At 43.9% G+C, this 288,358-nt stretch overlaps 1 protein-coding gene across 2 annotated transcripts; it reads right to left on the bottom strand.

The window, feature by feature from the left end:
• Nucleotides 1–69,263: 69,263 nt before the first annotated feature.
• Nucleotides 69,264–258,636, bottom strand: ZNF516 (zinc finger protein 516). 2 transcript variants are annotated; one of them, XM_063923343.1, is made up of 8 exons: nt 258,534–258,636; nt 187,037–187,136; nt 182,088–182,264; nt 157,504–159,425; nt 107,325–108,797; nt 96,334–96,438; nt 95,224–95,291; nt 69,264–69,425 (listed from the first exon to the last, which is right to left on the bottom strand). In XM_063923343.1, the coding sequence occupies exons 4-8, from the start codon at nt 159,275–159,277 to the stop codon at nt 69,366–69,368; spliced, it is 3,480 nt and encodes a 1,159-aa protein (XP_063779413.1). In that variant the 5' UTR covers nt 159,278–159,425; nt 182,088–182,264; nt 187,037–187,136; nt 258,534–258,636; the 3' UTR covers nt 69,264–69,365. The 2 variants fall into 2 exon arrangements, with proteins under 2 accessions (XP_063779413.1, XP_063779412.1); XM_063923342.1 differs by lacking the exon at nt 258,534–258,636 and adding an exon at nt 254,535–254,841.
• Between the last annotated feature and the right edge of the window lie 29,722 nt (nt 258,637–288,358).

Here is a 288,358-nt window from a genome sequence, read left to right as displayed (position 1 = left end):
TTGGCCTCCTCATCAGACCTATCTGCGGTTCTCCCTACTGAGAAATCAATACCAATTTCAGGCATTACCCTTCAGCCTGTCTACAGCTCCAAGGGTGATCATGAAGGTAATGGTGGAAATGATGTTTCAACTCAGAGTCCAGGGGGTCAACATTGTCCCTTACCTGGACGATCTCCTGATAAAAGCGAGTTCCAGGGAGCTTCTACTGCATCATAGAGATCGCACTATCCAACTTCTGTCTCACCACGGGTGGATTCTTATTTTACAGAAGTCCCATCTGGAGCTGTCTCAAAGACTTCTGTTTCTGGGCATGATACTGGATACTGTAGCTCAGTGTGTTCCTCCCAGAGGACAAAGTGAGAACACTTCAAGAAATGGTTTGCATGGTTCTCCGACCTGCTCGACTTTCCATTCATCTTTGCATAAACTTGTTGGGAAAGATGGTGGCCTCATATGAGGCGATACGGTTCGGAAGGTTCCATGCCAGACCCTTCCAATTGGACATCCTGAAGAAGTGGTCCGGTTCCCATCTTCAGATGCACTGGATGATTCGACTGTCACCCCAGGCCAGGATTTCACTCCTGTGGTGGCTAAAGTCTTCCAACCTACTGGATGGTCAATGCTTCAGGATTGGATACTCCTCACGATGGATACGAGTCTGAGAGGATGGGGAGCTGTCACCCAGTGGGTGCAGTTCCAGGGCAGGTGGTCTACCCAAGAGGCCCTGCTTCCGATCAACATACTGGAACTTCAGGCTATCTACAATGCTCTGATTCAGGCCTCCCCTCTACTCCGAGATCAGGCGATCCAGATGCAGTCGGACAACGCCACGGCAGTGACGTACATCAATCAACAAGGAGGGACAAAAAGCAAGGCCTGCATGCGAGAAGTGTCCAAAATACTTCTCTGGGCAGAAAGAAATGCAAGAGCACTGTCTGCAATTTTCATTCCGGGAGTGGACAACTCCCCCGGGGGACTGGGGATTATACCCTTAGGTGTTTCAAAAGATCATCGACAGGTGGGGATGCCCACAGATCATCATGATGGCATCTCAACAAGAAGCTTTGCTACTACTGCTCGCAAATGAGAGAACGTCAGGTGAGTGCAGTGGATGCGCTGACATCGCCTTTGCCTTACCAGCTGGTCTACCTATTTCCGATTCCATTGATCCCAAGGGTGCTCAAGTGCATCAGACATCATGGAGTACAAGCAATCTTGATTGCACTGGATTGGCTCCGGAGAGTGACATGTTCATAGAAGTCCATTGGTCTCTGCCACTAAGAAGGGATCTTCTTCAGCAAGGACCGTTCATCTACCCAGACTTACGGTGGCTTCGTTTGATGTCATGGAAGTTGAGCGGAACATCCTAACTCACGAAGGGCTTTCCAAAAAGGTAATTTCCACTATGGTGCAAGCCAGAAAACATGTGACGTCAAGACACTATCATAATATCTGGCGGAGATATGTCTCTTGGTGCAAGGAATGCACATATCCATCTGCAGAGTTCCACTTGGGAAGATTCCTTTGTTTCCTACAGTCTGGAGTGGATAAAGGCTTACATCTTGGATCCATTAAGGTCCAAATTTCAGCTCTTTCTGTCTTCTTCCAGAAGAAGTTGGCTATCCTCCCATAAGTTTAGACTTTCTTGCAAGGGGAGCTTCACATACAACCTCTGTTTGTGCTGCCTACGGCGCCTTTGGATTTGGATGTGGTGTAACGCTTTCTACAGTCCTCCTGGTTTGAACCTCTGATGATGGTAGAAGACAAATACCTCACGTGGAAGATGGTGATGTTACTGGCCCTGGCTTCTGCTAGACGTGTCTCAGAATTGGGGGCCTTATCGTGTAAAAGTCCATACTTAGTCTTTTACGAGGACAGAGCGGAGCTCAGGACTATGCAGCAGTTCCTGCTGAAGGTGGTCTCCGCGTTTCACTTGAATCAAACTCTTGTGATTCCGTCCAGTTCTGGCTCTTCTGCCCCTCCGGAGGGATTGGATGTAGTGCGAGCCTTGAAGATCTATGTCAAGAGGACGGCTCGGATCAGAAAGACGGATTTCTTGTTCGTGCTGTATGATGCGCAGAAAAAGGGTTGCCCTGCTTCAAAGCAGTCCATTGCTCATTGGATTCGGCGAACTATCCAACAGGCCTATGTGTCGGCAGCCTTACCGGTGACTAAATCTCTAAAGGCCCACTCTACTAGATCGTGGGCTTCTCCTGGGTGGCTGCCCGGGAATTCCCAGCCTTGCAACTATGCCGAGCTGCTACTTGGTTAGGGAAGAACACCTTTGTGAAGTTCTACAAGTTTGATACCCTGGCCAAAGAGGATACCCAGTTTGGGCAGGCGGTGCCGCAGATGTCTCCGCACGTTCCCACGCATTCTGAAAGCTTTGGGACATCCCTATCGTACTAAACTGTCCCCAATATCCCTTATGGAAGCTAGAGAAAATAGGATTTTAATATCTACCAGTAAATCCTTTTCTTGTAGTCCATAAGGGATATTGGGCGCCCGCCTCTGTGCGGTGACTTTCTGCAGGTTCTCTGTTATGTGTTACCTGTTCAGCTATTGCTGGCCCGGTTATGTTATGGTGTGTAAATCTCACCACACTTATTGTTATTATGTTCCTTCTCTTAAGTATGTCATTTCTCCTTCGGGCACTGTTTACCTATACTGCCTGTGGGAGGGGGCATAGAGGGGAGGAGCCGCACACTCAGTTGAAAAAATTTAAAGTGCACTGGCTCCTTTAGCCCAGTCTATACCCCATCGTACTAATCTGTCCCCAATATCCCTTATGGACTACGAGAAAAGGATAGACCAGTAGGTATTAAAATCCTATTTTTTAATACTCAAAAAATGTATGGATTACATTATCATTTTATAAATATTTTTTTCATCAGGATGTCCTTAAGAATTAATTATATGCCCAGTCCGTGTTGGATAGATGTTTCCACAAGCGCTAACTATGCGGTGTTATTTCTGTTTGCAAGATCTAAAAAAATTTTAAGTGATTAAGGTAATTTAAAGAGTTTCAGGAAACATTTGCAGTACTGTAGTTCAAAAGAGCTATCATGATTTCAATCCAAGCCAATTTTTGTTCTGATTTTGGTTGAATTACTAAAATAGCTGTATTAAGATGTGCATTGAAAATTTAATCTGAACAGCATATACTGTACGATACTCAAACCCAAGTATAGATCACGCTCTTAACTGCCTTCTTGTCTGAAACTATGTGGTTAGAGCCGGATTAAGGAGCAGATTTATTGAGCCTTATGAAGTGATAAAGTGGAAGGTGATAACGCACCAGCCAATCAGCTCCTAACTTCCATGTTACAGACTGGGTTTGAAAGATTTACAGTTAAGAGCCTAGTGGCTGGTGCGTTATCACCTTCCACTTTATCACTTCACCAGGCCCACTTTATCACTTCACCAGGCTTAATGAATCTGCCCCTTAAAGAACCTAATGGAACCTAGGTGAGATACTTGTTTGAGGCACTCTCTTCTTTCAATCTGTCCATGTCAAAATACCCTTCCCATGGCAATCCCAAGCAACTTTACATTATACTACTCTGTTTACAGCACTAAGCCTATATGTAGAAAGCAAACAGTTAATCAGTAGGCACCCCCAAGGCACAAATCAACACAATTCAAATAGAAAAAATAAGAATTTACTCACCGGTAATTCTATTTCTCGTAGTCCGTAGTGGATGCTGGGAACTCCGTAAGGACCATGGGGAATAGCGGGCTCCGAAGGAGGCTGGGCACTCTAGAAAGATTTATGACTACCTGGTGTGCACTGGCTCCTCCCACTATGACCCTCCTCCAAGCCTCAGTTAGGACACTGTGCCCGGACGAGCTGACATAATAAGGAAGGATTTTGAATCCCTGGTAAGACTCATACCAGCCACACCAATCACACCGTACAACTCGTGATACTATATCCAGTTTGACAGTATGAAAACAACTGAGCCTCTCAACAGATGGCTCAACAATAACCCTTTAGTTAGCAATAACTATTTACAAGTATTGCAGACAATCCGCACTTGGGATGGGCGCCCAGCATCCACTACGGACTACGAGAAATAGAATTACCGGTGAGTAAATTCTTATTTTCTTTGACGTCCTAGTGGATGCTGGGAACTCCGTAAGGACCATGGGGATTATACCAAAGCTCCCAAACGGGCGGGAGAGTGCGGATGACTCTGCAGCACCGAATGAGAGAACTCCAGGTCCTCCTCAGCCAGGGTATCAAATTTGTAGAATTTTGCAAACGTGTTTGCCCCTGACCAAGTAGCTGCTCGGTAAAGTTGTAAAGCCGAGACCCCTCGGGCAGCCGCCCAAGATGAGCCCACCTTCCTTGTGGAATGGGCATTTACAGATTTTGGCTGTGGCAGGCCTGCCACAGAATGTGCAAGCTGAATTGTACTACAAATCCAGCGAGCAATAGTCTGCTTAGAAGCAGGAGCACCCAGCTTGTTGGGTGCATACAGGATAAACAGCGAGTCAGATTTTTTGACTCCAGCCGTCCTGGAAACATATATTTTCAGGGCCCTGACAACGTCTAGCAACTTGGAGTCCTCCAAATCCCTAGTAGCCGCAGGCACCACAATAGGCTGGTTCAGGTGAAACGCTGACACCACCTTAGGGAGAAACTGGGGACGAGTCCTCAATTCTGCCCTATCCATATGGAAAATCAGATAAGGGCTTTTACATGATAAAGCCGCCAATTCTGACACTCGCCTGGCTGAAGCCAAGGCCAATAACATGACCACTTTCCACGTGAGATATTTCAGATCCACGGTTTTTAGTGGCTCAAACCAATGTGATTTTAAGAAACTCAACACCACGTTGAGATCCCAAGGTGCCACAGGAGGCACAAACGGGGGCTGAATATGCAGCACTCCTTTCACAAATGTCTGAACTTCAGGTACTGAAGCTAGTTCTTTTTGAAAGAAAATCGACAGAGCCGAGATCTGTACTTTAATGGAGCCTAGTTCTAGGCCCATATTCACTCCTGCTTGCAGGAAATTCAGAAATCGACCTAGTTGAAATTCCTCTGTTGGGGCTTTTTTGGCCTCGCACCATGCAACATATTTCCGCCAAATGCGGTGATAATGATTTGCCGTAACATCTTTCCTGGCTTTAATAAGCATAGGAATGACTTCTTCCAGAATACCCTTTTCCTTCAGGATCCGGCGTTCAACCGCCATGCCGTCAAACGCAGCCGCGGTAAGTCTTGGAACAGACAGGGCCCCTGCTGTAGCAGGTCTTGTCTGAGCGGCAGAGGCCACGGGTCCTCTGAGATCATCTCTTGAAGTTCCGAGTACCACGCTCGTCTTGGCCAATCCGGAACCACGAGAATTGTGTTTACTCCTCGCTTTCTTATTATTCTCAATACCTTTGGTATGAGAGGCAGAGGAGGGAACACATAAACCGACTGGTACACCCACGGTGTCACTAGAGCGTCCACAGCTATCGCCTGAGGGTCCCTTGACCTGGCGCAATATCTTTTTAACTTTTTGTTGAGGCGGGACGCCATCATGTCCACCTGTGGTTTTTCCCAACGGTTTACCAGCATCTGGAAGACTTCTGGATGAAGTCCCCACTCTCCCGGGTGGAGGTCGTGTCTGCTGAGGAAGTCTGCTTCCCAGTTGTCCACTCCCGGAATGAACACTGCTGACAGTGCTAGTACATGATTCTCCGCCCATCGGAGAATTCTTGTGGCTTCTGCCATTGCCATCCTGCTTCTTGTGCCTCCCTGTCGATTTACATGGGCGACTGCCATGATGTTGTCTGACTGGATCAGCACCGGCTGGTGTAGGAGCAGGGATTTTGCTTGACTTAGGGCATTGTAGATGGCCCTTAGTTCCAGAATATTTATGTGTAGGGAAGTCTCCTGACTCGACCATAGTCCTTGGAAGTTTCTTCCCCTTGTGACTGCCCCCCAGCCTCGAAGGCTGGCATCCGTGGTCACCAGGACCCAGTCCTGTATGCCGAACCTGCGGCCCTCTAGAAGATGGGCACTCTGCAGCCACCACAGCAGAGACACCCTGGTTCTTGGAGACAGGGTTATTAAGCGATGCATCTGAAGATGCGATCCGGACCATTTGTCCAATAGGTCCCACTGAAAGATTCTGGCATGGAACCTGCCGAAGGGAATTGCTTCGTAAGAAGCTACCATCTTTCCCAGGACCCGCGTGCAGTGATGCACCGATACCTGTTTTGGTTTCAGGAGGTCTATGACTAGAGATGACAGCTCCTTGGCTTTCTCCTCCGGGAGAAACACTTTCTTCTGGACTGTATCCAGAATCATACCCAGGAACAGTAGACGTGTCGTCGGAACCAGCTGTGACTTTGGGATATTCAGAATCCAGCCGTGCTGGTGCAGCACTTCCTGAGATAGTGCTACTCCCACCAACAACTGTTCCTTGGACCTCGCCTTTATTAGGAGATCGTCCAAGTACGGGATAATTAAAACTCCCTTTTTTTGAAGGAGTATCATCATTTCCGCCATAACCTTGGTAAATACCCTCGGTGCCGTGGACAGTCCAAACGGCAGCGTCTGGAATTGGTAATGGCAATCCTGTACCACAAATCTGAGGTACTCCTGGTGAGGATGGTAAATGGGGACATGCAAGTAAGCATCCTTGATGTCCAGGGATACCATGTAATCCCCCTCGTCCAGGCTTGCAATAACCGCCCTGAGCGATTCCATCTTGAACTTGAATTTTTTTATGTATGTGTTCAAGGATTTCAAATTTAAAATGGGTCTCACCGAACCGTCCGGTTTCGGCACCACAAATAGTGTGGAATAGTAACCCCGGCCTTGTTGAAGTAGGGGTACCTTGATTATCACCTGCTGGGAATACAGCTTGTGAATTGCCGCTAGCACCGCCTCCCTGTCTGAGGGAGCAATCGGCAAGGCAGATTTTAGGAACCGGTGGGGTGGAGACTCCTCGAATTCCAGTTTGTACCCCTGAGATACTATTTGAAGGATCCAGGGATCCACCTGTGAGCGAGCCCACTGATCGCTGAAATTCTTGAGGCGGCCCCCCACCGTACCTGGCTCCGCCTGTGGAGCCCCACCGTCATGCGGCGGACTTGGAAGAAGAAGCGGGGGAGGACTTTTGCTCCTGGGAACCTGCTGTTTGTTGCAGCCTTTTTCCCCTACCTCTGCCTCTGGACAGAAAAGACCCGCCTTTTCCACGCTTGTTTTTCTGGGTCCGAAAGGACTGAACCTGATAAAACGGCGCCTTCTTAGGCTGTGAGGGGACATGGGGTAAAAATGCTGACTTCCCAGACGTTGCTGTGGAAACTAGGTCCGAGAGACCATCCCCAAATAATTCCTCACCCTTATAAGGCAAAACTTCCATGTGCCTTTTAGAATCTGCATCTCCTGTCCACTGGCGAGTCCATAAGCCTCTCCTAGCAGAAATGGACAATGCACTAACTTTAGATGCCAGCCGGCAGATTTCCCTCTGTGCATCTCTCATATATAAGACTGAGTCTTTGATATGGTCTATGGTTAGCAGGATCGTGTCTCTGTCTAGTGTGTCAATATTTTCTGAGTTTATCTGACCATGCAGCGGCAGCACTGCACATCCATGCTGACGCAATAGCTGGCCTAAGTATAATGCCTGAGTGTGTGTATACAGACTTCAGGATCGCCTCCTGCTTTCTATCAGCAGGTTCCTTGAGGGCGGCCGTATCCGGAGACGGTAGTGCCACCTTTTTAGACAAACGTGTGAGCGCTTTATCCACCCTAGGAGGTGTTTCCCAACGTGACCTATCCTCTGGCGGGAAAGGGAACGCCATTAGTACCTTCTTAGGAATTACCAATTTTTTATCAGGGAAAGCCCACGCTTCTTCACACACTTCATTTAATTCATCTGATGGGGGAAAAACTACGGGTAGTTTTTTCTCCCCAAACATAATACCCTTTTTAGTGGTACCTGTATTTATATCAGAAATGTGTAACACCTCTTTCATTGCCTCAATCATGCAGTGAATGGCCTTAGTGGGCATCAGGTTAGACTCATCGTCGTCGACACTGGTGTCAGTATCAGTGTCGACATCTGCGTCTGCGGTCTTAGGTAGCGGGCATTTCAGAGCCCCTGATGACCTTTTAGACGCCTGGACAGGCACGAGCTGAGAAGTCGGCTGTCCCACATTTGGCATGTCGTCAAATTTCTTATGTAAGGAGTCTATACGTGCACTCATTTCTTTCCATAAGCTCATCTACTCAGGTGTCTGCCCCGCAGGGGGTGACATCCCTTCTAAAGGCATCTGCTCCGTCTCCACATCATTATCCTCATCAAACATGTCGACACAGCCGTACCGACACACCGCACACACACAGGGAATGCTCTAACAGAGGACAGGACCCACAAAAGCCCTTTGGGGGGACAGAGTGAGAGTATGCCAGCACACACCAGAGCGCTATATAATGCAGGGACTAACTGAGTTATGTCCCCTATAGCTGCTTTTTCTATATAAATGTATACTGCGCCTAAATTTAGTGCCCCCCCTCTCTTTTTTACCCTTTTCTGTAGTGTAGACTGCAGGGGAGAGCCAGGGAGCTTCCTTCCAGCGGAGCTGTGAGGGAAAAATGGCGCCAGTGTGCTGAAGGAGATAGCTCCGCCCCTTTTCCGCTGACTATTCTCCCGCTTTTTTCTATATTCTGGCAGGGGTATTTTCCACATATATAGCCTCTGGGGCTATATATTGTGGTATTTTTGCCAGCCAAGGTGTTATTATTGCTTCTCAGGGCGCCCCCCCCCCAGCGCCCTGCACCCTCAGTGACCAGAGTGTGAAGTGTGTGAGAGGAGCAATGGCGCACAGCTGCAGTGCTGTGCGCTACCTTGGTGAAGACTGATGTCTTCTGCCGCCGATTTTCCGGACCTCTTCTTGCTTCTGGCTCTGTAAGGGGGACGGCGGCGCGGCTCCGGGACCGAACACCAAGGCTGGGCCTGCGGTCGATCCCTCTGGAGCTAATGGTGTCCAGTAGCCTAAGAAGCCCAAGCTGGCTGCAAGCAGGCAGGTTCGCTTCTTCTCCCCTTAGTCCCTCGCTGCAGTGAGCCTGTTGCCAGCAGGTCTCACTGAAAATAAAAAACCTAATTTCTATACTTTCTTTCTAAAGGCTCAGGAGAGCCCCTAGTGTGCATCCAACCTCGGCCGGGCACAAAATCTAACTGAGGCTTGGAGGAGGGTCATAGTGGGAGGAGCCAGTGCACACCAGGTAGTCATAAATCTTTCTAGAGTGCCCAGCCTCCTTCGGAGCCCGCTATTCCCCATGGTCCTTACGGAGTTCCCAGCATCCACTAGGACGTCAGAGAAAGGTAATTTAACACACAAATATGAAATACAGTATAATAAAATCTGCAGTAACAATGAAAACTCCACGAAGTAGCAGTAAAGATTAATTATTTAAAACATGTATAGCAGACAACTTTGTACAATCAGTTACATTTAGTATGCATTCTGAAAGATATGCATCATTGAGCAGTCACTAACATAAATAGTTGCCACAAACAGCCTGTAAATAATCAGTAGAATTATTATTTGGCTTCATCAGATCTGATGAAGCTGCTGACGGATGACCTAGGTGGGGAAACACGTCATTTCTTTTTTAAAATTTATTGAGGACAGCAGCCGGCGATATACCACATATCACGCTGTCATCACTGCCAATAAACTGAGTGAGACCTTCAGATAAGGTAGCATTTTGGGAGAAGCACCAGCAGCCGGAAGGACGACAACAGTTTTCAAAATAGTGCAGTTTGCTAACATACCACCCTGAGTGCCAACATCCCTCTGGTCACTTCCAACCATGCCATCCTCTTCTGGAATGTTCTCCCTTGACAAGTTCAGTATTACTCAACATTCTATAGCTTTAAACCTTCTCTTAAGTACCACCTTTAACTACAGCTTACCAGCCCTCCTCATAACTCCTCTCGGGCCCTCCTTCGAAAACACCATGTTATCTATTCATATAAATACTGGGAACTTTGCCTGTCTGTTCATTCGTTCTGGCATCACGCAAAAAGTACTGGATGTATTTGTACTGTGTTTTCACTGTTGTATAGCTTAATGACCTAGAAAGCAACGGAGTATGTATGATCTTGATGTGACATCAGGGAGAGGAGCAATAAAGGAAAAACCAGGCATTTGACTGCAGGCTCCTCAAGTCCAAAATTACTGTGTGTGGAATGTCTAAACTCACTTAGTGCAGCTGGACTTCCAGCACACAGCATTGCACTAAAAGGTGCAATCATGCTTCTGCAGTACTTGACTCTGCTCAAGTTATGCAACGGAACCAGACTTCAAAGGACTGCTCTGCAAAGAAACTAATCAAGGCGGATATTCTAACAAGATGTGGGGCAGATGAGACTGTATTTATACCACGTATACCCCTTATCCCCAACAATTTGCATCTGCTTCAATATGATGATTAACAAGCCGCATGGCCAGACACGCAGGACTACAGGCATAGATCTCAGGACCAGCTTTACATGGCTTGCTCACTAGTTAGATCAAACATTTTTTTGTGTTAACTCCTGAAGGAAAAACTGCAAATATTGTTTACAAAGAAATTGTGATCAATGTGTATGTCACGACTGTCTGGCTGATTCTCCAGATACCTCAATCTGAAAATCGCCACCAGTGATTTATGGTTAACTCAGCATATGCAGTTAATTAAACACAATAAATGCCACCAGCAAAGGAAATAATCAATGTACTGACACCAGGTACTACTTTGCTGCTACCTGCATACAGATATTAAATTGCACATTCACACGTAGGTCTATAGCCTTGACCTCACTACGAGACACAAAGAATAAGACAGATTAAAGGTTTTAATCCGAAAAATGTTTTCAAGGTTTGATTACAAAAAAGATAATACAAATATGCATATCAGGTTATACAGCAAGCAATCTCAGAAAATGAAAAATAATAAATGTGAGACAACCAGAGTCATAACATCATTTAAGTTAGAGAACTCTGTCATGAAAGACCCATGGGATGCATTGGGTACATCACCAGTCGTCATGACTATCCTTAGGCAAAATGCACACTCAAGGCTCAGGGAAGATCCTAGTTATTCTTTTCCAACTGCACAGCCCCACCATCTTGTTTTAACTCTTTTGTTGCTGGACACTGAACATTTATAAACCATTCACTCGGTATATAGGGGGGGTTGGCACAGCCCTGCAGGACTCAAAAATTACTTTCCTCTTTAGAGGTGAAATTCTCCTAGAATGTATTCTTCCTGACCTAGCTTGACCAGGTCTGGTTGTTTTAAAAGTGAAATTTCAAAAAGTTTTCCACCCCCAAACTTTTATGACTTGTATGAGATAAGCAATTGTCAACTATTCCCTGAAAATAAATTCTCCTCCCATTTGCCTGTATAAAGATAGGTCAAATACAGGACACATCTTAGCAGTCATTTTGTTACATACACTTTACATGAAATAATTTGATACCTTTTTCTGCATTAAAACATCACTGTGTACAATATAAAATATACATCACATTATTAGATGGAACTACTGTCTATAATTAGATCCGCAGAGCAATAACAGACATCCATGCGAGAGAAGCTGCAGGCAAAAAATAGGATTTTAATTACCTACCGGTAAATCCTTTTCTCGTAGTCCATAAGGGATATTGGGGGAATCTAGTACGATGGGTATAAATGGGGTCCAAAGGAGCTCATCCCCTCTATGCCCCCTCCCACAGGCAGTTATAGGTAAAATAGTGCCCGAAGGAGAAAGTACATACTTGAGAGAAGGAACAAACAGCGAGTGGTGAGATTTACACACCAGCACACCACTAACATAAAACGACCAGCAACGGATGGCAACAAAACAGCAAGCTGAACAGGTAACCATAGAAAAGAGAACCTGCAGAATAGTCAACGCACTGAGGCGGACGTCCACTATCCCTTATGGACTACGAGAAAAGTATTTACCGGTAGGTAATCAAAATCCTATTTTCTCTAGCATCCATAAGGGATATTGGGGGCAGTATAATGGGGACGTCCCAAAGCTTCCAGAATGGGCGGGAATGTGCGGAGACATCTGCAGCACAGCCTGCCCAAACTGGGAATCCTTTTTGGCCTGGGTATTAAACCTGTAGAACTTCACAAAGGTGTTCTTCCCCGACCAGGTAGCAGCTCGGCATAGTTGCAAGGCCAAGACTCCACGGGCATCTGCCCAGGAAGACCTTGTAGAGTGGGCCTTCAGAGACTGTGGAAAAGGTAAGGCTATAGACACATAGGCCTGTTGGATAGTAAATGTTTGATTGTGGACTGCGCTATATCCCAAATCCAAGGGGTCGCTGCTGTGAGATAGTAAGGGGAATCCACACCCTTTCTTAGATAATAGGTAGGGAAAAAAAGTATATATCTCACTGCGCTTACCCCCTAGAGGAGAATTGCCTTTTTATTTATCAGTTTGTCAGAATTGTTAATACAGGTTGAGTATCCCATATCTAAATATTCCGAAATACGGAATATTCCGAAAATACGGACTTTTTTGATTGAGCGTGATATAGTGAAACCTTTGTTTTTTGATGGCTCAATGTACACAAACTTTGTTTAATACACAAAGTTAAAAAAAATATTGTATTAAATGACCTTCAGGCTGTGTGTATAAGGTGTATATGAAACAAATGAATTGTGTGAATGTACACACACTTTGTTTAATGCACAAATTTATAGAAAATTATTGGCTAAAATTGACTTCAGGCTGTGTGTATAAGGTGTATATGAAACATAAATGCATTCTGTGCTTAGACTTAGGTACCATCACCATGCTCTCTCATTATGGTGTACAATTATTCCAAAATACGGAAAAATCTGATATCCAAAATACCTCTGGTCCCAAGCATTTTGCATAAGGGATACTCAACCTGTATTGTAAAAAGGGGATGATATATAAATATAATTATTCACACAGCCATTCAATGGATATATATCAAAAATATTTTATTAAAAATATATACTGCACAAAATCTATGAATATTGAAAAAATAATCTAATACCGGTATACTACATAGAGACAAGACAATGACAAACACTACAGACATTAAGCACTGTGATGTGTATAGACCAGGGGATAGATACACCTAAAGCTAATTATTCATCCCCATACACAATTTTCCTCACATAGAATGTATAAAAATAGTAGTATGTTCCAAAGTTTACTCGATCCTTATTAAATTCAAGAACTGACTTGTCCTCAGAAACATTGTACTAATATTCACGGTGAGGTAGTGTACTACTGATGTTGAAAGTCCTTACAGTATTTCAGTCTTAATAGGATATCCCGATGAAGCCTGTAAACAGGCAAAACCGGTTGATTCCTGTACAGTCTGTTGGCAGACTCCTGGGGGTAAATTTACTAAGATGGGAGTTCTATTTAAGATGTGATGTTGCCCATAGCAACCAATCAGATTCTACTTCTCATTTATCTAGCACCTTCTACAAGATAATACCTGAAATCTGATTGGTTGCTATGGGCAACATCCCATCTTAAATAGAATTCCCAGTTTAGTAAATTTAGCCCCTGTACCCGTAGCTATTCGACAAAGGTAACCCGCTTCTTTATAGGTGCTCAATATTGCCAGCGACGTGAATATTATCCAGCTCTGGTTAAATTGCACCATTTGAAGGACCTTGGACTGTGTTCAGACAGGTACAGTGTACCATAAAATACCCTATTAAGACTGAAATACAGACTTTTAACATCAGTACTACACTACCTCACCGTGAATATCAGTATATTGTGTCTGAGGACAAGCCAGTTCTTGAATTTAATAAGGACGAGTTAACTTTTGGGACATACTACTATTTACTATTTTTATACATTCTATGTGAGGAAAATTGTGTATGGGTATGAGTAATTCGTTTTAGGTGTATCTATCCCCTGGTCTATAAACATCACAGTGTTTAATGTCTGTAGTGTTTGTCATAGTCTTGTCTCTATGTAGTATACCGGTATTAGATTATTTTTTCAATATTCATAGATTTTGTGCAGTATATATTTTTAATAAAATATTTGATATATATCCATTGAATGGCTGTGTGAAAAATTATATTAATATATTATCCCCTTTTTACAATATTAACAATTCTGACAAATAACCTGATAAATAAAAAGGCAATTCTCCTTTAGGGGGTAAGCGCAGTGAGATATATTCTTTTTTTTTTTTTTCCTACCTGTTGGATAGTAAGCCTAAGCCAACGAGCAATGAACTGCTTTGAAGCAGGGCAACCCTTTTTCTGCGCATCATACAGCACGAACAAGGAATCCGTCTTTCTGATCTGAGCCGTTCTCTTGACATAGATCTTCAAGGCTTGCACAGCATCCAATGCCTCCGGAGGAGCAGAAGTGCCAGAACTTGATGGAACCACAATAGGTTGATTCAAGTGGAACGCAGAGACTATCTTCGGCAGGAACTGCTGCCTAGTCCTGAGCTCCACTCTGTCCTCCTAAAAGACCAAGTAGTGGCTTTTAAACGATAAGGCCCCCAATTCTGAGACACGCCTAGCAGAAGCCAGGGCCAATAACATCACCATTTTCCATGTGAGGTATTTGTCTTCTATCATCAGAGGCTCAAACCAGGAGGACTGTAGAAATTCCAACACTAGATACAAGTCCCAGGGTGCTGTGGGCGGCACAAAAGGAGGTGGAATGTGAAGCACCCCTTGCAAGAAGGTCTGAACTTCTGGCAATACCGCAAATTTCTTCTGAAAGAAAATTGAGAGAGCTGAAATCTGGACCTTAATGGAACCCAGACGCAAGCCCTAATCCACACCAGCCTGAAGGAAATGGAGGAACCATCCCAAGTGAAACTCCGCAGGCGGATACGTGCGGTCCTCGCACCAAAAGTCATATCTCCTCCAGATATGATAGTGTTTTGACATCACAGGTTTCCTGGCCTGCACCATGGTAGCAATAACCTTTTTGGAAAGTCCCTTGTGAGCTAGGCTGTTCTGCTCAACCTCCATGCCATCAAAGCTTCCGTAAGTCCGGGTAGACAAACGGTCCTTGTTGAAGAAGATCTCTTCTCAGTGGCAGAGGCCAAGGGTCTTCAATGGACATGTCCAGAAGATCCGCGTACCAAGTCCTCCAAGGTCAATCTGGGGCAATCAGAATTGCCTGGACTTCTTTGATCCCTGATTTGCTTGAGCACCCTTGGGAGCAATGGAAACAGGTAGACCAGCCGGTAAGGCCACGGCGACGTCAGTGCATCTACTGGTTCGGAATACCAACAAAGGTTCTTGTTATGTCGAGAATCCATCATTCTATTTGTGGACAACCCCAGCGGTCGATGATCTTCTGAAACACCTGATGGTGAAGCCCCCACTATCCCAGGTGGAGATCATGACGACTCAGGTAGTCCCCTTCCCAGTTGTCTACTCCCAGAATGAAGATTTCGGACATTGCTCTTGCGTTTCTTTCTGCCCAGAGGAGTATCTGACACCTCTCGCATGCAGGCCCTGCTTTTTGTCCCTCCTTGTCGACTGATGTACGCCACTGCTGTGGCGTTGTCAGACTGTACCTGGATTGCGTGATCCCTGAGTAGAGGAGAGGCCTGAAGCAGAGCATTGTAGATCCAGAAATGATGATCGGAAGGAGGGCTTCATGGGCTGACCACCTGCCCTGGAACTTAACCCCCTGGGTGATCGCTCCCCATCCTCTAAGACTCACATCCATCATTAGGAGATTCCAGTCCTGAATTCCGAAACTTCGGACCTTCCGGTAGGTTGGATGACTGCAAACACCACAGGAGAGAAATCCTGGCCTGAGGTGACAGCCGAATTATCCGGTGCATCTGAAGATGTGACCCGGACCACTTGCTCAGGAGATCCAATTGAAAAGTCCTGGCATGGAACCTTCCATACTGAATCGCCTCACACGAGGCAACCATTTTCTCCAACAATCTTATGCAAAGATGAATGGATACCCGGATAGGCCAGAGAACCATGCGGACCATCTACTGAGGTTTTCTCGCCTTGTCCCCTGGGAGGAACACTTTTTGGGCCACAGCATACAGCAACATTCCCAGGAACAGAAGCCTCTGAGTTCTGGAACAGAAGCCCTCTGAGTTGGCTCCATGTGGGACTTCTGTAAATTGAGGATCCACCCATGGTGTGACAGAAGCTGGATAGTGCAGTCTATATGGAGCAATAAAAGCTCCTTGGATCTTGCTTTGATCAGGAGATCGTCCAGGTAAGGGACAACATTGACTCCCTGGACCCGCAGTTGGAACATCATCTCTGCCATCACCTTCATGAACACCCTCGGAGCTGTGGACAGGCCAAAGGGTAGTGCCTGGAACGGGTAGTGATCGTTCAGCAGGGCAAACCTCAGGTAAGCCTGATGAGGTGGCCAAATTGGGATATGGAGATAGGCGAGTTTTATATCCAGGGAGACCATGAACTCACGTTCTTCCAGGCCCATAATCACTGCTCAAAAAGATTCCATCTTGAACTTGAAAACCTTTAGGTAAGGGTTCAAGGATTTTAGATTCAAAATGGGCCTTATCAAACCGTCCAGTTTCGGTACAACAAACAGGTTGGAGTAGTAACCCTGTCCCTGTTGTTGCAGTGGCACTGGAATTAGGACTTGGGATTGGCCTAATTTTAGGATGGCCTGTTGCAGCGTAACACGCGTATCCTACAAAGAAGATTTGAAAAATCGTTTTTGAGTAGCACTGTTAAATTCCAGCTTGTAGCCCTGAGAAATTAGATCATTGACCCAGGTATCCTGGCAGGAATTTTCCCAGATGCGGCTGAAGTGACGCAGCTGAGCTCCCACCTAGAGATCCCCTCGGCGTGGCTGGGCACAGTCATGCTGGGGCCTTAGTGGAAGCAGTACCGGTGCTGTCATAAGAGCTGGCGATCGCTGGTTTTCTTGTCTTACTTTTGGTGCCTCTAGCCGCGTTGGAGGCACCTCTGGCCCTAGATCTAAACCTCTTAGACCGAAAGGACTGGGTAGACGGCCCCGGGCAGGAATGCCTAGCTGGCAGGGCCCCAGAGGGGAGAAACGTGGATTCCCCCACAGTAACTTTAGAAATCCACATATCCCATTCTACCCCGAAGAGCCATTGCCCCGAAAAGGGAAGAGCATCGACACTGCGCTTAGACTCTGCGTCCGCTATCCATTGACACAACCACAAAGCCCTGCATGCCGACACTGCCATAGCAGTGGTCCTAGCATTAATATTGCCTATCTCCTTGAGAGAGTCACGCAGGACATGTGCGGTGTCCTGAATGTGCTTCAGGCGAGTCACTATAGTAACCAGGGGAGAGGCCCTCCTGAATCGGAGTAGCCCAGGTATGAATGGCATGAGATATCCAGCAACCTGCTATGACTGGTCTTTGAGACATACCTGCTGCTGTGTAGATAGACTTTAGTGTAGTCTCTATCTTTCTATCCCAAGGGTCCTTCATGGTAAAGGAGCCCAGGGCCAGCAGCACCCTACCCCCCAGGCCCATCACTGAGCAGTGAGGACTGACTGCATTGTTCACATAATGAACCATATGTAGGAGAAGAGAATCTGGTGTGACATACACTGCATAATTGGTGTTTTACCATGTTTACAGTATCAACACTTACATACACACACACACACACACACACACACAGACAAGTAATATGATAGCAAGCCTGCCTTTACTGTACGTGAGAGAAAGACAGAGAAAAGAGACCAGCACTGCTAAGCTAAACAGCCCCAGTGAGGCTGCAAGCTGATATACCAAAGTGAAACACCAGTATTTTGTCCTTTTCAGGACATAAATTAGTGTACAAAAGCGACTCTCCCCCTTTACTACACCCCTGTACCAGTTTTCCTGCATATCCTGAGTGTCTGGAAGAGCTGTGTGTGCCTGCTTCTGCAAGCAGAGGAAGGTGCCTAAATGCTGCTGGTCCTGCTCTGAGGAAGCTCCTCCTCCTGTATTGGCGCCAGAGTTTCAGCTATATTTATACTGGATAAAGTCTCCCTATGAGTAGAAAATATCACACAAGTTCTAGTTTTACCCAACACTGCCAGTGTACACAGGGGGCTATAGCGGGTCCCCCTTTAGGAGGGTACCATATGCCGTGCCCACGCTCTGCCGCACCACGAACCGGGGGACCTCCCTAGCGGGGCCCCCGGTTTGTACTCCCCACTGATGTCACCTTCAGGCTATCGTTAGGGGTGTGCGGCGTGCTGCGATTGTGACTGCAAAGTCACAGTGCCCCCCTGTACAACAACCTCTCAGGACACCTCACAAGGCTGGTGACCCCCCCAACTCCCACTGTGCAGGTATGCTGTTGCCCAAACAGCATACCAAAAATAACAAAGATTTAAAAAGAAACTGAAGAAAACTCTCTGGAGCTTGCAGAGTGTGCATCCTCTCCTGATGGCACTTCTTTCTAAACTGCCTGTGGGAGGGGGTATAGAGGGGAGGAGCCAGCAGTCACAGCTGAAGAAATTTAAAGTGCACCAGCTCCTTTGGAACCCATCTATACCCCATGGTACTAGATTCCCCCAATATCCCTTATGGATGCTAGAGAAACTTGTATTTACTAAAGGACTATTTTTAGATTGTCGATTTACTGTAGAACGTATTAAAATCAAACACTGACTGCATTGCAGACTGCAAAATCCACATACAAATTCAATTGAAACCAGACATCTGTCAGTCAGATTTTGCAAGTGTAATTGCTGACTGTTTTTATCTTTTAGCTCAAAACCAAAAGGCAAAAACTCATCCATAAAAAAGCACTGCACAGATCACTATGGGTCACAGATCACTACAGGGAAGTGTTCATTGTTTAGGAAAGTGTTCATTGTCTTAGCCAATCAGCAGATGTATGCTTATTATCCAATGATCGTTTAAGGGTATGTGTAGCATTTATGTGTTTGATAGGCACCACAAGATTTACACAATGCTGTAAAAGAGGAAACAAAAACAAAGAAAATAATTATACTGGTAATCATCTTATTCTGCAGTCATCTCATAAAACAGAAGTGATCTATCAGGATGTGGACAGAACAAGCACCTGAAGGGGCTCAAATAAATATCATATCACTACACAGGATCCGGTCAGGATGCCGGCAGTCAAAATACTGACGCCAGAATCCCAACCCCACTCGGAATGCAGACACCAGCATCCCGAATAGGGTCAGGTAAGCCCCGGGAGGAGGGGTTAGGTTTAGGAACCTCTGGGGAGAGTTAGGGTTAGGCTGTGCAGTGGGAAGGTTAAGTTTAGGTTGCAGGTAGAGGGGATTAGGTTTAGGCACCCTTAGCGAGGGCTAGGTTCAGGCTGCAGGAAGGGAGGATAAGGTGCCATTGGGTTATTATTTCAGGTAGTATCCTTCCTAGATAACAAACCTTCAGAGTTCGGAGCAAGCCACTTGTATGCTTTCCTAACACGTATAAAAGATACATCATCTGGGAGAATATAGGGAACAGAATGAGTCATTATCATTGCACATAAAATTCTAACAAAAACACCTGTCCCCATGCTCCCCATCTGACCAAAACATGTTTCTGGCTGTATAATACTTGCACAGTAACCCAGTGTCACACTACCAGCCATTATCTTGTTATACCCTCTCGTGTACCTGTTTCCGTAGTGCTTACCACTTATAACAATCCCTCGTACAGTTGCAGTATCAACTGTGTGAGTAGGCCATTGTCTGATTGTTCCAGATTATCTCCCCCCCCCCCACCCCCGTGTAATTCAAGTACCTCTGCTAACTTTAATGGGTATGGCACTAATCCTGCATTGTTTTGTCCTTGATGTACCTGTGAGCACACCCAACACTCTGCTTGGTTTAAGACTTTACCAACTAATTAGTGGTAATAACTCAAAAGGATGTCTGTCAAATTTGGCATCATTACTCGACTGACATCTCCAGATGCACTCATCTTCAATTATGAGGTTGCAGTAATTACATATACAGTATTCCTCAGACAATAGCCCATCACATCGCCTCCGAACTCTGTAACTACCAGATCTCTTATTTACTCTTGCTTTGACCAAAGTGATAGGCTGATCCTGGGATCCTATGAAGTCATCACTCTTTTCTCCAGAACCAGTTCCAGTCCCACACTCGACTCCTCGGGAACCCTCACAGAAATATAATGTCCTGAAAAAAAAAGAGAGAAAGAGAAAAATAGAATAAAACACATCTTGATTGTAGTAACAAATATATAGATAGTGTGAGTGCGCAGTCAGCAGCAGCTGGTATGGGGGTGGTCAAACCCCCTGAAACAAAGAAAAACTAGAAAAATGTACCAGCGCTAGCTGTAGAAATCACATACATGGGACAGTCTGCTATATTTAAAAATTTTACAATTTATTAAAATACACAATAAAACATAAGGGTATGTATAAGTATTGGATAATAAAATTCATATGCACCACCCTCTTTGGGATTCGATTTCAAATCCACTCTGATATTGAAGCAATGATTTCTGGGTAGGACACTTTCCAAATAATGCAGTCACTGTTGAAACAATGTGATGTTACCGGATTGTAGAAATCCCATGATGAATCGTCAGCCTTAGGATGAATCCATTTGAAGCTGTAGGGATGTACCGGAATGTAGACAGTGTTCACAGTGATGGATGATTGTCCAAAAGATCCTGAAGTTGGATTCTTTACCAACCAGTGAAACACGTTGAGCTTACTTTGGAAACACCCACCAGGATTCTACTCCACACTCTGCAACCTTTGATTATTATCTGGCATCTTTTGGACAATCATCCATCACTGTGAACACTGTCTACATTCCTGTACATCCCTGCAGCTTCAAATGGATTCATCCTAAGGCTGACGCATCATCAAGGGGATATCTACAATCCGGTAACATCACATTGTTTCAACAGTGACTGCATTATTTGGAAAGTGTCCTAACCAGAAATCATTGCTTCATTATATCAGAGTGGACTTGCAATCGAAACCCACAGAGGGTGGTGCATATGAATTTTATTATCCAATAATTATACATACCCTTATGTTTTATTGTGTATTTTAATAAATTGTAAAAACTTATAAATATAGCAGACCGTCCCATGTATGTGATTTCTACAGCCAGCGCTGGTACACTTTTCTAGTTTTTCTTTATTGTGGTAAACCCATCTTAGTGCAACAGGCCTTTTAGTGTTTCTTTGATATGCTCCGGTAATGTCCAACAGTGCTGCCTTTCAGTCTTCACGGAACAGATTATCGAGAGATATTTCTGCACTTACCCTCTTTATGAGTTTCTTCTGGATTAGCGACTTTCTTGCAATGGGAAGAGTGGACCCAAAGTGTCTCTCTCGGCTACCTTCAATTAAGTTGTGCTAGACAACAAAACTTGGTACGGTCCTTCCCACTAGTCTATTAGGCAACTTGAGCGTAAGAATCATCACAGTCTCCTGGTTCAAGATCATGACAGTATTTGGCACATCAGGAATCAACAGTTTCAAGTTATTTTGCTAATTTCTCAAATGCTGGTTCATCCTGATAAGATATTGTACCGTCACTTTGTTGTTGCATTTCAAATCATCCTGCGGATCTATCAAGACATTCAGTTGTCTTCCAAAAAGGATTTCAAAGGGTGATAAGTGGGGATCTGGGAGTGGTTCTGATGCTATATAACACTAGTGGCAGTGTCTATGGCCACAATAGTCCAGTTTCAGCCATCACTTTGCTCCTAATCTTATGGATACTGTATCTACAAACAAATTCCTGCATGATTTTTTTTGCAGTGAAAGCAGCAGTGTTAGTGTCAGCTGGAAAGGTCTCTACCAAATTTGAGTGCATCAGTGCATACAAATACATATTTTAAATTCCTACAGGGTGGTAACTGTGTGAAGTTGATTTGTATTACCTGAAAAGGTCCATCTGTAGGAGGAATATGGAATGGCTATGTTGGTACTGTCTTACCAATGTTCTTCCTCAAGCAAGTAAGACAGGACATTGCTTTCTTGCTCGCCTAAGAGGACCCTGGCACACTCCAGTAAGCTGCTACCAATTTGCACATACCTTCCTTACCCAAGTGAGTCAGACCATGTGCTAGCTTGGGAGGCATACCCTGGGGGCTACTGGTTTAGCTAGTCCATCTCTCCAGAGTCCTCTTGATCATACCCCTTTGCCTTCCAGGCCGCCTTTTCCTGTAGGGAACACAAATCTTGCATCTCAATTAATTTTTGTGTATTTACAATATTGAATGTCATCAGTGGTGTGTTAGTTTGTGTGGTGGTGGGCTGTCACATATGACTGGTCTTGCAGTAAAGGTCTGATTCAGATATTACATACAATCATGCGCATCTGTCTCGATACAAAATTATTTTTCTCCATCATTCTCATCCTCCACCCTTTGTGCCTTACTAGGTACATATGGCAGGAAAGTGGCTGGATTTAGTGTATTGCACCTTTTTATGGTGATGTTTGCTGGAGCCATCAGTGACCATTCCCATTTTGTAAACCGTGCTGATGAGACATGCCTGGTTTAGGCAGAATTTTAGAAAAGCTGATACTGCATGTGGTGTATGAACTGTCAAGTCATGTCCTAGTACTACGTCCTCACTTTTACTTACCAGTAAAGATATTGTGGCTACACTTCTTAAACAAGTAGGGAGCGACCGTGCAACAGTATCCAATTGTGCACTGTTGTATGCTACTAGTCGGCTGGCATCACCATGTTTCTGAGTTAAAACCCCTTACGCACACCCAGCAGCCTCTGTACCGAATAGCTCAAATGGTTTCTAGTAATCAGGCATTCCTAGCACAGGGGCTCTTGTCAAGCACTCCTTTAGCTTCTCAAACGCCAGTTCAGACTCCTCAGTATGAGAAACCCGTTCTGGTTTGTTTGATGAAACCATTTCCTGGAATGGTAATGCCAAAATAGAGAAACCTGGGATCCAATTTCGACAGTATCCACACATTCCTAGAAATTGTTGGGTTTGTGGCAGTGTCATGTCCTGTATGGCATGTACCCTGTTTTGGGTTTAATGTCTGAGTCCTTGTGTGAGGAAGTGTCCCAAGTATTTAACCCTTGTCTGGCACAACTGCAGTTTATCCTTTGAGACCCTGTGTCCTATCTGGGAGAGATGAAACAAACGTTTAGTATCTGCCAGTGAAGACACAAATGGGTCGGAGCACAGTAACAAGTCATCTACATATTGTATCAATACCGATTCCTTATCGGGCTGAAAGGTTTGTAAGCAGTCATGCAAGGCCTGGGAGATACCTGGGATGTCTATAAAACCTTGGACTGGTCCAAGTGTCCTGTACCCCCCTCCCCCTCGACCGTAAGAGAAAGCAAAGAGGTACTTTCTGTCAGGGTGAAGGGAAATAGGAAAGAAAAACAAAGCAGAAGTTGATAGCACTCAATTGAATAGATTAGCAATAGAATAACAACTGGATTAATCACTACGGGGGATTGGCTCTTTTATTAACTCCTCTTAGATACTGTATTCTATAACCCCCTCCCACCATTAATGGGGTCTACATAAGCTATTGATCCAGTGTCTTGTCCATCTTTGGTCCAAAGGGAACCTGGTATCTGCAAGATCATTTCCTCTACCTGTGATAGACAGGAGTCTAGAATAGTGGAATGCAACATTAGTCTTTAAGGGGTATCTAACATATCTTGTACTTCTTGAGCGTGGTTTTCAGGGATATCTAAAAATACGTCATATGGGGTACAATATATTACACATCTCAATTTACACAACAAATATCTGCTGAGTAAGTTCGTCAGGCCGCTGCAGCCAGGAGAAAAGAATGTTTGGCACGCAGATGCCCAATCGTAACTTGTGCAGGTTTTGCCAAAGGGTAAATGTTGCACTTCTCCTGTTACTCCAATTGCCAAAATAGTTTTACTGGTGGTTCTTAAACCCCAGTGGAGAAGTTAGCACTGATTGGGCCGCCCCTGTATCCAAAAGGAAAAAGATTGCTTGGTACCTGCTACCTCAACAATGACCTCTGGTTCTCCCTTGAGATCTTTAGTCAATCTAACAGGCTGTAAAATACAGGTGCTGCCTAATCCCTACTGCTGTCCCTGGCTTCCCTGCAAAACATTTGTGGCTACAATATATGAGGGCACTTGTTGTGACATCTCAGAGTTCTGCCAATCACTGCTCGGTGGGTATCTATGTGTTTCCCTCCTAGGTGGTACATAATTACTTCTAGGTGAGTTGGACCTATGTGTATCTTTAGGTTCTAAACAATTTCTATATAGGTGTCCCTCTTTACCACACCTATAACAGGTTCTATTCCCTTCTCTGTGTTCCCCGTATGTGTGGTGTTGATAAGGTCATATGGGAGTCTTTTCTAGTGCCTGAATACTTACTGTTAATAATATCTCCGTCCTTTTCTCCTTTCGTTTAATTATGTTTTTATTATGAAGTATAGCGGATTCCCTCAAGGCATCTACAGCTATACCCCTCAAATTGGGCAGAGAAGTCTGCACCCTGATTTTTAATGACTCCTTTTGGGTCATCCATGAGTACCGAGATGGCTACTACCTTATGATGCATATTGTCTTTTATGTTGGCTATTCCTGTGTATTTAGCCATATCTAACAAAGTCCTTGTGAAGTAGTCAGCTGCAGTCTCATTATCCTTTCGTTTTATAGTGAACATTTTTCTCCAGTCTACTACTGCTGGGAAGTATAGGGACAATTGGATGTTTATTTGTTTTACATTACCTTGGTTGTCTTCATCATTTAAAGGTTTGTCATCTTCCAATTGACAATCTTCAATAAATTTATGAATATAAATATTAGGAGGAAGACAAGCTCTCAATACTACCCGCCCATCTTTGTTAGATGGCTCATGAGCATTACCCAAGTCCTTAACAAACTTTTGGCAGCCAGTCAGAACTTTTCTAGGGTCTGGAAAATCTGTTATAATGGACCGCAATTCTGACCTAGTCCAAGGGCAATGCATATCTATGTATTTAATAGGGAATGCACCATCTCTTTCCAGTTTCCCATAGGGAATTTCTAACGTACGGACAGGATATACTCCAGCTATATCACTATTCTCAAAATTTATTTTTGGTCTTACCGTCTCGGTACTGTGGCTAACATCATACTTACCAGCTTTGCTGGTCTCAGCCATTCCTCCTGAAGCTACTGCAGCTCCTCCTTTACCTTGAGAATATTGCCCTTCTTGCAAGCGGAGGGTGTGACAAACAGCCGAGACCAGGGAAGGGTCATCCTCTTCACCAGAGTATGAACCTTTGATATTGGTTAGTACAGAGTACAAGTTACATTTTTCATTTTCTTTAATTCTACTGACTAAACTTTTTTTTCCCATCTACATACATAGGTGGTCGTGCACTTGCTTTCACCTTTTCTGCATTACTTATATCTTTTTGTATCTCACTTTCCTGTTGCCACAAGTTTAAAAAGTCATTATGTTTAATTCTCAACTTACATGATTTGATCAGATATATTGGTTTTCGTACTACCTGCAATACCTCAGGATCAAAACTACCAATCACTGGGAATGATATTCTCTCATTCATCGTCATTTGTACCCAATCATTACCATAAGCCAATGCGTACTTACCATACTTCTTCCGCATTACGTATCCTGCAGACCCTCTAGGTTCCTTAACCTGAACCATAGTTGTATCGGCCATCACACGAGTACATATAGCGCCCATTTTGGTGGCTTTTAGCAAAACGCTAAAAGACTTTTGTGATGCCGGTAGAGAATTTATGCGCTGCCCTCCACACACTCCTTCACACTAATTATGCCACGTCCTGTCAATGTTCTGGATGGGAAACGTCACCACCCCATTTGCAGGCTGTGCCTTTAGTGTGGGCCCCTATGCTGGTTTCGTTTCACTAGAATTCCCAGTGGGAAACATCACCACCCCATCCTTTGGACTTGGAACTGTAACTGAGAAGAGAACATCAGTGTTCCTTCTCCACACAAATCACGTATGCGTATGATAAGCAATGCGCATTCTACACAAACGTGCGGTTCAATCGCATGACACACAGGTACTTGTTATCTGTGTGTCGTACGATTACAGAGGCAAATTAATTAGGCTGTGGACCCAACACCTGGCTATAGATTTCCAATAGGCTGCAATCCCACACCTTTCCTTATAACGTATGGTAGCAAGCCGCCATGCCACGGAACCTCTCTTGGAATTTGTGTCTCACTTCGGTACTTCTCCGGTTCATGCACTCATACTATTCAATCAACAGTTCGCACAAACAATATTTTTCTGTAGAGAAAAGGGAATCATTTACCAGTGACCAATAGCATTTTCCTAGAGGTAAAACACTTCAATTAATATAGCTATTGACTATAATTTAAAACTGTTTCAGATTGGATAATTATCTTGCAAAACGTACAATATATATATATATATATATATATATATATATATTATATACATACATACATTAATTTATTACACTCTGAAATTTATATATATTTTTTATATGTGTGTAGACTGAATGAAGCTTCCAGAGTAGCTATTCATTTGCATCTCAACACATGTACTCTAAGTACTCGTCTGAAGGCAGTTGGACAAGGTCATTAGCATATCAAATAGCCTGGCTCAGGTAACAGACAAGGGCCCTCATTCCGAGTTGATTGCACGGCTGCTAAAAGTAGCGAGCGAACGCATATTCGCCGCCCACGGGGGGGGGGGTGTATTTTCGCTTTGCAAACACCTGTGCAGCAGAGCGGCTGCAAACATATTTTGTGCATAACAAGACCAGCCCTGTAGTTATTCTGTGCAATGATTGCTGCGACGAATGACACGGTAATAACGTCAGCTACCCGCCCAGCGAACGCCCGGCCACACCTACGTTTTTCCAAACACTCCCAGAAAACGGTCAGTTGACACCCAGAAACTGCCACTTTCTGTCAATCTCCTTGCGATCGGCTGTGCGACTGAAAGCATCATTAGTACCTGTGCAAAACAACGATGCTCTTTGTACCCATATGCCACGCGTGCACACTGTGGTGCATGCGCAGTTTTGCAATTTTCTTAACTGATCGCTATGCAGCGACCAACGGCAGCTAGCTATCAACTCGGAATGAGGGCCAATGGGCCTATTCACACCATAAGCCTGCGACCATTTCCTGTGCAAATACTGTACGCCCCTGGTCTTTAGTTCTGAGACTTGCAAGACACAAGTAGCTCTGGGTCTTTGGGTGCGATCAGCATGAAAGCAGTTTGACCTGAATGGATTTGCTATATCAAGCTAAGTATCAATCTCACTAGGTCTAATTGAAACACTATCTCTAATTGACTATGGCATAGACTGGTTGTATTCGTTGGTAGTTTTAAATGGTGATGGATTTGTATATGTGTTTACTTGTGGCAACGGTAATGGATTGTTTAACAATGGCTTATTGTGATGTGTAGTTTAGGAACAGCTGGAGGTTAATTGTGAAATCCCAAGTGGATAGGAAGTGACTAAGTTATGTTGGTTTATGATAAGACTAATGCCGATTTGTACAGTATGAACAGCAGGTGATATTGCTATTTGTTACTGCAATTGTATTAGTCATAAAATGGCCGTCTGATCCACCCCCTCCAAGCCACGTGCTTGAATCCGAAATGGAGTCTTTAAGCCATGCGGCCAGGTCACAAACACTAACTCACTCTTTTGTTATAAGTAAATCTTAACTTATATATGTACATGTGTACAGCGTCGCATGTGCGTCTTACGCACTCGTGCGTTGCCACATGCTAGTGTGCGCCTTTGCATAATTACCACACGTTTTTAACTGAAGCTAACAATAAAACATACTTCTATTGCTGCTTGAATAATATCTCTGTGTACTTTAGCAGTCAAACAATCCAATCTGAATTTGATACAATAGAACTTTCTTAAACCAATGGTAACAATATACAGTACACTTTTAACACTAGCAATATTATGCATCTTGACGCTCCTAAATGCACCAACAAAATTTATTGTCCCTAGATTCGCACCAGCACCTCTATGATAGCGCAAAAATGGATGTGGTTTATCAACATCAGATGTTTGAGTAATACAAAAAGAATTTTAATGACGCGTCAATCCACCCTTTGTTGATAAACCAAAGTACAGTACGCTTATTTTGCGTATATGAGGACGTGGTGTCTGGCGACAAGCCCCCAACTGTAAAAGTAACTGTTTTAAGGCAATACAAAATAGTTTGCTGCAGACGCAAGCTGTGTCTATTTGCGTAACACACCCCCAGTGCAGCTATGCGCACGCTAATACCTTAATTTAAAAAAAAGTACAGTATCATATACTAAGAATTTTGGTCCAACACACAATCAGATTTAATTTAGCAAGTACAAGTACTAAACACCATTACAGATATAAAACCCTAATGCAGGTATAACACACAAGCGTGTTTAAATGAGAGTTACAATTACAGTCAATATTCATATGCAAGTTTCCCTGGTTCCAGGCAGTCATCAGATAGAAGACTCCTTTGTGATGGGTGTGAGTGAGAGAGAGAGAGTGCGTGTGTGTGTGGTTGTGTGAATGAGAATATATGAGAGAGTCAGCTGCCTGATTCTAGGTCACCATTTTATACAGTAAAATAATGGGTGTATACAACAGTGAGTTTCATCTTCTTCCATTTGTCCAGGGGCGGGATGTTTTCAATTCACCGTGGATCATTGGGAGATATTTAATCTTGGGATGCGGTTAGAGAGGTTAGCCACTGGGTTGACGCCGAAATGCTTGTGCTGGAAGTCCTTTGTTCTTATTGATATCTAATATTGATCATAACTAATTGTCGCAATGTGCTATAATTTACCCACAGCTACCGGATTATTACGCACATTCTTCTGACCATTTTGACCCCAAACATGATATTGTCAACTTGTCCCATTCCTGAAGGGCACATATGACTGCTTTCCTGCTCTATAGTACCTTCTTTATATAATTTAAAACATAAGTATGATGTGTTCGGACTATGTCCAAATGTGTGTTATAAATGTAAGTTCGTATGCGTCTTTCTACAATAAGCATCTAAGTCTGCGAAGTATTAATTTAGTCCTTCTCATCCTGTATTAAGGGTCTGTAGATGTTTCAAACAAACATACAGAGTTTCTTACAAGAGGGCACTTCTCAGTGATTGCGCCTTTTACCGTATAATACACTCACCATGCAATTCGATGTACAGCATGCGGTAAAGACGCATGGTGCGCCTCCATATTTCACTTGCGTTTTTACGCCACCACTGAGTAATGACACCCTGTGTGTAGCTTTTGTGTGTAATGTTTCTGACTTCGAGTGTGTGTATATATATATATATATATACACACACACACACACACACACACACACGTATATACACACCTATTAATTATTATAGTAGATATTTTCACGTCCGCATTTTGGCAGCACCACTTCCCATATTATATATAGTTTAACTATAATACCGTATATACTCGAGTATAAGCCGACTTTTTCAGCACTTTTTTTGTGCTGAAAAAGCCACCTCGGCTTATACTCGAATCAGTGACAGGCAGAGGCAGAGCAGTGTGAAGGAGGGACACGGAGCGCACAGCGCGCGGCTCTCCTGTGTCCCTCCTGCATCTCCGGCGGCAGCAGCGGCGGTTCTATTACAGGAAGTACCCGTTCGTGACCTCTGATCACGAACCGGCACTTCCTTTAATAGACCCGCCGCGGCCGCCGAAGATGCAGGAGGGACACAGGAGAGGCGCGTGCTGTGCGCTTCGTGTCCCTCCAGAAGACAGCGCGGGATCGACGGAGGGGTAAGTAACAACACTGTGGGGCATACCTGGCACTTGGGGAGGGAACGTATCTGGCATCATGAGGGGGCGTATCTGGCAGCACTGTGGGGGCATATCTGGCAGCACTGTGGGGGCATATCTGGCAGCACTGTGGGGGCATAACTGGCAGCACTGTGGGGGCATAACTGGCAGCACTGTGGGGGCATATCTGGCAGCACTGTGGGGGCATATCTGGCAGCACTGTGGGGGCATATCTGGCAGCACTGTGGGGGCATATCTGGCAGCACTGTGGGGGCATAACTGGCAGCACTGTGGGGGCATATCTGGCAGCACTGTGGGGGCATATCTGGCAGCACTGTGGGGGCATATCTGGCAGCACTGTGGGGGCATATCTGGCAGCACTGTGGGGGCATATCTGGCAGCACTGTGGGGGCATAACTGGCAGCACTGTGGGGGCATAACTGGCAGCACTGTGGGGGCATATCTGGCAGCACTGTGGGGGCATATCTGGCAGCACTGTGGGGGCATATCTGGCAGCACTGTGGGGGCATATCTGGCACTATGAGGGCATATCTGGCACTGAGGGCTGTGTACGGCTAGAGCTGCATTTCCCACCCTAGGCTTATACTCGAGTCAATAAGTTTTCCCAGGTTTTTGTGGTAGAATTAGGTGCCTCGGCTTATATTCGGGTCGACTTATACTCGAGTATATACGGTACATTGGAAGCTGGTGGTGTGTAGATAGATTAGGATAGTCTTTTTTCCTTTTGTCTAGTGCTGTATTTGGATGTGTCCACTCAGATTAGTGGATATTATAATTTTTAATGAAAGGTGAATAAGATTCCTCGAGACATATGCTTCCGGGAGGTGGAACGCACCACTGGAGACAGATACTGCACCGTTGTAATGCGCGTTGTGCACGTGCACCTTCCAAAGTGGGGCTGCCTATACTTTGCCTGGCGCCGCCTTAGTGCACGTCACGTATGCGCACCTCCACTGTGGGACTGTCAGCAGTGGAACGCATGACGTCAATTCGTTCCACCGACACGGATATAATATCCCTTCTTTTTTTTTTTTTTCTCCGAGGAGCGTCTTCCAGTCCCGTGATTTCCGGTCGGTGAAACGCATATTACAGTGTGTTCCACCAGCGTTAATTAGGTTTAAAAAAGATTAGTTTTGTATTTTAAACATCTACCACTGGGATTTTAAGACTATAGCCATCTTATATTATTGGTCTATTATATTGTTACTCTATAAGAGATCTAGGGTATTTTTTATTTCATTGATCACTTACCCTATTAAATCACCTTAGGAAGTGATAGTTTGTGGGCATCTCTCTCAGTATCACTCTGAACTCTGAGAGGACCACATTGTTCCTATTTTGTACGCATCACTGATGCTATCTTACTTCCATATATGGATACTGTGATTATTATTTTTTTTTATGTATGTATTCATATTGTTTTCCATGCATTTATAAGAATTAATTTGTTGTACTCGGTCATGTTAAAAATTATTGATATATTTTCTATCAATACCCAGTATTTCTATTATAATTATACAATAATGGCAGTTATAATAGTAGCTTGACATACAGTCTAAAAACTCTTAATTTATACAATTATATATCAAAACTGAGCTATATATTGGGAATGAGATTTAAATTGAGGCACTTATATTTAAATTGTTCATTAATTTCTGTAGGTCTGTTAACCGCGGTGCAGTTATTGTATGAAGTCGGTTACTATCCATCTATATAGAGTCAGGGTTAGACTTTACCTAAACCTAAGATCAGTATGTATTTAATTATTTTTATGGTCTTTACGGATTTAATAAACTACGCTATAGAACATAATATTTTCTTTACGGCTTTTATTTAGTAAGCCCTAAACTTTCTCTTTAATATAGGTCACATATCTGACTATATTCTGAATTTTTTGGATTCCATTTAAGTATGGAATTGTGTCAGTAAGTCACCTGATATAGTTATTTGGTACGTATCACTCCTCTTCCCCCCGTACCCGTTCATCCTCTATTCCTCCCCTTACCTCAGAGACCAAATGTAGAGGTTTTATTTTTAATGTATTGTTTTATTTATCAGGTTGTATACCTATTTTTTTATCGATACACACAGTGAAGTTTATGCCCCTTCAGGACCACTTTAAAAAGTTTGGCATTTGAATTTATACCCCTGAGGAAGTCCCGGAAGGGACGAAACGCTTTGGGTTTTGTTCAAGTACTGTATCCATCCTTGCTACATGCTGTTAACGAAGGCTTGTCACAAGCATTAAGTCCATCCTGGACACATGCTGATAAAGAATTGTTTTGCCATCTGAATATCTATCAGCTAACACCTGGAAAATCTTCACTTTTATCCAATGTTGTGACATTTTTATGTAATAAATATTAAAACAGAGTTCTTAATGTTTTTATGTTAATCATATTGATGTGATCAACAGTACTAGCTTGTAGCACCCTCAGATATATATATATATATATATATATATATATATATATAGTCCTTGTTGTAATCCAGCACTCATCTGTGGGTTCAAACTAAGACTTGCAGTGGTGCCTTCCATGGGTATGGCAACCCCACATACGTGCATCAGGCAGCACTCAGCAGGCTTGCTATTGGACTTAAGATAGGTCCTATATTTCCTACATTTTGAGCCTGCGCCCATCATTAGGGTTTTCTACTGCCCAGTGCCTCGTGACATTTTTATCTTAAATATCTCTCTCTCTCTCTGACACTGTGGTCACCGCGGTAGCAGGCCCGTAACAAATGAAATAAAGGACCTATTTTATATTTGTACACTACATATATATATATATATATATATATATTTTTTTTTTTTTAATATATGTATATATAATTTGAAAAAGTATAAACAAAAACGGAGATGACTTATGCAGAGTAATAGATGGCTTACTGAATCAACTAACAAAAAAGTACAGCACAGGTTCCAAAAAACTTATGCAACACAAATGTGAAAAATTGTGTTACAGTAATCGAAAAGTAATACAAAACTGTTTAATGCTGGTGGTATGACCAACACATGGACTGATCCAGTCAGTGGCCAGTAATGCAGAGTAGTAGGCATCAAATGGTGCAAGTGTGTTTTTGTGTCATACATTTGATGGATTTAAATTCCACAACTTATCAGATCATTATTTCCAAATATATATGTTATGGTAAGAACTTACCATTGATAACGGTATTTCTCCTAAGTCCACAGGATAACAATGGGATATGAGGAAGCGACAGCGGATTTGCACCAATCAGACAAAGCTTTTCCGGCTTCCCAGCATGCAACGGGCCTGTCCATATATCCCCGTCTTCCTGCTCAGGCAAATCAGTAGTACTCCAAAGCTCAAGGCAGCAGCATCATAGCTAACCCTAATCATTACTTCTATCGTAAGAGACATAGGGGGTCATTCCGAGTTGATCGTAGCTGTGCTAAATTTAGTACAGCTATGATCAGGTACTCAGAAATGCGGGGGAATGCCCAGCACAGGGCTAATCCACCCCGAATGTCAGTGCCAGCACCCTCCCTTCCGAGCCAAAGTGCAAAAGCATTGCACAGCAGTGATGCTTTTGCATTTCAGGAGTAGATCCCGGCAAGCGCAGCTATTGCAGATGGCCGGGAGAACCTCTTCGCTGCCTGGGTTGCAGCGGCTGCGTGTGACGTCACGCAGCCGCCGCAGCCCGTCCCCCCCAATGTGTTGGCTGGATTGCGCCCCCTAAACGGCATCTTAACGCCACCATCCAGCCCCCACCTCTGCCTATCAATCACGCAGAGGTGATCGCTAAGCAATGACGGCCTTTGGCCGTCTGGCATGCGCCGGCGCATGCGCAGTACTGACCCGATCGCACCGCTGTGATAAACTGCAGCATGCGTTTGGGGCAGAATGACCCCCATGGTCTGTTTTTATTGTCTGATGCAACCCATTCCATTTGGCAAGAATCAGATGCTGAAGAGGCTTCAAGTGGATTTTACATACTCCTCCATGTCGTATGTTGACACCATCAAACCCATCACGCGCATCGCTGCGTGAATGGATACCTTTTGACTGTGTAACAAGTCCTGAATCCTTGACTGAAGCTTGGATATCTTGTTCAGAGATAAACTTACTCTGAACACCTGAATCCAGTACAGTCCCCAAGTGAGTCATCCATTGTGACAGAACCAGAGACTATTTTGCCAAGTTTATGAGCCACCTGTGGTTCTGCAGAGACGTTATTGTCTGTTGCAGATGACATAAGAGAAAAATCCTGCGTCTGTGACAGGATTAAAAAATTGTCAAGGTATAGAAAAATTCTTATCCCCTGCTGGTGGAGATAAGCTGCCATTACCCCCATAATCTTGGTAAATACTCTGGGAGCTGTGGCTAACCCAAAAGATAGGTCCTGGAACTGAAAATGCTCTTGAAGGATAGCAAACCTGAGATAGCACTGATGGACAGTGCTATAGGAGCATGTAGGTAAGCATCCTGTATATCCAGGGATATTATATAATCCCCTGGCTCCATGGACAAAATGATGTGAAACCGAGGTACCCAAATGTATTTGTTCAGTACTTTGAGATTGAGAATGGGCCGAAAAGACCCATTTGGCTTCTGAACTAAAAACAGGTTGGACTAAAAACCGTGTCCTCATTGTGCAGGAGTAACTGGAATGACTACTCCTGAGTGAAGCAATTTCTGAACTACCTCTAACAAAGCCCTGGCCTTCGTCTCTACCAAAGACGGGCTGGTACAAAAAAACCTTCAAGGAGGGTGCTTCTTGAAGGCAAAAGCATAACCTAGAGATACTGCTTCCTGCACCCAGGCATCTGTTGTAGACTGCTGCCAGATCTGTGCAAACTGAAGTTGGTCCCCCACCCTGAGGTCCCCTAGGTGGAGGTCCGCACCATCAGGCTGAAGGTTTATTATCTGTCTTCCCAACCGGTCCTCGGATAGCCCAATGCTTTTTAGTCTTACCAGACTTGTTGTATTGGGCCTGCTTGCCATCACTTTTTTTTTTTTTATATATTTTATTGAAATTTTTAAACAGATATTGGACAATTCAAATTGTTACAATAGGTGACCTACAGTAAGCATAAAGAAAGTCCAGTAATAAAACTAAGGACTAGAAAGTATCGTACATTCATGTCTCACAAAAGTCATGGAAAGAATGTCTTTTCCAGATACCCTTCTGACAGAGTATACTGCACCAGTTATAAGAATATACAAGAAAAGAAGGTTAATTGACAGGTGACAGAATGTCGCAACCAGAATTCTGGACACTCATGGGAACAAAGCTGAACAAAACAAGACTAAATCAATAAAAATCGGGGGGGACGGGGGGGGGGGGGGGGGGGACAACGGACACAAAGGGGAAGTGGGAAAAAGATGGAGAGGGAAAATAACTCATCTTAAGATCGGTGTTCTATCCTGACTGGTTAGTGGTGTCAGACGAAAACTAAGTAGATACCTTGTCAACCTAGGACGAAGGTCCTGTATCCTTAGAGATTCTCCTAAGTAAGTTCCATGAAGTGTTTTCAAATAATTGAAGAATATGATTCTGCGAATGCTCGTCTAAAGTATTAATGAAATATTCCCATTTAAGATAAAATTTTTCAACTCCATGTTCAATATCAGGTATAGTAGTGCGTCTATCGTAATATAATATTTGTAACAATTTGTGTTTGACTTCTGATATGGAGGGAGCAGAGTGATGGGTCCAATGGATAAGAATGATCATTTTTGCAACCGTGATAATTGTGATTAGCAAACAGAGTTTTTCTTTCTTGTTTGGGCCTAAGTCCCAGTTTTTGAAGTTTCCGCATAGACATGCTAGCGGGTCAGGGAGGACGGTGGTAGAGAACATGGAGTTGATCAGGCAGATCAGTTTATTCCAGAATTTTTTTATCCTACCACATTCCCACACGCAATGAATAAATGTGGCATGAGACATGGAGCATTTAATGCAGGCTCCGGTTTCAAGGGACGACATGTATCTCCTTTGCGCAGGGGAGATATATGCCCTATGTATCATTCTAACATGGACCTCCTGTAAATAAGATGATTGCAAAAATTTCAGAGAAGTTTCATATTGCGAGAGTAGGTCTGATACTAGATTGATACCTGGGACGTCTATGGACCATTTCTGTAGAGAGGATTCCCAATGGGATGAAGCTGAAATGGAAGCTAGGGGCTCATACAACATACTAATTTTGTATGGTACAGAGGAGATAAGTTTGAGAAGCGAAGCTAATGTTGACATTGCATTATCTGTGGTTGAAGGTGTGGGAAGGGACTGAATATAGTGACGTGTTTGGAGATACATATAAAAATGATGAGATGGGATAGAATATCTGGATTGGAGATCGGTGAACGATAATAAATTGCCACCAGGGTCGAATACCTTAGCTATCGAGGCCAAGCCCTTTTCCTTCCATTGAAGGAAAGAGATATTAGACAAAGAAGGGGGGAAAGCAGGGTGCCCCCATAGTGACGTGTACGGGGAGTAGCTAGAATTAGTGTGAAATTTCCTATTTACTATAATCCAGGATCGGTGTGTATCCATAAATAAGGGGTTATTTTTAATGATGGTCGGCACATCAGCCAACTTAGAGTGCAACAGGGCATTTGGAGAATAGGGGGAAAATAAGGCAGAATCTAAATGACTATCTGTGTAGGAACTAGTGTCGAGTAACCAGTCACTGATATAGCGAAAAAATATAGCATCTGAATATAAAGTCAGATCAGGGAAGCCGAGGCCTCCATGCTTACGGGGTAGTCGTAGTTTGGAGTAGGCTATTCGAGGACGTTTCCCTTGCCACGGAAAACTAGAGAAGTAAGAATTCAAGAGTTGTATATCTTTCTTGAGAAGTCTAATCGGTAGCATCTGCATTACATAAAAGATTTTTGGGAATAGAACACTTTTAATGGCTGCTAATCTGCCTAGGAGGGAGATGGGAAGAGACATCCAGTTGTCCAGATAGCTTTTAATCTTGGCAATGATAGGGGTAAAGTTAAGTTTATAGAGGTCCGATAAGTTTGCCGAAATCTGTATACCCAGATACTTAACAGAGGACTGAGAAACATGAAAGGACTGAAGAATAGGAAGTGATTGAAAAAACGAGGGAGGGCCATGGATAGGGAGAATCACTGATTTATCAAGGCTGACCTTATAGCCAGAAACAGAACCAAAAGAGGAAATGAGATTTAGGGCGGCTGGAAGAGAGGCACATGGATTGGACAAAAAGAGAACCATGTCATCTGCGTATAATTAAACCTTCAGTTGTTTAGACTGGATAGTAACGCCCTCAATTGACGATGAGTTACGTATTGCAATCACCAGTGGTTCTATGGCTATAGCAAATAATAGGGGGGATAGAGGGCAACCTTGTCGTGTTCCGAGGGGAAATAGAAAAGGAAGATGAAAGAAAGCCATTGCATGAAATTTGTGACTGGGGGGAATGGTATAATGTTCGTAGAATGGATATGAAAATGGGGGGGAAACCAAACAAATGCAGAGTGGAGAAAAGATAGTTCCAATCTACTAAATCAAAAGCTTTTTCGGCATCAAAAGAAATAAGCATCTTTGGGGGAGTTGAATTACTAGAAATCGAGTGATGAATCATTGCCAAGATTTTACGGACATTAACAACTGAATGCCTACCTAATATAAAACCCGTCTGGTCCGGATGTATGATTTGGGGAAGATATAGTTTCAGTCGGTCAGCTAGAATCTTAGTAAACAATTTGTAGTCATAGTTTAGTAAGGAAATTGGTCTGTAAGAGCCTGGGAGGGATAAATCTTTACCCGGCTTAGGGAGTAACTTAATGATTGCTGAATTAAAATAAAGAGGCACAGATTGAGTACTGATTATGTTGTTATAGAACGCCACCAAATTTTCCCCAAATCTAGGTAATAAAATCTTATATAATTCTGCTGTTAGGCCATCCGGATCAGGGGCCTTTAGGGGTTTAGAATATCGAATTGCATTTGTGACTTCTTCAATGGAGATATGGTCTTCTAGTATATGTAAAAATTCCTCAGGAAACTGTGGAAGAGAGGGGAACGTCCAAGAATGAGAAGAGTCATTGGTAAGTAAGTGAGGATTATCGTGATGAGGGTTAGAGTATATCTTTTCATAAAACGATTTCATAACATCAGTGATCTGGTCACTCGAATTTGTTAAGGAGCCATCTTCACGACGGAGGGGGTGAACTAGCATGTGCGACTGTGAGCCTCTTAAAAGATTGGAAAGAAGGCGTCCTGTCTTGTTACCAAATTTATGGAATTTGTAGTTAGTATTGAAAAGTGAGCGTTCACTTTTAAGTTTGAAATATTCATCAAAGTGAACTTTCGCTGTAGTATAAGCTAGTTTATTAGATGGTGAAGGGGCAGTTTTATATGCTTGATAAGACTCAGTCAATTTGGATTGTAAGATCAAATAAGGGGTGGCTAAACGTTTGTTTTCAGCTGCGACATAAGAGATAATAACGCCTCGGAGGAATGCCTTACCCGTTTGCCAAAATAAAGAAGGATTTGAGGACTCGCAATCCAAATTAGTATGTTTAAAGTCCATCCAAGCGGCCTCTATTTTCTGGCGAAATTTTACGGATTGAGACAGATAATTAGGAAATTTCCAGAGTCTAAAAGGACCTTTTTCTATTGTGGTCTGCAGTGTAATCCAGACTAGTGCATGGTCCGATAAACCTATAGGTTCAATGGAAGCATCATGTATTGTAGGAAATAGAGAGGAAGCTAGTAAAATATAATCAATGCGCGAAAGAGTTTGATGTGCCGCCGACAGGCACGTATAGTCCTTGTCGGTCGGATGTAGTGCACGCCAAACATCTATCAAGCAGAGTTGTTTAGAAAGGGCTGGGATTCCCAGTTTTGGGAGGCGGGGGGGGGGGGGGGGGGGAGACTTTTGTGTGGTGGATTTGTCTAGTATGGGAGAGGAGATCAGATTAAAATCCCCTAATAAAATGAGGGGGCTTGAGCTATAAGGTAATAATTTGGCCAGTATGTTGGAAAAGAAGGATTTCTTATAGATATTCGGTGCATAGATCGTACATAAAACATATGGGGACTTATTGAGTAAAATTTCTACAATCCGATAACGACCTTCAGGATCAATCACTGAGGCAGAGATAGAGATGGGTAAGGATTTTTTGACTACTCCACGTGATTTGGAATTGTATGGAGCAGTTGCTAATAATTTCCAACCCAGTATCTGTATCTTCAGTGATTCAGAATGTGTTAAATGTGTCTCCTGAAGGCAGACAATGTATAGTTTCAACTTGGAAATATAAGTAAGAATCTTACGTCTTTTAGCTGGGGAGTTGATCCCTCCCACATTCCAAGAACCTATCCGTATTGACATTTATGTGATGGGGGTGTTAAACAAGGACCAGGAAGGAACATCCCGACTCAACCTGTCAATCAAAAAGAAAGAGGGAAGGGGGGAGTGGGAAAAAACAGGAGGAAGGAGACAAACAGACAGACAGGGGAAAAATGACGAAAAACATATGCAAAACAGAACAAATAATTCCAACATCCTTAAAAGAAGGATAGGTAATATATATGTAAACCAATAAAGTATAATGCACTTGAATAGCCTTATTAAGCATAATATACCATAAATAACTTAATTATGCAGGCCTCAAACATAGTTAAGAGATAACATCAATAGTTGTTAAGTCCAAGGTTTAACATACGAACATGGATAAAGATACCACTGTATTCTTACTAATGATCAGAGAGCCAGAGCTATGAGAAGTAGTGGAGAAGTCTATTCTGAACTTCGTGTAGATTAGTGAGCGGTAGAAGGCGGGTCAGTAATGTCTGCTTGAGATGAAGCATTACCAGCTTCCGCCAAGAAGGCTTCGGCATCAGCGGGGGTATTGAAATCTTTGTACGACGTTCCATCGAATAGTCGAAGTCTGGCCGGATACATCAAAGCAAATTTTCGGTGGTCAGCGACCAGACGGGAGCATATGGGAGAGAAGGCTTTATGTGCTCGAGACAGTTCAACTGAAAAGTCTTGGAAGAGGTATAGTTTTGCTGATTCCCATAAGATAGGGTTCTTGTTGCGGGAGGCCGACCACAATGTCTGTTTATGTAGGTAGTTGAGACAGCGGAAAAGGATTACTCGTGGGCGGTTAGTAGTAGAGGACGACTGGTGACCCACTCTGTGGACTCTTTCTATGACAAGGTCACGGCATTCAGCTTCGACCCCCAAAATAGTCGGCAGGGTAGACCGCACAAAGTGGGCTAATGCTGGCCCCTTAACTGATTCCGGAAGACCCACGAGGCGTATGTTATTTCTTCTCGATCGATTCTCCAGGTCGTCTATCTTATTCCAAAGATAATTGTCCTTCTCCAGTTTGGGAACTACACGGGTAAGTTGTGAAACATCTTGAAACAAGGTGCCGACCCTGTGTTCCGTTTCTTCAACACGATGAGTGAGACGGTTTAATTGTGAGGTGATATCTGATACTGCTTGTGATAATAATGGCCCCATGGTCGCCTTGATTGCCTCCACGACATCATTGTAGGTAACATATGAGTCTGGAGGAGCCACTGATTTTTTGGCAGCTGGAGACATAGCCATGGTGTCTGCGTCAGAAGTTATATTTGCGTCAGCTCTACGTTTCTCCTGGCGTTGTTGAAGAGGCTGCGTGGATGCAGAGGATGTGAGGTATTTTTCCATATAAGCAGTAGCTTGGACCTAAGAGGCTAGTGTCGGAGTTGTAGTAAAGCCAGCTAGTCGATTAAGTTGAGGCCTGCAAAGAAGGCTTTCAGCGCATTATATAAGCGCAGTTACATATCAATACTTGTGGATGATTTTTCCTGTGAATGCATCTCTGGCAGAGCAAATAGTAATCACAATTCGTGTTGTAGCGAAGGACTGCGGTCTGACCAGCAGCACCACAGGTTCCTCCACAATATACTGATGATCGCAGGGACTGCAATTGTGATAATCGGAATTATAGAAATAGAAATCACAGGAAATGTGGGGGAGGAATGGATGATGATAAAGTCCTCAGGTAGCAACAGACCGGGTGCTTAGGGGTACAGCAGATATGTTAATAAGGGTTATGGAAATGTATGAGACTGAGGTGGAAGTCCAGCCAGTGATGTATGTTCATACAATGTTAATGCAAGGATTTTATTTATTTATTTTTCCCTTTTTTTTTTTTTGTGACAACCACCAGCACTGTCAAGGAGAGACACCAGCACCAGGAGGGAGAGTGATAAAGGGTGTGCAATAGAATTAGAAATAGGCAGGCTTGATGTTATGTTGCTGGAGAGAATATGCCTGCTGGATGTAAAATGGCCGCCGCAGCAGCAAAGGCCAGTGTGGTGTATGCACAGCACTGCACTGAAATGCTCTCACCTCCTGTGATGTGGTGCAGGGTGAGTTGCCCCGTTTTGCAGTGTGGTCCGATGGGCCCCTGGAGGGGTGACAGGTGGTGTGAGGCTGCTGGGTGTACAGGCAGCGGCGCCAGCGGTCCCGTGTCCTCGCGATCTCCGGCGTGGAGCTCGGCTGCCGGGCAGGCGCGGAGATCGAGTCCCCGGCTTGAGTGGAGGCGAAGGCCGCAACCTGCAGAGAGCTCTGGAAGCGTCTCCCGGCTCCGCAGCGCTTCGCCGAGCTGACCGGCGGTGGTGTGAGGAAGAGGGGTCAGTGCAGGGAGCACTTTTACAGGGCTGTAATAGGCGTAAGGAGAGTTTTAAAAAGGTGTGTGGAGGGAGCAGTACAGGAATGCTGCTGTCCTCTATCCCGGTCAGACCACGCCCCCATCATCACTTTTTCCTTTCGTTTTTGCTTGAGATTGAAAGGGCTGAAAAGCTGGAACTTTAGGTTTGAAATTGTATGTGGAAGGAAAATTGACCTTCTTGGAGTTTGCTTCTGACTCCAGAATATCTGTCAATTCTTTACCAAAAAGAATATTTCCAGAAAAAGGTAATGCCTTTCAAACCTTCTTAGATTCTGAATCAGCTTTCCACGTATGTATCCAAACTGCTCTGTGAGCAGCTATTGTTAAATCTGATGCCCTGGAGGCAATAGTACCCATATCCAATGCTTCTTCTTCCAGGAACATTGCATCCTCTTGTATGAGCTATATGGGATTTTTCCTTTCTAGAAGCTATAGAAAAATCCCCCTCCAATGCATCAGCCCAGGCAGCCACTGCCTTTGCCATCCAAGCTGAAGCCATGGCTGGCCCAGACAGGGAAAAAAATGATTTTTAGAAAACCATCGACTCTCATATCCGTGACATCATTTAATGATGTTGAAGGTAAAGGTAATGTATATTTTTGCACTAATCGAATGAGATGCGTATCTACTTTAGGAGCCACCTCCCTTTTTACACAATCCCCAGCTGAAAGAGGATAACTGGAATTCCATTTCTTAGGAATTCTAAACTTCTTATTGGGTGTCAGCTGATCTGACCCTGGAAAATCATTCTTAACTGTTTTGAGACGTTTAAATACAGGTGCCTTGGTTTTTAACACAGGCTCTGCTGAATCCTCTAAGGATAGAATGGCTTTCATTGCTTTAATTAACTCAGCTATATCCACTGAGCCGAGACCTTCCTCCTCCTCTTCGTCTGCCGAAGCAGAATTGATCTTTCATCTTCCAATGAAACCTCATCTTAATCATGTGTAGCCTATGAGGGTGAAGATTTACTTACCACCGGCTTATCAGCTTATTTCTTTTGAGAGGCTGCTGCTGGAAGGGATACACCATAGGTGGGGAGCTGCATGTAAGGGTTAATAGTGTAACTAATCCCTGATACACAAGTTGGAGGAATTATCCGTTCAGCTATACAGGATAAAGTCTGTGCAAACATAGCCCAAGGTGGATCCATCTGCAGCTTTATCTGCCTTGTGTTTTTCATTAACCCCTGATGAAAGCTAAAACAATTTGCACACAAACCATCCTGAACCAGATCCTGAGTGGTTAACACAGTTTTGTAAGACAAACATGATATGAATGTTGGTGTTGCTGCGAGTGTACCTTCCTCACCTTTGCCGCTCTTAGACATGATAAATAATCCACACTTCCACAATGTACTACACAATTTGTGACTAATCACTTTAACCTTCTAAAGTGATATACAATCTGACCCTACCCATGCACCAGCATTGAGGATCGGAATAAACGGACAAAAATATAGTAAAAAATCAACAATCACACTAGCAGTCAGTCACATATTATACATTAGTATATTAAGCAATATGAGCACATCATCAACTACACTTTAAGTATGTAGGAGAACATATTACTGCATCATGTATAAACAGATCTAACGTATTCAGACGCAAATGTGAAAGAAACAACAGTAAATGTATACAGACTCATATGCAAGACACTTATCTAACTATTAGTACTCAAAAGGTAGATAGAGACTTTAGTGCTGTATAACCCGTATTCAGTAGAGTGGGATACAAGGAGACTCACTTCGCTTCCAGGACCGATCAATACGTTAGCGAATGCTGAGTGGATTCAGATGCTACTAGTGTACACTGCCGCTCCACGAACCTATAGTGAATGCAGACGTACCAGTCACACAACCGCCTATGCTGCGACTGGGTCCCCTACGTGTACAGCATCTGAGATGGAAGCGGGAAAACAGTTCATGGCGGGAAACTCGGAGGAAACTGGTCATGAACCGGGGTGAGGGGCAACCAGGAGAGGGTCTGACTCCCCACTGCTGACATCAGCCCTAAAGATTGTGGCTTCATACTATTCCTGGAGCCTCTGATCCCTAAGGCCTAGCGCTGGTGCACCCGAGGTAGCAGTTGCATCAGCGACTGGTGGTTTCCTCCCAAAATACTGTAGCAGTGTCCGTATTCCCCTACTAAGCGGAACCAATGCCTTACCTTCTCCACGTGCTCTGGCCACAGCCTGGTAACGTCTGCTGGACCTGCTAGTATATCCGACACAGACACCCGCCGAAACAACACTGTACATGTGGGTAAGCGTCGCGACCCGGCGGAGAGTTGTTGGAGTGACTCTTTCTAAGGTATGTATAAGACGCTGTTTAGAAAGATCACGCAAAAAAATAGTAAGACTACAAAAATAAAATAAGAAAGCTTAAGGCTGCTAAAAACCAGCAGCCCTCTGACCATGGTCAGGCTCCTGTGGCACCAAAAAGAAAAAACTGATTTGCCTGAGCAAGGAGGCAGGGATATATGGACGGGCCCGTTGCATGCTGGGAGGCCGGAAAAGCTTTGACCGATTGGTGCAAATCCACTGTCGCTTCATCATATCCCATTGTTATCCTGTGGATAACCTGAGGACCCTGCAGGAGAAAGGTGCATTAGTCCATAGCACCATCATATTTGCGTGTAAATGCATTTTTCAAGATAATGTCCAAACTTATACATAAATTTATGTAACATATATAGAGTAGAGAACACAGACTATGCAGAAGGGAGTCTAATTTAGCTTCACATTTCGCTCAGGACAGTGAGCATCCAACAGGTGGTTGTTAATTGGGAACATAAACAAAAAACACTGAAGTTGTTAATTGGCCTGTTTACTGTATATACTAAAGCAATGGTTCTCAACCTTTAAGTGCCCGACCAAGGGATGTATTAAGAATTTCTGTAAAAAAATAAATTAACTCACTTGCGCTTGATTAAAGTAATCCACAAAACATGACCTGCTGGTGGTACTTGAAGACTGGTGTTGAGAACTATTGTACTGAAGCCAAAACAGAGGTATTGTACATAGCCTTTTACGACTTGTATTCTACTAAATGTGCAGCTTTCTCAATATAATACATATGTGCTTTCAATAGGGGCAATGATACATCATATTTTATTGATGGAAAGTTTTCTAAAAGAAACACAGATGAAGCTGGTGTAGAGGAAACTCACTAAAAGAAATGGTTTCAACTCAGTTGGCTAAGTCTTATAGTCAAGTTTAAGAAATCTTATCACTTTTTACAGGCCACTCTACCTAGCTTGAATTTCAAAACAAAGGCTAGTTAGAAATAATTAAGCAAACATCTAAACCCAGTAACATCCCTTGTCACTTGCACTGGCACTCAAACTTCTTTGGGACTACCGTCTTCTCTTCCTATAATTGCTTTATGCAAATACTAGTGTAATCAATAGAACACAAATCAAATAAAAACATAACTAATTTGTTTGGCGAAACCAGCACTTTAATAAATGTTTGTCATTAACCTTATTCATTACACGTGTTCAGAACCCTATTTTACTTTTGTAAATCAGTTACACTTCAATATTGCATGATCACTTCAAATACTACTCTGACTGACATTAGAAAGCTACTATATTAGCAATGTTAAAGGGGCCTATGTATTAATATTCGTGGCACTGACACAATTAGTAGGAGTCTGTATACATCCGGCTTTTTCAGTTTTAACTAAATTTCCCCTTCTACGTACTAACTACTGTATAATTCACATGGACAGAGTTAGCGATAACCGCTGTCCCAGTGAGTTAAATCCCTAGCATATTGGAGAAGCTGTGATTTTCAGAGTTTGGTACATAGGAGTCAGACCATAGTCCCCATTGGCGACTGAGGTCTGCAGCTCTAATTAGCCTTTTGCCGATTTCTGTGCAATCTCCTGGCGATACCAATCCGTGGAGGGGGGAGGACACAATGCTCTGTTCCTGGTCTTCCTTGCCAGAGGCAGTTGCAAAGTAGTCCATTATTCAAATAGAGGAGACACGTCAACTGCCACCCCCAAACACCATTAAACATCTCTGGGCATGGCTCCCCTATTTGAATAATGGACTGCTTTGCAACTGGCAAGGAAGTCCAGCCTTATGGTTCAGGAGATTTTGTTAAGAATCAGTGGTATTTGCCTTATAATGTACTTAACCAACCTATTTCCAGTCAGGAGAGGATAGTGTCTCAATTATCAGAGGTAAACCTGTCACTTGAACTAAACATTGCCGAGCCCCTCAGAGAGCTATAGGAGGAAAGCAGAGATAGCTATTTTGGGGGGAAATCAAATGTTTGAAAAGTCAGTTCGGTGTCTGCTTTTTCCCTAACAATTGAAAATCCACCTTTAAATAGATTAAAAGGAAAGCCTGATAGTCAGCAACTGCTTATCTGCTGTGTAAAGGGTACCAAGAGCTCTCCCAGTGAACTTAAGTGTTGTACAAAAATAGTTACCTTTTTACCTCAAAGGAGAAGCCCTAATGAGAGCAACAAGCTAAGCAAGGAGAACTAGGGCCCTTTGGAATAGAGAGTCAGCCTATCCCTGCAAACCTTACATAATTAACATACAGCGGACGTAGCTTGGCCTGTCATCCTAGCATTTACAGCACTGAGCAGGGCAGCATCAGAGGTGGGAAAGGGCAGAGAAGGAGGCGGATTAGTCTCCTCAGTGTCAGCCTTTTGACAGCATCAATCTGAGGGAAGGCTCGTCTGGAAGTGCGGCCTGACAAAGATTGGCAACAGCGGCCGGATCATGTCCTGTTGTAAATCTAATTGCTGATGATCTGTGATAAACAAACCATTTAACGTTATGTATATCCCGTTGTCCAGAAAATAAGACACAGAGACTACAGATTCCCGTACAATAAAATCCGTTTATTGTTTTGGTGTCTTCTCAGGCGGTTTCATGGAGGCGCACTTTGATGCTACCAGTACTCAACATCATCCTACCACAAGTGAGCCTATTCTGAAAGCAGTATTAAACTTGCTAAAATACCAGTGCTTTTTATCTCTTTGCAATTATACTTGAAATTCCATAGCAAAGCATGGGTATTCAGCTAGTATCTATCATAATATATATAATATATATATATATATATATATATATATATATATATACACACATACATACATACATACATACATACAAGAAGGTCCTGCACTCTCACAGTAATAAAGTCAACTGCTGGGGTGCCTATCAGGATCCAGTCACAAAGGAGACCGGGCCCATAGTACAATACAGGAAATCCCACTTTCGTGGGAAAAGATAGCACTCTCCAGACTATATATTCAATAAAGTCAAAAAGTTAATTTAATGAAAAAAGTAGTCTCACAGTTCATATGAAGTATCAAACGATCTCCAATAGTGTCCAACGTTTCGGTCCCTGACGGGGCCTTTTTCAAGGAATAATCACAGTCAGTAGTGGCAGCAGTTCAACTTCTAATCAGCATTGCAGGGAAACTGGAGACAGCCCCGTCAGGGACCGAAACGTTGGACACTATTGGAGATCGTTTGATACTTCATATGAACTGTGAGACTACTTTTTTCATTAAATTAACTTTTTGACTTTATTGAATATATAGTCTGGAGAGTGCTATCTTTTCCCGCGAAAGTGGGATTTCCTGTATATATATATATATATATATATATATATATATACACACACACACACATACATTATGGTAAGAACTTACCGTTGATAACGTGAATTCTCTTATGTCCACAGGTATCCACAGGATAACATTGGGATATGCCGGAGCAACAGCGGAAATGGCACCAAACGGTCACAAGCTTTCTGGCCTCCCAGGATGCATCGGGGATTCTCCATATAATCCCGCCCACTGACTCAGTCAAATCAGTTCTTTCCACAGCAATTTATGCAGGAGCATCAGGTAGAAACATATTCAGGCGATAAGAACACACATGCACACCCTTCCATGCAAGAGGGAAGAGGTTTAGTGATTGTAAAGATCCTCAAATCAGGTGCGTCAGGGTGGGACCCCTGTAGACATAAGAGAAATCACGTTATCAACGGTAAGTTCTTACCATAACGTATATTTCTCTGGCTGGGTCCACAGGTTATCCACAGGATAACATTGAGATTACCAAAGCCAGTTTTAGTAGTGGGGACACTCCTGATTAGACAGGAGAACCTTTCGCCCGAATTCAGCGTCATGAGAGGCAAAAGTTTCCAAGGCATAATGTCTGATGAATGTGTTAATGGAAGACCATGTGGCTGCCTTACAAATCTGTTTTGCTGAAGCACCCTGTTGTGCTGCCCATGAAGGACCTACCTTACGTGTAGAGTGAGCAGAGACATTAGCCGGAGTAGGGAGATTAGCACGAGAATAAGCTTCTGAAATTACCATTCGGAGCCATCTTGCTAGCATCTGTTTACTAGCAGGCCATCCTCTTCTATGAAATCCGTAGAGGATGGAGAGAGAATCTGTCTTTCTGATGGCACTAGTACGATCTATGTAGATTCTTAATGCTTGGACCACGTCCAGCGACGCTTCTCCCACAGAAAGTCCCGATACCTGAAATGCTGGGACTACAATCTCTTCGTTAAGGTGAAACTTTGAAACCACCTTCGGAAGATAACCAGATCTAGTTCTGAGAACTGCCTTATCTGGAAAAAAAACTTAGGAAAGGAGACTTACACGACAGTGCTCCTAAATCTGACACTCTTCTAGCTGACACCATTGCCAGTAGAAAGAGTACTTTAGCCGTTAACCATTTAAGATCTGCTCTCTTAAGTGGTTCAAACGGAGGTCCCTGAAGGAATTTAAGAACTAGATTCAAATCCCAGGGAGCTGCAGGAGGAACAAATGGAGGTTGAATGTGTACAACTCCCTGAAAGTATGCACATTTTGTAAGTCCGCAATCTCTCTGAAACCATACAGTTAATGCCGATACTTGAACTCTCAAGGAAGCTACTTTCAATCCCTTATCCAATCCTGCTTGAAGAAAATCAAAAATCCTGAATACTTTAAAAGATCTTGGATTCAAACTTTTTTCACTACACCAATGAATATAGGCTTGCCATATTCGATGATAAATATGAGCTGAAGAAGGTTCTTGCTCTAAGCATAGTTTGATTTACTTGTTTCGAAAATCCTCTAGCTTCTAGGATAGAGGTTTCAACAGCCACGCCGTCAAAGACAGACGATCCAGATGGCTGTGACAACAAGGACCCTGCATTAGCAGATCTGAATGTTGAGGGAGCAGTATTGGTGCTTCCATGAACATCCTTAGTAGATCTGTATACCAATGCCTTCTTGGCCAAGCTGGAGCTATTCGAATTATGGCTACCTTTGCTTGCTTTATTTTCCTCACTACTCTGGGTAACAGATATTGGAGGGAACAGATATGCCAGATGAAAATTTCCATTTTACTGACAGTGCATCTACAAGGACCGCTCCGTGATACTTTGTTCTTGATCCGTACCTCGGAACTTTGTTGAGTGGTGTGTCGACTGAGAAAATCCGCTTCCCAGTTCAGTACACCTGGAACAAACACTGCTGACAATGCTGGAAGATGGAGCTCTGCCCACCTTAGTATGGGAGTTACTTCCTCCATCAATTTTTTGCTGTGAGTTCCTGCCTGATGATTGAGGTACGCTACTGCTGTTGCATTGTCTGAGCGGATCTGGACTGGTCTTCCTTGCAGACTGTCCTTTGCCTGAACTAGAGCCATATAAACGGCCCTTATTTCCAACAGACTTATTGGCAGGCGACTTTCCCTTATGGTTCATTTTCCCTGGAACCAAAGGCTTTCGAGCACCGCTCCCCAGCCTTGAAGACTGGCATCTGTTGTCAGGACTTGCCATTCTTTTATCCAAAAGGGTCTCCCCTTGTTTAAATGGTCCCTCTGTGGCCACCAAGCTAGAGACCTTTTTACATTTACAGGAAACGTTATCATCTGTTTTTTTTTATCGTCAGATGATTTCCGTTCCATTTGGTCAGAATAAGGTGCTGTAGTTGTCTAGAGAGGAATTCTGCATATTCCACCATGTCGAAGGTTGACACCATCAAACCCAACAGTCGCATTGCTGCATGGACTGACATTGTCTGAGTGTGCAACGCCTCCTGAGTCATGACCTGCACCTTGGCTATCTTTTTCTCTGGTAAGAAAATTCTCTGTAGCCCTGAATCCAATATGGCCCCCAAATGAACCATCCGCTGTGCCGGATTCAGAGACAACTTCTCCCAGTTTATGAGCCACCCGTGTCTTTGTAGACAAACTACTGTCTGTTGAAGATGGCTCAAAAGTAATTCCTGCGAATGTGCTAGGATTAACAGGTCGTCAAGGTATGGAAATATTCTTATCCCCTGCTTGCGGAGATAAGCTGCCATAACCACCATAATTTTGGTAAACACCCTGGGTGCTGTTGCTAGCCCGAAGGGCAAGGCTTGGAACTGAAAATGTTGCTGGAGGATGGCAAATCCGAGGTAACATTGATGAGCCCTTGCTATGGGCACATGTAGGTAAGCTGTATATTCAGAGATACCATGTAACCTCCCGGTTCCATAGCCAACACTATAGAGCGTAACGTCTCCATGTGGAACCTTGGAATACAAATGTATTTGTTTAACATTTTGAGATTGAGAATTGGTCGGAATGACCCATTTGGTTTCTGAATCAAAAATAGATTGGAGTAAAAACCCTGACCCCGTTGTGATGGGGGTACCGGGATAATCACACCTGACTGAAGCAATTTCTGAACTGCTTGTTGCAGGGCATTGGCCTTCGACTCTATACGAGATGGGCTGCTGCAAAAAAAACCTTTGAGGAGGCTGCCTCCTGAATGGGAACCCATAACCGAGAGATACCACCTTCTGCACCCCAGCATCTGTCGTCGACTGTTGCCATATGTGTGCAAAATGAAGGAGTTGGTCCCCAACCCTGGAATCCTCCAGGCAGAGGCCCGTCTTCTCAGAGTGATGGTTTCTGTTTAGGCTTGGAAGCTGGCTTTCTACTAGCCCATTGCTTCCTACCCCTGGCTGCTCTATTGAACTGGGGTTGCTTAGACTCCTCTTTAGCGATTGCTTTGCCATCGAAATGGCCGAAATTATGAACCCCTAGTCTTAGGGTTATAACTAGCCAGAAATCTGACTTTTTTGGATTCAGCTTCCGATTCTAGAATATCTGACAATTGTTTCCAAAACAATATATTACCAATGAAAGGCAAAGCTTCCAGAGCTTTCTTGGATTCTGCATCTGCATTCCAAGTGCATAGCCAAACTGCTCTACGAGCGGCTACTGTCAAGGCTGATGCTTTAGAAGCAATCGTACCCATATCTATTGCTGCTTCTTCCAAATATTGGGCAGCTTGTCTTAAACGGCCTAGATGATACTCCTGCTCCCTATTAGGAGGGGAGAGGCCATTCTCTAGTTCCTCTATCTATTCTCTCATTGCCTTTGCCATCCAGGCTGAAGCCATAGCAGGCCTTACCACTGCTCCTGAGAGAGAAAATATATTTTTCAAGAAGCTATCTACCCTTCTGTCTGTGACATCACTTAGAGAAGTAGATGACAATAGCAAAGCAGATTTATGCACAAGTCGCAGTACATGTGCATCTACTTTAGGAGGAACTTCTCTTTTTGAACAATCCGCAGCTGGAAATGGATAATAAGAATCCCATTTTTTCGGAATCTTATATTTTTTACTGGGCGTCGCCCAGGGTTCTTCCATCATTTCAGTCAGATCCTCTGACGCTGGGAATTCAGTCTTAACTGTTTTTGTTCGTTTAAACACAGGTGCTTTAGATTTTGACACTGTTTTGGCTGATTCTTCCAAAGAGAGAATGGCCTTCATTGCATCAATAAGTTCAGCTACATCCTCTGAGCTGAAACTCTGCAACTGATCATCATACGGGGTATTTGAATATACTGTATCATCATCTGTTGTATCATATTGTGTAGTCTGTAACAAAGACGTATCTACTTTAGTCTTACCTGTACCTTGGTTAATAGCCTGGTTACTTGTAGAACAGGCCTGGCCAACCTGTGGCTCTCCAGATGTTGTGAAACTACACATGCCCTGCCACAGTTTTAGCATTCCCTAATAACAAAACTGTGGCAAAGCATGATGGGATTTGTAGTTTTACAACAGCTGGAGAGCCACAGGTTGGCCAGGCCTTTTGTAGAAGCTACTGGAACCAAACCATAGAAAGGGAGCTACATGTATGGGTTAATAGTGTAACCCAGAGGTTCTCAAACTCGGTCCTCGGGGGCACACACAGTGCATGTTTTGCAGGTAACCCAGCAGGTGCACAGGTGTATTAATTGCTCACTGACACATTTTAAAAGGTCCACAAGTGGAGCTAATTATTTCACTTGCGATTCTGTGAGGAGACCTGCAAAACATGCACTGTGTGTGCCCCCGAGGACAGAGTTTGAGAACCTCTGGTGTAACCTATTCCCTGGGGTGGCACTGCAGGAGTTAATCTGTCCCCTATTGAAGACAAAGTCTGTGCGAACATACCCCATGGTGGCTCTGCTGGTTGTTGAACCAATTCCTGTTTTTTACTTTGCTGAAAAGCAAAACAGTTTGCACATAACCACTCATAAGTGACCAACTGGCCTATTGCAATTAACCCTGTTTTACAAGATAAACATGTTAAGGATGTAGGAGTGCCTGATGAATTCTACTCATCACTTTTGCCGCTCACAGACATGGTAATAATCTGTTTTTATGACTACACAATTTGTGACTGAAAATCACCTATATATAAATATATAGAAGTGAGATTAATCTGACCACAACCATGCACCTAAATTGAGGTTCAGAACAGAACTGACAACATATAAAAGTCAGCACACATACTAGCAGTCAGTCACATGTTAAAATATTAGACATTGTCATATGAGAATACAATCACCATCATAATAACTTACAAGTAAGTGGGAAAATTGTATTTCTGTTTTTAACCAGTTTTTCAGACATATCATGCAGAAAACAACAGTAATATACCGGCCTCATATGCAATATGTACAAAAAATTAACAATTCATACTAACAAGTAGAGAGAATTTTTAGTACTGTATAACCCATTTCTCCATAGAGTGGGATACAGGGAGACTCACCACACTTCCATATCCATCAATACGCTCAAAAGTCGCTGAGTGGATTCAGACGCTACTAGTGTACACTGCCGCTCTTGATGACTGATAAGAGACACAGATGCTCTTTAATGGGCACAGACGCTCATTGAACGATAAGTGTATGCAAACGCTCCTGTCTGCAACCGGGCCTAGGCAGAAAGTCTAGTGTACACCATTGCAGCGTCTAAGCTGCGACCAAGTACCCTCGTGATAGCGTCTGAGCCAGAAGTGAGGTCATTAGTTCATGGACGGGAGAAGCATGGAAACTGGTCACGAACTTGGGGGCGGGGGGGGGGCCAGGAGTCATCTAACTCCCCCCGTTGACTTAAACTCTAAGGATCGCGGCCTCACCTAATCCTGGCGCCTATGATTCCTAAAGCATAGTACTGTTGCACTTAAGAGTGGCGGCGCATCAACCACTGTTTGTAGTCTCCTCCAATACAGTGAAGCTGTGTCCGGACCCCCTAGTAAGAGGAAACCGATGCCTCACCTTCTCCCCATGCTCCGGCCACAGCCTGGTTACGTCTGCTGGACCTGCTAGAATCATCCAACACAGACGCCCGTCGAGACGGCACTATACCACGAAGGTAAGCGTTGTTGCGACCCGGTGGAGAGTTGTTGGAGCGACTCTTTCTAGTATGCATTTAAGACGCTGTTAAGAAAAGTCACTCAAGAGAAAAAAAAATAAAACATACTAAGACTATAAAAATAAAATAATAAAAGCTTCAGGCTGCTATTTAATCGCAGCCCTGTGACCATGGTCCGGTTCCTGCCTCACCAAAAAAAAATGATTTGACTGAGTCAGTGGGCGGGAATATATGGAGAAGCCCCGATGCATCCTGGGAGGCCAGAAAGCTTGTGACCGTTTGGTGCCATTTCTGCTGTCGCTCTGGCATATCCCAATGTTATCCTGTGCATATCCCAGAGAAAAAAATAAATAAATAAATATATATATATATATATATATATATATATATATATATATGTGGACAAGAGATGAGGTGGTAGAGAGCGACCAATGGTGCCAAATAATTGCTAAAAGCAGTGTGATGTTATATTAAAAAATATACAAATTTATTGCAGTGGAACGCACTATACAAAACTGGTTATAAAAACATACAAGCATACAAGCTCATATAAAAAAGATATATATATGACCCATATAAAAATAAGATTTTACTTACCGATAAATCTATTTCTCGTAGTCCGTAGTGGATGCTGGGACTCCGTAAGGACCATGCTGGGTCTCCGTAAGGACCATGGGGAATAGCGGCTCCGCAGGAGACAGGGCACAAAATAAAAGCTTAAGGATCAGGTGGTGTGCACTGGCTCCTCCCCCTATGACCCTCCTCCAAGCCTCAGTTAGGACACTGTGCCCGGACGAGCGTACATAATAAGGAAGGATATTGAATCCCGGGTAAGACTCATACCAGCCACACCAATCACACCGTACAACTTGTGATCTGAACCCAGTTAACAGTATGATAAACGCAAAGGAGCCTCTGAAAAGATGGCTCACAACAATAATAACCCGAATTTTTGTAACAATAACTATATACAAGTATTGCAGACAATCCGCACTAGGGATGGGCGCCCAGCATCCACTACGGACTACGAGAAATAGATTTATCGGTAAGTAAAATCTTATTTTCTCTGACGTCCTAGTGGATGCTGGGACTCCGTAAGGACCATGGGGATTATACCAAAGCTCCCAAACGGGCGGGAGAGTGCGGATGACTCTGCAGCACCGAATGAGAGAACTCCAGGTCCTCCTCAGCCAGGGTATCAAATTTGTAGAAATTAGCAAACGTGTTTGCCCCTGACCAAGTAGCTGCTCGGCAAAGTTGTAAAGCCGAGACCCCTCGGGCAGCCGCCCAAGATGAGCCTACTTTCCTTGTGGAATGGGCTTTTACCGATTTTGGCTGTGGCAATCCTGCCACAGAATGTGCAAGCCGAATTGTACTACAAATCCAACAAGCAATCGTCTGCTTAGAAGCAGGAGCACCCAGCTTGTTGGGTGCATACAGGATAAACAGCGAGTCAGATTTTCTGACTCCAGCCGTCCTGGAAACATATATTTTCAAGGCCCTGACAACGTCAAGCAACTTAGAGTCCTCTAAGTCCCTGGTAGCCGCAGGTACCACAATAGGTTGGTTCATGTGAAATGCAGAAACCACCTTAGGTAGAAATTGAGGACGAGACCTCAATTCCGCCCTGTCAGAATGAAAAATTAAGTAAGGGCTTTTATATGATAAAGCCGCCAATTCTGACACACGCCTGGCTGAAGCCAAGGCTAACAGCATCGACACCTTCCATGTGAGATATTTTAAGTCCACAGTGGAAAGTGGTTCAAACCAATGTGACTTTAGAAAACTCAACACCACATTGAGATCCCAAGGTGCCACTGGAGGCACAAAAGGAGGCTGTATGTGCAGCACCCCTTTTACAAATGTCTGAACTTCAGGTACTGAAGCCAGTTCTTTCTGGAAGAAAATCGACAGGGCCGAAATTTGAACCTTAATGGACCCTAATTTTAGGCCCATAGACAGTCCTGTTTGCAGGAAATGAAGGAAACGACCCAGTTGAAATTCCTCTGTAGGGGCCTTCTTGGCCTCACACCACGCAACATATTTACGCCAAATGCGGTGATAATGTTTTGCGGTTACGTCCTTCCTGGCTTTGACCAGAGTAGGAATGACTTCCTCCGGAATGCCTTTTTCCCTCAGGATCCGGCGTTCAACCGCCATGCCGTCAAACGCAGCCGCGGTAAGTCTTGGAACAGACAAGGCCCCTGCAGTAGCAGGTCCTTTCTTAGAGGTAGAGGCCACTGTTCGTCCGTGAGCATCTCTTGAAGTTCCGGGTACCAAGTCCTTCTTGGCCAATCCGGAACCACGAGTATAGTTCATACTCCTCTCCTTCTTATGATTCTCAGTACTTTTGGTATGAGAGGCAGAGGAGGGAACACATACACTGACTGGTACACCCACGGCGTTACCAGAGCGTCCACTGCTATTGCCTGAGGGTCCCTTGACCTGGCGCAATATCTGTCCAGTTTTTTGTTTAGACGTGACGCCATCATGTCCACCTTTGGTTTTTCCCAACGGTTTACAATCAGGTGGAAGACTTCTGGGTGAAGTCCCCACTCTCCCGGGTGAAGGTCGTGTCTGCTGAGGAAGTCTGCTTCCCAGTTGTCCACTCCCGGAATGAACACTGCTGACAGTGCTATCACATGATTTTCCGCCCAGCGAAGAATCCTTGCAGCTTCTGCCATTGCCCTCCTGCTTCTCGTGCCGCCCTGTCTGTTTACGTGGGCGACTGACGTGATGTTGTCCGATTGGATCAACACCGCCTGACCCTGAAGCAGAGGTTTTGCTTGACTTAGGGCATTGTAAATGGCCCTTAGTTCCAGAATGTTTATATGAAGAGATGTTTCCATGCTTGACCACAAGCCCTGGAAATTCCTTCCCTGTGTGACTGCTCCCCAGCCTCTCAGGCTGGCATCCGTGGTTACCAGGATCCAATCCTGAATGCCAAATCTGCGGCCCTCTAGTAGATGAGCACTCTGCAGCCACCACAGGAGAGACACCCTTGTCCTTGGCGACAGGGTTATCCGCTGATGCATCTGCAGATGCGATCCGGACCATTTGTCCAGTAGATCCCACTGAAACGTTCTTGCATGGAATCTTCCGAATGGAATCGCTTCGTAAGAAGCCACCATTTTTCCCAGGACCCTCGTGCACTGATGCACTGAGACCTGGCCTGGTTTTAGGAGGTTCCTGACTAGCTCGGATAACTCCCTGGCCTTCTCCTCCGGGAGAAACACCTTCTTCTGGACTGTGTCCAGAATCATTCCTAGGAACAGTAGACGTGTCGTTGGAATCAGCTGCGATTTTGGAATATTTAGAATCCACCCGTGCTGACGTAAAACTACCTGAGATAGTGCTACTCCGACTTCTAACTGTTCCCTGGATCTTGCCCTTATCAGGAGATCGTCCAAGTAAGGGATAATTAAAATGCCTTTTCTTCGTAGAAGAATCATCATTTCGGCCATTACCTTGGTAAAGACCCGAGGTGCCGTGGACAATCCAAACGACAGCGTCTGAAACTGATAATGACAGTTTTGTACTACAAACCTGAGGTACCCTTGGTGAGAAGGGTATATTGGGACGTGGAGATAAGCATCTTTGATGTCCAGAGACACCATATAGTCCCCTTCTTCCAGGTTCGCTATCACTGCTCTGAGTGACTCCATCTTGAATTTGAACCTTTTTATGTAAGTGTTCAAGGATTTCAGATTTAAAATTGGTCTCACCGAGCCGTCCGGCTTCGGTACCACAAACAGCGTGGAATAATACCCCTTTCCTTGTTGCAGGAGGGGTACCTTGATTATCACCTGCTGGGAATACAGCTTGTGAATGGCTTCCAAAACTGCCTCCCTGTCGGAGGGAGACTTTGGTAAAGCAGACTTCAGGAACCGACGAGGGGGAAACGCCTCGAATTCCAGTTTGTACCCCTGCGATACTACCTGTAGAATCCAGGGATCCACTTGCGAGTGAGCCCACTGCGCGTTGAAATTCTTGAGACGGGCCCCCACCATATCTGAGTCTGCTTGTAAAGCCCCAGCGTCATGCTGAAGACTTGGCAGAAGCAGGGGAGGGCTTCTGCTCCTGGGAAGCGGCTGCATGGTGCAGTCTTTTTCCTCTTCCTCTGCCCCGGGGCAGAAAGGAGTGGCCTTTTGCTCGCTTGTACTTATGGGAACGAAAGGACTGAGTTTGAAAAGACGGTGTCTTTTTCTGCTGATGTGAAGTGACCTGGGGTAAAAAGGTGGATTTTCCAGCCGTTGCCGTGGCCACCAGGTCCGATAGACCAGCCCCAAATAACTCCTCCCCTTTATACGGCAATACTTCCATGTGCCGTTTGGAATCCGCATCCCCTGACCACTGTCGCGTCCATAACGCTCTTCTGGCAGAGATGGACATAGCACTTACTCTTGATGCCAGGGTGCAAATATCCCTCTGTGCATCACGCATATATAGTAATGCATCCTTTAAATGTTCTATAGTTAACAAAATATTGTCCCTATCCAGGGTATCAATATTCTCAGTCAGGGAATCCGACCATGCGACTCCAGCACTGCACATCCAGGCTGAGGCGATTGCTGGTCGCAGTATAACACCAGTATGTGTGTATATACTTTTTAGGATATTTTCCAGCCTTCTATCAGCTGGTTCTTTGAGGGTGGCCGTATCAGGAGACGGTAACGCTACTTGTTTAGATAAACGTGTGAGCGCCTTATCTACCCTACGGGGTGTTTCCCAACGCGCCCTAACCTCTGGCGGGAAGGGATATAATGCTAATAATTTTTTAGAAATTAGCTGGTTTTTATCGGGGGAAACCCACGCTTTATCACACACCTCATTTATTTCCTCTGACTCAGGAAAAACTATTGGTAGTTTTTTCACACCCCACATAATACCCTTCTTTGTGGTACTTGTAGTGTCAGAAAGGTTCAATGCCTCTTTCATTGCCGTGATCATGTAACGTGTGGCCCTACTGGACATTACGTTTGTCTCGTCACCGTCGACACTAGACTCAGTATCTGTGTCAGGGTCTGTGTCGACCCACTGAGGTAACGGGCGTTTTAGCGCCCCTGACGGTGTCTGAGACGCCTGGACAGGCACTAATTGATTTGCCGGCTGTCTCATGTCGTCAACAGTTTTTTGCAAATTGCTGACATTATCACTTAATTGTTTAAATACAATCATCCAGTCAGGTGTCGACTCCCTAGGGGGTGACATCACCAACACAGGCAACTGCTCCGCCTCCATATCATTTTCCTCCTCATACATGTCGACACACGCGTACCGACACACAGCACACACACCGGGAATGCTCTGATAGAGGACAGGACCCCACTTAGCCCTTTGGAGAGACAGAGGGAGAGTCTGCCAGCACACACCCAGCGCTATATATATATACAGGGATAACCTTATATAAGTGTTATTCCCTTATAGCTGCTGTTATTATCGTTATTTGCTGCCAAAAATGCCCCCCCTTCTCTTTTTTACCCTGATTCTGAAGCAGGACTGCAGGGGAGAGTCAGGGAGCCGTCCTTCCAGCGGAGCTGTGAGGGAAAATGGCGCTTGTGTGCTGAGGAGATAGGCTCCGCCCCTTCACGACGTCCTTATCTCCCGCTTTTTTGTGTAAAAATGGCAGGGGTTAAAATACATCCATATAGCCCAGGAGCTATATGTGATGTATTCTTTTTGCCACCTAAGGTATATACTGTTATATTGCGTCTCAGGGCGCTCCCCCCCAGCGCCCTGCACCCTCAGTGACCGGAGTGTGAAGTGTGCTGAGAGCAATGGCGCACAGCTGCGGTGCTGTGCGCTACCTTAGTCTGAAGACAGGATGTCTTCTGCCGCCGATTTCACCGGACCTCTTCGTCTCTTCTGGCTCTGTAAGGGGGACGGCGGCGCGGCTCCGGTGACCCATCCAGGCTGAACCTGTGATCGTCCCTCTGGAGCTAATGTCCAGTAGCCTAAGAAACCCGATCCACTCTGCACTCAGGTGAGTCCGTTTCTTCTCCCCTTAGTCCCACGATGCAGTGAGCCTGTTGCCAGCAGGACTCACTGAAAATAAAAAAACCTAAACTAAACTTTTATTCTAAGCAGCTCAGGAGAGCCACCTAGATTGCACCCTTCTCGGCCGGGCACAAAAATCTAACTGAGGCTTGGAGGAGGGTCATAGGGGGAGGAGCCAGTGCACACCACCTGATCCTTAAGCTTTTATTTTGTGCCCTGTCTCCTGCGGAGCCGCTATTCCCCATGGTCCTTACGGAGTCCCAGCATGGTCCTTACGGAGTCCCAGCATCCACTAGAACGTCAGAGAAATATTAAAATTTAACCTCACCACAAAGTTAAGCTATTTTGATTCCTCTTTAAAACCTTTTGAAAGCCTTTTTTATCCCCTTGTGCCTTTTAAACCTTTTAAGTATATATTCTTTTACCTTCTGTACTGGAGTGATACTTCTAAGTTTTTTAAGCAACACATGGGGTTTTATGTCACCATGCTTTTTTCTTTTCTTTTTAAATTTTAATATTTTATATGGGTCATATATATATCTTTTTTATATGAGCTTGTATGTTTTTATAACCAGTTTTGTATAGTGCGTTCCACTGCAATAAATTTGTATATTTTTTAATATAACATCACACTGCTTTTAGCAATTATTTGGCACCATTGGTCGCTCTCTACCACCTCATCTCTTGTCCACATAACCACTTTCATAGGTAACGGTACCAATACCTATATCTATTTGAGGTGACGAGCTGACACCCTGATATACAAAAGGGAGTGCAAATACATCAAGCAGTTTTTTGCACACTACTTGTAGGGTTCCCATTCTAGTGTTAACACATAAGATACTGCATCCGTGGCGCTGATATCTTTCCAGTACACACATATATATGATACATTTCATTTGCCAGCTGTCGGGATCCCGGCGTTCAGCATACTGATGCAGGAATTCCACCAGACGGTATACCAGAAATTTTTGCCCAACTGCGCATGTGCAGTGATCACACAAGCCAAAGTCCATTACCATTTATGCTCACGGTGAGGATTCATTCACAAGAGAGTGACAGTTTTGTGTGAGGTAACTGGGAGTGGCAGCAAAACGCAGTCGTGTCGCGACTTTTCGGGGCTGGTCTCATATTGACACTGCAATCCTATATGCAGATAAAATGGCGCCAATGTCTCAAATCCATCGATCATTCTGAGTGACCATAGAATCACTCACAGAATTAATGTTTTCATGATCTGCGTCCGGTGCTGAATGTGTGCAGGCAGGTGCGCACACCTGCAATTACTCCAGTGGGTGTCTCAATCCAGGGGCTGCTGCATTAACAGATTTTGCGTACATCTACTACATGCACATTCAGAGCTGCAGTGGTATTAGCGTCGAACTCTGAATCAAGTCCAGAATTACCACAGAACTAGGTTACTTTTGAAACAGGGTTGGAAGAAAAACCTAACAAAAGACCTGTTTTGAGGGGTTTAAACCAGGTTTTTGTCATTTAATGTTTTAATGGAGAGACTTTAATCGTGCTTATTATATAAATACTGTGTAACATGCAATGTATTAGAAACCTTGATCAGTAACATTAACAATCCAAAGTTATTAGGCTTTGATAGGATTTATTTTAAATCTGTCAATAAAACCAAATTTAAACTGCAAATTATTTTTAAATCTCGATACCTGTACAAAGACAAAACATATTAAAACATAAGTACAGACATAGCAGAAATTTCAAATTAGAACAAGTTAATATTAAGCATTAGTCCTACTACTTACTTATAATGAAATAAATATAAATTGTAATACAAAATGGAAAATGCAAAAGCTCTTTTCAGTGAAACATGCACACAAAGGCGTAGCTACTATAAGTGCAGAGAGAGCAGCTGCTATGGGGCCCACCTTCCCTGTCAAAGTTACATGGGTTACATATATTTTTAACTATTAGGAGGTACATAGGGGCCCTTATAAACTTTTGTCTTGGGGCCTGCAATATATCTATCTAGTTATGCCCCTGGACCTGCTCATTGTAAGGTGCTATAAAATGAGCTGGAGAATGTTATACAGGTTGAGTATCCCATATCCAAATATTCCGAAATACGGAATATTCCGAAATACGGACTTTTTTGAGTGAGAGTGATATAGTGAAACCTTTGTTTTTTGATGGCTCAATGTACACAAACTTTGTTTAATACACACAGTTATTAAAAATATTGTATTAAATGACCTTCAGGCTGTATGTATAAGGTGTATATGAAACATAAATGAATTGTGTGAATGTAGACACACTTTGTTTAATGCACAAAGTTATAAAAAATATTGGCTAAAATTACCTTCAGGCTGTGTGTATAAGGTGTATATGTAACATAAATGCATTCTGTGCTTAGATTTAGGTCCCATCACCATGATATCTCATTATTCCAAAATACGGAAAAATCCCATATCCAAAATACCTCTGGTCCCAAGCATTTTGGATAAGGGAGACTCAACCTGTATCACAATATGAACTGGGGACACGGTCAATGTGACTTGGGGGTACTATTGCATAATGTGTACTTGCAACACTACAGTGTGATATAATGTAAACTAAGTCACAACTATAGTTCACAAAATGAACTAAGGCACTATTAAGGAGAATAAAAGTAACAACTACTGTGGAGAGGGGTCTCTCTAGAAGCATTGGGACAGGGGCCCCTTCAAAATGCTGTTATTAGGACCACAAAATTCTGCTACACCCCTGCACAAGGTCGCACACAAAGGAGTCAAGCATTAAAACTGGGCATGCCACTGGCATGAAACATTTTGAATAAAAACACTAGTTTTGAGTATATTAGGGGGGGGGGTTTGTTTGTTTTTTACGAAGTCATGGCACTGTGCCTGTAGTCACAGCATAATAAAACCAGACTTTTTGTTTTGTTTTTTAAACCATTTGGTTTAAAGGTTTAAGCCCGGTCTTAAACTACGTACTTGCTTAAACGGTTTTTGGAAGATGTTTATCTAGTTATAACTTATTGGTAACAATTTGTACCATAAATGTTGAGTACTCCCCAGCCACTCCAAATAAGCCATCATCATCATCATAGTATGCCAATAGCATGCATATTAGTAGGGCTGAGTGATGTACTGTTGGCTGAAATTAAGCATTTACGGTAAGTTTCACAAATGGGTGGCATACTGTCATTTATGGGAAAGTAATATAGATTCTTCACTAAGAAACTAAACAATTCAATTCATATAGTTGTTTTGGCTGATACCCAAGCTGCTAGTAATTTATTTTTTTATTTAAAGAGCATTCTTAGGTCAAGGGATATGCACTTCACAAAACACATACAAACCAATGCTACCGTCAGGGCTGGAACTATTAATGAAATCAGCCATACCTCTACCTACATCCTTTGTATGAGGAACAGATTAGGTAAAACATTTCTTTACATTGATTGGCATAGGCAAGTGTGTGTGTGTGTGGGGGGGGGGGCAAGTGGGTACTGCATGCAGTATAAAAGGTGGAACGGAGCTGATGCACATGCTGTGGCAGCAGATTTTTCCTACCAAGTATGGTGTGTGTGTGTGTGTGTGTGTGTGTGGATCTGAGCACAATCATCATACCATGTAGATGATCTGGTAAGTGCTTTGCCATGATCATTGGACCTGCATATGTCTGGAGGTACTGTAATACATAAACTGCACTTTGTACAGCTGGTTACTGTACATGCTAGTTGTGCATCCTTCGTGGGCTCTAAAATCAAACATTTGGAAACCCCCCTCCAGAAACCCTGTATTTGCCCCTGCTTGGGTTGAGCGTAATTGAAACCAGCAACCCCATTTAGTGGAGATCAGGAACTTTCACACCAAAGCAGGTATTCCCAGGCCTCTACCTTGTAAAATAGCACCCACAAGTTCCTTGGGGTCATTAAAAATAGAAACAGGAGAATAAGTTGTTGCAAACTCTATGTTCCCAACTTCTTGTAGGTTTATTTGTTCACACTTCAACTGTAGATGCAGGCCTGGGGAAAACGTGCAGTTCCAGGAGCTTCACTTTTAAACTTATAGTAAGTTTTTGCATTCCAGAAAGCAGAACACATAGAATTATCATTTTAAAGGTTTATCAGAGGTGTTAAAATACATTTTACTTACCTCTGGTCTGTGGATACATGGTCCACAGATGCATCCAATATCCTGAACTTACATGAAGAGGTTTTGACAACCCACTCAAGCAGGAACAAGTCTCAGGAAACTTGGTAGAGCCATGGAAAAGAAAAGGTTAAAATTTTATTTTAAAGCTGCAACATCTTCTTTCACCTGGCTAAAATAGTGGAAGGCTGCTATAATACCACCAGTTCCTTGCCTCTTCTGATTCAGCTGTACACAAATGTCAGGAGGAACATTGGAGTGGGAGTGTAAGGACCAGTCCCACACTGCAATAATCACTGTGAAATAACTCATTTTATACGACAGCAAGGTATGCTCTCTGCCATCCATTTTAGCGTCAGACTGCAACCTCAATCATCCAGCATTGCTCAATTTGATTGACTTTTTGATATGTAACATATGGCAGGCTCCCACACACCCCCACAACCCAGGGCCTGTGCTGGCCAGCTCCCTGCCTCCTCTCCTGCCCTCTGCCTAGTTTAAATATAAAACAATGAAATAATACTTACCTGCACCAGGATTGGTGATCAGTTGGGTCCTTCTCTGTGACCAAGGAGCACCGATCACCAAATGGAGATACATTTTATTTAGTTTATTTTTTATTATAATTATTCACTGAGTCTGTGATCAGCATGTGGTTTACTTAGACATACAGGCTGACTACAGAAGCAGACTCCAGGCTCTGCCCTGCCTGTCAGCATGCAAGAATGGCAGAGCATAAGTAGGGGAAATGGAAGGGATCCTGCATAACGCCATCTCAAGATGGCGTTATTGCAAGACTGCCTTTGGTATCATTTTCCAATTTCCCATTAGTAAATCTGAAGCAGAATGCATTTCCCATTACAGATATGGGAAATGCAATTTGCATACTAAAAATATGAAAATTTGAAAAAATATGAAAATTTCATACATTTAAGGCAGGGGTCAGGGAACTTTTTTACCCCAAAATTTATTTAGATATGCTGCCGTTACCCCCTTGATTTGAAAGGAAGGAAATCATATTATTGTGCATATATACTGGTTATCACTGTTTACATGGCATTTCTGAGATACGGTGTATACATGTACACACACACACATATATATATATATATATATATATATATATATATATATATATATATATATATACATACATACATACATACATACATACACACACACACACAGGTTGAGTATCCCTTATACAAAATTTAAAATCCTACATTTTTGGGTCCCCTACTGAGATAATGACATATATAAGATATATTATGTGTATATATAAATATATTATATAGATATATAATATACATATATATGTGTCATTATCTCAGTAGGGGAACCAAAAATGTGTGATTTTGAATTATGGATAAGGGATACTCAACCTGTATATATATGTATGTAAAATCGATATACCCTTATCCTGCGCTATATTAGGGCTGCACCTACTGCTAGAAAGGGTTCTAGAAAACACAAAAAACAATTCAGAGGGCGCACAGTATACAATATAGTATAACAATACAATGATTAAAATTAGAATTCAACCAGCAACCAAATGCACAAAAAAATATATAAAAATGTATTTATCACAAAATTATGACAAATGGACATATAAACAATCCCCTATAAGACTGATATAATCTGGGGCATGTCGTCCTTTAAGAAGATGGATGAGGGGGAGGGGGGCACGACTATTAGGAGAAATATGGTCACATCCTCACCTCAGTAATGTCAGTGGGAATTTGCCACTGTTATGCGGGCCACTGTCTGATCCTGCGGAACTCTGTCAGCGGTCAGCCACAGAACACTTCAAGTTCTGTGTGTGGGTTGGTGGGCGGGAGGACAGCGCAGGACGGGCAGGCATGAGGGAGCGCGGTGTGACGTCACACTGCGGCCAAGAACATAGCACAGGGTGGCCAGGAGCACAGCGCAGGGTGGGCAGGAGGGAGCGCGGTGTTACATCAGCACGTCACATTGCGAGCCGGCCGGTGCTGGACGGGGCTGTATCTCAGCAGTGCGACTGTCCATTACCCCAGGAATTTCATTTTTACCCCATTTGGGGTAATTTACCCCAAATACCTAGGGATACTAAAATAATTCCTTTGGGAATCTTGACATGAAATATTTGGATTTTTAAAGAAATTGTTGTTACCATGAGTATATAATCACCCCCCCATAAGTAACTTCATACACAAAATAGTAAAACCGTTAATACATTTCCCAGCATTTTGATTTTTAATTACTTGCCCCAGTATGAACAGCCCGGAATATATCTGAAGTAAAAATAAGGCAGACTGGACTTAATTTCTGATAGGAAACTTAATTAAAAATCGTTCAATGACCTATGTATTCTGACAAAAGTATTTCTCAGCATTCCTGTAAACTTTGAGCATGGCATACAGATGTGTCTTCATACACTTATGCAGTTGTGTTAAACATCCGCTCGTGGTGCGCTAGGTCCTGTGCCACCCTGTTAGCACAGCGTATCTTTTCCGCGTCTTTTTAACCAAAAAATTAGTCTTCGTCCCAATGTGATGCGACTAGGATGCACAAAGACACTGATGATCATCAATTTGATATGCAAAAACTTACATATCTGTGGCCGAACATATGAAGTGCCATGATACAGCAGTCACAACTTTTTTCTACTGTAAGTTGTTTGTGCTACGTATACAGACTCAGTCGTACAGATACACAAGTGTTGCATATCAACTTAATCAGCACAATATCCTGGTGCGTCCTAGTTGCATTTTCAGGGAAAAAGGCGCAAAAAAGTTGTCAGACACTAGCAGAGTCATACAGTACCTGGCTGCTCACTCTCACCAGGTGTCTCGTGCCACATGGCATATTGAGGCTACTTGTATGAAGACACATCTCTAACTCTACAGCACTAATTCAGTTTGAAAGTGACCAAGGACTCTTAGAGGTAAATTTACTAAGGTGGGAGGGTTTTTTTTAGAACTAGTGATGTTGCCCATAGCAACCAATCACATTCTACTTAACATCTATCTTTCTGCTTCTATAGGATAGATAAAATCGGATTGTTTCTAGGGGCAATATCATCAGTTCTAAAAAAGAAAAAAAAATCTCACCTTCGTAAATTTACCCCTTAGTGTTCCAGTCTCTGATGTTCACAGCAAGTATCGAGGCATGACCATAACAGGAAGGAACCTCTGCACTTCACTAGCAACTTGAGAAAACAGAGGTTTCATTTCCTTTACCGTGGTACTATTATGACTTTCTCCCATACAGAATTCAAAAAATATATGTAAGACACGTAACAATGAAAATGTTTTTTTTTTTTTTCTCATAACTTGTATACCACTTACTGGAGAAGGCATTTAATGTATTTTTTTAATATAGGAAAAGAGGCTGCACATCCAATGTAAACAATCAAACCCTTTATTGTGTAAATTACATTAGAGCGCTGTAAAAAAAAACCAAAAAAAAAAACCTGTTAAAGAGTGGGAAACAGTAGATTGGTAGAGGTAGTAGGAAAATGTATGTAACAGTCCACAGATGGTTAACAGGAGTGTGTCAGGCTAAAAGTAATTTATTTAAAAGCTGATCAAAACAGGTTGACTAAATAAATAACAAACAAAAAAAATCTGTTTAAATACTATAGTCTAGCAGATTTCTACAGTAACAAATCAACACAATACTGATGATAAAATGAAAGAACACAAAAACTAAACCACTAAATAGGGCGATTTTACACAAAAACATTGTTAGGATCTGGAGATTTTTTTTATTTTTATTTAAATGCTTGTTCAATTAAGTGAATCTTATTTCTGCACTGTACACAGCATGTAATTATCTACAATGATTTCCCCCTACTGTTCTCCATAAAGAAACAGCCACTGTAAACTTTGTTGATTAATACCAACGTAGCTTCAGTGACAGTTATGTTTCCTGCCATTTGTCAGATGTTCCTCAAGACTGTGCCAAAATGAAAGAAGACCTCCATTTAACTGTAAGATCACTGCAAGCTAGACTGTTTAATACCATAGATGTCATGTTTTGATAATAATAGACTGTATATTATAGCATTTAGTCACTGTGCCTCTCCAACGTATTAACATTAAACAAAAGGGAAGAAAAGTGTGTCCAGTAATATAAATATGGAAATAGTTAATATTCAACTGGATAATATATTTTATAGTAAGGACATGGAATGCATCCACAAAATATCACTTGAAAAATTTAAACACTTCAGATAGAAGCATCTTGAAACCTCTACCTAGCCAGGCAACATTGAGGACACCAAAATGTATTAAAAACAAATCTTGTGAGACCATGGCTAAGACATCACCAGAATAAAAAGAAAAAACAGTATTTAGTTTCTGTGATAACCATAGAAGATCTAGAAAATTTATTGGTAGGATCCAGAATAAAATATAACTAGATTAAAATATTTGTTGAAAAACACAAAGCAAAATCTTTTAACACAAATCAGTATCAGAAGCCCACATACTACAAAAACCAAGCTATTCTTTATAGTACAAAGTAAACTGTTGCTCTCACCAGTATTAAAAGGTTAGATTTATATCTGTACATGTAAAATTATTGCTTTTTTGAAAAATATATTTAGCATGCTAGGATTTTTATACCCATTTTATGCCTTTATAAAAGGTTACAATTAAGAAGAAAAAAACACTAGTAAAGCTTTTGCAAATCTTTTTTTTTTTCACAGAACATTTTCTTTCAAGGCAGCAGTAACTTTTGTTGATAATGCATAAAATCCTGTGCAAAAAATGGACTCGGAGGAATTGCCGTGGCACAAAATCACAGCAACAAGGGGAAAATGTTTCTATCTATGGAATACATATGTAGTCCCAAGTCAGTGCATAGCGTGGCAATGGGGCCTGCTAGACTGAAGGAGTAAATTGGAGTATACTGCTGGATTTCATCCATTTTAATTTACCATCACCTCACCATAAAAAAGTTGCTGCAGAAGAGGTATATAAAGCTTTTTTTTTAATATCTTAATTCCCCCCACAACCTGAATGCCACCAATTAACAGAAACAAAAATGAATAAGTAACATTTTCAAACATGCTAGAAACAGGAAAAAATAAAATATATATATATCTATATATCTTATGACCTCTCACAAGGTACCGGCTTGGAGAAGGGTGGTTTTCGCAGTGGGGAGATTCATGCATGTTATTCCATGCGCATTTATTTTATCTTATTTTTTAGTTATGAATTTTTATTTTCTATCTAGTACAGTACTAAGATCTGCAGCGGATGTGTGGCAATTATAAAGGGGAAAAAAACAAAAAACAAATAAAAACATCTTGCATCATCTTTTGCTAGAAGGTTTAAGAAAGTAGCCCTATTATAAAAAGGTCCTGAGAGTAAAATGAAGAAGCGTTATTTTTTTTTTCTTTTTCCCATATTAGTGTTCATATAGCATAACGTTAAGTGTTTTGTTGTTCATTTCTGTCACCAATGTAGCTCGGCACCTTGTGAATCATCATCTTCGGCGTTAAGACCATTAAAATTATGGAGTGACCTTCAGATTCAAATAATGCATATTATTATGCAACATCACCAAGCAGTCTGTCTTTAAGCAAATGAGTGGTAGATGAATCCAGCGCATTGCATGTTGTGCCTCGTCTCCGATACTCCCTTGTCATACTCACAAGTAGTCCTCTGGAGTAGATTACAGATCAGTGCTTACAATTATATGCTGTCCAAACTGTTATGCTGTACCCTTCCATCCAGTGTGTGATGAAATTCTAATTCATTAATAATTGTCTTAGGTCATGTCAACATCTGCCATTTTTTTTTTTTTTTTTTACAAAGTCTGAATTTTTAAACTAAAATAGCATTTAAAACGATATGGATGTATTTTCTTCTACATCTTCATTTATTATACACTGTTAAGTGGTACACAAGTCTCTAGACTAAGGAAGTGTCACGTTATATATATATATATATTTTTTTTTTCTTCACTTAAAAGTAACAGCCCCAGGGACTTGATGATTTGAAGGCAAATTTTCCAGTTGATCCTCCATATAACTGTTGGGATTGTCACTTTGGGGTCGAAGAAGCTGCTTGTCGGGGTACTCACTGTTGTCAAAAGGTACCCGGTGTACACACTGCACATGTGTCTTTAGGTTCCCTTTTTGAGAGGCACTGTATGGACAATATCTGCACTGGAATGGTCTCTCCCCTAAGTAAAAAGACAAGAAACATCGCTTTTTCACACTATACAGATAACCTAAATGCAATACACAGTCATAAGCTCATCCAACTAAGACTAGCTTTAGCTACTCAAAAGGGGAGGAATTCAATTCATGGCTTTGTGCCGTGTTGCTCAGCTGCACACAACCCTGAGAATTCTGGAAGCCCATCATCGCCAGTTTTCTTACACATAATGTTGAGAGATGGAAAAGTGGCGATGTTATTGGTATAATGGTGCCAGTATTCAGACAAGGCTTCACGGAACATAGCCTGGAATTGAATTTCCCCCAAAGTCTGTAAAATCTCATGGAATTCATTTACATCTTCATTTCAGGAAACAAAGAAAATCAAGATCTTAAAAATAAAAAAATATGGATAGTCTGGCAAATGTCAAAATATGATCAGAAGCCACTATGAAGAAAAGAAAGTGAACAGTGAAGAAAAACAGATGATAGAGTACAAAAAGAGTGTAAATGAAAAAGCAATAGTGAAAAGGAGTCTCAATGTATGTCCTCACAGAACAAAGTGTTGCTTTCACACACAGAGGTCAAAAACCATAGGTGGGTTTGTACCAATTTCCACAAACAATCACCATGGTGAACATATAGGACATTCAAAGGTCCATGGAAAATACAAGTTAAAATGGGAATCATTGTGAGCCTAAAGCCATCACAGAACGGTTTAACGATGACATTTTCGCTGTCTAAGAACAAGGCAATGTTCTCATGGCATGCTTAATGTTTAATACAATGATCTTAAGTAGAGTTGAATAGTAACTAAAGATTATTTTTAATCAAGAAAATCTAACCAGGCAAATTGTTTTTGGCCATTACAGGAGGCAAAAAAAAAATAGATATATTGAATTTAGCACAGTAAGACCATACAAACCTATGCAATGTTATGGTACAATAACAAGTTAATTTTAAAGAAATACATTTTATAACATTTAGGAGATAAATGAGAAAGAAGTATTTTTACATCGTTAGTGGTAGAAGACCTCTATACGGTATTTAGCAGTGCAGTACATTAGCACACACAACTGGGATTACTGGGATTTTGATTGCTTAAATTCTAATTTCTATGCTATGAATAAAGCAGTTGCTATGTATTTGTTCACTGTCCATTATTTTGATTAATTGAGCAGGGGTACCTGCACAACTGATTAAAAATAACATTTGCAATTACGAGAAATGTATTATTAATCACAAACTTAAAATAAAAAAAGTATAGCAAAATATAGGAAGCACAGATTTAAAGTGTTCGTAAGGAGTTGCGACATAAATGGGTATAGGGTCTTTTGCAGTTCAGATGTGCCCCCATACACCTTGCTTCAATATGCCATGTGGCACGCTCGATGAACGAATGAACCACATCAAGCGGTGTAGTGTCTTTTATGCGCAAATTTGCATCTTAGTAGCAATGCGATGCAACAAAACCGCACTGATTAATGTGATATGCAACACTTGTATATATGTGTGCAACGGAGTATGAATCTGTATATGAACAACAAAAGGAACTTGGCATGAAAATAAGCGGTGGCCGCTGCATGGCAGCACTTTTATACAGATACAGAGACAGTCAAACACAGTAATACAAGTGTTGCATATCAAATTAATCAGTTCAGTCTCATGAAGCAATTTTCTCACATGGCATTGTGACGAAGACACAAATTTAGGCAAAAAAGATGCTCGGCAGTCACACGTATCTAATGTGCCGAGGAGGATGTTTGGAGCGAATACATTAACACTCCATGAGGACACATCTGTACTTTAGTTTAGACTTTGGAATATATTTATGTAGAACAAAATAAGAATTTACTCACCGGTAATTCTATTTCTCATAGTCCGTAGTGGATGCTGGGGACTCCGTAAGGACCATGGGGAATAGACGGCTCCGCAGGAGACTGGGCACATCTAAAGAAAGATTTAGGTCTATCTGGTGTGCACTGGCTCCTCCCCCTATGACCCTCCTCCAAGCCTCAGTTAGGACACTGTGCCCGGAAGAGCTGACACAATAAGGAAGGATTTTGAATCCCGGGTAAGACTCATACCAGCCACACCAATCACACCATATAACTCGTGATAGGAACCCCGGTTAACAGTATGATAACAACAGAGCCTCTGAACAGATGGCTCGCAATAACAACCCGATTTGTGTAACAATAAGTATTTACAAGTATTGCAGACAATCCGCACTTGGGATGGGCGCCCAGCATCCACTACGGACTACGAGAAATAGAATTACCGGTGAGTAAATTCTTATTTTCTCTGACGTCCTAGTGGATGCTGGGGACTCCGGAAGGACCATGGGGATTATACCAAAGCTTCCAAACGGGCGAGAGAGTGCGGATGACTCTGCAACACCGAATGAGAGAACTCCAGGTCCTCCTCAGCCAGGGTATCAAATTTGTAGAATTTTGCAAACGTGTTTGCCCCTGACCAAGTAGCAGCTCGGCAAAGTTGTAAAGCCGAGACCCCTCGGGCAGCCGCCCAAGATGAGCCCACCTTCCTTGTGGAATGGGCTTTTACAGATTTAGGCTGCGGTAGTCCCACCGCAGAATGCGCCAGCTGAATAGTGCTACAAATCCAGCGCGCGATAGTCTGCTTAGAAGCAGGAGCACCCAGTTTGTTGGGTGCATACAGGATAAACAGCGAGTCAGTTTTCCTGACTCCAGCCGTCCTGGAAACATAAATTTTCAGGGCCCTGACTACGTCCAGTAACGTGGAATCCTCCAAGTTCCTAGTAGCCGCAGGCACCACAATAGGCTGGTTCAAGTGAAACGCTGATACCACCTTCGGGAGAAACTGAGGACGAGTCCTCAACTCTGCCCTATCCATATGGAAAATCAGATAAGGGCTTTTATAGGACAAAGCCGCCAATTCTGACACACGCCTGGCCGAAGCCAGAGCCAACAGCATGACCACTTTCCACGTGAGATATTTCAAATCCACAGTCTTAAGTGGTTCAAACCAATGTGATTTCAGGAACTCCAAAACTACATTGAGATCCCAAGGTGCTACTGGGGGCACAAAAGGAGGCTGAATACGCAGAACTCCTTTGACAAATTGAAATTCAGGCAGAGAAGCCAGTTCTTTCTGGAAGAAAATCGACAGGGCCGAAATCTGGACCTTAATGGACCCCAATTTGAGGCCCAACGTCACCCCTGCTTGCAGGAAATGCAGGAATCGACCCAGTTGAAATTCCTCCGTTGGGGCCTTCCTGGCCTCACACCAAGCAACATATTTCCGCCAAATGCGGTGATAATGTTTTACGGTGACATCCTTCCTGGCTTTGATCAGGGTAGGGATGACTTCCTCCGGAATGCCCTTTTCCTTCAGGATCCGGTGTTCAACCGCCATGCCGTCAAACGTAGCCGCGGTACGTCTTGGAACAGACAGGGCCCCTGCTGCAGCAGGTCCTGTCTGAGCGGCAGAGGCCAAGGGTCCTCTGAAAGCATCTCTTGAAGTTCCGGGTACCAAGCTCTTCTTGGCCAATCCGGAACCACGAGTATAGTTTTCACTCCTCGCCTTCGTATTATTCTCAGTACCTTGGGAATGAGAGGCAGAGGAGGAAACACATAAACCGACTGGTACACCCACGGTGTTATAGAGCGTCCACAGCGATCGCCTGAGGGTCCCTTGACCTGGCGCAATATCTTTTTAGCTTTTTGTTGAGGCGGGACGCCATCATGTCCCCCTGTGGTCTTTCCCACCGGTTTACCAGCATTTGGAAGACTTCTGGATGAAGTCCCCATTCTCCCGGGTGGAGGTCGTGCCTGCTGAGGAAGTCTGCTTCCCAGTTGTCCACTCCCGGAATGAACACTGCTGTCAGTGCTAACACATGATTTTCCGCCCATCGGAGAATCCTTGTGGCTTCTGCCATTGCCCTCCTGCTTCTTGTGCCGCCCTGTCTGTTTACATGGGCGACCGCCGTGATGTTGTCTGATTGGATCAGTACCGGCTGGTTCTGAAGCAGGGGCCTTGCTTGGCTTAGGGCATTGTAAATGGCCCTTAGCTCTAGAATATTTATGTGAAGCGAAATCTCCTGATTTGACCACAGTCCTTGGAAATTTCTTCCCTGTGTGACTGCGCCCCAGCCCCGAAGGCTGGCATCCGTGGTCACCAGGACCCAGTCCTGTATTCCGAATCTGCGGCCCTCTAGTAGATGAGCCCTCTGCAGCCACCACAGCAGCGACACCCTGGTCCTTGCCGACAGGGTTATCCGCTGTTGCATCTGGAGATGGGACCCGGACCATTTGTCCAACAGGTCCCACTGGAAAGTCCTTGCGTGGAACCTTCCGAATGGAATCGCTTCGTACGAAGCTACCATTTTTCCAAGGACTCGTGTGCATTGATGTACCGACACCTGTCCCGGTTTTAGGAGGTCTCTGACTAGAGATGACAACTCCTCGGCTTTTTCCACTGGAAGAAACACTTTTTTCTGGTCTGTGTCCAGAATCATTCCCAGGAACAGAAGGCGTGTCGTCGGGACCAGCTGTGACTTTGGAATATTGAGAATCCAGCCGTGCTGTTGTAGCACTTCCCGAGAAAGTGCTACCCCCACTACCAACTGTTCCTTGGACCTCGCCTTTATCAGGAGATCGTCCAAGTACGGGATAATTAAAACTCCCTTCTTGCGAAGGAGTATCATCATTTCGGCCATTACCTTGGTAAAGACCCTCGTGCCGTGGATAACCCAAATGGCAGCGTCTGGAACTGATAGTGACAGTCCTGTACCACAAATCTGAGGTACTCCTGGTGAGGAGGGTAAATGGGGACATGCAGGTACGCATCCTTGATGTCCAGGGAGACCATGTAATCCCCCTCGTCCAGGCTCGCAATAACCGCCCTGAGCGATTCCATCTTGAACTTGAACCTTTTGATATAAGTGTTCAAGGATTTTAAATTTAAGATGGGTCTCACCGAACCGTCCGGTTTCGGTATCACAAACATTGTGGAATAGTAACCCTTCCCTTGCTGAAGGAGGGGTACCTTGACAATCACTTGCTGTGAATACAGTTTTTGGATAGCCACCAACACTGCCTCCCTGGCAGAGGGAGTTGCTGGTAAGGCAGATTTTAGAAAACGGCAGGGGGGAGACGTCTCGAATTCCAGCCTGTACCCCTGAGATACTACTTGAAGGGCCCAGGGATCCACCTGTGAGAGAGCCCACTGTGTGCTGAAATTCCTGAGACGGGCCCCCACCGTACCCGGATCCGCCTGTGAAGCCCCAGCGTCATGCTGTGGACTTACCGGACGCGAAGGAGGACTTTTGCTCTTGGGAACTGGCTGTATGCAGCAGCTTTTTCCCTCTACCTTTGCCTCTCGGCAGAAAGGATGCGCCTCGCGCCCTCTTGTGTTTATGGGGCCGAAAGGACTGTACTTGATAATACGGTGCCTTCTTTTGCTGTGGGGTAGCCTGTGGCAAAAATGTCGATTTCCCAGCCGTAGCTGTGGAAACGAGGTCTGAAAGACCATCCCCAAACAGTTCCACCCCCTTATAAGGCAAAACTTCCATGTGCCTTTTTGAATCGGCATCACCTGACCACTGCCGAGTCCATAACCCCCTTCTGGCGGCAATGGACATTGCGCTTATTTTTGATGCCAGCCGGCAAATATCCCTCTGTGCATCACGCACGTATAAGACAGCGTCCTTTATATGCTCTACTGTCAGCAAAATAGTGTCCCTATCCAGGGTATCAATATTATCCGACAGGGAATCTGACCACGCAGCAGCAGCACTGCACATCCATGCTGATGCAATCGCTGGTCGCAATATAATGCCCGTGTGTGTATATATAGCTTTTAGGGTAGCCTCCTGCTTTCTATCAGCAGGATCCTTTAGGGCGGCCATATCCGGAGACGGTAGTGCCACCTGTTTAGATAAACGTGTAAGCGCTTTATCTACCCTAGGGGACGTTTCCCAACGTGACCTATCCTCTGGCGGGAAAGGGTACGCTGCCAATAACCGTTTAGAAATTATCAATTTCTTATCGGGGGAAGTCCAGGCTTCCTCACACACCTCATTTAATTCCTCAGATGCAGGAAAAACTACTGGTAGTTTTTTCTCACCGAACATAATACCCTTTTTTGTGGTACCTGGGGTACTATCAGAAATGTGTAATACATTTTTCATTGCCTCAATCATGTAACGGGTGGACCTATTGGAGGGTACACTAGTCTCATCGTCGTCGACACTGGAGTCGGTATCCGTGTCGACATCTGTATCTGCCATCTGAGGTAGCGGGCGTTTTAAAGCCCCTGATGACATTTGAGACGCTGGAACAGTCACAAGCTGAGTAGCCGGCTGTCCTATGTCGTCAAACCTTTTATGTAAGGAGCTGACACTGTCACGTAATTCCTTCCATAAGTCCATCCACACAGGTGTCGGCCCCTCAGGGGGTGACAACACATTTACAGGCATTTGCCCTGCCTCCACATCATTTTCCTCATCATACATGTCGACACAGCGGTACCGACACACAGCACACACACAGGAAATGCTCTGACAGAGGACAGGACCCCACAAAGCCCTTTGGGGAGACAGAGGGAGAGTATGCCAGCACACACCAGAGCGCTATATACCACAGGGATATCACCTATAAAGAGAATTTTCCCTTATAGCTGCATATATATATTATACTGCGCCTAAATTTGTGCCCCCCCCCTCTCTTTTTTACCCTTTCTGTAGTGCAGGACTGCAGGGGAGAGCCAGGGAGCGATCCTTCCAGCGGAGCTGTGAGGGAAAATGGCGCCAGTGTGCTGAGGGAGATGGCTCCGCCCCTTTTTCGGTGGGCTTTCTCCCGCTTTTTGTGTTATTCTGGCAGGGGTAATATACACCTATATAGCCTCTGGGGCTATATATGGTGTCAGTTTTGCCAGCCAAGGTGTTAATATTGCTGCTCAGGGCGCCCACCCCCAGCGCCCTGCACCCATCAGTGACCGAAGTGTGTGGTGTGCATGAGGAGCAATGGCGCACAGCTGCAGTGCTGTGCGCCTTGGAGAAGACAGAAGTCTTCAGCCGCCGATTTTTCTGGACCTTCTTGCTTCTGGCTCTGTAAGGGGGACGGCAGCGCGGCTCCGGGAATGGACGACGAGGTCGGGTCCTGTGTGCGATCCCTCTGGAGCTAATGGTGTCCAGTAGCCTAAGAAGCCCAAGCTACCACCACTTAGGTAGGTTCGCTTCTTCTCCCCTTAGTCCCTCGCTGCAGTGAGCCTGTTGCCAGCAGGTCTCACTGTAAAATAAAAAACCTAAACTATACTTTCTTTCTAGGAGCTCAGGAGAGCCCCTAGTGTGCATCCAGCTCGGCCGGGCACAGAAATCTAACTGAGGCTTGGAGGAGGGTCATAGGGGGAGGAGCCAGTGCACACCAGATAGACCTAAATCTTTCTTTAGATGTGCCCAGTCTCCTGCGGAGCCGTCTATTCCCCATGGTCCTTACGGAGTCCCCAGCATCCACTAGGACGTCAGAGAAAGGCTATGTACGCTTGCAACCTTCAAAGAAATCTGTAGACATCTAGGATGATGACGTACAGTTGCAGCCATGCTCATCTTGCTGTGATGCGGCATGCTACAAGGTGGGCTGTTGTACGACTAATCACAGCCGGCTATAGCTCCATTCATTCCATTAGAAAAAGCCGATTTGCAGCATGCCTCATCGCAGCAAAGATGAGCTTGGCTACATATGTACTTTTCATTACCTACTAGTGTGTAACTACTCAAATATTGCAATTTTTAGAATAAAACAGTTGCCTAGAAAAATAAAAAAGTGAATGCTTTTTTTTTTATTCTTCAAACCTGCAGTAGAAGATAGCAAGAAAAACAATTATAACCAGCGCTTCAAACAATGGTGCAGCGTACAGCCGCTAGGGAGGTCACAACACCCCAAATAAAGTCTTAAAATAAAATAATTTGCAGTTGTGCGCACCCCTGGAATATAGGGTTCTTGAACCAAACACACTTCGAAGTGTCTATATAAGTCTCAACAAGATGCTTCCCATAGTATCTTTGTGTTGGTCTTGCCGCCAAATTCGTGAAGTAGACTCCTCCTCTCCCTCTGGTAGTGTGACTTTGGTATTCCCTTGTAGTCCACATTCATCCAAAAAGTAAGAGAGAAGAGTGTAATAGTGAAAACAAGAATTTACTTACCGATAATTCTATTTCTCGTAGTCCGTAGTGGATGCTGGGAACTCCGTAAGGACCATGGGGAATAGCGGCTCCGCAGGAGACTGGGCACAAAAGAAAAGCTTTAGGACTACCTGGTGTGCACTGGCTCCTCCCCCTATGACCCTCCTCCAAGCCTCAGTTAGGATACTGTGCCCGGACGAGCGTACACAATAAGGAAGGATTTTGAATCCCGGGTAAGACTCATACCAGCCACACCAATCACACCGTACAACTTGTGATATGAACCCAGTTAACAGCATGATAACAGAGGAGCCTCTGGATAGATGGCTCACAACAACAATAACCCGAATTGTTAACAATAACTATGTACAAGTATTGCAGATAATCCGCACTTGGGATGGGCGCCCAGCATCCACTACGGACTACGAGAAATAGAATTATCGGTAAGTAAATTCTTATTTTCTCTGACGTCCTAGTGGATGCTGGGAACTCCGTAAGGACCATGGGGATTATACCAAAGCTCCCAAACGGGCGGGAGAGTGCGGATGACTCTGCAGCACCGAATGAGAGAACTCAAGGTCCTCCTCAGCCAGAGTGTCAAATTTGTAAAATTTTACAAAGGTATTTGACCCTGACCAAGTAGCAGCTCGGCAAAGTTGTAACGCCGAGACCCCTCGGGCAGCCGCCCAGGATGAGCCCACCTTCCTTGTGGAGTGGGCATTTACAGATTTTGGCTGTGGCAGGCCTGCCACAGAATGCGCAAGCCGAATTGTATTACAGATCCAGCGAGCAATGGTCTGCTTAGAAGCAGGAGCACCCAGCTTGTTGGGTGCGTACAGGATAAACAGCGAGTCAGATTTTCTGACTCCAGCCGTCCAGTAAACATATATTTTCAGGGCCCTGACAACGTCTAGCAACTTGAAGTCCTCCAAGTCCCTAGTAGCCGCAGGCACCACAATAGGCTGGTTCAGGTGAAACGCTGACACCACCTTAGGGAGAAACTGAGGACAAGTCCTCAATTCCGCCCTGTCCGAATGGAAAATCAGATCAGGGCTTTTACAGGATAAAGCCGCCAATTCTGACACGCGCCTGGCCGAAGCCAGGGCCAACAGCATGACCACTTTCCATGTGAGATATTTTAAATCCACAGATTTAAGCGGTTCAAACCAATGTGATTTGAGGAACCCCAAAACTACATTGAGATCCCAAGGTGCCACTGGAGGCACAAAAGGAGGCTGTATATGCAGCACCCCCTTGACAAACATCTGAACTTCAGGAACTGAAGCCAGTTCTTTCTGGAAGAAAATCGACAGGGCCGAAATCTGAACCTTAATGGATCCCAATTTGAGGCCCATAGACACTCCTGTTTGCAGGAAATGCAGGAATCGACCCAGTTGAAATTCCTCCGTTGGGGCCTTCCTGGCCTCGCACCACGCAACATATTTTCGCCAAATGCGGTGATAATACTTTGCGGTTACATCCTTCCTGGCTTTGATCAGGGTAGGGATGACTTCCTCCGGAATGCCTTTTTCCTTCAGGATCCGGCGTTCAACCGCCATGCCGTCAAACGCAGCCGCGGTAAGTCTTGGAACAGACAGGGTCCTTGCTGGAGCAGGTCCCTTCTTAGAGGTAGAGGCCACGGGTCCTCTGTGAGCATCTCTTGAAGTTCCGGGTACCAAGTCCTTCTTGGCCAATCCGGAGCCACGAGTATAGTTCTTACTCCTTTCCGTCTTATAATTCTCAGTACCTTGGGTATGAGAGGCAGAGGAGGGAACACATACACTGACTGGTACACCCACGGTGTTACCAGAGCGTCCACAGCTATTGCCTGAGGGTCCCTTGACCTGGCGCAATACCTGTCCAGTTTTTTTGTTGAGGCGGGACGCCATCATGTCCACCTTTGGTTTTTCCCAACGGTTTACAATCATGTGGAAGACTTCTGGGTGAAGTCCCCACTCTCCCGGGTGGAGGTCGTGCCTGCTGAGGAAGTCTGCTTCCCAGTTGTCCACTCCCGGAATGAACACTGCTGACAGTGCTATCACATGATTTTCCGCCCAGCGAAGAATCCTTGCAGCTTCTGCCATTGCCCTCCTGCTTCTTGTGCCGCCCTGTCTGTTTACGTGGGCGACTGCCGTGATGTTGTCCGACTGGATCAGCACCGGCTGACCCTGAAGCAGAGGTCTTGCTTGGCTTAGAGCATTGTAAATGGCCCTTAACTCCAGGATATTTATGTGAAGTGATGTCTCCAGGCTTGACCACAAGCCGTGGAAATTTCTTCCCTGTGTGACTGCTCCCCAGCCTCGCAGGCTGGCATCTGTGGTCACCAGGACCCAGTCCTGAATGCCGAATCTGCGGCCCTCTAGAACAGGCATTTTCAACCACGGTCCTCAAGGCACACCAACAGTGCAGGTTTTAGTGATATCCAGGCTGCAGCACAGATGGTTAAATCAAAATAACTGAGCTACTAATTAAGTCACCTGTGCTGGAGCCTGGATATCACTAAAACCTGCACTGTTGGTGTGCCTTGAGGACCGTGGTTGGGAATGCCTGCTCTAGAAGATGAGCACTCTGCAACCACCACAGGAGAGACACCCTTGTCCTTGGTGACAGGGTTATCCGCCGATGCATCTGAAGATGCGATCCGGACCATTTGTCCAGCAGGTCCCACTGGAATGTTCTTGCGTGGAATCTGCCGAATGGGATTGCTTCGTAAGAAGCCACCATTTTTCCCAGGACCCTTGTGCATTGATGCACTGAGACTTGGCCTGGTTTTAGGAGGTTTCTGACTAGCTCGGATAACTCCCTGGCTTTCTCCTCCGGGAGAAACACCTTTTTCTGGACTGTGTCCAGGATCATCCCTAGGAATAGAAGACGTTTCGTCGGGATCAGCTGCGATTTTGGGATATTGAGAATCCAACCGTGCTGCCGCAACACTACTTGAGATAGTGCTACCCCGACTACCAACTGTTCCCTGAATCTTGCCCTTATCAGGAGATCGTCCAAGTAAGGGATAATTAAAACTCCTTTCCTTCGGAGGAGTATCATCATTTCGGCCATTACTTTGGTAAAGACCCGGGGTGCCGTGGACAATCCAAACGGCAGCGTCTGAAACTGATAGTGGCAGTTCTGTACCACAAACCTGAGGTACCCTTGGTGAGAAGGGTAAATTGGGACATGGAGGTAAGCATCCTTGATGTCCAGAGACACCATATAATCCCCTTCTTCCAGGTTCGCTATCACCGCTCTGAGTGACTCCATCTTGAATTTGAACCTCTGTATGTAAGTGTTCAAGGATTTCAGATTTAAAATAGGTCTCACCGAGCCGTCCGGCTTCGGTACCACAAACAGCGTGGAATAATACCCCTTTCCCTGTTGCAGGAGGGGTACCTTGATTATCACCTGCTGAGAATACAGCTTGTGAATTGCTTCCAATACCGCCTCCCTGTCGGAGGGAGACGTCGGTAAAGCAGACTTTAGGAAACGGCGAGGGGGAGACGTCTCGAATTCCAATTTGTACCCCTGAGATACCACCTGAAGGATCCAGGGGTCCACTTGTGAGTGAGCCCACTGCGCGCTGAAATTCTTGAGACGGGCCCCCACCGTGCCCGAGTCCGCTTGTAAAGCCCCAGCGTCATGCTGAGGACTTGGCAGAAGCTGGAGAGGGCTTCTGTTCCTGGGAACTGGCTGTTTGCTGCAGCCTTTTTCCTCTCCCTCTGCCACGGGGCAGAAATGAGGAGCCTTTTGCCCGCTTGCCCTTATGGGGCCGAAAGGACTGCGCCTGATAATACGGCGTCTTCTTATGTTGAGAGGCTACCTGGGGTAAAAATGTGGATTTCCCAGCAGTTGCCGTGGCCACTAGGTCTGATAGACCTACCCCAAATAACTCCTCCCCTTTATAAGGCAATACTTCCATATGCCTTTTGGAATCCGCATCACCTAACCACTGCCGCGTCCATAACCCTCTTCTGGCAGAAATGTACAGCGCACTTACTCTTGATGCCAGTCGGCAAATATCCCTCTGTGCATCACGCATGTATAAAAATGCATCTTTTAAATGCTCTATAGTCAGTAATATATTGTCCCTATCTAGGGTATCAATATTTTCAGTCAGGGAATCCGACCAAGCCACCCCAGCACTGCACATCCAGGCTGAGGCGATTGCTGGTCGCAGTATAACACCCGTGTGAGTGTATATACATTTTAGGATATTCTCCTGCTTTCTGTCAGCAGGTTCCTTTAGGGCGGCCGTATCAGGAGACGGTAGTGCCACCTGTTTAGACAAGCGTGTGAGCGCTTTATCCACCCTAGGGGGTGTTTCCCAACTTGCCCTATCCTCTGGCGGGAAGGGGTATGATGCCAATAACCTTTTAGGAATTATCAGTTTTTTATCGGGGGAAACCCACGCTTCATCACACACTTCATTTAATTCTTCAGATGCAGGAAAAACTACAGGTAGTTTTTTCTCACCAAACATAATACCCTTTTTAGTGGTACTTGTACTATCAGAAATGTGTAAAACATTTTTCATTGCCTCAATCATGTAACGTGTGGCCCTACTGGAAGTCACATTCGTCTCTTCATCGTCGACACTGGAGTCAGTATCCGTGTCGGCGTCTGTATCTGCCATCTGAGGTAACGGGCGTTTTAGAGCCCCTGATGGTCTTTGAGACGCCTGGACAGGCACAAGCTGAGTAGCCGGCTGTCTCATGTCATCAACCGTCTTTTGTAAAGAGCTGACACTGTCACGTAATTCCTTCCATAAGCCCATCCACTCAGGTGTCGACTCCCTAGGGGGTGACATCTCCATTACAGGCAATTGCTCCGCCTCCACATCATTTTCCTCCTCATACATGTCGACATAATCGTACCGACACACAGCACACACACAGGGAATGCTCTGATAGAGGACAGGACCCCACTAGCCCTTTGGGGAGACAGAGGGAGAGTATGCCAGCACACACCAGAGCGCTATATATATATATATATACTGGGATAACACTATACAGAGTGTTTTTCCCCTTATAGCTGCTGTTTATATTATTACTGCGCATAATTAGTGCCCCCCCCCCTCTTGTTTTACCCTTTTCCGTAGTGCAGGACTGCAGGGGAGAGTCAGGGAGACGTCCTTCCAGCGGAGCTGTGAGGGAAAATGGCGCCCGTGTGCTGAGGAGATAGGCTCCGCCCCCTTCTCGGCTGACTTTTCTCCCGCTTTTTTCTGGAATCTGGCAGGGGTTAATATACATCCATATAGCCCTGGGGGTTATATGTGATGTATTTTTGCCAGCCAAGGTGTTTTTATTGCTGCTCAGGGCGCCCCCCCCCCAGCGCCCTGCACCCATCAGTGACCGCAGTGTGAGGTGTGCATGAGGAGCAATGGCGCACAGCTGCAGTGCTGTGCGCTACCTTGTTGAAGACTGATGTCTTCTGCCAACGATTTTCCGGACCTCTTCTTGCTTCTGGCTCTGTAAGGGGGCTGGCGGCGCGGCTCTGGGACCGGACTCCGAGGCTGGGCCTGTGTTCGGTCCCTCTGGAGCTAATGGTGTCCAGTAGCCTAAGAAGCCCAAGCTGGCTGCAAGCAGGCAGGTTCGCTTCTTCTCCCCTTAGTCCCTCGATGCAGTGAGCCTGTTGCCAGCAGGTCTCACTGAAAATAAAACCTAAAACTATCTTTTTTCTAAAGAGCTCAGGAGAGCCCCCTAGATTGCACCCTGCTCGGTCGGGCACAAAAATCTAACTGAGGCTTGGAGGAGGGTCATAGGGGGAGGAGCCAGTGCACACCAGGTAGTCCTAAAGCTTTTCTTTTGTGCCCAGTCTCCTGCGGAGCCGCTATTCCCCATGGTCCTTACGGAGTTCCCAGCATCCACTAGGACGTCAGAGAAAGTACGTTTTTAATCCACAACATTAATTACCAACAACAACCATACATGACAGTGATTGAAATCCACCAATAATGAAAACACAGTTTGCGTACCAGAATTCGTGGGGTGTCAAGCGTGCCCACCCACAAACAGCACGTAATATCAGATACCCTCCCGGGATATTAGAGTGCCGGATTCCTGTAAGGATGGATACCACATATTTCCTCACGAAGCAACTGGTAGGTCTGTCTGGTCACCAACGCATTTCAGCTCATAGAAGAGCCTTTTTCAAGGTGTATGCTATGAGAAGTTGCTTCGTGAGGAAATCGGTGTTATCCATCCCTACAGGAATCCGGCAATCTAATATCCCGGGAGGGTATCTGATATTACATGCAGTTTGTCGGTGGGCACGCTTGACACCCCACGAATTCTGGTACGCAAACTGTATTTTCATTATTGGTGGATTTCAATCACTGTCATGTATGGTTGTTGTTGGTAATTAATGTTGTGGATTAAAAACGTACTTTCACTATTACACTCTTCTCTCTTACTTTTTGGATGAATGTGGACTACAAGGGAATGCCAAAGTCACACTACCAGAGGGAGAGGAGGAGTCTACTTCACGAGTTTGGCGGCAAGACCAACATAAAGATACTATGGGAAGCATCTTGTTGAGACTTATATAGACACTTCGAAGTGTTTGGTTCAAGAACCCTATATCCCAGGGGTGCGCCCAACTGCAGTAGAAGATACAACAGTGTATTTATACGGGTATATTTACCGAGACAGGTATTTATAAAAAGTCTCTCTTAACTTTCATTTTTAAAAAACATATCTAAAGTTCTACTAATCCCAACAAATGCTGAGATTTGTCTGGTCAAGGGATGAGGTGGGAATTTGACGCACGACACTATGCACTTAAGAAAATTAAAAAACAAATGTTATATATATATATATATATATATATACACATATACACACATACATATATATATATATATACATACATATTATATATATATATATATATTCATACATATAATATATATATATATATATATATATATATATATAGCAGCTACAGGAGATGCTGTCAGATTATAGAATACATTATACAAAAATAATTCCTCTAAATGTGCCCTGAACAGCAAACTAAGCAGGCTATTTCTGTGGGACAGTCTCAGTGTCTGGTAGGCACAAAGACAATGGAAGTGATAATTCAGGACCTGGTGTAATTTGTCCCAATGTTGACATTCAGAACTACAGTATGCGGCTTCCCGTCACCAATAACGTTCTCAGTAAATGGAGAACATGCAGTGCCCTGCACACAATTTCACTTTAGTCTTAAGCCGGGTACACACTAGAGCGCTATCGGCCCGATTTGTTGCTTCCGTTCGAATTGGGAATTACATATCGGCCGGATCGTTCAGTGTGTATCTGCAATCTGCTAGTCGTTAGCGATATCTTTTGGCTGCCCGTGCTGCATGACCAATCGGACGGTATTGAGGGATTGTTCTGTCCTTCATTACATCGTTCTGAACTGTACAGCAGATACAATATGTTGGCCACCATATCGTTCGAGTACACATCGCTCTAGTGCGTATCCGGCCTTACACAGGACTAAAAGATGGGTATACACTAGGCAATATGTCGTACAATCCAATGGCTCGAACTGACATACCTGACACGTCATCTAGTGTGTAACCACTACTGCGTGCTCCCACAGGTTGCCCTGTCGGGCATGCAGCACGCCCGATGGGATGACCCGGCAAACAAGGGGATACAGGTGAATACGGCCGTGAACGATATATCGCTAATATATAATTCAGTGTGCATGGCACAGTCGATATATAGTTCTATTGGCAATGCCGTTGGCTGGGTACTCACATCATTAAGTATGTTCCAGCTTGGGAGATCTATGAACTAAGTTTTGGAGAGAGATAAAGTGGACGAAGATAAAGTACCAGCTAATCAGCTCCTGTAATTTTTCAAACACAGAGCCAGATGCATCATCGTTTGGAAAGTAATAAAATGGAGAGTGAAAAAGTACCAGCCAATCAGCTCCTTACTGCCATTTTTCAAACACGGCCTGTGACATGGCAGTTAGGTGCTGATTGGCTGGCACTTTTTCACTCTCCATTTTATCACTTTCCAAGCAATGCTGCATCTAGCCTACAGCCTGTAACATGGCAGTTAGGAGCTGATTGGCTGGTAATTTATCTCCGTCCACTTTAATTTTATGAAAATATAAAACATTTGTGTTATCACCAATGGGGTAATATACAATTGTCAAACTATAAAGTAACTGTCCTAAGGCAGGCTAAGGAAGGGAGAGAGAGCTCCCGTGCAGTATGAATTACACTGGTTAGGATAACTCCTAGGTGTATCGTGGGTAGTGCACTGACCAATACAGTAAATTGAAGAGCAAAACAGAGAGTGGTAGGAAAATCTGCTAAAACTGTACTCTAGATTATACTCTGGATAGATGACGCACATCTAAAGATGGGCATATACTATACAATTATCTATCTGGCTGGTTGTAATGAAAATCTGGTAATGGATAACAGAAAATGACAATCGACCATTTGCTCGCAAACACTGGAAAACGATCAAAAAATATCATTCATACAGATTGGTTAAATATGTGATTTAATCAATTTGTCTGAATGACAGGTTTTGCCCATTTTCCAGCGTTTGGGAGCAGATTATCTGTCAGATAAATGTATAGTGTATGCCCAGTTTTAAAGGCCCATAAATACTAAAAGATTTGAAAGATGTGAAAGATGATAAAATAGGAAGATGAGCAATTTGCCTTGAACTACCCGACAAACGATATTGAGTGTGTGTACAAATTGAGCGATTTTACAAACGATTTGCTCTGCTGGGATTGAGGCGATTGAGCTGCATGCATGGGCGACTGACGACCCGCTTCTAACGAGCGCATGTGCACCCAACGTTCATCGTTCACTGTGTAAACACTAGACGATTTGAACATTAGATTTTTAAAAACAGTCATTATCGCTCAAATCACTGGAAAAAAAATCTTCTAGTGTTTATGGACCTTAAAATGGGCATACACTATACAATTATCTGGCAAATCATCTGCCAGATTGAAATGAAAATCTGGTAATGGATAAGAGCAAATAACAATCGACCATTTGCTCCCAAACACTGGAAAATGGACAAAAACTACTGTTCATACAAATTGGTTGAATCCATAATTTAAACAATTTGTCTGAACGACAGTTTTTGTTAATTTTCCAGTGTTTGGCAACAAATAGTTGAATGTCAATTGATCTCATCCATTACCAGATTTTCATACCAACCAGTCAGATCTGGCAGATTATCTGACAGATCAATTGTATGGTATATGTCCACATTATCTATGGACATAAATCTTTTTCTTTGCCACAACAAAGAATGTCACAATATTTATGCAGGTATACTACCTCATGTATACTCATTAGGTATTTTGCTAACTGCTAGATGTAAACACTTTGAAAATATTTTATATTGAAAACATATGCAGTCTCATAAATTCCATGTTTGAATAGGTTACATTACAAAATATTGAGAAGTGAAAAATTCAGATGATTGTGCATTCTGTTTGGTCACTAACATTCATCTACACCAGAGTTTCCCAGCTCCAGTCCTTGGGAACCCCTAACAGTGCATATTTTCCATATCTCCTAGTTGATGGTATATTCATCACTGTCTACTGACACATTCTTAAAGAGGTATTGCTAATTATATCATTGGCGATACAGAGATCTGTAAAACAGAATTTAAAGCTCGGTACACAATATACAGTTATTGCACCAATTTGCCAATAATCTGTTGACTGACCTGTTTTATTGTATGGCCTGAGTATTTTGGCCAAACACATTAAATGGTCAGCAAAAAAAAAAATAGGATTTTAGTACCTATCGGTAAATCCTTTTCTCCTAGTCCGTAGAGGATGCTGGGGACTCCAAAAGGACCATGGGGTATAGACGGATCCGCAGGAGCTTGGGCACACAATAAAGACTTAAACTGGGTGTGAACTGGCTCCTCCCTCTATGCCCCTCCTCCAGACCTCAGTTAGCAAACTGTGCCCAGGAGAGACGGACATTTCGAGGAAAGAATTTATAATGTAAACACAGTGAGTGTCATACCAGCTCACACCACGAACATACCGCAAGACATGGCCTTCAACAGAATACCAGCCCACGGTATGAAAAACATACAGCCGTATGCTGAGCGAATATGTAACACAACCTGTGTGTCAACCCAACCAATAATAAGAAATCACATGCCATGGCATGAACAACGTCAGCAATAGTCTGACATAGAAGAATCACCACAAAGTGCAAACAAAATCAATAACTGCAGACAGTACGCACTGGGACGGGCGCCCAGCATCCTCTACGGACTAGGAGAAAAGGATTTACCGGTAGGTACTAAAATCCTATTTTCTCTTACGTCCTAGAGGATGCTGGGGACTCCAAAAGGACCATGGGGTCTATACCAAAGCTCCAGAACGGGCGGGAGAGTGCAGACGACTCTGCAGCACCGATTGAGCAATCGACCAGGGCATCAAACTTGAAGAGCTTAACAAAGGTGTTTGAAACCCAAGCAAGTAACCGCTCGGCAAAGTTAACCTGCCGAAACATCTTGGGCATTTGCCCAATAAAAGCCCACCTACCTAGTAGAATGGGTCTCCCCCTACCTCGGTCACGGCAATCCAGCCGTAGAACGAACACGCCGAATCGTATCATAAATCCAATGTGTAACAGACTGCAGAGACGCAGGCGCCCCAAGCACGCTGGGAGCATACTGACAACCAGAGCCTCCGTTATCTCAAACTGAGCCCAATTGTCGACATAAATCTTCAAAGCCCTGACTACATCTAGAGATTTTGAATCAGTCCATGCTGAAGTTACCACAGGCATCAAAATAGGCAGACTTTTGATAAACCCCGTAAACCTTTTCGGCAGAACTACTATCCGAGTTCCCAAATCTTTCCACTTGGAAGATCAAACAGGGACTCTTGTGAGACAAAGCTGCTACTTCCGACAACAGCCTCACCGTTTCCCAAAGGGCAAACGCATGACCACTCTCCAAGAGAGAATATTTAACAGAACCTTTAATAAAGGTTCCCCTCAGTGAGACACAAGAAACGCAACACCACGTCAAGATCCCACTGTGCCAATAGGGGCACAAATGGAGGTGGGACGTGCAATATTCCTTTCACGAAAGTCTGAACTTCCGGAAAGGTGGCCAAATCTAAAGAAAATTTATAAGGCCAAACAGCCCTGTAACTGCCGTTACTTCTTTCTAGCCTGAAGAAGTGTGGAAAAGACCTCACTGGAAATACCCATTCGGACTAGAATATGGCGTTCATCCGCCACGCCGACAAACGCAGCCGCAATATTTCTGAATACACACCCGGAGCTTGTTGTCTTGAAGAACCGTATACCCAGCTCTCCTTGGCTAGACCGGAACAATGAGGATCGCCGGAACCTCCCTTCTTCTTACGTTTATCACCTTCAGCAGAGTGAAAGCGGAGGAGACACATATACCGACTGAAAACACCCAAGGTGTCACAAGGTCGTCCCCTGCTATAGCTTGGGTGATCCTTGACCTTGAATCCTATTCCTGAGTTCTCTCGTTGAGGCGAGACGGCAACATGCCCAATTGAGACACTCCTCAAAGACTTGTCACTTCTGTGAAACTTCTTGATGACGACAGTTTTTCTCCCGGATGGAGAGCGCGTCTGTAGAGGAAATCTATTTCTCCTTCGTTTACGTCTGGAACGAAGACTGCTAATATAACTTTTACCAGTCTTTCCACTCGACGGCAAACAATTTTATCTTCTGCCATTGCCGCTTTGTTCCTTGTTCCGCCCTAGCGACTTACTTACGCCATGCTGTCAAGTCGTCCGACAGAATTAACACGGGCAGATCGCGAAGAATATGTTCGTTGAAAACCACTCTTAATTCAAGAAAGCTTAATGCAGACAAGCTTCGCAGCTTGACCTTTTTCATCTATAAATACTTCCCATGTAAGGACTGCTCACCAGCCTCGGAGACCAGCATACATGGACACCAGGATCTAATCCTGGATCCCGAACCTTCATCCCTCTAGGAGATGAGAACTGAGCAGACACCACAGGAGTGATATCCTGGCCATTAGAACAATAATCCGGTGCCTGCGCCGGTGAGACCCAGACCACATTCCCAACAGGTCCCATGAAAACCACTCTGGCATTCAACCTGCTCACCGAAAAGGCCTCTTAGGCCGCACTCAACTTCTTTGTCAACGTAACATATTGATGAAGTGGCACTACAAATCTGATCCGACTCAGGATCCTCAGACCTCTTTTCCACAGGAAAACACAGAACTTCAATCGTTCAGTATCTACCTTGATACTACCTCCAACATCTGCGCAGTTGGGAACAACAGCCCTTCCGTGTGTTGAAAACAGTCATAGAGAAACAACGATTTGCACCACTTGTTTCTTGACCTCGCCCCACTCAGGCGAATATCTCAGTATAGAATAACAATGGCTCCTACTATTGAAAGAAAACCATCATACTACCATCACTCCCGTGAAATGTCCAAGACAATCCTGGCTATCCCTCCAGGAAATCTGAATGCGTAGAACAACGCATGTAAAACTTTTTTATTTATTTATTTTTATATAACCGGGACAGGAGGACAAGGCCCTGAACCTAACGCACCCCTGGTACGGTGTTGCGTACTACCTCCCCTTCCAGAGGGGAGACGGCAAAATCCTTTAGAAAACCAGTGAGGGGAAACATCCGTACTCCAGAACGTCCCCCTGTGGATTCTATAAGTAATTCACCAGTCCTAGGCTATTCGTGGACTAACTGAAAGTAGTAACTGAGTCCTCACCGGAGCAGGGTCCCTCCATATAGACATTGCGACATGTGATCTATGTGGTAGAAATAGAAACGACATCCTCATCCGCGAACCTAACAAGGCTGCAGAACTCTTACCTTTTCACCTTTCATAGGCTGTACAGAAAGGGAAAAACAAAAAACTGTATTTAACCGATTAAAAAGACTGTATCCCACAAAGGAATGCGTCACTAACTGTTGCCAGGGAATCTAACTCCCAAAGTTAGACTTACCAGGAATATCCACCGAGATTGGCTGAACCGAGGCATACCCCCAAACAGCTGTACACCATCCCAGAGAAAAACTCCAGTAACTCACGGAGTCAGCCACCTCAGTCCCCCGGCCACATACGGCGGCCTGTATACATACGGCGGCCTGTCGCAAATTTATAGAGAGGATCCAACATAAGGAACCACCCTTCTCTCTTTAGGGTAAATCTATTTAACGACCAACCGAACACAAACACTCCCCATGTGTCTGCAATGCAAAAAGCCCACAGCATAGAAAAATAATCATATCACTTGGCTTTCCTGTATACGATCCATTGAGACAGGGCCCCGTGTCGACCAGTCGTTGACTTTCGCAATATTCCATCCGTGGCGGAAAAAGAATAACCCTTCTGACTTCAGGAGAGGGTGTGAGACACAGTCGACCTAGAGCTTTAACGACAGAGTGTCCAGCACATGAGAAGGAATACCAGTACACCAGTATTCATTCAGAAATCATCATATGAATATACATATTGCCATACACATATATCCACATATCCTATATATATATATATATATATATATATATATATATAGATATATATATAGATTTTATATATATATATATATATATATATATATATATATATAGATATATATATATATACACATATAATCGGATTGTCCCGAGCCTTCTGGTCCCCAGTGACATTAATGTGTTCTGAACGTGTATGACCATGTACTGAAAAGCCCCAGTTGTGGATCTACCAGGAAAACATTATAGTCGACAGAAAACCCCAGTATTCGTCGACAGCAGGGATTAGTCACCAGGGAAAATTACCGACTTGTGACCCCAAGGGGTCCGAGGGAAGTAACTTACAACATTCTATATACAGGTATAAGTCATATACAGCATGTCCAGCTACCCCCGGTGACAACAGTTGGTGCCGACAGGGTCAGCCACATACCATTGTGTCTCCCATAAATCTGTACTTCTTATTTGTAGCAGTACCCACGTGCGTCGGCGATGCAGACAGTGAACCCCATATGTGTTTATAACCGAACACTCACGCCTGTCGACACAAGTGTACTAAAATGGGTATATCTGACAGGGAGCACACAAAAACTACACACAAGAATGATAGCATGCCCATTCCTCAGTCAACTAGTGTTATATATGTGTACATAACACTAAAACACTGTGGCCCCCCCCTTGTTCGTGTATTACATACATCTTGGCGGGGACAGAGAAAAAATGGTGCTGACCCTGTTTGTGTGAGGGCTAAGCACCTCCCCCCTCGGCGCGCTATAGCTCCTTATATTATAGATATACAGGTCTGGCGCCGTGTGTAGTGTAAACACACTATATATCATAGGAACTAATGCTGCTTAGAGCGCCCCGCACCCAAACAAACCCTTCAGCTTGTGGGAGCACCGGCGCACAGCACGCCCGCAGGCAGCAAATGGCGGCGGTAACGGCAGCGGCGTCCGGGGATCGTATATACCTTGTTAGTGCCGCCCAGGGCGCTCCCCCCCAGCGCCCTGCACCCATGGAAGCCGGCGGCGCTGGAGACATGGCGCGTAGTGCGCTTTAAGCCACTGGCGGGGTCTGGGATACAGAGTCCCGGACCCTCAACTGCACTACAATACAGCGCTTTAGAAATTAACTTGCTGCAGAGGGCGCTCCCCCCCCAGCGCCCTGCACCCTGAGAGTGCTGTTGGTGTGTGGGAGCATGGAGCGCAGCGCGACCGCTATACCTCCGTTACTGCACCTGTGGAAGCTGGCGGCGGGGGATCAAAGGCGCGTAGCGCACTTTAGCATGCTGGCGGGGGTATGAGATACGGTGCCAAGGCACCACAAAGCTTTTACTGCCAGCCCATTCAAGAAAACAGTAACTTGCTGCCCAGGGCGCTCCCCCCCCCCAGCGCCCTGCACCCTGAGAGTGCTGTTGGTGTGTGGGAGCATGGAGCGCAGCGCGACCGCTATACCTCCGTTACTGAAGTCTTCTGCCGTCACTGAAGTCTTCTGTTCTTCACATACTCACCCGGCTTCTTTCTTCTGTGAGGGGGTTTGACGGCGCAACTCCGGGAACAAGCACCTAGGCGCACCAAGTGATCGAACCCTCTGGAGCTAATGGTGTCCAGTAGCTGAGAAGCAGAGCCTTTGAACTAAGAAGAAGTAGGTCCTGCTTCTCCCCCCTCACTCCCACGCTGCAGGGAGCCTGTAGCCAGCAGGTCTACCTGAAAATAAAAAACCTAACAAAAAGTCTTTCAGAGAAACTCATTAGAGCTCCCCTAGTGTGTGTCCCATCACTCCTGGGCACAAAGTCTAACTGAGGTCTGGAGGAGGGGCATAGAGGCAGGAGCCAGTTCACACCCACTTTAAGTCTTTATAGTGTGCCCAAGCTCCTGCGGATCAGTCTATACACCATGGTCCTTTTGGAGTCCCCAGCATCCTCTAGGACGTAAGAGAAATCCTAGAATTGCGCAGCTTCAATTATTTGATTGGTCCGCCTTCATAATAGATATCGGACAATAAGTCCTGATATCATACAGTGTGTTTGTATTGTCGATAAAGCCCATACAGTATTTCCTATGGTTTATCCTAAATATCTCGTCCTCCTTGTGGGCGGAATATGCAGTGTGATGGAAAATCACAAACCTAGAGGGGACAAAAAATTATTCATGTGTAGCGAAGATATTTGGACATTCCAGTGGCAAAATAAAAAGGCACACTTATCGGTCTAATCAAAAAAGCTTCGGGGGTTCCTGAGTCGGAGTTGGGAAAACACTGAGCTAGACATATGTCAGGCAGTAAGGTGGTGTCACATTGCAATTAATGACTCTAAACCAAAATTATTACCTTATGAGTAATACAGAGAGGAAGTCACACAACTGCATTTATCACATAAGCGTTTTTAAAATTTGTAATACAGGTTGAGTATCCCTTATCCAAAATGCTTGGGAACAGAGGTATTTTGGATATGGGATTTTTCCGTATTTTGGAATAATTGCATACCATAATGAGATATCATGGTGATGGGACCTAAATCTAAGCACAGAATGCATTTATGTTACATATACACCTTATACACACAGCCTGAAGGTCATTTTAGCCAATATTTTTTTATAACTTTGTGCACTAAACAAAGTGTGTGTACATTCACACAATTAATTTATGTTTCATATACACCTTATACACACAGCCTGAAGGTCATTTAATACAATATTTTTAATAACTTTGTTTAATACACAAAGTTTGTGTACATTGAGCCATCAAAAAACAAAGGTTTCACTATCTCACTCAAAAAAGTCTGTATTTTGGAATATTCCGTATTTCGGAATATTTGGATATGGGATACTCAACCTGTAGCACCGTTTTTAACAAGTTTACAAAAAGTACTTCCAACTGAAATCTAAAACATTTGAGAAGACGCTTTCAATACGGGATGTTTTAAGCGCTCATTAAAGCCGAAGTAAATATGCAATAATTAGGAATGAGCGCTATTGAAGTTTTAAAAGGGGCCATGTGCCACTACAGGAGTTCATCGCTTAAGGTGGTATCAAATTAGCCCCGGTAATTTACTATGGCTAATTACCTCCCCGGGGCCATCTAATTAACCCCCAATGCAGGCACTTATCGGGGGGTTTGTTTCACCTGCCTCAGGAAGGCGAAACCAAATCTGTGATACACTTTCCTGTTTTACACGATCGTGACCGCAAAACAAAGAGGTCTGCAATGTTTTCACTGATCTATGTTTTTGACCAAAAAAAGCAAAATTTTTCCGAGCTGAAAAAAACTGAGCTAATTTAAAAGCCCGGCAAATTTTTTTCTTCTTTTTTAAATCACGACCCACACACGGTAAAAAAATTCAGGGTCTAATTGGATACCCCTTTAATTATTTTGGGACAGCTTTGGGACAATTCCTTTTATAGCTTACAACAGCAGCAATTGTGAGGAGTATAACTAAAAGGAAGCTGAAATTCCCACCATCACAGCCTTATACCTATGATTCTGTAAAGCTTTTTTTTTTTAAATGTATGTATGTTTATGAATGTGATTAAGTGACCTTCGATATAAAGCCAACTTGCATGTAAATGTTTTCAGGGTGAAGATGCTTTTAAATAATGCATTGGAACCAAAAAAACTGCTAATATTTAATAAAGATATGCAGAGATGTAATCAATGTAAATGTACGCCCCTATGTGCTTCTATGACTTCAGGTACATTTAATTCAGGAAGAAAGTGTGCTCATATTCTGCTACAGGAGTGATTAGACTAGAAGTAAGGAGGAGCAGAGAAGAGTCTGATCAGATAGGAGACACTGGACATTAGAAACAGGAAAGGCACACCACCACACAGAGTCCACAGAAGCTGCAAGGTCAGGATAAGGAGTTGCTGTAAGGATTTCAGGTGTAGACATTGGAAAAATACTCTTCAGAAAAACACAGCCTGGTTCCGTGTTTGATAAACTATCACATCCATGAAAATAAAAGCTTTTGGGACAAAACAAATTTGCATAAAAACTATAAATGGTTGTTCCGGTAACCAGGGAGACTACACGAGTTGGGGGGAGGGGTGAATATAACATAAAATGATGAAAGGTCAGTGCTTTACTGAGGAGTACTGCTGTGCAACTTTTCTCCCCAGCAATCATAAGAAAAACCAAACACTCAATTAGTTGATAACATACTTGTTTTGGGGCATCTGCGGAGGTGGTGTGAACTTCAGTACCTCGGAGTCCATTAGACTCATATACCACTGTGGGAACAAGGGGTCTTGTTAAACAGAGGAGCATTGAAGCTTTAGTTAGTGTGTGTACATTATTGAGACCATTACAGTTTAACCACATAAAAAAAAAAAAAAAAGGAAGGGAAAAAAACCTAAATTAAAAAAAAGGACCAGTTACTTGCCTGTGGCCAGCACATACCAATTTACTGTAACACTTTCGTTGAGAGTGTGTGTTAATGGCAGCCTAAGGCCACTGCCCTTTTTAATTCAGACTTCAGTGCTGAAGAAAGCAATCACTGACAACATTAATTATCAGTATGTGTGTGTAAAGGGACCCTCCACTTGCATTACTTACCATTTGGCCTCTGTCATATCACATCAGACTGGCTTATGTATGCATCATTCACACTTCTGCACAGAAGCCCAATAGTCTAGAGCTGTCACAAAACGCTACCTAGCTCGCACAATGTAATAGTCGCAAAGACCAAATTGGTGTAGCTTTAAACAGATATTAAATAGCTGTATTAATTATGTCTCATTTGTCACTGTCCAGCCTAGGGGGCATTTTCCCATAAAACAAGATGGCATAAGGTGATTATGATGTTCATGTAAAACAGGGGTTAATGACATGCAGAAATGAATAGTTTGATATTGGTGCGCTTGTGGCAAAATGAATCACTTGCATGTTTATTCATAATCATTGTGGTCTTTTGTTAACCTTTCCCATGGAAGAGAGATTTTTCTCCCAAATCCCTATCGGGAACTTACAGCCTGTACATCTCAAATTATAGCATTAACTGTTTAGTAGTTGCAATAAATTAAACCACACTTAACCAAGATCAAGACCCCTTTGATATCATCATTTTAAGGCATTTATCCAATAAAAGTCCTTCAGAGATTTTAGATTTTTTTCCTAGTATTAAACAGAAATTTTGAAAGCAGACAATGCAAGTATATATATGTATATATAGAGAGAGAGAACCAGAGCGGCAAACTGTGATTGAGGAGGTTAGTCTTTTAAATAACAGTTGTCGCAAATTGAAAGTGCCGCTGTAATGAAAGGACGTTGTACCTGTATGAGACCTCATATGGGTGCGTAAGTGGCTCGGCTGGGTGAAACATTTCCCACACTCGATGCATACACAGTCTCCTTGGCGTGCCTGTGTCCTAAGCATTCCTTTGGTTGATAGGGAGAGGAGGGAAGGGGGGGGGCGAGAGAGAAAAAGGAGAGAAGTTGAGAAGAAAACATTATGCTAGAAGAAAACATCATTAGTATGTCTAATGTGTCATTATGTGAGGCTACCTTCAGGCCCTAGATGACAACTGTCAGCCTTCATCTGGGCTGGGGATGACAGGCCAGGCACACATAGGATTGTGAGAATGCATAAATTACATTGAATTAAAAACCGCTCCCCATGATGTGCCCGCACCAGGACTGGCATGTCAGGTGTGCGCTTTTCATAGCAGCTGGATCCACTTTTCAGCCATCACCCAGCTTTGTCAAACAGTGTATCAAGCAAATCAAAGTGACTCCAGCGTGCCAGAGACTAGTCACATGGATAATAGAAAATGAGTAGAACCAGAGACTGCCTGTCCCTCTTGGGCTGATTTACCTTAGAGACAAATGCAGAGTGAGTGGAGCCATCACAGAGTGATCAAGCCTTTAGCCCTTACCTATCTGCCTGCTGGTGCTGCTTTGACCCTAGACCTCGGAGGCAATCACTAAAGACATATGAGAATGAGAGTGTCTTTCTGCACATTCTGAAACAGTGGGCACATAAGAGCCCTCTTTTCTGCCTTTAGTAAACATGTTTTCTGAGCCATTAGCATTTGTGGAAAACTACTCAGACCTTCCTTTATTTAAAAGGTCAGTTTACAACATCTGACTTAAAGGGCTAGCTGTTGTCTTTGCTACTGATCAAGAAAGACATGCCTGACTTTTAGTTTTGTATGTTTGGTTTTGAATATCATTTGCTTCTTTCATCTAAAATATCCTAGAAACAAACACAATCTATGCTTCAAGCTGGCGTCAATACATTGCAAAGATGTTATACATACAGAAACCATATGGTAAAACTCCAAATTATTAATTTGCCTTAATTGTGTGCTCATACTGACTGCATATTACTGTAAGTGTCATTAACACATGTGCACTTGAAAAATATATTTTAATATTTGATTTAAAAAAAATGCTTGGTGGCGTAGCATGATATATACCACCCTCATTACCTACACAGCTCCAGGAGCCTATAATCTGCAGTTTGTGATTTGTCTCTCTTTAGAATTGATGTAATGGTGAGAGACCAAAAGTTTTTGTTTCAGACAATGTGCAGTCACAAAAAGCGAGCAATACCACATGGCTCACACAATAGAATGTATAACAATGTGCAAAGGTAGATTAGTATTACCCAAATACTACATAACTCTAAACATCAAGTCTTTAGTTCTATCATGAAGATGCTGTATTAGAAGACATACTATAACACATCACGCTTCTCTCCCATAACAGCTCTTTGCAGACAATAGAACTCTGTAAACATGTGAGCTCCTCAAAACCATCTACTAGCACACCATCCATTTTACCTTAAAGGCAAATGAGTAACTATACTACACCTGTTGCTTACACACATACACGTAGGCTGCCATTTATGGACATAACCAACCTGCCTGAGAACGATCTTCTCCATAAAGGTGTCTCTCTCCACTGTCTATAAAGGTACACACCATCACCATCAAGACATCAAGGCCCATACACACTGGGCGATTTTGAGCTGAAAGCAGCTCACTTTTGGTGTGTTGAGTTGCTTTCAGTTCAAAGCCGCCCAGTGTGTATGCACAAGCGATGAGCGCTTATGCGCACTCCCGCTTCATCGCTGGCGGCCACCGCTGATCTACTGGTATTACCAGTAGATGAACGGCGGGGTGAGCGGCTTTCCATAGCATCCTGCTATGGAAAGCCGCTCACCCCCGCTGACATCGCTGGCCAGTGGGGAAATCAGCCCAGCGATCATCGCTATGCATACATGCTGGGCAAGTGTGTATGCACCTTTAGGCACTGAATGCTCAGAAGAGACTGGAAGATATAGTACCCAGTCACTACACTGCAAAATACATCATTGTTTTTTTTTCCAGTTAAAAAGGATATAAACACCTTAAAAAAAAAGATAAACCAAACTGACATATGCAACCTTTGAGAAAATGCAACTGTAGTTTGATACATGAACATCTGAAAACAAAGGCTTTCCAAAACTAGTTCCACTTGGTGTCAGTATTCTAACTCCTACACCAAAAATCTCAGTTAAAGCATCAACAACCTACACTAGCAACGAAAGACGTAATCTCCACTGGCGTTTACTTGTGGAACAGATGAGTCTTCATCAGTGAAGACAGAGAATGGGGTAATGGAACTGTAAACTGTTGTATGCTAAGACTGACAGCAGTGGGTGCTCTAAGCTGCAGAAGTTACCACATTTGAAGAAAATATTTACAAAGCCAAAATGTTTATGGCTGGAAATATTCTGAGAATATACATCTGAATGAAAATGCACAGCTGTTTAAATTACACAAATGTAAAGTCTTAGTATAAATTTAAAGTATAAGTATAATATAGATTTTTGAATGCTTTTATTGTCATGGGACTGCTCTTTCAACTGCTTGTTGTTATAAGGAGAGAGAATTGACTGCATAGGAGAGGAAAGAGTTAAACATCTGGTGAGGGGTGGACCTAGCTGTGAGGAAAGTACAGCCTTTTTTGAAGGGGAGGGTTTGATATATATAGGGAAGGTGAGGCCATTTTAGCTCTCTCTTGTGGTGATTTGCCTTGAGTGGGTGAGTGCTGCAGTGCAGGATTTTTCCCACATTATTTGTGAGTGTGTGTTTGCCAAATACACTTAGTCCCTTCTACCTGCTTCTAGTGGTGATTTGCCTTGTGGGTGAGTGCTGCATTGCAGAAATTGTTTCTTGCCACATTAATTGTGCAGGTTTATTACACAGCCACTGTGCCCCCCTTTTTGCCTTGATATATCAGAAGTAAGTAGTACCAGAAGCAGCAGCAAGTGTTTGGACATCTGGACTAATAGGACAGTGATTAGATCACAGAAAGGTGAGCAGCATGAAACACATGCTCACTCAGACACACAGACTTGGGCTAGGCAGTGCAGATACTATTTTATTTATTAGATCTGTATTGCTGGGCTGTGTTGTACTTTTACCTTTCATTTTACAGCATCAGTTTCAGGGAGTGAAAATCCAGTGAAGTGAGTGAGACAGTGAGAAGCCTAATGCAGCTGCTGGCTCTATTCTGTCTGTGTCTGACTCCTCCTTCCTGATCAACTAATCTTTGCCAAAGCTGTGAACTGAATAAACTATTTCACTTTGAAGATTAGTTGATTTTGAACTAATCTTTCATGAACTACCCATCACTAGCCAGTTTCTACGTCTCCCCTGCTGCCTCCCTTACAGCCGGCGGGGAGGTCATCCCAGGATAGGGCGCGGCAGCACTGAGCCCCACAGAGGTGCCTTCCCTGCAGACAGAGAGAGCTCCGGCCTGCGGGGGGAGGGCACGCGCAGGGGGGCCGGTGGCAGGCACAGCAGCGATAGTGAGGGCCAGTAGGCACAGGATAGGATAGATGATTGGCGGGGGGCCACGCCAATTGTGGTCAAGGGGGCCAGCGGATCACCAGCAGGCCAGGCGGGGTATTGGCCGTTGGGTCCCTTATCGGCGCCTGCCGGCCGACGTGCCAGGAGAGGTGCGCCGGCATCTGCGTGGGGCTCCCGCTGGTGCCGGCCGCGACTTTTGGGGAAGTCAGGAGACTTCCAGAGAGTTGGCGTCGGCTCTGTCGACGGTGGTGGCGGCATTGGGCCCATTGGCCGCAGCCGCATCCCCGGGCACGCACGCAGAAGCGAGGGCGTCCGGTACGCAGCCGGGGTCAGCGGCTCAGCGAATAGCGTGCGCTTTCCGTCTCCTGGGGGCGGAGCTTTTGGGACACTGTCCAGTACGGACGGAGCGCGGACGCGAGGTGGGGATGTCTTTGCCCCGGAGTGCTAGGCAGGCCCCGGGAGTGGTTTCCGGGTCCCGTACTTTGTCTTCTTTTTCAGGTGATCGCGGAGAGGTTGAGGTGGACGTGAGCGATGGGAGTATTTCGAAGTTTCCACACTGGAGGACTCCCAGTCCAAACAGTCGACAGCATCAGGGGAGCTCGGGGAAGAGGAGATGGCAGAGTTCGAGGAGGAAGACGTCGGTTTGGCCACGAAGGAGGATTCCATGTCGGGGCAGTCGGCGGCATCAGGTGAGGTGGTGCAGTCGGTATCGGGTTCCTCCACGAGCTCTAGTCCTCGTAGTTCTTCCTCTTCCTCCTCTTCATCGTCTCTGTTGTCGCAGGCGTCCGAAGTCAGTAGCACGACAAGGGCGAGGAAGCGGGCGACGAAATTCGCCAAGAGGGCAGCGGGCCAGCAGAAGAGGCGTAAGAGACGCAAGCGGCTTAGCGAGGAAACTCGTAGGGCCAAGAAGTGCCGCGATTTGCCCGGTGTCGTGCGCTGCGACTATACTGCTGTAATGCGAGGGCTGCGAGATAGTTGCCGCAGGAAGATTCGCAGGGGGGACTTCGTGGATGTGTTCGTCTTGACGAAGGACGCGAAGAAGGAGTATAAGGCGGCGGTCGCAAAGTAGGGCATCGGGGCTGAGGCATTCCGTACCTTCGATAATTGGCTGGCCGGGTTTTGGGTCTTCGCGGCGTGTTACCTGGAGGACAGGCCGAACGAGCACGTTAACATAATTCGGTACCTGCATCTCGTGCATGCCATGCAGCGCACGTCTTCGGGTTCGGAATGGCGTAAGTACGACCAGGAATTCAAGGAAAAGCAGGACGGTTTGCAGGTCATGGATTTTGGGTTCAAGGACGTTGAGGTCTGGCTCAAGGTCACGCGGGCTTCGCAACAGGCTGAGGAGCCCCGGAAGCTGGGGGCGGACGGCGGGTTGGCCAAGCCGGGTTGATCAGCCGTCCGCGCAGGGGGGCGAGCCGCCACAAAAATGTTTCGCGTTTAACAATGCGGCGTGTTCCTTCGGCAAACAGTGTCGTTTTCGACACTCATGCCTGCAGCGTGGCGGATCCCACCCAGCCTCCTCCTGCTTCAAAGGCAGTCGGCAGGGTGCCCGGGGTAAGCCAACTTACCCCCAGGCCAGCCGCGGGCGGGAGCGCTCCGCAGAGCACCAACACCAATTAAGTTGGAAACTATGGGCCGGTGGTTTGACTGGTATCCGAATAGGGAGGATGCACAATTTTTGGTTTCCGGTTTTCAGTTTGGGTTTCGCTTGCCTGTTGCGAGCGAGGTGTCCGTGCGGGCCAAGCGGAACCTCCAGTCTGCCCGAGCCTTGCCGTTAGTACTGAGGGAGAAAGTGGATAAAGAGGTCGGGTTGGGCAGGATGGAGGGACCGTTCCTATCACCCCCGGTGGATGACTTGGTCATCTCTCCAGTGGGGGTGGTTCCCAAGAAGACTCCAGGCGCTTTCCGGCTCATTCAGCATCTTTCTTGACCGTCGGTCAACGACGCAATACCGCCGGCTCATTGCTCGGTGGTGTATCAGTCGTTTGACGAAGCGTTGGAGATGGTCCGCGGTTACGGGACTGGGGCCCTCATGAATAAGATCGATGTTGAGTCCGTTTTTCGGTTACTGCCATTACATCCGGACTCGTTCCGTTTTATGGGTTTCCGGATCGGAGTATTTCATCGACAAATGTTTGCCGATGGGATGTTCCGTTTCATGCTCATTTTTCGAGCGTTTTACCACGTTTCTACATTGGTGCGTGGAGTCTTCGTCAGGGGGTCACGGGGTAGCACATTACCTCGATGACTTCCTGTGCGCGGGTCCGGCAAATTCACCACGGTGCGGCAACTTGCTTTTCAGCATCCGAGCGCTGTTTTTCCACTTTGGCGTTCCGGTAGCCGAGGATAGAACAGAGGGCCCGTCCTCCTGTTTGTCCTGTTTGGGGATTGAGATTGACACGGTGGCAGGATCGTGTCGGCTGCCTCGGGACAAGGTGGTGAAGCTCCGCGATGCTATTTGCCGGTTTGAGGGGTCGCGTAAGGTCACACTGCGGCAGGCGCAGTCCTTGCTGGGCATGTTGAACTTTGCTTGTCGGGTAATCCCGATGGGCAGGGTTTTCTGCCGGAAGCTAAAAAGGGCGACTGCGGGGTGTGTCAGACCACACCATTTCGTGCGTTTGTCCTCAGAGATCAAGAGGGATTTGGCCGTATGGGCCTCGTTCCTAGAGGACTTCAATGGGATGTGTATATGGCAGGCCCCAATGGTGGACAGCGCTCGGTTGCAGCTGTTCACCTATGCAGTGGGTGCCTCTGGATTCGGTTGCTATCTGGAGGAATCTTGGTGCGCGGCCTCGTGGCCGGCGGAATGGCATCGCGAAGGTTTAACTAAGGACCTTTTGCTGCTGGAGCTTTTCCCCATTATGGTAGCACTGGAGGTATGGGGCGATCGGCTGGCTCATTGCAGCATCTTGTTTAGATGTGACAATCTGGGCGTGGTGCATGCGATAAATAACCAGAGGGCGAAGTCGCTGGTCGTTCTGCGGGTGCTGGAGCAGTTGCTGTTGACATGCCTTCGTCGGAACGTGTGGTTCCGCGCGCAGCACGTGCCGGGGCTAGAGAACGGAATTGCTGACGCGCTATCACGAGGGCAGTGGGAAAGATTTTGTTCGTTGGCACCCGAGGCCGACGAGCATGGTTTTCATTGTCCCGGTTATGTTTGGCAGGTGATCGGGCCGGACTGGAGGGTCTAGCGTTGCGGTCAGTCGCGCCAACCACGCTTAAGGCTTACAGGCAAGCTTGGAGCGAATGGGAGGAGTTTGTGCAAGGATGAAATTCGCAAGTTAAGAGCGGGCATCGGATTATGCTTTCTTTTATTTGGCAGCTGATTGTTTCAGGTAGGTACAGAGCGGTGGTAATAAAGGGCGTCACCGACGTGACTAAGAGTGGGATTCTGCTGACGACAATGAAAGGATGGGCGCGAGCCGCGCCGACGCCGCCTGACAGGAGGCGGCCCATTGATGCGGCCTTGTTGCCGGCTGTTATTAGAGCGGTAGGAGGTGTCGCATCGTCCAGGTTTGAGTCGCTGTTGTTCAGTTTGGCGTTCTCAATGGCTTACCACGGAGCCTTTAGGGTTTCGGAATTGGTGGCGCCTTCTAAGCGAGCAGATTCGCGCATGCTGGTCGAGGACGTGGTGGTGGGTGAGAGGTCCTTGCTTTGCGGATGGCGTCGCTCTAAGACGGACCAAGTGGGGAGAGGTCGTTGGGTCACCTTGGTTCCGGCACTGGATGGGAGCATTTGCCCAGTAAGTGTGGCAGGGTAGTATGCGGCAGTACGGCCCGGCGGTCGGGGGTCATGGCTGCTGCATGATGACGAGCTGCCGGTGACGAAGTATCAATTTCATTGGATGCTGGGTCGCTGTCTTGCGAGCTCGGGCCTTCCACCCGCTGCGTTCGGGACGCATTCCTTCCGCATAGGGGCTGCGGCGTCGGCGGGATTTTCCATGGACGAGGTCCAGGCGGTGGGGCGATGGAAGTCGTCAAGTTACAGACGATATATTCGCTCCGTTGCATGAAATGTTGGCTCGCGCGTAGTTTGTTGTTTAATTACAGTTGTTCAGTCATGTTGTACAGTTCAGTACGTTATGGTGTTGTGCGTGTGTTTGTCTTCCCCCCTTTTAGCCTACTCAGGGATTAGCTACTCGCCGTTGCGGGCATGAGCCGGCAGCGGGGGTCTGGAGTTATTTTGCGATTTTTTGCCTGACTTGACGGACTGAATTTTAATCCACAATTCGGCTAATCTGTTCTAATCAGAGTCCCTCAGCAGGTCTTTACGCTTTCACCTCCGGCTGAGTTATTACATGTTTTACCCCTTTTTTACCCTCCCCCCCCCCCCCCTTTTTTGTTTATTTCTTAATTTTGTTTTCATCTTTCCCATTTGTGTGTTCATGTTCTGCTTCAAATTGGCTGGAAGCTCGTGCAGATCGGCTAGGCCGGGACTGCTGCAATATACGGAAACAAAATTTTTCTTTTTGGCAGATCCTTCAGGTTAATGCAGTAAATTAAACAATGGTATAGATGATTAGTAACCACTTTTACCCCCTTTTCCTCCTCTTCAGGTTGGTTGGAAGATGACTTGCCTATTTGGGTGGTTGGCCACTCTTATGTGTATTGGGCCGCCCAGTTTTGGCCTCGGAGGGGGCACAGATGTTTCCTAGGGCTCGAGGAGTTTGTTGGCTTGGTTGGCAAGGGATGATGTGGACGGAGTTGAGAAGTAGACTAGTGAGTCAGGCCAGCAAGCATGGAGCCCTAGGGTGTTGGTTGTCCATTTAGGTGGCAACGACCTGGGGATGAGGACTTCTTTGGAGATGCGGTGGGCCATGATACAGGATCTGGCAAGTTTGGCCGCAGCATGGACCAATTGTGTATTGGTATTCTCCCTGATGGTGCCAAGGTTGAGTTGGCAAGGTGTGGCGGACGGTCGCGAAATTGAGGAGGCCAGGCAGAAGGTGAATGGGGCGGTGGCGAAGTGGGTGTTGTCCCACGGAGGCCAAGTGGTTCGCCACCCTAGGATTCGGTTCAGAGACAGTCACCTTTTTCGGCCTGATGGTATGCATCTATCCAGTGAGGGGCTGATGCTTTTCCTGGAGGATCTGTTCCTAGTGTTGCAGGAGTTAGGGTGAGGTTATGGTGGCGGTGCGAAGACTCTGGGAAGGAGTCTTTCGCTGTTGGCGGAAAAGAACGGCAGTTTGTATTTGTATGGTAAGCTGTAGTGTTTTACAGTTTGGTGTGGTTTAGGTGCACTCACCTCCATCGACTTATTGGCCGCTTGACCACCCGTCCGGGAAGGCAGCGGCAGGGCACCCAGGAGCGGTGGGTAGTCACTGTGGGGGTTGAGTTGTCACCTATTACCGGTTTGTGATAGTTGTAGTAAAATTAGGATGGTCTCGAATTTTTAGTATTTTAAGGTTAATTTAGGTTAATAGAGCAGTTCGTTTTGCTGCCACCATATGCCGGCTGGATCGGCATCTTAATAAAATTTTCTATTACGGGTTTGCTACTGGTTAGGGTCAAATAAATAGCTAGCAATTTTTCTGCCAAAATTCAAGTCTCCGTGTCTTTATTTCTGGTTTTGAAGGTAATGAATGCTTTACTTTAAAAGAAGGGGGTCCACCAAATATCACTAGGATGTTTATCACTACAATCAATTACAAGGTAATAGTGACAAAAGGGTTAACCAACATCTGGCAATTTATTTGTGAAAGTCTGGATGTTTAGGATGGAAGAAACTGCCCTATTTTTTCAATGTGTGCCCTATTCTGGAGTTTGATATGCTATGATTTAGGGTGTGTACACACGTTGAGAAATCTGTGAGATTTTGACTATATATTCAAAATCTTATGAAAAGTTATTGCATATCTCATGGTGCTAGGCAGCTTGCGATACAGATTTGATCCCACTGTGCGCTCCCGTGGGGTCGGTATCGTAAGGCTAGATAAACTGTATACTAGATAATCAAGATTGACTTGCCTGCACAATCTAGTACAAAGTATAGTCAAAATTGGCATTTAGTCAAAAATCGTACATCGACAAAATCTTAAGCAAAGATAGTCAAAATCTGTACTATCTGTACTATCTGGGCTCTGGGGGAGTTCAAGGGAAATCGCATAGTCAAAATCGAACATAGCAGGGATCTCACCGTGTGTACACACCCTTAGTGTAGCTTTTTTCCCCACACATCAAAATATGTACTATCACACTCCATTATTTTTTAAATTATTTTTTTATTACCCCCTATAGAGTACTATGAATGCTGTGAAATTAGAAATATTTATCAGGTTCCCGCACCAGAGATATTAAAGGTCAATTTAGGTGAAAAACAAGCAATTCCAAAGTGTTCTAATAAACAAAAAGTAGACTATATAGATAACTCAAAATTTGTTTGGCAAATCTCTGACAATATAGCTATTCCACCCAAATTACAGCTCTGAAATTGTATTCCTTCCCACTGAAATATAATCCCAAAATATATATTTTTTAATTTTAAATAGGACTATTAACTTTGGGCTTAAATTTCAGTCATAAGTAAGTGAGGTAGGGACTTATATGACAAAAATTTGTAGTTTGAAATGTGCTAAAAATAATGTTTTTTATTCCAGCTTTCTATTACTTTTCTGAGCGGAGATATTGCATTTGCCCCAAGCAGTAAAAAATTATCATATGACATAATACTAAAATGGCCACCATCTTCATATGAAGGTAAATAAACATAAACTAATTGTGGTTTCTGACTACTAACTTACAGGGTTCACACACAAAATACAAAATTTAAAAAATGGTCAAGCAACCAGGGCTGGACCACTCCACATGGACTGACCCACTGGCTAAAATTACAAATATGTGGAAGAGGTGGTCAATATAAATCTGCTATAGATGAACAGCTACACCGCAAGTTATATTAAAAAAATCAGATGTAGAAAAATTCTTAATGAGTAGGGTAACCTTAACACATTTTTGAACTTTGCTACAATTTATTCACTTGCGTTTTAGATACATTTACTAAATAATGAAGTATCCAACTATCCGAATTCAGACAACATAAAGGATTATTTTTTATTTTTTTTACTAAGCATATTCATAGCACCCATTTCATTAATGCCTTGAAACCTATATATTTGGACTACATATAGAGGTTACCATATAACAGCTCTATTAGCAAAACATACAGGCTTCCAGAAACTTGTTTAATGACAAAATTACAAAACTAAGGGTGAGATGTAGTAAGCCTTGGAGAGTGATATAGTGGGCGGAAATAAAGTACCAACCAATCAGCTCCTCACTCCTATGTTACAGGTAGTACTTGAAAAATATCAGTTAGCAGCTGATTGGCTGGTACTTTATCACGCTCCAAGGTTTAGTACATCTGCCCCTATTTCTACAAGATTTGTTTAACAATTCTATGCTATACAGATATTCACCAGATAACCGGTCTAATTCTTAAAACAGCAAAACAAAGTAAATTTACCTGCATTATCCAGATTATTGTTACTGCCTCCCCAACTTTGGTACAGTGTAGCTAGGTCCTTTGGAATGTAGGGTTTAAAGATATTTAGAACGTCTATTCGTTTTTCATGGCCTTCAGACGCAGGCTCTTGCTTTACTGGATGAAATGGTGATGGAGCAACCGTTGTACTTTGTTGGTTTTGCAAAACAGGGCTAGTCTTGGGTCCAGCACTACAGTTGGGCACTGTTCCTAGATCATTAATAATCTTGGCCTGAGATTCCCTTGGAGGCACTATAGGGTTCTCCTGTTTGATGTGTGAATCTACTTTATGAAATGGAAACTGTGGTTGGGACAGTGAAAATTTGGTTTTAATTGCATCAGACAAATAAAGTTTATTAGGAGATGCAAAACTAGGAGCTCCCTGGGACATAGTATATTTTTCTGCTTGTTTGCTACTACATGGTTGTAGAATTTGTCTAGATGCTGATGTTTGAGCAGATGTGTGATATTTACTGTAATTTCCAGTTAGGGTCAGTTTAGGGCTTGAGTCATTCTTTGCTTTTGATGACGGCTGTTGGACTGTATTGTATTGCTCTTGAGCTTGCACCACCTTAGGCTGTCGTTGTGTATCAAAGTTTGCTGCTTTAGGCCCACTGAAGCCACGAGAGTTGACACGCACCTGAGACCCAGAAGTTGCTTTAGAAACATTTCCTAAAGTTGATGAGTTGCTTTTGGATGCAGTAGATTGACTTGGCGTCTGAGTACGTGTGAACTTAGTGATGGGTAATGGTGGACATTCTTTGCCACCAAGTGCTGGTGGAGGACCGGTACGCCCATTTCTGACAAGAAAAAGGACATTGTTTTTCAAATTTTTGAAACCGTTCTGTTGAACCCACTGTGGAGCCATGGAGTTGCAACTGACTTTATGCCATATTCTTTTGTGCATCCACAAAACCTCAGGATAATAGGTATTGTGACTACAGTAAGGACACTGATGAACAATCAATGAAGCCTGCAATGCATCAACAGCACTTTTACTACAAATTTCATCCCTGCTTGATTTTTCACTTAAATCCAATGGAATGAACTCCTGTTTATCTGTACCATTATTTTCTGTGGTGGAGTGTTCCTTCAGTAAGTTAATTGCCTTTCCATCTGTGTGTGTTTTTGCCGGTAACAAGTGTTTTTTCATGTTGACTGTGTCAACACTGCTTTGCACCACAGACATGGATGAAGGTATATTCTGTATTGGTTTGTGAGGGTCTTTGTTGTACTTGAATGCTGGTATTTTTAAATCTGGGCAAAATTCAGTTTTTACTAGAGAATAGTCAGGATGATTATTTGAAACAAAAGAAGGGTTTTGCAGATCTATTTTACACTCTGTACTTTCACATTCGCTGGTGTCTTCAGATTTAAAGGTATGGTGATGGTTTGTGTCAGATATTTTCATTGCCATATCTTCTGCAGAGAACTCCTGATGGTATGGTTTCAAGCCTACAAAACAATAATAAATGAAATGTCACTTGTAGCAAATCATACAGCAAAGGTAGAATAGCCTTCCCTTTCTTTTTTGGGAAGGACAGCACTTTTTATTTTTTAAACAAAATCTACAAGTCTTTCTTTTCCAAGGGACCTATTTATCTAATGAAGTAATATTATTTGTGCGCTATACCCACAAATGGTACGTACCCTCCGCTGTATCAACAGGGAACCATAGCAGATATCCGCTTGCAATTCCCAGGTTTCGCTTGACACAGAGACGCCCGTCTCTCATGACACTTATTTCTTATTGACCCAAATAGCGGCAATAAGAAATGATAATCCAGGACTCTATAATTAGTAACTATGCCCTTAAATTTCCTACAGTATATGTAATTAATCCATACAGATATGTCCTCATACACCATAGCTGCAGTTGTGCCAAACAACCCCGCTTGGTGCGACTCTGCCTCGTCAAGTGTCTTAATCACCCAAATTAAACAAATGGAAGAGACTTAGTGACACTGTACTGATCAACTTAATTTGCTTCTTCTGTGACTTTGTACAAGTTTAAAACTAATTCCTCTGAGGTTAAAGACGCAGCCCTAGTACACAGAGTGGTGTTTTGCTGCATCAGCAATGTAAGTTGTAAAATAGAAAATAAGAATTTACTTACCGATAATTCTATTTCTCATAGTCCGTAGTGGATGCTGGGACTCCGTCAGGACCATGGGGAATAGCGGGCTCCACAGGAGACAGGGCACATCTAAATAAAGCTTTTAGGATCACATGGTGCGTACTGGCTCCTCCCCCTATGACCCTCCTCCAAGCCTCAGTTAGGTACTGTGCCCGGACGAGCGTACACAATAAGGAAGGATCTTGAATCCCGGGTAAGACTCATACCAGCCACACCAATCACACCGTACAACTTGTGATCTGAACCCAGTTAACAGTATGATAACAAAAAACGAAGTAGCCTCTGAAAAGATGGCTCACAACAATAGTAATAACCCGATCTTTGTAACAATAACTATGTACAAGTATTGCAGACAATCCGCACTTGGGATGGGCGCCCAGCATCCACTACGGACTATGAGAAATAGAATTATCGGTAAGTAAATTCTTATTTTCTCTAACGTCCTAGTGGATGCTGGGACTCCGTCAGGACCATGGGGATTATACCAAAGCTCCCAAACGGGCGGGAGAGTGCGGATGACTCTGCAGCACCGAATGAGAGAACTCCAGGTCCTCCTTAGCCAGAGTATCAAATTTGTAAAATTTTACAAACGTGTTCTCCCCTGACCACGTAGCTGCTCGGCAAAGTTGTAATGCCGAGACCCCTCGGGCAGCCGCCCAAGATGAGCCCACTTTCCTTGTGGAGTGGGCCTTTACAGATTTAGGCTGTGGCAGGCCTGCCACAGAATGTGCAAGTTGGATTGTGCTACAGATCCAACGTGCAATCGTCTGTTTAGACGCAGGAGCACCCATCTTGTTGGGTGCATACAATATAAACAACGAGTCAGATTTTCTGACTCCAGCTGTCCTTGAAATATATATTTTTAATGCTCTGACAACGTCCAGTAACTTGGAGTCCTCCAAGTCGCTAGTAGCCGCAGGCACCACAATAGGCTGGTTCAAGTGAAAAGCCGAAACCACCTTAGGGAGAAAATGAGGACGTGTCCGCAGTTCTGCCCTGTCCGAATGGAAAACCAGATATGGGCTTTTGTATGATAAAGCCGCCAACTCTGAAACTCTCCTGGCTGAAGCCAGGGCCAATAGCATGGTTACCTTCCATGTAAGGTATTTTAAATCTACCGATTTTAGAGGCTCAAACCAATGAGATTTGAGAAAATTCAAAACTACGTTCAAATCCCACGGTGCCACTGGAGGCACTATTGGGGGTTGTATATGTAGTACACCTTTGACAAAAGTTTGTACTTCAGGCACTGATGCCAATTCCTTCTGGAAGAAGATTGATAAGGCCGAAATTTGAACTTTAATGGACCCCAATTTTAGGCCCATAGACAATCCTGCTTGCAGGAAATGTAAGAATCGACCCAATTGAAATTCTTCCGTTGGAGCCTTCTTGGCCTCACACCACGCAACATATTTTCGCCAAATGCGGTGATAATGTTGTACAGTCACTTCCTTTCTAGCCTTAATCAAGGTAGGAATAACTTCCTCTGGAATGCCCTTTTCTTTTAGAATCCGGCGTTCAACCGCCATGCCGTCAAACGCAGACGCGGTAAGTCTTGGAACATACAAGGTCCCTGCTGAAGCAGATCCCTTCTTAGAGGTAGAGGCCATGGATCCTCCGTGAGCATCTCTTGAAGTTCCGGATACCAAGTTCTTCTTGGCCAGTCCGGAGCCACCAGTATTGTTCTTACTCCTCTTTTCCGTATAATTCTCAGTACCTTTGGTATGAGAGGCAGAGGAGGGAACACATACACTGACTGGTACACCCACGGTGTTACCAGAGCGTCCACAGCTATTGCCTGAGGGTCTCTTGACCTGGCGCAATATCTGTCCAATTTTTTGTTGAGGCGAGACGCCATCATGTCCACCTTTGGTCTTTCCCAACGGTTCACAATCATGTGGAAGACTTCTGGATGAAGTCCCCACTCTCCCGGGTGAAGGTCGTGTCTGCTGAGGAAGTCTGCTTCCCAGTTGTCCACTCCCGGGATGAACACTGCTGACAGTGCTATGACATGATTCTCCGCCCAGCGCAGAATCCTTGCAGCTTCTGTCATTGCTCTTCTGCTTCTCGTGCCGCCTTGTCGGTTTACGTGGGCGACTGCCGTGATGTTGTCCGACTGGATCAACACCGGCTGACCCTGAAGCAGCGATTTTGCCAGGCTTAGAGCATTGTAGATCGCTCTTAGCTCCAGTATATTTATGTGAAGGGACGTCTCCAGGTTTGACCACACGCCCTGGAAGTTTCTTCCCTGTGTGACTGCTCCCCAGCCTCGTAGGCTGGCATCCGTAGTCACCAGGACCCAGTCCTGTATGCCGAATCTGCGGCCCTCTAACAGATGGGCACTCTGCAACCACCACAGGAGAGACAACCTTGTTCTTGGTGACAGTGTTATCCGCTGATGCATGTGCAGATGCGATCCGGACCATTTGTCCAGCAGATCCCACTGAAATGTCCGTGCATGGAATCTGCCGAATGGAATCGCTTCGTAAGAAGCCACCATCTTTCCCAGGACTCTTGTGCATTGATGTACTGACACAGTTCCTGGTTTTAGGAGGTTCCTGACAAGTTCGGATAACTCCCTGCTTTCTCCTCCGGGAGAAACACCTTTTTCTGAACCGTGTCCAGAATCATTCCCAGGAACAGCAGACGAGTTGTCGGGGTCAATTGAGATTTTGGAAGATTCAGAATCCACCCGTGTTGCTGAAGCACTACCTGGGTTAGTGCTACACCGACTTCCAGCTGTTCTCTGGACTTTGCCCTTATCAGGAGATCGTCCAAGTAAGGGATAATTAATACGCCTTTTCTTCGTAGAAGAACCATCATTTCGGTCATTACCTTGGTAAAGACCCGAGGGGCCGTGGACAAACCAAACGGCAGCATTTGAAACTGATAGACAGTCTTGTATCACGAACCTGAGATACCCTTGGTGTGAGGGGTAAATTGGGACATGCAGATAAGCATCCTTTATGTCCAGGGACACCATGAAGTCCCCTTCTTCCAGATTCGCTATCACTGCTCTGAGTGACTCCATCTTGAACTTGAATTTCTGTATGTACAGGTTCAAGGATTTCAGGTTTAGAATAGGTCTTACCGAACCGTCCGGCTTCGGTACCACAAATAGTGTGGAATAATACCCCTTTCCCTGTTGTAGGAGGGGTACCTTGACTATCACCTGCTGAGAATACAGCTTGTGAATGGCTTCCAAAACCGACGTCCTTTCTGAGGGAGACGTTGGTAAAGCAGACTTTAGGAACCGGCGAGGGGGAGACCTTTCGAACTCCAACATGTAACCCTGAGATATTATCTGCAGGATCCACGGGTCCACTTGTGAGCGAGCCCACTGATTGCTGAAAATCTTGAGTCGACCCCCCACCGCTCCTGAGTCCGCTTGTAAAGCCCCAGCGTCATGCTGATGGCTTTGTAGAAACCGGGGCGGGCTTCTGGTCCTGGGCAGGGGCTGCTTGCTGCCCTCTCTTACCCTTTCCTCTGCCTCGCGGCAGATAAGACTGTCCTTTTGGTCGCTTGTTTTTATAGGAGCGAAAGGACTGCGGCTGAAAAGACGGTGTCTTTTTCTGTTGGGAGGGGGTCTGAGGTAAAAAAGTGGATTTGCCGGCAGTTGCCGTGGCCACCAGGTCCGAAAGAAAGACCCCAAATAATTCCTCTCCTTTATATGGCAATACTTCCATATGCCTTTTGGAATCCGCATCACCTGACCACTGTCGCGTCCATAAACTTCTTCTGGCAGATATGGACATCGCGCTTACTCTTGATGCTAGAGTACAACTATCCCTCTGAGCATCTCGCATATAAAGAAAAGCATCCTTTAATTGCTCTAGAGTCAATAAAATACTGTCCCTATCCAGGGTATCAATATTTTCAGTCAGAGAATCCAACCACACTACCCCAGCACTGCACATCCAGGCTGAGGCTACTGCCGGTCGCAGTATAACACCAGTATGTGTGTATATACTCTTCAGTGTAGTTTCCAGCCTCCTATCTGCTGGATCCTTGAGGGCGGCCGTATCAGGAGACGGCAACGCCACTTGCTTTGATAAACGTGTGAGCGCCTTATCCACCCTAGGGGGTGTTTCCCAGCGCGCCCTAACCTCTGGTGGGAAAGGGTATAATGCCAATAACTTCTTGGAAATTAGCAGTTTTCTATCTGGGTTAACCCACGCTTCGTCACACACGTCATTCAATTCCTCTGATTCTGGAAAAGCTACAGGTAGTTTTTTCACCCCCCACATAATACCCCTTTTTGAGGTACCAGCAGTATCAGATCTGCAAAGCCTCCTTCATTGCCGTGATCATATAACGTGTGGCTCTATTGGAAAATACGTTTGTTTCTTCACCGTCGACACTAGATTCATCTGTGTCGGTACCCGTGTCGACTGACTGAGGTAAGGGACGTTTTACAGCCCCTGACGGTGTCTGAGACGCCTGAGCCGGTACTAACTGGTTTTCCGGCCGTCTCATTTCGTCAACTGACTTTTGTAATGTGCTAACATTATCACGTAATTCCATAACTAAAGCCATCCATTCCGGTGTCGACTCCCTAGGGGGTGACATCACCATTACCGGCAATTGCTCTGCCTCCACACCAACATCGTCCTCATACATGTCGACACACACGTACCGACACACAGCAGCCACACAGGGAATGCTCTAATCGAAGACAGGACCCTCTTAGCCCTTTGGGGAGACAGAGGGAGAGTTTGCCAGCACACACCAAAAGCGCTATAAATGTATATAAACAACCCTAGAAGGTGTTGTTTTTGATATAAGCGCTTTTAATATATCAATATCGCCAAATTATGCCCCCCTTCTCTTTGTTACCCTGTTTCTGTAGTGCAGTGCAGGGGAGAGTCCTGGGAGCCTTCCTCACCAGCGGAGCTGAGCAGGAAAATGGCGCTGAGTGCTGAGGAGAATAAGCTCCGCCCCTTTTTCGGCGGGCCTTTCTCCCGGGTTTTAAGAAAACTGGCCTGGGTTAAATACATACATATAGCCTTAATGGCTATATGTGATGTATTTATTTTGCCACTAAAGGTATTTAATATTGCTGCCCAGGGCGCCCCCAGCAGCGCCCTGCACCCTCCGTGACTGAATCAGTGAGACGTGTAGCAACAATGGCGCACAGCTGCAGTGCTGTGCGCTACCTTCATGAAGACTGAGGAGTCTTCTGCCGCCTGCTTTCCGGACCTCCGTCTTCAGCGTCTGTAAGGGGGATCGGCGGCGCGGCTCCGGGACGAACCCCAGGAGGACCTGTGTTCCGACTCCCTCTGGAGCTAAGTGTCCAGTAGCCTAAGACTCCAATCCATCCTGAACGCAGGTGAGTTGGAAATCTCTCCCCTAAGTCCCTCGATGCAGTGATCCTGTTGCCAGCAGGATTCACTGAGATTTAAACCTAAAAAAAACTTTTTCTAAGCAGCTCTTTAGGAGAGCCACCTAGATTGCACCCTTCTCGGACGGGCACAAAAACCTAACTGAGGCTTGGAGGAGGGTCATAGGGGGAGGAGCCAGTACGCACCATGTGATCCTAAAAGCTTTATTTAGATGTGCCCTGTCTCCTGCGGAGCCCGCTATTCCCCATGGTCCTGACGGAGTCCCAGCATCCACTAGGACGTTAGAGAAAAGAAAAAGTTGCTACACTACACTGTTTGGTGCAGCTTAGTTGCACCAGGTACCTTGTGTGGCATATTGAGGCTTGATGCTTGATGCTTGAGCACATTTGTATTTAAACAAAATTCCAGGATGGTTCTCAAAATGGACTCTCCCAGAAACTTCATGCACATCATTACATGTTATAATATTTGGTGGTGTTGATAGACTTTCCTTTCCTCTATGCTACCTTCCATATTTCAAGATTAAAAGACAAATCAAAGTTTGAAATGAATCTGGGCTTCCTACAGCAGCCTGTATATAAGCATTATGGTGGCAGGATTAGAGGTGCCAGGCAGAAAAGAGGAACTTAGCCTATATTCTCTAGTATATCCCACTGAGATTCCTCCCTTAAAACAAATCGCTACATTATGGAAGGATAATGCTTTGGTCCGCACAGTATTTATCCTTTAAACTTCACACTACTCTTTGTTTCAAAATGTATTAGACGTTGAGTATCCCTTATCCAAATATTCCGAAATACAGATTTTTTTTGAGTGAGACTGAGACAGTGAAACCTTTGTTTTTTACTGGCTCAATGTATACAAACGTTGTTTAATACACAAAGTTATTAAAAATATTGCATTAAATTACCTTCAGGCTGTGTATATAAGGTATATATGAAACATGAATGAATTGTGTGCATGTATCCAAACTTTGCTTAATGCAGTTATTAAAAATATTAGCTAAAATTATTATCAGTCTGTGTGTGTATAAGGTGTATATGAAACATATATGCATTCTGTGCTTAGACTTAGGTCCCATCGCCATGATATCTCATTATGGTATGCAATTATTCTAAAATACGTAAAAATCAGATATCAAAATACTTCTGGTCCCAAGCATTTTGGATAAGGGATACTCAACCTGTATTACAGGACCTCCCTAGTTACTTCAGACAGCTGAATCTCATCTCATATCTTTAGAGTGCCATCCACATTCTCATTGGACTTACTAGGTGAAAAAGATTCTGCAGCAACTCAATTACCCAATATCACTGTCCCTGCCTATTGTATCAATAAAAATATTAATTATTATGTTATTTATATAGCGCACACATATTCCACAGCACCTTACAGAGAATATTTTGTCATTCACATCAGTCCCTGCCCCAGTGGAGCTTACAATCTATAGTCCATACCATATGTACATGCACATACATTCACTCTATGGTTACATTTTGTTTGCAGCCAACCAGTATATTTTTGGATTGTGGGAGGAAACTGGAGTACCTGCAGGAAAACCTATGCTGGCACGGGGAGAATATAAAAACTCCACACAGTTATGGCCATAGTGGGTTTTATACCCATGAGCTCAGTGCTGTGAGGCAGTAATGCTAACCATTACACCATCCATGCTACCCATATTTGCACAGCAACCCTACAAGCTTTGCCTGATTAGTAATACCCCTTTTCCACTAGCTAAATTTACCCGTGTTTTTGCACGGGGGCACGCATCAACACAGGTTTTTAGTAAGTGGAAACGGCTCAAAACGGGTTGAGTGACCCTGGAATCCTACCCGGGTAGCTACCTGGGTTGAACACTGTAACACGGTAATGACCCGGGTAATTATGCAGTGCATGACCCGTGTTTTCAGACCCGAGTAACGAGTGACATCAATAACTTTTACAGAGCGGGTTAAGTGGAAACAGATCCGACCCGAGAATAACCCGTGTCGAAGTGCAGTGGAAACTGTGGGGCTGACACGGGTTGTAGCCGGGTTAAACATCCTGGATCGGACACGGTACTCAGGTGGAAAAGGGATATTAGAAAGGCAGCTACCACCAACATGGAATCCTGTTGCAATAGGAACTATTTCCACTCGTGGGTGTCCATGACACCCATAGAGTGGGAATGATCCCAGCGTCGGTATGCTGACCGGCGGTCAGGAGACCATCGATCAGCCATACCACACCCGCTAGGAGAGGTCACAGTGCAGTCTGGGGAGACAGTGAGCCAATCAGAGACCCTCATCTGTGCAGCTCCTATAAGTTTGCTGCTCAAATGAGGTTCTCATACTGTACAGCAAGTTGTGGTATACAGGGACACCTAGGCTAACATGTCTAATGTCCTACTTTGAGTATTTGAAAAATTGTGCAATTTTAAGCACAGTAGATTGGTGAGGTACAACAAAGCTTTAATATGATTGGTAACTATTGTGATCAACATTAGTTAATTATACACGTTATTTGTATGTCACAGATCCTTGTCCGCACCACTCCAAAAGGTGTTCAGAAACCCTTCAAAATTATACCACTCACACAGTCTAATTGTTGCAACCTTGGAATCATCAGGTTATTCTTCCACTGGATAACTGAGAACCTCATTACACACAAAGCAGTGTGAAAATCAGATTTATGTCAATGTCTCATTTTGTGGTTACTGTATTTATAAGAAATCATATTAAATGTGATAAGTACCTTAATTAATCACTTGTTGATAGGTACTGAACAGAAGCAATTTCCTCCCCGCACATTTCATGTGTTAATGATGTACAATAATCAAAACAGTGAATATAAAGCATGTGTTGTCCCAGTAACCTACTGTATAAACAGTTTGCCAAGCTATAGCACATGATCAGCAGATCTGGTGTGAACAACTGCAGTGTTAATTTAAGAGATCAGTTATCCAATTTATTATTAAATACTGTAAATTAATTTTCAATACCTAAAAAAATGTATGAAAGGGGTCATGAGTGGGAGGGATTATGCGCACACAGATGTGTGTGAAGGAATTATGTTTACTGGAGTATAAAAACAGACCTGCCACAGTTAAGTGTGTGTGATTTGCCCTATTCCTTTCTGATCAGACTTCTGGTGCCCATACACTTGTGAGATATTAGGTGCCATCCTTCGATTTCGAACTCATCTGTGAGACAAATCGAAGGATTGTATGCACATTTTAGGTATCTTGAGACGCGATGCGCGGGCACGACGATCGAATGTCGCGTCTCAAGATAGTATATGCTGCACTTAATATTTCTTGCATCGCAATGCGATTGCATGTGGTTTTTAAACCACATGTGATATATCGCACTGCGATGTGCTATGGGCACCTGCCCAGAAGAACGGCCAGAGGCCGCTCCCACTCGGCGGTGACGTGCCGTTCACGTGATTACCATACAATCTATCGCATAGTAATCACTGTGGCAGTTCAGGTAGGATTTCATCGCACCTGAACTGCTTGCATCGCACAAGTGTATGGGTACCATAATATAGTGAAGCTACAATTTCTCCTGCAGGGTCCACAGATTATCCACAGGATAAACATTGGGATATGAGGTAGCATCAGCAGATTGGCACCAACGATTGGATGTACTAGCAATTCCAGCTGACGTTACCAGGCTGTGGCCGGAGCACGGGGAGAAGGCAAGAAGTCCGTTCCGCTTAGCGAGGGAGACGCAATACACAGCTTAACTGTTTTCGGGAAGGAGACTACCGAACTGTCGATGACGCAGCTGCCACCTCGGGTGCACCAGCGCTAGGCCCCAGGGATCATAGGCTCCAGGGATTAGTGTGAGGCCGCGATCCCTGGGGTTGATGTCAGCAGTGGGGAGTAAGACGCTCCCCTGGTCACCCCTCCCACCGGTTCATGACCAGTTTCCCGCTATGAACTGATTTCCTGCTTCCGTTGGAGATGCTGTGTATCTAAAGGACCCAGTCGCAGCACAGGCGGCTGTGTGACGGTGTTCACCTGGGCGTCTGTGTTCACTGTAGGTTCACTGGGCATTTGTGTACACCATTGGTGTCTGGATCCACTCAGCATTCACCAACGTATTGATCGATCCTGGAAGCGGGGTGAAGTTTCCATGTATCTCACTCTACTGAGCCAGCGATACAGCACTAAGTCTTTACCTACCATTAAGTACGAGTAGTTGGATAATTGTCTGATGCATACGAGTCTGTAAACTATTGCTGCAGTTTCTTTCGCTGTGCAACTCAATACGATAAGGTAATGCACTAATATGTTTCTCCTACATACTTAAAATGTATCTGTAGTTGAATATGTGCTCACATTGCTTATTATGCTAATGTATAACCTGTGACTGATTGCTAGTGCGATAGCTGACTTTACTATTTCTTTCAGTTTCTGTGTATAACCGATCCTCAATGCTGGTGTAAAGCAGGAAGGGATCAGATTGTATGTTACAAGTTTTAAAGTGATTTCAGTCAAATTGTGTAGTTAACCTCAGTCCACCACAGATGCCTGGGTGCAAGAAGCGGTATCTCACAGTTATGCGTCTGCCTTCAAGAAACACCCTCCACAAAGGTTCTTTTGTACCAGCCAGTCTTCAGTGGAAACGAAGGCCAGGGCCTTACAAGAGGCAGTTCAGAAGTTGCTTCAATTAGGAAAGATAATTCCAGTTCCACCTGCGCAAAGAGGACAAGGTTTTTATTCCAACCGGTTTCTAGTTCAGAAGCCAAATGGGTCATTCCAGCCCATACTCAAACTCAAAGTGCTGATCAAGTACATTTGAGTTCCTTGGTTTCGTATAGAGACAATGGGGGAGATTAAAATGTTTGAAAAGTCGGTTGGGTGTCTGTTTTTTTCCTGTCTATTAAATGGGAAAAAATAGACTCTCAACTGACTTTTTAAACATTTAAATCTCCCCCTTAACGTTCCATTATTTTGGCCATGGAGCCGGAGTATTTTATGATATTCCTGGATATCCAGGATGCTTACCTGCATGTTACTATTGCACGGTCCAATCAGTGCTGTCTCAGGTTTGCTATCCTCCACCAACACTTTCAGTTTCAGGCCCTATCATTTGGAATGGCCACAGCTCCAAGAGTGTTCACCAAAATTATGGTGGTAATGGCAGCTTATCTCCGTCGACAGGGGATAAGGATTTTTCCATACCTCGATGATTTATTAATCCTGGCGCAATCTCCGGAATTGTTTCAGTGTAATCTGCAACAGACAATTGCTTGTTTACAGAGACACGGTTGGCTCATAAATTGGGCAAAGTTATCCCTGGTTCCGCCGGATGACACACTTGGGAGCTGTATTGGATTCGTGTCTTCAGAGAGTAATTTTACCTCTGAACGAAATATCCACATTATAGTCAAGGATTCAAGAGCTGCTACACAGTCAAAGGGTATCCATTCATGCAATGATGCATGTGATGGAATCTATGGTGTTGACATTCGACATGGTGGAGTATGCTCAATTCCACTCAAGGCCTCTACAACATCTGATACTTTCCAAATGGAATGGGTTACATCAGACAATAAAAACTCAGACTATGATCCTTCCTCTGAAAGTAAGGAGGTTATTAGCCTGGTGGCTACAGACATCCTATCTGGACAAAGAGAGACCCTTTTTGGATCTCAGATTGGGAGGTTCGGACAATGGATGCAAGTCTTCAGGGCTGGGGAGCAGTGTCAGAAAAGTTGCTTTTAAGGGCAGTGGACCAAGGAAGAAAGTTGCCTGCCAGTAAATATACTGGAACTTCGGGCCATATATATGGCACTCATTCAGGCAAAGGACATTCTTCAGGGGAAATCCGTACAAATTCGCTCGGACAATGCAACGGCAGTAGCATACCTCAATCATCAGGGAGGAACTCGCAGCCAAAAAGCAATGAAGGACGTAAGCTGCACGTTAAGGTGGGCAGAACATCATCCAGCCTTGTCCGCAGTGTTCATTCCGGGAGTCCTAAACTGGAATGCTGATTTTCTCAGTCGATACACCATTCATGCAAACGAATGGGCTTTACACCCCAAGATCTTCCAGATCCTAAAGTGACCTTTGTGGATACCCTGTCAGTAGGATGGGACTTGCATATGGCCTATGTGTTTCCATCAATCGTCCTGTTACCCAGGGTGATGCAAAAGGTAAAACAGGTAAAAGACGCAGTGGTATTAATAGCTCCGGCTTGAACCAGAAGACATTGGTACACAGATTTGCAGAGTCTGTCGGTGGATACTCCCTTCCTATTCCCTCAACGTCCAGATCTACTGTCTCAGGATCATTGCTATTACAAGCACCTGGATCGGCTGTCTTTGGCTCTTGAGACTTCCATCCTGAAAGCAAGGGGACTCTCACAACAGGTAATTCAAACAATGAGCAACTTAAAGCAAGGAAACCATCCTCAGCTCGCATTTATTACCGAATATGGCATGCCTATATATTTAATGGCGCAGTGACAGGAAATTTGACCCTAGGTCTTTCAGAGTTTCCAGAGTCCTAGCATTACTTCAGGCAGGAATGAACAAAGGTCTACGGGTGGCTACCTTGAGAGTTCAGGTGTCAGCGTTGATGGTATGGTTTCAAAAGAAAATTGCTAACCTGCAGGATGTTCGCACTTTTTTCCAAGGAATGTTTCACATCCAACCACCTTTCATTCCTCTTACAGCTCCTTGGGATGAACAACTAAAGCAAGTGGATCTCAAATGGTTGACAGCTAAAGTTCTCTTTCTACTGGCTATTGCTTCAGCTAGAAGAGTTTCAGACTTAGGGGCATTGTTATGTCGCCCTCCTTTTCTGATATTTCATCCAGATAGAGCGGTTCTCAGAACCAAATCTGGTTATCTTCCTAAGTTGGTGTCTAAATTCCACCTTAAAGAAATTGTAGTCCCGGCTTTCCAAGGGCCGGACCTTTCTGTGGGTGACGCATCATTGGACGTAGTCCATGCTTTAAGGATCTACGTGGAACGTACAGTCGTGCAAAGGATTCTCCTGTCCAATCAGGAGCACCCCCTCCACTAAAATTGCTTTGGGACATCCCAATGTTTATCATGTGGATAATCTGTGGACCCTGCCGGAGAAATACATAGTTATGGTAGACTTACAGTCGATAACTATTTCTCCTAAATTCACAGTATCCACAGGGATCCCACCCCGACGCACCTGATTTGAGGATCCTCACACCTGCTAACTTCTACCTTCTTGTATGGAAGTGAGTGCATGTGCGTTCTTCTCGACTGATTAGGGCTCTCTATGATGCTCCTGCCTTGAGCTTTGGAAAACAACTGAATTGCCTGAGCAAGGAGGTGGGGATATAGGGGACTGACTCATTGCATTCAGCTACAGGTTATATCCTTGCCCACATCAAACCTGGGGACAAATGAATGTCTAGAAGACCAACTAAAAAGCCTTTAATATACTTGAATTTAATAAGAGAAAACCACCACATCGTGGTTCAAGCAATTCTGCTGTTCAACATAAAAAAAACCCTGGTAGTAAACATACAGGCACCTTACAGAGGCCTCAAAGCCTTCATTGTTTGTAGCACGTATGGCCCCTTTATCTGCAAAATGCAGCTTTATGGCATAACCTCACAGAACCTGCACCACGCTCTGATGTCAAGCTTCTCTTTATCAATTTTATAGCTAGAATTGCTTTTCCTTAGGCACGGTGCATGAAATGTGCTAGATGGCATCAATACATCAGCTGCAGAGATGACCCCATAAGCTGTGTGAAGAGCCACTATGGATCTAACCTACTTAGCGCAGTCATTTAAGTTTTATTTATACATAGAATAACTATCCATGCTGACAAAAGGTCTTGAGCACTGCCTTCTAATAAGTCCTTTCGGTCTACCCTGTAATAATTAACCATTAGATAACCTTGCAGCCCATGTTTCACTTTCACACATTTCAACACATTCATTTAAAATCAATTTTTGGATTAGAAGTTGGAAACTATTTTGTTAAAAGTTGCCCTATTATGAAGAAACCTATTTCTAACACCTTTCCGCAGCCTGATGAAGTTTCGTCTGTGTCCATTAGCTGGTTTCTCCCAATCTAACCTGGTTTGCTGCATGGACACTGACGTTTATAACAGTATCAGTGACGGGTGGTTTTCAGGTTGCCGGATAGCCGGCATACCGACACTTTCTCCCTCTTGGGGGTCCACGACCCCCCTGGAGGGAGAATAGATAGCGTGGCGCACCACCGTGCCCACAGTGTGGCGAGCGCAGCGAGTCCGCAAAGGGCTCATTTGCGCTTGCCACGCTGTCGGTATGCCGGCGGACGAGCTTCCGGCGCCGGTATCCTAGTCGCCGGGAGCCCGGCCGCCAGCATACCCTGCTACAGTGGTTCTCAAACTCGGTCCTCAGGACCCCACACAGTGCATGTTTTGCAGGTAACCCAGCAGGTGCACAGGTGTATTAATTACTCACTGACACATTTTAAAAGGTTCACAGGTGGAGCTAATTATGTCACTTGTGATTCTGTGAGGAGACCTGCAAAACATGCACCGTGTGGGGTTGGAGAACCTGTGCCCTACTACACCCTCAGTGACACCTTTGCTAATATTTAAACTTTCATTTTCCTTTTTGCATAGAGAGAGAGAAAATATGACCCTACTTATATTTTACCACCATTAAGTATAATTTTACAGATGTACTAACATTCTTTCAAAAAGTGTATAAACTGAAAACAATACAAAAATACAGCTCTGCAGCTGTCTGTTTTTAATGGTGGTGGTTGGGAAAGCAGGACGGGGGGGGGGGGGGGGGGGGGGGGGAGTCGTGACCACTGTATTTTTTAAAAAGACGTGCAGTTTGAAGTCTCAAGTAATGGAGAGTGGGGCAACATGAGCCAGTGGGTAAGTTGACCCACAGTTGTTTGCTTGTCAAAGTACATTTTCTGTGTCAGTTTGATGACTTGTGTCAGAGCAAACTGATCCAGGTATGAAAGTATGTATATATATATATGTATGTATAATATATATATTACATGTTGGTGATTTGCCAGTGTATAAAACCATGTGACTCATTTAGCTAATGATTGGCCTGAATTACTAAAGACTTTTTTCCGAAATGGTGGCTGTGGGGTCAATTGAGCCAGTTTGAAATTGAGGGCAATGAAGGGACTGCAAAATCTCAGAAGAATCCAGAGGAGAACTGGCAACGATACACCCACTACTACATTTGTGGAAATCTTACATGTTCCTTAATTTCTAGATTTTCAAGAAATAGATATATGTTTTGCATAATTTTCTACTCATGCATAGTTAAACGTATGCTGTTTGCAGAGCCTATCTGGTGCATTTCATGCCTTGGAACCCAGCATATACAAATACAGGAGATGTACATACATTTCAAATGCATTTAAGGGTGGGAGGGGGGGACTGGGTGGTAACAGGGCATTCTAACACCAAAGGTTCAACTATGGCGAGTGTACAGAACTGTATAAAACACGTTTTCACACTGATCCTTTGCACAGACTATCAAGCCAAGCGACAGGGACAATGATGTATACAAATACATATATTTCGTTCTGCGCAGGCAGTGCAGGAGGCATTATGGCCATCGTGTGTTCAACGCTGCATTTAGCACTTTATCGAACCCAAGCTTTATGAAGCTATATAACTGAAATACATTAAACATACCTAAAACCTTATCTACAGATAAAAATGAAAACAACCAGAGATAAACAAAAAATATGTTAGGGTTATTTTTTCCATATATTACAAAGTATTTTTATTTAACAAACGCCAGAAATTATCCTGTCAATAATACTTGACTAAAATAAATAAAAGAATTTAGCCATCTTTTATCATTAGTTCCATTTCTGATAAAGCTTTAAGCTGCGATATACACCACACAAAAAGCAGAGACTGAACAACTGTGGAAATATACTGCCACTTGCTGGCTAACTTACAAAACAACAAGCTGGAATTCAACATGTAACCTGGTTTGCATTATAGAAGTCAAACATTTTTAATGTATACTATTACTTCTATACCAAATTTAAATGCTGATTTAACATGCTACATGTAGATATTAATTATAATAGACAGCAACCTCATTTAAAAATATTAAAGGAGACACAAACAATGAACAATAAAAACAGACTCTAAGGGTGTTTGGAAGTGCTGTACGAACATTAAAGCCCAGTACACACGTCCAGAGATGTGTGCTGAGTGATCTATCAGTGACCGCTTAGCACAGCGCAATGTGTGCTGAGCGAGGGGGACGGGGGAGACGGGACGCTCATTTCACCCAGCGGGTGAAATGAGCGATGTGCTAGATTGTGCCTGCATGCAGGCTAATCTAGCACCGGCAATAGCGGCGCGGTTATCGCTGTGGGGCATACACACAAGAGATCCGTGCTTAAAATCTAAGCAAACTAGTCAGATTGCTTAGATTTTAAGAACTGATCTCTCCCCTTAAGTTTTCATCTATGGCCACTTAACCACTTGCCTTGCATGGTCGCATCAGATGCGACCATACCAGCAAGTGCTCTATCTGACCTGGTCGCACAGGATGCAACCAGTCAGATAGAGTGTTAGCAGTGGCAGGGAAGAGAATCTTCCCTCTGCTGCTGCTGAGGGACAGGAAGGTCCCTCTGCCTCCCGGCACTCTCCTCTACTGATTGCAGTGCTGCCGATCACTGCTGATTGGTCAGCACGGCAGGATCCCCCCCCCTCCAGCGGCTGCAGACAATGGCAGAAGCTGGGGAGTGTAAATTAACCCTCCCAAGCCACCCCCAGACCCTCCCTGTATACCTGGAGGCTGTCCCGGCTTTCAAAATGAAAGCCCCGATGGTCGCGATGTTCCGATCAATGTTTTTTTAGGGGGAAGGGGTTAAATATATTTTTCTTTTAAAAAAAATAATTTAATTTTGTATTTTTATCTAAAATCATTTGGGATAGGGTTAAATTCATGTTAGTCACCTAATTCACCCATAATAAAATTAAATAAATTTCAGAGCAGTTTTTGGCTAAATAAATCGTCAGTTAAGTGGTTTATGGGGCTGATGTATTAAGGCTGGAGAAGTTATAAAGCAGTGATATGTGGAAGGTGATAATGCACCAGCCAATCAGCTCCTGTCAATTAACATATTGGAGCTGACTGACTGGTGCGTTATCACCTTGTACTTATCACTGCTTATTCACTTCTACAGGCTTAATACATCTGCCCCTATGTACCAAGTTAAGTTGCAGCCTAGAACGACCTATGTTCAGTCCTCACTGAAAAAACTGAAAAGCTCTGTTCTTTAGAATTAATTGATGGTTATACAGGGACGGATGTAATGAAGTCCGATTTGGTCGGAGGTGCAGGTTCCCGGCCATCCTCTGATGGTTTTTTTTTGTTTTTTTAAAGCATGGTTTGCCTTGTATATTATTGCCGCTTTGGCCTGGAACTCGCACCTCCGGCCAATTCGGACTTCATTACGTCCGGCCTATTAGCTTCTATTCAGAACAGGGCAACGTTTATCTTTTTAAAACCCCACTGCTGCCTGTGTAATGGATGCAGGAGGTCTAAGTGCCTAATTCAGTAAGGGGCGTACAGATGGGTAGATGTGAAGGGAGATGTGTGCTGTGCAAACCGCTCAGTACACCTCTCTACCCCCGCTCAGCAAAGCGCGATGTTCTGAGCAGGGGGAACACATAGGGGGCCGCTCATTTCACCCAGCAGTGAAATGAGCGACCTGCTAGATTGTGCCTGTATACAGGTCAATCACGCACCGGCGATAGTGACGAACGGGACCGCGCATCACTGTCGCCGGCACCCCTACACTCGGAGCGATGTGTTCCTAATTTCTAAGCAATCTGGTCAGATTGCTTAGAAATTAAGTGAACGTCGCTCCGTGTGTACCCTCCTTAAGGATAGCATTTGCAAAGCTGCACGCAGTCAGCTTTGCAAATGCAATCAATAAAAATGCAAATGCAGTAGATGTTAAACACCTTGCATCGCATCCTGCGATCAACATTACTCAGGCTGGTTGTTGCAGAGGGCCTTATAAAACCAAGGAAACTGCGTCTCGTGGTGTAGTCCTTGGCATCGCCACTTTCGTCGGCGCCAGCCTCCCCTCCCCCTTCCCCCAAACACTTCTACCTGTCAATCAGGCTGAAGCGTCTGCAACACTGCAATGCAATTCCAGGACCGGTTCTACACATGCAATTATCGGGAAACTGCTTACAATGGCAAACGCAATCCATACTAAATAGATTATTACCATTTAAAAAATAATAATTCCTGTGCAATTATGACATGTATGTACCATAGTATTTTATGCAGAACTTTTTTAATTTACTTTAAAAAGTTGTGCTTATAATACCAACAGGGAATTTTGGCCAGAGAAAAAACAGGCTGAGACCAGGAAAACTGCATATTGGTGGTCATTCCGAGTTGTTCGCTCGTTATTTTTTTTCGCAACGGAGCGATTAGTCGCTAATGCGCATGCGCAATGTCCGCAGTGCGACTGTGCCAAGTAAATTTGCTATGCAGTTAGGTATTTTACTCACGGCATTACGAGGTTTTTTCTTCGTTCTGGTGATCGTAATGTGATTGACAGGAAGTGGGTGTTTCTGGGCGGAAACTTGCCGTTTTATGGGAGTGTGTGAAAAAAACGCTACCGTTTCTGGGAAAAACGGGGGAGTGTCTGGGCGAACGCTGGGTGTGTTTGTGACGTCAAACCAGGAACGAAACTGACTGAACTGATCGCAGATGCCGAGTAAGTCAGGAGCTACTCAGAAACTTCTAAGAAGTGTCTATTCGCAATTCTGCTAATCTTTCGTTCGCAATTTTGATAAGCTAAGATTCACTCCCAGTAGGCGGCAGCTTAGCGTGTGCAAAGCTGCTAAAAGCAGCTTGCGAGCGAACTCGGAATGAGGGCCATTGTACTGTGGAAACACTGGGCAGAGCGACTTGTGAGCAGGGGAGAGCATGGCTACAGAGACAAACAGTGGACAAGTGGCAGAAAGAAGAAGAGGGTTGTCAGTAGGATTTATTGTTGGCTGGGATGTCAGCCGTCACTATATAGTCAAAATCGCAAGAAAAGTTAGTGCAGATCGCAAGGTGAAAGTCACCTTGCGATCCCGATTCGATCCCGATGCGCGGTCCCGCCAGGTCGGCATCGCAAGAAAAGATATACTGTGCAGGCAAGTCAATCCTTGCTGGATCGGTGTACTATCTAGTTCATCTCACATGTCAATGACATCACACATAAGCCAAAATCGTAAGCACACATAATCCATATCTCAAGAAAAGTTAGTCAAAATCTGTGCTATCTGGGCTCTGGGGAGTTCAAGGGGAATCCCAAGTGAAAATCGGGCATAGCAAGGATCTCACCGTGTGTACACACCCTATGAGTGTCGTGGACACCCACAAGTAGGAATAGTTCTGTTTCTCCGGTACTCTGGCTGACGGCATTGATAGTTTTCTGGATTCCAACGTCTATATTCTGATGCCAGGATCCCGAAAGCCGGCAATTATAATTATAATTGCCATACAAACTCAAAGGGTGGGCGCCCTGTGGAATCCAGTGTACCTCGCAGAAAGAGATTTAACTATGGTAAGTCTACCATAAATCTCCTTTTCTGCAGCGGGGTATTCACTGGTATCACACTGGTATTCCACAGGGAATAACATCAGGGATGTCCTATAGCAGTTCCTCATGGGAGGGGACGCACTGTAGTGGGTACAAGAACCCGGCGTCCAAAGGAAGCATCCTGGGAGGCAGAAGTATCAAAGTCATAGAACCTGATGAACGTGTTCACTGAGGACCACCTAGCCACACAATTGTTCAGCGGACGCGCCATGGCGGGCCGCCCAAGAAGGTCCAACAGAGTAGAAAGGGCTTTGATAGCAGCAGGAGCTGGAAAACCAGCCTGCGCATAGGCTTGAGCAATCACCATTCTAATCCATCTGGCCAAGGTCTGCTTATTCGCAGGACAGCCACGTTTATGAAAACCAAAAAGTACAAAAAGGGTATCTGACCTCCTGAGGGAGGCAGTCCTCTCTATGTAAATAAGGAGAGCCCGTACCATATCCAAAGACCGCTCTTTGGAGGACAAACCAGAAGATATAAAGGCCTGAACCACAATCTCTTGGTTAAGATGAAATGATACCACCTTAGGTAGATAACCAGGGCAAGTTCTAAGAACTGCCCAGTCACAGTGAAAAATCAAAAAGGGTGGACAACAGGACGAAGCGCCTAAGTCCAACACCCTCCTAGCAAGGAAATATCCAATGAAAACACAACCTTAAGTGTAGGACATTTAAGATCCACAGACTCAAGTGGTTCGAATGGAGACTCTTGCAGGGCATTTAAGACAACAGACAGATCCCATGGAGCCACAGGAGGGACATAGGGAGGCTGAAACCTTAAAAGACCCTGAGTGAAAGTATGAACGTCAGGAAAAGACGTATTTTTCCTCTGAAACCATACCGACAAGGCAGATATACGAACCTTGAGGGAGGCCAGACGAAGGCCTAAGTCCAGGCCCTGTTGCAGAAAAGCCAAAAGTTCGGAAGTTTTCAAAGTATAAATCATGAGAGGCATGGATGGGTCAGCATTAGGAGGGATTGCTGACTCCAGAGTGCCATACGAGAAGCTAGGGGTATCTCCAGGTAAGCTGACTCTCAGATGCTGTAGGAGCCATTACCATGTGGCCTTACACTGGGAATTTAACCCAGACATATTTGTAATTATTTATGGGGTGGGTGTGGGGTGCGGTGGCCCGTGTCGGTATGGCTGGGCTGCTTCAGGTCGGCACACCCTAACACTTTATTAACACTTATGATTTTCCCTATCACTTTGTATATATTTTTGTATTATTTTAATCACACCACTTACATAGCACTTCTGTGCTTCTTATTAACCCTTATTAATTCTCACCTGTGTGCTGAAGTGGGGTAGCCGACCTGTGCAGACATTATGGGGTCCTGCACCCCGGACCCATACCTAGTATTAGGGACCCCCAGTGGCGGAGAAGCCTTGTCGATTGGCTTGAGGGCTTAAGCCTATATCTGCAGATATACGCAACTAAGATCTCCGTATTATCTGACTATTATGTAGTAATATTTTTCACTCGGTGTGCATTAGGGAACACATTGTTTTTTCCTACACAGAATAACCCCTCCCCTTTTAGCACCTGAGTGACATCACAATCTGATTGAGCAGCTTACCACTTTGTGCTTTGTGGAAAGTATAAATCATAATTTTAACCAGCACAGCAGGTGAAGTAAGAATTCCAGACCCTATGATAAATCTGTGCAGAAGCCGGTTGAGTAACCACCTCAGAGAATCCCTTGTCCCTCAGGAGTGAGGCTTCAAGAGCCACGCCGTCAAAGCCAGTCTGGCCAGGTCTGGGTAGACACAAGGGCCCTGAACGAGGAGGTCTGGGCATTGAGGAAGTAGAAGAAAAAGCTCTATCGAAAGACCCTGCAGGTCTGAGAACCAATGCCGTCTGGGCCACGCTGGAGTGACGAGAAGTAGCATTCCTCTTTCTTGCTTGGAATTCCACAGTACCTTGGGCAGGAGTGACACTGGAGGAAACCCGTATGGCAGTCGAAAGTTCCATGGAATTGCCAGTGCGTCCACAAACGCTGCTTGAGGATCCTTTGTCCTTGAACCAAAGACCGGTACCTTGTAACTGTGTCGAAATGCCATCAGGTCTACATCTGGTAGGCACCACTTGTCCACTAGGAGAAACACTTCCAGATGAAGACTCCACTCTCCAGCGTGAACGCCCTGACGACTGAGGAAATCCGCTTCCCAGTTGAGGACTCCGGAAATGTACACTGCCGATATTGCTGGCAGATGGCGTTCCGCCCAACGGAGGATCTTTGATACTTCCAGCATTGCCATGTGGCTTCGAGTGCCACCATGATGATTTATGTACACCACCGTGGTGGCGTTGTCTGACTGTACTTGAGGCAGGGCCAGTGTCAACGCATTGAACACTGCCCGCAATTCCAGAATGTTTATCGGGAGGAGAGATTACTCCCTGGTCCACCGACCCTGGAGAGACTGTTGCGCCAACATCGCACCCCAACCCCACAGACTGGCATCCGTAGTAAGGAGGACCCAGTTGGAGATCCAGAAGGGACGGCCCCTGTTCAACTGTTGGTCCTGTAGCCACCAGCTCAGTAACAGACGAACCTCCGGAGGTAAGGCGATCATTTAAGACCTGATCCGATGAGGCAGGCCGTCGCACTTGGAAAGGATCAACCGCTGCAGAGGGCGGGGATGAAATTGAGCATACTCTACCATGTCGAAAGCAGACACCATGAGGCCTAGTACTTGAGTGTATCGACACTCTTGGGCGAGAGAGGAAATATCTGATACTGTTCTGAAGTTTTAGGGCTTTCTCTGGAGACAAAAACAAATGGTTGGTTGTGTGTGTCCAGTAGTGCCCCCAGGTGCACCATGCTCCGAGCGGGACCAGCGAAGCCTTTTTCCAGTTGATGAGCCACCTGTGGGCTTGCAGGAATTGGACCGTCAGTTCCAGATGACTGAGGAGAACCTCTTGGGAGTTTGCCAGGATCAGCAAGTCGTCCAGAAATGGAAGGATCCAGATTCCCCGACGGCGGAGAAGAGCCGTCATCACAGACATGACCTTGGTGAAGATCTGAGAGGCCGTAGCCAATCCAAAGGCAGTGCCTGGAATTGATAATGTAGGTTGCCAATAGCAAACCGCAAATATTGCTGATGTGACATGGCAATAGGTATGTGCAGGTAAGCATCCTGTATGTCCAGGGATACCATATAGTCTTCAGGTTCCCTGGCTAGCACTATAGAGCGCAGAGTTTCCATACGGAATTTGGATACTCTCTCAAACTTGTTCAAGAATTTGAGGTTGAGTACAGGCCAGAAGGACCCATTTGGCTTTGGAACTAGAAACAGGGTCGAATAGTATCCTCTGCCTCTCTGAGACAGAGGTACCGGCACTACCACTCCTGTATCCAGGAGGGATTGTACAACCAAGTGTAGAGCTTGCGCTTTTAACAGATCCACAGGCATAACCATTGTGTGAAACTGGCGAGGGGGACGTCTCTTGAAAGAGAACGGATACCCGTGAGAGACAACTTCTCACACCCAGACGTCGAAGAGGTCATTAACCAGGCCTGGGCAAACTGCAGAAGTCGGCCTCCCACCCTGGGGTCCCCCAGGGGGGAGGCATGTAGCAGGCTTGTCTTGTTTGGAAGCAGGATGACGGGCGTCCCAGGATTGTTTGGATTTAGGATTAGTGCTTTTGGAAGCACAAGCCTGTCGCGCATACGCCTGACCCTTTGCTTTTCCCGGAGGTCGAAAGGTGTTACTCTTAGCCTTCAGAACAGAAGGATTAGTATTTGGGAGACGCGCTGTTTTGGCAGTAGCCAAGTCAGTTACAATCTTGTTCAGATCCTCCCCAAATAGGATGTCTCCCTTAAAAGGGAGCACCTCCAAGGTCTTTTTGGAGTCCAGGTCCACCTTTCAGGACCTCAACCACATAATTCGACGAGACAGGATGGACGTAGTAGATGCCTTGGCCGCCATTACACCTGCATCAGAGGCCACCTCCTGAATATAGGAGAAGGCTGTGGTAATACAAGACAGATATTGTCTGGCAGTGTTCGAAAAATCCTGAGGAAGCTCATCCTCAATTGCCTGAACCCATGCTTCAATACCTTTCGCAGCCCAGGAGGCTGCCATAGTGGGTCTATGTACAGCGCCAGTGAGGGAATAAAGAGACTTCAGGCATCCCTCCACATGCTTATCCGTCGGTTCCTTCAGTGAGGTGACAGGCAGAGTAGATGACGCCTCAAGAAAGGGCGACATGAAAGTCCACCGGCGGTGGAGATTCCCACTTGTTACTCAACTCCGCAGGAATAGGATAACGAGCTAGCATCTTTTTAGACAGGGAAAATGTATTTCCTCACGACGACTAGAATTCCTGGTGTATATCAATTAAGTGGACAGAATGTGGTAAGACTACCTTAGCAACCTTCTGACGTTTGAATTTATCAGGTTTCTTAGATGCAGTAGTAGGTTCAATGTCATCATCTATTTGAAGAATTACCTTAATAGCCTCCACCAGGTCAGGAACATCAACCTGGGTTGTAGATTCCTCATCAGAAGCAACTGTATCAGTGTCTGACGGATCAGTATATTCCCCATCCTCATCAGAAGAATTATCCGAAATATTAGTGGATTGTGAGGAAGAAATGGCCCTTTTAGATGACCCCTTGGCCCCAGAGGGGCGTGGGGTAGACTTTTGTCTAACCAAGGATTTATTTAATTGTTGCAACTGGGTAGACAGAGTATCCGCCCAAAGCGGATTAACTACAAGGACAATATGTGGCTGCAATGGCACAGGAGATCCCACATGGGGCGCAAGACGTGTCACAAGTGTACTTAGCAAACTTGAGAACGCTGCCCAAGATAGGTCTTGATTGACCACAGGTACCGCAGGTAGACTGGGTGTATGGCACTCAGCGCCTGAACCAGCAGCTAAAACCTCCCCCTCAGGTAAATCCGTGGCGCCAGTACGGCAGGATGCAGAAGCGTCCACGGATTTCCCGCCCTTTGGAGCAGACATTATAGAGAATGTAGCCGTAGGGCGTAACGGTACAATATAGCCAGACACAATATCTGCAAAAAAAACCTATGTTATGTGACAGTAAACACAGGACACAAAACAGGATATAAGCGATATGAGGTGACTAAAACACACAGGAAAAACACCAAATAGTATACTCCGTGTAGCACTATATATATATATATATATATATATATATATATTTATTTTCATTCAATTACGGCGGCACTCCCAATAGAGACAGTAATACACTGCTTTAAAGCAACATTTCAGCGCTTTATTGTGCCTAGCTCCTAAGGGTACAGAATATAGTGATAGCATTATGTGATACGGGAGAATGGAATACCACACAACAGCTACAGGCACACTCAGTCACATGTACAATGCAGAAGTTATTACATATAAAGAATAAAACTGCACTGGACTAGTAATTTAAATGTAACTATGTATGAGTATAGATATAACAATACACAGTAGATACTGGATGTATATCATACACTTGTTCTTAACTAACACGGTCTAAAATCACATGTAGAATACTTAAGTGTCTGTAAAAGCAAAGCGCTGATGAGACAGGCGGCTTTATAGAGGAAACAGAGCCCTGCAGTCCCGGAGATGACAGCCCAGCTAGTAGTGAAGATGGCGCCAAAATCTGTCAGGGAGTGAGGGAGAGGGAGATGCAGCTCCAGGTCGGGAACACCAGCAGTAGATCGAACCCGGAGCTGGGGGAGGGGCTACAGGTCAGCACCTTGTCCCCTATGCTGGACTTCACCACCAGGTACTATGAAGCCTATTGTAAATGGATTTTAGTAAATCCAACCTGTGCTCCCTGCCCTGGTGGATATTGTGGGGTCCCTGTGCAGTACAGTGTCCACTCCAGCGGCGCGGTCCTACCTGGGGGACTCTCTTACCTCCTCCCTGATGTGCAGCCACGCAATCCAGGAGAGCGTCAGTGGTGTGTGCCTGAAGTCCGGTGCGCCTTCGCTGCAAGTACCCGTGAACCAAACCGTGGGAGTATGCAGCGCTGCTGGGGGAGGTCATGGAGCCGCCGCACAGAATGTCAGACTGACATAAATAGTGCTGCAGCCCTTGAAATCTTCTAAAAAAGCTCTTTTCAGGGCTGCCTAGCGCAGCCCCACCTGTTAGTGACCTGCACTGCAGGCACCAACTTGCAAACTGAGCTCCAGTGCCTGGAGGCGGGGTTATAGAGGCGGCGGTGCAATGCATCCTGGGAACAGTCAAAGCTTTAGCCTGTTGGTGCTTCGGATCAAGATCCAACTCTACACCCTGATGTTATTACCTGTGGAATACCAGTGTACCCCACTGCAGAAATATTTTTTAATATTAATCTACAAAGCTGAGGGGGTAAGAACACAGTGAAAACTCAATTTAACACAAGAAACATGAGAACTATACTATACTTCTAGTCCTTAATGACAAGATCACAACTTCATAAAACATACAGTTTTGAAAATGAAGCACCGTTGACAACTATGTGCTTGCCCACAATTTTTTTTTTTGCCTTCCTGTGTTTTAGGCATAAACCTGCAGCCTTCCTAACAGGGGACATCGGTGTGATTGCTTGTAATAAAACAAGACAAAAAAAGGAAAATGTAAAATAAAAAAACAAATAAATTAAGCTCCTGCAAGAAAAAGTTAATGTTTTACCGAGAAGCAACTACAGAAAATATTCAGAGAATAACTGCATTTTCAAATATGAACCACTAGATGGCATGTGTCTATATCGTATTAAGATTTTAGCTTGTGTGGTCTACCCTTTCTTAAACTGCTACAGAAACTGAGAAAAGTATATTGTAAAATAAAACACATGATCGGAAACGCAAATAACTGAAACAAAAAATATGTTCCTATTTGTTGAAAACTATTTAAAGCTGCAGTATCATCTATTATTAATTATTATTAAATATGTTCTAAAAGTTTCCTTTACATGAGATAGAGCAACAGAGGCTGCTCTGTGCGGAAACTTTTCCAAGTGTGCCTTGTAACTGGTCCTCCCACTGACAAACAGCTTCCAGCCATTTTAAGTTGGTTAGCTTAGTTGATTTGCAGGTTTTGTATTCTAGAACTGGCAAAGATCCAGGAAAACAGCTGAAAGGAGCAGCACTCATGGATCATACTCTGGGAATCTGCTAAATATTTTACCGGTTCCGGTATGAATGGTCGACCATGTTATGGTCGACAGTCATTAGGTCGACATTGACATGGTCGACATGGACACATGGTCGACACATGAAAATGGTCGACACATGAAAAGGTCGACATGAGTTATTTAACTTTTTTGGGTGTCGTTTTTTGCGTAAAGTGACTGGGAACCCCAATTAGTGCACCGCTTCGCTCGCCATGCTTCGGGCATGGTGCCTTCGCTCCACTACCGCTTTGCTCGGCACAGATTACTATTCCAATCGTAGTCCACGTGGATCGTAAAGTATGGAAAAGTTCCCCAAAAGAAAAAAAAATAAGAATTTACTTACCGATAATTCTATTTCTCGTAGTCCGTAGTGGATGCTGGGGACTCCGTCAGGACCATGGGGGATTAGCGGCTCCGCAGGAGACAGGGCACAAAAGTAAAAGCTTTAGGATCAGGTGGTGTGCACTGGCTCCTCCCCCTATGACCCTCCTCCTAGCCTCAGTTAGGATACTGTGCCCGGACGAGCGTACACAATAAGGAAGGATTATGAATCCCGGGTAAGACTCATACCAGCCACACTGTACAACCTGTGATCTGAACCCAGTTAACAGCATGATAACAGCGGAGCCTCTGAAAAGATGGCTCACAACAACAATAACCCGATTTTTGAACAATAACTATGTACAAGTATTGCAGACAATCCGCACTTGGGATGGGCGCCCAGCATCCACTACGGACTACGAGAAATAGAATTATCGGTAAGTAAATTCTTATTTTCTCTGACGTCCTAAGTGGATGCTGGGGACTCCGTCAGGACCATGGGGATTATACCAAAGCTCCCAAACGGGCGGGAGAGTGCGGATGACTCTGCAGCACCGAGTGAGAGAACTCCAGGTCCTCCTCAGCCAGGGTGTGCCCCTGACCAAGTAGCAGCTCGGCAAAGTTGTAAAGCCGAGACCCCTCGGGCAGCCGCCCAAGATGAGCCCACCTTCCTTGTGGAATGTGCATTTACATATTTTGGCTGTGGCAGGCCTGCCACAGAATGTGCAAGCTGAATTGTACTACACATCCAACTAGCAATCGTCTGCTTAGAAGCAAGAGCACCCAGTTTGTTGGGTGCATACAGGATAACAGCAAGTCAGTTCTCCTGACTCCAGTCGTCCTGGAAACCTATATTTTCAGGGCCCTGACAACATCTAGCAACTTGGAGTCCTCCAAGTCCCCAGTAGCCGCAGGTACCACAATAAGCTGGTTCAGGTGAAACGCTGACACCACCTTAGGGAGAAACTGGGAACGAGTCCGCAGCTCTGCCCTGTCCGAATGGACAATCAGATATGGGCTTTTGTGAGACAAAGCCGCCAATTCTGACACTCGCCTGGCCGAGGCCAGGGCCAACATCATGGTCACTTTCCATGTGAGATATTTCAAATCCACAGATTTGAGCGGTTTAAACCAATGTGATTTGAGGAATCCCAGAACTACGTTGAGATCCCACAGTGCCACTTGAGGCACAAAAGGGGGTTGTATATGCAGTACTCCCTTGACAAACTTCTGGACTTCAGGAACTGAAGCCAATTCTTTCTGGAAGAAAATCGACAGGGCCGAAATTTGAACCTTAATGGACCCCAATTTGAGGCCCATAGACACTCCTGTTTGCAGGAAATGCAGGAATCGACCGAGTTGAAATTTCTTCGTGGGGCCTTCCTGGCCTCCCACCACGCAACAAATTTTCGCCACATGTGGTGATAATGTTGTGCGGTCACCTCCTTCCTGGCTTTGACCAGGGTAGGAATGACCTCTTCCGGAATGCCTTTTTCCCTTAGGATCCGGCGTTCAACCGCCATGCCGTCAAACGCAGCCGCGGTAAGTCTTGGAACAGACATGGTACTTGCTGAAGCAAGTCCCTTCTTAGCGGCAGAGGCCATGAGTCCTCTGTGAGCATCTCTTGAAGTTCCGGGTACCAAGTACTTCTTGGCCAATCCGGAGCCACGAGTATAGTTCTTACTCCTCTACGTCTTATAATTCTCAGTACCTTAGGTATGAGAAGCAGAGGAGGGAACACATACACCGACTGGTACACCCACGGTGTTACCAGAACGTCCACAGCTATTGCCTGAGGGTCTCTTGACCTGGCGTAATACCTGTCCAGTTTTTTGTTCAGGCGGGACGCCATCATGTCCACCTTTGGTCTTTCCCAACGGTTCACAATCATGTGGAAGACTTCCCGATGAAGTCCCCACTCTCCCGGGTGGAGGTCGTGCTGAGGAAGTTTGCTTCCCAGTTTTCCACTCCCGGAATGAACACTGCTGACAGTGCTAACACATGATTTTCCGCCCAGCGAAGAATCCTTGCAGTTTCTGCCATTGCCCTCCTGCTTCTTGTGCCGCCCAGTCTGTTTACGTGGGCGACTGCCGTGATGTTGTCCCACTGGATCGATACCGGCTGACCTTGAAGCAGAGGTCTTGCTAAGCTTAGAGCATTGTAATTGCTCTTAGCTCCAGTATATTTATGTGGAGAGAAGTCTCCAGACTTGATCACACTCCCTGGAAATTTTTTCCTTGTGTGACTGCTCCCCAGCCTTTCAGGCTGGCATCCGTGGTCACCAGGACCCAGTCCTGAATGCCGAATCTGTGGCCCTTTAGTAGATGAGCACTCTGCAGCCACCACAGAAGAGACACCCTTGTCCTTGGAGACAGGGTTATCCGCTGATGCATCTGAAGATGCGATCCGGACCATTTTTCCAGCAGATCCCACTGAAAAGTTCTTGCGTGAAATCTGCCGAATGGAATCGCTTCGTAAGAAGCCACCATTTTTCCCAGGACCCTTGTGCAATGATGCACTGACACTTTTCCTGGTTTTAGGAGGTTCCTGACTAGCTCGGATAACTCCCTGGCTTTCTCCTCCGGGAGAAACACCCTTTTCTGGACTGTGTCCAGAATCATCCCTAGGAACAGCAGACGTGTCGTCGGAAACAGCTGCGATTTTGGAATATTTAGAATCCACCCGTGCTGTCGTAGAACTACTTGAGATAGTGCTACTCCGACCTCCAACTGTTCTCTGGACCTTGCTCTTATCAGGAGATCGTCCAAGTAAGGGATAATTAAGACGCCTTTTCTTTGAAGAAGAATCATCATTTCGGCCATTACCTTGGTAAAGACCCGGGGTGCCGTGGACAATCCAAACGGCAGCGTCTGAAACTGATAGTGACAGTTCTGTACCACGAACCTGAGGTACCCTTGGTGAGAAGGGCAAATTGGGACATGGAGGTAAGTATCCCTGATGTCCCGGGACACCCTATAGCCCCCTTCTTCCTGGTTCGCTATCACTGCTCTGAGTGACTCCATCTTGATTTGAACCTTTGTAAGTGTTCAAATATTTCAGATTTAGAATAGGTCTCACCGAGCCTTCTGGCTTCAGTACCACAACATAGTGTGGAATAATACCCCTTTCCTTGTTGTAGGAGGGGTACTTTGATTATCACCTGCTGGGAATACAGCTTGTGAATTGTTTCCAATACTGCCTCCCTGTCGGAGGGAGACGTTGGTAAAGCAGACTTCAGGAACCTGCGAGGGGGAAACGTCTCGACTTTCCAATCTGTACCCCTGGGATCCTACTTGTAGGATCCAGGGGTCCTGTACGGCCCCAGCGTCATGCTGAGAAACTTGGTAGAAGCGGTGGAGGCTTCTGTTCCTGGGAATGGGCTGCCTGCTGCAGTCTTCTTCCCTTTCCTCTATCCCTGGGCAGATATGACTTTTATGGGGACGAAAGGACCGAGGCTGAAAAGACGGTGTCTTTTTCTGCAGAGATGTGACTTAGGGTAAAAACGGTGGATTTTCCAGCAGTTGCCGTGGCCACCAGGTCCGATGGACCGACCCCCAAATAACTCCTCCCCTTTATACGGCAATACTTCTTTGTGCCGTTCGGAATCTGCATCACCTGACCACTGTCGTGTCCATAAACATCTTCTGGCAGATATGGACATCGCACTTACTCTTGATGCCAGAGTGCAAATATCCCTCTGTGCATCTCGTATATATAGAAATGCATCCTTTAAATGCTCTATAGTCAATAAAATACTGTCCCTGTCAAGGGTATCAATATTTTTAGTCAGGGAATCCGACCAAGCCACCCCAGCTCTGCACATCCAGGCTGAGGCGATCGCTGGTCGCAGTATAACACCAGTATGTGTGTATATACTTCTTAGGATATTTTCCAGCCTCCTATCAGTTGGCTCCTTGAGGACGGCCCTATCTGGAGACGGTACCGCCACTTGTTTTGATAAGCGTGTGAGCGCCTTATCCACCCTAAGGGGTGTTTCCCAACGCGCCCTAACTTCTGGCGGGAAAGGGTATACCGCCAATAATTTTCTATCGGGGGAAACCCACGCATCATCACACACTTCATTTAATTTATCTGATTCAGGAAAAACTACAGGTAGTTTTTTCACACCCCACATAATACCCTTTTTTGTGGTACTTGTAGTATCAGAAATATGTAACACCTCCTTCATTGCCCTTAACAAGTAACGTGTGGCCCTAAAGGAAAATACGTTTGTTTCTTCACCGTCGACACTGAAATCAGTGTCCGTGTCTGTGTCTGTGTCGACCGACTGAGGTAAATGGGCGTTTTAAAGCCCCTGACGGTGTTTGAGACGCCTGGACAGGTACTATTTTGTTTGCCGGCCGTCTCTGTTGACATTATCACGCAATTCCTTGAATAAGCCATCCATTCCGGTGTCGACTCCCTAGAGAGTGACATCACCATTACAGGCAATTGCTCCGCCTCCTCACCAACATCGTCCTCATACATGTCGACACACACGTACCGACACACAGCACACACAGGGAATGCTCTGATAGAGGACAGGACCCCACTAGCCCTTTGGGGAGACAGAGGGAGAGTTTGCCAGCACACACCAAAAACGCTATAATTATACAGGGACAACCTTTATATAAGTGTTTTTCCCTTATAGCATTTTAATATATATAGTCATATCGCCAAGTAAGTGCCCCCCCTCTCTGTTTTAATCCTGTTTCTGTAGTGCAGTGCAGGGGAGAGCCTGGGAGCCTTCCCACCAGCATTTCTGTGAGGGAAAATGGCGCTGTGTGCTGAGGAGAATAGGCCCCGCCCCCTTTTCGGCGGGCTTCTTCTCCCGTTTTTCTGAGACCTGGCAGGGGTTAAATACATCCATATAGCCCCCAGGGGCTATATGTGATGTATTTTTAGCCAGAATAAGGTACTATCATTGCTGCCCAGGGCGCCCCCCCCAGCGCCCTGCACCCTCAGTGACCGCTGCTATGAAGTGTGCTGACAACAATGGCGCACAGCTGCAGTGCTGTGCGCTACCTTATGAAGACTGAAAAGTCTTCTGCCGCCGGTTTCTGGACCTCTTCACTTTTCGGCATCTGCAAGGGGGTCGGCGGCGCGGCTCCGGGACGAACCCCAGGGTGAGACCTGTGTTCCGACTCCCTCTGGAGCTAATGGTGTCCAGTAGCCTAAGAAGCCAATCCATCCTGCACGCAGGTGAGTTCACTTCTCTCCCCTAAGTCTCTCGATGCAGTGAGCCTGTTGCCGGCAGGACTCACTGAAAATAAAAAACCTAACAAAACTTTTACTCTAAGCAGCTCTTTAGGAGAGCCACCTAGATTGCACCCTTCTCGGCCGGGCACAAAAATCTAACTGAGGCTTGGAGGAGGGTCATAGGGGGAGGAGCCAGTGCACACCACCTGATCCTAAAGCTTTTACTTTTGTGCCCTGTCTCCTGCGGAGCCGCTAATCCCCCATGGTCCTGACGGAGTCCCCAGCATCCACTTAGGACGTCAGAGAAAAAAAGTTAAAAAACTCATGTCGACATTTTCATGTGTCGACCATTTTCATGTGTCGATCATGTGTCCATGTCAACCATGTCAATGTCGACCAATAGTGGTCGACCTAATGACTGTCGACCATAACATGGTCGACCATGTGAACGGATACCTATTTTACCTAGGGTGGTAGTGTAGCTTTGAAAGACCATAGATTTTCAACTTTGTGAACTACTTACAATGAGATTCAAAAAAATAATAAAAAAAAAAAACCCTTCATGGCACAACAGACAAATTAAATAACTGCCTAATGAGGTAATAACTGTCAAGGGACAACTGTATTAGGGAACAGTAGAAGGACCAGATGAGGAAAAAATAAAATAAAGATTACCTGCATAGAAATAGTATCAGCTTGTGTTTTAACCCATACAGGAAAACTAGATGTTTTATTAGGGGAGGGCACCTATTATTCTGGCAATACTCCTGGCTATGAGCATTAAATATATAGTACAATTCAACTTATGCCCGTGTTGTGAATAAAAACACAAGTGTGGGCTGCGCGAACATTTTTAAAAAAAACGAAATTTTACCCGCTCACTGCTGGACAATTTCACACTACAAAAAATAAGATTTTACTCACCGGTAAATCTATTTCTCGTAGTCCGTAGTGGATGCTGGGAACTCCGAAAGGACCATGGGGAATAGCGGCTCCGCAGCATATGACTGAAATATGTTGCTTGGTGTGAGGCCAAAAAGGCCCCAACAGAGGAATTTCAACTAGGTCGATTTCTGCATTTCCTACAAGCAGGAGTGACTATGGGCCTGAAATTAGGCTCCATTAAGGTACAGATCTCGGCTCTGTCGATTTTCTTCCAGAAAGAACTAGCTTCACTACCTGAAGTTCAGACGTTTGTGAAAGGAGTGCTGCATATTCAGCCCCCGTTTGTGCCTCCAGTGGCACCTTGGGATCTCAACGTGGTGTTGAGTTTCTTAAAATCACATTGGTTTGAGCCACTTAAAACCGTGGATCTAAAATATCTCACGGGGAAAGTGGTCATGTTATTGGCCTTGGCTTCAGCCAGGCGTGTGTCAGAATTGGCAGCTTTGTCATGTAAAAGCCCTTATCTGATTTTCCATATGGATAGGGCGGAATTGAGGACTCGTCCCCAGTTTCTCCCTAAGGTGGTATCAGCTTTTCGCTTGAACCAACCTATTGTGGTGCCTGCGGCTACTAGGGACTTGGAGGATTCCAAGTTACTGGACGTAGTCAGGGCCTTGAAAATTTATGTTTCCAGGACGGCTAGAGTCAGGAAAACTGACTCGCTATTTATCCTGTATGCACCCAACAAGCTGGGTGCTCCTGCTTCTAAGCAGACTATTGCTCGCTGGATTTGTAGCACAATTCAGCTGGCGCATTCTGCGGCTGGACTGCCGCATCCTAAATCAGTAAAAGCCCATTCCACAAGGAAAGTGGGCTCATCTTGGGCGGCTGCCCGAGGGGTCTCTGCTTTACAACTTTGCGGAGCTGCTACTTGGTCAGGGGCAAACACGTTTGCAAAATTTTACAAATTTGATACCCTGGCTGAGGAGGACCTTGAGTTCTCTCATTCGGTGCTGCAGTCATCCGCACTCTCCCGCCCGTTTGGGAGCTTTGGTATAATCCCCATGGTCCTTTCGGAGTTCCCAGCATCCACTAGGACGTCAGAGAAAATAAGATTTTACTCACCGGTAAATCTATTTCTCGTAGTCCGTAGTGGATGCTGGGCGCCCATCCCAAGTGCGGATTGTCTGCAATACTTGTACATAGTTATTGTTAACTAAAGGGTTATTGTTGAGCCATCTGTTGAGAGGCTCAGTTGTTTTCATACTGTTAAACTGGGTGTAGGATCACGAGTTATACGGTGTGATTGGTGTGGCTGGTAAGAGACTTACCCGGGATTCAAAATCCTTCCTTATTATGTCAGCTCGTCCAGGCACAGTGTCCTAACTGAGGCTTGGAGGAGGGTCATAGTGGGAGGAGCCAGTGCACACCAGGTGACCTAAAAGCTTTCTTTAGTTGTGCCCAGTCTCCTGCGGAGCCGCTATTCCCCATGGTCCTTTCGGAGTTCCCAGCATCCACTAGGACGTCAGAGAAAAGATCCATAAAAACCAGAGCCCGGAACCGACATTATTAGCCACTTCCCAGAATGATATGAAACTACAAAATAACCCACGCTTATGGTTTCACAATATTTACTTTCAAACTAACTGCTTTTACACAAATGCTTGCGATTTGTAGACTCTCTGAAAAGGTCAGTGCTAGACCAGAGACCTAGAGGCAGCTACCTTGGGCAGACAGCTGTTACCATTTTATCGTAAGGAATTTTAACATTGATCCCACTGCTTAAAGACGCTCCTCTTCCTGATCTAGGAGGATGCCCATTGCTTCTTCAGTGCTGAAGCGGTCTGGCGCAGGTGTAGCAGTCATTCCAAGTCAGCAAGAGTGAGTGATCACAACGTAGTAAGACAATATAAAGCTGGGCTTAAGTGTGAAATGTACGGCTGTGCCACACAGATGGGGTCAATTTGGGGAGTTTTGTTAATTATTTTCTTTCCGTTATACCCCTTTCAGATCGCAATGCCGGGTCACACCCGGGAATTGGAAACGGGTCCTTCCCGGGTGCGGCCCAGCATTGGACCCTTACACACTGGCTTCCCGCCCCAGCTATATGCTGGGTCACTTTCTGAAGCTGGGACCACGGCGGCATCAGGGGCGGTGGCGGCACTGGGAGATCAGCCAACTGCCTCGGAGAGGCATCCTTTGTGGGGCACAAGTTATAGTCGTAATATGCGAGTAAGTGGGTTTAAAATAACTTTTAGGTATAATATGTATTAAAGAAATATCCTTATATGAAATTACAACAAAAAAAAATATATATAGGAGAGTCAGTAAAATGCTACTGAATATGATCACTCGCAAATGACCAATGCAGAGTATACCATATGTCATGGAATACACACCTGGTACATCATATAGCAAGGTGGACACCTCGACCAAAGCGGGCTGAGCACCAGTGTAACATTGGTAAAGTCTCTCCAGCAAGGTAATGTATTATGCATTCTATGAAATAAGCCTTTTTTTTACGGATTGCTCTAGTTCCCATGTGCTGTCCACCCTACCATATGTTTGAGGACTGCACATTCTGCACAACTACATATATACATACATACATACACATATACACATACACACACACCCAGGGTACATGGTTTATCATCAAGATTGTAAACCCTAACTACATCCCCTGATTCTGTGGGGCATTCAAAACCAGGTTAATATTAAATTGATGTAAGGCTCGCAGATGGAGGCTGTACATGCAGTACGGCCTGTAAATATGTGTGAATGTCTGGTAATAGCGCAGCTTTTCTCTGAATGAAAACAAATATTAAATCCGAATCTTCAGAGATGAGAGTCTAAAAAAAACATGCAGATTGAAATGTCAGAACACTAGCAACCTGGACAACCTAAAAGGACGAAATAGGAAACCCTGCCTCTCACACAGAAAGGTAATTTCTGGATGGAACCAGTTTTTTGGATTCCTGCATAGTCGCCATCCTTTTCTCAGGAAACCCCTTTACTATGGCTTCAACATGCCATTATAGCTGTGAACCCATGGTGAAGAAAAGGGCCTTCGCATACCTTTGCAGAAGACTCACAGACAGACCAGACACACCATCATGTTAAGGAAGTCTGTACACCACTTGGACAGTCGAGAGCAAGTCCAATCCCAAATGTACAAGAGCTGCCCTCGATCCTCTTCCCTTAAAAACTAAACGAGAGACTGGTGTACACTTGTGGAGACATACGTACCAACTGACAGGACAGATGAAGAGAGGACTTGTTTCACTTTATAATTTTGAGTTCAAACTACTTTAAATTAAAACGGTGTATTCTTGACATCCTCGGATGTGGACAGCACCTTCGCTAGAAACCTCATACAAAAGTTAATTCAAGTTTGTGAACCAGCAAATACTTCAACAAACCATGCAACAAAAGGATCTCATGCTCCAGCAGAAACAAAACAAACTAAAAGCTGCAAAGCAGATCAAGATGATCCCTATGCTGCCGGAAAGATTTAAGATTTAACTGAATTGCTCCAGAAAGGCATGTTGTATTGGGTGAGGAGTATGAAAGTGTTTTACACTGAAATTGCCCACATTCCCTCACCACTCACTACCACAGCAGTTTAGCAGTGCCCCTAATTAGAAGTCTAATACCTCTTTCAGACACAAAACCCTGGCTTATTCCCAGGTCATCACCCTTCACACTGGACCCTCTAGCATATAGTGAGCGCTTGGAGAGGATATCCTCTGGAAGCGCTACTGGCCCCTACGGCCAATAAGCTCCTTTTATGCATGACCTGGGTCGTACCTTTCAGACAGGAACCAGGGTGAGCAATGACCCCGGTTGCTAGTAACTGTAAATAACCCTGGTCGGTTGCAGGGTCACAAGACCTGGGGCTGTCAACTTGGCCCTTTCAGACATAAGCCAGAACCTATGTCGATTTGATACTCCCAGGATTTTGCCTTATATCTGAAAGGGGTATAAGAAAAAAAACACTATTAGAAAAAGCTAGAGATAAATAGTAGGCATGCAGAGTTACTGGAATAAGGTGTATTAACAGAATAGCCTTGGATCTACATCAGACATTCCTAACCTCAGTCCTCAAGGCCCACTAACATTGCAAGTTTTAGGGATATCCATGCTTCAGTACGGATGGTTAAATGAAAATAACGGAAGTAATAATTAAGTCATCTGTGCTCAAGCAAGGATATCACTAATACCAGGACTGTTAGTGTGCCTTGATGACCGTGATTTGAAAGCCTGGTCTACACATTTCAGAGACCTTACACCTTTAGTGGATGTTCTGGATTGTCTATCAAAGAGGTCAAGTTCATGAAACACTTACATGTTCTGTTCAGCCAGGTTCATGGCAATGTTTATTGACTATCAATGCATAATAACTACTTCGTTAGCAATATACTATAAAAAATAAAAAAACTGCATCTGTGTGCCAACTAATCCCTTGTCTGCCACTTTACAATAAAAAATCTAGCACTGAAGCAATAGCAGATGATAGCTTCGAATAGGCTGTTTTTCTGCCACAACTACTCAGTTTGTGCTCTTAGAACGGGTACACAACAGAACGATGTGTATTACAGCAGACCCGACGCCCGCTGGAAGGATTAGGTCGGTCAGCCATGCACACTGCACGATACAGAGTATGATAGCGCAATATAGCCTTACATCCCGCATTCACCTGCATGCCATCACCAGCAGTATTGTCCTATCTGACATGTAGCATATCAGACTGGACGACCGCGCTGACGACACATGTGAACGTGTGACTGAGCATACACACTATGCGATGTGGACGATATATCGTTCCAATTTTCCTCAATACGACATATCGTCCAATATATCGTCTAAGCGTACCCGATCTTACTGTCCCTCACTGAATTCTAGCAGCTGATCATAGTTCAGTACAGGCGGTACAAAGAGCCATTTCTGCATGGAACAACAAACTGAAGGTGGCGTCAAACAGATCATAGTAGTACACTGGAAAAGTAGAATTTAATTGTCCACAAAAAGTGATCAATACTATATTAGCTGATGTGCCCGGTTTCAACCAAGCAAAGTTTTGCTGGACAGAACATTTTACCCCTTTTCACCCCCTTTGGAGACAAACTTTGAAATATCCCTGCTTAGTGGGTGGCTGAATATACAGTAATACCCCTTTCACATTGCACAAATAACCCGGTACCGACACGGCATATTGCCGTGTCGAACCGGGTCAGTGTGCGATGTGAAAGCACACTGGCTGATTTAGCGGGTCGCCTGACCCGGTAAATCAACCCGGTAAAAAAAGAAGGGTTTTACCCGGGTTGATTACCGGGTCAGGTGCGGTGTGAATGAGAGCCGTGTCGATGCGACACGGTTCCCATTCACAAGATAGGGAGAGGCGGCGCTGGAGATGAGCTCATCTCCCGACGCCGCCTCCACCCCCGCCCCTGCTGCTGCTGCGCGCTCCGTTGTTATGGCAACCGACCCGGTATATTGCCGGGTCGGAAAGCCAGCAGCGGAGTGCAAATGCCGGATCCCACCCGGTGTGTACACGTTTGTCTTACCGGGTAGGATCCGGCATTTGCAGTCTGAATGCAGCATAACTGTCAGTTTCCAGACCACCCAATCGGTCACAACCAGGTCACCCAGCAGATGCAAAGGGAGAGTTCACCAATTCTCCCTGTGAAACAAAGCAACCAATTACACAATTTTTCTGCAAATCTACGTACCAAGGGCCTAATTCAGCAAGGATCGCTGTTCAGACAATTTGCAAATTGAGTCATTGTCGAACGACTGCGCATGCATAGTGTTCGCATTGCACGAGGGGTAATAGCGACAGAAAATGCGTACAGAATTTAATCGCAATGTAGCCGCTATTGACCGACAGGAAGCCTGCATTTCTGAGCAGAAACCTGACATTTTCTGGGTGTTAGAAAAAATGCAGGCATGTCCAGGCGTTTTTGGGGAGGGTCTCTATCGTCAGCGCAGACTACTTTCAGGCAGTCTCAGTTGCAGATTAGTTGCAGCCTTGGACCTACTTGCATTTGCTCAGGTGGCAAAAAAAATCTTCTATGTTCTGGAAATTGCGTATGCATCTGCGAATGGATAGCGATCTGCAATGCATTTTCCAACTTGCATGGGGCGCCTGTCAGGCGGCGCCTTTCTACTCACAAACAACTGCAATTTCTCAGTATTGCAATCCATTCTGAATTAGGACCCAAGACCTTTAATTTAGTATTTAATTTAGAATATTTTGTGCCCTGCTCAGACAACACCATCAGAGAAATAAGTCACTCATAAAAGTCCCCCTTCTGCTGCTATTATATATTGATACAGGTTGAGTCTCCCTTATCCAAAATGCTTGGGACCAGAGGTATTTTGGATATGGGATTTTTCCGTATTTTGGAATAATTGCATACCATAATGAGATATCATGGTGATGGGACCTAAATCTAAGCACAGAATGCATTTATGTTACATATACACCTTATACACACAGCCTGAAGGTCATTTTAGCCAATATTTTTTATAACTTTGTGCATTAAACAAAGTGTGTCTACATCCACACAATTCATTTATGTTTCATATACACCTTATACACACAGCCTGAAGGTCATTTAATACAATATTTTTAATAACTTTGTGTATTAAACAAAGTTTGTGTACATTGAGCCATCAAAAAACAAAGGTTTCACTATCTCACTCTCACTCAAAAAAGTCCGTATTTCGGAATATTTGGATATGGGATACTCAACCTGTACTAACCACCAGCAAAATAGCATGTAATGTATATTAAAATATAAGGGAGTGACTATTTTTACAAACATTCAGAATTTGATTTCCTTACAATCAATTAGCTGAATATAAAAAGGCTAAATTCTCATGAATACTGGTTCAGTCAAAAATAAAATGGCTGTCATATTGTGTAGTCATAGAGCAAACCGTAAAGTATTCTTACGATGATTTTCCTTTACCTACATGGATAAAGCGGTGGCTCGTATTCATATATAGCAATTATCAAGGTAGAAGGTTGTTAGGAGCCTGGTGCCGTAAGTACATGATACCCCCTTTTCAGGCCCCCAGCAATAAACCGGGATATGGTGCAGTCTGAAAGGGGCCAGTTGAAATAATCCAGTATTTCAACTCTGGTAGCAAGCAGGCTTGAACATGTGTTCAACCCAGCTCACGGTGTGGTGTGAACTGATAAGTCGGGCCGATGCGACCCAGGACATGTTCACATCATCATCATCTCATCTCATCTCCAAGAGCTACCTCTGGACGAGTGAGTGGTGACGTCACCAACACAGCAACATGCCGGGTTGGGCTGTCCGTCTTAAAGGGGTTTCGCTATGTTGCACCCGGGAATGACCCGTGTACAAATCCCAGGTGCAACGTGACAATAGCTGTGTAAAGGGGTATTTGTTATTAGTAACACAAGTAAGAATTTAAACGATCAGCATAGTTTTTGCATCTTGTGAGAATAAGTCAGAAAAACTTCAGTTCACTTATTTTCCCTAACCAAAGGAATTCTGGTTTCTTATATTATAAACTGTACAAACTACTTCTTGACATTACATTGTTTGACACAGAGTAAAGGGCACTAAGAGGGGGAAATGGGATCTAATTACCCAGCATTTTCTAAGGGACCCACCAGGGCACAGTGAGGGCCTGGAAAGCTGTGGAGGAGTATAAATGTACCCCTCCGCAGGGTATTTTTTATTTCCTTTTTCTAAGGGGACATGGCCATGCCTTCCAAAATTTGACCACGCCCTGTCTCTCCAGGGCCCGCAATTTGAAAATAATCACCTCTGCATTTTAAAAAAGATAATTTATGGTTAAAAAAACCATGCGCATGGTAACGTCTATGAATGAATGTGAAATATTTGTTTGCCACTGTTCTCAACCAAATGACATATTCTAAGCACTCGTTTCAGATTAATGTAAAATATGTGTATGTATATATATATATATATATATATATACATACACACACACACATACATATACATACATACATACACACACACACAATATGTTCTTAGCTACCTAATTTCTATTGCCTTTCCTCTCTAACTTGCTTCATCATTTTATATATCCTTCATAGTTCATGGTCAAAATGTACTGAAATGGGAAGGAAAACAGCTGTGCTTAGTTTCAGGCTCAAAGATCTTGTTTTTGCAGGCATAACATTTACATTTGTATAAAGAACATCTGGCACAGTTCAACATTTGTAAGGCGAGCTAGATTACTCTTATCCTGAAATCTTGACCCTTTCATAGTAAACCTCTACTTGTGTACTATAAAGGAACATATTTTGTTTTACACCCCCACAAAAAAGGTGCAACAAATTCACATTCTAGATTACCAGATTAAATGATTTAAAGTGTCAGACTACAATGTATGCACCCGAGAGCCAGCTCTCATACCTGTAGTTTCACAGATTCAACTTAAATAATTGGCGTTTTGTGTTTATTAATTTTGAGTATATTTATTTTTTACATTTTGGATATGAATATATTAGTATCAAATATTAAGACATGTTTGCAACGTATCTACAATGTGAGCTGCGGACAAGTATTAATTCAAACACCTAGAGATGTGTCCTCATACATCTAGCCTCAATACGCCATGCAGCGTGAGATGCCTGGCGTGAGTGTGCAAACAGGTCCTGTGCAACTCTGCAGATGCTGCGCGTCTATTTTTGCCCAAAATGTGACTAAGGGTGTGTACACACGGTGAGATTTTTTCTTCCGATTCTGACTATATAGAAAAGTTAGTGCAGATCGCAAGGTGACAGTCACCTTGCGATCCCGATTCGATGCCGATGCGGGGTCCCGCGGGGTCGGCATTGCAAGAATAGATAGACTGTGCAGGCAAGTCAATTTTGACTATCTCTATAGAAGAGAGTCAAAATTAACACTAAGCCAAAATCGCACATAGTCAGTATCGCAAGCACACTCATTATGTGCTTGCGATACTGACTATGTGCCGACCTGGCCCCTGTTGCATAGTGAGAATCGGGCATAGCTTGAATCTCACCATGTGTACACACCCTTACTCGCAATGCAATGTGACTAGGGCGCACCAGGAGACTGTGCTGATTAATTTGATATAGGACACTTGTATGGTGTGTGACAGAGACTGTATACGAAGCATAATGGAACTTTTGTTGGAAAAATGCTATGCCGGCTACATTGTAAAACTTTATATACAGATTCAGAGACTCAGTCGCACAGAGATATACAAGTGTCATATATCAAACTAATCAGCACAATCTCCTCTCGTGTGTCCTAGCCACACTGTGTTGTGACTAAAAAGCATTATCGGCAGAAAAAAAAGATTTTAAACCTACCGGTAAATCTTTTTCTCGTAGTCCGTAGAGGATGCTGGGGACTCCGTAAGGACCATGGGGATATGACGGGCTCCGCAGGAGACATGGGCACTTTAAGAAAGAACTTTAGGTATGGGTGTGCACTGGCTCCTCCCTCTATGCCCCTCCTCCAGACCTCAGTTAGAGAAACTGTGCCCAGAGGAGACGGACAGTACGAGGAAAGGATTTTTGTTAATCCAAGGGCAAGATTCAATACCAGCCCACACCATTCACACAGTATAACTAGTGATATACTAACCAGTTAACAGTATGAAAACAACATAGCATCAGTCCGAGACCGATGAAACTATAACATAACCCTTTAGTAAGCAAAACTATATACAAGTCTTGCAGAAGTAGTCCGCACTTGGGACAGGTGCCCAGCATCCTCTACGGACTACGAGAAAAAGATTTACCAGTAGGTTTAAAATCTTATTTTCTCTTACGTCCTAGAGGATGCTGAGGACTCCGTAAGGACCATGGGGATTATACCAAAGCTCCCAAACGGGCGGGAGAGTGCGGATGACTCTGCAGCACCGATTGAGCAAACAGGAGGTCCTCCTCAGCCAGGGTATCAAACTTATAGAATTTTGCAAAGGTGTTTGAACCCGACCAAGTAGCAGCTCAGCACAGCTGTAGTGCAGAGACCCCTCGGGCAGCCGCCCAAGAAGAGCCCACCTTCCTAGTGGAATGGGCCTTGACCAAATTTGGTAACGCAAATCCAGCCGTAGAATGAGCCTGCCGAATCGTGTTACAGATCCAGCGAGCAATAGTCTGCTTTGAAGCAGGTGCGCCAACCTTGTTGGCTGCATACAGGACAAACAGTGCTTCTGTTTTTCTGACTCTAGCCGTTCTGGCCACGTAAATTTTCAAAGCCCTGACCACATGAAGGGACTCTGAATCCTCCAAATCTCGCGTAGCCAGAGGCACCACAATAGGTTGGTTCTTATGAAAAGATGACACCACCTTAGGCAAAAATGGAGGACGGGTCCGCAATTCCGCTCTATCCATATGGAAAACCAGATAGGGGCTTTTATGAGACAAAGCCGCCAATTCCGACACTCGCCTAGCCGAAGCCAAGGCTAACAACATGACCACCATCCAAGTGAGATATTTTAACTCCACCGTTTTAAGTGGTTCAAACCAGTGCGACTTAAGGAAACTCAACACCACATTAAGGTCCCAAGGCGCCACCGGAGGTACAAAAGGAGGCTGAATATGCAGCACTCCCTTCACAAAAGTCTGTACTTCTGGGAGAGAAGCTAATTCTTTCTGAAAGAAAATGGATAAGGCCGAAATCTGAACCTTAATGGAGCCTAATTTTAGGCCCAAATTCACTCCAGTTTGTAGGAAGTGAAGGAAACGGCCCAGATGGAATTCTTCCGTAGGAGCATTCCTGGCCTCACACCTAGAAACATACTTTCGCCATATACAGTGATAATGTTTAGCTGTCACGTCCTTTCTAGCCTTTATCAGAGTAGGAATGACCTCATCCGGAATGCCCTTTTCCGCTAGGATCCGGCGTTCAACCGCCATGCCGTCAAACACAGCCGCGGTAAGTCTTGGAACAGACCCTGCCTTAGAGGAAGAGGCCACGGATCTTCTGTGAGCATCTCCTGCAGATCCGGATACCAGGCCCTTCGCGGCCAATCTGGAACAATGAGAATTGTCTGTACTCCTCTTTTTCTTATTATTCTCAACACCTTTGGGATGAGAGGAAGAGGAGGAAACACATAAACCGACTGGAACACCCACAGTGTCACTAGGGCGTCCACAGCTACCGCCTGAGGGTCTCTTGACCTGGCGCAATACCTCTGTAGCTTTTTGTTGAGGCGGGACGCCATCATGTCTATCTGGGGCAGTCCCCACTGACTTGCAATCTGTGCGAAGACTTCCTCATGAAGTCCCCACTCTCCTGGATGCAGGTCGTGCCTGCTGAGGAATTCTGCTTCCCAGTTGTCCACTCCCGGAATGAACACTGCTGAAGGTGCGCTTACATGATTTTCCGCCCAGCGAAGAATCCTGGTGGCTTCCGCCATTGCCACTCTGCTCCTTGTGCCGCCTTGGCGGTTTACATGAGCCACTGTGGTGATGTTGTCTGACTGAATCAGAACTGGTAGGTCGCGAAGTAAGGTCTCCGCTTGACGAAGGGCGTTGTATATGGCCCTCAGCTCCAGGACGTTGATGTGAAGACAAGTCTCTTGACTTGTCCAAAGTCCTTGGAAGTTTCTTCCCTGTGTGACTGCTCCCCAACCTCGGAGGCTCGCGTCCGTGGTCACCAGAACCCAGTCCTGAATGCCGAACCTGCGGCCCTCTAGAAGGTGAGCACTCTGTAGCCACCACAGGAGAGATACCCTGGCCATGGGGGACAGGGCGATCAACTGATGAATCTGTAGATGGGACCCGGACCACTTGTCCAGTAGGTCCCATTGAAAGGTCCTCGCATGGAACCTGCCGAAGGGAATGGCCTCGTACGATGCCACCATCTTTCCCAGGACTCGAGTGCAGTGAAGCACTGACACCTGTTTTGGCTTCAATAGGTTCCTGACCAGGGTCATGAGTTCCTGAGCCTTTTCTATCAGAAGATAAACCCTTTTCTGGTCTGTATCCAGAATCATGCCCAAGAAGGTCAGACGAGTCGTAGGAACCAACTGCGACTTCGGGATATTGAGAATCCAGCCGTGTTGCTGTAACACTTTCAGTGAAAGTGACACGCTGCTCAGCAACTGCTCTCTTGATCTCGCTTTTATGAGGAGATCGTCCAAGTACGGGATAATTGTGACACCCTGCTTGCGCAGGAGCACCATCATTTCCGCCATTACCTTGGTGAAAATCCTCAGGGCCGTGGAAAGCCCAAACGGCAACGTTTGAAATTGGTAATGACAATCCTGTACCGCAAATCTCAGGTATGCCTGATGAGGTGGATATATGGGAACATGAAGGTATGCATCCTTTATTTCCAGGGATACCATAAAATCCCCCCCTTCCAGGCTGGCGATGACCGCTCTGAGCGATTCCATCTTGTACTTGAACCTTTTCAAGTATAGGTTAAGGGATTTTAAATTTAAAATGGGTCTGACCGAACCGTCCGGTTTCGAGACTACAAACAGGGTTGAGTAATATCCCCTCCCTTGTTGAAGTAGGGGAACCTTGACCACCACCTGTTGAAGATACAATTTGTGAATTGCATTTAACACTAACTCCCTTTCTGGGGAAGAATCCGGCAGGGCCGATTTGAAAAACCGGCGAGGAGGCACCTCTTCGAATTCCTGCTTGTAACCCTGAGAAACAATTTCTATTGCCCAGGGATCCACCTGTGAGTGAACCCAGATGTGGCTGAAAAGTCGAAGACGTGCCCCCACTGGGGCGGACTCCCTTAGCGGAGCCCCAGCGTCATGCAGTGGATTTTGTAGAGGCCGGGGAGGACTTCTGTTCCTGGGAACTAGCTGTGTTGTGCAGAGCTGTGTTGTGCAGCTTTTTCCCTCTGCCCTTAACTCTGTTAAGAAAGGACGCACCTCGTACTTTCTTGTTTCTCTGTGACCGAAAGGACTGCATTTGATAATGTGGCGTTTTCTTAGGCTGTGAGGGAATATAAGGCAAAAAATTGGATTTACCAGCTGTAGCTGTGGAGACCAGGTCCGAGAGACCTTCTCCAAACAATTCCTCACCCTTGTAAGGTAAAACCTCCATATGCCTTTTTGAGTCGGCATCACCGGTCCATTGCCGGGTCCATAGGACTCGTCTAGCAGAAATCGACATAGCGTTGACTCTAGAACCCAGTAAACCAATGTCTCTTTGAGCATCTTTTATATGTCCTAGGGTCAATAAGATGGTATCCTTATCCAGGGTCTCAATCTCCGCTGATAAGGTATCTGTCCACACTGCTACAGCGCTACAAACCCAAGCCAACGCAATAGCCGGTCTGAGTAAAGTACCAGAATGTGTGTAAATGGACTTCAAAGTAACCTCCTGCTTGCGATCAGCAAGATCTCTTAGGGTAGCCGTATCTTGGGATGGCAGCGCTACCTTTTTGGATAAGCGCGTCAACGCTTTGTCCACCGTAGGGGAGGATTCCCACCGTATCCTGTCCTTTGCCGGTAAAGGATACACCATAAGAATCCTTTTGGGAATCTGCAGTTTTTTGTCTGGAGATTCCCACGCTTTTTCACACAACTCGTTCAGCTCATGAGAAGGGGGAAAGGTTACCTCGGGGTTCTTTCCCTTATACATGTGCACCCTCGTGTCAGGGACAGGGGGTTCCTCTGTGATATTCAAAACATCTTTTATTGCAATAATCATATCGAATACATTTAGCCAGTTTTAGCTGTAACTTTGCATCATCGTAGTCGACACTGGTCAGAATCCGTGTCGGTATCAGTGTCTACTATTTGGGATAGTGGGCGCTTTTGAGACCCCGAAGGTCCCTGCGCCATAGGGACAGACATGGGTTGACTCTCTGGCTGTTCCCTAGCCTCAGCTTTGTCTAATCTTTTGTGCAATAAATTCACATTAGCACTTAAACATTCCACATATCCATCCAGTCAGGTGTCGGCGTTGTCGACGGAGACACCACATTCATTTGCTCCACCTCCTCCCTAGGAGAGCCTTCTACCTCAGACATGTCGACACACGCGTACCGACACACCACACACACAGGGAATCCTCTTATCTGAAGACCGTTCCCCCACAAGGCCCTTCGGAGAGACAGAGAGAGAGAGTATGCCAGCACACACCCAGCGCTAATGACCCAGGAAAAAACACACAATATGTTTACCCAGATAGCGCTGTAATCTGTATATTGCGACAATTATGTGCCCCCCCCTTCTTTAAAACCCTCTTTCACCGTGGATAAGCAGGGGAGAGTCCGGGGAGCTTGCACTCAGCGCTAAGCTGTGGAGAAAATGGCGCTGGTGAGTGCTGAGGAAGAAGCCCCGCCCCCTCGGTGGCGGGCTTCTGTCCCGCTCAAATATCGAAAAACCTGGCTGGGGCTCTTTATATATACAGTGCCCAGCTGTATATATACACATTTGCCAGAAAAAGAGGTTTTATTGCTGCCCAGGGCGCCCCCCCTGCGCCCTTACAGTGACTGCCGTTTGTGTGTGCTGTGTGGGAGCAATGGCGCACAGCTTTACTGCTGTGTGTTACCTCAGTGAAGATCTGAAGTCTTCTGCCGCCTCTGAAGTCTTCTTTCTTCTCATACTCACCCGGCTTCTATCTTCCGGCTCTGCGAGGACGACGGCGGCGCGGCTCTGGGACGGACGGTGAGGGTGAGACCTGCGTACCGATCCCTCTGGAGCTAATGGTGTCCAGTAGCCTAAGAAACAGAGCCTAACATTAAAGCAGGTCTGTTTCTCTCCCCTCAGTCCCTCGATGCAAGGAGTCTGTTGCCAGCAGGCTCCCTGAAAATAAAAAACCTAACAAATATACTTTCTTTCAGGAAACTCAGGAGAGCTCCCTGTAACGCACCCAGTTTCCTCTGGGCACAGTAGTAAACTGAGGTCTGGAGGAGGGGCATAGAGGGAGGAGCCAGTGCACACCCATACCTAAAGTTCTTTCTTAGTGCCCATGTCTCCTGCGGAGCCCGTCTATCCCCATGGTCCTTACGGAGTCCCCAGCATCCTCTAGGACGTAAGAGAAACTAAAAAAAAACAGACACCCAGGGCAGACAGAGTCACCGCCCAGTGGGGCTGTTTGGCGTGACTACAGCAATTATGTATGAGGACACAACTGTAAATCTCAGTGACTGCTTTTAAACGCTTCACCTGCTAACATCTACGTTACCTGCTGTGTCATAGTACTCAGGAAATGGAGTGCTACTAGGGCTCAGGCAACAGTAGAGTCGCACTTCTGTGCAGTATATATTATTTAACTTTATTGGTCTTTGTCTTTCATTTTACATTGTCTCCTACATTAGCATGGATCTTTCACAAACTGAATGTGAAACATAAAATGATATGTATCTCTCAACTGTGGTCATTGCCAAGCAATCTTCATATCCATACACAAATTGTTTTAATTAGAGAGGTGCACATACTGTATAACAATGGATTGTCATTGTTTAGGTGTAAGTTATTTTGATGAAATGTAGTAATAATAGAAAACAAAGACGAACACTACCCATACCAGCTAATTTAGTAGCTTGTGTTTATAATGTAACAACTTTAATCTATTCACTTACCTGGCGATGGTGTAGTTGCTTCTTCAAAGCTATCTTCATCACCTCCTTCATCTCCAATTCCAGATGCCAAAGAGTCTTCTGGTGCAGAAGCGGAGTCAGGACTACTGGGTCTGCTAGCAGACTCACCATCACTATTTGATCCATATCGGTCATGCTGAGAAACTGAACCACTTTCACTCAGGCTTCTACGATCCTTTCTATGAACTCTGGAATGAAGTACCATCTGGTGGTATGTCCTAAAAATCTTTCCACATTCAAAGCATTCAGTGGATTTGTTCTGAGAAGACCGTCGGCTCTGACGTGAAGGTGGTCTAAACGCCAAGTCACTAGGTGTCTCTGCAACATTTTCTCCAAGTTGACTACCAACGCTTTTTTCTATGCGATTTCCACTTGAGCAGCTCCGCTTCTTTGAATTGCCAATAGTGTTACTTTCTGGTTCTCGTTTACGTTTCTCCTGATTGGCCAGTATATATTCACCTTTATCTCTATCATAAGTGACATCTGCATCTGCCATGGTTTCATCCCATCCCAAGTATTTGACATACTCTGTTGGTTCAGCAACTCTGCCTTTAGTGGCCAGCTGCCAAGCCTGATAGCTATTGATTGGATCAAGTTCAGGAACTCTTTTCCCTTGCTGAGCATCAGAATTTTTAGGTACAGCTTCTAAAGGTTGTAGTTTTAGGTAGTCTAAGAAATGTTGCTTTGATGCAGGTACATCTGAATCCACATCATGTGAATAGTCACTTGTATGTGCCGTTTTGCCTTCAATAGTGCTTTCTTCTATACTGCAATGGACCAAATTGTGTGCATTTAGGCTTTCCATGTTTGTAAATAAATTTCCACATTTAATGCAAACTTCATAAAGGCATAAGCCAGTCATTATAGTCTCTTCCTGAACAACATCATTAATAGTGGCTACTGGCTCAGTATCGGACTTGGGTTTATTTTTGTTCCCAGTTTTGGGGCCATGAGATTTCATGTGGTTTTTTAGAAACCAGGGCTCCTTAAATCTCCTGCCACATATATGGCAACCATGGTCAAATGAGCCTCGATGTTTTTTCATATGGGCTTTAAGGAACCATGATTGGCTAAAAGCTTGACCACAGACTTCACAAGGGAACTCTCCCATATTAAGTTCACTTTTGCCATTTTCTGTGTATGCATCTCTATTTAATGGAATTGCTGTTGTGATATGATCTTTCTCAATGTGATTTAGCAAGGTCTCCTCTCGCAAAGTCATGTAACTACAAAATCTGCATTTATATGGCTTGTGCACTTGTAGAAGGTGTTGATCAAGCTCCTTCTTTCTGTCATACTTGTTTTTGCAAAACATACAATGGTAGTCACCAGGCGCGTTGTCATCCACCGTTTCAGAGTCTTCCAATAGTACAGAGCCATTGAGGATTTTGTTGCAAGCAGATGTGCTTTTAGTTGGACTTGCACAGACTCCCATTCCTTCAGAAGCACCCATTTCTCCAACATGTGAATCGCCCATTTCCACATCGTGGACCTGACCAAGTGTACCAGTTCTGTGGGTGCGGAGGTGTATCTTCAAGTTTCCTTTCTGTGCAGCCCTGTGATCACAGTAAGGACATTTGTATGGCTTTTCCCCAGTGTGCTTGCGCATGTGCTGAGAGAGTGAGCTCTGGAAAGGGAAACTTTTCCCACAGATAACACAACTAAAACATGTTGGTTTGTCTTCTTCAGTGTCATTTTTACTTGACTTAGCAGCGGATTCACGAAGTTCCATATCAAACGGTTTCCTTCTTTCCATTACCAAGAAAACATTAGGCAGGGAAACCAAACTCTATCCAGGAGTTGTTGACAGGGAAGTTATGCATTCAGCCCTATGCTATTTATTCATCATGATGTCCAGTCTGTGCTTCACAATGTGTATACCAATGTACGCCACAGATGGATACCTAAAAGAAAACAAAAATGAGAAAATGTTAGTTTGCCTTTGTAATCCTATGAAATATACCAAAATACATGCTAAAGGAAAAAGTATGCAACAACATAGTTGTAACCAATAGTCTCTTAAATGTCAGTCATGTTGCCCACAACAGGTTGTATTAATCCATATAATTCAGAGTGCCTAGACCAGTGGTTCCCAAACTTTTTGAATCACGGGCGCCCTAGGAGAATCAGAATTTTTTCACGGCAACCCTAGACCAAAGGTTTCTTATTAAGAAATTTAGAAAGAAATCTGAAATTAAGAAAACTGTGTTTATAGGACATCCTTAGGTTCAACTGCGTGGTGAGGAACAATATTTGCTGCTGTTTGTCCACATATGGTATGATTTACAGCCACCAGCACTGGTTTTGTCTAATACGCATTGACCATGAATAATTTTAATTGGTCCTGGACCACCAAATCCAAGGCACCCCTACGAGTGTCCCGAGGCACCCCAGGGAGCCACAGCACACAGTTTAAGAACTACTAGCCTGGACAGTTTACATGCAACAGTTTGGTAGATTACTAGTAAAGAAAAAAAGTTAAAATACAATAAATGCCCAGTTAGCATAATATAATGCAGTTGCTAAGTGCTGTGGGATTTGTTGCTGCCACTACATACATAATGTGACAAATATAGATATAAATGTTAATATGGCCTGCACTCTTCTGCTTTCACTTGTTTGGAAACCAATGTGAAAAGCAGACATATCCTGGTGTCATTATTTTAGCATGATACAGACCATAGGTACTATAATAAGGGGTGGTATTCATGTAACCGCCGGTCAGCTGACCGACAGTCACATGACCTCCTCCACCAGCCCGACGGGTTACTATCCCAATGGTCGGCATGCCGACCAACAGGGACTATTTCCACTCGTGGGTGTCCACGACACCCATAGAGTGGGAATAGAAACCGTGGCGACCGTAGGTTGCCACCGAGCCCGCAAGGGGCTTGCTGCACTCGCCCCTCCCCGCCGGGATCCCTGCGTCGGTATGCTGCCGGGATCCCGGCGTCGGTAGGCTGACCGGCGGTCTCCTGACCGCCGGTCAGCAGTACTACACCCATAATAAGAGCCATCATGAGGAGTGCAGTTTTCAGCCTTTTGTATGGGTTTTAGAATATAATGTGTGGGGTACTTTTTATAAAGTTATACAGCACTGTCAACAGTAGATATTCCACAAAACCCTGTATGATAATATATCAGCTAGATATTTCGACATTTAGGAGCCCGATTCAATTTAGCTGCGCAACAACACTGTAGCATTTCAAATTAATAAAACATTGCTTTTCGTTCACGTCACATAGAAATGCATGCATGCAAATAAAAAAAAAGTATTTTAAAAGTTAGAAGTGCCAACAAGGCTACAATGTGAGCTTACAATCTATCACATAGAGGTGCATAAACAAGTACTGCTTTGAACATAAACACAAAAACAAATGCCTTGTCTGTAATTAAAGAACACAAATGTTTACCAACTAAACCTAAATCTTAGTACAGGTTGAGTATCCCTTATCCAAAATGCTTGGGACCAGAGGTATTTTGGATATCGGATTTTTCCGTGTTTTGGAATAATTGCATACCATAATGAGGGGTTCACTACGGCTGGCCGGCGGTCGGGCTCCCGGCGACCAGCATCCCGGCGCCGGGAGCCCGACCGCCGGCTTACCGACAGCTTGGCGAGCGCAAATGAGCCCCTTGCGGGCTCGCTGCGCTCGCCACGCTACGGGCACGGTGGCGCGCTATGCGCGCCACACTATTTTATTCTCCCTCTATGGGGGTCGTGGACCCCCACGAGGGAAAATAAGTGTCGGTATGCCGGCTGTCGGGCTCCCGGCGCCGGTATACTGAGCACCGGGAGCCCGACCGCCGGCAAACAGAAGACCACCCCATAATGAGATATCATTATATGGTGATGGGACCTAAATCTAAGCACAGAATGCATTTATGCTACATATACACCTTATACACACAGCCTGAAGGTCATTTTAGCCAATAATTTTTATAACTTTGTGCATTAAACAAAGTGTGTGTACATTAACACAATTCATTTATATTTCATATACACCTTATACACACAGCCTGAAGGTCATTTAATACAATATTTTTAATAACTTTGTGTATTAAACAAAGTTTGTGTAAATTGAGCCATCAAAAAACAAAGGTTTCACTATTTCACTCTCACTCAAAAAAGTCAGTATTTCGGAATATTTGGATATGGGATACTCAACCTGTATAAACATTCGTGATCCTGCACTTACCACTCAGCGTACACTGGCAAGTCAGGCTAAAGAGTGCTCTGCCTGTTAGGCTGACTATGGGATCTATGTACCAGGGACGTGCAGTGAGGTAACGCTAGATTTACACACAACATATGAGCCACATGGTTCATGTGGGCATTATACACAGGTGCAGCAGTATATACTGCTGGAAATTTGGGGAGTTTTGGTCAGAGATGTGCACACAAGGTAGGCCCGCCATAGACTTTCACTCCAGAGTACAGATTAAAAATTATTAGAATAACACAAAGAAGATATTTATAATATATATTCTTTGTATTTCTCATATATTTTATATAGCCAAAACTCTGGTGTTTCAGGCCCTGCTTCACATCACTGCAATGTACTAAGCCTTGGAGAGAGAGAGAGTTGGTGGAAAGAAAGTACCCGGCTCCTAACTGCCATGTTACAGGCTGGGTATAAAAAATGACAATTAGAAAGGAGCTGATTGCACTGGCGTATCTATAGTGGGTGCATGGCTGGGAGGGCAGGGGGGCTCACACACTATGCACCCATTTAATTACTCTCACCTGTCCGTCGGACCGGCATTAGCTGCACACCAGTAAAAATCACTCAGGAAATGGTCACCGCGGCTATTTTACAGTGATTCGTGCACGCGCAATAGATATGTTCCCGGGAACGTGGCACAGGCGCCATGTTCCCGGAGACCTGCACATACGCAGTAGACTCTAGCACAATGCCAGTCTACTGCGCCGCTGGAGAGGATGGAGCCCAACTGGAGACTGCACATGGGCCCCCTCCTCTCTTAGAGCACATCTGGCTGGCTGGTTGGTACTCTCTCCGTCCACTTTCTCGCTCTCCAAGGCTTATGGTGCCCATACACTTGTGCGATGCCCCGCAACATCACGGGGCATCGCACTGGCAGTTCAGGTGCGATTTCATCGCACCTGAACTGCCAGAGTAATTACCGTGGGATCATGAGATAGATCACATGGTAATCACGTGATGGGCCAGTCACTGTCGAGTAGGAGCGGGTGCCCATCGCACACCACAGTGCGATATATTGCATGTGTTTTAAAAGACACATGCGATCGCACTGCGATGCAATAAATATTAAGGGCAGCACATACTATCATGAGACGCATACTATCATGTCTACCCCTCCCCTTTAGAATGTAAGCTCTCACGAGCAGGGCCCTCTTCCCTCATGTGCTTATCCTTTCTTATTTTAATAATCTTCAACTGCATCAAATCCAGCAGTCTTCTGCCACCTGATACTTATTCCAGTGTCATCTGCTGATGTAACTATGTTTATTTCCCCTGTACTTGTCCTATACCGTCATCAACTGTAAGCTGCTGTTTTCCTGTTTGATTATTTGTTTATGTACTCTGTAATTGGGCGCAGCGGAACCCTTGTGGCGCCATATAAATAAAGGATAATAATAATTCGAGCGGCATGCCCGCGCATTGCGTCGCATGGTACCTTAACTGTGCATACAATCCTTCAATTTCTCTCACAGATGCTGTCGAAGTCGAAGGATTGTATGTCCTATTGCACAAGTGTATGGGCACCGTTAGTCCATAAACAACTATGTCTGATTATAGGTACAGGCCAACAAATTCTTGACCAAAATATATATAAATTATTTTTGCGATTACCTGATTTGACAATTTGTGAACACAGAAGTTTTTGCTAAAATTTACAAACCAATTAGTACAGAATTAAAGTGTACAAAGTATCAAACTTCAGCAGATTCTATATATGTTAAACATTTGAAGGAATGTATGGCAGCTGCGTTTGAATACAAAACAATATATATATATATATATATATATATATATATATATATATATATATATATCTCTCCCAAACTTGCCCCGTCACTCCTCCTAAGCAGCTGGCTGTGGTGCCCTTCCTTGTGGACCAGCAGGCCCACCAATATGCAGACGAAGAAATTAGGTGGCACTCACAGACTTGTAGCTTAAAGTGAAAACGTTACTGGTTCCACAATAAATATCTTCACGGAGTGAAGAGTGTTTTCACTTTAAGCTACAAGTCTGTGAGTGCCACCTAATTTCTTCGTCTGTATATTATATATACACACACACATACATACATACATACATACATACATACATACATACTTATTTATTAACAGTTTCTTATATAGCGCAGCATATTCCGTTGCGCTTTACAATTAGAACAACAGTAATAGAACAAAACTGGGTAAAAACAGACAGAGGTAGGAAGGCCCTGCTCGCAAGCTTACAATCTATAGACACACACATACATATATATTTTATATACACACACGTGTAGTTAATAACCCAACGCTGGAATTTCCAACTGCCAAGAATGCTGACAGCCTCGCCAGTGCTATTCCCACTCGTGGGTGTCCACGACACCCATAGAGTGAGAACAGAACCATGCCCGAGCTGCCGGTATTCTGGCGGGTGGGATGTCGCTGAAGCGATATTGACAGCCAGCATCCCGTCCACTGGGATTTCATATCCAAGCCATACTAATGTTTCAGCCCCACATTCACAGGCAGAGAATAAATACTGCCTGGGCATGAGGTACAGACCAGACATTAGCCAACATAAGAGACAACCTTCAACAGGAACACATTCATTAAACGAGTACAAATACCAGCACTACAACTAGAAGGAATCATTTGCGTATCTAGGCAATTAGTTTATCATATGTATCCAAAAGCACATTTATTTATTATCCAGTCTGTCTGGTGATTAGCATTTCATTCTTTTGCTTGGGATTGATAGGAGGTACACTATAGAGTGCAGCACAACCTACTTCTCCTGCATTATGTGCTACCAGTACAACTGACTGTCTGTAAAAGCATAAAACAGAAAAACACATGGAGGAGGTTTTTAAAAAAAAAAAACTTTGTCCAAAGCTCATGTTAGTTTTCCAGCATTTGTATCTTATTTCTTAGCGTATATGTGTACACTATCCCTAAACTTCCTAAAGCCATATGTTCCAACAGGAGATTCTAGGGACATACTTGGCACTATAACTAAAATGGTGTCTAACTCCATATTGATGCTCCTTGTAGGGATACACTTACAGGACTTATCAATTTGCACAAAGACGCACCTGTAAAAGCAGCTCAACAAAATCACAACGCACTTTTATATCAGAATTTGGCACCAGTGCAGGACTAGTTATAGAAGTGATGAAGAAGTCGGCCAAGCTATAGTGGAGTCAAGTACTTCTGTGTCCAAACTGGCTAATCATTGACTACTTTGAACTTCAACCGAACTCAGTTAGTGAATGTGTAATCTATTGAAATGTAAAGGCAAACAGCAGTGGCAAAGAATTGGTTAGACACAGCTATCAGCTGCTCCGTTTTACTACTCAATCATCACCCGTTCTCATCCATATATTACAATTAGTGTCCATTGTACATTAATACACTTGCATGTGCCTTTCTAAAGTGCATACAAAATCATTACATAGCCAGAATATGTAAGTATATTAAGCAATTCAAAACTTTTTTTATTTCTTTAATCTTAAAACTAAATGGTCAAATAAAAATGGGTGCAATGTGGGACAAGTGCTGTTGATTATGTATCAGTCCAAAATGTGCACACAATGGTATTAATGGTGTAAAGGGAAACTAGTCTCCTTAATAGACACTAAGCTTTTCAATATAGGACCAAACAAGGAACAGAGAAAGAGACATGGTTACTATTTGTGTTGAAAGGGACACTGGGCAGATATAAATATTGCAAAAGTCTATTCATGTATAACAGATGTACAACTAAACACAGTGAACGTCAACACCCTGCGTTTTATATTTGTTTCTTACAGAACACTGGTCAAGGCATATTTTGCTACTAATAAACCTCATCAGAACAACCAGATGAAAGATAAAAAATCAGTGGTTTATAATCCAGGGTTTCAAAATGCTGCAATTCACTACTGGGAGTGAGTAAGTACCATTGATGACGCGACCTCAGGGCTTCTGCTGCTGAGGCCAATCAATAATTCATTATGAACCAAATACATCTCTACACTAATACCAAGAAACATATAAAAGGAATCTCTGTACACTGAAGCAAGACAAACAAACAAACAGAACTACAGTTCATTGTAACTGGCACGGTTTTATAAGCATGCCATTTCTGTTTGCCATCATATTAGCCTCTGCACAGTTGTTCAGTGAATGATATGACCAGAATAGTAAAATGTAAAATCTAGAGTCTATGGATGGAAAGAAAAAAAAAATTGTGAACACAAAACACTTTAATGTAACTTTTCACAGCATCTGAGGACCATACTAGTAAGATTTTGCCAATAGCAGTTGAAAGTGTACCAGTCGCATACAAAGGGGAGGCCACCATTCTGTCACTATTTGTGTATTGGGGCTGTGGGCTAAAATATAACCAAATCTGTAAATATATATATATATATATATATATATATATATATATATATATATATATATAAACACTTTTTACTTGCTTTCAATTTGGTAAATATCTATCACAGCTCAATACTAAACCTTTTACCATTTGAAACATATAAGCTGTATTTTGTACTTAAATAGGCTTTATTTAATTTAGGTTTCCTATTCTGAAATTGACAATTTAGCAGTATTGTAGTCAAATGTCACATTATAATTGCTTACAAAAGTTTACATTACATAATTTGAGCACTTGTTTCCAGAATATTGCATTATAAACTCAGACACTTCTTATTTGCCCCTAACTTATTGTAGGTTGTGATTTGCTTGTTCCTCACAGGACCAACAAAACCATTCTTCACTATAGAGAAACAAACTTGGTCAGTACTCTGGGGAAGTGAATGGTAAGCTAATGGCTACTTTTTATTGATTATCGACTATTAGCAGCTATAGGACTGAAATAAAGCTAGTGCTATCACCAGTACATCCAACAAATTTCACAGATGTTATATACACCTTAATTTACACTGAGGTTTTGTGGCAGTGGGGGAGGGGACTACCAGTCCATTATTAGAAAAAAAGAAATGTAAAGAACTAAAAAAGGTGTCACTATATATTAGAGTCAATTAGACAATTAGATTTTGTTCTGCTAAAAACTATAATACATTGTTTACTAGAGGTATCTGTTGTATTAGATATATATTTATGGTATACAGTCATTATGTCCACATTTATTATGTCAATATGGTCTTAAAGTCAACAGTCAGAATGCCGACAATTAAGTTAGGCTTAAAACTGAAAAACACAATGTCAACACACTGCACCACACTCGCACAAACTAGGCACTTATCTGTATGAGGAGACTGAAAGAAAGATTGAGAGGTTTATTATAAAGGGACAACTGCATCTTTCTAGATTCCAATTTAGGGTGGGAATTCAATTACTGTAAAAGATGCAAAATTCTCACAAATCACAATTCAAAAACCTCAAATAGAGGTTGACTCCTGCCTACTCAGCATGCCTGCTTATGCAGAGGCAACGCTGCAATGTTTCTGTTCGCAGGAAATGCAGGCATAGTCATCGACCAGCCCCGAAAACGGCCATGACACTCCCCCTAATGCTGCGTAGCCGTCTGTCAATCATGCAAGTGCATCATGATAACCTGGCCATACACACTGTGGCCGTGATGTATGAACAGATGCCACAAATCAGCTGTTTAAGATTTTCATCTATCTGCGGGAGGCAATTAACTGCAGTAAATTACTGTGGCTAATTGGATACCGCCCTTTAACTTGATTGGGAGATGTAGTCTTGTTTTGCTTTGCAGACTTCCAGTACCCAGATTATACTCTCAATGATTGCTCACTATATCATCATAGGAATGGGTTCTATAATGGTGGACTATCTGTTAAATAACACAGGGCAATGGCAACATCCCTAACAGAATGTAAATATGGATTAGAGGTCTTTCTGCTGTAGCAATAATTCCTGGAAGACATTGTTGGGTCACAGATTCAGGGAATTTATCAGAAAGCCTCCATGAGGATTCATTGGAAATGTTATTGGTGGCTTTGTTATACCATAAACTGTATCAACACAATTAGTGAAAGGTTGACTTTAATGGACATCTCATTATGAATCACAATGATGGGCAACGTAAAATACTTCAGTGCCGCATGAATTGCTCCCTAATCTTCAAAAACGCAAATCACTGTTAATAACAGTCAATAATTAAAAAATTCATTTAATGAAGATACCTATCTGTAATAATACATCAGCTGGATTGTTTTGGGTTGTTCTTTTGTTTGTTTGTTTGTTTTTTAAAGTGTTACAAGTACGAAAAAAACAAACCAAAAAGCCTGGGGGCCACAGGTGAAAGCATTATAGATGCAATTTAGCCATCTAAAGCATATTTTTGCATAATTTATATAAACAAACTCACATTTTATGGAATAGAACTTTTTATTCAATTAGTGTTTCCACACAGCCAGCAATAAAATAGAATTAATATGTAATTGCTGGATGATACAATTAAGGGGGGAAAAAGGCTTCATATTTTCTCTTATGTGAAGAGTATTTGTAATAATAACAATAATCATAATAATCAACAACATTTGTGGAATTATTTAATAGTGAACAGTTTGTTTTCTTATATCCTCACACAAAATAGGGGAAAACAGAAAGCATTAGGGAAGCACACTGTATTTAAATATAATGATAGTATATAATCCAGGACATATAATCCAGGAGAAATGAGCCATAAAAATATGGTTAAACATTACCAAACCAAAGAAAAGGAATGCAGCGTACCTGACTGACGCTGCTGCAGTCTTTGCAAGCTGTTTCAACACATAAAATATTACTCCTGCTGTAGACACCAATTATATTGTACAGAGAACTGATTTGTAGTTGGAACAATAGGAATATAGCACACCCTGCACTGAGCAGCAGTGGTGCATATGCAGCAGTGTAATAGCACTGGCTTTTAACACTATGCTGCTCACAAAAGCAGTCTGCTTTCCAGGTATTCTGCAGTGTAGCAGTTAATGTGACCTACATACTACTTGTCTGGCTACCTACACTGACTGCTCTGTGCATCACTAGTTTATGGAAGTGGACACAAATCCCAGCAGTTACACACCAAACAATCTAAGACTAATATATTATGTAACATCAATTTAATCCCACATTGTCTTTGTTTTGCAACACGCCTGCGATTACGATGGAGTTTGGATGAGCTGCAATAATGGTCATCTATTGTCAAACAAAAGACTGCAATGTTTTTCTTTACTTAATCATATACTCCTTCCTGGAACTTCATGACGATAATGATATAAGGAGGAGAAAAAGAAAAAAAAAACAACTACTAATATTCCGTTCACATCACTTAACCAATCTTGATCAAAAAATGTGAAACACCACACAGTAAAACAAAATTGTGTGTCACACTGCTTTCAGTACATATTTATGCTGCAATGGAATTAATAAACTCTAACCCTGTCTAACAATGGATATTCAGACTAAAGCAGAAGAAATCCCTTATGACAACCATTTGTAGCAAAAGGAAAAAGAAAGGATCTTTAACCTGCTGCTAAGGTTGCTGTTCACATTTTCATACTGTAAACACTGTTAATCACCGTTTGTCTCCAATACACGACATCACAAACAGAATCCCTCATCTCCTGGTGAATTTACCCCGTATTAATGTTCGAAGCAGATTTGCAGTACATTGCTAGGAGACAGAGGAGGATCAGAAGACTTGTGCACAGACAATGCTATGAATACATCTCTACACAATGCAAAACCACTCAGACAGAACTGGAGTACTGTATAACTTGATATAATACTGTACAAATTAGACAGACAAGATACTGTATAATCTGTGAGTAAATCAGTAAGAGGCCAAGATTCCTGAAAATAATATTGTACACATTAGGAAGACAAAAAATAATCTGGGAGTATAGTGGTTTAAATACCTGCATACCAGTATAATATTGTTCATATTAGAATGACAACATATATTATCTGGGAATACATAAGGGAGACCGGCAGGTGGGATGACGGCTGTCACTAATCCCGGCACAGAGGCCCCTCGCGGGCTCGTTGGGTGAACACCCAACCCGTGTGGGAATACCGGGCTGCAGTCAGGATTATGTCCGCTGGCATTTCAGCATTGGAATCCTGAATGCTGGGATACTAACAGGCGGTATATTAACCACATCCCATAATCTGGGAGTATAGTCGCTAAAATTCCTGCATATAATATTGTACAAATTAGAAAAACAACATGTATCATGAAGGAGTGAAGTGTGGAGAAGTTGCTCATGGCAACCAATCAGCATTGAAGTAACATTTATAATTTGCATACTATACAATTGTACGGAGCAGCTTATTGCTTGCCATGGGCACATTCTCCACAAGCTCATTTCTCCACACTTTTCACTGCTTCATGAACAGACACCATAATCTGGGAGTATTTCTGTCATTACACAATCAAGTCCATAGTGGATAGATCATAAAATGACAGAAGTCTTTTAGATATTAACTGGATGAAAATCTGTTTGCACATAATAATATATATATATATATATATATATAATATATATATATATATATATATATATACACACACACAAACAGAGAACCCAGCACTCACCAAGGTAAACTCACTTATCCTCAACAATTCAATAAATAAATGATGGGGGTTTAGTTGGTGGATTGGCCAATGCACGGAAGCCTGCATACCGATTTTCAAGGTACCCCACCTTCATGCAGGTCCTACACTATCACAGAGTCTTAACTGGATGAAAATCTGTTTGCACATAATAATATATATATATATATATATATATATATATATATATATATAGTTCCAAGAGTAAAGCAGGCGGCACTCAGCAGTCTGGAATCCGTTATTACTTTATTAGCAAATAGCTATTTGCTAATAAAGTAATAACGGATTCCAGACTGCTGAGTGCCGCCTGCTTTACTCTTGGAACTGCACATTGGGATACAAGTCCCACAAGGAGGGCACCGCAGCACAGCACTAATATTGGCTTTGAGTGCCGGACAACACTTTGTTATTTATATATATAGATATATATATAGATATATATATATATATATATATATATATATATATATATATAAGCAAACAAACACGAGGAACCACTGCACTCGCCATTCCCAGGGGTTGGGGTGCGGTGGGCTGTGACCACCGTACTCAAATATACCAAACAAAAAGCCCAGCACTCTCCTAAGCAGCCCTAAGCTCATTTACCTTTAACCTGGATCAGCTGCTATTCAGGTGTGTTGGTGACTGTCTCACTTTGAAAGCCAGTAGTCTGTTGGCAGGTGAGCTGTAAACCAGGTAAGCACACTTCTGTAGTTGTGTTATTTGTGTTGGTGACTGTCTTACCTTTTAAAAGCCATAAGTGTGGCAGGTTAGCTTTAAACCAGATAAGCGCATTTTCCCCTATGAGACAGCAGTTGCCAGGTTTCTATAAAATCTATGTGAAAGTTTGTGATAGAGTAGGACTTGCGGTGAAATGGGGTCCAGTGGAGTGTGCCGCAAGCTTACATGCATTGTACAATTCATAAACCAAAACCCCATTGTTTATTTAGATGTATATTAAAGCATTAAGGTGAATGAAGCTGTTTAGGAGAGTGCTGGGCTTTTTGTGTTTGGTATATATATATATATATATTTATTCTTTTTATTTTAATTAACAACCTTGTTTATTAGAAGACAAAATGCTGCTCTCCAAAGTGATTTGAATATTATTAATACTAGCCTGGTCAGAAGAGAGACCACAATGATGCTAAAGCTGGGTATACACTTGGACAATATCGTGCTGATTTGTCCGACCTGGGCGAATCAGAAAGACAAGTCGGCTATAGCGTGCAGTGTGTACGGCCGATTACGCACTCCCACGGGTTGTACGTGAGGTCATGTGATTGGCCTGCATATGCGATGCAGTGATTATATACTGGTAGGTTAATTGGCTCCCAACAAAATTAACTCTAGCGTGAATGTGTGTGCATGTATATGTGATAAGGTATATAGACTGTAAGGCTCCACTGGGGCAGGGACTGATGTAATTGAGCAAATATTCTCTGGAAATTGCTGCGGATTATCTGTGCGCTATATAAATAACTGGTAATAAATAAATTATTAATGAGGAACAAAACCGTGACCGTACTGACGCTCATTGATATCTGCCTAGTGTGTACCGGCATTCTCCTGATGTGCAGGGCAAAGGTTAATCGCCCTGTATATCGGAACGATTGTGGGTCGCAGTAGTATGTACCCAGCTTCATATAGTCTTAAAATAATGAAGCTAAATATAAGGTATCCGTTCAGATGGTCGACCATGTTATGGTCGACAGTCATTAGGTCGACCACTATTGGTCGACATTGACATGGTCGACATGGACACATGGTCGACGCATGCAAATGGTCGACACATGAAAGGTCGACACATGAAAAGGTCAACATGAGTAACTTTTTTTTTTCCTTTTGGGGAACTTTTCCATACTTTACGATCCACGTGGACTACGATTGGAATGGTAATCTGTGCCGAGCGGAGCGAAGGCACCATGCCCGAAGCATGGCGAGCGAAGCGAGCCATGCGAGGGGAGGTGGTACACTAATTGGGGTTCCCAGTCACTTTACGCAAAAAATGACACCAAATAAAGTTAAAAAACTCATTACGACCTTTTCATGTGTCGACCTTTCATGTGTCAATAATTTTTATCTGTCGACCATGTGTCCATGTCGACCAATAGTGGTCAACCTAATGACTGTCGACCATAACATGGTCGACCATTCATACCGGAACCAAAATATAAGCCTTTCAACGAATGAAGTACAAGAGTCTTTATGGTTCAAAATCTAACTCACTGTAATGGAGGGCAGGGATTAAGCATTTAGAATCAATTAACTTTATACAGATCTAGTAACAAGACAATATTAAAGGCCATATATCTATATGCAAACAAAAGGGTTGCTCTGGCACTCAAAACTATTTTTCCCTGGAGCCTTCCAAAGGAATAGATGGGATAAAGTAATGCGCACAGCAAGAGACTGGCACTTGGGTCCAACAAATAGATCAATACTCAGGTATCTCTACCAACGTTTCAGTTCTTAGGGGCTAATTCAGCATGGATAGCCATTCATAGAATTCAGGAAATAAGCGATTATTGAACGACTGAGCATGCGTAGCGTTCGCACTGCACATGCGCGATAGGTAATAGCGATAGAAAATGTATACAGATTGTAATCACAATGAAGCCGCTGTCTGACTGACTGGAAGCCAGTGTTTCTGGGCAAAAACTGGCCTTTTCTGGGTGTGTCCAAAAAAAAAAAAAAAACACCACAGGCGTTTTTGGGGAGGGTCTCTGACATCCGCGCATACCACTTCCTGCCCGTCTCAGTCGCATATTAGCTGCAGCCTTAGACCTACTTACATTTGCTCAGACGGCAAAAAATCTTCAATGTTCCGGAAACTGCGTATGCATCTACAAATGGATAGTGATCTGCGATTCATTCACAAACTTGCACTGGGAGTTTTTTCTTCCTAACAGGGCAGCGCCTTTCTTCTCACAGACAACAGCAATTTCTCAGAATAACGATCCATACTGAATTAGGCCCTTTTTCTGATGAAAGTATGTGATTAAATGCCGAAATGTTGAGAGAAACCCCATCCTACTTTATTTGTTGGATTTGAGTCTCTCTCTTTCGGCATAAAATGACATAGGCTATGCATGTAGACACTCACAGTACGTTTTTTGTGGGGGTGGGGTGGGGGGGTTTCTCGCATGGAGCAGCATATCTTGCAGACTTCTACAAACACTATGGATACCTATAGTATTAAATATTTCAAGCACTACATGCACGCAATGCATAGCGACACCAGATTTCATGGTTAACTGTATTTCCTAGCAAGCGCAAGCTGCTGAGACTTAACTGCTCCAAGCCATTCCTCATCCCTGCATTTCATGCAATGTACCTTGTTCAGCTGGAGATTATTACTCAATCACAAAGCAATATCTTGAGGAAGAACACAATTAGGCTAAATTAAACTTAATGTTCGGTGCTGCTCAAAAAACGCTAATGATCTACTGTGAGTTTTAAATGTGTATTATTATAATGTGCACACAATACAAATTAAGTGCAATTGAGAAATAAGATATAAAATGTATTGAGTTTAATAAATATTATAAATACATGTGCAACAAGCATACAATCACACATACTGTACACTTCCAAGCCTGCACAAAAACACACATTTTCACAATTCAGGGCTGAAAGCCACACCATTAATTTATGATTTAACAATGGTTCTTTAATAAAGCTGTTTCTACTATACAAGTAAATCCTGTTACACAACAAATAAGCATGGATTACTGAATGGCCCTGTGATTAAATGCAAGATGCCTGGAAACTTTTGTAAAAATATATAGAACCTAAAATAAAATGTAAACCGGAAGAACAGCCTGTATACCTAACACATTCATCAAGATTAGAGACTTCTACATCAAGTGACCTTAAATAAAAAGACCACTGTGAAGGCAACGCAAGTGACAACAGGCAAGGTCAACATGTATTATCTTTATTGCAATTTATAATGTTCATATATAGATAAATAATATCAAAATGTGAACACCCCATATGTTACATTTAAATGCCAATTTAAGAAATAAATACAAAAGCAAAAATACCCAACATAAACCAATAGCCACTGGTGTCATCAGGCCACACTATTATGACTTACAGCAGAAAGTGTGAAACATTTTAAAGCAGTAATAGGAAATCCAATAAACCTCAAGTGCCATATTTGTGTTCCCCTAACCTTCAGAATGTCCACACATTAACCTATTCTAAAATGAAGTAAGAAACAATAATAAACAGGCTAAAAATGCACAAAGTGCACCCACTCCTTCAAAGTCTCCCTCCAGATCCACCCACTTATCCCCACATGCTCCTCAGACCTTCCGTATGCCCTCAGACCACTTGCCTCAAACTACCCACTGGAAATGTAATTACTAATTAACCATGCATGTATAATCCCTTACCTATAATTTCAATGATTAAATAAGTAGTAATCACTGTCACACTGAGGAAGAGGGGAGATCACACATTCCCAATGTGTTGCATGACCTCTACATGATACAGAAGTCTGCCAGTAGTGTCATTTATGGCTTAAAAAACCTATCCAGCTTCATCACAGTCTATAGCTGAAGCTCAGCTTTGTATGCACACATCAGAGACTAAAGATAGGTACACACTATAGAATTATTGATCCTATTTGCCAATAATTGGGTTCTCAGCCAAATTCATTGTAGTGTGTACGAAGGATCATTTCGGCATTTCGCAAAAAATTCTGGAAACTCTTGCCCACACGTATGAGCGATCGATTTTGCAATCTGTCGTCTCAAATCAAAGATTTGGGACACAATCTCCTGATATCGAGCAGTGTGTGCACATTCTCAATAATCTACCCATATTTCCTATCTTTTCCTGTCACTAAGTCATCCTCCTTGTGGGCGGACATACGAAAATGCAGTGTGGTGTGGCAGAAAATTGGTAACGTTACAAAATAAATCTTAGTGTGTTTAGCTCAGTTATGGTGCCTACAATCCGACTGTCGGGCCGACCAAAAGCATCTGACAGTGTGTACCTAGCTTAAGGGCTCTATTCATCAGCTTTGTCAATTCATATATTCAGACACCATCAAAACAATATATATTCTTTTTTAATCCATTGTTTTCCACACTAACTATATATATATATATGTATATATATATAATACAGAGTACATCCAAAGTGGAAGACAGATAGCACGTTTTTTTTTTTTTTTTTTTTTTTTCAAAAAATATAATGGTTCCTTAATTGTCCATAACAAGCAGAAATTGAAAGGGCTCACCAACGTTTCGGTCCCCGGCTGGGACCTTTTTCAAGGTAGTTGCACATTAGCAAATAGTCCAACATAGTCACAGCATCAACAGAGTTGTACAAGGAACCAGGAGCTCCTGCTTGTTATGGACAATTAAGGAACCATTATATTTTTTGAAATAAAAAAAAAAAAAAAAAACCGTGCTATCTGTCTTCCACTTTGGTGGATGTACTCTGTATTGTACTATTAGTCTGACCTCATATGGGCCAGGCTTTGATTGGCACCCCAGCAGCTACCTGTGTTGGGTGAGAGTGCGGGACTTCCCTGCTATATATATATATATATATATATATATATATATATATGTTGCGTCTGTACATAGCATTTTATTTTGAGAAACATAATTCTAGAATTCTAGAGGACTATTCGAATGGGGGGAAAAAAAAATTAGGAATTTTTTACAGTCTCTTTGTTCGTTCCAACATCACGCAAAAACTACTGGATAAATTTGGACTGTGTCTTCACTATTGCTTACCTTAGTGACCTAGAAAGAAACTGAGCTATGCATGATCTCAATGTGACAAATCAGACACTTAACACTTGGCGCAGTGGAAGTTGGAGTACCGGTCATGCTTCTGTAGACCTCGACTCCGCACAGGTTAATCAATGGGACTGGATTTAAAGTGAATGCTCAGCAGAGGAAACTAATTGGGGGGGGGGGGGGGGGAGAGATTCTAATGGGATGTGGCGCAGGAGAGACTGTGTTTATACCATGTATAACCCTTATCCACAGCAGTTTTCTTTTTCACTTAAAAGCCTGCAGTTTCCGGTAAACGCTCAGGGCTGCAGGCATAGATATCAGGACCAGCTGTTTTTCCCAAAGGCCGCTTTATGTGGCTTGCTCATGCGTTAATATCCCTAAGCACCTCTGTGTTAACAATGAAGCGAAAACTGCAAATACTGGTTACAAAGACATTTTGCGATCAATGTTTGCAATATAAAATATACATACAATATTAGATGGCATTATGTTTTTTTTTAAATTAGTTTCACTGAGCAATAATACACATCTATGCGAGGGAAGCAACAGGCAGTTAAGCAATAAACGTCTCATGGACAGCAGATGATTTAACACGCCGTCCCTGCGCAGTATCCGCAAGCAGTCTATTTGATCATCTGAAAACTACTACTGAGCGCTACTACTACTAAACTACTACTCTGCGCACGCCCCATCTCCTCAAGCATAGTATATATTCAAGGTGCTTTCCTGCCTTGAATACATATTGCTCACTCCCCCCCACAAGCTCCTTTGTGTATATTGTATTAAAGGTATGTAGTTGGCATCCCAATGGTTAGGATGCCGGTGGTCAGAAGCGCGGTACCAGAATCCTGACATCGCCCAGGATCCAGACAGACAGCCTCCGGAACATAAGTATACTGGAGAGGACTAGGGTTCGGTACTAGAGGGAGGGTTAGGGATAGCATACTTACTAAAAAAAAAAAAAAGTGTTGGGATTCTGACAGTCAGGATGCTGCTGTCACAATCCTGTACCCAACTATACATTATATATTTTACACAGACCACACATATACACACACATTTTTACAAAGTTGTGTAATTACACAGCTGAACACTTGCAGTGTAATTACCACCGAATGAGGGACAGGAATGTGGAAGAGAGTGGGTGGAGTTTCAGACTGCTGCAGGGACTGACTGGACAAGATTTATCTTTCTCTGCCGTTTTCGGCTGAAATGGGCATTTTCCTCATATAACGCCATTCTCAGATGGCATTCTATAAGGTAAGACTTTAAAAAGGAAGTTGTAACATTTTCCTGCTACGTGAATAGCAGTGCTGTAAAGAGCAAAAGCTGGGGTATTAACGGAGAATTATTGCATAATCTTCTCCGTAAACCCTTTGCTATATAGCGGGTACACAAATTATGTGGAAACACTTGTTTGCACATGATTTCAGCAGAAATTGGCTTGCTGAATAGAGCCCTAAGGGCAGAATGCATAGACAGAAAAAATGCTGCAAAGCTGTTGGAGGTTTTATCACATTCCCCATATTTACTAATCTCTGGAAAGCAAAACTTTCTGGAGCATGGAGCAGATAGGCCTATGGGCTTTTCTTCAAAACAATCTCTCTGAGAAGGATCCATTAGGATCCCTCCCTCCCAGTGTCCCCACAACTCGCACATGCACTGGTCAACAGCTGCGTACGCATAGGACTCCTGGGTCATCAGCCCGGAAGTACCCACACAGCAAAGGACAGCTCGTATAAGGAGAGCTGTCTTTCGCTGAAACCTACATACACTGCTCAAAAAAATAAAGGGAACACTTAAACAACACAATGTAACTCCAAGTCAATCACACTTCTGTGAAATCAAACTGTCCACTTAGGAAGCAACACTGATTGACAATCAATTTCACATGCTCTTGTGCAAATGGAACAGATAACAGGTGGAAATTATAGGCAATTAGCAAGACACCCCCAATAGAGGAGTTGTTCTGCAGGTGGTGACCACAGACCACTTCTCAGCTCCTATGCTTTCTGGCTGATGTTTTGGTCACTTTTGAATGCTGGCGGTGCTTTCACTCTAGTGGTAGCATGAGACTGAGTCTACAACCCACACAAGTGGCTCAGGTAGTGCAGCTCATCCAGGATGGCACATCAATGCGAGCTGTGGAAAGAACGTTTGCTGTGTCTGTCAGCGTAGTGTCCAGAGCATGGAGGCGCTACCAGGAGACAGGCCAGTACATCAGGAGATGTGGAGGAGGCCATAGGAGGGCAACAACCCAGCAGCAGGACCGCTAACTCCGCCTTTGTGCAAGGAGGAACAGGAGGAGCACTGCCAGAGCCCTGCAAAATGACCTCCAGCAAGCCACAAATGTGCAGGTGTCTACTCAAACGATCAGAAACAGACTCCATAAGGGTGGTATGAGGGCCCGACGTCCACAGGTGGGGGTTGTGCTTACAGCCCAACACTGTGCAGGACGTTTGGCATTTGCCAGAGAACACCAAGATTGGCAAATTCGCCACTGGCGCCCTGTGCTCTTCACAGATGAAAGCAGGTTCTCACGGAGCACATGTGACAGACGTGACAGAGTCTGGAGACGCCAAGGAGAATGTTCTGTTGCCTGCAACATCCTCCAGCATGACCGGTTTGGCAGTGGGTCAGTAATGGTGTGGGGTGGCATTTCTTTGGGGGGCCGCACAGCCCTCCATGTGCTCACCAGAGGTAGCCTGACTGCCATTAGGTACCGAGATGAGATCCTCAGACCCCTTGTGAGACCATATGCTGGTGCGGTTGGCCCTGGGTTCCTCCTAATGCAAGACAATGATAGACCTCATGTGGCTGGAGTTTGTCAGAAGTTCCTGCAAGACGAAGGCATTGATGCTATGGACTGGCCCACCCGTTCCCCAGACCTGAATCCAATTGAGCACATCTGGGACATCATGTCTCGCTCCATCCACCAACGCCACGTTGCACCACAGACTGTCCAGGAGTCGGCGGATGCTTTAGTCCAGGTCTGGGAGGAGATCCCTCAGGAGACCATCCGCCACCTCATCAGGAGTATGCCCAGGAGTTGTAGGGAGGTCATACAGGCACGTGGAGGCCACACACACTACTGAGCCTCATTTTGACTTGTTTTAAGGACATTACATCATCAAAGTTGGATCAGCCTGTAGTGTGTTTTTCCACTTTAATTTTGAGTGCGACTCCAAATACAGACCTCCATGGGTTAATAAATTTGATTTCCATTGATAATTTTTGTGTGATTTTGTTGTCAGCACATTCAACTATGTAAAGAACAAAATATTTAATAAGAATATTTCATTCATTCAGATCTAGGATGTGTTGTTTAAGTGTTCCCTTTATTTTTTTGAGCAGTGTACATTAATACATACTGTGTTACTAAACGCTGATATGCATGCAATTAGTGGCGGGATACATTGAATTCAAAATGCGACGAGTGATGCATCCCACTGAGGCCAATAAGTAAAGGAAGTGCAGGCTAATTGCAGGCCCAGAGACACCTGTTGCCTGTCACTGCCTTTTAGACCCAGGTTGGAGGATGATCCACCTGACAGAAGAGGAGAAGCCGCAGACAAGCCACGGAGCAATGTACATGTCACATCAGAGTCTGTCAGGGTCTCAATGTAGGGGGCAGTGTTGAAGTGTGACATACTGTAGGTCCAGAGTTCTGCTACATTCCTTAGTATTGTGCAGCCTCTAGTAGCGCATGCTGGCATCTCCTTTCCCCCTTTCCAACCCACTGACGAGAGGGAAAAGCAGCAAGGGCTGCCTTACACACAGACCAGACCCTAAAACAGGTAGGGTTAATTACAGCCAGGAGAGCTCACCCCCCAGCACATGATTGTATCCCCTTGAGATCTTGTCTGCAGCAGATTTTGTGGGGCAAAATGGATACCTAGTAATCCACAGAGCAGGTCACCAGGTAAGACATAGAGTCAGCCTGATCACCTGTAACACCCCCTCCGATTACCCCAATGCCCCTCTCCCCTGCTGCAGCTGTCATCTGCTAAAATAAATGTGCAGGTTTAGCAGCATAAGCATTACTGTGAGCCAAAACAAAGCGTCCCCTTTAAATACACACCAAATTCCAGGGCAGACCTGGATGCAGTGTAAACCCATCCAACCCAGGAATTTCCCAGGTTTTTAATGTAGTATTAATTGGAGTCAAAGACTGAGACCCTGGAATTTCCCGGGTTGATAGACCAGGGTCGTCATTGAGTATTTATACGGGCCTTATGTCTGGAAGACATAATAGTGTGTTAAATTTATGTCATCTGCACTTTGAGATGCATTTTTGTTGTCTCAAGACTCCAAGTAGAAAGGAGGAGCATAAGACTAGAACTATGTCTGAAGAATTTACAGCAGCTAATTGGTTCACTGGGGACTATCCAATTAGCCCCGATAAACCAGATCTTATCGGAGATTTTGCTTTGCGTGCGCATAATCCGCGATAAGTGCCCCTTACAACAGTGATAATACATAGGTCTGCGGCTTTTCGCAGGACCTAAATTGATATGGTGATTTAAAAAAAAAATAATAATAATAAATTGCAAAAAAAACACTTGTTTTTCACACCACTATTACGGGTTATTGGATACCCCCTAGTCATGAGAACCTAAAGCTTTACACCAGTGACTACAGAATAGACATTTTTCCAAAATTAATAGACACTATTATACAGTATACTTTCATATAAAGCTGAGGCAACAATTTCAGCCTAAGCAGTTTGATTTAGTGGCCCATACCACCTATTTCTACGCTTCCAATATAGTTCAATAACTCTTACGATGTTAAAATTAGCCAAACAGAGTAGGTTGTCAACAAAACAAAAAACCCAGAGGGAAAGATCACGATTTAAGCACAATATATTGCACTGACAAAATGTTAAAAGGCAGCCTTACTTCATAAGTTATCACTCAATATTACCCAGTCATGTAGCCGAGTGGACCCTCCCATAGAGAACTTAAAAAGGATTTTATCAGCCCCTACACCCTACGGGTACGATGGGGGGTGCCAGTGCCTAAGCTTCCACAGCACATCAAAGACATGTGGGGCCATTTGATTGGGGCAATTTGATTAGCTAATTAATTGGGGAACAAACACACATGGGGAGTGAGAGTTTCAAAATGTGAGAGATTTGGTAAGGTTTTGCAGGAATTTTTTAAGTAGCAATCATTTACACAGCAAGATTAACCTGGTTTTGCAGTGTAAATGATTGCCACTTTAATAACTTTTGTAGTTTCTGTAATGTTCGGGAGTAATTGCAGGTGATTCAGTTATGCTTCATCCCATGGCAGAATTTCAGCAGCTTTGCCCATTGTGACCAAATATGGCTAGGACTACAAGAAGCCCAATTGAATTTTCAGTTTTTGTTTGAAAGACCAAGAATACAAGGGCATCTGTCATCTGCAGAATACTTTAAAACTGTTCAACCACTGACATTCTGCTTCAACATCCATGAGTGAATTTAAAGATTTGCTCCTCTTCTAGATCCAATCATAACTTCGTACAACATGCCGTGGTGTAGTTAGGAAACCTTTTAGAGTTGATGTCTAAGAATAGTTTATAAATTTGAGAGACCATGGGCCAAATGTAATAGAGTGAGAGTTTCAGAAAGTGAGAGATTTGGTAAGGTTTTTCAGGTTTGTTTTTTTTCTGTGACTACTCAATATCTTGACTTCTACAAATACACATTTTGTTATAGGAGTTTCCCTTGAAGTGGTGCAAGACTCAGTCGCAGACAGATATACAAGTGTTGCATATCAAATGAATCTAGGCAGTCTCGTGTAGCAATTTGTTCTATAACACTGCAATTCTAACACACATTAGGGACCCGACGTGCCGATAAGGTTTACAACGGCAGCTCTGGTTGTCCCCACATCCATGCGCCCCCTAGCCCTGCTCCCTAACTCCTCTCCTCCACCTCATAACAGCCCTGTCAATGTACATGACACTTCTATGATTTGTGACAATTGGTCATAAAGAAACATTATTTTAGCGAAAAAAAAGTTAATAAAATTACCTGAAATTGTAAGACCTTTTTTCAAGATGCACTTCTTTATAGCAGCTATTTTAAATTGCTCACAGAAAGGACAGGCATCAGGTCTTTTTTCTTTTTTTTCTTAAAGGCATCAAATAGGAGACTCCAAAGGATGAAAAACAACACTGGTTGGCTGGAGGCTTCTGTTAAAATTTCAAGCTATAAAGAAAAACAAAAGTTTATTATAAAAAAAAAAAAAAAAAAGCAATACACAAACAAAAAGGCAGTATATAGTGTGCATGGAAATACAAGTGTCCAATTCAATTAGCTGCGTTAAGTAGAGATTTTACCGTCAGTTACATTACTGCACACTTTGCAGTAATGTAACTTTATTGTAATTTTCTGCACCTCTGTAAGGATTTAAAAAAAAAAAAAAAAAAATGTAACTCCCATAAGCAAGTTCTAAATCTCATGTCTAATCTGTAACATAATCCCCATTATTCAGCGTTCTGTAGAAAAAGACCTCAAAAATGCCATGTCGCTAGCGGACAGATTTTACCATTCTAAAACTAAGACCTTAATAATTAGAGCAGGTTTACCAGAGGTTCTGAATCACATATAGTCATTTTTAACTTCAAATAATGTTTTTTTTTCTACTTCTCAGGAAGTGCACACTAAAACCATCTGTCCTGCAGTAACCCATGTCAACAGAACCAGCAGCTAATCAAATTTGGCCTGTAGAATTGTGAACCACAAACTGCAGATTATGTAATGAGGACATAGCCAATTTCATGTGTGTTGAATCCCAATAGTTAAAAATGCTGAGGAAGGAGACCCATTTTTCCATTATTTTCAGGTCCGAGATGTACAGCTGCCTTTTTAGTGTCCCTGAATGGTGGAAAACTATTACGTGGCACAGTATCAAGAAAACCTTCAATGGGTGGTATTCAATTTTTTGAAAAGTCAGTTGGGTGTCTGTTTTTTTTTTTCTGTCTAAAAGACCGGAATAACAGACACCCAACCGACTTTTCAAACAATTGAATAACTCCCAATATGTGTTATTAAAATAATGGAATAGAAGACAAGAAATTGCAGAAATGCTGTTATTTCCACTTTCTCTACATCTCAATACAAAAAGGAGCTTCCCTTCTGTTGATGCAACTTTTCACAAAACTAATTGGATGCTTTACAACTGCAAGGTTACGGAATCCAACTACACTAGAAACTTATAAAAAACGAAGAAAGGGGCAAGAATGCATTAGACACTTTATGCCAATTTCTTATACTATCCATTTCAACACAAAACAGGGCAAGTAGGTAGAGAGCAACCTAACCACTTCATTATGACGTTATTACATTTTATTTCTATAGATAGGTAAAAAGAACAATTTAGAATGCTGATAAAGTCACATCTCTTCAGGTTCTTATGGCGTATGTTGTGGGATAATGGTAGTCATGTGGGTTTGTCTACAGAGGACAAGGTTTGTGTGCCGATACATAATGATCATTGTTTTCATAGCTGGGTAGCCCGCATAAAAAATTTTAAAAAAAGTCAAACACCAAGTTTTGTAAGGCCATTCAAATGTAATCACATCTGGTCACACTGATTAAAATCGAAATACAGATTACATTTCTAGGAAGATTATCATAATCTTTATGTAAAACTAGCTTATTACATAATTTTATTAATATCCTAACACTGTATGTATGGGTTCAGTATGAAATGCCGGCAGATGGGATCCCGGCTGTCAAGATCCCGACAGCATGCTGGCAGCGGAGCCAAAGATAGAAAGCCCTTTGTTGGCTCACTGCGCCCGCCAGTGGTGCTATTCTCGCTCTATGGGTGTCGTGTACACCCAGAGAAAGAATAGCCTGTGTCGTCGGTATTCCGGCAGCGGCATTCTATCGCTACTCAGGATTCCGGTGTCTGCATTGTAACCACTGGGATACAGACTAGCGGAATTTTAACCGCTTCCCGTATGTATTATGCCAGTGTTGGTGAGCCCTGACTCCTTAGCATGGTACCTTAGAAAGGGAAGCAGTTAGCTTCCCGATGGACAGGATCCTGGCGGCCAATATACAGACGCCGGGATCCCTAAGGATGCAGCAACTCCAGCTTCACAATACCGCCGGCCGGCATCCCAATCATCCTGACAGTGGGACACGCTGGTGTCCTGCCGCAGGGGGAGGTTAGGTTTAGGCAGGAGAAGGTGGGTTAGATTTAGGATGCAGGGCCAGGAAGGTTAGGGATCGGGGAGGAAGGGTTAGGCACCAAGCGGGGAGGGTTAAGTTTAGGCAGCAGGGAAGGGAGGGTTAGGGTTAGGCAGCAGGGAAGGGAGGGTTAGGCACCCACAACGGAGAGTTAGGGTAGGGGGCAGGGAAGGATTAGGGTAGTTTATAGGGGGCTGTCGGGATTCTGATGGACGGTATGCCACTGTCTACGTACTGACCGCCGGAATCCCATCCATCGGGAAATCATACTGAACCCCTTAGAACAATAATCAAGGTTGTTAAAACAGAATAAACTAAAAGAGTTTCACACAGCCCATATAGTAATATAATTTTGGGGATGCTAGCAAGTAGTCCACACTGACAGATATTTAAATGCTAGGATAATAAACTGGACTAAAGCCATGCTAATAATCTGCATTATAGTAGGATTCCCAAAAGTAAAACCTTTGTAATGTGCAAGGATGAGTGCCGACTAAGGCAGCATCCATAAGAATAAAGCAGCATTCGGCGACTCAATGTAATTAGGGAAAGTTACTAGTACATAATGTCTATACGATTTTAGCGCTGAAAAATCTACCACTACTTTAACACTTGAAGGTCTCTGAAGCCTTGGAGATTCAATGTATGATCTTACTGAGACTTACACAGTAGTGGTTTATTTATCAGCGCTACAACCACAAAGCCAACTGTTGCACTATTTTAGTGTTATGGAGAAAGACTAGTCTGCGATCTATACACTACTAAGACAAACACTGATGCGCAGTTGTACCTATGATGATGCCAAAAGGGGGGTGCATTGTTTAATCCTGCTAAAACTTTAAGGTTGACTTTAATTGTTTGAGTAAGCCAACATTCTTTCCTGGGCATATTTAAGTTATTACACATACAACGTTACTGTTCTGCAGTTTAAAAGCATGGCTCCAGTTTATATTAAAACATTTGGATTTCACGATCAAAGTTGGGGACAGTAAATTATATTACTATTTGAGCAGCGAGACTCCCAATTTTAGATATTGTATTTGTTTTCTTAAAATGTTGTATCTGCATTGAAACTTTGCTTACATTTCTAGATTTATACAGTGCATCCGGAAAGTATTCACAGCGCTTCACTTTTTCCACATTTTATGTTACAGCCTTATTCCAAAATGGAATAAATTAATTTTTTTGCTCAAAATTCTACACACAAAACCCCATAATGACAACGTGAAAAAGGATATTTGAGATTTTTGCAAATTTATTAAAAATTAAAAATTAAGAAATCACATGTACATACTGTAAGTATTCACAGCCTTTGCTCAATACTTTGTTGATGCACCTTTAGCAGCAATTACAGCCTCAAGTCTTTTTGAATATGATGCCACAAGCTTGGCACACCTTTGTTTGGGCAGTTTCACCCATTCCTCTTTGCAGCACCTCTCAAGCTTCATCAGGTTGGATAGGAAGCATCAGTGCACAGCCGTTTTCAGATCTCTCCAGATATGTTCAATCGGATTGAAGTCTGGGCTCTAGCTGGGCCACTCAAGGACATTCACAGAGTTGTCCTGTAGACAATCCATTGATATCTTGGCTGTGTGCGTAGTGTCATTGTCCTGCTGAAAGATGAACCATCGCCCCAGTCTGAGGTCAAGAGCGCTCTGGAGCAGGTTTTCATCCAGGATGTCTATGTACTTTGCTGAATTCATCTTTCCCTCTATCCTGACTAGATCTCCCAGTTCCTGCTGCTGAAAAACATCCCCACAGCATGATGCTGCCACCACCACGCTTCACTGTAGGGATGGTATTGGCCTGGTGATGAGCGGTGCCTGGTTTCCTCCAAACATTACGCCTGGCATTCAAGCCAAAGAGCTTCATCTTTGTCTCATCAGACCCGAGAATTTTGTTTCTCATGGTCTGAGACTCCTTCAGATGCATTTTGGAAAACTCCAGGCAGGCTGCCATGTGCTATTTACTAAGGAGTGGCTTCCGTCTGGCCACTCTACCATACAGGTCTGATTGGTGGATTGCTGCAGAGATGGTTGTCCTTCTGGGATGTTCTCTCTCCACAGAGGAATGCTGTAGTTCGGACAGAGTGACCATCGGGTTCTTGGTCACCTCCCTGACTAGGGCCTTTGTCCCCCGATCGCTCAGTTTAGACAGTTGGCCTGCTCTAGGAAGAGTCCTGGTGGTTTCGAACGTCTTGCATTTACAGATGACGAAGGCCACTGTGTTCAATGGGACCTTCCAAGCAGCAGATATTTTTCTGTACCCTTCCCCAGATTTGTTACTCGAGGCAATACTGTCTCGGAGATCTACAGACAATTCCTTTGACTTCATGCTTGGTCTGTAGGAACATCTCAAGAATGATCAGTGGAAACAGGATGCACCTGGGCTCAATTTTAAGCTTCATGGCAAAGGCTGTGAATACTTATGTACATGTGATTTCTTAGTTTTTTTATTTTTAATAAAATATACATTTGAAAAAACTAAATAAAAACTTTTTTCATGTCATTGTGGGGTATTGTGTAGGTGTAGAATTTGTGAAGCGCTGTGAATACTTTCCGGATACACTGTACATAATATCTATTTTTAGTGTTCAGTGTACACTTGGCATTCCTAAGTGACAGGAAATAAATCCCCTTATTTCCCCAATCACAATTCAGCATTGCTTTTTAATGTTTATAACACTACAACAATGAACTCCGTCCATTTGTTAAATATGTATGCACTACAAACAATCTATATTGATTATATTTAAAATCAGTGTAGTATGTAAAACTGACCTTGAATAGAAGTCATGATGGCCAACTTGTCCATTTCCACTCTATAAACAAGTTAGACTCATTTCCATGAGCGACACTGCAAGGATCTCTTGGAAGGACACTGCAATAAAATTATGAAATATTAGTTTTTGTGAAGACGGTATAGGAAGCACATTGCAGACCGTAATACAATTTAAATGCAACACCTAAAAATATCCAACACTTCTATAAAAGGCTTTTAAGAAACATAAGCAAACAAGCATATGATACAAATGTCAAAACTTATCTCAGCAACCAATTGTAGGTTCTTCTGTCAGTGTGAGAAATATTCCAAACGGATGGTGCAGGCAACCAGTTATTGCATTCACCTTATTGCACACATCGGCAGATTAGGGTGAAAGGTCACCTAAAAAAACTGGATTGTGCCCCACGATCTCCCGTCACTTTAGATGGGAGGTTGGAGGCGCAAAACAATTGAATTTCCCCCCATTGTCTGTATGTGAGTGGCTCTAGAAACAAAAATATAGTAAGTTCTACTTATATGCCATTCCAAGGAAATCCTACGATGCACGCATTTGTCAACAAATAGACCTTGTATTTTGTACAAAAATATACATGCTTTGTTTCCACTGACATGCTGAATACATTGACGTTTAAATATAAATTTACCGTAAGTAATAATATTAATATGGACTAACATAGATCTTGAAATTTCTGAATACTGATGATAAATGCATTGCACCATGGGACATAACATACATAACGGAGGAACATCTGATTCAGGGACGTAAGAAGAAAAAAAAAAGACAAAGAAAAGCAGAAGAAACCTGTGGATTTATTATGTAGTGCAGCAAAGCTGAAGCAGGAAAATGAACTGTACAGATCACTTTACATTGCCTTTTAGGGTATATGAATGGCAAATATATTTAAAGCATCAAGGCATTACATAGTGATATAAACAGAAAAGATTTGGAGACATTAAATGCTCAGCATATACGTATCACTGCAGTTGTTAGTTTCCTTTATTAAATACTAAATGGGTGACTGAAAGAACACTTCCCAGTCTGCGTGTAGCCACCAACACAAATGTAATATTTCATTCTGCTTGTACACAGTTAAAAATAACTAAAATGACATAAGTTTTACAATTGATTGGTCTCCATATAATTATTGCTCTTCAGCAGTGAATCCCCTGGAGGGAGGAAATGCAGCTGCCACAGATGCACTAAGGAGCTGGCGTAATAGGCATGTAGTGACTTTCTGCAAGGTGCACATAATGCAGGGAATTGTCTTCATAGAGACAAGTCAACAATGCAATATTAGAAAATACCAACCGGAGAAGGCATGATCCTTCGGTATATAGAAATACACATACATACATACATACATACATACATACATACATACATGAGGGGTGACAAAAGATTAAACAGATACCAAACTTAACACATTTCCTACACTGGCATTTTCTAATGATGAAATGGTTTGTTGCATCATACTAGTAGATAGAAACCGCTCAGCCCATTTCATTTTTCAGTTGCAGTCAGGTTCACATTCTGAAAGGTTGCAGTAACCATGCAACCAAGAACTCTGGTAAGGTTACTGGATTATGAGCATTTGCAGGAGTTCATTCAAACATATTAGGTTACAGGATTAGAAGAGGCATTTCTAATCTAGTACCACAAATTACAATATTACAATGGTGCCAATTACATTAGTTTAAGGCAAGCATAAATTAAAGAAATGGGGGGAGCTTACACGCACACATTATAAATAAATATATAAATATATATATATATATATATATATATATACATACACATATATACATACACACACACATACATATACACATACACAAACACACATTAGATCTTCTCACATTTATGTCTATCTCAGAGGATTTTGCATAACTCTGTATTAACAACTGGAAAACAGCAGAGGTTAACTAATACTTCTCAATTTCAGGTCAGACAATGACTTTTCACTGTTTAGAAAGCTCTTTCCTTGACAATGCATTGCTGCTGAAAACAGGACCCAATTTAAATGGGCCATATAATTGACCTTTGCTTTGTTTTCTTACAGGGTCAAGTAATATGAGGCAAAGAATTCATGGTAAACATTATTTTTTTTTAAAGTGTTCGAGAAACAAATCCGTACAAGAGTGCAGTTTAACTATTTTGTTGACCAGGGCTGGCCAAACCGGTCCTCGAGATCTACCAACAGTTCATGTTTTCCAGGCCTCCTGGAGATCTGTAGAATTGTCAGTTAGGAATGAATGCAGCACATCTTAATTAGTAATGACTACACCTGTGCACCAGCTAGGTGGTCTGGAAAATGTGTACAGTTGGTAGATCTCGAGGACTGGTTTGGCCAGCCCTGTTGTAGACAAAAAAAAAATATTTGCGTTTTCAGTCTGATAAAAATGTGTTCAGCAGGTCATGCTCTCTTCAACAGGAGCAATATGGTAAGCCAAGCTAAACCTATGGCCTTCAAACTTCAGGAACCAAGGTGAAAGGCTTCCAAATGGATTGAAGGCCATCTGCTCATGCTAATTGTATTGTGAGGATCCGAGTCATGTTCCCTGACATTTAAGACTAAATAGATTAGGTCATTTATATACAGTTAGACAACTAAATGGTAAAAGCAGAGAAGAGTATTGGCTACAAATTGATTAAAACATATCTGTACTTCAGCGTTGATAAAAAATGTAACTTGACAGTAGAAAAATATATTATACAGAGTGTGTATATAGTGAGATCTGTCTATAGTAGTCATTTTGATTTTTTTTTTATTTAACTTCTTAGAAATTGCTACATGTACGGTACATGGTGCGATTTGAAATGTGACAAATTATTTAAGGTATAGCACTAAACCTTGGAAAGTGATAAAGTGGACAGAAAGAAACTACCAACCAATAAGCTCCTGTCATCTTTCAAACACTGCCTGTAACATGGCAGTTAGGAGCCGATTGGTCGGTACACTCTCTCCATAGCGTAAAACATCTGCCCCATTGTCTGGCAAGAGAGCACATCAGCTACTGGCTACAACATACAACAGTAAATACGGTTTAAAAAAAAATGCATAAACAATATATGCACACAAAAAAAATCTAACATTAAACTTACTTGAACTTTGTAATAAACAAGGAGAGACTATCACTGTGGTGGTTCCTCCATAAAGTAACACACACTAGCAAATTAACAAATACAGGTTAGAAATCATGAACCATCTGCACAGATGACTGATCACCGCAAAATAAACTGCAAATGCAACGTTAAAGAATAGCTGAATAAAATTACACAGGTTGAATGTATTTTTAATACAGAAACAGAATACCTTAAAAACAATTAAAGGAATGAATTCAATTTGCCGCAGTAATTTAGAGCAGGCTAATTGACCACCCCCCAGGTACCCAATTTGCCCTGAATGCAGTCTGCTGGCAGGTCTCATCAGGGATTTTTTTGGGAGGGCCTCAGCAGGCTCTGAAAAAAGTCCCAGGTAGTTAGCCAATTCAGCAGCAGCGGCAGTGAAAACACATAGATCTCACTGATTCTAGGTGTTTTCACCCAAAAACAGAGAATTTAATGGGTGCAAAAAACGGTCTCTAATTGAATAGGCCAAAGCTAAAAAATGCGGAAATGCTCAAGACTACCCCTTAAGTTTGAAATGTTCAGCAAAAATTACAAATATCTATAATAAAAAATGGAGCAATATTATGCAGATTTCTAGGAAGTGGTGAATAAGCCAACATTCTGATCAATAATTAATAAACAAAGTAAACTTGATAGGAACCTTATCATTAAAGTTTGTCCACATTACATCATAAAGAATCTAAAAGGGGGGTACACACGGAGAGATCCATGCTTAAAATCTAAGCACGGATCTCTCCGTGTGCAATGCACGGCCCCACGCATCGTTATCGCCGGTACTAGATTGAGCCTGCATGCAGGCTCAGTCTAGCACAGGCCTGGCCAACCTGTGGCTCTCCAGATGTTGTGAAACTACACATCCCAGCATGCCCTGCCACAGTTTTAGCATTCTCCAATAGCAAAACTGTGGAAAAGCATGATGGGACTTGGTAGTTTTACAACAGCTGGAGAGCCACAGGTTGGCCAGGCCTGGTCTAGCAGATCACTCATTTCAGCGCTGTGTGAAATGAGTGCCCTGCTCGCTCAGCACACATCGCGCTGAGCTGAGCGGGGAGAGAGATGTGTGCTGAGCAGTCTGTGATAGATCGCTCAGCACACATCTCTTTAGTGTATACCCCCATTAAAGAAAAATCTCCAACAATCAAGTACTTTAACCTCCTTCTATTTATGCATCCTATGCCTCAGGTCAGATGTAACAGCCTGTAAGCTGCATAAGTGCAGAGATCTCTGTAATATAGCAGAAACATTTAAAGCAAGTTAGTTTTTCAGGTTCCATTGGGGGATTTTTTTTTTAAAAATAGACAGACAGTTGCTACTTTACATCTCTCAGATGAAATTGTGCAAATCTCGGCACTTGCTGCATTTACACATTGTAAGTTCCATTTATCGGGGCCCAATGCATCCCTTTTGGTGTTCAATGTCCATTTTCCATGTATTTATCTATTCCATTAGTTTTCCCATTTATTAATTCTGCATTATTCTAAACCAGCGATTTTCGCTGTTCTAAATCTATACAATTTACTGTATGACAGGTCTGACGATTTACACACATGTATACACTATTAAGATTCTTGTGAAAAAAGGTAATCCTAAACAGAAGACCAATGCAATGCTAATGTTGTATAGAAATGAATATGCATGCAGAACTTCCAGGATTTTTCTCCTCATCTCTGCTAATTCCACCTTTCTTTATTTTGGCAGAAGAATCTCCCATGTGTTCTATGGGTTAAGAAGTTATTAACGTGAAATAATCCATGCACAACCACTGTGCTTTGTAAATATTGAAGTGGTTTCCTTTTCTATTGCTATATACCGGAATGCATGTATGGCTATACAGCGTTTGTCATCGCACTGACTCCTGGATTAATATGAGACTCCCCAAAAAAATAAGATTTTACTCACCGGTAAATCTATTTCTCGTAGTCCGTAGTGGATGCTGGGAACTCCGAAAGGACCATGGGGAATAGCGGCTCCGCAGGAGACTGGGCACAACTAAAGAAAGCTTTTAGGTCACCTGGTGTGCACTGGCTCCTCCCACTATGACCCTCCTCCAAGCCTCAGTTAGGACACTGTGCCCGGACGAGCTGACATAATAAGGAAGGATTTTGAATCCCGGGTAAGACTCCTACCAGCCACACCAATCACACCGTATAACTCGTGATACTATACCCAGTTTAACAGTATGAAAACAACTGAGCCTCTCAACAGATGGCTCAACAATAACCCTTTAGTTAACAATAACTATGTACAAGTATTGCAGACAATCCGCACTTGGGATGGGCGCCCAGCATCCACTACGGACTACGAGAAATAGATTTACCGGTGAGTAAAATCTTATTTTCTCTGACGTCCTAGTGGATGCTGGGAACTCCGAAAGGACCATGGGGATTATACCAAAGCTCCCAAACGGGCGGGAGAGTGCGGATGACTCTGCAGCACCGAATGAGAGAACTCCAGGTCCTCCTCAGCCAGGGTATCAAATTTGTAGAATTTTGCAAACGTGTTTGCCCCTGACCAAGTAGCAGCTCGGCAAAGTTGTAAAGCCGAGACCCCTCGGGCAGCCGCCCAAGATGAGCCCACCTTCCTTGTGGAATGGGCTTTTACTGATTTAGGATGCGGCAGTCCAGCTGCAGAATGCGCCAGCTGAATTGTGTTACAAATCCAGCGAGCAATAGTCTGCTTAGAAGCAGGAGCACCCAGTTTGTTGGGTGCATACAGGATAAATAGCGAGTCAGTTTTCCTGACTCTAGTCGTCCTGGAAACATAAATTTTCAAGGCCCTGACTACGTCCAGTAACTTGGAATCCTCCAAGTCCCTAGTAGCCGCAGGCACCACAATAGGTTGGTTCAAGTGAAAAGCTGATACCACCTTAGGGAGAAACTGAGGACGAGTCCTCAATTCCGCCCTATCCATATGGAAAATCAGATAAAGGCTTTTACATGACAAAGCTGCCAATTCTGACACACGCCTGGCTGAAGCCAAGGCCAATAACATGACCACTTTCCACGTGAGATATTTTAGATCCACGGTTTTAAGTGGCTCAAACCAATGTGATTTTAAGAAACTCAACACCACGTTGAGATCCCAAGGTGCCACTGGAGGCACAAACGGGGGCTGAATATGCAGCACTCCTTTCACAAACGTCTGAACTTCAGGTAGTGAAGCTAGTTCTTTCTGGAAGATAATCGACAGAGCCAAGATCTGTACCTTAATGGAGCCTAATTTCAGGCCCATAGTCACTCCTGCTTGTAGGAAATGCAGAAATCGACCTAGTTGAAATTCCTCTGTTGGGGCCTTTTTGGCCTCACACCAAGCAACATATTTCCGCCATATGCGGTGATAATGCTTTGCAGTTACATCTTTCCTGGCTTTAATCAGCGTAGGAATGACTTCCTCCGGAATGCCCTTTTCCTTCAGGATCCGGCGTTCAACCGCCATGCCGTCAAAACGCAGCCGCGGTAAGTCTTGGAACAGACAGGGCCCCTGCTGCAGCAGGTCCTGTCTGAGCGGCAGAGGCCATAGGTCCTCTGAGATCATCTCTTGAAGTTCCGGGTACCACGCTCGTCTTGGCCAATCCGGAACCACGAGTATTGTTCTTACTCCTCGTTTTCTTATTATTCTCAGTACCCTTGGTATGAGAGGCAGAGGAGGGAACACATAATTATATACTTTCTTTTTAGAAGCTCAGGAGAGCCCCTAGTGTGCATCCAACCTCGGCCGGGCACAAAATCTAACTGAGGCTTGGAGGAGGGTCATAGTGGGAGGAGCCAGTGCACACCAGGTGACCTAAAAGCTTTCTTTAGTTGTGCCCAGTCTCCTGCAGAGCCGCTATTCCCCATGGTCCTTTCGGAGTTCCCAGCATCCACTAGGACGTCAGAGAAAAATATTTCCAGACTCCAGTTAGAAATATTATAATATTGGAGAATAATTATCGGTTTGTCACAAGGTATTGTGACTCACACTAATAAAAAGAAAACCACTGGACTAGAAGATATATCAACTCTATTATAAATCCCTGAGAACACATTTAAGGAAATAATTAACTAAGATGTACATGTTGTCCCATCTGATAAAAAAAAAAAGTATAAGGCATAAACCCTTGTTTAGTAAAATCATCAAAAACGTTACAGAACCAACCCTCACCCATGAGGTTTTGTTATCTGTAAACAGATTAGACTGTATATTGCAGAAAATGTTAATATTGAACATAAAGTCATTGCTCCAAGGCTTCAATGTTGTTCAGCACAACAATATGGCAAGAACAGGATTGCAGCCCACTAATGGATCCACTGGTAACCTAAAAAAGCAGTTAAAGCATGTGCAAAGTAGTGATGTTGCACTCTGCAGTCCCTAGATGTTAAATGCCTACAGACGGGAACAGACATTAACCACCAAATCTGTACGAATTGGTTATCTTTAACAACATACAAACCAAAACATCTTTAAAAACAGTGTAAAATGCCCAAATGTGACCTAACCAATTGCTATAAAATTATTTTTCTATTAGAAATTACATTGGTGTTTTATTAATTACTCTGATAGTTATCGCTCTATCGATGGTCTATGGCCAACGACAGGTGGCCTACCAAGGGCGCAGCTACCATAGGTGCAGGCAGTGCAGCTGCTATGGGACCCAGAGCTGAGAGGGGCCACCTTGCCCATCAAAGTTACATGTGTTATATACATTTTTCGCCATTGGGTGGTACATATGGGTCCTTTCAAATTTTTTCATGGGGCCTGCAATATATCTAGGTATGCCCCTGGACCTGCTCATTGTAGTGTGGTATAAAATGAACTGGAGGGCATTTTAATGTTATATAATATGAACCGGGGCACTGTAATGAGGCAGAATATGAACGGGGAGCACTATATATCATAATGTGAATTGTGGGTACTGTGCGGCATAATGTGTACTGGCAGCTCTGAAATGTGACATAGTGGATCGTAGCACTGCTTAAGTTCACCCTAAGGAACTGGGGCAGTACTACGGGACATAACATTAAATACGGTTTAGAAAATGAACTAGGGCACGATTATAGGGCAAAACATTAACAACTGTTGCAGAGAAGTGTCTCTCTAGAAGCATTGGGGCAAGAGCCCCATCAAAGTGTTGCTATGGGGCTCACAAAGTTCTGGCTACGTCCCTGTGGCCTACTTATTGACAGGGTGGTACCGATGCTACACCAACGATGGGGGTCCAGATGCTCAGGGAGGGAGGCACCAGTCTGATGGCTGCAGTCTACGTATGTAAAGCACTCTGTTATCAATGGTTAATCCATCTATGGTTTTCTACCATTGGTTTAAAACCACTGATTATTGATGGCACAACCATCGATGGCCATCGCTACTCGAACATTTAAACGGTTTCTAGAAAACCGTTTTTTCCTGTGTTCAATTCTTCAATAAGTAAAACAGCATTGTTTCCTGTGGGTTGTTCAAACAGCACCATCATGTTTACCACACCTACTGTAAATGTAAAACACAGAGAATGCTTAATATTTACCTTTATATGGTCAGACAAGCAGTCACAAATCTAGACATTTCTTAGCTGCAAACAACAGAGCAGGGGGCAAATTCAAGCCCAGCATATCCCACCCACAGGTGCTGCAACCAGACAAACAACCCTACAATACAGCAAACATTACACAGGTGGATTCTACAGCAATGGATTACGTGAAATGGTTCAGGGTAGTGCAGTGCTGGTGTAATGGAAAACCGGGACATTTTCCTGCACACACAAGCATTTCTAACCTTAAAGCAATCCTTTGAAAAGCCTTCGGCGTTTACATAAACTACTTTACAGTACAGATTTACATGTACAAATATGTAAGAGATTGCCTAATGTGCATGGATATGTATGTCTTCACAAGTATGAAACCAAAGTGTAAAATGCAGCATTTACAACAACCATTTAAACTGAAACATTGCTTATTTTAATGCCCCTTTTGACATGATCAGTTATCTGCATTTTCCAGTTTAAAACATTGGCAGATGATGATTAGGAAAAAAGCATTGATAGAGCACCCAATTAGTCAACGATATTTCCTTTTTATTATAATCAGATGAGATTTACATTCATATTTACATTAATATTAAGAATAAGAGAAGTACTAAGATCTTTCCAAGAATTAACATGTAACATTAACATTGTTTCTAACTACAATTCTATCCTTTTAAAAATGGAAAAATGTATTTGCCAGGAAAACAACTCTGCTAACAATACACCACTAAGAACAGTTTAAATAAAGTTGCAGACATGCAGTTAAGGCTCCTAAAATAGTTGTTGCCAAGTATCTACTGGAATCATTTTCCGTAAGCACCAGAAGGGCCTGTCGCAGCAACAGAATCGTAATACATTATCGCACAGAACTGAGGAATGTCAACAAGACAGACCGAGCTGGCATTTTCAGAAGGGGGGGGGGGGGGGGACACACGCCACACATGCTTTTTAAACAACCCTGATCACCAAAGGGCAGCTAAAACAAAGAAACTTAATGCTTGTAGCAGAATTTAAAAGATGAAGATGGGTCACTAAAACCAACTTTTAATACGCTGCAGTTTTCATCCAATATGTAAAGTGCAGGTGCGTGTAAGTACTGGAACACAATCTGTATTGCAAAAACTTCTACTTAAAACTGAAGGCCCATTGCGAAATGAGTTGACTTTAAACAGTAAATACATTTAAAAAGGAATGTCTGTGGCAAAATAACTACTCTGAAGTATTGTACTTGATTAGCACTTGTCATGTGAAGTGTGTAACTGCAAGAAAATGGGCAAGCAGCTTAGTCTGCTGATTGCAATACTTTACAGACAGGAAATTCATTTTAAATATTGAGATGGCCATATGTTACAGTAACTAAATATCTAGCTGCAGTGCAAATGTGAGCTTTTCAGGGTCGTGTCATCATTGGGTTTCTGCATTGTCTTCCTAGCTGCAGAACAGAAAATTATTATGCACACAAATGAAGGTGTTTGGTGTAGCCTCACTGTGCAGACGTTTTATAGGTTTCAGTGCCTTAGTAAATTCATACCACAAGTCTGCTGTCCACAGTAACTCAGCATGGATATAGCAACCCATTTCAGTACCATTGTTCATACTTCACGGGCAACTAATGATAACCCAAGTAGTAATTATTTAAATTTATAGAAAGCAATGATTAAAGAGGACATAATCATAGAATTGTTTTGGTTAATTTGATCATTTTATTTGTATCTACAAATAAAACTACTTTAAAACAAGATGTCAGACGACTGTTTTGCTGGTCAGCCACTAGAGGGCGCATTCTGATGCTTACTCTAACCACAGAACCACAGTCATCTGCATCCTCAGAGAAAGACTGCTGCAAATACAAAGTATAAAAGAGATGCACCACATACATATGTGGGACCAAGTAAAATTATTTATTATTTATTTATTACCAGTTATTTATATAGCGCACACATATTCTGCAGCGCTTTACAGAGAATATTTGGCCATTCATATCAGTCCCTGCCCCAGTGGAGCTTACAATCTATATTCCCTACCACATGTACACGCACACATTCACGCTAGGGTTAATTTTGTTGAGAGCCAATTAACCTACCAGTATATTTTTGGATTGTGGGAGGAAACCGGAGTACCCGGAGGAAACCCACGCAAGTACGGGAGAATATACAAACTCCACACAGTTAGGGCCATGGTGGAAATCGAACCCATGACCTCAGTGCTGTGAGACAGTAATGCTAACCATTACACCATCCATACTGCCCCATTATGATCAATGTGTTAGGCAAAACCACTGATGGTAGCTGCCAACATAAGTGTACAAACAGAAGCACAACCCTGATAACCTCCACACAACTGACCGTAAGGATGACAGAAGCACAGTTTACTGTAATAAGATTTTTTTATTAATTTATTAAAAGAAACGTTTGGAAAAGGGGTGCCGTAATAAAAAAAAAAAATGCTGATGCCCTAGGACGCAATGGCCCAAGGAACTATGGGAACCACTGTATTAGCCCATATGCTCTTATAGAAGAAATGTAATATTGAACATATTTGTAGTGGAAGGATTTATGCATTATAGTTATAAATCCTCCCTGCAGTACATAGAAGCATGATGACCATTTGTGCACAGTCCGACTCTCTGATGAAGGAGAAGGAACACACATCAAAGTTCTGTATATAGCTGAATGATAATATCAGCTGTAACTTGTTATGTCTGGGTCATTTAGTCAGCTAGATATCCTGGCCTGTGAGCCAGTTTATTATTATTTATCATTTTATTACTGCTATTCTATATAGCAAACTAGGAATCACTACCTGCATGATTATGACATCAAGCATTTGAGCAGGGGTTTACAGTGCATTAAAACATTGCCATTTGAGCACTAAGAACACGACAAATGCAGTCCTTTAGCACAAAATGTGTACTAAAATTTTTTTTAATATCTAGCCCTAATTGTAAGATGCAACAGCATATGCTGGAACATAAATACAGTAGAGTAATAGGTCAGTACGGATGGTGTAATGGTTAGCATTACTACCTCACAGCACTGAGGTCATTGGCTCGATTCCCAACATGGCCCTAACTGTGTGAAGTCTGTATATTCTCCCTCCGTGTACTCCGGTTTCCTCCCACAATATAAAAATATACTGGTAGGTTAATTGGCAAAAATTAACCCTAGCGTGAATGTGTCGGTGTGTACATGTGATAGGGAATATAGATTGTAAGCTCCACTGGGCCAGGGACTGATGTGAATGGCCAAATATTCTCTGTAAAGCGCTGCGGAATATGTGTGCGCTATATAAATTACTGGTAATAATAATGTTAATAAAATTAACTGTTCATTTATGGTATAGACTAGTTACACAAAAGATAGCTTTCAAAAAAGACATTTCACAACTCTATTGGTAACTGTATTACTAGTGGTCTACTCCTTATGGATACAGGATTTCTGAATACCGTATATACTCGAGTATAAGGCGACTTTTTCAGCACTTTTTTTAATGCTGAAAAAGCCCCCTCGGCTTATACTCGAGTCAGTGCCTGGAAAGGAGGGACACGGAGGGCACAGCGCGCACCTCTCCTGTGTTCCTCCTGCGTCTCCGGTGGGTCTATTAAATGAAGAACCCGTTCGTGAGCTCAGATTGGCTTACGAACTGGCACTTCATTTAACAGACCTGCCGCCGGAGAGACACAGGAGAGGCGCGCGCTGTGCCCTCCTTGTCCCTCCTTCACAAAACAGCAGGGAGGGTAAGTTGTACCTGGCACTGGGGGAGCATATTTGGCACTTGGGGGGGGGGCATATGCGGCACTGTGGGGGCACATCTGGCAGTATAAAGGCTGTGTACGGCTTGAGCTGCATTTCCCACCCTAGGCTTATACTCGAGTCAATAAGTTTTCCCAGGTTTTTGAGGTAAAATTAGGTGCCTCGGCTTATATTCGGGTCGACTTATACTCGAGTATATACAGTAACTACAATTTCAGTTATACAAATGTTGCCCAGTAATATAAGCATTTACCCAGGAATCAAAGAGATTAAAGATAAAGCAGGTGTTTGTCATAAGAGACTGAAAAAGTAGCATCACAAAAGGTATTTGTTTTGTGGGCACCCAAAATTAATGGGTACCCACAAGAGCAATTCAATTGTTGACCCCTACCCCCCTTATGTGCGCTTGCATGCCCATTAGTACCAGGTTTAGCCACACAAAGAAGATAAACATGCCAAAAGTACTGGTTCAGGGAACTCAAAAATAAGATTTTACTTACCGGTAAATCTATTTCTCGTAGTCCGTAGAGGATGCTGGGACTCCGTAAGGACCATGGGGAATAGACGGGCTCCGCAGGAGATAGGGCACTTTAAGAAAGCTTTGGACTCTGGGTGTGCACTGGCTCCTCCCTCTATGCCCCTCCTCCAGACCTCAGTTAGGGAAACTGTGCCCAGAGGAGATGGACAGTACGAGGAAGGATTTTTGTAAATCTAAGGGCGAGATCCATACCAGCCACACCAATCACACTGTGTAACTTATGATAAACTACCCAGTTAACAGTATGAACAACAACATAGCCACGGTTCAACCGATAAACTATAACATAACCCTTATGTAAGCAATAACTATATACAAGTCTTGCAGAAGAAGTCCGCACTTGGGACGGGCGCCCAGCATCCTCTACGGACTACGAGAAATAGATTTTCCGGTAAGTAAAATCTTATTTTCTCTAACGTCCTTGAGGATGCTGGGACTCCGTAAGGACCATGGGGATTATACCAAAGCTCCCAAACGGGCGGGAGAGTGCGGATGACTCTGCAGCACCGATTGAGCAAACAGGAGGTCCTCTTCAGCCAGGGTATCAAACTTATAGAACTTTGCAAAGGTGTTAGACCCCGACCAAGTAGCTGCTCGGCACAACTGTAATGCCGAGAAGAGCCCACTTTCCTAGTGGAATGGGCCTTAACCGATTTCGGTAATGGCAATCCTGCCGTAGAATGCGCCTGCTGAATCGTGTTACAGATCCAGCGAGCAATAGTCTGCTTTGAAGCAGGAGCGCCAACCTTGTTGACCGCATACAGAACAAACAGAGCTTCAGTCTTCCTGATTCTAGCCGTTCTGGTCACATAAATCTTCAAAGCCCTGACCACATCCAGGGACTCGGAATCCTCCAAGTCCCGTGTAGCCACAGGCACGACAATAGGTTGGTTCATATGAAAAGATGAGACCACCTTTGGCAGAAATTGAGGACGAGTCCTCAACTCTGCCCTATCCACATGAAAAACCAAGTATGGGCTTTTATGTGATAAAGCCGCCAATTCTGAAACGCGTCTAGCCGAAGCTAATGCCAACAACATGACCACTTTCCACGTGAGGTATTTCAACTCCACAGTTTTAAGTGGTTCAAACCAAGGTGACTTGAGGAAACGTAACACCACGTTAAGATCCCAAGGCGCCACCGGAGGCACAAAGGGAGGCTGAATATGCAGCACCCCCTTCACAAAAGTCTGTACTTCAGGTAGAGAGGCTAATTCTCTTTGAAAGAAAATGGATAAGGCCGAAATTTGGACCTTTATGGACCCTAATTTTAGGCCCAAAGTCACTCCTGTTTGAAGGAAGTGAAGCAGACGGCCCAAATGGAACTCCTCCGTAGGAGCAGCTCTGGCCTCACACCAAGAAACATATTTCCGCCATATACGGTGATAATGTTTTAACGTCATGTCCTTCCTAGCCTTGATAAGGGTAGGAATGACTTCCTCCGGAATTCCTTTTTCCACTAGGATCCGGCGTTCAACCGCCATGCCGTCAAACGCAGCTGCGGTAAGTCTTGGAACAGACAGGGCCCCTGCCGCAGCAGGTCCTGCCTTAGAGGAAGAGGCCACGGATCTTCTGTGAGCAACTCTTGCAGCTCCGGATACCAAGTCCTCCGTGGCCAATCTGGAAAAATGAGGATTGTTCTGACCCTGCTCATTCTTATTATTCTCAAAACTTTGGGTATGAGAGGAAGAGGAGGAAACACATAGACCGATCTGAACACCCAAGGTGTCACCAGAGCGTCTACCGCTACCGCCTGAGGGTCCCTTGACCTGGCGCAATACCGCTTTAGCTTTTTGTTGAGACGGGATGCCATCATGTCGATTTGAGGCAGTCCCCATCGATCCGTGATCTGTGCGAAGACTTCTTGATGAAGTCCCCACTCTCCCGGATGCAGGTCGTGCCTGCTGAGGAAGTCCGCCTCCCAGTTGTCCACCCCCGGGATGAACACTGCTGATAGTGCGCTTACATGGCCTTCCGCCCAGCGTAGAATCCTGGTCGCTTCTGCCATGGCCACTCAGCTCCTTGTTCCGCCTTGCCGGTTTATATGAGCCACTGCCGTGACATTGTCCGACTGAATCAGAACTGGTTTTCTCCGAAGCAATTCCTCCGCTTGACACAGGGTGTTGTATATGGCTCTCAACTCCAGGACGTTGATGTGGAGACAAGTCTCTAGGTTTGACCAGAGACCTTGGAAATTTCTTCCCAGTGTTACTGCTCCCCAGCCTCGGAGGCTTGCGTCCGTGGTCACCAGGACCCAGTCCTGAATGCCGAACCTGCGACCCCCTAGCAGGTGAGCACTGTTCAGCCACCACAGGAGAGATACCCTGGTCCTGGGAGACAGGGTGATCCTTTGATGCATTCGTAAATGGGACCCGGACCACTTGTCCAAGAGGTCCCATTGAAAGGTCCTCGCATGGAACCTGCCGAAAGGGATGGCCTCGTATGAAGCCACCATCTTCCCCAGGACCTGCGTGCAATGATGCACTGAAACCTTTTTTGGTTTTAAGAGGTTCCTGACCATGGCTATGAGCTCCTGAACCTTTTCGATCGGAAGAAAAACCTTTTTCTGGTCTGTGTCTAGAATCAGGCCCAAAACGGTCAGATGCGTTGTAGGGACTTGCTGGAACTTCGGTATATTGAGAATCCAACCGTGTATCTGCAACGTCTTCATGGACAGAGACACACTGTCCAGCAACTTCTCCCGAGATCTCGCCTTTATGAGGAGATCGTCCAAGTATGGGATAATTGTGACCCCCTGCCTGCGCAGGAGCACCATCATTTCCGCCATTACCTTGGTGAAAATCCTCAGGGCCGTGGAAAGCCAAAACGGCAACGTCTGAAATTGGTAGTGACAGTCCTGCACTGCAAATCTCAGGAACGCCTGATGAGGGGGGAATATCGGAACATGAAGGTATGCATCCTTTATGTCCAGGGACACCATCCAATCCCCCCCTCCAGGCTGGCGATGACCGCCCTGAGTGATTCCATCTTGAACCTCTTCAAGTACAGGTTCAGAGATTTTAGGTTTAAAATGGGTCTGACCGAACCGTCCGGTTTCGGAACCACAAACAGGGTCGAGTAATATCCCTCTCCTTGCTGTAGATGAGGAACTGTGACAATCACCCGTTGAATAATAAGAATTTACTTACCGATAATTCTATTTCTCGGAGTCCGTAGTGGATGCTGGGGTTCCTGAAAGGACCATGGGGAATAGCGGCTCCGCAGGAGACAGGGCACAAAAGTAAAGCTTTTCCGATCAGGTGGTGTGCACTGGCTCCTCCCCCTATGACCCTCCTCCAGACTCCAGTTAGGTACTGTGCCCGGACGAGCGTACACAATAAGGGAGGAATTTTGAATCCCGGGTAAGACTCATACCAGCCACACCAATCACACCGTACAACTTGTGATCTAAACCCAGTTAACAGTATGATAACAAAAGGAGCCTCTGAAAGACGGCTTCCTACAACAATAATCCGATTTTTGTAACAATAACTATGTACAAGTATTGCAGAATAATCCGCACTTGGGATGGGCGCCCAGCATCCACTACGGACTCCGAGAAATAGAATTATCGGTAAGTAAATTCTTATTTTCTCTATCGTCCTAGTGGATGCTGGGGTTCCTGAAAGGACCATGGGGATTATACCAAAGCTCCCAAACGGGCGGGAGAGTGCGGATGACTCTGCAGCACCGAATGAGAGAACTCCAGGTCCTCTTTTTGCCAGGGTATCAAATTTGTAGAATTTTACAAACGTGTTCTCCCCCGACCACGTAGCTGCTCGGCAGAGTTGTAATGCCGAGACCCCTCGGGCAGCCGCCCAAGATGAGCCCACCTTCCTTGTGGAATGGGCATTTACATATTTTTTGCTGTGGCAAGCCTGCCACAGAATGTGCAAGCTGAATTGTACTACAAATCCAACGAGCAATAGTCTGCTTAGAAGCAGGAGCACCCAGCTTGTTGGGTGCATACAGGATAAACAGCAAGTCAGATTTCCTGACTCCAGCCGACCTGGAAACTATATTTTCAGGGCCCTGACAACATCCAGCAACTTGGAGTCCTCCAAGTCCCTAGTAGCCGCAGGTACCACAATAAGCTGGTTCAGGTGAAACGCTGACACCACCTTAGGGAGAAACTGGGGACGAGTCCACAGCTTTGCTCTGTCCGAATGGACAATCAGATATGGCTTTGTGAGATAAAGCCGCCAATTCTGACACTCGCCTGGCCGAGGCCAGGACCAACAGCATGGTCGCTTTCCATGTGAGATATATCAAATCCACAGATTTGAGTTGTTTAAACCAATGTGATTTTAGGAATCCCAAACTACGTTGAGATCGCCCAGTGCCACTGGAGACATCAAAAGGGGGTTGTATATGCAGTACTCCCTTAACAACTTCTGGACTTCAGGAACTGAAGCCAATTTCTTTCTGGAAGAAAATCGACCGGTCGAAATTTGAACCTTAATGGACCCCAATTTGAGACCCATATACACTCCTGTTTGCAGGAAATGTAGGAATTAACCTAGTTGAAATTCTTCCGTGGAGCCTTCCTGGCCTCACACCATGGAACACATTTTCACCTAAGCAGTGATAATGTTGTGCGGTCACCTCCTTCCTGGCTCTGACCAGGGTAGGGATGACCTCTTCCGGAATGCCTTTTTCCCTTAGGATCCGGCGTTCACCCGTCAACGCGGCTGCGGTAAGTCATGGAACAGACATGATTCTTGCTGAATCAAGATCCTTTCTAGTATCTCTTGAAGTTCCGGGTACCAAGTTCTTCTTGGCCAAACCGGAGCCACGAGTATAGTTCTTACTCCTCTCCTTCCTATCATTCTCCATACACTGGGTATGAAAGGCAGAGGAGGGAACACATACACCGACTGGTACACCCACGGTGTTACCAGAGCGTCCCAGCTATTGCCTGAGGGTCTCTAGACCTGGCGCTTCATGTGGGACGCCATCATAACCACCTTTGGTCTTTCCCAACGGTTTACAAACATGTGGAAACTTCCAGATGAAGTTCCCACTTTTCCGGGTGGAATTCATTCATGCTGAGGAAATCTTCCTAATTGTCCACTCCCGGAATGAACACTGCTGACAGTGTTATCACATGATTTTTCGCCCAGCGAAGAATCCTTGCTGTCATTGCCCTCCTGCTTCTTGTGCCGCCCCGTCTGTTTACGTGGGCGACTGCCATGATGATGTCCTACTGGATCAGCACCGGTTGACTTTGAAGCAGAGGTCTTCCTAGGCTCAGAGCATCGTAAATTGCCCTTAGCTCCAGTATATTCATGTGGAGAGAAATCTCCAGACTTGACCACACTTCCTTGGAAATTTCTTCCCTGTGTGACTGTTCCCCAGCCTCTCAGACTGGCATCCGTGGTCACCAGAACACAGTCCTGAATGCTGAATGTGCTGCCCTCTAGAAGATGAGCACTCTGCAGCCCCCACAGAAGAGACACCCTTGTCCTTGGAGACAGGGTTATCCGCTGATGCATCTGAAGATGCGATCCGGACCATTCGTCCCGCAAATCCCCCTGAAAAGTTTTTGCGTGAGATCTGCTGAATGGAATCGCTTCGTAAGAAGCCACCATTTTTCCCAGGACTCATGTGCATTGATGCACTGATACTTGGCCTGGTTTTAGGAGGTTTCTGACTAGGTCGGATAACTCCCTGGCTTTCCCCTCCAGGAGAAATACCTCTTTCTGGACTATGCCCAGAATCATTCCTAGGAACAGCAGACGTATCATCGGAAAACAGCTGCGATTTTTGGAATATTTAGAATCCACTCGTGCTGTCGTAGAACTACTTTAGATAGTTCTTTTCCGACCTCCAACTGTTCTCTGGAAACTTGCCCCTTTCAGGATATCGTCCAAGTAAGGGATAATTAAGATGCCTTTCTTCTTTTAAGAATCATCTTTTCGGCCATTACCTTGGTAAAGGCCCGGGGTGCCGTGGATAATTCAACGGCAGCGTCTGAAACTGATATTGACAGTTCTGTATCACGAACCAGAGGTACCCTTGTTGAGAAGGGCAAATTTGGACATGGAGGTAATCCTTGATGTCCAGGGACACCATATAGTCCCCTTTTTTCCGGTTCTCTATCACTGCTCTGAGTGACTCCATCTTGATTTGAACCTTTTTATGTAAGTGTTCAAAGATTTCAGATTTAGACTATGTCTCACCAAGCCGTCTGGCTTCAGTACCACAATATAGTGTGGAAGACTAATACCCTTTTCCTTGTTGTAGGAGGGGTACTTTGATTATCACCTGCTGGAAATACAGCTTGTGAATTTTTTCCCAATACTGCCTCCCTGTCGGAGGGAGCCGTTGGTAAAGCAGGCTTCAGGAACCTGCGAGGAAAAAATGTCTCGACTCTCCAATCTGTACCCCTGGGATAATACTTGTACGATCTAGGGGTCAACTTGCGAGTGATCCCACTGCGCGCTGAGACTCTTGAGACTACCCCCCCACCTCACCTGAGTCCGCTTGCACGGCCCCAGCGTCACGCTGAGGACTTGGCAGACGCGGTGGAGGGCTTCTTTTCCTGGGAAGGGGCTGCCTGCTGCAGTCTACTTCCCTTTCCTCTATGTCTGGGCAGATATGACTGGCCTTTTGCCCGCTTGCCCACATGGGAAACGGAAGGATTGAGGCTGAAAAGACAGTGTCTTTTTCTGCTGAGATGTAACTTGGGGTAAAAAGGTTGGATTTCCCAGCTGTAGCCGTGGCCCCCAGGTCCGATGGACCGACCCCAAATAACTCATTCCCTTTATACGGCAATACTTCCATGTGCCGTATGGGATCTGTATCACCTGACCACTGTCGTGTCCATGACATCTTCTGGGAGATATGGACAACGCACTTATCTTGATGCCAGAGTGCAAATATCCCTCTCGCATACATATATATAGAATGCATCCTATTAAATGCTCTATATCAATAAAATATTTTTAGTCAGGGAATTCGACCAAGCCAACCCAGCACTGCATCTCCAGGCTGATGGCGATCGCTGGTCGCAGTATAACCACCGTATGTGTGTATATACTTTTTAGGATATTTTTCCAGCTGCCTATCAGCTGGCTCCTTGAGGGCGGCCGTATCTGGAGACGGTAACGCCACTTGATAAGCGTGTGAGCGCCTTATCCACCCTAAGGGGTGTTTCCCAACTCGCCCTAACTTCTGGCGGGAAAGGGTATAACGCCAATATTTGCTATCGGGGTAAACCCACGCATCATCACACACTTCATTTTATTTTATCTGATTCAGGAAAAACTACAGGTAGTTTTTTCACTCCCACATAATACCCCTTTTTTGTGGTACTTGTAGTATCAGAAATATGTAACACCTCCTTCATTGCCCTTAACGTGTGGCCCTAATGAGGAATACGTTTGTTTATTCACCGTCGACACTGGATTCAGTGTCCGTGTCTGTGTCGACCGACTGAGGTAAATGGGCGTTTTTTTAAAAACCCCTGACGGTGTTTCTGAGACGCCTGGACCGGTACTAATTGTTTGTCGGCCGTCTCATGTCGTCAACCGACCTTGCAGCGTGTTGACATTTTCACGTAATTCCCTAAATAAGCCATCCATTCCGGTGTCGACTCCCTAGAGAGTGACATCACCATTACAGGCAATTTCTCCGCCTCCTCCAACATCGTCCTCATACATGTCGACACACACGTACCGACACACAGCACACACACCTGGAATGCTCTTACAGAGGACAGGACCCCACTAGCCCTTTGGAGAGACAGAGGGAGAGTTTGCCAGCACACACCAAAAAACGCTATAATTACATAGGGACAACCTTATATAAGTGTTTCTCCCTAATAGCATCTTTATATATATATTTATATCGCCAATTAGTGCCCCCCTCTCTGTTTAAACCCTGTTTCTGTAGTGCAGTGCAGGGGAGAGCCTGGGAGCCTTCTCTCCAGCCTTTCTGTGAGAGAAAAAATGGCGCTGTGTGCTGAGGAGATAGGCCCCGCCCCTTTTCCGGCGGGCTCGTCTCCCGCTCTTTAGTGAAGTTTGGCAGGGGTTAAATATCTCCATATAGCCTCTGGGGGCTATATGTGAGGTATTTTTAGCCAGTATATAGGTTTACATTTGCCTCCCAGGGCGCCCCCCCCCAGCGCCCTGCACCCTCAGTGACAGCGTGTGAAGTGTGCTGAGAGGAAAATGGCGCACAGCTGCAGTGCTGTGCGCTACCTTTAGAAGACTGTCAGAGTCTTCAGCCGCCGATTCTGGACCTCTTCTAACTTCAGCATCTGCAAGGGGGCCGGCGGCGCGGCTCCGGTGACCATCCAGGCTGTACCTGTGATCGTCCCTCTGGAGCTGATGTCCAGTAGCCAAGAAGCCAATCCATCCTGCACGCAGGTGAGTTCACTTCTTCTCCCCTCAGTCCCTCGTTGCAGTGATCCTGTTGCCAGCAGGACTCACTGTAAAATAAAAAACCTAAGCTAAACTTTCTCTAAGCAGCTCTTTAGGAGAGCCACCTAGAATTGCACCCTTCTCGGCCGGGCACAAAAATCTAACTGGAGTCTGGAGGAGGGTCATAGGGGGAGGAGCCAGTGCACACCACCTGATCGGAAAAGCTTTACTTTTGTGCCCTGTCTCCTGCGGAGCCGCTATTCCCCATGGTCCTTTCAGGAACCCCAGCATCCACTAGGACGATAGAGAAATACAATTTTTGGATTGCCGCCAACACTAGCTCCCTCTCTGACGGGGAAGCCGGCAGAGCCGATTTGAAAAACCGGCGAGGAGGCAAGTCTTCGAATTCCAGCCTGTATCCCTGAGAAACAATCTCTAATGCCCAGGGATCCACCTGCGAGTGAACCCAGACGTGGCTGAAAAACCGAAGACGAGCCCTCACTAGATCGGTCTTCCCCCGGGAAGCCCCAGCGTCATGCGGTGGACTTTGCAGAGGCAGGGGAGGACTTTTGCTCTTGGGAACTAGCTGTATGCAGCTTCTTTCCCCTACCTTTACCTCTGGCAACAAAGGACGATCCCCGTACCTTTTTGTTTTTATTGGAACGAAAGGACTGCATTTGATAATGAGGTGCCTTTTTTGTATGCTGCGGGGGGACATAAGGTAAGAAATTCGACTTACCAGCCGTAGCCGTAGAGACAAGGTCCGAAAGGCCATCTCCAAACAACTCCTCCCCTTTGTAAGGCAAGGACTCCATATGCCGCTTTGAATCGGCATCTCCCGTCCACTGTCGGGTCCACAAGAGCCGCCTAGCAGAAATAGACATAGCATTTATTCTGGAGCTTAATAAACAAATGTCTCTCTGAGCATCTCTCATATACAAGGCAGCATCTCTGATATGCTCTCTGGTCATTTGAATAGCATCCCTATCTAAGGTGTCAATCTCCGTAGATAAGGAATCTGCCCATGCCACAACCGCACTACAAACCCAGGCCGACGCCATAGCCGGTCTAGCAATAGTACCTGAATGAGTGTAAATGTGCTTCAAGGTAATTTCCTGCCTGCGGTCAGCAGGTTCCTTGAGGGAAGCCGTATCCTGAGAAGGCAGTGCCACCTTTTTGGACAAGCGTGTCAGCGCCTTGTCTACTTTAGGTGAAGATTCCCAGCGTATCCTATCAGTTTGTGGAAAAGGATACGCCATAAGAATCCTTTTGGGAACTTGTGGTCTCCTATCCGGAGATTCCCAAGCCTTTTCGCACAATTCACTTAGTTCAAATGAGGATGGAAAGGTGACTTCAGGCTTTTTCCCTTTATACATGTGTACCCTCGTGTGAGAGACCGGGGGTTCTTCAGTAATATGCAAAACCTCTTTAATGGCAATAATCATGCACCGAATACCTTTTGCCACCTTCGGCTGTAATTTTGCATCTTCATAGTCGACACTAGAGTCAGTATCTGTGTCATTGATCTGGGATATGGTGCGCTTCTGAGACCCCGAAGGGCCTGGCGCCACAGGGACAGGCATGGACTGGCTACCTGACTGATCCCTAGCTTCTGCCTTGTCTAACCTTTTATGCAATAGATTAACATTTGCATTCAAAACATTCAGCATATCCACCCATTCCGGTGTCGGCGTTGCCGACGGCGACATGACATTCAAGCACTCCCCCTCCACATTAAGCGAGCCTTCCTCGTCAAACATGTCGACACACGCGTACCGACACACTTCACACACACAGGGAACCCCTTTCCTGAAGACAGTATCCCTGTCAAGGCCCTTTGGAAAGAGAGAGAGAGAGAGTATGCCAGCACACACCCCAGCACAATGATCCTGGAGACCAACACAAAATGTTTTTCCCCAGCAGCGCTGTATAATATGTTATCCGCCAATTATATGCCCCCCCCCCCTCTCTTTTAAACACCCCTTCACCGTGTGTAAGCAGGGGAGAGTCCGGGGAGCTTCCTCTCAGCGGTGCTGTGGAGAGAAAATGGCGCTGGTGAGTGCTGAGGGAGAAGCCCCGCCCCCTCGGCGGCAGGCTTCTGTCCCGCTCAAACTTACAAAAATATGGCGGGGGCTCTTTTATATACATGTACAGTGCCCACCTGTACATGTATATTGTCTTTTGCCATGAGAGGTGTTTATATTGCTGCCCAGGGTGCCCCCCCCCCCTGCGCCCTGCACCCTTACAGTGACCGGAGTGTGTGAGGTGTTTGGGAGCAATGACTCACAGCTGCAGTGCTGTGCGTTACCTCCGTGAAGCTGAAGGCTACTGCCGCCTGACGACTTCTGTCTTCTGTTCTTCTAGCTCTGTGAGGAGAACGGCGGCGCGGCTCCGGGGGTGGACGCCCAGTAAGAACCTGCGTTCACCCCCTCTGGAGCTAATGGTGTCCAGTAGCTGAGGAAGCAGAGCATATCTTAGACAAGAAGGTCTGCCCCTCTCTCCTCAGTCCCTCGATGAGGGGAACCTGTTGCCAGCAGTGCTCCCTGTGAAAAAGTAGAAAAAGTAGAGAAAAAATCCAAACAAAAATGCTTTTAGGCAGAGAACTCAGGAGAGCTCTCTGCAGTGCACCCATCCTGCTCTGGGCACAGTGTAAAACTGAGGTCTGGAGGAGGGGCATAGAGGGAGGAGCCAGTGCACACCCAGAGTCCAAAGCTTTCTTAAAGTGCCCTATCTCCTGCGGAGCCCTTTCTATTCCCCATGGTCCTTACGGAGTCCCAGCATCCTCAAGGACGTTAGAGAAATCCTATTTGAACGTCCAAACCACAGAGTTTTCACGCATTTCAGTTCACACCTCAGGAGGCTCCAAACTGAAATCTCCACACCCCACCCTGCATGCACGGCCAAACAGACCAACAATTGAATTGCATTGTCCGGCACCATCTAGTGGCAGCTGGGGGGAAAACCAACTGAATCCCCTCCCCCCAACCGAAGTATCTACACTATTTGCAGAACTCTACAGTCCAGGCATTTCCAAATTCAGAAATGGAGGAGGGAAAAAAAAAAAAAAAAAAAAATTTTTCCAACTTCTATCAATAAAGTACTTTCATGTTTTTCAAAATCCCAAGGAAAAATTACACACTATAGGAAATCTGACATATGGGGGTCGATTCAATTCGGCAACATATGAATAGCGCCGGGAATTAGCTCCCGACGCTATGCAATACAGCTAAAGTTAAGTCGGCTAATGCACGTTCTCGCCGACTTAACAGGTAGTTTTGTCAGGAGAACGGGCATTCTCCGACTTAACTACCTGCGGCGATGCAGATTCCCGACAATCAGCCTCGCGCCGGCCGCGCGGAAGCACTTTTGTCGGTTTTCTTCTCTCACCACCCGGGGGTGAGAGAAGAATTCCCGACAATTGCGGGTAACTAGTTGCTGAATTGAATAGCGTCGGGAGCTAATTCCCGGCGCTATTCATCTGTTGCCGAATTGAATCGACCCCATGGAGGCCAATTGATGGATTCAGGATAACTTTATGGAATTAAACTCCTTTGGTCATCACACAAGATAAATCCAGTGTATAAAAACGTAAAAGCAGTAAAAGTGACAATAATAGAAAAGTTGCTATTTTAATAAATAAAAAAATAAAATAAGTTTATGAAAACACTGGGTCCCTCTGGTCATCTGTGCAAACAATATTGCCCTTTGATTGTTTCAGTGTCTTTAGATTTGACAGGAAATCCTTTCAGGAAAAAAAATCCCTCAGTTTTCAGAGAATAAACAAAAAAGTATAATGGTGAATAGTGAGAGGTCGGGTTTCCTAGATCACAAACGTACTTAAAAAGTTTTTCCTTTCTATGTCGAAATTAAAGTTCATGGCTTCGCCGGGAATGTAAGACTACCCCATGCAGACTATCCTTTCTTCAGTACTACTAAAAATCCAGACAGTAACAAAAGTAAGCCAAAGGAACATGATGTGAATTGTTTTGTTTTTTTTCCAACTAAAGATAGGTAAAATCTTACCTTTCTTTAGCAAAAGCATCAGAGTTAATTCTGCACACCATATCATTTGCTGCTCATATAGTCTAAATCAGACAGATTTGAGACATACATCAGCATATGATGAAGCCATGCACGCACACATTTTTCTTTTCAGGAACTGCAATCTGTGAAGCGAACCATGACAACACATTGTAACGGTTATTAAAATATGCTGCACTTAATACAGGTACTATTCTGTTTGTTTTTGTTTTTTTCCTAGCTTTTCTATCAAAGCTAGAACAGAAATAGAAAAAGAGCTCTGTGTATCACATGATCATGATAAAGATTAGAGTCTTCCCAAAAAAGCTTGATCAGCTCTAGGTAGAACTCTCCAAACAACTAGCAAATGGCACACAGAAAGTCTCTCACAGTGTGTTGTTTTTCTTATCTACAGCCTAATATTTTTACAAAACACTCAGGAAAGTTGCATCTTCCTGAAGCACACCACATATTTATGAGTAGGTTCTACCTCTATGTACTATACAACACGCTATAGAAAACACTCCAGGTTAATAAAATCATACCTATAAATCCTGAGGTCAAAACTGCCACACACCAGCAACTTTGAGAAATCCCAATTTATTACATATTTCCCCTCTCATTAGTCTGTATCAGTCAAACAACCAGTCAGAGAGCAGAATATAAGGAGGTGCATCAGCAAAAAGAAAAGCATAAACACTACAAAAACACATAATGCTGTATGGTTTATTGATCTGCACCCAATCCTGTAACACCCCCCCCCCCCCCCCCCAAAAAAAAAAAACAACCAAAAAGGATAATTTTTGAAAACCTCCTGAAGAATTTTAAGGATTTCATTAGACTGATGTGAATGGGCAAATATTCTCTGTAAAGCACTGCAGAATATATGTGCGCTATTTAAATATCTGCCAATAATAATAAATAATTAGACCACATCAATTAATTTAATAAAAAAATAAGAATTTACTTACCGATAATTCTATTTCTCGTAGTCCGTAGTGGATGCTGGGACTTCCGTAAGGACCATGGGGAATAGCGGCTCCGCAGGAGACTAGGCACAAAAAGTAAAAGCTTTAGACTAGCTGGTGTGCACTGGCTCCTCCCCCTATGACCCTCCTCCAAGCCTCAGTTAGGATACTGTGCCCGGACGAGCGTACATAATAAGGAAGGATTTTGAATCCCGGGTAAGACTCATACCAGCCACCCCAATCACACCGTATAACTCGTGATACTATACCCAGTTAACAGTATGAATATAACTGAGCCTCTCAACAGATGGCTCAACAATAACCCTTTAGTTAGGCAATAACTATATACAAGTATTGCAGACAATCCGCACTTGGGATGGGCGCCCAGCATCCACTACGGACTACGAGAAATAGAATTATCGGTAAGTAAATTCTTATTTTCTCTAACGTCCTAAGTGGATGCTGGGGACTCCGTAAGGACCATACCAAAGCTCCCAAACGGGCGGGAGAGTGCGGATGACTCTGCAGCACCGAATGAGAGAACTCCAGGTCCTCCTCAGCCAGGGTATCAAATTTGTAGAATTTAGCAAACGTGTTTGCCCCTGACCAAGTAGCTGCTCGGCAAAGTTGTAAAGCCGAGACCCCTCGGGCAGCCGCCCAAGATGAGCCCACTTTAGTTGTGGAACGGGCTTTTACAGATTTTAGCTGTGGCAGGCCTGCCACAGAATGTGCAAGCTGAATTGTACTACAAATCCAACGAGCAATAGTCTGCTTAGAAGCAGGAGCACCCAGCTTGTTGGGTGCATACAGGATAAACAGCGAGTCAGATTTCCTGACTCCAGCCGTCCAGGAAACATATTTTCAGGGCCCTGACAACATCCAGCAACTTGGATTCCTCCAAGTCCCTAGTAGCCGCAGGCACCACAATAGGTTGGTTCAGGTGAAACGCTGGAACCACCTTAGGGAGAAACTGAGGACGAGTCCTCAATTCCGCCCTGTCCGAATGGAAAATCAGATAAGGGCTTTTACAGGATAAAGCCGCCAATTCTGACACGCGCCTGGCCCAGGCCAGGGCCAACAGCATGACCACTTTCCATGTGAGATATTTTAACTCCACAGATTTAAGTGGTTCAAACCAATGTGACTTTTGGAACCCAAACTACATTGAGATCCCAAATTGCCACTGGAGGCACAAAAGGAGGCTGTATATGCAGTACCCCTTTTACAAACGTCTAAACTTCAGGGACTGAAGCTAGTTCTTTTTTGGAAGAAAATTGACAGGGCCGAAATCTGAACCTTAATGGACCCCAATTTCAGGCCCATAGACACTCCTGTTTGCAGGAAATGTAGGAATCGACCCAGTTGAATTTCCTCCGTCGGGCCTTACTGGCCTCGCACTACGCAACATATTTTCGCCAATTGCGGTGATAATGTTTTTGCGGTTACATCCTTCCTGGCTTTAGATCAGGATATGGATGACTTCATCCGGAATGCCTTTTTTCCTTCAGGATCCGGTGTTCAACCGGCATGCCGTCAAACGCAGCCGCGGTAAGTCTTGGAACAGACAGGGTCCTTGCTGGAGCAGGTCCCTTCTTAGAGGTAGAGGCCACGGATCCTCCGTGAGCATCTCTTGAAGTTCCGGTTACCAAGTCCTTCTTGGCCAATCCGGAGCCACGAATATAGTGCTTTCTCCTCTCCATCTTATCAATCTCAGTACCTTGGGTATGAGAGGCAGAGGAGGGAACACATACACTGACTGGTACACCCACGGTGTTACCAGAGCGTCTACAACTATTGCCTGAGGGTCTCTTGACCTGGCGCAATACCTGTCGAGTTTTTTAATCATGTGGACGACTTCTGGGTGAAGTTCCCACTCTCCCGGGTGGAGGTCGTGCTGAGGAAGTCTGCTTCCCAGTTGTCCACTCCCGGAATGAATACTGTTGACCGTGCTATCACATGATTTTCCGCCCAGCGAAGAATCCCTGCAGCTTCTGCCATTGCCCTCCTGCTTCTTGTGCCACCCTGTCTGTTTACGTGGGTGACTGCCATGATGTTGTCCGACTGGATCAACACCGGCTGACCTTGAAGCAGAGGTCTTGCTAAGCTTAGAGCATTGTAAATGGCCCTTAGCTTCAGGATATTTATGTGAAGTGATGTATCCAGGCTTGACCTTAAGCCCTGGATATTCCTTCCCTGTGTGACTGCTCCCCAGCCTCGCAGGCTGGCATCCGTGGTCACCAGGACCCAGTCCTGAATGCCGAATCTGCGGCCCTCTAGAAGATGAGCACTCTGCAACCACCACAGGATGGATACCCTTTGTCCTTGGTGACAGGGTTATCCGCTGATGCATCTGAAAATGCGACCCGGACCATTTGTCCAGGAGGTTCCACTGGAAAGTTCTTGCGTGGAATCTAACGAATGGGATTGCTTCGTAGGAAGCCACCATTTTTACCCAGAACCCTTGTGCATTGATGCACTGAGACTTGGTTCGGTTTTAGGAGGTTCCTGACTAGCTCGGATAACTCCCTGGCTTTCTCTTCCGGGAGAAACACCTTTTTTCTGGACTGTGTCCAGGAACATCCCTAGGAAACAGAAGACAAGTCGTCGGAACCAGCTGCGATTTTGGAATATTGAGAATCCAATCGTGCTGCCGCAACACTACCTGAGATAGTGCTACACCGACTTCCAACTGTTCCCTGGATCTTACCCTTATCAGGGAATCGTCCAAGTAAGGGATAACCAAAATTCCCTTCCTTCGAAGGGATATCATTTCGGCCATTACCTTGGTAAAGACCCGGGGTGCCGTGGACCATCCCTACGGCAGCATCTGAACTGATAGTGACAGTTCTGTACCATAACCTGAGGTACCCTTGGTGAGAAGGGTAAATTTTGACATGAAGGTAAGCATCCTTGATGTCCCGAGACATCATGTAGTCCCCTTCTTCCAGGTTCGCAATCACTGCTCTGAGTGACTCAATCTTGAATTTGAACCTCTGTATGTAAGTGTTCAAAGATTTTAGATTTAGAATCGGTCTCACCGAGCCGTCTGGCTTCGGTACCACAATAGTGTGGAATAATACCCCGTTCCCTGTTGCAGGAGGGGTACCTTGATTATCACCTGCTGGGAATACAGCTTGTGAATGGCTTCCAAAACTGCCTCCCTGTCAGAGGGAGACGTCGGTAAAGCCGACTTTTGGAAACGGCGAGGGGGAGACGTCTCGAATTCCAATATGTACCCTTGAGATATTACCTGAAGGATCCAGGGGTCTACTTGCGAGTGAGCCCACTGCGCACTGAAATTCATTGAGAACGGGCCCCCACCGTGCCTGAGCTTGTAAGGCCCTAGCGTCATACTGAGGGCTTTGCAGAGGCGGGACAGGGTTTCTGTTCCTGGGAACTGGGTAATCTCTTCAGCCTTTTTCCTCTCCCTCTGTCACGAGCAGAAAAGAGGAACCTTTTGTCCGCTTGCCAACAAAGGACTGCGCCTGATAATACGGCGTCTTATTTTGAGAGGCGACCTGGGGTACAAACGTGGATTTCCCAGTTGTTGCCGTGGCCACCAGGTCTAAAAGACCGACCCCAAATGTCCCCTTTCAAAGGCAATACTTCCAAATGCCGTTTGGAATCCGCATCACCTGACCATTTTACTGGTAGAATTGGACAACGCACTAATACTTGATGCCAGTCGGCAAATATTCCGCTGTGCATCATACATATATAGAAATGCATCTTTTAAATGCTCTATAGGCAATAATATACTATCCTTATCTAGGATATCAATATTTCCAGTCAGGGAATCCGACCATGCCAACCCAGCACTGCACCTCCAGGCTGAGGCGATTGCTGGTCGCAGTATAACACCAGTATGTGTGTGAATACATTTTTGGATACCCTCCTGCTTTCAATCAGCAGGATCCTTAAGGGGGGCCATCTCATGAGAGGGTAGAGCCCTTGTTCTTACAAGCGTGTGAGCGCCTTATCCCCCCTAGGGGGTGTTTCCCAACGCACCCTAACCTCTGTTATCGGGGGGAAACCCACGCATCATCACACACCTCATTTTATTTCTCAGATTCAGGAAAACTACAGGTAGTTTTTCCCTCTCCGAACATAATACCCCTTTTTGGTGGTACTCGTATTATCAGAAATGTATAAAACATTTTCCATTGTCTCAATCATGTAACGTGTGGCCCTACTAGAAATCACGGTTGTCTCTTCACCGTCGACACAGGAGTCAGTATCCGTGTCGTCGTCTGTATCTGCCATCTGAGGTAACGGGCGCTTTAGAGCCCCTGACGGCCTATGAGACGTCTGGACAGGCACAAGCTGAGTAGCCGGCTGTCTCATGTCAACCACTGTTTTTTTATATAGAGCTGACACTGTCACGTAATTTTCAACAGTACATCCACTCAGGTGTCGACCCCCTAGGTGGTGACATCACTGTTACAGACACTCTGCTCCGTCTCCACATTTTTCTTCTCATACATGTCGACACAAACGTACCGACACACAGCACACACACAGGGAATGCTCTGATAGAGGACAGGACCCCACTAGCCCTTTGGGGAGACAGAGGGAGAGTATGCCAGCACACACCAGAGCGCTATATATATATATATATACAGGGATAACCTTATATAAGTGTTTTTCCCCTTATAGCTGCTGTATGTTTTAATACTGCGCCTAATTAGTGCCCCCCTCTTTTTTTAACCCTTTCTGTAGTGTAGTGACTGCAGGGAAGAGCCAGGGAGCTTCCCTCCAACTGAGCTGTGAGGGAAAATGGCGCCAGTGTGCTGAGGAGATAGGCTCCGCCCCCTTTTCGGCGGCCTTATCTCCCGTTTTTCTGTATATTCTGGCAGGGGTTAAATGCATCCATATAGCCCAGGAGCTATATGTGATGTATTTTTTGCCATGTAAGGTATTTTTATCATGTTTTATTGCGTCTCAGGGCGCCCCCCCCAGCGCCCTGCACCCTCAGTGACCGGAGTGTGAAGTGTGCTGAGAGCAATGGCGCACAGCTGCAGTGCTGTGCGCTACCTTATTGAAGACAGGAACGTCTTCTGCCGCCGATTTTTCCGGACCTCTTCACTCTTCTGGCTCTGTAAGGGGGCCGGCGGCGCGGCTCCGGGACCCATCCAGGCTGGGCCTGTGATCGTCCCTCTGGAGCTAATGTCCAGTAGCCAAGAAGCCCAATCCACTCTGCACGCAGGTGAGTTCGCTTCTTCTCCCCTTAGTCCCTCGATGCAGTGAGCCTGTTGCCAGCAGGTCTCACTGAAAATAACAAACCTAAACTAAAACTTTCACTAAGAAGCTCAGGAGAGCCCCTAGTGTGCACCCTTCTCGTCGGGCACAGAAATCTAACTGAGGCTTGGAGGAGGGTCATAGGGGGAGGAGCCAGTGCACACCAGTTAGTCCTAAAGCTTTCTTTAGATGTGCCCAGTCTCCTGCGGAGCCGCTATTCCCCATGGTCCTTACGGAGTCCCCAGCATCCACTTAGGACGTTAGAGAAAACAAATGAAGCGTTCAGCCAATTCCAACTCATCAAGTAGCACCTTCCATCCAGAGCAGCATAACCAAATGGTAGTGATCTGTAGTAAGCTTTCATATAATATGTGAAAAACATAAAATTATCACAAGTTTTAAATATTTTAGTATGAACATACTGTGTCATTGTACATAATATACATCAAAGGGATTGTTTAAGGAGTTAAATTAACATAACGAACAGGCCTGCATAGTTCTCATTTTTATTACTATAACAAACAGTCCAAAGTTAAATCTCTTGTAGTAGATAATCCTATCATGAGCCCAAAATAAAAAAAACTTTAGGGATTTATTAACAGTATGAACAATTTTAGATTTTTCCCCCCAAAAAGACAAATAAATGGCTTTTTTTTTTTTTTAAATAAAACATTGATACATTTTTCATTTACATGGAAACACACTGCTGTGTTATAAATCATATGAAAGCCCATATAAAAAGGTTTAAAATGAGACCTTGATCAACTCTACAGCTCAATCAGGTGAGCTGCAAGTATAATTTAAAAGAAATGTAAAAGCTAATTATTCAATAAAAAAAAAATGCAGCTTTTAAATGCATATAACTTCATAACCAGTGTAGTTATGAGCCTAAGGGGGAATTCAATCGTTTGAAAAGTCAGTTGAGTGTCTGTTTTTTCCTAACAATTGAATTCCTCCCTAAAGGTGCACACATACTTAGCGATATACTAAGCGATATAGCTCATGTTTTTACCCTACTAACTGAACACTAGTGTTTTAACCACAGCTGCTGGACTCCGTACGGTAGCATCTAGATTCTCTTCGTGCAGAGGACCTTTCCCATAACCCCCTGAGTCCATGTCACAATCTATTTGAAATAGAAAAGTGTGGCGAGCGAAGCGAGACACCGAGCCCCCGAGGTTCCAATGTTGCATAGATAAAAAAAAAAAATACTGCAAACGGACTGAGAACGAAGAAGACATTTAGGTGCTGTAAGGGCGGAAGTTCTCTCCTGCCCACTCGTTTTGTCACGTCCAGGTCCTTTACACGAAGGCAACAGACACAACCGACTCAGTACAAGCTTTGGCACTCAGCTGCCGTTCCCTCCCCTTGTACTAGACACACAGATCTACGCTCCACCGTGCAGCACACCAGGGGTTAACCTACTGCATCACCACAGCTTGTCTGTGGCTGGTGGACACATTCATTCAATATGTAAATGAATTTATATTAATATATGGTGCCAGTAATCAGTTTAAAAGTTGACACACAGAGAAGATAGTCTATTGGAAAATGGTGCCGCTGCATGAAGGTTAACGCTTCAGTGTCATGTCTGCCATCTTAGCCATGTGGGTGGAGCAGGGACCTGGTATCTGGACTGGGACACTGTAAAAACCCATATATCTCTGGCTACCCCTTCTTTAATTGGAGGGGATGGAACAAATTCTAACCCTATCAGAAGCAAAATAGAAGTTCAGTCCACTGATGCAATTGTAGGAATAAGGTCGGGCTACATAAGACTTTGCAGTGTAATGGTGTGGTGAGGCAAGCAGGAAGTCACAGAAAATGGAGGAGTATAAAGGAGCAGGGTGTTAAACCAGCAGTCTTAAGGAAAGGCTCATGTCAAATTAAAAGTTCACACATTCAACAAGTTTTCATTCAATAGTTTTAGAAGCATAATAGACCAGCTACTCACTAATAAGGTACAAATAAGCAGTAACCACAGCAACCAGCTTTAAATAATCTACTGCAAGTATAAGTAACGCACACAAAAAAAATATGTTGGCTATAAGAATTTAGCTGCATTTGATACCACAGCCTTCCATCACAGGTGTCATAAAAGACTCATGTCACTTCTGTTGACATTTAGAGGTTTAGATTGGTTAAGCTTCAAACTATACATGGATGTCCAAGATGACCGCTGACCTGAAATACTCTGTTCTACAGCTACTGAAGCCATTCCATCTCTGCACATCCTTGTTTCACTGTTTAGAATCAATACAGTATTCTCAGACCAAGGTAAGAATATTAGCCGCTTCATATAAAATGGGAACCCCTCTAGTCATAAGGCAAAAAATGTCCCATTTGAAACCAAGATGTAAATTACTGTAGCAAATAAAAGTAACCTATTTACCAGGCTTCTTTCTCATATTAAAATACTATGGAAACATTCAGTCTAATTAGGTGAAAACATATGTTCAAGAAATAGAAAGTTCTGCTTCCTTGAACAGGGTAAAAGAATGAACATTTGTGAAATCGCTGTCTTTTCATACTCCCCCCTTTGTTTGAGGTTGATGGCTTAATACATGGGAGTGGCAAGCTACTGCATACATGTACTGAAGAGGAGCTTTTATTAGGGAAAAAACATTTAATTGCAGAGAAAGACTTCACATGTAGGACATACCTGCAAATTATTTTATTTTTTTAAGATAATCATGTTATAAACAAATTAAAAGATTTGACTTTTAGAAAATAAATGCAAAATATATGTAAGTACAAAGAGCCTTTTTTATGCCTGCAAATTGCACTTTCAGAGTTACTTGTTAACGTCAGGGGCCTACACAGTAGTATAGTATACCAGACAGGAAGGTGCCGTAGGAGGAAAAGAGTTTACGTTTTAGCATTTGCTTTGTGCAAGGTGTTAATGTATTTACACCTTGTCATTGCAGTAGCAGACAAATAGTTTACTTTTCCCTATGTTTGTCAATAAATAAAACCTAGAAAAATATACTTGCTTTCATAATAATGCCATTTTACTTGCAAACCAAACTAGGATACAATATAAAACAATAAAAGGGGAAGAAACATTTTAAGGTCAAACGCTGAAAGTCGTTTGGATTATGCCAGAGATGATACAGATTGGAAACAACTGCACAACATGGAGTTGACGGAAAGAAAGCAACAGGACGACACTTGTGGTACAAAAAATTCCACAGCTTTATCAAAAAATATTACCAACTTTATTACTGATAAACATCTACTTGGAGCACACGCCTCATTTAGGAAGAATTGTGCAATTCTTATCAGGACAGAGAAATCCATTTATAAGTCATTTCTACAGTTAATGTGTTTGGAGATTATATCTGTACTATCTTATAAATAATATCCTTTTACACAACCGGCAGGAAGAGAACTCCAGTGAAGGATGGGGGAAGGGGGCGGTGGTTACAATTGTTTTAAGGGAGGTGCCAATTATTGGGCACCCGGCGAAGCAATTCAATGGTTATGGGCACCCGACAATTATTCCACCCAAATACACCAGGTTTACGGGGTTATTCAGAGTTGCTACCAAACCAAAAAAGTTGGCAATTGGGCAAAACCAAGTTGCACTACAGACGGGTCAGATGTAACCCATGCAGAGAGTTAGATTTGGGTGGGCTGTGTTCAAACTGAAAACTAAATGAAAGCAGCTAGTATTTACTATGCACAGAAACAATATAACCCACCCAAATATAAATCTATCTTCATGTTACATCTGCCCCCCCTGCAGTGTAACATGGTTTTGCCCAATTGCTAACAACTCTGAATAACCCCCTTACAGCAGGTAAAACCGTTAACTCCTGGTTCGGGAAAATGGAGCAACAATACAATTGCCCATCAGGCTCCCAATAGCGACAGCTGTCAAATTTGCCCTCCCCTTCCCTTAAGCGTATTTTTTAATCACCTAGCTTTGAGGTTTCATGAGATGTATGTGATTTCATCTATGTTTGTAGGTTTATGTTTAAATATTAAGCATTAGTGCAATAACATGCATAAAAACTGCCATCTAGTGGTAATTACAGTATCTACAGGTGTAAACTATTTTTTCTTTGTAGTCATTTGTCAGATTCTTCATTTTGTTTATTAATGGTGAAAAAATGATAGCAAGCATTTTTTAGTACATTAAAGTAAAATCACATTATATAAAATATTCTGGGTACATAAAAAAAGGTCTGTAGAGTGGTTTTTCATTGTTTTTATACAAATTTGTAAACAGTTAGGGGGGGGGGGAAACGGGCTCCCATCTGCAAGTACTAAAACCCCATCGATACAACACTTCACCACACATATCCCACATCATTTAACCTATTATAAAACTTGTTAGATAAATTCACCCGACAATGATCTTCACTGCCCAAATGATACTATTTAAGCCACTACAAGTGCATGATTATTCATTGGGGAGGTGTGTACCAGAGGTTACGCACTGGTGCCCCTGGATTGGCTGAGCTGGATGGTTTCAGTGTGGCATACCATTACATTATATTAACACTTATCACTTACTAATTTCTTTAACACTATTTCTTATTTTAATTACATCACATTTTTGTATTACATTCTTTATAGCTTCGGCTTCCTAACACTAATCTATTAACACTAGCCCTGGGCTTTATGGCTTATGCTAATTTTTGGGGTGCCACACCCTGCACCTAGATATAGCGCTAGGGACCCCCAATATACACAGAGGCCTTGACGCGGCTTGGGGGATTAATCAAATATTTGGGCAAATATATGTAACCGAGATCTCTGAATTCTAATATTGTGTGGTATTTATATCCGGTTACTGCTATCAATCAGGATGCTGGGGGAAACCAAATGCTTTTTTTCTTGCTTAGAAATACCCCTCCCTTTCAAGTACCTGAATGATATCACTAGGCTAATTGAGCATCTGCCACTATATATGTCTGTTACGCACTGTACGCCATCATTTTTAAGAGGGGTGTGTATCAAAAAAAATCGAATTTGCTGGGGAAATGCAATAAAAGTTTAGAACTGAATTGCAAATGCATTTCGCTGAGTGAATTCACTGTGATACACAAGCCAACTAACTCCTAACTGAAATGACCCCTATGTTGTTAGAGAGGTTCAGTATGAAACCCTCCTTGCAGTGGAAAAACAACTCACCGCATTCCAAAACAGACTTTAGTGCAGACTCATTAGCACAAGTTTCAACAGGTTTTTCATACATCAAGCAGAAATAAATAAATAAATAAATAAATAAATAAATAAATAATGGAAACCTAAATGAGCCTTTCTGCATTTTAGAATCTACCATCATCCTTTTTAAAGTGAAGTCATGATTATATATAATTAAAAAAATATAAATGAATACATTTCTGTGGAGTACATTAAATAACCAGAGCCAGATTTAGCTTTCATGCTATTCTGATTTATTATTATTTTTATTAGATTGAAATAGGTGTTGCATTGTTCTGAAAAACGTGTAATTGTTTTCTTCACAGTATGTTTCCAGAGTGGAAGTAATCCTTCGCAAATAGTTTAACATGTTGTAAAACAGGGTGTGTTACCTATTGTAAAATGTTAGAAAAGCTGTGGTTAATTAGAAGAATCAGAAGTTGCTCACTGCATGCTGTCACACTTCTGAGAGAGCAGCAAATGCACACAAACACTTTGATCAATAAGCTGTCCTATTAAAATAATTTGTTTAACCATATTTTGTTTAAAGAAAATGAAAATACCACAAAGGCTTTTTGCCATCACATAATGTAGTCTCAGCATATGAATCACAGTACTATATATATTGCAGTGACCCCTTGATGAAGTCAGACGGACGAAACGCGTTGGGTATACCTCAGTTGACCTTCCATTTTTAAGATAAGCACCTTTCTCTTATCTGAAATATATTTTTATATCTTTATTGTTCCAGATATGTTTTTATATTTTTTAAGTGTTAATCAGCCTGAATTTATGTTTTAATCAATCAAAACCACCCTTTTCTATTCCATCCAACCTTTTTTGTATTTTTATTAAAATGTCTGTTTTATAATAAATACCCCTCCATTTTTTAGAAATACGTATTGCATCATTCTTCATATGTATATCCTTTAAGTGTAGACACTGTTAGTCGCTAGTACCCCTACCCTCCTATATATATATATATATATATATATATATATAATAAATCAAATGGATGTCAAGGACATCCATAGAGGGGAATCGCCTACCTCGCCGGTATACCGGTATCCCGACGATCGGTATGCTAATTGCATACCCTGGGGCTTTTATGTCATTTATTGCAGAGTGCCAGATGATCTAGCGGATGAGTATATATCTTCTCACATGCGTACACACAGAGTTGGGAGTAAAGTTTAAATAGGATTTTAAATTACCTACCAGTAAATTATTTTCTCGGTAGTCCGTAGAGGATGCTGGGGTCCACATTAGTACCATGGGGTATAGATGGGTCAGCTAGGACCCACTGGCACTTTAAGAGTTTGAGAGTGTGGGCTGGCTCCTCCCTCTATGCCCCTCCTACCAGACTCAGTCTAGAAACTGTGCCCAAGGAGACGGACATCTTCGAGAGAAGGATTTTATAGATAGTGGCGAGATTCACACCAGCTGATACACAAGGCAAACCAAGCCAACTACCTTGAAACATCAGCAACAGCTGAACAATATTACTTACCAAGTAACGAAACAGTACTTACCAAGAACTAAGCAGTACTGAACTAAGTAACCACTGCAGGATCATGAAGCGCTGGGCGGGCACCCAGCACCCTCTACGGACTACGAGAAAAGGATTTACCGGTAGGTAATTAAAATCCTATTTTCTCTTACGTCCTAGAGGATGCCGGGGTCCACATTAGTACCATGGGGATGTACCAAAGCTCCCAGAACGGGAGGGAGAGCGCGGAGGCTCCTGCAGAACTGATTGACCAATCTTGAGGCCCTCAGCGGCCAAAGTATCGAACTTGTAGAACTCTGCAAACATGTTCGACCCAGACCAAGTAGCCGCTCGTCAAAGCTGTAAAGCCAAGACACCCCGGGCAGCGGCCCAGGAAGAACCCACCTTAGGAGTAGCGTGGGCCTTAACAGACGAGGACACGGCAAGCTTGCCATAGAATACGCATGCTGGATAGTGAACCTGATCCATCGAGAGATCGTCTGCTTAGAAGCAGGACACACAATTTTCTTGGGATCATACAGGACAAACAGAGTCCGATTCTCTGTGACGAGCAGTCCTCTTCACATAGATTCTCAGAGCCCTTACAACAGCCAAGGACTTTGATGAAATTGAGGAGTCAGTAGCAACTGGCACCACAATAGGTTGGTTGATATGAAATGCTGACACAACCTTCTGACGGAACTGCGGACATGTCCTGATTTCAGCTCTATTACATGACAAAGCCCCAACTCCGACACACACCAAGCAGAAGCCAAGGCCAACAAAGTGACAGCCTTCCACGTGAGAAACTTGACCTCAACCTCCTTAGAGGCTAAAACCAGTCCGACTGGAGGAACTGCAACACCACGGTAAGATCCCAGGGCGCCGTAGGTGGCACAAAGGGAGGCTGGATGTGCAGAACTCCCTTCAAAAAGGTCTGAACCTCAGGGAGGGTAGCCAACTGTTTCTGGAAGAAAATGGATAGGGCCGAAATCTGGACCTTTACGGAACCTAATTTCAGGCCCATATCCACACCTGCTTGGAGGAAGAGGAGAAACCGTCCAAGTTTAACCTCCACCGTAGGAAACCTCTTGGATTCACACCAAGACACGTATTTTTTCCAAATGTGATGGTAATGTTTAGACGTTACTCCTTTCCTAGCCTGTTTTAGGGTAGGAATGACTTTGTTCGGAATGCCCTTCCGAGCTAGTATCTGGCGTTCAACCTCCATGCCGTCAAATGTAGCCGCAGTAAATCTTGATAAGCGAGTGGCCCCTGCTGCAGCAGGTCCTCCCGAAGAGGAAGAGGCCTCGGCTCTTCTAGCAGTAGATCCGCGTACCAAGCCCTTCTTGGCCAGTCTGGGGCAATGAGGATTGCCTGAACTTTTGTTCTCCTTATGATTTTTAGAACTCTTGGAATGAGTGGAAGTGGAGAAAACATGTACACAGACTGGAACACCCACGGAGTCACTAGGGCGTCCACCACCACTGCTTGCGGGTTCCTTGACCTGGAACAATACCGCTGAAGCTTCTTGTTGAGACGAGAGGCCTTCATGTCAATTTGAGTTACGCCCCAAAGATCTGTTACCTCCATGAACACCTCCGGATGGAGGCCCCACTCTCCTGGATGAAGATCGTGTCTGCTGAGGAAGTCTGCTTCCCAGTTGTCTACTCCCGGAATGAAGATTACTGACAGCGCCAACGCGTGTTTTTCCCCCCAGAGGATGATTCTTGTTACCTCTGACATTGCAGCTCTGCGCTTCGTTCCACCCTGTCGGTTTATGTAAGCCACTGTCGTTACATTGTCCAACAACACTTGAATGGCCCGATTTTTCAGAAGATGGGCCGCTTGGAGAAGCTCGTTGTAGACGGCTCTTAATTCCAGAATGTTTATCGGCAGGCCAGCTTCCAGACTTGACCACCTTCCTTGGAAGGTTTCCCCTTGAGTGACTGTGCCCCAGCCCCGGACACTTGCATCCGTGGTTGGAAGGATCCAGTCCTGAATCCCAAACCTGCTGCCCTCCAGAAGGTGAGGTAACTGCAGCCCCCAGAGGAGTGAGATCCTGGCCTTTGGCGACAGACGTATTCTCTGGTGCATGTGCAGATGAGATCCCAACCATTTGTCCAGGAGATCCAGTTGGAAAGACAGAGCATGAAATCTCCCGTACTGCAGAGCCTCGTAAGAGGCCACCATCTTTCCCAGAAGGCGAATGCACTGATGATCCGACACCCGGGCTGGCTTCAGGATATCCCGGACCATTGTTTATATCACCAACGCTTTTTCCTCTGGAAGCAACACCCTCTGCACTTCCGTGTCGAGGATCACTCCCAGAAATGACATCCTCCTCGTCGGCTATAATGGGATTTTTGAAGATTCAGGTTACAACCATGTTCCTTGAGAAGTTGGGTCGTGAGAGTTATGGACTTTAATAGTTTCTCCTTGGACGATGCCTTTATCAGCAGATCGTCCAGATATGGAATTATGTTCACCCCCTGTCTGCAGAGGAAAACCATAATTTCCGCCATCACCTTGGTGAATACCCTCGGTGCTGTGGAGAGGCCGAATGGCAGGGCCTGGAATTGAAAATGATAGTCCAACAGTGCGAATCGGAGATAAGCTTGATGCGGCTGCCAAATCGGAATGTGGAGGTACGCATCCTTGATATCTAGGGATACCAGGAATTCCCCCTCCTCCAGACCTGATATCACCGCCCTTAGAGACTCCATTTTGAACTTGAACTACCTCAGAAAGGGGTTCAGTGATTTTAAGTTCAGAATGGGCCTGACCAAACTATCCGGTTTCGGTACCACGAAAAGGTTCGGAATAGTAACCTTTGTTTTGTATCTGAGGAGGAACTGGTACAATAACCTGTGCCTCCACCAACTTCTGGATGTAGGGTAGCCCTGTCTGCCGGCAAAGCTGGCAAGCCTTATTTGAAGAACCGGTGAGGAGGAAAATCCTGAAATTCCAGCCGGTACCCCTGGGACACAATATCTTGTACCCAGGGATCCAGGCCGGATGACACCCAGACGTGACTGAAATGTCTGTGTCTCGCCCCCACCGGCCCCAGCTCCGGGCCGCACGGTCCACCGTCACGCTGAGGACTTTAGCGTACCTGAAGCAGGCTTCTGTTCCTGGGAACCCGCAGCAGCAAGTTTCTTGGATTTTGGTCGACCTCCTCTAAAGAAGGTATTGGACGGTTTGGTCTTTCTTGTTTAAGTAACCCGAAAGGACTGTGATGCAGCTGAAGAAAATGGTTTCTTCGTAGCAGGTGCAGCTGTGGGGAGAAAAGGTGACTTACCCGCTGTAGCCGTGGAGATCCACGCATTCAACGCTTTCCCAAAGAGAGCCTGACCTGTGTAGGGTAGGGTCTCCACACCTCTCCTGGATTCCACGTCAGCAGACCACTGGTGCCGCCACAGTCCTCAACGGGCTGAGACCGACATGGAAGATATTGCTGCAGCCACTGAACCCAGGTCTTTCATGGATTCCACCATAAATCCTGCAGAATCCTGAATGTTACGTAAAAACAATTCAACGTCACTTTTATCGTTTGTATCCAAATCCTCAAGTAACGTGCCTGACCACTTTACTATAGCTTTGGAAATCTATGCACAGGCAATAGTAGGACGTAGTATCGCCCCTGAAGCCGTGTATATGGATTTGAGGGTAGTATCAATTTTGCGTTCAGCCGACTCCTTAAAGGCGGTAGATCCTGGGACAGGTAAAGCCACCTTCTTCGAGAGTCTGGATACAGTCGTGTCCACTATGGGTGGGTTTTCCCATTTTTTCCTATCCTCCTCAGGTAAGGGGAAAGCAACCAGAACCCTTCTAGGGATCTGGAATTTTTTTTCTCTGGGTTTTCCCACACTTTTTCAAAAATAGCATTTAATTATTTGGAGGCAGGGAATGTTAGCGAGGCTTTGTTATTGTCAGTGAAGTAAGCCTCCTCAACCTGCTCAGGTGTTGCATCAGCAATATTCAACACATCCCTGATAGCCTCTACCATCAACTGCACTCCTTTGGCAAGAGATGCGGCTCACCGCAGAACATCTACATCACCGTCTGCCATGTCAGAATCGGTATCCGTGTCATCTTGCATAATCTGGGCAAGATCAAGTTTGTGGGAACCAACAGAGGGGGGCCCCGAGAAAACAGAACTGGACCAAACTGCCATAGAGTTCTGTAAAACATGAATTGCAGATTCAAAGGGTCGTGTAACAGTTGAAAAAAAATATACGTATTTTCAGACACACCAGAAGAAAAGAAAAAAAAACAGAATGCAAGCTAACTTTATTTTGATGGTACAGCTTTGTTCAGAATACCCTGAAAATAGAGAGTAAATATACAATGGACCTTTTAAGTGAAGTATAGATAGGTTAAAGTAAAAACAAACAGAGTCATACCTTAAATACAGATTTTCTGGATATTTGCACATCACTCAAAATACACAATTTATGTCTAGATCCAAGCTTCAGAGATAAAAATAAAGTTTTAAAATCTGTGGCATGGCCCATTTGGTGAAAAGATCAGCAATCCTTTTGCACCGCACAAATAAAATAGATTACTTAAACTGGCCATACACGGATCTATCAGTGCTGACAACAAGGGGAGGAGTGACAGCTCAATAATTGAAGCACAATGTATAGAGGCCACTCCATCCACAGCATGAATCTGGCTGAACGATGGTAGGCTGGATCGTACAGGGTTATCAACAATGATCCAGATGATTTTTTGACATTTTCTGACCAAATACCAATCCGGCCCAAACACTGAACTGTAGTAATAATTTTGATGGTTGGTTTGTAGAATTATCATGCAATGTAAAGCCATTTTAAGTAAGCAGCACAACCTATACTATACAGAAGCACCAGGCTTTTGTTGTTTGTTTACTACCTCATATAAGAAATTAAAGAGGTATTCTATTGGGATTTATTTTTTATTTATTTTTTAAACATGTTACACCACCTTGCTGTGAAAGTTTCCAATCCATAGTTGCAAACTTACAAAATATTTGTAAGGGGGTTTTAGAATAACCCCTGTACTTAACCCATTCTTTATCATAAGCAAAGATTTAAAAAAAATCCCTGTGGCCAATAAATAAAGCCTTCTAAAGTATTTTCTACCTCACTTGTCACCAATTATACTTAAGAAAAAAAACCAACCCTTACAATTCATAGCAGCATCCTAACTGGACACATTAATTATGTTACAAAGAAGGCAAAAATGCACTTTTGTGGGTGCTGGTCAAGTAATCATTCAAATAAAGTCCATGACTCTAACCTCTGCTAGGTGTTCAGCGGGGTGTAGTATGAGTGGCCAGCGAGTGGGATCCCGGCGGCCAGCATACCGGCGCCAGACTCCCGATCGGTGGCATGCCGGCAGCGGGGTGAGCGAAAATGAGCCCCTTGCGGGCTTGCTGCACTCACCACACTGCGGGCACGGTGGCGCTTATTTATTCTCCCTCCAGGGGTGTCGTGGACCCACAAGAGGGAGAATAGTTGTCTGTATGCCGGGTTTCGGAATTCCTGCGCTGGTATACTGAGCGCCGGGATCCCAACAGACAGCATACTGAATACAGCATACAACCACCCGTTCAGCTCACACGGATGGTCAGCACACCATAACAGTGCAAAAAAAATATTTAATCCAATATTAAATCACCAGCAAAAATAGTACAAAGGCCGTTGCAATATGGCATATACATTATATGCCAAACTCAATGGCCTCAAGTCAATTCAATGGCCTCAAGTCAACAGCGCTGGCAGCTATTCAATTCAGCGCAATGTTAAGTCGGAGAATGCCTGTTTTCACGCCTTAAATATGGTATTTAGTCGCGAGAACAGACATTCCCCAACTTCAGTGCCTGGAGCAATGCTATTTCTGGCACACTAAAAGCAGAAAACAGCATTGCGCCAGTAGATTTGTCAGATTTCTGTTTGCACCCCTCAGAAATCCTCAACTCCAGCACAATATTAACCGGATTCAATAGCTCCTTTCTGGCGCTGTTCAATTCACACTGAATTAAAGTCGAGCCCAATGCAGTCAGTAATCTGGGTATAATACATAGGGGGTAATTGAGACCTGATTGCTTGCTAGCGTTTTTTTTTTTGCAGCGCTGTAATCCGGTCAGAACTGCGCATGCACCGTAATACACAGGCGCGCTGCACGGGTACAAAGCGGACCGTTGCTGTGCGATGGGTTTTAAGAAGAATCCATTCGCAGAGCCGATCGCAAGGTGATTGACAGGAAGAAGGCATTTGTGGGTGCGGGAATTCCGGTCCTAGGCTACTCAAAGTGCAAAAGATCTTTTTTTACTGCTAGGCTGCACACGTGATCGCTCACTTGCACAGCTAAAATACACTCCCCTGTAGGCGGCGACTATCTGATCGCAGCGCTGCAAAAAACTGCTAGCGAGCGATCAGGTCTGAATTACCCCCATAATCACTTATCCAGGCATATTATATTTACATGAACCATCTCAATACCATGTCGGTATAGAGACACCTTCCTCAAGGACTGCTTACCACAAATGCCAACAAAAGATCAATATATAGCACACAAGGCACTTCTAATATGGTAAAATACCTTAAAACCACACACAGGTTTAAATAATTTTATATAAAATTGAAATAAGAAAGTGCCAACATTCTTCCCTATGCACAACACTAATCCATTGAAAGGATCCTGCAGACAGGTTAATAAACTAAAAGCTAACATAATAGTCTTAAATTCCAAAAAGTGTATCCATAGAACTGTAAAGAGAGATTTCAGTTCATGAACCCTACCCCGCCCCTTCAATATTCCTCACACACACCAAATCCACCCACTTAAAAAATAAAATAAAATACTGAAAAAGAAAAAAAGAAAATTCCTCCAGTGACTCAGTGGTACTTTAAAAGGTGCCGTGTGAGCCACACTTCTTCCCATACCACCACAACCCGGCCCATGGCCCGTTTACAGCATGGGGAGATCCCAATTTCCAGATGCTTGGAGATAATGTCATCTCCCACCGCCGGCAGAAGAGTTCCACAGCACAAAGGTACGGTGTGAAAGTCACCTGTCTGGGAATAACCAGTGTCGGCACCACAGTGTGAAAGGGGTCAGTCCCGGTATGGAATGGTGCTCTAAATCAGTGGTTCTCAACCTCGGTCCTCAAGTACCCCCCAACAGTTCATGTTTTCCAGGTCACCTAGCAGTTGAACAGGTGTATTCATTACTCGCGGACATATTTTAAAAGACCCACAGGTGGAGCAAATCATTTCACTTGCAATCCTGTGAGATCTGGAAAACATGAACTGTTGGGGGTAATTGAGGACCTAGGTTGAGAACCACGATTCTAAATCATGGGTCAGACACAGGACTTTGGTGTAAAGGGGGTATTAGTTACCATCTCCGTCATTTTGATTTAAGCATCTGTACTGAAGTCTGTTAGTGTGCCTTGAGGACAGAGGTTGGGACCACCTGCCATAAGAATGTTGTAATTAGTGTACAGTACATGCAGGTCCCACAGGTTCCTAGTTTTACTTCACAATGTCACCTCTACTCAAGTGACTGCCTCCTAGCTCTTGGGGGCGCGCGGGAGGGGGGGGGGGGGGGGGGGGGGGAGAGATTATCAGAACTTCTACAGAGTGGAGAAGGACACGTTAAGATGTAGCCCATAGCAACAAACGTGCATCTATCATTTTGTAAAATGTACTTGAGAAAATGCTACATCAAAAAGCTGATTGGTTGCTATGGGCAACTTCTTAACTTGCCCACTCTTTACAGGGCTTGATACATCTCCCCCTTAATGTCCCTGGTAAGTGGATCATTGGCCCTCTCAACACTTGCATGCCCCTCCTACATACGTAGCGATACAAGCTGTACTGTATGACATGTATAGTTTTGCAAGCTACTTGTCTCTGCTAGGAAAGCAGAAGCCATACTTCTGGCAATGGGTGGAAATGTGAGCAAAATGTGATTGGCCACGATAGGGGTGTGGTAATCCCTGAACAGCAGCAAGGAAGATACAAAATGATAACACAAAATCACCACATATACTGCATACATTTTCTTTACTCTGATCTACATTTGCAGTTTATTTATAGGCTAGGCACATATTTTGATAAACAAATTTACCATCAAGTCTAATAATTTAACACTTATTGACACACATGGTTCTTTGTACTAATTTTTAGAGAGAGATCAAGTGGATGAAGAAAGTCCACCATCCTAGCTGCCATGTTAAAGGTTGGATTGGAAAAGTTACAGTTAGGAGCTGGTTGGTTCTTTATATCTCTGTCCACTCTCTTTCTCTCTGGGCTAGATGCATCATGGCTTGGAAAGTAATTAAATGGAGAGTAATTAAAATGGAGAGTAAAAAAGTACCAGCCAATCAGGTCATAACTGCCATTTTTCAAACACAGCCTGTGACATGGCAGTGAGGACCTGATTGGCTGGTACTTTTTCACTCTCCATTTAATCACTTTCCAAGCCATGATTCATCTGGCCCACTCTCTCCAAGACTTAGTACATAAGGGGAATAGTCATGTATAGCGGTCCTCATACATATAGCCTCAAAGCACCACGAGATGCCTGGCATGAGTAAGCCGGCAGTTCCCATGTAACTATGCAAACATTGGGAGTCTTTTTTTTTTTTTTTCAAAAAATGTGTCTTATTGGCATTGCTATGTGAATAGGATGCACAAGCTGACTGCTGAATAAAATGATATGTGGCATGCTTATATTCTGTGTGACCGTGGCAGTCCTATTCACATAACAGTATAAATAAGACGCATTTTCTGGGGGTAAGATGCACAGACGCCAGGAGTTAGTAAACGCGCTCACATCTAAAAGGGATGTTTAACGTAACTTCAGCCATGATGAAGGAGGACACACATGTATGACGAGCACATGAGAAAAAGAAAAAAAAATCCCAGTTCAAACAAAAAAAAGATGTTCAGAGTAAGGTAGGTGGTATCTAATCCACAATACAGATAAATGTATCACTTATAAACATTATCTAGATTATATAAAGCCAGTATTAAGATGACAGGGTGACAATTTCACAGTTCCTACCAACCATTCACATACAGATACATAACAGTAGTGATTTTTGCTATTTCCTAGGATCTGCTACTAAAATTTATATAATTTTAAGAGACGTGCACCTAAGCTAAGCAAACAACCTAGAATTGAGTCAGTACAGTCTGATTCTAAGTATTAAATTGAAGAAAGAAAGAAAAAAAACTATGGTAACATCAGCACTTTACTGCAGTCTCACAATCAGGTCATTTCACTAAAGCATAGGATAAAGCAAGGAGATTGCTTTTGTTCGAAGCAGTATCAACCCCCATAGCCCCCTCTACAAAAAAAACGAAGAGCTCTAACTGCCTCAAAAGTTCCATAACCAGAGATTTAACATGGTTTTCTTTGTAAAAAAAAAGAAGACGACAGCAGATAAGTATTCATAATGACACAATCCTACAAACACCATGATAAGCAATAACAATGTTGCATAAAATGATGCAACCACTGCAGCAAATCACCACAGGGAAAATTGCTAAAACACCACTTTTCTAATCTGCTGGATAAATGCAATGCTCATGCAAAGTTGTCAGGTTGTGTCAATCAGCAGTGCTTTTGTTAAATCCGATGCTGAGAAACACCTCTTTGTCATGAGGCCCCGACTTTATTTACTCTGCTCCTGTAACCCTACAGCAGTAGATCTGACACTTGCTTACATGGCTTTTCTGTACTGCAGCAATACAACATATATTATCATTGTACAAACACTGGCTAAAAGGCTCCAGCTGGATACCAGGATAAGCAACAGCATATAATGTAATCAACTAATGGGCATGTTTAACCCATGCAGAAGACAGTTCATTGTGGTCCACATGGAGGTCTTAACATGCTTTGTTTTACAGCAGAAGAGCTTTCAGTGAATAAAGCTAAACTGTTCTTCAGTATTAATAAACATTTGACAGAACAAAACTAAATAAATGCACTACGGCTACATACAAAGGTCCAAATTAAGTGTTGTAAATAAACTGTAGATCAGTATCAGGAGCAACAAGTGTTCTCATAAGGAGTAACTTGGAAATAAACTTTAAAAATAAAAAATGCACTGTCTCGCCTTTCCATGCAATACTGTTGCTGGTGAGCAGGGCCCTCTTACCTATGTCTGTTATTACCAGCAGGGTTTGAAAAAAAACAAGTTAAAAGAATAATTTTGTTTAAACCTTTTATATTAAACCAATTTGTTTTTTTACATTAATGTTTTGATTTGATTTATTTTACATCTTTCAATGAAACCAATTTTTCACAGCTTATTATTCCTATTACATCTGAATATATGTAGATAGATGAAGGGGGTAATTCAATTACCAGCTGGTAATTGTATCGCAGGGGGATATCCAATAAGCCCTGAAATTTTGTTTCTCCTGCATCAGACGAAACCAAATCCCCGAAAACAACCATTTTCGGCCACGCCTTTTCTATTGAAAACACAGATTTCACAGAACCTGTGTGTTTTCAGGATAATTTTATTTTATTTTTTCCAGGTGGCCAAATTGGATTGCCCAAAAAAAAAAAAAAAAAACTTCGGACAAACATTGGGGTCGATTCTATTCGGCAACTAATGAATAGCGCCGGGAATTAGCTCCCTACGCTATTCAATTCAGCAACTAGTTACGTCGGCGATGGCCCGTTCTCGCCGACAAAACAGGTTGAATTGTCGGGAGAACGGACATTCTCCGACTTGACTCCCCGGCGCGAGGCTGATTCCCGACAGAATCAGCCTCGCGCCGGCCGCGAGGCAGCACTTTTGTCGGGTTTCTCTTCTCATCCCCCGGGGATGAGAGAAGAATTCCCGACAATTGCAGGTAATTAGTTGCTGTATTGAATAGCGTCGGGAGCTAATTCCCGGCGCTATTCATTAGTTGCCGAATAGAATCGACCCCATTGGGACAAATCATGAAAAACAGCTGTTTCACTCCTGATGTTTCTTCTCCTGCAATTGAATTCCCCCCGCTAAACATTAATACACACAAAGTACAGTCAGAAACAGATGAAATTGAACATAAGAACAGTTCATGTTAAGGCCAGTACACACGCAAGATTTTTTCCAGAGATGTGTGCTGAGCGATCTAGCACAGACTGCTCAGCACAAATCTCTTCCCCCGCTCAGCACAGCGCAATGTGTGCTGAGTGAGGGGTCGGGCTCATTTCACCCAGCGGTGAAATGAGCGATGTGCTAGATTGTGCCTGCATACATGACAATCTAGCACCGACGATAACGATGCGCGGGGCCGTGCATCGCTATCGCTGTGGGGCATACACACGGAGAGATCAGTGCTTAACTTCTAAACAATCTAGTCAGATTGCTTAGAATTTAAGCATGGATCTCTCCGTGTGTACCCCCCTTTAAGCATTAGTCGTCCTATTTATTACATATCATTTAAAAAAATCTAAATAGTAATAATACAAAGTGGAAAACGTAAAAGCACTTTTCAGGAAAACACACACACAACAAGGAGGAGTTAAGCATTAGCACTGGGCATGCCACTAGCATTACACATTTTGACCCAAAAAAAAACAACTATTTTCAGTATAATAGGTTTTTTGTTTTTAATAAGTCATGGCATAATAAAAAAAAAACCTGTGGTTTAAAAAAAAAAAAATTGGCTTACACCAAGGTGGTTTAAACCAGCCAACCCTGTAACCAGTCTTATTTAATTACTGTTTTTACTATTAATTGTTCTCAATTTCAAAGCGCAACATAATATGATAGCACCATATAAATAACTTAATAAAGAAATGTCAGTACAATTCTTTTCACTCACTACACCATTCACCAATAGTCACTGGACACTGATTTTTGGAGAGAGCATCCCAAAACCAAAGTCACTGACCTGGAACTGTGAACAGCTGACCTTATTAGTAGTACTGTTTGCAGCAGGCATTCCACCCCCACACACGCACACGCGGGGAAAAACTAAAAAAAAAAACTAAAAATAAGGTAGTCCAAGAATTGCATCTTTAGGCCCATACACACTGGGCGACATTGAGCTGAAAGCAGCTCACTTTTGGTATTTGAGCTGCTTTCAGCTCAAAGCCGCCCATTGTGTATGACCAAACGATGAGTGGTGAGCGCTGATGCGCGCTCCCGCTTCATCGCCAGCGGCCGGCGTTCATCTACTGGTATTACCAGTAGATGAACGGCGGGGTGAGTGGCTTTCCAAAGTGTCCTGCTATGGAAAGCCGCTCGCCCCCGCTGACATCGCTGGGCAGGGGGGAAAAGCGCTCAGTGTGCATGCACTGAGCGCTTTTCAGCCCAGCGATGTCAGCAATCATCGCTGTGCATACACGCTGGGCAAAAACGTCCAGTGTGTATGCACCTTTACGAGCATGTATTGCTTTTAGAGAAAATAACTGTGCATGTTGGCAGCCAAAAGGTGATATGAAAAATAAAGCTGTCTGCAGTTGATTACACTTTATCATATTATATTGGTAATTTTGAAATTTCAGTTGCACCTGGCTAACAATATTCACTTAGGGGGGAATTCAATTGTTTTGTGGGCACCTAAACATAATGGGTGCTCATTGGAGGAATTAAATTGTTCCCCCTTGGGAGCAAGTGCCATGTGTGCGCCCCCATAAATGATTGGCTTAGCAGTGTAAAGGGTCTGAAGTACTGCTTTGGCTGCCCTGACCCCAGTTTGGGCGACAAAAGTAAAGACTTTTGCACATTTCAGCCCACACCTAAGGGAGGCTGCTAGCTAAAATGTGTCCTGGGCAACTAATTTCGCCCAAGCAGAGCAACAATTGGATTGCTCCACTTGGCCGTCCAGTGGCAGCCGCGATGTAGAACAATTGAACTGCCCTCTAAAAGTGGCTGCACTCACTGGCCCTGCATTGTGAAGTACACTACTGATATCCATGCAATCAAACTGCAGTCATATAGCGTAGGCAGGGTCAGGAAAAAAATGCACTCAGTCTTGAACGCAAATGATCCTTGGTATCTCTGCTCTATACCCAAGTTTTAACTAGTGAATAAAAAAAAATAAAAAAGAGAAAAGAAAAAACTACATACAAAATAAACCACTACTGAAAGCATGTACTGTGATGCCATTGGTTAAGTAGCCCAACTTATGCAAATAACTAATATCACACCACCCAATCATCCCACGACACTAAAACCATTAGCACAAATATTCTGATGTTTGATTTAAAGGGAAACTAGTAGTAAAATAAATCTTAGCAGGACTATAATGAGAAAATATTATGTATGTATGTGTGTGTGTATGTATGTATGTATGTATGTGTGTGTGTGTGTGTGTATGTGTGTGTGTGTGTGTATGTGTGTATGTGTGTAGGTGTGTAGGTGTGTAGGTGTGTAGGTGTGTAGGTGTGTAGGTGTGTATGTGTGTAGGTGTGTTATCTTTATTTTATTTTTTTATTTACCGCGGCAAATCTTTAGTTTTTATATGTAAATGCTATCCAAAAACTACGCTATACGTGTGGAGCCAACCTGAGTAAATCCATGTACAAATCTAGCACTCAAGCACTCTTCCTTTAAAGGAATGACACCTCTCACCAATGTCACTAGAATGACACCTCTCACAGCACAGAAAGTAGAATTATTTTAATCAGTGAGCACAAACATCTGGTATGACCCTTTCAAATAATTTATATTTGTTATAGAGTCAGAAGACATATTGCGTTTCTAAAAGGATGTCTTACTACACTGCAATATCTAGATTTCATTTTGTATTTATCCAAAAAAATTAAAAAGTGCCACCACCTCGAGAAAATAAATGATTACCTATAAGAAGTCACATGGAATTGTAACTTTTCCCTTGCCATTTATTCAAGCAGCTATTTACAGCTTGCCAAACAATTAAAATGGCAACCAGTCATGATCGGATGTAATAAACACCAACCTACTACAATAAAGCGGCCACTGAGGAGCTTTGTGACTGACTGACTGACTGACTGACTGACTGACTATAACATCAGGTTCCACTACATTGAAAGGGCAATAGGGGACAAAAAGAACGTCACTCACACTACATCAGTGTTAAATTGTGTGGTCTGCAAGCAGACTTTATTACGTCATAATTGTGCCAAGTTGTGTGCAATGGCCTCTACCCTCTCATACTCTCCCGGAATCTGCAGGAGACGACCCCTCTTTCTCATAATCCCTTAATCTTCTCTAACAACCTTCCTGTGAACAATGTATGAAAATATTCTCACAATACAACAGCTTGAGGTCACTCCAACTCAAGAGTTTAAGGTTTTCACTATGGCTAAGTCTAGCACAGTGGTAATCAACTTGTGGCCCAGGGACCAGATATAGACCCCAGCTGACCCAACCGAGCACTTTTGCTGCTCAGCCACCCCATAATAAACCCTTTGCTATAGCCGCCAACACTAATAATGATGCCCCAGAATATTAAATCTGCATTGTGGCCCACTTAGTGTAAACTTGCTCAGAGGTAAACTGGTCAGTTTCTCTATGATCTAGTACAGGGGTTCTCAAACTCGGTCCTCATTACCCCCACACAGTGCATGTTTTGCAGGTAACCCAGCAAGTGCACAGCTGTATTAATTACTCACTGACACATTTTAAAAGGTCCAGAGGTGGAGCTAATTATTTCACTTGTGATTCTGTGAGGAGACCTGGAAAACATGCACTGTGTGGGGTCCTGAGGAACGAGTTTGAGAACCAGTGATCTACTAGTAGTGGATGAGCCAGCACAGAAGCATTCCACATGGAAATGATGTTTGGAGGGAGTGGGTGGACAGGTGAATGGATATTATGGGGCATGATTGGGCCAACAGAGTGATGGAAAAAGGATGGGGTAAATGGAGAAGGATGAAGGGTTTCTGACTGACATTGATTGGGTTAATAATAAATGATGGAGGGTTAATGGATGAAGGTCCACCTAAGAAAAAAAAGAACACCCAAATGCAATGTGTGGTGTAGTAGGTCTATAGCAGAGCTGTGAGCTATCAAAACCTATAAACCATTCGTAGAAGTTAAACGTGTGGAGTATCCCTATAACAGAGCTGTAAGTTCTACAAACCATAGGTAGAATTACACTTTGTAGAGCAGAGCCTAGTTTTGTTTTTGTTTTGATATGAACTTTTACCATCATATGGCTCCTGTTCTTGATCAGCATAGTTGCATGGAGACAGCCCATTACTCAGTGTCTTCTACACTTAGTGAACAAGCTAAGACTTGCACAACAAGCTCAGATCCTCACCTTACAGAAATCATCTTACATATTCCTCGCATTGGAACTATGGGTCGACAGTCATTGGTCGACTGGCACAATGTCAACATGGACAAAATGTCAACATATGTTTTTTGGGGGGTTTTCCATGTTTTGTACTTTTTCTGTCCTTGTCTAACCATGTCACAAATCATAACCTTTAGTGAGCTTGTGGCAAGCGAGAGACTGTCTGAAGCGTGGTGAGCAAAGCACCTGCAAGGGATGCATTTCTACAAATGGTGGTTCCAGATGAAAAAACTAACCACACTAACACCAAAAATGCAAAAAACAAAACAAGTGTCTCGACCCTTTTGACAGTTGACCTTTGTCCGTGTCAACCATATGGGGTCGACCTGATGAATGTAGATCTTGTGTACTACATGCCATATTCCTATGCTGGTTATGTCTGTGTACAATCAAGCACTGCAGTTACTTCAAACCATGAGGCAGATGTATTAAGCTTGAAGAAGGCATAAAGAAGTGATAAGTGCAAGGTGATAACGCACCAGTCAGTCAACTCCTGTCATTTTTAAAATATACAATGATTGGCTGGTGTGATATCCCCTTGCACTTATCACTGATTTATCACTTCTTTATCCCTTCTCCAGGTTAATACATCTGACCCAATGAGTTTACTTTTTTTTCCCTTTGCCTCCTTCCTGACCTTGAGTATAGTCACAACCTGAAGACTTTATATATCTTCCCACATTCTATCTTACACAATAACTATTATGATAGGAATAACAGTCTTCCTATATTGATATGCCCCTTTTCAATCCAACAATCATGATGAGGAGACCAAATAAACCCATTTTAGAAGCAGTTGTCATGGCATTATAAAGCAGTTGTTACAATTACAGTCTCTTCTGTAGCTGCAATAAAGAACAGCATAACCAAACATACGCTCAGATTTATCAAACCTTAAATAGGGATAAATTGCATGGTGTTAAAGTACCATCAGTTCCTAACTGTCATTTTTCAAACACAGCCTGAAACATGTCAGTTAGGAGCTGATTGGTTGGTACTTTATCACTGTGCAATTTATCACGCTCCAAGACTTCATAAATCTGGACCTTAATGTCCCAGAACTCTTCCCAGATTAATGGATGTGACATAACAGCAAAACCAAGCATATTACACTTATACCGCTTTTACACCAACTTAAGCGGGTCGCAGCCGGGAGCCCTGACACGGGAGCTACCCAGCTGCGACCCGCGTCAGCCCCCATTTAGACCGGAGTCACCAACGCGGCATATTGCCGGGTTGATGACATTGCCGGTGATGCGACGGGGGCGGTGCTTGGAGATCACATGATCTCCAAGCACCACCCGCACATAGAGTGTAAACGGGAAGCATCAAGCCAGCTACCATTTACACTGCACAGTTTGCCAACCCCGCAAACTTCCCGAGTTGGAATACCGGGTCACTCGACCCGGACTATTCCAACTCGACCCTCAACACGGGTTATGCACGTTCATGTGAAATAACCCGTGTTACTGGCTGGTGGTGTAAAAGGGGTATAAGTAGAAAGGACAGCTCAAACTAAAGATTCTAACTGAAGGGATCCCTCCCACCTGGGTGCTAAATGGTATAGGGAAGTACGGACATCCCCAGGAAGTCAGGGAAATTTTGGTGTGCAAAACACTAGGTGAAACTTTGAACAGATCATTTGTATGACAATGTAGGCTCACTGTTTAAAACAAAGTTTTTATTTTATATGAATATCCATGAATTAGTAATGCATTGCAACAGGTTTCATGCTGTACATAGAAACACCGGGCACTGACCAATTTACACTGGTTATTATTGGATTTTTTGTTAAAATCGGGGTGCATGTATTTGAGCATTTATGATGCAAACAGCATATTACGTGCATAATGGGTATGGACAATGAAAGTATTTTGAAAAAGATTTGGGGATTTGTAATGAAAATTGTATTTGAAAGCAATAAAGAGGCAGAGATCGGTATCCTATTTGCCGCACACGGCAATTTTTCCCATGAAAAGTTCTCGCAGCTATCGCCCAAAATAGGCAGTGAAAGTGTTTTTTCACCAAAATGCACTACCCCATTTTTTTCAACCTATCCAAAAATCGAGAACGGGATTCGCACGATCATTCTTCACCTCAAAACCAGTGAAAAGCATATGCAAAAATTAGGAAATCAGCCTGTACCCCAAAAAATTACAAAGGAGAACAGTGTAGAAGACATAATTACATATTTTGGGGACGTAAATTTGGTCATCTAGCTGTTACATCCATTTTTCTAAAATGTAAAAACAATTTAAAAAAAAAAAACCCCAAAGCTTTTTTGTGCAAAATGTAGGCTCTCATTAAATTAGGGGTGCATGAAAATGGGTATATGTATATATTTAGGTCATTTCTGGACGGTACTCCCACCTGCAAGCTTAAAAACACTTGCCCACTCATAACACACCCCAATTTTCATCGCTTAAGTTTTTCTCCAGAAGAAATTACATATTATTGGCCAATTAAAAATAATTAAAACTTCTATGCCTAATTAATCATTCAGTGCTCAGAGTAGGTAAAATCAATTTTGCGATAACACCTATGGAGCAACTTTTCGTTGATAACTTTTCGCAGCTAATTGGTTATATGGTTTTCACAGTCACGATAAAAATATCAATTTTTAATGCGAAATCACGTTTTCTTGGCTAATAGAACATACCCAGAGACTTTTACTGATAGATGTTTGGAACAAAACAAAACAGGGGGGTATTCAATTGTTTGAAAAGTCAGAAGAGTGTGTTTTTTCCTATCTAATAGACAGGGGGGAAAACAGTTCACCCAATCGACTTTCCAGACAATTGAATTACCCCCCAAATGTCACTTTACTGCAATACAACAGTCATATCTTGAGAATATTGGGGAATTCAATTGTTTTTGGTTGTTTGATGTGTGATATTTAATTATTTTGCAGAAGGCAGCCATTTTTTCTGCTCACACCTACTAGCAGAAATCCACTCAATTCAGGCTTTTGGGTGCCCAAACTCAGCATGCCTAGTAGTTTTCAGGGGTTTAGCGGCTTAATGGGTCTTAACCCAGTGAATTTGGGCACAACATGCTGATAAGCAAGAGGCGTCAGCAGCAATCTTGCCCTTCGGCAAAACAACTGAATGATGGGTGACCATTACTTATGGGTGCACAAAAACAATTGAATTCCCATTGCATCACTGAGTTAAAATTAACTTGAAGTGGTTATCAATCTACATACAATTTTAAACATGATGCAGATCATTTGCCGGCATCCCAGCAGTCAGTATACTGATGCTTAAAACCCAACAACCGACAGTGTCAATAGCCGAAATCCCAGCTCACAGGGGCTATTCCCACTTGTGGGTGTCCACGACACCCATAAAGAGGGAATAGGACCTGTGGTGAGTGCAGTGAGCCACCGAGCCCGTAAGGGGACTCTTTGCGCTCACCCCGCTACCGGAAACTGGCGTCCGGGATGCCGCTGTCGGTATACTTACGGCCAGCATCCAGGCCGCCGGTAAATCATACTGATCCCTTTTAAACTTGTGTATACATTTCCATCTACTGCATACACAGATTTATCTTGCCAGGTTCCAACTGTGTCCTGTATCAAGGCCTTTTTATCACCCAGGCACAGATATTTAATTTCATTGCACTTAGGCAAAACACCGTTATATCCACATCTAATATTATCTAATGCACAAAGCATACCAAAATACTTAATGACTTGAAATACAAAAAAGAAATACATAAAGAAGAAATATTATTAAGAGTTGATATAAATGAAAGTTGTTTGAAGGCAAAACAAAAACCAAAGAGAAAAAATAAAAACCTTTTAAACCTCCTGTGTCACACATTTCCATCCAAGACAGTTCTTCTGTGCTACTGGGAATGTTTATAGTTTACTGAACCTCAGATTCTTCACAGACCTGAACTAATCAGATTAGTACAAAAGGATTCTTACAAGATAACCATTAAGCGGTTCTTGCTCGTAACATATGAAAGGCACAACATGCACCTATGCAATGTACTCAAATCAGAGGAAATAAATCTCAATGGCTTAAATTGATAAATAAAACAGTGGAAAGACAAACAAGCATATAGCAATTTGCTAATGAATACATTAAATTATAACATTTTGCCTTTGATTCTGCAATAATTGCTGCTATGACTTTAATTCCAGGAATGCTGAAGTAACTGATAGCAGGAAATGCAATAATTGTTGCAGGCATATGCCTGTATCCAAGGACAAAAGGGTAACCAAAACAGCAGCAGGAAAATGGCAATATTAGCTTTCTCCACACCAAACTACCACACTAAAATTAAATAGACAGGATCTTCAAAAACATAAGTTTCTGAAATCACACTACTAGGTCAGCATAACATATATAGGAAACTCAGTGTGATTTTAGAAGGGAATGGGGATCCACTGCCACAAACACAGAACCTCCTCAAGTAAATGTATAAAAGATATACTAGTACAACTGAGGAAAAGACAAGGTCAGTAAGAGAATTCTGTTTTCTTTAAAATAATAGGATAGTAGTAAAATATAATTCTAACAATAAAATACAAGAGGAGGAAAAATACCAGTCTTTGTACAGAGATGTGAGGCTATAGAGAAGTATAATACAAATGAATCAGAATATCTGAAGATAGCCTCAGGAATGTTCACTCCTCCAGAATAAGCTGGAGGTAATAGAGAAGGCAAGAGTTCATGCATACATTCTGAATTTACTCGTTAGTACATCAGCAGTATGATCCCTGTGGTCATGTCACATCACCTATATACAACAAACTGCCATTTTGCGGGCATAACTAATAAGAGTATACAATATTGAAGAGATAGGCTGCATCACTGTAAATAATGATTCAAGTAAGCAAATTTAATAATAATTGAAAAAAAAAAGAAATAGTCTGCTTGCACTGCGTATAGGAGTTTTAAAAAGGGCCAGGATGTAAACATTACTAATTTTGAAAACAAATGGCAATCCCATTCTTGAAGTATACATTGGGGTCAATTCTATTCAGCGACAGCTGAATAGCGCCAGGAGTTAGTTCCCTGCGCTATTCAATACAGCGACGAGTGACCCTCAATTGTCAGGAATTCTTCTCTCATCCCCAGGGGATGAGAGAAGAAACCCAACAAAAGTGCTGCCGCGCGGCCGGTGCGAGGCTGATTCTGCCGGGAATCAGCCTCGCGCCGGGGAGTTAAGTCGGAGAATGCCCGTTCTCCAGACAATTCAACCTGTTTAGTCGGCGAACTGGAGCTGAATTGAATAGCGTCGGGAGCTAATTCCCGGCGCTATTCAACTGTCGCTGAATAGAACTGACTCCATTGTTGCTAAAACTATTTTTTTTTTTTTTTTTAAACACAATCCAATAGGACAACTGTTCAAAGTACAGTATTCACTAGGGCAGTGGTACCCAAACTTTTTGGAACCACAGCACCCTTGAATATCATAATTCTTTTTACAGCACCCCCAGGCAAAAATTTCTTATTGAGACATTTTTCAAAATGTAAATTATAATATAAATTTAGAGTCTCCAAATAAAATAACTATGCCTCTAGTGCAGAGGTTCCCAAACTTGGTGCCGTGGGCCACTTGCAGGGATGGCACTAGTTGGTGGTCCAGGACCAAATTATTAATGGTCCATGTGATAGGCAAAATCAGTGATAGTGGCATCCAGATATAGAACATGTGGACAAACAAGAGCAGGTCTGTCCACCAGCACATTGCTGAACCTAAGGATGACATATAGGGTGGAATTCAAATGTTTGAAAAGTCGGTTGGGTGTCTGTTTTTTCCTGTCTATTAGATAGGAAAAAAACAGACTCTCAACTGACTTTTCAAACATTTGAATCTCCCCCACAGAGTAAGTATATATATTTATTTTTATATATTAATGTTTACTCCTAGCACACATGAACGTGTTAATGCATTAGACAAATGTGATTTCCTGTATTTCACACATTTCAAATTACAAATGATCACTAAAAAGTATCTTTACATACACATTTGGAAAAGCTACACATTAATTCTTAATAATTTTTGGGCTGAGCCTGGGGAGCTTCCTCTCAGCGGAGCTGTGGAAGGAAAATGGCGCTGGTGAGTGCTGAGGAAGAAGGCCCCGCCCCCTCAGCGGCAGGCTTCTGTCCCGCGATTTCTTGTAAATTAAATGGCAGGGGCTCGTACATATAACAGTGTGCCACTGTCTATATGCAGCATTCGCCAGGAGGTAACAATTGCTGCCCAGGGCGCCCCCCCCTGCGCCCTACAGTGACCAGAGTGTGTGGGTTAGTGTGGGCGCAATGGCGCACAGCTGCAGTGCTGTGCGCTACCTCATGTGAAGACAGGAGTCTTCTGCCGCCGATTTCGATGTCTTCTCCGCTTCTGCCGGCTTCTGTCTTCTGGCTCTGCGAGGGGGACGGCGGCGCGGATCCGGGAACGGACGACAAGGTCAGGTCCTGTGTTCGATCCCTCTGGAGCTAATGGTGTCCAGTAGCCTAAGAAGCGCAACCTAGCCGCAGTTAGTAGGTTTGCTTCTCTCCACTCAGTCCCTCGTAGCAGAGAGTCTGTTGCCAGCAGAAGCTCTCTGAAAATAAAAAACCTAACTAAAATACTTTCTTATTAGCAAGCTCAGGAGAGCTCACTAAAAGCACCCAGCTCTGTCCGGGCACAGATTCTAACTGAGGTCTGGAGGAGGGGCATAGAGGGAGGAGCCAGTGCACACCAGATAGTACTAAATCTTTCTTTAGAGTGCCCAGTCTCCTGCGGAGTCCGCTATTCCCCATGGTCCTTACGGAGTCCCCAGCATCCACTAGGACGTCAGCATAGGCGTGCGCAGCACATTTTATTAGGGGGTGCACCATCGGAGGGGTGTGTCTAGCACCGCCTTTTGGGCGTGTCTAGCACCATCTATTGATGGTCAACGCAATATAAAATATCCACCCTTGTACCAATCCTAATAATGCTAATGCATTGTCAGATGTTATGGTGTGCACCAAACAAACACCCCTGATGGCACTCACTGCAATTACACTGCTCCTCCTCAGCCTGGTCTGGCTCCCCCTCTCTTTCCCCTGCAAGCTCCAGCAGCTTACTTACAAGTCAGTCACTCACTGACACTGACAGTCACAGACTAGTACTGCTGCTGCTGGAAAAACGAGTGACGTGTCAATACTGCTGCCAACCGCCTGCCAGTATTGAATTTGTCTTCCTAAGAGGAACGCTGGCTACATGGTGATCCTCATCAGTGGCTGGCGTTGGCATAGAATAGAAGGAGAGAGGTGGGCGTGTGGCGGGTGTGACGGGTGGGCGTGCGAGCAGCATGACATCATCACGTCACATCACACAGTTTTTGTACATGGAGATGAAAGCCGGTGGCAGTGGCACCCTGGATTAACCCAGGCGTCCGGTCAGTAATGCAGTCTTGACAGGGTGCAACGCAGAGGGGACAGTAATCAGCCTGCTCGGTGATCGCTGCATCAGGCATGTGAGATTGGGGTGCTGGACATTAGGGGGTGCCTGTGCGCACCAGGCACCCCCCCTGCGCACACCTATGGACGTCAGAGAAAATGTATTAAGCGTGTTTTGGGGAATTTTTTTCCCCCTAAACTGAAGTTTGCTTCCCCTTTAACTGTACATACACACATATATAAATATTTTGTCTTGAAAAGTCAATTAAGTAAGTGCTGATTGTGATATGTATTAATTGCCTCAGATTATGAAGGAGCTAATACATGCAAAAATACAGAGAGGCAAGCTTCAGTATATTTCCCCCATAAAAAACACAATTTCTTGTGTAGTAATCAGTTGCTGCACCATCTCCAGTGTTTTCAAGAGAGTGTCCCATACAGGGGTCTATGCACGAAGCACTTAAAAAAAAAAAAAAAAAAAAAAAACGGCATTTTCACTGCTTTGTCATATTCAAGAAGGGGCATAACCCCCAATTAGTGTAATTGTTTCCCTATATACAAGTATGAGGAGGAAGAGTAATAGAAGAATAAAAACTTCTTGTTCCCATTTTGCTTTTCAAATTTAATTTCACCATCTGGAGATGGCAAAGTGAATTGAAGAGTATCTCACTGGGGTGGAGAGCATCACGTTTAAAGCTCCACCCCTCGAGTCCAGAACCAGCCCTGTGACGTGGGTGGACACTGGTGGCGCAATGCACAGCAGGCCCAGTCTGCATAACTTACGGGACCCGTGATAATTCAGCACGCCTTGTACGGATCGCAGAGGGACTGCCTATCGGAGGTCTTTGCCAGACCGGTACTACTGAATGGTTACATAACATCGCCATGATGCAATATATAGTGGTAATTTCCGGTAGCCGGTTCATGTTATACGTGGACAGAGCCCCAAGTGTGACACCATCTATCTTATGTTCATTACAATTGCAGCTAAATAGATCTAATGGCCCAAAATATGACTTTCCTGCATTGCCCATATATGAAGTTCATTGTGTGATGCTCTTCTTAAAATGCCACCTAGGCATATTGACTGGCGAGTCCTCCTGCCAATTGACCAAATCGTGCTGTATTAATCTGGTTGATCAATATTACGGTTAAATAAATGGTTCTAAGGGCCAAGGCTGGCCAATAATGAGAGACAGATGTGGTAATGACAGGATATAGGCTGTATTAGTGGGCCACATATAGCATGCTTCCTTTTAATACCTGCCCAGCTCTAAAAAAAAATTAAAAAAACACAAATCTGAATGAATTAACTAAAACTTTGCATTTTTCATATCATAATATACCTTGAAGACACAAACTATTAATATAATGCTAAAAAATTTCATCACATGACAGTCATCCCTACACCTTAGGCTGAATGAATGACTGGAACAACATTAAACAAAATTGCTATTGCAGACATGAGAAAAAGATAAATAAAAAATCCACATGCCAGAAACAGGTGACACTTTTACATAAGTAACTAGTAGAACGGAAAAAATAAATAAATGTAGTATTTGAATCAACATCTAGTGCTCTCAAACTTCTAATTTTTGGAGTAGATTTACCACAGTTTCTAAAATAGATAAGTGGAGGTGTTGCCTATAGCAACCAATCAGAATCATTTTTTAGAATGCAATACAGAACCAACTGCTAAAATCCGATTGTTTACTATCGTCAATATCTCCACGTTTCATTTATGAAGCTCTGAAGTAATTACACAGCAGCTTTTTCACAGAAATTTCACATTACATCTGTTAAACAATAATTTTCTGCCCCACGTGCAAGCTTACATCCACAGAAGATCTGTGGTTAGTTCTCAAAGATGTTTGGACCAACCTCTCTGCAGAGTTCATTAAAAAAAACTGTGTGCAAGTGTACCTAGAAGAATTGATGCCATTTGAAAGTAAAGTGTTGTCATACCAAATATTGACTCGATTTAGATTTCTTTGCTGTTCATTTACTTTGCATTTTGGTTATCTGATAAAAATAAACTATTAACACTTCTATTTTTGAAAACATTCTTATTTTGTAGCAATTTTTCCTCACCTGCCTAAAACTTTTGCACAGTACTGTATATATTTGACTATTTATCATACCACATAGTGCCATTTTAACACCAATATATCAAATTACACTAGACCAGACTAATCCAGAGCATTTTCTACAGAGTAAAAATGAGCAAGCTACTATTCTCGCAGCGACATTCAACAGGTAGGTATAGGTTCTTAAAATTTCTAGTGTGAGATGCGACGGTTTCTGAACTCAAAAAAGTTTTGCTTTTAGTCCACAATCTACATATATTTCCCTATCTTGGTCAACTGGTAAGAAGGTTATTTGAGAAGACAGTGACAAGTAAAGAGATTTTGATCTACGCTTCTCCTACATCTACCTTGCTGCCGAAAATAGCTAATTTACCTAAATTATTGCTGAAATACCACTATATAAGCAGCTATACATGATGTATTTCTGAAAGCAATACTGACTGGTGTGTCACTGATAAAGGGGAATTCAATTTGGCACGATATGCCGCGATTCCTGGTGAGGGAAAAATTGTACCAGAATCGCACCTATTAGGAATATAATTCCTTTTGCTCATAACAGCACATGCATCATTATTCCGTTTTAGAATTTTTTTTTATCCGATCGCTCAAATGGTGTACAATTGTGTTTAATAATTAAATTTCCGCAATTCAAATGTGTATTAATTTACAACATAATGGTATATGGGCAATTCCTTGAAAATATGGCAGTAGGGCCTAAACCAAAGTTCAACACAGGTACAAGATGTTGGGGTTATTAATTAGTTGAAGTGCTCCATTTTGCTAATAGATGAATATTTTGATTTGTGATCTAGTACTGCATAATAGGGCTCTTTAAACTATCAGGGGGCAATTCAATTGTTTGTGCTGCCCCCAACTGGGCATCTATACAAATGTGCACCTGACGGAGCAATTCAATTGTTGCTCCATTCAGGTGCCCATTAGTATTTATTTGCACACAGTTGAATTGCTTCGTTGGGCACCCATTCATTTAGACGCACAGCCGGGGCTGCTGTAAACAATTGAATTGTCTCCTGAATGTTCACTTAATGAAAACAATATTATGGGCAGGCTCTCTCATTCATTTGCTTATAAAGCAATGAAAATATGTATTTGATTAAATTATCACATAATATCCCTATATTTGGGTTAATATCATGGAAATAAGGCAATAACAGCCATAAATAACTTGCTCTCCATGATCTGATTAGATTAAAATGAACAATAAAGTGGATTCAGTTACCAAATAAAGTACAAAAGTTTGATAATTTATTTAGATTTTGAGAGAGTACCTCAAAATTCAGTTTTATATTAAGGTGTTACCTTGCTATTTACCCACTTAGTGATTCAGTTACTTTATGTAGAAAAGTGTGCCCAGGTTACACAAATTGTCATACTTTCACCAAATGTATGCAAATGTTTTCTCCAGGATGTGCCAATCTTGAAATAAAACTGAGAAAATGGAAGCTGAATGTATCAATTTTGTGTACACACACACACCTAATAATATGGTTATGGCTAAAACCAAGTTGGAGAAAGGACCTCTTATGTCACCAGGGGGAGGAGCCATGTCACCAGGGGGAGGAGCCATACCCAAAATGTACCCTCGTGGGATCGCTTCGCTCCGCTTACCACCAGGTTTCTAAAGGGAGTAGTTGGTGGTGTGGAGAGTAGAACTATCCCGCTGGCCTTTCTCCAACTTGGTTCAAGCATCTACCCTAATAATATGTATCATGAATAGCGATTCCCTTACAGTCTTTGTATGCTGATTTATCATAGATAACTTAGACAAGATAGCTTTAGTGCTACTTTATAGTATTTTATATGAGGTTCATGGTGGGCTGTTGGGTTATGATGATTTGTTCACATTAGTGGTGGCTGTTGTACAATGCATAGAGATCACTGTAAGAAGGTGATCACATTTCAATGAAACAGTATAGAGGATGCGAAAAATTTTAGGGTTTTTTGGGGGGGGGTGGTTTTGGGGGGTGGGTTTAAATCACCCCTATTCAATTAGGTCTAGCGCAAAACACCCATCTTTCGTGCAAAAATACATAGATCAAGCGAAAAGTCGCGGACCTATGTATATTCGCAGCACTTATCGCTAGTCTAGGGGCACTTATTGCGGATTATGCTTTGCATGACCGAAGCATGCAAAACCATAAATGCCCGCATCGGGGATAACTTCCAGCTTATCGGGGCTAATTGGATAGCTTGCTAAATAGATAATGGGGGTGGGACAGTGGAGAAGGAGGAGCAGGACTGCCGCAGACAGAGGGAGGGTATTACAGAAAATGGGACATGACCCTTTACTAGGTGTGTGTATATAATAAAATTGTACATATGCATTATTATACATATATATATATATATATATATATATACATACATATACACACACACACACATATTATATATATATATTTATTTATTTTTTTGCACGCATGGAATTTGAGATACCTAATCAAATAACAAATCTCAAGCAGTAAGAACATAAACCATTCAGCAACATAATTGATAGACGTCCAGAATGGCCTCCCAAAATAAGATTGGGGGACACTACGGAAACCAAAATTAAATGGCCACAACCACTACTAAAAACAGCATGACCTGAGTACAAACTAGACTGTCACATCTGTACTTTCCTGCAATGAAACAAAAAAAAAAAAAGTTACAGGCTTCTAACCCAAGCACACCCAATTCGCCACCTGTGAAACTTAGGATAAACAGACACTGGGGCTGTAATGTGTCAATGTCCTGCTATTGTTTGCTACTCCATTCCAGAAAATGTTGATTGTGTTCTGCACAAACACACAAGAGCACTGCAGAAGTCACAGAACTACAGTCCTTTCACAGCACTATAGGAAATATGAACTTGACTAATGGAAACTATTTCTGTTTCATAAATGCCTCATTAACATTGGAGTAAAAAAAAAAAAAAAAAAAAAATTGTTGCACAGTCGATTTCAGTTAACATCCAGTCTATAAAAGACAATGAGTACAGACTGCCCGATACTGAATGGATCAACACCCTTGCATTCTTATAAATACAATTCAAACATATAAAGTCAGCACTTAAATTGTTAGAATTGCAGAGGGGGGAAAAACAAAGTACTATTTGATGACAAGTCTGATATTTTGTAGTCGTGGACTCTTCGTAATAACAAGTCATCTTTGTAATACTCATGACATCATATTATTCACCACCCCTCTTCTATATTCCAGTACAGTTAGAGCTTAGCCTTGATACACAATGTCTTACCACCATTATCAAGCAATTTAACAAAAGGTCATTCTGACCAAACTGCCATAGTACACACTAAGCTACTAAAAATTACAACACATAAAATTCACATAACATACGCCTTCTTATATAACTGAGATCAAAATAACAAATCCTGCCAAGAAAGGCATATGTCATGCTAAGTTGTGTGAACATAGCAGTCTTGCAAACAAATGGAGTTAGGAGCTTGTATCTTCAGCAATCTGCTAGTAATTAACTCTGAAAAGTGCCACTTCTGAGATATGCAGGCGCTAAATACAGCACAGTCTGTACTGCCAGCCCTCAAAAACACACATGACGAGTTCTCATAAGCCAGATCATTCAAGATGGCTATTGCCATTACCCTTGGGAGACTGAGGATGTCTACTTGAATTGCACCACTCATTTCAACACAGGTGCTCTTAAGCAACTCCAGTCACAAAATAAAATAACACTGAAGAAGTGACACTATATTTATATAGACATACACCATACATTTAGTTTATCTGTGCAGCATAGTGAAAGCAGCTATTATTGTGCAACAGTTCGGCATAACAAAGACTGGCAGTGTCAGTACAGAGCAAGGAATATACTTGCAGTCACTTCATATACATAGTTACAAATACATTCTGATTGCTTGCAACTTCCTTTTAAAACAGTGAGTGTGCTACTCAAATTCACATGAATGTATTTACAGTGGAAAACATCCTCCATCCACGTGATCAGAGAGGGGGCATTTTCCTGGAGTACAATATAAAGATCAAGATTTAAACACTTTTTCTAGCTGCTTGGGCTGGGGCAATGAATTATTAATAAGAGCAATGGCTCTCTCAGTAACCTAGCATTCCAAAGATGAAGCTGCTGCTGCTGCTGCTTCCCAAAGCCTGAGGAGGAGGAGTAATGATCAAGTTGCAGCATTAAGGTAAAAGTAATGTGGGCTGTAGACAAAACGTCTGTGCTGAGGACTTTCCTACAAAGGAGAGAAGCAGCAGTAAAGTTCCCACTGGCCTCGGGCAGTGAGTGAGCCTCCCAGCCCCTTCCCCTTTGTTGTACAAAGTTAGATTGTTCCCCCGCCCTGCCAGGGGGGGTCCCCATCAGACACAAGTCATCTGAGGGCTCCCTCTCACAACTAGTCTTCTGCACTCACAGGCCAGCACTTGGCACTGTTGGCAGAGCCATTGCTGAGCTCCCCACCCTCCTTCCCTCCTGTGGAAGACAATACGCTGGAGTGGTGCCCCCTCCTGAGAGACAGCCCAATGGCTGCTGCCACGCCTTGCACTGCACTCCCAGCACCACAACAAACTTATGTCCCTGCAATTACCTTCCAGATCCCTGCGTCCCGGCGCCAGGCAATGCCAAATAGCCAATCCACCTCCACTGCAACAACAACTGGGGAGTGGAGGGGGCACTTCCCGGGCTCTGATGCCTCACTCCTCACATGCAGAATAAAAGTTATTTGTATAGAAATGGCGGCCCCCAATGGAGGCGGAGGAGGTGACCCTTAGTGTAACAGGGCTTTGTTGGGGTTAGAAGTTGGGCTATGCCTGTTTGCCGAGCTCCTCTCTCACTCGCAGTACACACAGTGTGACGTCCTCATAGCAGTCTACAGCTACACGCCCAGCAATGCCCGGGACTCCTCCTCTGTACACTGCACAGCAACAGCTCCCAAGCCAGGTACAGCAGGGAGACAGTCATACACAATCATCATAGGCATTAATAAAAGGTATGATTAACTCCCAGCTACTGGGCTGCTGCTACTGACATTGCACTGGAAGAACCTGGGAGATAATTGCGATGGATGGATTAGCAGAGCTCCCCTTGTGCATGCACTGTATATCTGCCACACACACACAGGCATTATTAGACAGCTGTGCTTACAGGGCTGGGAGAGAGACTTATGACAAGTCCAGTGATGGGAGGAGCAGGCACAGCACTGGGGGAGAGAACAGAGATATTGCTGGCTGTCTCCTCGCCTACCCATTTCTAAAGCACAATAAGCTTCTCATTCAGGGATAAACCATTAGGGGGAGGCACAGATAATCCTGCCACAAGTAGATAGGTTGAGACTGCAAGCCAAGAATTTAGGAGTTGCTGATGAGTTTAGAGAAACTTTAATATTGCACAGGCACTGATGTATAATGGAGAAGGCTGGTACATTAAACCAGCAGCCACCCTGTGCATGCCTCACAGTCCCTGAGTAACAAGCAGCAGAAGGGACACAATAGACTTTTGCAGCAATACACCTTTGGAACATCATGGGCCTGGGAACACAATTTATAAAGGATTATATATATTTTTTTGCGAGTAAAAAATGGGTGGGGGATTAGCTTTGCCTATAACGTGGTATGGGCAGACATTCCTTTGCTGAATGTGCCTTTTGTGCAGGGCAGAAATGGTCATTATTCATGGTATGCATGGGGCTGGGGAAGGAAGCTGCATTTTCATTCTTTCAAAGTTTTCAATTTAAAAGTTGAAAATAATTATAAACTATTCCCTTTCCCCAGGGATCGTTTAATGACACGTTCCCACATCGGCCAACATACCCTAAACACGATCCTTGCAGAGGTGCAAGAGATAAAAGGTGGTGTTATCAAAACCATTTAATGTACGTAGCGCCAACATATACTATAGATCTGTACAAAGAAGATCCACTAGATTGATCATAATCCAATTGTTTCACTGTAAATGTATTAAAATGATCCCAATTATATCACACAAATTCTTACTATTAATGAGATCTTAAAATATTGGGGAACACAAATGTGAATAAATCAGAAATGTCTATTGCACATAGTATAGCAGCCATAAGCAACATAGACAGGTGGTGATGTCTTCTGAATGACCATGCATACACCTGCAGAAAGGAACGGGTTAATCCCAACTCCGCTGCAGTAAACAGGACAAAACACTAGGATCAGAGGCAGCAGAAGACCTGACACTGCAGGCATGCAGCCGGCACTGGCAGGACAGGGAGCATACTGTAGGCTTAGCAGCACCCTGGTATACTCTTCCCGTGCAACTCCCTAGCCCCCTACATTCCATTAGCAGCTATACAGAGGGGTCACAGCAATCTGATTTCTCCTGATTTATAACATTGGTCAGAGTGAGAGTCATAACATGGTCATCAGTGTCCTAAACAAATTGTGGTGTGTGAAATGATACACACATTCAACATTGTTCTTTACTAGCTAGCCTCACCCTTCCCTGTGCAGCTGTGTAATAGAGATGGGGAATATAGAGTCAGCCTCATCTAATAGATACAGTGAGTGACGTACAAGTAAATAGTGATGAGCTATTGCCTGAGAGGTTTGGAGGATGGGAGGCACAAGCTCCCCTTTTTGACACACTGTATAGAGCAACAATAAGCCACCGGAGAAGGAGGGGGGAGATGGCAGGGATTGGTGAGCTACCTTGTCCCTCTTCTGTAAGGGAGGGGATAGGCAAATCATAGCTACTTTGCATCGGTGTATGCAATTTTCCCTTTGCAAGTATCTCATGCTCTCATACATATAAAAATACATCTGACCTCCCATACTTTTCTCTTTCCGCCCCTTAGAAGCGACTTTACTACTGTACTAAATAATCAGATCTTATATATTCTTTTGTTTCCAGACTGGTAGCAGGAAATAGTCAATTGCAGCATTGAGAAGTGGGGGGATGGGACAGGGAAGGGAGTTGTGCCTCTACCCAAAAAGGGACTTTGACCTTATATTGATCTACAAAGATGTCGGAATTTAAAGAAAACAATATTTAAACACGTCAGCCCACAAGTCACGGGCAAAGTCTTCTATACGTTAATGTCATTTCATTATTTAATCATGCGCCAGCAATCGTGTTTCCTTAAGAAAGGACTGACCTATTTTTGGCTGGAGATAAACGATCATGTTAACAGATGTTAATCTTGTAATCTGTTTTCCCTGTAAGCACTTCACATACAGGCTTTTTAGACATTATGAAAAATATATATATGTATATTCACAACTATTTCACATATTCATAAAAACATGATACAATTAAAAATTTTAATTTTCTGGAAAAAAAATAATAATAGTGCACATCACTATAAATGGCTACTTTTCCTGCTAGGACTCCCACAGTGATTATTTATACATTATAAAGTCCACAGGTTACAGTACTACCCACAAATACTAAATTAATATAGATTTATTTATTTATATTACACATACTTCAATGGCCCCGCCCACATATGATCTGCACTAGATATTTTGTAGACATGTAGTTCATTGTAAATGTAATCGTTTCATAATGAATAACTCAATACCAAACAATAGGTAAATATAGACTCAGCAATAGCATTCCCCAGTGTCAGCCACTGACGGCTTATTATGGTTTTAATCGATGGCTCTAAGGGCAGACCAACACTTTTCTGCTAAAACACAAGTCTCTAATACTTAATTGCTGAAGGTTAGCTGGGCTTGGAACAAACAAGGGCTGATTGTCATTCTACACCAACCTCCATACATACACAGCCCATTTCAATACCCCACCCAGTTAGCTTTTCACAAAGTTACCCATGCAAACTTTCCCAAACTTGTCCAAGCACATACATTCCAATTAGATCCTTATGTGGATCTGTGTTACATCAAAAGTAATCACAGTTTTGAAAACACATCAGCATATAAAAGCTACATATTAATACATGGAAAGTTAAAACAGCCTTGTTTATTAAACAGACTTCAGTTTGACCAGAATGCATCTGCTAGATGTTTTTTAATGTGCAATACTAGTTCTATAGCCTGTGTACTCTGCACTCCACCCCCAACTTCCTTTGATAAATGGTATATACTTCTCTGATGTGTTTATGGCTTTGTGATTTAGGCAGAAAGAGATACTGTAATGTAACTAAAAAAAGAAAAACAACCCTCAGCAGACAAAAGCATCGTCAGGCATTTTATGCACACACTGAATCAATACGATCAGCAAAGCCCCTTAATAATTTAAGTAGCTACTGCTAGTCCATCTAGAAAGCTACATGACCCGTCACCATCCTCCTCCCAGCATTACACTCAAGCTTATTCTTTTTTTTCCCCGTGTTTCTAAAGAAAGCACAAACAACAATACAGTAAGTTCTATCGCCCTCATTAACCTATCTCAGGCAAGGTTGGCTCAGGACTCCATGTCTTCATTGCAGTAAAACGATCATGTGGGGGGGGGGGGAAATACTGGCAGAAAAAAAAAGCAAACTTAACATTATAAGTCAACAAAATGCTCAACAAATTGGCTGCTAATTCCACATTATGAGCCAGCCTACATGGCAATCCTATTCTATACATACAGCCCAACCCTGCAGATTACTTACCTTAAGCTTTGGATAAAATATAATAATATTTTATTGAGGACACAGACAAACAGGAATCTGAAGGTGAAACCATGCACTGAATGCAATAAAGAAAGAAGTGCACATGATTGACTGAGACTGCACCACTGTCTCAGAGGGGACACGGCTTGTAGCTTGTGCTGTATTCCTCACACAATCCTCTCCTGCTGTAATCTCCCTGCTGCTGAAGTTACAGGGCATTTTGTTTAGTACACTCGGGAATACACGAAATATTGCTGTGAGGAATGAGACTGTATCTTTCAGTCATTTTCTCAATGTATAGGTTAGTGTGTCCCCCGCAGGCAGGACAGTGGTTTGCCCTAAATTAAATGCACACACACTATCTACTATTGTCTCATCAGCACACACAAAGTTCTGCTTCAACGCGGGGAAAGTCTGCAGGCATCAAATGACTGTGAGATATTCATCATGCAGGGGGAATATTGTATCACACTCCAAATAGTGTGAGTGTGTGTATATCCATATATAACTATATATATATATATATATAACTATATAACTATATATATATATATATATATAACTATATATATATATATATATATATATATATAAACACAATATTTCAATGTTTCTACTTAGTAAATAAAATAGAAATAAGCAGATGTCATGTCACACTTGTTACACATATGTAGTGATCTGCTCCTCCCATCCTCCCAGTTGGGAGAGGTTTAGAAAACTATTGCAGCGTACAAGAACAATAAGATCTTAGTGCTCAATCAGCCAGCATCACAGTCCCTGTGACAAAGTCTACTGAAATGGCAGCTAACCTCACATTTCCGTATGAATGCCTGGGGAACGCTTGGCTTACATGTTTTATGAGTAGATCTCACAAGTTTGCTACCTAGATTACCCAGTGACCATTCCAGAAGCTGATTGTGCCTGTTTAGAATGTAACCAGAAACTCTTATTTATTCTATTGAAACTTTTTCCTAAAGATCAAAGATTTTTACTGTCCAATAGCAGTAATAATGATTGGGTATTGGTAACCAATATATAGATATTATCTTCATTTCTAGGTATTATATTCGTTTATATTGCTATGAGCGTTGAGACATTTTAATTTTTGAATTCTATTAAGATAACTCTTAGGGGTTTTTTATCAAAGCATGGAGAGAGATGTCGCACCAACCAATCAGCTCCTAACTGTCATTTTTCAAACTCCACTTTAAAAATGAGAGTTATGGTGTGTACACACTGTGAGATTTTTTCTTACGATTTTGACTATATAGTCAAAATCGTAAGAAAAGTTAGTGCAGATCACAAGGTGAAAGTCACCTTGCGATCCCGATTCTATGCCGATGCGCGGTCCCGCGTGTTCGGTATCGCAAGAATATATATACTGTGCAGGCAAGTCAATTTTGACTATCTCTATAGAAGAGATAGTCAAAATTGACACTTAGCCAAAATCGCACATAGTCAGTATCGCAAGCACATAATGAGTGTGCTTGCGATACTGACTATGTGCCGACCTAGCCCCTGTCGCATAGTGAGAATCGGGCATAGCCCGAATCTCTCCGTGTGTATGGGCCATTAGAAGCGGATTGGTTAGTGCTTTAATTCTGTCCACTTTTTCTCTCTCCGTGTTTTGATAAATACCCCCCTTAGATGGCCAAAAGTCTCAGTGGTATGACGTTTTCTATCAATCACTTATCACAGCAACATAGTTACTTTCCGTCCCTGAAACATGAACTGTAAAGTAAATTTGAATGTTTTGTATGGTATAACCGGCACCAAGGCCAAACCAAATAGCACTTTTGCAACTGCATGTCAGAAGAGTGAAACATAAATAGTTTGTTTTGCCAGAAATAAACATGTTTCTATTAAGTTTATAGGCATCAATATCTAAACTGTGAAATAAATTAACGTTTATTCAAACTGGAAAGTTTCTCAACCCTTGCTTGAAGATTTAGTTTATAGATTTTTTTTCCCAAAAAGCAGATCCCAAGTGTAGCCATTTCATACTATTTATCTTTCTGTTCCCTTTTGTGGGCTCTCTATAGAACCAGTAAACAAAAGCCCAATTTAGAGTGAAAGGAAACCTATGTTCACTTATGTAAACAAGAGTAAGTTTGTGTTTTTCATACAGTGCACAGAGGCAAGAACTCTCTGAGCTGATTGTTTTTTCATATTCATAGTGGAAAATGCAGCATAGATGTACATTCAGTGATTTATAAAGCTACATTCTTTCACTGGCTCAACAGCTACAACTGTTTCCACAAGTTGAGAAAAAGGGCAAACTGACAAGTCATTATTTCCAAACATATTGCAAGGATTCTTATTCTCATTCTAAAGTTTAGCTACTACAGTTTTAATAACTACAGACATAAAGGTATGTTTCTGACTACTATTTAGTAAGCAAGATGGCAATGCAACAGTGTAAAAGTATTAAAGTGAGCCGTATACAACGTTGGTTTGTTGACGTTATGCTTGCTCTAGTTTGTTTACAGTTAAGTAACCTTCATACTTCCACTGACCCATAAAATATTAAAATAAGTAAATAAATACATTGCAGTATTTTTTAAAAAAAATGGAAGTTTTAATATATATTTGTTGGGCTTATCGGTGTCATATTTGAAATGGATATAGCAAAAAAGAAATGGTAGTTAAAATATGTAAAGGTGATCTCGACTAAAAATAATATTAGAGTTTTACCATGACTAGCACAATAAAGACATCAGAATTGTTGGGTCTCCTCTCATTGTTCCAAAGATGTAGACTCATAAGGGGTGATTCAGTCCAGCTCAAGGTCCCATAGGAACCTCATGTCCTGCAGGACATAGCAGGATATAATTTCATAGTTGTGCAAGCAAAAATAAACAATATTTTACCTACCATAATACCAGGAATTGTGTGAGGCTCCAGTGGGACTTCAAGCTGAAAGGACTCTGCCCCATAAAAGCTATATTATCTAGGCCCATGCTGGTAAAGAACTTATATTAAAATATGAGCACTTCCATACTCATACCTGGACAATAGCAAGTCAATGATGAAGTCTACTCTTTCAGACAAAGGGGCTAAACCAGTGGTTTCCAAACTTTTTTGAATCACGGCACCCCAGAATATCAGAATTTTTTTCACGGCACCCCTAGGCCAAACATTTCTTATTGAGAAATTTAGAAAGAAATATTACATTAAGTAGATCGCTTTTATATGTCATCCTTAGGGTCAATTGTGTGCCGAGGGACAAGATTTGCTTCTGTTTGGCCACATATTTTATGACTGGCAGCCACCGACACTGGTTTTGCCTATTATATTGACCATGAATAATTTGAATTGGTCCTGGACCACCAACCCAGGGCACCCCTGCAAGTGTCCCGTGGCACCCCAGGGAGCCAAGGCACACAGTTTGGAAACCTCTGGGCTAAACCATTAAGGATCGCAAAGGCAATCCTTGCTGCATTTAGCCGATGTTTGATCCGTTCTGTGATCGCAGCGCAGATATACAAACATCTCTGGCTGAGTGACAGGTAGAGGCGTTCGCGGGGAGGAATGTGAGTGGCCGACATTGGGGAAAATGGGGGCGTGGCCAAGCCATGGACTGACCCCACAAGCTGCACTGCGATGGCAAGGCTGAGTAAGATTAAACTCACTCAGCCTACCATCGCAAATGAACATTCATCTGATAAGCAATCACATCGCAAATGCAGGGAGGAGGTGAGGAGGTGCTATGCGAGCAGCTTTGCATTTGCAATCCTTAATGAATCAGGCCCAAAGCCATTATAATTAATAATATAGATTTACAGTATATTGTACTATTATTTTGAAGGGATGTCCAAGGCACGTATCACATACAAGCTAATAAAAGCAAAAAGAAAAGACATATACTCTTAATTGACCAGTGTTGTACTTTGGGGCACCAGTATCTTTAATGTAAATTTTTCGCTACACTTGTATGCACAGTCACGTGTATAATTTAAGGATTAAAGCCCTATTGGGGAGATGTACTAAGTATTGTAGAGAGATAAACTACCACTATTAACTCCTAATTGTCATTTTTCAAACTCAGGGGCAGATGTATTACGCCTGGAGAAGTGATAAAGCAGTAATAAAGCAGTGATAAGTGCAAGGTGATAATGCACCAGCTCTTAACTGTAATTCTTCCGTAATGATTGGCTGGTGCGGTTCCACCTTCCACTTATCACTGATTTATCACTTCTCCAGGCTTAACACATTTGCCACACAGACTGTATCATGGCAGTCAGGAGCTGATTGGCTGTTATTTTATCTCCGTTTGATTTATCTATCCAAGACTTAGTACATCTGCCCCTATATTCTCTACAATAGAAATTCTCTATGTATACTTGCAAACACTCTTGAGGTGACCAGATAGTACACAAACATATATATAATGGAGAGATGTTTGGCACTCCAAATGTATAAATAAAAACAGCAGGCATGGGGGTTCATCCTCACAACAGCATGTAGTATGTAGAGAAAAAGATAGGATGGGACTCCATTGTTAAGTTTAACAAAACACGCAACTCTGTCTTTATCGATGTTTCGTGACCTTTTCCCGTATGATAAAGGAGACAAGTTCCCCGAAATGTCGATAAAGTCACAGAGTTGCATGTTTCGTTAAGCTTAACAGTGGAGTCCAATCATACCTTTCTCTCTCTCCCCCCTCCCTCTCTCTCTCTCTCTATATATATATATATATATAGTGTATGTATTAACCCGGCACTCCAATCACTTCCCAGTTATATCTTGCTGTGGTGCCTTCCTAGAGCCCCAGCAGGTACTCACAACAGCAGAAAAGTGAAGGCGGCACTCAGCAGACGATTTTCAGATATTTAAAAGTCCTTCATTGATCCAGATACTTTCGAGGATGCAGCCTCTTCATCAGTACAACAGCATGTAAGCACATACACCAATACAAATATTTGTATTGGTGTATGTGCGTTCATGCTGTAGTCCCTGACGAAGAGGCTGCGTCCTCAAAAGTACTTGGATCAATAAAGGACTTTTAAATATTTGAAAATCATCTGCTGAGTGCCGCCTTCACTTTTCTGCTATATATATATATATATACTGCCATTTTAGACACACATCTAGTAGCCTCCAGGTTAATCTTGGCGGTGAGCTGCTCAACTGTAGCGTGTTGGTCGGCCCTTTCGCACCTTTGTAGACGATGTTCACTTCTCACATCAGTGGCAATGTGGTGCTCCGCAGTTTCCACATTGGTTATTTGCAATAGACCATTTCTCAAATCACGATACACCTTCACCACAACAACACGCGAACAGTTCACAAACTGCTCTGTTTCAGAAATACTGCCACAATTGGCCTGAAAGCCGATGATGATCCCTTTTTGCAACTCTGATAGATCGCCCCTTTTACCCATGACAGCAACAAGTAATATGTGTGCAGACGGCCTATCACACACCGTATATACCCACCAAGCCAGCAAACGACACGTGACGTACTTCATGGGCTACGCGCTGCCTGCGTCAAATGTAGGAGGTTGTCATAATAATGTGACTTGACTGTGTGTGTGTGTCTGTCTATCTATCTATCTAGCTATACATATATAATTAGATAATATAATCTTATTAACTGTGGCCACAAATTTTTTCATGCACCCCTATGTAAACTCAATTATCCTAAACCTGTGTCAGCTGTTCCTTAGTAGTTTATCAGCCAGTGTCAGGTAACTAGTGTACCTTTAAAAGCCATAACGTGTGTGGCAGGTACACATTAAACCGAGTAGGCATACCTGCAGTTATATTATGTGTGATACAGTTGCCAGGTTTTACTTTTTAAGACTCTGTGATAGTGTAGGACCTGCATGAAGCTGGGGTACCTTGGCGATCAGTTTGCAGGCTTCCGTGTATTGGCCAATTCACTAACTAAACACCCATCATTTATTCATCTATTTATTGATGTTGTGAGGATAAGTGAGCTTGCTTTGGTGAGTGCTGAATTTTCTGTTTGTATATATATAATTAGAGATACCATCTTGGGTGTGAGGTCACGTTCTGATATGCGCTGCCTTCGTGTGCATTTAACCACCCAAGGCGTGCGTACTGTATATCAGAATGCGTCCACACACCAAGCGTGGTATAACATTGTTATCTTTTGTAAAGTGGCCCCTGTTGTGTCAAAATAGTTCCATCTGGGGATCATGTAGGGTGAAACATACAGAATAGGAGGAAAAAATAGTCCCATTCAAGTTCTTTGTAGAGATCATCATTGCACTAGTCATCTTTTGATTGGCTCATATGAGTTATGTAGTAATTTTGACATTTCTTTTTCATTCTGATAAGTAAGACGCACCGGTGATTTACATTCATTAATTGCTATCTGGAATCAAGGAACGGCATCACTTTTATTATCTGTTTTTCTATATCCATCACTGGATAAAGATCAGGACGTATTCCTATTACCTTTTTTATCTTTTTTAACAATTTTTTTTTACATTTTTACTGTGCACAAATACAGTTCTAATTCATCCACCTTCAAGGGGCTGTATACACATTGTATCAAATTGTACAGCGAGTTACCAATTGTAGATGTACTTTTATATGTGGCTTTACACACTGGAGAATATTGAAGACCATATATGTGTATTTTATTTTTTTATTTTTTCCATATCTGTGTGTATGTTTGATAAAATAAGTAAGTGAAATTTCAATGATTGGTTTTATATAGGTCTTCACCCACACCAGTGCAGAATTAGTGTATTAGCGTAAGGTGTTATTGCATAGTTTTTTTAAAATTTTTGTTAGAAATGTGCATGTTTGTCAGTGAGGCAGGGATGTGCTGCTTTTCTGTTGTGTTTCTGTTGGGGCCGGAATGCCGGTAGTCAGAATACCGACCGCAGCATCCCACTGTTTAGAATCCGACAGGGGTTGGGTAAGCACACTCCCTAACCCCCTAACCCTCCCTTACTGCAGCCTAACCTGAACACCGCTTCCTCCCCACAGCCTAACCCTAACTCCCTGGTGGTGCCTAGAACTAACACCCCCCTCTCCCACAGTCTAAGCCTAACCCTCCCCGGGGATGCCTACACCTACCCCCCTTCCTGCAGTCTAAACCTAACCCCCCTTGCCGCAGCCTAACCCTAACCCTCCCCCCGCAGTCTATACCAAACACCCCCCACCCCGGTTGCTTACCTCTCTGGCAGCTCGGCAGTCACTCCATTGGGATCTCGACCATTGGTATGCCGACGCCGGCATTGTGATCTCACCTCGGATGCCGGCACCGGCATTCTGATCAGTGTTGGGATTCAGACGTCGGTATATTGACAGCTGGGATACAGAAAGTCAGGATCCTGACCGGATCCCATTTATATTATAAATGAGCCTTAACGCAAATATTATTACTGCGCTCTACCTGGCATAATATGCGACAGGGGCTCTACCTGGTGTAATAAGTGACAGGGGCTCTTCCTGGTGTAATGTGTGTAAGTGGCGCTACTGTGCGGCGTAATTTGAATAATCGAGACTACTGTGCAGCGTAATATGGATTGGTATTATTTTGTTACCAAACTCTTCCCAAGAAGCCATGCCCCTATAATTTTTTGGCGCGCGACTGCGGCACACTAGCCCTATTTTAAATATGTGGGAGCACAAATACTGTTTCTTGCACACAGCGCTATAATGTCTAGTTACCGCACTGTGATACCCCCACATCAAATCACCAAAACACAGCATATGCAACCCTACATCATTCAATTACAAAAAATGCAGAACCTTAGCATAATAATATTACCAAACCACAGAAAGCCTAATACCCTAACAACACTAAATAACCAAACCCACCGCCTGATTATTTCCGTATGCCAAAATTCCACAGTATGAGTGTTAGCGCCGGGAGGCGCGTGTCCCAGTCATTGCCATGGAGCCAGGACACCGCACCTCCCGCTGACCCCCGCCCGGTGCCTAGCAACAGGCAAACGCCGGGCGCAAGGTTTTCTGGTCCACGCCCGGCGCCTAGCAACAGACAGACGCCAGGCGGAAAGTCTCCTGGTCCCCGCCCAGCGCCTAGCAACAGGCAGACGCTGGGCGCTGTGAGCCGCCGGATCCCTAGCAACGGGGACACCGGGGGCAGATGGCATTACCCGTTGCTAGGTTACTAAGTACCCAGCTGTGTACAAGGATGTGCAACAGGACAGCTGCATGATATTTGCAATTAAGGAGTTTCTTCTGTGATTGGTGCAGCACCATTTATATTCTCTTCCTGGTCACTCCAAAGATGCTGGTGATAGTTCTTACTTCTGTGTGAACCTGTCAACTAGTTGGAGATCCTGCCTGTGTTGTGCTGTGACCTGGAGACTTTGACTGATCGATTCTTGACCAGATCTTGCCAGCCGGTGTTCAGGTTTTCGTGGAGTATCCACGCTAACAGTTCTTTGTTTATATTTATATCTTTAACATCCATGAGCATTGTTGCTCTCTCTGTTTATTTGCTTATAACATCTAAGACCATTGTTGTTCTCATTATCACTCGTGCATTGGTGTTGCAGGGTTAGTTAGGTTTCCCCTTACTCACTCGTAGTCTCGGGTGGTGCCTTGTCACTTAATAAGACCAGGGGGCATCAGAGTTTGGGCGGACCTAATTTGCCCATTCAAACACGGCTGCCGTAGGCAGAAGAACACTAGCACAGCAGGCACCATCCGACCACTAAGAGGGGTAACGGAGTCAGGGGTAGAGCACGAGTTGCTGCAGACATCAATTCTAGCTGCAGTTTTACCTGTGAGTACTGGAACTTCCCAGTTGTCGCATAGTCCCCTGAGTTCCAGGTAGTCATCCATAACAATGAGCCATTGATAGTCAGAGAAAACATAATAGAAGAGCCACTGACCACACACAGACAATATCTTCTGCTTGGCATTAGCGTCTAACATCAGGATCAGTGGTCCAGTTTTGGCGGTCATGCAGACAGTGCACTTACCTCACAAGCTCACATGTAACAGGGGTAAATGTATGAAGCAGTGAAAAGAGTGGAAAAGTGAGCCAGTAGAGAAGTTGCACATGGTATAATGTTGCTCTGTATAATTGTATAGTATGCAAATTATGAATGTTACTTAAATGATGATTGGTTGCCATGGGCAACTTCTCCACTGGCTCACTTGTCCACTTTTATCACTGCTTCATACATTTACCCCACAGTACAAAAACCATCCTGACCTTCTTAAGCCAGCCTGTCACATTAGGAAAGATCTGGATGGACTGGCCACTGACGGACAGATGCAGCACCGGGTCATTTCCAGTTGCACGGAGCCAATAAAGCTGCAGGTGGGAGCTTTACATCTTGAATATCTGGAGTTTCTAGTGATTCCGGAGATATCTCATGACCTTGTCCTCGGCTTACCCTGGCTAAAGATCCATAACCCCCACATCGATTGGGAGTCTTTGCAAATGTTATCCTGGAGCTCCTACTGTCATTCGAGTTGCCTCATGCCTGTTTACCCGCTTTGGGTGTCCTCCAAATCAGACCAAGAACTTCTTCCGGAGCCCTATCAGGAATACGCAGACGTGTTTTCCGAGCAAGCAGCCGATCAATTGCCGCCCCATAGACCTTGGGACTGTCCAATAGTGTCACTGACCTGGGTTGGGAGTGTTGAGAACTCGGGGGTTCTTCCGATGATAGGGAAGAGGAACCACAGCTGGGCCGGAGCAGGGATGTCCGGATGTAGGTTTTCCTCATGCAGAACTTAGCCATTGTAACCGACGTGTAATGCCAAAGAATTAGTTGTGGCCAAGGCTTGGGGCCGATGCTGAAGTACACAGAAGAATGAAGAACTTGTGAGTGATGTTGAAGAAATGAATGAAGATTTGAGAACGATGTTGAAGCACACAGAAGAATGAAGAACTTGTGAGCGATGCTGAAGAGATGAATGAAGATTTGAGAACGATGTTGAAGCACACAGAAGAATGAAGAACTTGTGAGTGATGCTGAAGAAATAAATGAGGATTTGAGATTCAGTGTAACTCTGGAAGTTTGGGAGGTGTTCCACTTAGGGATACCCTGTAATACTGGAAGCACAGGAGGTGTCCCACTGAGAGATACACTGTAACGCTGGTAACGCAGAGAATGTCCCACTGAGTGATACACTGTAACACTGGTAGCACAGGGAAGGTTCCACTGAGTGATACACTGTAACGCTGGTAGCACGGGGTAGGTTCCACTGAGTGATACACTGTAACGCTGGTAGCACAGGGAAGGTTCCACTGAGTGATACACTGTAACGCTGGTAGCACGGGTAAGGTTCCACTGAGTGATACACTGTAACGCTGGTAGCACAGGGAATGTCCCACTGAGATATACTCTGTAACGCTGGTAGCACAGGGAATGTCCCACTGAAAGATACTCTGTAACACTGGTAGCACAGGGAATGTCCCACTGAAAGATACTCTGTAATGCTGGAACACAGGAGACGTTCAGCTTGAGAACACGCTGAACGCTGCTAGCACTGGTGATCATTGGAAAGACGATACTCAGGCGCCAGGGCTCTGTACGACGTCTGCCTTTGAACTTCCCGCCCTCTCCCGATTGGCGGAAGGGGCCGATGACGTCACCCGCACACCACGCTCTCGTGGATGCCGGGCGCAATGGCGGCGCCCACACCCTGGGAACCGCCGGAGGCAGCGCCAGCAAGACGCGACGACCTGGAGCCCACCGGGGGCCACGACCGCCGGGAGACCCAGCGCACCCAGAGCGGTAAGCGCGGCAGCCGCAGCGCCGTGAGTGTGACAAATAGATTTAATCCCTGGGAAGATGCCACCCCAAGGTCGCACGTGTCCCCTGTCTTTGCCAGAGACCCAAGTTATGACCGATTATATCAAGTCAAATCTCCAGTTTCATTCGTCCCTCTACCTCTCCTGCTGGAACTGGTTTCTTTTTCGTAAAGAAGAAGGACGGGGGATTAAGACTGTGTATTGACTATCGTGGGTTGAATGATATCACCATCAAGAATAGATACCCGTTGCCATTGATCACGGAGCTGTTCCATAAGGTTCATGGAGCCCATGTTTTCACTAAGCTTTATTTAAGGGGAGCTTATAACCTCATACGCATTAGACATGGGGCCGAGTGGAAGACCGCTTTCAATACCAGGGACGGGCATTATGAGTATTTGGTAATGCAGTTCGGTCATAGTAATGCTCCTGCCGTCTTCCAGGGATGTGTAAATGAAATCTTTCGTGGCTTGCTGTACCAGAGCGTAGTGGTCTATTTGGACGACATTCTGATCTTCTTCAGAAACCTCTCGGAAGATAGGATGCAGGTCAAGGAAGTTCTGTACCGTCTCCGTAAGAACCATTTGTATGGTAAACTCTCTAAATGCACCTTCAAAGTACCATCAATTCTGTTCCTCGGATACATCATCTCGGGCACAGAGCTTCGTATGGATCCGGAAAAGGTTAAAGCCATCCGGGATTGGACACAACCACTCTCCCTGAAAGCGGCGCAAAGATTCCTGGGCTTTGCTAATTACTACAGGAAGTTCATAAAAGGTTTCTCCACCATAGTAGCATCCATTACCGCCCTGACCATGAAAGGCTTTAACCTAAGTTTGTGGCCTCCTGAGGCTGTAGAGGCATTTTCTCATTTGAAATTGGCATTTTTGTCTGCTCCGGTACTTCAGCAACCTCATTTTGAGAAGTCCTTTGTTCTGGAAGTAGATGCATCCTCAGTTGGTGTCGGAGCTGTCCTTTCACAGTACTCTTTGGATGGGACATTACGCCCATGTGGCTTTTACTCCCAATAATGTACACCTTCAGAACGAAACTATTCCATAGGAGACCAGGAACTTTTGCCAATAAAATCTGCCCTGGAGGAGTGGAGATATTTACTGGAAGGTGCTAAGCATCCTATTACCATCTACACCGATCACAGGAATTTTCTCTACATCAAGACTGAGGGGCTCAGTTCACCACAAGATTCTGGAGAGCTCTCTGCACTGCTCTACAAATTAAACTCAAGTTTTCCTCCACCTACCACCCACAAACCAACAGACAAACCGAAAGAGTCAATCTTGACCTTGAGACTTTTCTGCGTATTTATATCTCTCCTTCACAGGACGACTGGGTGGAGTTGTTGCCCTGGGCAGAATTCGCCCAGAATTATCAGTACCATACTTCCACTGGCGAGACTCCATTCTACATCAATTATGGATTCCATCCGCATGTTCCTGAATCACCGCATTTTCCTGCCGTAACCTCCACGCTACAGCACTTCAGTCACATCTGGAACAAGGTACATGCTAACCTTAAGAGAATCTCCATCAGATATAAACTCTTCACGGACAAAAAGCGGCAGGCAGCTCCCCAATACAAGGTTGGCGACAGGGTATGGCTCTTCACCCGCAACCTTCGTTTAAAGGTACCCACCATGAAATTTGCTGCGAGATTCATTGGTCCTTACCCTGTTCTGCAAGTCCTGCATCCTGTTGTCTGCAAATTGGGATTGCCCTCTCACTTTCGAATACCGAACTCTTTCCATGTTTCTCTTCTCCGTCCTCTCATTCTAAATCGTTTTCATTCGGATTCTCCTAGACCAACCCCAGTGGAGACTGAAGCTGGAACAGAATTTGAGTCAAGCCAATTCTCGATTCTCGTTACTATCGCAAGAATCTGCAGTATCTGGTGGAATGGAAGGGTTATGGACCTGAGGAGAGAAGTTGGGTGAAGGCCACCAATGTCTCTGCTCCTCGACTAGTTTGAATCTTTCATTCCAATCATCCATCAAAGTCAGAGAAGTGTCCAGGGGCCACTCCTAGTGGAGAGGTACTGTCACAGCAAAGGAGCGGTGGCCGTCGTGCTTACCCCTTTGCTGTGTGCCGGGTCTACAGGGTGGGTCTCTCCCGGTGGGCTCCAGGTCCCGGTGGGCAGTTGGCGCTGCCTCCGGCGGTCCCCTGGTCCGTGGCTGCCGCCATTGCGCCCAGGGTCCACGTGAGTGCAGTGGACCAATGGCGCGGTCACAGCTCCCCCCGAAAATGAGAGCAGACTGGGAAGTTCAAAAGGAGACGCCGGGCAAAGGGTGAAGAGGAGAAAAGTGGAAGAATTGGGAGTGTCAGCTAAATTTGTAGGATAATAGGAAAAGTGGTTTGTATGTGCATTATTTAGGGTTGAGAACGCCCCCTAGGCACAACAGTAATGGCTGCCCCCACCTAATTTTATTATTTTTATTGACTGGTTCTAAACCCTCATTTTTATTATGAATACATATTTACTAAATAGGACACCTTACAGGGGCAGTATGTGCATGGCCTACCCATTAACATTCCATTCAATATGGTACAGTACAGCGGAAATATTTTGCAGTTACTGGCATTTTTTGAGCTGACAGTACTAACACAAGCATCCAAGTGCTGCCCCTAACTAGTGCCGCCCCCAGGCACGTGCCTCACATGTCTAATGGGAAATTTGACACTGTGTATGGGGTACATGAGAAAAGTGGGTGGTAGGGGCAAATGGAAGAAGGTGAGTTTATATATATGATAAGAGGATTCAAAGAAACAGACACACAAAGCGGTGAAAGAAAAGACATGAACTGACAATGCGGCGACAGGAGAGAAAAAAAGTGTGCATACCAATTTAGAGGCAGACACACACAGAAATAGGGAGGGACAGACGCACGCTTGGGTGGTAATAACGAGGGAGACCCATACAGTGGGTGGGTGGCAGACAGAATGCAGACAACTAAAGAATGGTGGAAGCAGAGGTGGAGGTTAGAGACATGCATGCATACAGGAAGAATCTGTGCCCTTATGTAAAGAGTGGTCACTTGGAAGTAAGCAGAATTCAGAGAAAAAAGGTCGCCATGGGATGTGGATTATTAGATCTACTCTAAAAAGGTCTACAATCAATAGGTTGACCACTGATAGCCATGCATTTGGTCAAAAGGGTCAAAAGGTCGACAGTAGAAAAGGTCGACATGGAAATGGTCGACACAAAAAAAAGGTAGACACAATTTTTTGTTTTTTTTGGGGGGGGGGGGGGGGTTTGTTGCTTTTCTGCAACAAGCAAGCCTCATTAGAGTACCGTATCCCCTTCCATGGCTCGCTTTGCTCACAACCATGTTTCGGCAAGGTGCCTCACTCTGCTACCACTGCGCTCGGTACAGGTTACTATTCCCAGTTGTAGTTCATGTGGATGGTAAAGTATGAAAAAGTGATATAAAAAAACTGGTGTCGACCATATGTGTGTCGTCCATTGTTATGTCAACCATTTGACCCTGTCGACCTAATGCATGTCTACCATTAGTGGTTGACCTATGGACTGTAGACCTTTTTAGTGTTGATCTATAGACCGGATACCGTCACTCTGGCCCTTAGATTTTGCTCCCTGGCAACCAGATTATGCAGTGAGGGAGGAAGCAGATCCTCATCAGCCCCATCGGAGATTTGTGGGTCTGTCTGTATTGTGGTGGCCATTTCATGCACATGAGTGCATATGCAGAGTGTCCTTCCCAGCCTGCGTGAACTGCTATGCCTTTCTGTCCCAGCTTGCACTGACTTCTCCTGCCCATCCCAGCTTGTGCTGTCTGCTGTCTCCAAACTCCGGTTGCTTGCGCACAGAGCTAACAGAGCAGCGAGTGACTGGAGCCACCCAACTGAAACACCCCCCACCACCGCGGGACACTGCGACCCTCAAGTGGGATTTCTGGACAGGCCCCAAAAAAGTGGACTGTCCCAAGAAAATCGGGACAGTTGGGAGGTATGTATTTCTAGATTGTTATGGTAAGGAATCAAAATGTCTGCAGTAAGTCTGCAGTAAGCATCAGCAACAATGTAATAAGGTTAAAATACAGCAATATGCTTTGGTGATCCATATAGAAGGTGGTTTTGCACATGTTAATGAAATACACATTAACTTTTTCTAAAGTGCTGTGGAAGAATACAAAATAGAGCTTACACTCATGTACATTAATATTACTTGCTCAGCATACTTTTAACAGAGCTGGTAAGGTGTCAGTAGGCAGGGCCGGATTAAATGAGGGGCAAAAGGGGCGCTCGTCCCGGGCCTCCACACATTAGGGGCCCACACATACAGCTATTGTTAAGTGGAGTAGTACTCCTCCAGTGGCTGAGCTGTGCACCCGCCAAGGTGGTCCTCCGTGTCCAGTGAGTGAAATAAAGCAAGGCAGTGGGCGGGAGCTGGCAGTGTGGGGTGCCCTGGCATGCTGGCCTTATGTCTGGCTGCTACTCTGTGTCCATGTGGTCCCTGCCTCAGCTGAGGATCAGTAGTTTAGCACTGTCCGGCTACCCGCTGGAGAGACCTCGCTGCCCCAGCCCTCCCTTTTCCTCCAGTCCATGGATCATGTAAGTGAGCTGCAGCCCTCCGTCCCTCTCTGCAGTGGCCGTCCTGTCCCCCTCCTCCCTGTGCAGTGTCAAACCTCCATGTTCCCGGCACCATAGCCATGTGCCCCTACTGTGGAGGGGCTGTGTGGAGGGTGGGTGGGTTGTGTGCCATGTCCCGGCTGTGTGTGGGGGGGCTGTGTGCCCCTTCTATGTGTGTGATTAGTGGGGGCTCCCACAATTTTGTTGCCCCTGGACTCCCACAAGCTTTAATCCGTCCCTGTCGGTAGGACACCTTTACTCATTACCACCCTAGACCACCAGGGTGTGGACTTGTCTGCTGAACCTTTCTGACAAGCATTCACCTTGTTTTACATCAGTCTGCCTACAGCAATAAGAGCATTAATGATCAGAACAGTATAATGGCATTTTATCAGAGAGCAAGTATGTGCTGTAACTTACCTTACCTCTGCTTGTCCCATTCCTTGTGGAGCTCCCTCAGCTCCTCCTCACACACTCTAGCATCATGCTGCAACGTGTCTCCCCCATTACTGTCTCCAGTCCAGGCACCCTGACTGCAGGCCCAACTGACAGGCAGTGTTGCAACCTTATCAGGTCCCGCTTAGCGCCAGCAGTGAGGGAATGCAGGTGGCCACAGCTGGAAGCTGCTGGGCACTGGGGCACACCTTCAAGCTGCCAGAAAAGACTTTAGAAGAGAAATGTCAGTTGGCCTTGCACCCTGAATGACCACCAGCTGCTGTACTGCACACTGTTGGCACCCACCCAAGTCATGCCAATGAAAACAGGTCCTAAACTACAGTGCATGCATAAAGTATTCACAGCGCTTCACTTTTTTCACATTTTGTTATGTTACAGCCTTATTCCAGAATGGAATACATTTATTTTTCCCTCCAAATTCTACACACAATACCCCATAATGACAACATGGAAAAAGTTTGAGATTTTTGCAAATTTATTAAAAATAAGAAATCACATGTATTTTAGTATTCACAGCCTTTGCCATGAAGCTCAAAATTGAGCTCAGGTGCATCCTGTTTCCACTGATCATCCTTGAGATGTTCCTACAGTTTAATTGGAGTCCACCTGTGGTAAATTCAGTTGATTTGGACATGATTTGGAAAGGCACACACCTGTCTATATAAGGTTCCACACTTGACAGTGCATGTCTGAGCACAAACCAAGCATGAAGTCAAAGGAATTGTCTCGAGGCACAAATCTGCGGAAGAGTCCAGAAAAATATCTGCTGCTTTGAAGGTCCCAATGGGCACAATGGCCTCCATCATCCGTAAATGGAAGAAGTTCGGAACCACCAGGACTCTTCCTAGAGCTGGCCGTCTGTCTAAACTGAGCGATCAAGGTAGAAGGGCCCTAGTCAGGGAGGTGACCAAGAACCAGATGGTCACTCTGTCAGAGCTACAGCATTCCTCTGTGGAGAGAGGATAACCTTCCAGAAGGACAACCATCTCAATGTACAGAGACATCCTGAATGAAAACCTGCTCAAGAGCTCTCTTGACATCAGACTGGGGCAACGGTTCATCTTTCAGCAGAACAAAGGCCCTAAGCACACAGCTAAGATATCAAAGGAGTGGCTTCAGGACAACTCTGTTAATATCCTTGAGTGGCCCAGCCAAAGCCCAGACTTGAATCTGGAGAGATCTGAAAATGGCTGTGCACCGACGCTTCCCATCCAACCTGATGGAGCTTGAGAGGTACTGCAAAGAGGAATGGGCAAAACTGCCCAAAGACAGGTGTTCCAAGCTTGTAGCATCATATTCAAAAAGACTTGAGACTGTAGTTGCTGCCAAAGGTGCATCAACTAAGTATTGAGCAAAGGCTGTGAATACTTATGTACATGTGATTTCTTAGTTTTTTATTTTTAATAAATTTGCAAAAATCTAACTTTTTTCACGTTGTAATTATGGGGTATTTGTGTGTAGAGTTTGGAGGGAAAAATGAATTTATTCCATTTTTGAATAAGGCTGTAACATAACAAAATGTGGAAAAAGTGAAGCACTGTGAATACTTACCGGATGCACTGTATATGATATATGTATGGATAGGTATAAATACTCACACAAAACTGCTGAATGTTAAAACCACAAATGCTTTCTAAAAAGGACAGGTCACTGTGCTGCTTCACAGCTATCTGTCAGCCTCCTCCATCACAGGCAGTAAGAAAAGTCAGCTGCCGAGCAGCAGGGTTGTGTCTATATACCCTTAGGTAATGTAGCCTCAGACGCAAGGTTCAGAACATGGGACCCAAAGTGCACCCTCGCAAGGACGATTCACCAAACTTCAGGCTTCGTGGCTCGTTTTTCCACCACAGGTTGCTAAAGTGAATAGATGTTGATGTGCATAGTAAAACTACTAGCCCACTGACCTTGCTCTTCCCCCTGCCGTCACGGGTCAAATGATATTTCTTATGGTCCATGTGGTCTGATGATGTTAGAGGCTACATTACCTGAAGGGGATCTAGCCGCTACCCCAGCAGCAGTGAGAGCCAGGTTCAGGAGCTGCTCTGATACATGGGGGTGGGGCCAGGGTGATGAAGCATGGATGCAGAGTTCTCACAGGCAGCTCTATATAAACTAGAGATGTGTGGTGGATACTTTTCGGGTTTTGTGTTTTGGTTTTGGATCTAGATCTCCGCTCATTTTTTTTTATCTGGATTGGTTTTGCCAAAACCACCCTTTTTGGTTTTGGGTTTGGATCTGGATGTTTTTTGAAAAAAACATAAAAAAAGCTAAAATCACAGAATTTGGGGCTAATTTTGATCCTACGGTATTATTAACCTCAATAACATTAATTTCCACTCATTTCCAGTCTATTCTGAACACCTCACACCTCACAATATTGTTTTTAGGTCAAAAGGTTGCACCGAGGTAGCTGGATGACTAAGCTAAGCGACACAAGTGGGCAGCACAAACACCTGGCCCATCCAGGAATGGCACTGCAGTGGCAGACAGGATGTCAGATTTAAAAACTAGGCCCCAAACAGCACATAATGCAAAGAAAAAAAGAGGCGCAAGAAGTTGTTTAAACAGGACATGCACAGTTTAATAAGATCATCATTTCAGCGACAGGTGGTCCCCCTGGAAAAGCTTGCCAAGTTCTCAGAATCATAGCTTGCTACAAACATACCACCTCCTTCTTTGATGACTTTTCACATTATGAGAAGAGGCAAGAGGAAGAGGACAGTGTCAAGAAGGTCATTAAAAATTAGGGAGGCACACACAATCAGGAACAACCTCCGCTCCTATTTTGGTGTGGAACGGAAAGGAATTCAACCAAGCAAATATATAATTACCACATTACTGGACAATCTGAAAAACTAGGGGCCAAAGCCTCCAAATTTTCATAGATTAAGATAATCTTGGACTTAATGCTGGGATGCAAATAAACTGGTGTGTACCACAGGATCAAGATTGGATATTTTCCCCTCCACGGAATCTGGAGACTTATTTTGTGAAAATCTTGTGGGTTTATTTTTTCCATTTTTTTATTGCATTTTTATTTACATATTTTGTGGCAGATGCCTTATTTTTCTTATTCACAGCTCCCAGTTACATGCATGTGAGCACACCTGTGTGTCCCAGTTACACGCATGTGAGCATACCTGTGTGTCTTGTTTATTTTTTCAGATTTAATTTTTAAATAAAGCAGCCCCTTAGATGTTTTAGCAGCCCCTCCTGAGCCCCCACAGCAGCCCTTGATGGGGCAAGTTGAGTTCGGGTGGGTTCAGTACAGTACTAAGCAGGACTGTGCAGTGAATTTTTTGTTATTCAGCCCCTGCCCTAATGGAGCTTACCACTCTACAGTATTCAGTAACTGTGCCTTACAGGAGATCCTGGCCCATCTAATGCTGCAGTGCAATGGAAAGCTGATGCAATGCAAGATCACTGAAACTCTGTTCTTCTAACACCGCAAGGTCTTGCAATACCCCTACACAGACTTTAGGAAAAGAACCATTTATAACAAATGCCCATCTTCTAAATAAATAATCCCAAAATGTGGAACATCAATAATAAATCAAAATTAAGGTTGGCTAATTGGAGCCATTCATTTGAGTGAGTCCCTAACATGAAATAATTGAGAAGAACCTCTCTCTAATGCTCCGGCAGAAAATCTCTCTTTTACCTCTTCGGCAGTTGCACTGGATTATGATTCTGTCTCTTCTGAGATTGGCTGACTTTGACCACATATATGGTCTCATTGGAAAGCACTTAGTCAAACTTGCAATTTCCATTTTTACCTTTGTGGATATGTTTTCACAAATCTGTTTGTGATGTTGAAGCTTGTTTCATATTCTGCTCTAGGCTTTAATTTAAACCTAGGATCAAGTACAGCAGCACCCCTGGAATTATACTGCAGCACCCCTGGATTTATACAGCATAGGCAGCACCCCTGAAGAATTACACAGAACAGTAGACAGGCAACAGCACCCCTGGACTTAAACAGCAGTAGGGCAGCACCCCTGGACTGAAAGGGCAAAGGGGCAGCACCCCATATAGGGCAGCACCCATAGAATGATGTGGCAAATAAAACACAGGCAAGATGAAGTTGTCTCTGGGCCCTCCCACCCACCCCTATGTTGTATAAACACGACATGCATACTTTAACAAACCAATTATTTCAGCGACAGGGTCTGCCACACAACTGTGGCTGAAATGATTGGTTTGTTTGGGCCCCCACCAAAAAAGAAGCAATTAATCTCTCCTTGCACAAACTGTCTCTACAGAGGCAAGATGTCATTCTCATCCCCAGATTCTCCCTCCCCTCCTTTAGTATTTACATCCTCATCCTCACAGAGAAATAATATTCAAACAAATCACAACCGGCAGAAAATCTCTCTTTTACCTCTCCGGCAGTTGCACTGGATTATGATTCTGTCTCTTCTGAGTCACTGTGACTTTGACCACAAATGTGGTCTCTCCCTTCTTTATTAAAAAACACTTTGTCAAAATTGCAATTTCCATTTCCACCTTTGCGGTTATGTTTTCACAAATCTGTTTGTGATGTTGAAGGTTGTTTCATATTTGCTCTAGGCTTTCATTTAAACTCAGAATCAAGTACAGCAACACCCCTGGAATTACATGGCAGCACCCGTGGACTTATACAGCATAGGCAGCACCCCTAGAGAATTACACAGCACAGCAGACAGCCAACAGCACCCCTGGACTTAAACAGCAATGGGGCAGCACCCCTGGACTGATAGGGCAAAGGGGTAGCACCCCATGTAGGGCAGCAACCCTGGAATGATGTGTCAAAGAAAAGACATGAGAGATGGGATTGTCCTTGGGCCCTCCCACCCAGCCTTATGTTGTATAAACAGGACATGCACACTTTAACAAACCAATCATTTCAGCGACAGGGTCTGCCACATGACTGTGGCAGAAATTATTGGTTTGTTTGGGCCCCCACCAAAAAAGAAGCAATTAATCTCTCCTTGCACAAACTGACTCTACAGAGGCAATATGTCATCCTCATCCTCGGATTCCCCCCCTTCAGTGTTTACATCCTTATCCTCACAGAGAAATAATATTCAAACAAACCACATCATTTAGGTGTCAGTGGACTGCTTACGCTATTAAAGTTTCTGAACTTGACAATGACTTTTGATGAATGCGCTGCAGGTGACGTATAAGGGAGGATGTACCTAGGTAGTTAACATCCTTACCCCTACTTATTATTGATTGACAAAGGCAACAGATGGCTTGACACCTATTTCCCGGATTTGTGGAGAAATAATTCCACACCGAAGAGGTGGCTTTTTTGGTATTTTGGCCAGTCATGACAAAGGCTTTTTTCATCCCATGCCCAACAACTGTCTCCACTGATGCCTTATTCAAACAAACCACATCACCATCAGAATCCTCATCGTCAACATTCTCCTCAGCGCCAGCTACACTAATATCCTCCTCATCCTGGTGTACTTCTGCAGTGACACCCTCAATCTTAATATCAGCAACTTGACTGGCAGTGCTCCTCCCAGTACTTGCAGAGGGTGTGCAAATGGTGATAGGAGCCTCCTCTTCCCATACAGTGTTGTGAAGGTCAGGCCTAGACATTGCAACTGCAGACAGTGCCAGCACCCCTGTATTTTCACAACATCCCTATAATTTTACAGCATAGAAGACAGGGCCACTGTACATTTTTTTCACCCCTGTATTTTTACAGCATACAGGACCAGTGTAACATAGAAACATAGAAACATAGAATTTGACGGCAGATAAGAACCACTTGGCTCATCTAGTCTGCCCCATTGTTTTTATCCTTTAGGTAATCTCAACCCTTTTCGAACCTTAATTCTTTGTAAGGATATTCATATGCCTATCACTAGCATGTTTAAATTGCTCTACAGTCTTAGCCTCTACCACCTCTGATGGGAGGCTATTCCACTTATCCACTACCCTTTCTGTGAAGTAATTTTTCCTTAAATTTCCCCTGAACCTGCATCCCTCCAGTTTCAGTGTATGTCCTCGAGTTTTAATACTTCTCTTCCTTTGAAGAATGTTTCCCTCCTGAACTTTGTTAAAACCTTTGGTATATTTGAAAGTTTCTATCATGTCCCCCCATTCACTTCTCTCCTCCAAACTATACATGTTAAGATCTTTTAGCCTTTCCGGGTAAGTTTTGTGATGTAGGCCATGCACCATTTTAGTTGCCCTTCTTTGTACACTCTCTAATGTATTTATATCCTTCTGGAGATATGGCCTCCAGAACTGGACACAGTATTCAAGATGAGGCCGTACCAATGACCTCTACAGTGCCATTATTACTTATTTTTTCCTGCTACTGATTCCTCTCCCTATGCAACCAAGCATCTGACTTGCCTTTCTCATTGCTTTGTTGCATTGCTTTCCTGCCTTTAAGTCACTTGAAATAGTGACTCCAAAATCCCTTTCCTCCTCAGTAGTTTCCATTATAGTACCCTTGATACTATATTTAGCCTTTGGGTTTTTGAGACCCAAGTGCATGATTTTGCATTTTTTAGAATTAAACTGTAGTTGCCACGTTCTTGACCATTTTTCAAGCCTAGCTAGGTCATCAATCATTTGTTTTACCCCTCCTGGTGTGTCTACCTGTTAGGGTCTCCTGCTCTGTGCTGCCACGTCGTCATGGCAACCGGGAGACACGTGCTAGCGGAGTAACCTGAGCGTAGCTGATACTCCGGTTCGGGTCTTTTGCTGTGCAGTGGTTACAGGCTCTGTGCACGGCAGGGGATCCGGTGCTGGTTTTTGTGCTCACAGTCTGTGAGGTCTGAGTGGGGCGTGGACAGCACCTGCTATATAAATCCTCTTCTCAGGTTAGGCAGATGCTGCTGAATCTTTGTTGGTTAGTCAGTTCCTGAAAGCTAGCTAGTACTGTGTAAACTTTGTATTTGTTTGTTGCTTACTGCAAATAGGCCTTGGGATTTGGTATTACACTCTGCCAATCCAGACCTAGCAGTAAGACTGGAGTCAGTCATTTAACCTGCTGGGGTTCTTTTGATACTCTGTGAACCTAGCAAGTTTGCGGCTGTATTCTCAGACTTGCCTGCCAAAATCCTTTCTCACTGTGCAAGGTGTTCAGGTGTCAGTTTAGTGGCAGTAAGCTGAACCGGTGCACTGCAAGTGAGGATTAGGATTGTGGAGACTCTCCTTGTGTCTATTATTCCATCTCTTACCAAGGAGTTTACTGCCACACCCGTTGGTAACCCTTTAGGGTTTTGCTGTTGCCCTTAGCAACAGCATTTCGGGTTCTCTACGTATTTAATCACTACATCTTGCTTCTTTCCATCTGAGCATTCCTAATATTAGGGAGACACCCAGTTTCTTAGCCTTTGGGCTTCTCTGTTCACTTTGTGTTTATTTTGTTACCCTATCACCTTCTGTGTATGTAATGTCATATTCCCCAGTCTGTCTGTGAGTTCATTTGTTTTGCATCCCTCACCGTTCAGACACCAGTACATTCCTGCTGGCACTGGTGTGCATAACATATTCAGCAGCCTAATACTCCTGTTGAAATTTTGTGGGAATATGGAGCATACCCCTCAAAATACTTTGCAACAGGTGGTTGATCAGGTGCAGGTCCTGACTCGACAATTTAATGATTTGTCCATTAAAATGCACACCTCGCAGGCCGCTGGCGGAGCTCCCGCAGCAGCAGTACCTTCAGGGGTTAAGGAGCCGAAAGTAAATCTCCCGGATCGTTTTTCTGGAGATCGCTCGCAGTTCTTTTGTTTCAAGGAGAGCTGCAAGCTATATTTCCAGCTTAGGCCTCAGTCTTCTGGGTCGGAGATTCAGCGGGTGGGCATAGTGATTTCCCTGCTACAAGGAGACCCACAGGTCTGGGCATATGGGTTGCAGCCTGACTGTCCGTCGCTTAAAAGTGTTGATGCTTTTTTTTTACGGCACTGGGCATGTTGTATGATGACCCTGACAAGACGGCCTCAGCCGAGGCTCAGATTTCGATCCTTAAGCAAGGGCGAAGGCCAGTTGAGGTTTATTGTACGGAGTTTCGGAGGTTGGCCCATGATACCCAGTGGAATGACCCAGCCCTGAGACACCAGTACCGAAGAGGTCTTTCTAACCAGTTAAAAGACCAACTGGTACAATATCCCTTGCCTGATAGCTTGGATCAGCTCATGCAGTTATCCATTCGGGTGGATAGACGGCTGAGAGAGCGCAGGCTTGAAAGGGAGACCGAGGTTTCCTTCTTTCCCAAGGGAACCTCAGACTCTGAGGAATTTTCCGAGGAGCCTATGCAGATTGGGGCTACCCGCCTCTCCTCGCGTGAGAAGACGCGGAGGAGACAGCAGGGGTTATGTTTGTACTGTGGGAATAAAGGTCATGTGGTAGTATCATGCCCAGAAAAGCCGGAAAACTTCAGGGCCTGAGGGTGATGGGAAATATCCTGTCAGGCCAGAAGTCAGAATTTCCCAAGAAGACTATTATCATTCCGGTGACCTTGAAGATCCTCGGTCAAACTGTCAAGACTGAGACCTTTGTGGACAGTGGGGCCGACGGGGTTTTTATGGACCGCCAATTCGCCCTGATACACTCTGTTCCCTTAGTACCCTTGGCATCGGAAATTGAGATTTGTGGGTTAACCATTAACCATTATCCCAGGGTAAAATTACCTCCTGCACTAGCCAGATTTCTTTGTCTATTGGAGCCACACACTCTGAAAAATTGTCCTTTTATGTGACTGTCTGTACTTTTGCCCCATTGGTGTTGGGGTTACCCTGGTTAAGGGCCCACAATCCTCAATTTGACTGGGTCTCTGGGGAGATTCTTAGTTGGGGTACTGATTGTTTCAGGAGTTGCTTGAGCCTTCCAGTCAGGCTTTCGCAGCTAAGTTTGCCAGGATTGCCAGGATGTTATGCAGATTTTGCGGACGTGTTCTCCAAAAGAGTTGCAGAGGTACTACCTCCCCATCGCCCCTATGACTGTGCCATTGATTTGTTGCCGAATGCTAAGGTTCCCAAGAGCAGGTTGTACTCCCTGTCACGTCCTGAGACTCAGGCTATGGCAGAGTACATTCAGGAGAACTTGGCTAAGGGATTTATCAGACCTTCACAGTCTCCAGTTGGGTCGGGGTTCTTCTTCGTGGGTAAAAAGGATGGTTCGTTGCGACCCTGCATCGACTTCAGGGAATTGAACCGTATCACGATTAAAAACTCATACCCACTGCCTCTTATTTCGGTCTTGTTTGACCAGCTTCGTACTGCCACCATTTTTTCTAAGATTGACCTACGCTGTGCGTACAATCTAATCTGAATAAGAGAGGGGGATGAATGGAAAACTGCCTTTAATACCCACTCAGGGCATTATGAATATTTGGTGATGCCTTTTGGGCTCTGTAATGCCCCGGCAGTCTTCCAGGACTTCATGAACGATGTGCTCAGGGAATATTTGGATAGATTCTTAGTTGTATACTTAGATGACATCCTAATCTTCTCCCATTCCCTGGAGGAACATCGGAAGCATGTACGCTTAGTCCTCCAGAAACTCAGAGACCACCGGCTTGGGGCGAAGCTGGAGAAGTGTGAATTTGAAGTTCAGCAAATCGCATTTCTAGGATATATTATCTCCCCAGAAGGTTTCCAAATGGAGGGTTCCAATGTACAGGCAGTCCTGGATTGGGTGCAGCCCACTAGTTTGAAGGCGCTTCAGCGTTTTCTGGGCTTTGCGAATTTTTATAGATGATTTATCGCTGGATTTTCGTCTATAGTGGCGCCCTTGGTGGCACTCACTAAGAAAGAGGCGGATGTTGCTCACTGGTCTAGTGAGGCCAAAGCGGCTTTTGCCCGTCTCAAAAGGGCATTTGTCTCGGCCAAGGTGCTGCGACACCCAGATCCAGAGCGTCCTTTTGTGGTGGAGGTGGATGCCTCTGAGATGGGTATTGGGGCAGTGCTCTCTCAGATGGGGGTGTCTGATAATCGCCTTCATCCCTGTGCTTACTTTTCCCGTAAATTTTCGCCTGCCGAGATGAATTATGACGTGGGTAACCGGGAATTGTTGGCTATTAAGGATGCACTCGAGGAGTGGAGACACTGGCTTGAGGGGGCTAAGTTTGTGGTCTCAATTCTCACCGACCATAAGAATTTGGCATATTTAGAGTCAGCGAAGCGCCTCAATGCCAGGCAGGCACGATGGGCTTTGTTTTTTGCTCGCTTTAATTTTTTGATAACATATCGCCCTGGGTCAAAAAACATCAAGGCTGATGCGCTCTCGCAGAGTTTTGCTCCAATCCAGGAGACCACCGAGGAGCCATTGCCCATTGTGTCCCCATCATGTATTAAAGTGGGCATTACCCAGGACCTCTTGTCATTAGTCCTTAGAGCACAGGAGCAGGCTCCTCCAGACCTTCCGGTAGGTCTTTTGTTTGTGCCTCCTAGGTTAAGACAGCGAGTGTTCCTGGAATTCCATGCCAAGAAGTCGGCAGGTCACCCGGGTATTGCCAGAACTCGGGAGTTGCTATCTAGGGTGGTGTGGTGGCCCTCGGTGGCTAGGGATGTGGATCAGTGGTTTCGGGCATGTGACATCTGTGCCCGAAATAAGACTCCTAGAGGGGTTCCTGTTGGCCCATTACATCCACTCTCTATTCCATCTAAGCCATGGACCCACATTTCAATGGATTTTGTGGTGGACTTGCCCAAATCCTCGGGGATGACAGCCATCTGGGTTGTCGTTGACAGGTATTCGAAGATGGCGCACTTAGTTCCATTGGTTGGGCTGCCATCGGCCAGACGCCTGTCTGAATTATTTATTCTGCATGTTGTGCGCCTCCACGGGTTGCCACTTGATGTGGTCTCTGACCGCGGATCCCAGTTTGTGGCCAAATTCTGGAGGGCATTTTGTTCCGATCTCCAGATTTCTGTCAGCTTGTCGTCAGGCTACCATCCGCAGTCTAATGGGCAGACTGAAAGGGTGAACCAGTCATTGGAGCAGTTCCTCAGGTGTTATGTCTCCAAGTGTCAGACTGACTGGGTTGCTCATCTGTCCATGGCGGAGTTTGCCTATAACAACGCGGCTCACTCTGCTACAGGGATCTCTCCCTTCCTTTGTGTGTATGGGCATCATCCTAAGGCCAATTCTTTTGACCCCCTGGAATCCACGCCTGGTGGTTCCTCTGTGGTTTCGGTCCTTAGAGGTATTTGGAGGAAAGTGAAGAAAGCCCTTGTGTCTGTGTCATTAGTGACCAAAAGGGTTTTTGATAAGCGGAAAAGACCCTGCAGCTTCAAATTAGGGGACTTCGTCTGGTTGTCTACCAAGAATTTGAAGTTGAGACAGCCATCTCATAAGTTAGGCCCCCGGTTCATCGGTCCTTATAAGATCACTAGGGTTATCAATCCGGTGGCATTTCAGTTAGATCTACCCCGTTCTTTGGGTATCAATAAAACATTTCATTGTTCCCTTTTAAAACGGGCGATTAGTAATCCTTCTTCCAGTGGAAGACCTTCCCCTCTTCTGATACGTGGCCAGAGGGAGTTTGTTGTTGAAAGGATTCTTGACTCCAAGATGGTTCGGGGTCGGCTGTCATTTTTGGTGCACTGGAAGGGGTATGGCCCGGAGGAGCGGTCGTGGGTGCGCAGTTGTGATCTTCATGCCCCCAGACTGTTACGCTCTTTCTTCTCGCAGTTCCCCGATAAACCCGGTGGTAGGGGTTCTTTGACCCCTCGTCAGAGGGGGGGTACTGTTAGGGTCTCCTGCTCTGTGCTGCCACGTCGTCATGACAACCGGGAGACAAGTGCTAGCGGAGTAACCTGTGCGTAGCTGATACTCCGGTTCGGGTCTTTTGCTGTGCAGTGGTTACAGGCTCTGTGCACGGCAGGGGATCCGGTGCTGGTTTTTGTGCTCACAGTCTGTGAGGTATGAGTGGGGCGTGGACAGCACCTGCTATATAAACCCTCTTCTCAGGTTAGGCAGATGCTGCTGAATCTTTGTTGGTTAGTCAGTTCCTGAAAGCTAGCTAGTACTGTGTAAACTTTGTATTTGTTTGTTGCTTACTGCAAATAGGCCTTGGGATTTGGTATTACACTCTGCCAATCCAGACCTAGCAGTAAGACTGGAGTCAGTCGTTTAACCTGCTGCGGTTCTTTTGCTACTCTGTGAACCTAGCAAGTTTGCGGCTGTATTCTCAGACTTGCCTGCCAAAATCCTTTCTCACTGTGCAAGGTGTTCAGGTGTCAGTTTAGTGGCAGTAAGCTGAACCAGTGCACTGCAAGTGAGGATTAGGATTGTGGAGACTCTCCTTGTGTCTATTATTCCATCTCTGACCAAGGAGTTTACTGCCACACCTGTTGGTAACCCTTTAGGGTTTTGCTGTTGCCCTTAGCAACAGCATTTAGGGTTCTCTACGTATTTAATCACTACATCTTGCTTCTTTCCATCTGAGCATTCCTAATATTAGGGAGACACACAGTTTCTTAGCCTTTGGGCTTCTCTGTTCACTTTGTGTTTATTTTGTTACCCTATCACCTTCTGTGTATTTAATGTCATATTCCCCAGTCTGTCTGTGAGTTCATTTGTTTTGCATCCCTCACCGTTCAGACACCAGTACATTCCTGCTGGCACTGGTGTGCATAACACTACCCTGTTGCATATCTTTGTATCATCTGCAAAAAGGCATACTGTCCCTTCAATACCATTTACAATGTCACCAACAAAGATATTAAAGAGAACTGGTCCGAGTACAGATCCCTGGGGTACTCCACTGTTAACATTTCCCTCCATAGATTGCACTCCATTTACTACAACTGTCTGTTTCCTATCCTGCAACCAGGTTCTTATCCATTTAACTGTTTTATAATCCACCCCCACGCTTTCAGGTTTATTTAGCAGTCTGCGATGTGGGACAGTGTCAAATGCCTTACTAAAGTCTACATATGCTACATCTCAGCTACCCCTTGATCTATTATTTTCATCACAGAGTCAAAAAAGTCAATAAGATTTGTGTGGCATGATCTCCCACCAGTAAATCCATGCTGTTTTGGATCCTGTAAGTTGTTTGATTTAAGATATTCCACAACTCTTTCTTTTAGTAGTTTTTCCATTACTCTACCTACTACTGATGTGAGGCTTACTGGTCTGTAGTTACTTCCTTCTTTCTTGCTTCCGCTTTTGTACAGTGGAACTACATTCGCTCTTTTCCAGTCCTCTGGAATGGCACCTGTATTTAGTGACTGGTTAAATAATTCTGGTAATGGTGCCACCAGCACATCTTTTAGCTCTTTTAGTATCATTGGGTGTATCCCATCTGGCCCCATTGATTTATCCACTTTTAGTTTTGTAAGTTCTTTTAGTACCTTCTCCTCTGTAAATGTACTTTCATCTACCTTATTTTTATGAATTTCCTTGCAACTTAACTGTGGCCCCTTCCCTTCTCCTTCTGTAGTAAATATTGAGCAAAAATAATTATTTAGGTGATCTGCTATTGCCTTGTCTACCTCCATTAAATTCTCACTCTCTGTCTTAAGTCTTATTATTTCTCCATTTCATTTTCTCCTTTCATTTATATACTTAAAAAAAGTTTTGCCCCCTTTATCTACTGACATTGTCTCCTCAGCTTCTGCCTTGGCACGTCTGATCACTTTCTTAGCTTCCTTCCATCTGTCAACATATACCTCTTTGTCATTATTATTTTGAGTCTGTTTGTATTTCCTAAAAGCCATTTTGTTTGCTTTCACACTAGTTGATACTTCTTTAGTGAACCACACTTGCTTCCTTTTCCTGGTGCTTTTCCTAACCCTTTTGATACAAAGGTCTGTTGCCCTTAGTATTGCACTTTTCAGTTTTTCCCACCTCTCCTGCACCCCTTCCAAGTTCTTCCAGTCCACCAATGAATCACTTAAACATCTCCCCATTTTTTGCAAAGTCAGCATTTCTAAAATCCAATACCTTTGTTTTTGTGTGACATATCTCTTATATACTAAACCATACTGCTTGATGATCACTGGATCTCAGGTGCTCACCCACATATATGTCGGATACCCTGTCACCATTTGTAAGAATTTTATCTAATATTGAGTCTTT

Source organism: Pseudophryne corroboree, chromosome 5, assembly GCF_028390025.1.
Source record: "Pseudophryne corroboree isolate aPseCor3 chromosome 5, aPseCor3.hap2, whole genome shotgun sequence".
Classification (NCBI taxonomy): domain Eukaryota; kingdom Metazoa; phylum Chordata; class Amphibia; order Anura; family Myobatrachidae; genus Pseudophryne; species Pseudophryne corroboree.
This window is presented reverse-complemented; position numbering and strand designations above follow the sequence as displayed.

Excerpts from the sequence above, each read along its gene's own strand:
- ZNF516 (XM_063923343.1), bottom strand. The coding sequence starts at position 159,277 with ATGGAAAGAAGGAAACCGTTTGATATGGAACTTCGTGAATCCGCTGCT. Across the intron at positions 108,798-157,503 it reads AGCAACTACACCATCGCCAG|GCTTGAAACCATACCATCAG; the intron begins GTAAGTGAATAG and ends ATTGTTTTGTAG. Across the intron at positions 69,426-95,223 it reads CCGCAGATGCCCCAAAACAA|GGGAGAGACCATTCCAGTGC; the intron begins GTATGTTATCAA and ends CTTTTTACTTAG.